At 41.3% G+C, this 264,014-nt stretch overlaps 5 protein-coding genes and 1 long non-coding RNA gene across 19 annotated transcripts; 3 read left to right on the forward strand and 3 right to left on the reverse strand.

Annotated features, from left to right (window-relative positions):
• Positions 1-9,492: 9,492 nt before the first annotated feature.
• Positions 9,493-50,094, reverse strand: LOC121884366. Its single transcript, XR_006092334.1, has 3 exons — positions 50,005-50,094; positions 49,583-49,642; positions 9,493-9,711 (listed from the first exon to the last, which is right to left on the reverse strand). It is a non-coding gene; the product is annotated as an uncharacterized LOC121884366 (long non-coding RNA).
• Positions 12,035-26,303, forward strand: gng13b (guanine nucleotide binding protein (G protein), gamma 13b). The gene is made up of 3 exons (XM_042393141.1): positions 12,035-12,453; positions 23,064-23,190; positions 25,397-26,303. The coding sequence occupies exons 2-3, from the start codon at positions 23,093-23,095 to the stop codon at positions 25,500-25,502; spliced, it is 204 nt and encodes a 67-aa protein (XP_042249075.1). The 5' UTR covers positions 12,035-12,453; positions 23,064-23,092; the 3' UTR covers positions 25,503-26,303.
• Positions 50,095-50,198: 104 nt separating the features above from the next.
• Positions 50,199-59,099, forward strand: rad23aa (RAD23 homolog A, nucleotide excision repair protein a). The gene is made up of 9 exons (XM_042393140.1): positions 50,199-50,427; positions 51,520-51,681; positions 51,815-52,017; positions 52,818-52,861; positions 53,643-53,770; positions 56,044-56,131; positions 58,270-58,400; positions 58,528-58,689; positions 58,837-59,099. The coding sequence occupies exons 1-9, from the start codon at positions 50,362-50,364 to the stop codon at positions 58,948-58,950; spliced, it is 1,098 nt and encodes a 365-aa protein (XP_042249074.1). The 5' UTR covers positions 50,199-50,361; the 3' UTR covers positions 58,951-59,099.
• Positions 59,100-69,722: 10,623 nt separating this feature from the next.
• Positions 69,723-216,661, reverse strand: nfixb (nuclear factor I/Xb). 14 transcript variants are annotated; one of them, XM_042392761.1, is made up of 14 exons: positions 216,177-216,645; positions 214,726-214,849; positions 195,153-195,236; positions 163,937-164,468; positions 96,827-96,892; positions 94,446-94,520; positions 93,046-93,166; positions 92,689-92,724; positions 91,877-92,007; positions 88,782-88,856; positions 82,486-82,614; positions 78,278-78,453; positions 74,315-74,406; positions 69,723-70,161 (listed from the first exon to the last, which is right to left on the reverse strand). In XM_042392761.1, exons 2-13 carry the CDS (start codon positions 214,801-214,803, stop codon positions 74,335-74,337), a joined length of 1,575 nt encoding a protein of 524 aa, XP_042248695.1. In that variant the 5' UTR covers positions 214,804-214,849; positions 216,177-216,645; the 3' UTR covers positions 69,723-70,161; positions 74,315-74,334. The 14 variants fall into 14 exon arrangements, with proteins under 14 accessions (XP_042248695.1, XP_042248698.1, XP_042248699.1 ...); XM_042392764.1 differs by lacking the exon at positions 88,782-88,856 and having other exon boundaries at positions 216,177-216,647; XM_042392765.1 differs by lacking the exon at positions 195,153-195,236.
• A 19,203-nt stretch (positions 216,662-235,864) lies between these two features.
• On the forward strand, positions 235,865-239,495 carry gadd45gip1 (growth arrest and DNA-damage-inducible, gamma interacting protein 1). Its single transcript, XM_042392422.1, has 2 exons — positions 235,865-236,310; positions 238,948-239,495. The coding sequence occupies exons 1-2, from the start codon at positions 235,883-235,885 to the stop codon at positions 239,237-239,239; spliced, it is 720 nt and encodes a 239-aa protein (XP_042248356.1). The 5' UTR covers positions 235,865-235,882; the 3' UTR covers positions 239,240-239,495.
• Positions 239,496-239,605: 110 nt separating this feature from the next.
• Positions 239,606-252,411, reverse strand: zgc:158403 (tetratricopeptide repeat protein 39A). Its single transcript, XM_042392421.1, has 18 exons — positions 251,909-252,411; positions 251,095-251,199; positions 250,462-250,593; positions 250,041-250,099; positions 247,660-247,727; positions 247,414-247,478; positions 246,646-246,745; positions 246,480-246,545; positions 246,267-246,375; positions 246,087-246,154; positions 244,156-244,215; positions 243,683-243,844; positions 243,499-243,590; positions 242,528-242,648; positions 242,324-242,435; positions 242,083-242,197; positions 241,476-241,592; positions 239,606-240,550 (listed from the first exon to the last, which is right to left on the reverse strand). The coding sequence occupies exons 1-18, from the start codon at positions 251,941-251,943 to the stop codon at positions 240,442-240,444; spliced, it is 1,695 nt and encodes a 564-aa protein (XP_042248355.1). The 5' UTR covers positions 251,944-252,411; the 3' UTR covers positions 239,606-240,441.
• Positions 252,412-264,014: the final 11,603 nt, after the last annotated feature.

Consider the following 264,014-nt stretch of genomic DNA (forward strand, 5'->3'; position numbering starts at 1 on the left):
ATAACCATAGAGGAAATTAATGAAGTACCACAACAAGTGATTGATCAAAATTATAAAAAAAACAGATCAGTACAATATAATACAAGAGTGATTAATGCAAAACTCTGCAATTACAGGGTCTGCCGCTCAGAAATGGTGTCTCTTTAGGCTCTTGCCTTTTTTAATGGCACACTGTGTTCCACCCGATTGCAATTATTGGGATGGGTTCTTGATCTGCTGTGACATAGTTGACATTGTAATTGCCCCAAAAATATTTTTTTGGAGATGTCATCACTCCAAAATGCCACTATATGATATATTACTCAAGACTTATAGCCATGTATGGCCCCCTGTGTACGTTATGGTGCATGCACTTTGAGGCAAAAAACCAATATTTTAAGACTGTTGCAAGTAGCTGCAGAAATTTTTAATAATGTTGCAAAAACTTTAAGTGACAGGCACCACATGTGATAATGCTGAGAGTTTTCCCTAGACAACAATCTTAATGAATTTGAGATGGTAATAGGGACAAGTACAGATACTCCTTTTTCATTGTTCCCATCAGAGCTACAGAGATGTCTTGCTAGTGTAAATGGGAGTGAAGATACATTAAGAAACATCCAGTGTGTTTTAGGAGTCATTTCTGAGAGTGTAAAATATGGAAGTGAAGATGTATTCATTGTCGATTACTTGAATGTCAAACATACTGTATGTCAATATGTTACCCAGATACCCAGATAGCAAAATTAATGTGGCCCAAATCTGGCCCACACCCGACACTTTCAGCATTTTTATCCGGCCCACATACCGCATGGAATGATGGCACTTGGGCGGTCTGCTCCTGTTTCCCAGATGTGGGCCACAAGTAAGCCGTATGTCAACCGAGAACAAACCAGATAAACCAGAATTGGCCCACATCCAGAATACACATACCTGAGAGCATCATCTGACATTTCTTGGGAGTCAGCTCAACAAGGGACACTGACATTACTCTGGAGTCGGCTCAACAAGGGACACTGACATTACTCTGAAGTCGGCTCAACAGCTGTATGTGTCCTGTCTTTACATCAAATATGGTATCAAAATGTATTATTTCCTAATTGAATTTCTGACTGAAGGGGTGTTGTGTGGCATCTTCCGTCACACAAAAAAATCTGATTTTACAACTTTTAATAAAAACAAAGCACTCAGTGTCTGGTGTAGAAGGAGAAGAAGTTAAGCCATGGTTGGTCCTCAATTTGTGTCAGGAAACAGTGGAAGACTACATTCAAAAGTTGAAATTTTGTTTGCTCCTGGGTTTCACTTTGAAAACTTCCAGCATGCTGAGATTTTCAGACAGTGAACAAAGCTAACACCAAATACAGGCCAGATTCAGGACACCTGTACATTATTTCAGTCATAGTGATTAGACAAGCCTCTCTGTCACAGCCCTATTCTGTGATTAAGGATGATAAAACAAGTATAATTTTACTTACAGATGTTGCAAACAGAAGACCTTAAAAGTGACTAAAAGGTCATGTAAAACCAAGACTTTTTATTTGTATGAACTTTGTCTCACTACCACACTCCAACCCTCTCTGTCTCTAAGCTCTTATAGTTTCATACAACTCTACATTAATAATTAAGTTGAAGGATCAGCAGGACAAATTTTTCACTTATCCAGTGAAATATGTCAACATGGAGATGGATTGGCACAAAATTTGGTACAGACATTCATGGTTCCCAGACAATGAACCCTAATGACTTTAGTTATCCCCTGACTTTTCCTCTAGTGCCATCATGTGGTTCACATGGTTTTGAGTGAAATATCTCAACAACTATTTGACGGATTGGAAATTAATTTCTAGTTTGATCCCTTTATTTTTCATCTAGCACCTCATTAAATTTGGAACACATATTCATGTCTCCTAAAGGATGAACTGTAATAACTTCTGCCTTGACATTACGTCTAGCACCATCATCAGGTTAAATTTCCAATACTTCCAGTCCAAGACTTTATGACAAAATACCTGCAAAACTAACATTCCCATCAGCCTCAGCTGTACTTTGTGTTTGGTGCAAAGTACAGCTGAGGCAATTAAAACCCTGCTGATTTGACCTGTTACTCCATGACTGAACAAAATGATTTTAAAGAAACCAAAGCTGTAATTAAGAAAATAAACCTTTTCAAAAACCAAATGAAGGTAAATTTGCCACAAATTAATGAACAGGATCTTAAACTGGTGGTCTGTGGCTGACCACGGGAGGGTCCAGGAGCAGCAGTGTGCTCGTTATGGATCATGTGCTTTCACTTTGCACATGAGCAGATCTGTTTCCTCTGCAGAGAAACGCTCCTTCTTACTACTATTATGATGGCAAATGTGCCATCATAATAGCAATCCGCCAAGGTGCAAGCGCACTTTGCTCTTAAAGGGAATGGGAGATGACACTGTGATTGGTTTATTGCATGTTACGCAGAAAACACACCCATGATTAATTAGGAGACTAAAGACAACCCCTTTGAACCATGCGCCTGGCGCATTGACCATTTTTCCACCATTAAAATAGCAAAAGTGGATTTGGACACACCCTAAATACACTTGCGCCATGCGCTTCAGACCGTGCGCTTTAGATTGTTAAAATAGGGCCCTTAGTCTTGTTCTCCATCACAGGGCCAGAAGTGAAGAGTAAGGTACCATGATACACACAAAAACACACTCTAATGTGCACACACTTACAATTTTTGATGATACTGACTTTGATGTACAAAGACACACACACATCCTTTGTTGCAGTGTACAAATGTGTCACTCTGTACTCAGCACACGTGCAAATGAATATAATTTGATACATTTCATCAAAAATGAAAAGAGAAAGTCAGGTCTTTAATGCATCCACTTACAAACAACAGTAAAGTGAATAAACAGTACGCACACAATAATGCACCAACCTCTTGTAAGAAAAACGAAAACACAAGATAAAAGAGTTGAAAATTAAATACAACTATGATCAATTTCACCTTTACATGAATACTTATCGTTTCACACTCATGTGAGACTCTGCCAGCGAGCACGCAAGCAAACAGAGAATGCACACAATCCACAGGACTACCCTCCCACAAACACACACACACACACACACACATGCACACACACACACACACACACACACACACACACACACACACACACACACACACACACACACACACACACACACACACACACACAAACAAATATGCTCATATGCACACACTTGACCTGGATAGAGACAACAGGGTGGCAATTCTCCCCATTGACTGGGTCCATTAGGGGCCAAAGTGCAGCTGAGCCACATGCTGTACAGTCACAAAGAGACACACTGGATTACAGAGAGACAGCCAGGCACACAACAGAGGAGGGGCAAGGGGTGGTGATGGGGCTGGGGGGATAAGAGGAGCTGGATGATGGAAACAGCAGGAGGGAGAGAGGAACAGAGGATATGGGGATGAGTGAGAAGAGAGAGTAGAATTTAATCTATTGATACTTTTCATTAGGGTTCCATTTTTATACTGTAAACACATTTACAGCTGGCTAGAAATTGTCATTTAATTCAATTGATTGTTCTTTTTCCTCACTCAGAATCTATTCACAGTAATATACGGAATAGATGACAAAGAGACGGACCATCAAACAGATGGGGCAAAAACATAACCAACTTTGTTCATCAAAAGAGAACATTTTTGGTTAAATTGTTGAGATTTGGTCAGGTATGGGCTGAGGTCAGGGGAGTTTGAAGTGTGATTGCAGAGAGGCTTAAAGCTGGAATGGAATATTCCCATTACAGGGCATGAAGTGGAAGACTGGATGTTTTTAGAAACAGAACAAGAAACACACAAGAACTCACCAAAGAAACCCTTCTATGTATCAATGTGTCTATCTTGTTCAATTTGTCACTCCTTTTCAGTGATTTAAATCAGGATTTCTGATCTGAGCTTCTATCTGAGCTGTGTGTCATGAATTAATAATGATCAGTGCTGAGTAAGACCTTGTCTCTAAGTGCTGATGGTGCTCAGATCACCACCACTGCCCTGTGTGTGTGTGTGCGTGTGTGTGTGTGTGTGTGTGTTTTACAGTTTTACAAATATGCTCCACCTCTCCGCATGTGAGCAGAGATGGTTAACCCATCACAGACACATATTCACTGCCTCTATTACTAAATGAAGACAGTAAATGTCTGATACAACCTTTTCCTTTCAGTTGTTTTACAGAGAGAGAGAGAGTGAAACAGCCAACAGTAATGCCTGTCAAAGAAAAGTGTTTTGTTGAATCTAGATGATTATGGGTGAACTTTTATCTGGAAGACCAAGTGAATAAGATTGAGGATTTGATCAAAGCCATTTTCTTTTCCAACTAAATATTCTGAGTGCCACAGATTTCTGCAGTAATGATTCATCTCATTTGAAGAGAAAACCAAAACAACAAAAAACTCTTAAGGGAAAGGATTGCTTCCCTAAAGAAAAAAACAGAACAAATGATGCAGTATCCACATTAACAGGGACAGTCAACAATCCAGTAAAAATCTTGATATTCATGATGATACTGTAGTTCATACCTGTTCATTAGAAAGGTGAGCCTTCATTTGTCTGGCAAAAGGTTGTCATTCAAAAAAATTTTACCCCTGTGCCACGAGTAATTTTATCAACAAGCGCATACAAATACCAGTTTCAACAGTTTTTTTTACAGGTTTGTCACTGTCAACGTTCTCTTTTCTGGCATGTCCCCTATTCACAGTAATACAAAAATAAAACTACAGTTGCTGTAAAGGGGAAGGGAGTCAGTCTACAGCCATGCTAGCAACTCTGTAAGGCTGTACTTGAGCTAAATGCTAACGTTAGCACACTGACGTGCTCACAATGATAATGCTAGCATGTTGATGTTACGCAGGTATAATATTTGTCACTGTGTTGGTGTAGCATGTTAGCATGCTAACATTTGTTAATTAGAACCAAACACAAAGTACAGCTGAGACTGCTAGGAATGTCATGATTTTTGCAGGTATTTGGTCATAAATTTGGACAAAAGGACATTTTGACCAGATGAGGTGCTAGATGAAAAATAAGGGGATCAAACTGGAAAACATCACTGGGAACCATGGATGTCTGTCTATTTTTTTTTTTGACCTACTGGTTAGAATATATCCAAGGGGACCTTGAATATCTGTTGTGAATTTCATGGCAATCCATCTCATAATTGTTGAAATATTTGACTCAGAACCACAAATATCAACCACATGGTTACACTAAGAAAAGTCAGGTGATCATCAAAGTCAGTAGGATTCATCCTTGGGGACCATGAGCATGTGTACAAAATGGCATAGCAGACTGTCAAATAGTTGTTAAGATATTTTAGTCTGGACAAAAGTGGTGGAGCAACCATGCCACTAACACATACCATTTGACCCTGAACTTGAATGATGAAATAATGTGTCTGAACTTTTCCCATTATAGCTACTATTGGTGGAGACATTGGTTTCCCTGCATTTTGTATGACAGATTTCTTCCTATATAATTACCAAACATCAGCGACGGCTGTGTCGCTCTTTCTGTGATTCAGATGAAAAAAAGACTAAACCGATCATTTGCGGTCCATGTTTCCTCTCAGTAAACCTTCTACTTGTCTAGTCTACCTGTCATGATGATATTTTACATTTTTGTCATGTTTGGTTGTGTGTGTGTGTGTGTGTGTGTGTGTGTGTGTGTGTGTGTTTGGTGTTTAAGTATGTAAAGCTCCTGGTCACCAGTGTGTTAAACTGGTTTTATTAAACCAGCAGACTTTCTCAAATGGAGCATCAGTAATCTGCTGAGGGACATCTAATCCCAACACACTGCACACACACACACATACAGAAGGACATAGTATGCAATCTCACGACTGCATGCACATTTCCACAAAGAGCTGTAATCTAATCTAATCCACCCCCTCTTTACTGGCTGTGACCATTCATCAAATATGTCACACCATAAATGCTATCAGATTAATGGGGACGGGTGAAAACGCAGAGACTTCCTGGATTAGAAACCAAACAGCTCGTCAAAAGCTTAAAGCTAGAAGGTGTTTCCAGAGCCTTCTGTGTGGAAAGCGAAACTACACAGCATGTACAGGTTTTTACATTGTGTCTATACCTGAACCAACTGTTTGGAGGAGTCGTTTGATATTTCCCAGTAGGAAAAAATGTAGTTCTACATAGCTACATTAATAATGACTGCATTCATTTTAGGTGTTTCATTTCCATTTACCCTGGTATTGTGCATGGCAGCTTACTGTCATGGTTAACTTAAGTGGAACAGAGTCATCAGTAATATTATTAGTTTTACCTGTGCTTTTCTTGCTATTAGTTACAATTTCTGCTGCAAGAAACAATATCATTGGCACTGCAGGAATTGATACAAATTCATATCTGCCAATCGTCCCATAGAACCTCTGTAACTTTAGAAAACAACACCTTTTAATGCTATCTCTGTTAAAGTCACAATATATACTTTTAATGTAAATATGATGTACAGTACTTCTGTACCATGAAAGAAGTAATGATTGAACTCTCATTTCATATACAGTATTTTATAATAATGGTTAAGTGTGAATCAGTGGCTGTTGAGTGGTAAAGCCAGCGCAGACAAACCTTAAAGCTGCACTAATCAATATTTTTCTATTAACAATAGATCAAATGACTATGTGTAATGTGAAAGGAGTCGCTCGTAGTGACAAAACTCCAGATAATTATCATCCAACTCTGAAGTTCCTCTCAACTTTAGGGAGTTTTGTTTAGTGTCTTTCAGCTCATTTTGGTTTTAAAAGGAGTTTAACATTACAATGTTAAATGTTCCGGAGTCTTATCAATGGGCATGAATGGAGCACATCTGAAGCTGAGCAGCACAGCTCTTTAGATGACCCTCTGCCTTCTGCTTTTGAGAATCAATAGTGTCAAGGGAAAAAAAATGCTTCAAGGTTTTTCTAGGACAGTGAGACAGACAATTTCCTGGTCATTTCACACCTTCTGTGTAAGTGGCTGACCGCTTCTTCTCCCAGCATGCACTCTGGCTCCAGAAACACAGCGATGGCAGGTACAGGAAATAATCTGCCGTCGAATGAAAATGGATTTTTTTTTCCAGGGGGACTTTAAAGAGTGGCAGACCATGACCCTGAGAGGTGAAGGGGACTAATTCCATCTAGCTGGCATCCTGGTATCTCCACTCTGAGGCAGTCACAACTCTTAATGGGGCCCCTAAAGTGTGATATCAGTTATAGTGCGGAGAGAGGAGGGTGTACAATATCAATTTTCAAATTTTTCCATCTAAATTCCTCCTCTCTTCATCTCTCTCACTTCTGTTTTTGCATCTTCCAACCTGAATGTAGCCTCCACAACATAAATGCATACTACATGGGGACATTCGTGCTTGGAAATCAAATCAAAATGCTCCTTACTGAGAGGCGAAAATTGATGGACTGAAAGTGTCAGTGTCTTGGGACGAAATCTAACACTACAGGGTGTGAATTTGAGTGTGGCAGAGCATTGTTGACGGTGACAGGTTGGTAACTCTCTCCTGTCAAAAAACTATAGGATCAACCAAACTGTAATTTAGTGCAGAGTGTGCTCCTCAGAGATGTGTTATGGTACACCTGAATGAATTACATGTGTGTGTGTGTCATTCAGACACACAAAGCAACAATGGATTTTTTCATCTAAGTATCGGCAAGAAAGTGAAAAGGCTTATTTCCCATGTTTCACATGTCATTATGTAAATCTTGATATTAAGAACTCTTTGAATGTACATCATAATCCTATTTAGAATCAAAAATGTGTTTTGCTTATTGTTACTGAACTTAACTTGTATTGTGCTTGCATGTATTTTTTTCACATTTATCTGCTGAAGGGAAAAGTGTCTCTGTGCTCACCTTAAATCTCAGTTTTAGTTGTGTACGTATGAGCAGGATTTGTGACATCACAACTACTTTGGAGCCAACTGTGGTCCAGTATGAAATGTACACAAATGTGATTAGGAAACTTGAGAATAGACTTTTCAGTGAAGTAAGAGACATCTTGTGTCTATGAAAAATGTTTGCATATTCATAGATTCTGAATCTTTCAATGACAGAGAGGGAGGAGAGTCATTTTCAATATTTCAACAAAGGCAATTTTTTGTGGAAAAAACATGTTAGACACAAACCATTATTCAAAGCAGAACATCTGGGGGAGATCTTTAAATTTGAGTTCTTAGTCCTGTCTCATATTACATCCACTGACAGATGGTGCCAACTAACTCACATCTGCTGATTCAGCACAGAGGATATTTTGAGATGGCCAGTTTGGGTGCAACACTGGGCTGAAAGTCATTTAGTGTGATGTTATCATGGCAGGAATGGAGCGCTGCTCCATGAGAGCTGTCTTAGCTGGACTCCTATCTAAAGAACACTGTGCTGATAGCAAGGAGTGGATATCAGTGCTGACTATACCAGGAAGGACTGCTGCTTTGCTCTGAATGCAAAGTCTGACAACAGGATAGATGCACCCGCCACTGAAGTTTCACTTTTGACTGGTTTTCATTACTATTAAGACAGAGATTGAGATGCTATCATGTCTTTTTTTCGTGGGTTTCCTGTAGGGTCTCTGTGGGTAGCACTCTTTTCTTCTGTTCATCCATGGCAGGTTTTTCTCTGTTTAGTACAGATAAACCACTGTTGCGGTTGAAAATGCAACACTTCCTGTGCACCATGGGGCGTTTCCTGAGAAGATACTTGTGTGATTAGTAGCTTAATAAGTTAATGTTCACCTATGGACAACAACAATAAAAACCTCCTCAGCTCCTCTAACTCCATAGACTGTATATACAGATAGGAGTATGACGTTGTTTTGCATTAGACCCAGTTTGAACTAACAGGGCAGGTATCGTAATCAAGTAACATTTAATGTACTGAAATATTGCAACAATAGTCTGACTCAATGTGAGTCCTGGAGGCGGGGAGAGCAGCAGATGAGCCAACTGTCAATCACAGCTGTCAATCAACGCCCACATGGCAGACATCAACGCTACTATACGTCTTCCAATCCTATTAATGGAGCAATAATTTACAAAATGACCACCAGCACACTTATTAGAGGGCCAGAATTTAGAGATTGAGACCATAATGACTCGTTAAAAAAATGATTGACTTAGTATTCCTAGAGAGAAGTTGAGGCGTTTTGAATGGGAGTCACTCGGAGCCAGTGTCTAGTGGCCATCCATGGCAACCTACTTCAAGGTACTTCCACATCGGCATCAGCCTCAAACCATGGTAGTTGGTGCTTGTCTAACTAACACTACTTCCACTCTTCATAAACAATTTACTCTAACTGCTTAAGGTACTTACACTTCAGCTGACACTTTAACTGAGATTGTGTCTCAGTTTATGTACCTGAACTGGCACTAATATATTTCAATCAGGAGAGACAAGTGAATGAAGTAAAAAAGAATTGTTTATTATACAGATGATATTGAAGATTAAGTGTTAACAAAAGTCTTTAGACAAAGACTCTACAGGGAGATTTTGAATAGAAGGACATCAGTCCTGAGCAGCAGCAAGATAGATCCCCCCTTGGAGTCCAGGCTGGTGGTGGTGGTGGCTGATGACTTCTGCTGAGGCTGATGAAGTTGATGAAGTGATGCACTGACGAATCTGTGAAGACTGGGTGGTGATGAGGAGGTGCTGGGGCGCACAAAACGGCAGCATGAAAGAACTGAGGCAGAGAAGGAGAAAACATTTTAACTGCTCCAAACCAGCAAGGAAGCCACCATTAGCCAGTTAGCAAGCTAAGCTACTAGCAAGAAAGCAGCAAGACAGCTGTGGATATTCAAGGCACTTGTGGATGGAGTCAATGTGACACCAAGTGTCTGCTTTCAATTTCGTCCAATGAAAGTATACAAGCGAAACTTGGCAGTTCATACGAGATTCATTTTAATGCAAGGAGTAAAGGGACTCTTTAACTGACACTTCAACTCTTTTCAGTGCTAGAACTTCAACTGATACCAGAACTTCACTCAGTGCTGAGACTTACATTGCCACTTAAACTTCTTTTAGGAGTTATACTTAAAACACAAAACGTCAGCCTCTTTCAGCATTTCTATTTGAATTCAGCCACTTTAAACGCACAATATGTAATTTCTGCCGCTAGGGGTCTCTCAATAAAAACAATAACAAATTACAGAGTTTGATGATGTTGTGAAGTAGCGTGGGATCATGGGAGTTGTTGTCTTCATTGTTAAACAACCAGCTTCTCTGGGTTAGGATTACTTCAGTGTTCATTGTTCAGGATGTTTTTTTACCAGGAGCCAAATCATCTGCAGAGGACTTCTCCTCTCCAGAACAAACGTACCCGGTGATTAAAACAGGTAAAAACACTGAATAAAGCAGTTTCATGTAAAAAAATCAGTGTTTCTCTGACGCTGTTCATTGGACACAGGACGTCCGGTGGGGTTGTGAGCCAAGCTGCTGTTAACATTTGCTCAGCTTGTCTCTCTGACAATTTAAGATCCAGACATTCAGCAGGTTTTTACCGGAAGCCGAATTATACGCAGAGGTCTCCTCCACTCCAAAACAAACATGCACAGGGATTAAAACTGGTAAAAACACTGAATAAAGCAGTTTCACATAAAAAATCAGTGTTGCTCAGCTTGTTTCTCTGTTAACTTAAGATCCAGATGTCCGATGACTAAAATCTTTTATCTGGTGAAAAGATATAGTTAAAAACGACCAAGATCTAAAAAGTTTGTCATAAAAATGTGGCTTAAAACTGAATAAGAGTCAATTTATGGCAGTTTCTGGGAGACAACCACAACACCAACCTTGTATGCGTATACTCTTTGGTAGACACCATTGTGGCGGACAACCACACCACCAACGCATGCACAAGATGCATGCGTTGGTGGTTACCTTGATTAAATTACGGATTTCTCTGGGTTTGGAAATTGTTGGAAACATTTGGGATAATGTAAGTACACAACTCAGCAAAATATATTACATAGGTATAGTTGTTTTTAGACATTTTAATACAGAATAGCTACATATTATAATTTTAAGTATTTGTACTATTTTGACTGCCACTTCAACTGCAACTTCATCTATTTAAGCAATTCAGCAATTTCAAATGCTTCAACTGGGAATTTTCAGCTGCGAGCATGTGTACAGTTTCTTTAGGAAATTTAGCCTTTTAATGTTACATTTGTGTTTCTATCGAGTTTTCTGTTCATGTGTTCATGTTAAATCAAACAAAACAGCACCCATTCTTCCATGCATGTTGTTTAATCAAGCGTTTTCCCTCTCAATAGGACACCTGAACATATGAATAAGAATGACCTTTGCGCTGCTGGACTGATATGAAGTGTGCATGTGTTCGCATTGAGATTTCCATTAAAAATGTAAGTCATTATGCATCATGCGGACTGACAGAGTAATATATGTAAAGTATGAAATTAGAGTTAGGAGTAATTAAAATGTTATACAAACTACTACATCACAAATATACAATCACAGAATCAACAATTAATACACAACATGTGCTGTATAATCAAACAAGCTCCAGTTCTTATTCTGTTCTCTGCCCAAATGCAGTTTTTCTCATATGCGACATTTAACAAACCCAAATATGTTTTCCCCCTCTCAGTGGGAAACTAAATCTGCCTTTGCAGATGCAGCTATAAGTGGCCATATTAGGGCAAAAATCCAGTCTGGCAATGGGGGCAAAAAAGGGTTTAAACACCCGCGCACACGCGCGCGCACACACACACGCACACACACACACACACACACACAGTGCAGACAGTTTGAAGTCTTTCCTTCCTTGACTGTGATACCTGCTTAAACACCCTCTTTCCCCCCGCCTCGCCTGGTCAACTCTGAACACATCCTCAGGGACTGACACACAAACTCTCTCCCCCTTCACTCTCTCTCTCTCTCTCTCTCTCTCTCTCTCTCTCTCTCTCTCTCTCTCTCTCTCTCTCTCTCTCTCTCTCTCTCTTTCTCTCTCTCAAACACGCGCGCACGCGCACGGACGCTCATATAGGAGGATCCCAGCAGAGGAGCTGAGAGTGAACGGCAGAGCGCGCACCGGACCAGCTCGTTAAGTTGTCCTCTTCCTGTCTGTCTCCCTCATTCTCTTGCAGCCCCAGCAGCACAGATAAACCGGACTACCGGGCTACTGACAAAGAAGAGAGTCCCCCAGCACTCCAGACAGCCTCAGACTGATCGTCACCGGCTGTTTTACTCCGGAGACTGCGGATTTTATCCTTGATCTTCTCCGTGGAGCGGATACCGAGCTAAACTAAGTCTTTGGACATTAAATCCGCTCCTTTTTTTCTAAGCTTTTTCGCTGGGAAATAAAACCCCCTATCCGTGTGCCGGTCCACCTGTCTTCTCTGCCTGTGGTTCAACTGCACCGGTCAGACTCGGAAAGAGCAACAGCCTACACCGGCGCATCAGTGAGGTAAGAGATGTGACTGTCTCTGTTAGCCACATTATACCATTATGGTCTGCTGTGGCCATTCACTGTGCCCGTTGTGCCAACACTGTGGGGTCTTTATTGGGGTTTTACAGGCCCTTCTGTAGCATAAAATATACACAAGATGGGCATCAAAGTAGCCCAAAAATGAGTTTCAAGTGGTCATTTACAAAAGAACTAAAGACTGCACATGCATGTCATCAGTGACAAGGGAACACTGTGTTTATTTCAGAAAGTGCAAACAATATGGTTGATTTCATACTTTGTGCTGTCCGCCTCCAGCCCCCCAACACACACACACACACACCTTTGTACTGGGACATATGGATCCCACGAATGTTACATAAAACTTACATTTCTCCTCGGCACTTCCTCCTCCTCCATCTCTCTCTCTGTCTCTCTGGCCTCAGCCGACCTGGTTTTGAGGATAGATGATGCCTGTCTTATACCTCAGCCTTGGAATGTCTCCTTTTTACCCCACAGGGGCCACACACACACACACACACACACATTAGAGCACTCTGACCGGTTCCTTACAATGAGCAAACAGTGGGACTGGTATATAACAATTGACCTGTGTGTGTTCTGACACAAACATCCATTCCCTCCAGCCCAGCTCAGGCCTATTGATCGGACCCGATCGACTGGACATTTCCCCATGCGGGCAGGGCTGCTGGTGTGATATCAGCTGGACTGGTCCCAGTCGCTTCACACAGCAGCAGAGCTCATTGAAGTGCCGAACAGATCGCCTGGTTGTAAAAGCTCAAACATCGTCTGTCAGCTTCTGGCATTTATTATCGTCAGCAGCGTCTCCTCCTCAGTTAAACGGCAAAGAGCCTCTTCTTTCTTAGTCTGCACTCTCAGCTGGCCAGAGGAGCTCTGCCTGTTCCTTTCTATTTTTAGTCTCTATTTACAATGCAGTAGCTATAGAGGCTGTTTCTGTTTTCTCTGCCTTCATCTGTCTCTCTGGCCTCTCATCTCTCCTCCTCTCTTATTTTCTTGTTTTTGTCTTTACCTCTTTCACTCACTTTTTCATGTCCCTTTCACCTTTTGGTTTCCCAGTTTATCCTTCAAGCGGCTTCCTCGCTGCCATCATCATTAAAGTCAGATAGAGCGATTCGACACATTAAACATTGGTGGCAGCTCACCTCACGCTGCCACCTGCTCCACCGACATGCACACATACAGTACATTACTGTGTGAGGCTGGGAAGACAGCGGAGGAGACAGGGGGTAGAGGTTAATCTTTGGATGCTTTTGACCCAAATCACCATGCGACCTACATACTCTCCCCTAAAACAACCACCCTACATTCCCCTCGACACACCCACCCAAATAAATCTTTAAAAAGCACCACACACACACACACACGCACAAATACACCACAGCCTTTTGGATGCCGAGCCACACTTTTGACTGAAAAAGAAATTTCTGAGCACTGGTGAGTTATTAATTACTTGTGACAAAACACACCGAGCTACCGGACTCAGCCTAATTGCATTCACATTGAGAGGAGAAAGAAAAGGTTGATTAGAAGTTCTCAAAAAAATCATTTTTAATAAAGAAAATGTAATTAACTTGTTCTTCATCTTTTATAATACTTGAGCATTATCTTGAAGCAAACCTGACCCCCCTTCATGACAAAGTGTCCCAGTTTAGAATTACAGCTCCATATCCGCTGCAGTAACCACTGCATACGCACCGAAACCTCAACCAAACACCACATACCGCTGCGCTGAACTCTCAACCAACATTTATTACACGATACTGAGGTCCTTATTTACCCGTGACTGCTATGGTTTGAAGGTAATAACAAAGCAAATTTAAATAATTTAATCATCATGATATTAATTATAGTATAAATACTGAAAAAATGAGACCACTGTCATGAAGGCTGGCAGCCTCTACTGCCAGTAATAGCTGTAATAATTTGTTTTTGGCTGTAAGTCAGATTTTATGGTGAATTTGCTGGTAAGCACAGGGTGCTGTTGTTACAGTCAAAATGGAGATGTAGCCTTGTTTAAAGGGTATGCAGAACACAAACAAGCTGACTAGATGTTTATTTCTTCTGTGATTTATCAGCCCAGTTAAATAAAACAACATCATCATGTAGAGCAGATGAAGAACATTCAAGCTTTTAACTTTTTAGGCATGCTAGCGGTGTGGCTCTATGGATGGCATTGTTGGTTGGTCCACCACTTTGGTCAAATGGCAATATCTCAACAACTATTGGATGGATTGCCATGACACTTGGTAAAGACGTTCATGTCCCCTTCAGGATGAATTGTACTAACTACCGGTGATGCCTTGACTTTTTCGTCTAGTGCCATTGTTACAAGTTACAAGACTGCGCACATAAAAATTTCAGAGAAGGAGTTAACTATGACTCCCAAGGTACATCTCAGCAAGATACAGCCAATTGTTATAGTATTCTGGGCCGTCTGCCATGCCAAAAACATGAACAAAACGTTACATTCAGAATCAAAGTTGAAATAATTGAAACTGGTGGTCATAATATAAACCTCTAGGATTGTTACATTATCTGGCAGAATCCTGAGCTTCTACGTTCAGTAATATTGAGATCATTGAAAGAAATATTTGAAGTAGAATACAGAATGGAACAAGCAGCCCTTCCCACTTCGAAACTCTGTTGTCTCTGCTGTACTTAACAAATGTTAGCATGCTAACATGCTGAATTAATATGGTGAACATGGTCAACATCATACCTGCTAAACATCAGCATGTCACCATTGTGAGCGTGACAGCATCTATCTCAAAGCACCACTGGGCTACAAGTACAAAGTACATGTGAACAGTGGGCAGTCCAATTCTCTCACTTGGGATAGTAACTCGTTTCCAACACGAAGAGGGCAATCAAATGTTTGCTGATAGAGTACCACAGCCTTGGACTTGGAGGTGCTGACTCTCATCTCAACCACTTAACACTTGACTGCAAAACACCTCGTACATGCAGGAGGTCACTGTTCAATGAAGCCAGCAGAACTTCGGTACATCATCAGCAAAAAACACTTAACACCGTGTGAATTAACTGACATTAACATTAAAAGTACAGTCAGTTTGCAGTGTATTTCCACTGTGTATCTTTGTTATATCTACACGTGTCTGAAGAGCACAAACTTGGTGTGTTCACTCAAAAGTGAGCAGGGTACACCTTGTGCACATCCTCTCCACATCCTGTGTGAACAAGGGACAAAGCTTTTAGAGTTTCTTCTAATGGCACATGGTAGAATGCCAGTGGAAAAAATACCTCCGATATGTTCATCCTCTTCAGAACAGTGAGAAAAGGTCCTGCATGTGACAGTAAGCAGACGGGGGTTTATGGGATTGGTTTATAGTGATTCTATCAGGGGATAAGAATAAATTTGTCGGCGATTTATTGGTCTTTTACTACAGGAGCACTTTTCAAAATGACTGCTGGTTTAGGTGGAATGTGTTATTTTAAGTGGTTTTATCAATAACAACCATAACGTGTCTAACTCCTGGCTGAGCAACAAAGAGAGAGAGAGAGAGAGAGAGAGAGAGAGAGAGAGAGAGAGAGAGAGAGAGAGAGAGAGATTTCTAATGTGTGGAGTAATGGATTAAGTATTTGAAATTTGGGGAATTGGACAGGGAGTGCTTAGTGAGGAGGCATGTGGAAGACAGCAGGAGACAGAAGGAAAACAGATATCAGAGAGCAATGAAAGGGAGAAAGTGAGAATGCAGCAGAGGGAAACCTGCCTGCTTCAACTAATCTTTTTGATTTAACTGCACAGTGTAACACAACAGTAAACCACAGAAACCAGAACAAATATAATGGCATAAATGGCATATTACTAGCATACAGAATATTGGTCGAATGTTTACCTATCTGGGTGTATAAGTCTTAAAGTTTGATCGGATTAGTAGTGGAGATAAAAGAAGGCATTCAGTGTGTACATGGGTGGCTATTCAACAAATGACAGGCACAGTAATTTGAGAAGGAGAGGGAGACAGGAAAATGGAAAAGGTAAATATGAAATATAATGGATAGAGGCAGGTGGATAGATGAGAAAAAAGAGGGAGAACTATGATTAAAAACATCCGTTTGAATGTTTTCATACCTATAAGCTACATAAGTCTAATATCTAATATTGTAATTACAGAAATAACAGAAATATCATTATCAATCAGTTAATAATGTCAAATAAGTTGAAGTTTTATGGTGTTCTTGTTGGCTTCTTGGCTCTTATGGAATTTTATATTTTGATTTACATCTGAATTTCTATTACAAGAATACACATGTCTTCATAAGAGACGGATCCTTTCGTCAGCTTACACCTTGACACTCAAAATCACCCCTTTTCCCATTGAAGTATAGTAAGAATTGGAAAGTGTGCACCAAGATGATGGACCATTCATTTTCATGAAAGTTACTCACTGAGCACATAAGTGAAAAGCTTCTGACCATGAATGTGTTGGGCACATAGAGCACACATGACTTTCATTTAAATTTGCTACAAATACGTTTTGAAGGGAACATAATGCCAACTTAATGAAGCAAAGTTCATTAATATATCTGTTAAGTTGCAAAATGTTGATATGAAACATACTGGAGAACGTGCGTGGGGCTGCATACACAGTTTGTGCACACACCTATGTGTCATGTGCTTAAGTGAAGAAATCATGATTCGACAGATAAAAGTGTCCATATGGACTTAAATGTTATACCAAGATGGAACAAAAAGATGAAAAATAAAGGTTGTGACAAATGAGAGTGTTGATTTTGTAAGCCTGGGACGATCTCCTGATTCAACATTATCACAATACTTGGATGCCGATTCAGAATCGATTCTCTCAATTCAAAACCGATTCTCGATTGAATGAATAGAAAAGAGGCCACTATTTTCAGTCTCTTGCTCCAGTACACTATGTGCCAAACCATTGACTGGTGTCCTTAGTCCACTGAAATACAATATGAAACAGGACTGGCAGATAAGATAAATGGTCCAGAGCCTTTTTATTTTAAAAAGTAAACTGCATTAATTAAGAAATTAATTCATCTGAAAACATCTTACAGTCTCCTCCCTGTATGAGAATAACAAAATGAGAGGAAGGCGGAGTGCTCCACTGTGTTGTTATTATTGTCACGTCTCCAGCAGTGGAGAGCAGCCTCTCTGCTGCACCATTAGCTCTGGGAAAGCCATCGTTGTCCAAGATGCTGTCCAAGGGTTTTTGAGGTGAAACAGACTGAGCACTGGGTTATTTTCTTCACCTCAGAGCTGGTTCAAGTTTTTTAATGCTGCAGGGTGCGTTGGTCAGCCGATGTCGATTGTTACTGCTGGGGTTTGCTGCTCCACTCCGCTAACGTGAAGATGAACTATAAGATAACTCAAGCGTGTGTGCGCTGTAGAGGCTGCGCTGCCCTCCCAGTTGAGTTCTGCCTTTTTTGTTCCATCAACATCACATTCTGGAGTTTTTAACAAAGGCAACCGCCAGTAATACAAAGGCGGCCCACCTTTGAGTTAGATAGGCAGGGAAAATCCTGAAACGACCTCAAAACTGGCATCCCTCTTTCAGGAAGATAGTGACCGAGATGGCAACAGAGAAAGTGAAACACAAAGCGAGGATGAGACAATGAATTAGTAGAGGAAAAATGAAGAAGACAGCAGACAAACAGACACCGGCAGAGAAGAATTGAGAGGACAGAGAAGAAGAGAGGGAGATGGATAGAGCAGACAAACAAAAGTGAAAGTGGAAAAGAGGGAGCGAGGGAAAACAGGGATGAAGGAAATGGTGAGTGATAGAGTTAGAAAGAGGAAAGAATCCAATCCTCCTGTCGTCTCTTGAGAACGCTGCTGAAACCTGATCTCAGACAGGAACTGGCCATCGCTCTGCCTCTCTCTATCTCTAATATTGGTAAGACACACACACGTTGTCATTTAATATTGCACCTGGTGTTTTCCTCAAACTCACACATATACACACACCCCACTAACTCATTAGTTTCTTTTTGTCTTTCTCACAGTCAGTCTCAGTCCTGCCTTTATCATGCTACGTTCTATTCTCGTATCTCCTCTCGGGATAAATTCAAGTAATAGTTGTCATATGGGACCAAGATGTTCAAATAAAAAACATTAAAGTAGTTGAAATCAGCCAGTTTCAGCAGGGGGTTTCTGATTTTTGGAGTTTCAGTGCAGCAGATGAAGGCTTTTAGACGTTCAGCCAGATGATTGATTTGTCCTTCTCCAACGCTCTAAATATCCATTTTGAGGAGGGAAAAATCATTAACTCCCAGTTATCACTCAGTGTTACTGAAATATTGATGATCTATGTAAAAAAATTATTGTTCATTACTCACAAAGGCAGTATTAGTAGCATGATTTTTCTATGTGATACTTCTTGTCATTTTGTCTATTTGTGTCATGTTTTCCAAATAGTGTGTTACACCATTTCACACTGGGGACATTTTTGGCATATTCGCTTCTTTTGCCAAGATCAATACCACTCTCATATCTGTACGGTCAATAGAAAGCGTCAAACAGCGAACAGCTAACAGTCAGATAACATTTTAATCAGTGAGCTTTAGATGCTGGTAGGCGGATTTTGTTTACTTCCAACAGAGCCAGACTAGCTGTGTTAATGCTAAGCTAAGCTAACCAGCTTTCCCAAAATGTCAAACTAGTCATTTAACAGACAATATTTACACTGTATACTGGTATTGAACATTACTTCCTGATGTGTGATTTAGTTAGGATATATAGAATAAAAGAATGTATGTTTTAAACAAATTATTCTTTTATGGTATATTTTTTCAGTTTTTAAAAACACCCAACCACCATTCTAACTACAGTATTTTTCAAATAAACATAGACATTTAGAGCTTAAGAGCCATTAAAATGAAAAATGTAGTATTGTTAAGGCTTTCATATTTCATTAGCATCCGGACCAAGCTGTGAAGTAGTTGTTGCATCCAGAGCTTCTATTTTCTGCCTCAATGCCCCCTCACTCACTAAACTCTCATAAAGGACAATTACATAATATCAAGTATTATTTAATGTCCCTTAAAAATACCATTGTTGTTTCTATGTTGAAGCACCTCAATAAGATCAATTCTGAGTGCAGACCAGACAAGCACTCGGCTCATCCGAATCCTCAAATGACTCACACAGGCACGCACAAACACACACACACACACACACACACACACAGACACACACATATACACATAAAAGCTCACAAACTCAAGTACACACACAAGAGGGGAAGAGTATTATTGAGAGAGTATGGTGGACACAGAGCGTGGGTGGGGAGTGAGAGGGAGAGAGAGAGAGGGAGGGAGGAACAGACAAAGAAAAAGACGCAGCGGAAGAGAATGAAGATTCCTGTAGAGAGTTGACCACATGTTTGGCTTTCTTGGCCTCAGTATCCGGAGATACAAATGCAACTCAAATTATTTAGTTCTAAATATCTGATTGTCTTACAGAGATATAGGTACAAACTGTGCATGGCCTGTGCAATACATTTCACAGAAGCCCTTCCTTTCACTTTAACCCTTCACAACCAAATACGTATGTGTGCCTCAGTGGGTTACGTAAAGTCCTGAATATACTGTTTTTTTAAAGGAATAGTTAAAAATTTTGGAAATTGTTCTTCATCACTTTCTTTTTGAGAGTGACATGAGAAGATAGACACCACTCTCATGTCTGAGCGTTAAGGAGCTAGTCAGAATCAGGAGGTCAGGTGTTTAGCCTAGCTTAGCATAAAGATTAAAAACACAAGGAAAAAGCTAACCTGTCCAAAGTTTTAAAAAATTGCATACCAACACGTCTAAAGCTTATTAATTTACACAATATGTTTATTTTTTTAATGTGCACACGAAAATGTAAAAACAACAACTGATTTTTGCTTGGAGATACTAGTATGTGTATTTTTTCAATTTGGACAACGCCACGCTAGCTGTTACCCCCTGCCTCCAGTCCACGTTCAGACTCATACTCTGTACTTAACTCTCATATGAGAGAGATATTGCTCTTCTTGGTTCACTCATGGAAAGAAAGTGAAGAATTTTTTAAAATGTTTATTTAATGTGACAAATGTTTCTGAGATTTTGAGAAACATTTTCTATGGCTCAGTCCCCTTGACTGCTAACCTGAACACCATAGTACATTTACAGAAAAGTGGTGTCATGCTGTTACACCTTGCATTAAAATGCATTTTTGGGTGATCAGATTGCAATCAGATAGTGCTTGACCACATGAAAGTAGAGGTATAAATGCACTCAAGACGTGTTGAGGATAGATTGTGATCCGATCGGCAAACCACCTCCAGAGGTGGTCAGGGGCGCATTGTGACCACATGGAACGCAAGTGTAAATGCAACTGTGTTGTCAATCCACATGCGACAACTATATATATATATATATATATATATATATATATATATATATATATGTATATCGGTGCATATCAGACAACATATACGCTGATACTGATATATCTGTGATAGGCCAATAAAATCGGCTGACTGATATATTGGTCAGTGTCTAGTAGCAGCCATTAGCCAGTTAGCGAGCTAAGCTACTAGCACGAAAGCAGTAGGAAAGCTATGGATATTCAAGGCACTTGTGGATGGCGTCAAGACGAGATGAAGTGTCTGCTAACAATTTGGTCTGACAAAAGTATACAAGTGAAACTTGGCAATTCTTATTGCAGGCGAGCCATTTATGAAGCAATGGCTAAGCAAATGGTGAAGAATGGCTACAAGTGGTCCTGGTTGTAGTGTCACTGAAAAATTAAACACATGAAACTGGCATACAGAAAAGCCATGGACAAGAAACAAGAAAAGTGGCAGTGGCAGGGTAACTTGTCCCTTTTTAAATCAAATGGATGCAGTGCTGGGTGATCGACCCACGTTTTCCCTGGTGAAGGGGATGAGGAGGATGTGACGTTTGGTTGTTTGAGCTGGACAAAGCGATCAGATCTCAGTGTGGACACTGGAGACACATATTAATACCAGGTGTAAATGTATGCAGGTTAAATCATATCTAGATACAATCTGGATACGAGACACATTTTAATGCAAGGTGCGAAGGGACTCTTTGACCTGGTTACATGTGTCTTTCTCCTTCTTGCCCAAGGTTGAAATGTAGGCCTACTAGACGGCTGCACTGATTAGCTCATTTATCTGTACGTCATGATTTTAGTTTCTGTAACTATTAGTCCTACAATACTGCATTAATTAACAAAGTATAACCTTAAATTTAGCATTAACCAAAGTAATTTCAATCACTCAGACCATTATATACAGATAGACCTATATGTTACATATTAAGATGATATATTACATGATATGATATATGATAGTTAAATGCGTTTTCCATTTTTCTCATATAAAACTCCATCTTCAACTTCAATTACAGTTAATACCTCATGACATGATAAAATGCACTCATGCGGACGAAATGGATATGACCTGTTTAAGTGCATATTACTGATGCATTAATCTCTAAAGGTTGTGTAAAGGGGTACGAATCATATTACGCAGGATGTGTGGTTCAGATTTTGTAGTAGTTTTAGGAACTTAGTACTTAGTTACATTTGGAGGAAAAATCTAAACTTGAGAAGATCCGAGAAGTGCTGAAGAAAGGAGTATGGTATTTCCCAAATATGATAAAAGGTATCAAGCTGCTTAAAAGCATTTACTCTAATAGAAAACTTAAACATTTTGCACAGGAGTAACTATATTAGCTTGTGTCATCTCCCGCCCTGTAAGACTATTCCTGTCATCTGTAAATGAGGTATGTCTCCTTCACCCCTTACCTCACTGACGACCCTACTGTAAATAACAAGGGTCTGTCGCTTGAAACAGGATGATTAAGGTTGTTTGTCCAAATCCTGGCCGTGATATCATGGTGAAATTCTGAATTCGCTTCATTGCTTTATCTGCATGTGTCGTAGCAACAAATAGCATATTCCTCCTTTCTCTTGTAAAACTACCCTGAACATGCAGTATTAAAGGTTCATCTCTGCCTCCAAAAACCACCACATATGATGAAGGTGAGGGTTAAGGGCAAAGGGGGTTGTTCTTTTTTCCCTCTTTTTGGGTATAGTGGCACAACATTTTGTCCTCTTCCTCCCTACAGGTATTAAAAACTCTACTCTAACCTGCTGTCATGAATCTTGGTTTGAATATAGGAAACTACAGGTGGCAATGCACTAGCAATGAACCAAATTTGCATCAATTTGATTTGCTCTTGAACTGCAGTTGTGCTAGTTGCAAAGGTAATCAAATTAAATAGCTTTAGGGCTTTTGTTGAACTGAACTTGTCTTTTTAGCAGAAACATGCAGCCCAAAGGACACAAAAGAGCGCAAATGATTGTATCCAGTAGTGCTAAGTGGGTCTGCCAGTTTTGGCAGCACTTGTTTGTACTCGCAGAATTTAACAGCCCCCATTCTTCCTTCCTGTAGGTGGAATCGCTAAGCAGCAGTTATAAATCAGATGTATCTCTTGGTGTACTTACTGCTGCAGGGCACAGTTGTATTGAGTGTGTCTGCCTGCAATTGAACAGCAGTGTGCGCTGTATAAATATAACTCTGGCTTCCTCTCGCTATGTACAGGTAGAAAAGCCCTACATCAAGCTGCAGTCATGGATGAGATGGACCTGCCCCAGATGAAGAAGGAGGTGGAGAGCCTCAAGTACCAGCTGGCCTTCAAAAGAGAGAAGTCCTCCAAAACAGTTACTGAGTGAGTAGTTAGTCCACAATAGCTCTACAAACATCTGCATAGTTCAGGCACCAAAAAAACAATGATAAGTAGCTCTGAGGTCAATAACAAAGTAACTTTTTAGCTATGCTAGCAGCGTGGCTCAAGGGATGTTGAACTGTCTGTCCACTGCTTTGGTCCAGATTGAAATATCTCAAAAAGTACTGGAGTGATTGCCATTAAGTTTTATACAGACATTCATGGTCCTGAGAGGATGAACCCTTCTTTGGTGATCCCCCGACTTTTCTTCTACCTGGACATTGAGGTTGACATTTTTGGTTTTGAGTAAAATGTCTGCACAACTATTAGAGTGACTGTCATGAAATCTGGTATGACATTTATGTCCCCTTCAAAATAAACTATAATAACTTTGGTGATCCTCTGACTTTTCATCAAGCGCCGTAATTAGGTCAGACTTTGAATTTGTCCAATATTTGGTTTATGACCATATGTGCAAAACTAATGACATTCCCATCAGCCTCAGCCTCATGCAGATGAACTTCCCATACTTTGTAAATAGCCTTAATCAGCATCAGCATAAGGAGTTTGAACAGTAGGGTTAACAGCACGAGTCATTCCACCACAATGATAAAACAGTCACTACTGATATAACTTCACAAACTAACGCAGCCTTGATGGCTATTGTCACAGCTACAGCACAGATCTAAGCTTTAAGCAAAGCTGCAGCTGTCATTAAGCACCACTCACTGTCTGCCTCTCTGGCTCTGACTGCAGTGTCAGTAGATTCAGAGCCAATTAAGACAACTAAACTCTCAACACTTGATCTGAGGCTGCTGTTTTTCATGCACAGTACAAAAGTACTCAGCGTCAGTGTTTTGAAACCCTGCTTAAATCTCTTGTGACCAGAAGAACTACTAAAGAAAATAAGAGAAGCAGTCATTGAAAGAGTGAATTTTCTTATTGAAGTACTGTTACTTGGATGTGGACTATGGATAACTAACTGAATATAGGGAATAGTTTGACATTTTGAGAAATGTGCTTATTTGCTTGCTTGCAGAGAGTGAGATGTGTAGATTGATACCACTGTCATGGCTGTACTGTAAATATGAAGCCAACGCCAGCAGCTGGTTAGCATAGCTTAGCATAAAGACTGAGGGGGAACAGCTAGCCTGACTCTGTGCAAAGGTAACAAAATCTGTTTACCACCACCTCTAAAGCTCAGTTTACACATTATATCTAATTTCATTAATCTGTACAAAACCCAAAGTGTAAAAATGACACGTTCTAGTTTGATTGGGGGCTATATGCTGGACTATTTCTTGGCTCTGTAGTTTGCCTGGCAACCTCATAGTGATGACAAGACTGCAGGACTAGTGGTAGCTTCATATTTACTGTATAGACATGAGAGGGGTATCCTCTCATCTTACTTACCCCCCCAAAGTATCTAACTATTTTTTTAATGCTGAAATTAGACAATAAAGTGCACAACGTAAAACCAGATCAAAGATAAAAATCACTGATGTATATTGTGAATGACTACTTTCCAGTATTAAAGGACGAGTGTGTAGGATTTAGTGGGATCTAGTGGTGAGGTTGCAGACTAAACCAACTGAACCCCCCCGGCTTCCCCCTCTAAGCGTGCAGGAAATTCTACCGCGAAACTAACGTAAAATGCACAAAAGGTCCTCTCTAGAGCCAGTATTTGGTTTGTCCATTCTGGGCCACTGTAGAAACATGGCGGTGCAACATGGCAGCCTCTGTGGAAGAGGAACCACTCCTATGTATATAAAGGGCTCATTCTAATGTAACGAAAACACAACAATTCTTATTTTCAGGTGATTATACACTAATGAAAACATACTTATGAATGTTATATTCCATTTCTGCCAATATTTCTGCCAATAGGTACCCCTAAATCTTACACACTGGTCCTTTAACACTTATGTAGAGCCAATGACATTTGTTCTCTTTAATGGATGTGATAATGTGATTTCAGCTGTAGTAAAGTACTCTACTGTCTTCAAAAAGGACTTAAGTAAAATGAACTTTTCTCCAAAAGTACATAAAAAGCTGCAGTTGCAGAAGGTAATGACATTAGTTACTTCTACTCTTGGGTTGCTCCCTCTCTTTCTTGCCTTGTATGGAAATGAGGAAAAGTGGATAGAGGATGGATTGTGGTAATAAACTTCCTCTGGAATTTGAAAAATGTCTCTGTCTCTCCGCAAAGTTTGGTGAAGTGGATAGAGGACGGCGTCCCTGAGGATCCCTTCCTAAACCCGGAGCTGATGAAGAACAACCCGTGGGTGGAGAAAGGAAAGTGCATCCTTCTCTAGAAGAAGCCGTCCACCCTGCCAAAACCTTCCAATTTTAAGCGTGCTGACCAACACACACCTACAGAACACACCCTGAACCTGACCCCCCCCACCTGCCCGTCGAGGCCATGGCAGGACAGCGCCTCCTAACCTCTCACCTTGAATGTACAACAGCTGATATCCCCAACCTCCCCTGAACACACACATCCCCAGCAAGGGCACATAAACACACACTGACAGACACACACTCTCACACTGACACTCCTAACGTTGGGTTTTTCCCAGACTGCCACACTTTCACTGCAAGTTTATTCCTGCCACGTCAATGCATCATTACTATGATATGACGACGATGATCAATACTCCTACTATATGTCTCTATATGGATATATGACAATATATGACGACTTATATGATGGATATATGATGGATATATGACAACTTATTTATGCAGCTGCCAGTCACTAGCTTTCTCTCTGTTCTTACAATTGACTTCTCTACTCTTCATTGTTAGCATAGTTTTTTTTTCCTTCCGCTTCTGATGAGCTGATGAGCTCTAGTAAACTAAACTGTAGAGTCACATTCTCACTGCCAGAATGACTGCAGATCTGCTGGCTTAGTTTTGTTTCATGGTGAAATATTAACCACTTCCTCCTACAAAATGATCACTATCATAAAACAAACCTGAAAGTTAATAGATTGCTTAAGTCTGTGGTTCACATAATAGTGACATTAAAGCTGTTAATATCTCAGTAAAACTGAATAAACTACCTATAAAAACCTGTAATAATCTGTAATTAAATGGAGATACTTTACATCTTACATTGGCTCACAGACTATGGCTTTAATGTTTTACAACTCCCCCTTACAAGACACGAAGGAGCTACATGTAAAGATCATTTAGACTACATGACTGTAATGTATTCAGTGTTTCCACTAGGTTGACAACTGGGTGGTGGCAGTGGTGGCCTCGGGGAGTGGGGGGCCCAGGCCTGTACAGCTATAGGGGAAACATTGGTATTATATAACTTTATGATCATCTCTTCATGTGTTTTTTCTTGTTTTGAGTAAAGCAAGACGCTTAGTCCTTATCGTCAACCTTTTCAAATCAATTTTTGTCCGCATTCAAGGCATTTCCTGTCCAACATGGGGCCACTTGTAATACATTATGAGCCTAAGCTGCAAGCTGCATGCTTATAAAAGCATGAATTATTCTTCTAAGTCGATGATGGTGCATTTACAAATTATAAACATTTTTACTGTCAACTAATGACTCATATATACATAAGTGTATATACATGTTAACCACCAACTTAACTGACAAATTATGCATTAATTAAAGCATACCGTCACCTTAAGAGAATGCCTGAAACAGTCATGAGACATCTCACTGGACTAAATTTGCTGTAAGTAGTTTCGACCAAACAACCAAAGCCTTTCCACCACAGAAACAACATGCATTAATGAAGAAAGGTTTACCATGACAGCAACAACTTTCACAGCAGTTGTCCCAGTGTGACTCCTACAGTTTTCATATGTAATTTTTATTTTACACTATTCGTAAAGCATGGTTATCACATTTACATTACAAAGATTTGAGAGATTTGCAACCAGTGTTGTTGTGCCTCAGTGTCATTGGGTGAGAGAGTGTCATAGCAGCTCTGTTTGTTGTTGTCAGAGCAGAATGAGGCTCTGGGTCTCTGGAGGGGTCTGAGTTTACTGCTCCTTCTCCTCCTTAGCGACATCCCCTGAGGACAACGCACAAACATATACATGCGCTAAACATGCAAACCAACACTGTCTAGCAAAGCTGCCCTCTCTTCACACATGTACAGACGGACCCCTTTAACTTATTAACTTATTGATCAATACTTGGTTTATTTATTTATTTATTTATTGATGAGACCTTTTTCGCGACGAGTGCTGCCACTTTAGGCCACTTTTGTTTTTTGTCTCCTACGTCTGCACTCCCTCTCCCTCATACCCCAACTTGAGAGAAAAAAACAGAAAATGACCACATTAAAAAAAAAAAAAAAAGTAAAAAACTACACCTTGCAAGATCACCATCTACTACTGCCTTGTACACAGTTTCCTTAAAAACAAGAATGTAAATATGTGGCATGAGGTTTGAACATCACCGCTGACCTCTGAACTGACCTGTGTGTGTGTGTGTGTGTGTGTGCACGTGCATGCGACTGTGTATATGTGTGCATAAATTTGGACATTAGGCTCCCATGTGGGTGGTTTCGCACACATACGTACATGTACACACATGCAGCTGCATCACACACACACACATACACATGTACACAGAGGCAGGCCTGATGCCGAGCAGATCAACAAAACACACACACACAAACACACACACACACACACTGCTTAGTGAGAATGTGTATGAGGGGAGGAGGGCAAGGATGTGGGATTCTCTAAATGACTTGGGACAGGAGAGCCTCACATCATCTCAGTACTGTAATGAGTCTCATTATGTACATTTTCTTCCAGATAACCCAGTTCCCCAAAGGCTACTCTGTAATTGGATGACTTTGGTCCTATAAAGTTACTGCAAATATTTAATTTAAAGTATATGGTCCATGATGTGCTAGTAAATTGTTTATGTTATGCATGTATCTTAAGAATTGCACTTCTTACTTCCTGTAAAACATGTCTGAAAGGCAAAGATTCAATCATACTGACATGAGTCACATTTTTTAAAATGCTGCTGGGAAACATGTTACTCTGGAACAAAAAAACAACGCCTAATTGTATGACTATACCTGAAGCAAGGCCGGTGAATTTAGGATGAAGCCATTTTAGAAGTCCTATGAGAGGCATGTTGAAGCACCACTGCGATTGTGCATTTCCTTGTTTTTTTGTTATTTTGTTTTATTTTATTTTATTAGCTTAGGTGTTGAAAGCTTTGTGTCAAAGTATAGCTTAGCTGTTAGACTTGCAACATTCAAGGGTAGTTTCATGATAAATGCATGAATGGGGACTTTTAAAGTGGCTTCCGGTGTACGAGGAGCTGAAGTTTTGAGCTTCACGTTTGTAGCTTTTCCAGTGTTAGGCTCCCCCCTCCCCCAAGTGCTTTCAATTACCATCTTACATTTTTAAGTTTATTCCCTCACCTGACATGGTTTAAAGCTTTCTCAGCACCCCTGGAAAAGCAACAAATGCTGTCTGCTCACAGCAACTGAAAACGAATGCTCCAAAAGTATGTGAGAGGATTCCTGAGTCTGCCTGTCCCTGGTTTGTTTTTTTCTGTCTGGCTACTGTAACTTTACTTGTTTGGTTTGTTTTTATATAATCTGAACGTGCGTACGTATGTATGTTATTACTATTATAATGACAGCATAAAATCGTGTCTAAATATCTAGCAACATATTCCTTGTGAGAGTGCTTTGGAAAACCTATTATGCATCAGATCAAGTCCTAGTGTAAAGATGACAATGAGCAATAAATTAAAGATCATTTTTTATTGAATGTTTTACAAAAACATTTATCTTACTGAATAAAGTAGAAGATTTTTAGACAACTTGGTTGTATTTGTTGTATTTTTTATGTGTTTTGTGTGTATCTCTGTAAGCACATCAAATATACTGTATTTTCAGCTGCAAATTCACAATAAGAATGACCTGGTTCCAGATTCAAAACTGTCTGGTGTTGTGCTCATTGGCAACTGTTTCCCTGTTTGGAAAACAAATGAGCCAATCAGAGCTGGGGGTGGGTGGGATTAAGAATAGAGACGTCATCTTTAATTGCTGCAGCCAGCAAAAAATAGCTACATCAATGAAAAAATGACCACAAAAATGAACGCAATGGTGCCGGTTGTTAAGTCGACAGTTATGTGGAGCGGACCAGGTGGACCCAAATGCAGGATACTGCAGGCTGAGCAAGGCTGAAGAATAACTTCTCTATTTTAGGCTTGTGTAGGCAAAAACAAAGCTGGCAGATCAGAGCGAAACAGAAGCAGAGCAGAGAAAAACTGAACAAAGGATCCAACAAAACTGAACTAAAAACCAGGACTTCAATACAAACTAAACTGACGAGGGGATGAGGTGCAGGTGGGAGAGGAGAACAAGAAAGGAACTGAAGGGAAACGCAGAGCAAACAGAAAACCAAAAAAACCCAGAAAACACAATATGCACAAACCATCCCAGAACTCACATGAACACAACTTAAAGTGCACAAGTCACAACGAGCACACACAGCAAAATAAACTTCAGCATATATTGCTGTTGACAAAAATATGAATAAATCAGTCTGTCAAGCAGAGTGGCTGCATATTAAGGCTGCATGTCACAACATAAATTGAACACAAAGACAGCTGCAGCTCTGAATAACATAACCGGTGTTTCAGTTCACTTTAGCACTTAGTTCCTACGAGAGTCAGTGCAGCAAGCAACAGTATCTCAAGTGGTCCTTGAATATAATCTGCAACCTCTCTTATCTGTCCTTCTTCCCACTCAGTCCACTCTTAAACAGGCAGAAAAGCCTGAGGGCATCTGGTGGACTGGTGGAGAGACATAGAGCCGTCATCATGAAAAAACATTAACACAGCTTCCATTACCGAAAGGAGGATGAATGTCACGTCCTACTGATTGGCCAGGGCTAAACAAAACAAAATAACCCAAATAACAACCCCCCCCAACAACAAATATGAACATGACACAGATTGAATAATGAAGTGGAAGAAAATGGAAATTCAGTCTCTTTATCGGGGTATAACAAGAGACAAAGAAGGAGAAAGGGAATGGAGCACATACTGTAGCTTTAAGTTTTACAATAACAGCAGGCTACAGAGGCGGCTGGTTATAGTTGAGAGTTTTCTCCTTTGTAGACAAAAGCGCCTGGCTAAATACACTCTCAGACCCTTGCCAACAAAAGGCAATGAAAGGAACTTTTGTTATAATATAAATGTTGATATTCATCATTACATTACCATTTATGGTTGTGGAAAATCAGCTGGCTACCTAGCTTAACAGCTAACTAGCTATCATAACACGCTGTCACAAAATTGTTAATTTTTTCCCCAGCTAGTAGCAAGGATGCTAAGCTCTTTTTAATATAGCTGGGCTTCAGTCTGAAGACCTTTGGCTCTAACAATGAGGTTTTAGTTTAATTAATTCAGCTTTCTAGTGTAAAATTCTAGACTGTCACAAGATGCTTTTTTTTTAGCAAGCGTGCTAGCCTTCACATTTTTTTACATCTTGTCCTGCCCCTTCCCTTTTTCTGGGCTTTAGTCTGATATTCCTTAGCCTACAGCCATTTGACTCTGAACATAAGCTTTTAATTCAGTTACTTTAAGGTTTTCATCCTCCTTGAGCAACTCTGTCATCAATGTACAGTACCAGTCAAAAGTTTGGACACACTTTCTCATTCAAGTGACTGGGAAATTATGTCCAAACTTTTGACTGGTACTGTATGTTAGTGAAACTTTTAAAAATCTGCAAGATAAGACATAAAAAAATGATGAATGAGAAAAAGTGGAAGAGACTGAGAGGAAGATATGAGGTAGAGACTGAGCAGGTAGATGGTCATATAGACGGCTAAACTCAAGGGAAAGACAGAAATCTCTTCTTCTCCTTCCCCTTCACTGCTTCTTGTATCTCATGAATAATAGAAAACTGAAGATATAGGAGGGTTCTCTTTTTTTTTTTTTTATCCTGTCAGTGCCTCTTGGTCTCTCACTTTCTCTTCCCCTCTCTGTCTATGCCATAAATTTGCTGAGGTAACTAACATATATTCTTAGATTTGTATTATTCTTAGATCCATTATAATTTAAGTTTACTCGCTGATGTAATAAGAGCGCTCAGTTAGCTTTGAGTGAGTGTTTCTGTGCTTTAAATGATAATATAAACTGTGGCTTGTGATTTGTTTGGGGAGCATCAGAGCGTGAAACGGAGCCCCAATATCCATTGTTCATAAAACGATGCAGATAGCACCTTCAGGGCGACTGAGGATGACACCTCAACATTCATTTATTCCACAGACATTGGTATATTTATTTAATGTCCAATAGTTTGTTAGATATTCTTGTAAAAATAGGAAGAGAGGATGATGGGACAGCTGACTCTTGCTTAGGGTGTGTCTGTCTGCTTTTTATGGGTCAGCTCCCCTCAATCCCTTCGACACACACTGACACACACATGCACTCACTAATGCACTCAATCCCCCTCACCCTCGCTGCTAAATCCTCACCCCCATTGTCCCTTTCCCCCTGAAATCCTCAAACCATCAGCTTTTCTCCACACAGGCACACACACACCATTCTCCTCACTCTTTTTCCCCAGTCCGTCTGCAGTCAAGGCTAATGCACTGGTTAATGGCTGTCTAACCCCCAATTTCCTCTCAGATTACACTCTTACACACACAGGCATGCACACAAACATGCATACCAGTACATCTCCGCATACATGTGCACATTTACGCATAGACTTTAACACACACTGGTTAGTATGTGTTCATATACTTACAGACAAACACACATACATACACACAGATGCACATACACAAACACAAAACAGGCACTAATGGCCTGCCGGTCCTCAGCATGTACATTCACGAGTGGATTAGGATTAACAATCCTCCCGCCACACCACTACACTCACGCACGCACAAACACACACACACACACACACACACACACACACACACACAGTGTATACAAAGAGAACCAGAACCAATCTCTAATGCACATTCTGCTGGTGGTGATAATCTCTCTCTCTGTCTCTCTCTCAAAGACACACACACACACACACACACACACACAAACACACACACTTATCCACCACGTACACCAGGCCGACTGCTCTCTGTGCTGCTGAGGTCAGACCAGAAGCCATCTAATCTAAGAGCTTTAATCCACTCTTTCGGGGACCTTCTCTCTCTCTCCCCCCACTGTCTCATAAATTCACATCTCTGTGTTTAAACGGGGAGAGCGTTGACTAGCTGGTCTCAGACATGTAAAACCACCTTTAAACCTATTGAGATAGATACTGAGAGAAACAAGCCTGGAGGACCTTAGACAGAAAGCTGAAATGTCAACATTAAGGGTTCAGTATGCTTCAAACAACCAAATTAGTAAGTGTTGTTTTAATACTAAAGGCAAAAGTGTTAATACCTTTTCTGAACGGCCACAATTGAAGCAGGGCGAAGCTTGAAGTCATAGAGAAGGGTGAGAAACAATACATCTTACAAGTCACAGGTAATGGCGCACACTTTTGGACAGTCTCTCGCCAAAGGAATTCATGGTGTTGTACACATGAAAAGTGATCGAAGTAGTTGTGAGGAATGAAAAAAAGAAAACCTAAGAGAGAAGTTTAAACCGTGCTTACACTCTCATCACCATGCATCTGTCTAATCACTGCGTGATAGAAGACTGTCTGTCCATGCCGGACGCAGCTCCTAGGAGACTCTTGAGGGACCGCTATGACCTGCAAGGCAAAGGTCACATGACAGATCAAGACAACTACTTTTTGGTAGCCTTGCTTGTTTGTGTACTTGTACAGTATGATGGTAATTAGTAAGACTCTACAGCGAGGGGACAATGTTGTAAAACTTGTGAATCAGCCTTTATTCTTTTACTTGTGTTTAGTTTTGACAAAGCAAATCTCTGTCACTGTGATTTGAATGTAATCAATGCAAAAATTTTCATAGGTTAAAATGATGATTTCTATTATTTTAGAGATTTTTAAAACCACATTTAAGGATACCTTCAATATAAATTTCTTTACAATTTCTGTATAACAATTTTATTATCTCAGATTCTTTAATGAACTCGGTTCAGAATGTTTGTCTGGAGAAATATCAGGCAGGTTAATGATGAGGGCACAGACAACAAACATTATTTTAAATGATCAGTTACAGAGATGAATCCCCTCAGTATAAACAGTATTTATAGGCACCTTGATACCAAAACATAGCTTGGATTTGGATTTAATGTAGTTTTGTTTAAATCCTGGACAGAAATACATGGATATACTTTGTGTTTTGCCTGTTGAACAATGTCGTGCTAATGTGCGTATGTTAAAATGTGAACAATATTGTTTAATGTTATCTTAATGATATCTGTTCATTTGAGTGCACAAATTATTGAGACACCTGTCTCCATAAATGTATGCGTGCTGTCCCTGGTATTTAATTAAAGTAACAAACATCAATGACGCATGCACATTATGTATTACATTAGTACAAATATGTAACTATGTTTGTGTTATTTCTGTCACTCATACACTTCTGATATGTTGTGCGGCTTCAAATCATTCCTCAGATCAGAAACGAAAGGAATACTACAGTAATACTTACAGTATTACAAAATGACAATGGCATTGACAGTTTTGCCAGTAAAATGATCCATTTAATTACGTTTTTTTATTTTACTTTGATTTTTTCATAGCACACATAGGCAGCTTTGAAGGCAACCTAGTGTGTCACTGCTCTACAGAAGCGAGTCAGAGATATCTTGTTTGTTTTTTCTCTCCTACATGTGGACTATTTTGGGCATTCAAAAACATTCTGTCTCTCCTTCACTCTAACTCCCGTAACTCAAAATGTTTACTGTCTGTTTCTGTTTTAGGTTTCTCAAATGATATGACAAGAGATTGTCTCTCTCTTTCTGTCCCTCTGCTTGTCCCTGTGCCTGTTCCTGGAGATTACCGAGCTGATCCGCTGATCGGAGCAGTGGATTCCCCTGTGTTTAGGTTACCATCAACTCTCATTATCGCAGCAAGGGTTAATCCACCAGAGCTACAGCTCAGTCACTCACATAACACTCTGCTATATCCAGATGAAGCTGTCAAGAAACTCAAATGTTTTTACAAGTCTATGCCAACTCAGGCAGCTTTCAGTGGTACAATAAAGCAGCATGCAGCAATGAGTTACTGCTCGGCTTCTGAAAAGTATTTGACTTTTGCTCTCCTTTTCAGCTGCTATAAAGTGACAGTATTATAAAAGGCGATTCAATATTCAACTTTAGTTTTACAAAACAAGGCAATTTCAGTGTCTACCTGTGTGAAGAAAGGCAGGTCTGTGTAGGAAACATGCAGTTTGTGTGACTTCTGCTTTGCTTATCATCGCAATAGTCATGCTGTCTGGTGCAAATAGTTTTGCTTTAAAGAAATAGATCAACATTTTTGGAAACATGTTCTTTGGCTTTCTCGCTGAGAGTTAGATGAGAAGATTGATACCACTAGTTACAGCCAGCAGCAGGGTTAGCTTAATGTCATTTTTACATTCTTTACATTTTGGTAGCATGAAAGAAAATACAAAAATTTCCCACAATGTCCGACTATTCCTCGTATCTGTACCATCCTGACTTTCAAGGTAATTGGCATATTATATGTATTATATATGGGATTGTACAAGCCTGTATCCCAGAGAATCAAATGGAATGGTCGGTTATAAAGTGAACATTATTTGGATTGAATCATCTAAATTGTTATTACAATTATCTCAACGTCATTTAAATTTTTGCAACTAAAACGTTCTAAACATTCCTCTTAAGCTACATGTTACTACAGAGTGGAATTGGCTTCTTTTCAAAGGTTGGGTTGAAAACACAGGTGTAACTAATCACATTAATTAATTATGGCTCTTAGTCATTTAGGTGTGCCAGTGAGCTATGCCTTGTGCCATCTACCTACTTTATCTGCCTATCATACAAAGAAACTCTCTTTCTCTAATTCACCACCATTACTTTCATCCACACTGACATTTGTCTTTTGAAGTTCATTTTTGCAGGATACAAAGCAGTGAAAAAATACAAAAAATTCTTGTTAGCTAAATTAAAAATCATGAGAGAAAAATATCCAACATGGGTGGTTCAGATAATCACAGCTTAACAAGGACTCTGTAAATCCAACAGCCTCTTAGCAAGATGTACTGTATATAGCTCCATATTTAGATGCTGTCTGGTAAACTTAAATATCGTAATATTCTAAGCTCCATCAACACCACACCCATTAACCCAGCATTAATCCAAGCTCAGCGCTACAAGATCAATAATAACGCCGCAAACAACTGCCTCACTCTATTCACATAACCCAGCCAGATCATCTATGAGGTCAGGTCAACTGGGGGAGGAGCAGTACAGCACAATATACTAGCAGAACACTGAAATGACATGTGGTGTGTTGAGAAGAATATATACCATAGAAATATCACATCATGTACACAAAATAAACATGTTATAATGTATAATTACTTACAGAAATGATTAAATATGTGTTTTTATTGTGGATGAGCAAGTAAAAATGCTTATAGTGAGTATGTCTAACTTCATTAAACAGTTTAACCTATAGCTTCACAGCTATTTATGAATATACTGTGAGCATATTAATGCTAATCATCAGCATGTAGACTATAGTCTTTTTTTAAGAATGTGTCCAAATATTACTTGAACATCATTATAAAAGATTCAAACATCATTATTATGGTCAACTTTGTTGAATGCAGAAGGGGAGGAGGAGGAACGTGAGTTTTCACATTTCTAGCTGAATGTACAGTATGTCAATAGCATCTTCATTAAGAAAAGTATATTGCATGCTTCACGCATGCAGAGGCAGCAAAACAACACAGGAGCACAGGAAGGTGATCCCCTAAATATGTTAATAACATCTTCACATCTACTATTTATCTATTTTACATCTAACTTTCTAAACCTTATATTTATATTTAGCTGATGTTCGTATGCCAGTAGTGGAAGTATTCAGACCTTTAACCTCAGTAAAAGTAGCAATACTCCATTACAGGTATGACAGGATTATATATCATTATAATGAATTGTTATAACTTATGCATTAATGTGTAACTGGTATTTTACTGTTGTAGCAGGTTGAGGTGGAGCTAATGTTGTATACTTCATGCTCTGTATGGTATTTTATCTACAGATAGATTCTTTATTGTTCTTCAAGGCAATTTGTTGTCACAGTCTGTACATGAATACATAGATACATAAATACCGTACACATCCACAACATAAGTACATCAAAAGACATCCATAGGGGATACATCCACATTCATACACACATACATAGCACATATACATAAGTTACAGTCATCGGGGTATTTTGTTTAGCAATGCTATGGCAGAGGGGACAAAACTCCTGCCATAGCGGGCTCGTTTCCAGGCCAGGGATCTGTATCTGCAACCAGATGGAAGCAGTGTGAAGAATGGGTAGGGGGGGGTGCATGAGGTCATGTTCAATGTTGTGTGCTCTGCGTGTGATAGCTGGGAGAGGTTGGGGGTGGGGAGGCTAATAATTTTCGAGGCATTTTGTGTGATGCGCATGAGTTTGTTCCTATTGGAGTCAGTTGGCGAAGAAACGGGGGAGCAGTAGAGGAGAATGGGTTGAGTTATACTTTCATAGAGCAGCAGCAGAAGGTGGGAGGCAACAGAAAGTGCTCTGCGTTTGTGGATGGCAGAGAATCTTTGTTGGCAGCGTTTATGGATGTCAGTGATGTGTTGTTCGAAGCTCAGTTTATTGTCCAGAGTAAGTCTGAGATATTTGAAGCTCTCCACCATCTGAACAGTTTCATTATTGATGCAGGTGGGGTTGTGGGTGGAGCTGTGGGCGGTGCAGTTCTTTTATCTTTGTTGCATTCAGCTGCAGGTAATTGTTCTTGCACCATTGTGCGAAGTGGGAGATGGAGTCCTGGTAGCCCAAACAGATTATTGTCATTAAGGAGTGCAGGTATGGCAGTGTCATCAGAGTACTTGGTAGTATGTATGTGGTGATGAGTGAGGGGCTGATACAGTCATTGGTGTAGAGGGTATACAGGAAGGGGCTCAGGACACAACCTTGTGGAGCTCTGGCGTTGGGGATGTTGGTTGAGGATGTTACAGTGCCCACTCTGACTGTTTGTAGTCTGTCACTGAGAAAGCTGTGTACCCAGTGGATGAGAAGTGGGCGGACGCTGAGATGGTGGGGTTCCTGATCATCTGATGGCGTTGAATGGTGTTAAAAGCAGAACTGAAGTTGATGAAAAGGAGTCTGGCCTTACCAGGTGATAAAAATGCATCATGTTTTATAAGCTCATATTGTGTTTTGTACGTACAATTTTAAGCTGCAAATAAACAGACTGGAGTAAAAAGTATAATATTTGCAGATGAAATATTTTGCAGAAGTAGTGTAACATTTCATAAAATTTCTAAATTAAATCACACATGCCTCAATACTGTACTTAAGTACAGTACTTGTAAATGTACTTTCCACCGCTGTCATGCACAGTAATTTAAAGTATTCTAGGGGGGACAGGATGACTTAAAGGACATAACAAGTGTGACAGGGGTGAAATGTGTGACCTCTGGCCAACAGGATCATCAGTCTAAGGCCTCAGTGTCCAGACACAGACTTGTACAGAACATGTGATCATGGCCTTTGTGAAAACCTGAAAATGATAGGTTTATGTTGTATTTGAAATATCTCAACCTTCTAAACCAAAAGTCCACCCCATAAGTTCTTTTTATGGAGTTGACCTAGGTAAAAATGCTGCTGCTGTGCCAGGATAAATGTGATAAATTTCCAGAGGAATTCCTTATCTGCCTTTTACCAGTTATGATCATCTGTGTACTGCAGGGGAAAGCTGAGAGGAATCACTGTATCTTGTGTAACAATAAAGGTTGTTTACTTTGCAAATACACAAACATGTTGTTTGATAAGGTTAGAACTAGGCTACACTAGATGGCTACAATGGCTTTTGAACAGGCATTTTTTAGGCTTTCCTTTACAAGATCAGGTCAGTTGTGGCTTTTCACCTGCTTTCGTCTTTGCTGGTGAGCCTCATCTTCTCTGGGTTAACTTCTTTTTGCTGAAGATGTCAAAGCAGACAACCTGCTAACATGGTGTAAACATGCTATGTAGAGATAACATAGCATGCAGTCTGTGAGGCTTTTACAACTGCAACTATGCAGCCCCACAGTTCATAGTAGTGTGTCACATCTTTAAAATGCTGATTATTGTAGGTTGATTTTCAGCCATTTTCAGAATCACACTTATTGACAGAAATTATGACGTTATGTACGACCCAGTGCACTGATGCAGTGACAAGCTCAGCCCAGGATATACTTATATTAGTTTCCACCACGTAAGATTGGTGTGTTATCCTAATCAATATAATATTGACTAATGATGATCAAGGTTGCGCTCAGTGACAAGACGTCAGTTTATTTAAAGAAGACACAAAGGCAAAATGTTTTTTGCTGTCTGACCTTTATCAGTGTCACAATTATGCAGTACAGATGCCTCTTACATACCAAAAACAAAGTAACACCCACCCATGCAATCACATATTTACATAGCAACCAATAAACATCCTGTGGAACAAGGAAGAAGGTGGAAACTGGTCCACCGAAACTGGTACGAAAAATAGATAATCACTGTGTACTCAACATTCAGTGGCGGTGTTCTTGTCTTTTGTCAGTGAAGTGACTTCTTATCATTGAGTGCTACCATCCACCATCATCTTAGCCACTGGCACCTCCTAGTACTCATTATCCTTCATCTTCCAGAGTTATCTGATATGTTTTGTTTCTTAAAGCAGTGTAAGTGCATTTGTTGGCCACACGGGTGCAGAGGAACAAGCTAAAAACACAACAATTACATATTTTCACCTTATGAAGTTGATATGTGTTAGCAGACAGTTGCCTATTTACTCATCCAGCAGACACAGAACATGTGTCAACAACAAGTATTCATTTGGAGTTATTTTTCTGTCCACTTAGTGAATGTAAGTCCAATGTTCACCCTTGTTTTAGCTCTGTTATGATCTCCACAAACTCCTGATGAAAATATCTGGCTCTTTAGCTGATAAAAGACTGACAAAAGTGAACCAAAACAGTAAAGTTGCAGGCTGTAAAAACAAAGCAATGAGAGATAATTCTCTGTGGGTTTGTCACTAGGAGTTACCCCATAAATCTTTAAATTGGCCACAAATATAGTTTCATTTTTTAGAAAGTTACAGGAATTTCCTAAAACAGTTGGGCACTGTAGTATTTAGCACATCTTTCCTAAACAGAAATAAGTAGTGCATTTGTTGGGGACTACTTTTGGCCGCAGATTAATACACATTTGGTGCACTAGTGAGTTTTTATGGCAGCAGATCTGGGTATGTGGGAATGATTCAAAATAAACCACAGTGACCAGGTTCATTCCAATGAAGGAACGTGTCTATTGTGGTACCACAAAGCTGTCAAGGAAACCCTGCTGTATACTGTCTATGGCTGTATATGGAGAAAGGACCAAGGATCTAGTTCATTAAGCCATGTACTGTCTGACTTCAGCTTAGAGGGCAGAATTTGGCCTCATCTCTTTGCCTTACAAGGAAAAGTACAACTCTAACTGGTACAGTTTATTCATCACTCATTAGTCTCTCTGCCTCTCTCTGCCTTCCTGTCCATCCCCATGTCTCTGTCTGCCTTTCTCACCTCACTTTGTTGTAATCCCCCATCTTCCACTGCCCATTTGATGTGTTCTATGTATAAATTAAAAGATATGGCTCTTAAATGTCTTTTCTATCTCTCCCTCCCTCATTCCTTCCTCTCCGCCTCTCTCTCTCTCTTCCCTCCCTGTGTCGGGAGATATGGGTCACTCAGGGGGCAAACTTCATTTCCGTAAATGAGGACAGAAAAAGAAATCCTGACACACTAGTTAGTTAACGGCACACTGCCCCCCTGTCACCCCAACACGCACACACACATGCAGAGCAAGTTGAGACCTGTTTGTCGAGCTAATTAGCATTGACTCTCTCCACGTACGAGTATGTGTCCATGTGAGCGAGCGTATGTGTGTAAATGTGCGTGAGTGTGTGCATAGCTGGGATAGGGTTGTGCTCTGTGGCCCAGTTTTGACTGAATAAGGGAGAATACTGTAAGCTTGATATGAGACAGGGGTTACAGAGGACAGATATAGATAGAAGTGAGAAGAGGAGGGGGGAGGGAGAGAGGGACAGAGATGCTGAAGTTGTTAACAACTAAAGCACATTGGTCCCAAGTGAGTTTTCTGTGTGTGATCCTTCATATGTGTGTATGTGTGTGTGTTTGAGTCTGTGTTTTTTCCTCTGTGGTGTCATTACCGGTTGTCCCACTCTCAGGGGAGTCCATGTTTATCCAGCATGGTCTCTGAGCTGTCACCGCGGGAGACATGCATTTGTTATCACCATGGTAACCAACAGACGCAGTAAGCTTGCCTTGATGTCACCTTCAAACGCAGCCTGTTCCGCATGTTAGACATTAGTCAGCTGACAGCTGAGTGAAGTTGGACTGAAACGTTGAATTCGAAAAGACTGTGTCAAACCAAATTATTTTTCAGCATGAAATTGTTTTTTCCAAAGAGTTCAGAAAAGGAAAGAAAATGTGCACTGTAAATGTTGCAGTGTTCAGGGATTACTTTCATTTTTCATTTTTTTAGTTAAATTTTTTTGATTGTCTTGAGTCTCTTCTATTCGCAGGCCATGTACAGCTTGACTAGAAACTCTTAGAGATTTGGAGCCAGTTCCAACAGCTGTTTGTAAGGTCAAACTTAGCCTTGTCATAATGTGTTTACTCAGGAGATTTAAGCATGAGCTGATAAATATATTTACACCAATAACTGCCAGATGTAGCTGAACTAAATGATAAAACTACCTTGCTAACAGATGACCCATCTAAAGTGAAGAATAAAAGAGGTAATATGGAATATGGTCAACCTGACTGAAAACTGGGAGGTTTTTAAGTTACATTTCACAAAAATAACACAATATATGTACATGCTAGTGGCTGTTTGTGGCTGTACTTACTGTAGACACAGTGGTACTTGCTAAATGAGCTAAATGCTAACATTAGCATGCCAATATGCTCACAATGAAAACAGCTGCTAACATGCAGGTATATGTTTTCCATGCTCACCATCTTAATTTAGTGTGTTAGCATGCTAATATTTGGTTATTTGCACTAACCATAAAGTATATCTAAGGTCAATGGGCATCAATGTGGCAAGTGTCTGGCCATAAACCAAAAAGATGTGTAGGAATTTTGACCTAATGATGGTGCCACATGAAAAGTCAGGGGGTCACTAAAGTCATTAGGCTTCATCATCTGAGAACCATGAATGTCTGTACCAAATTCATGGCATTCCATCCAATAGTTGTTGAAATATTTCAGTTCAGATCAAAGTGGTGGACTGATTGACCAACCGACATTTTAGATTCCCATCTCTAGCGTGGCCAATTAAACAAAGTCACAATCCTTTGTAAATACATACAAAGGATTACATGTAAGTTTACAGCCTGATTAGGAAAATGACTTGTTTGAGACTCGCTAGTTAGTAATCAATAACTTACACATAAACTTGCTAATGAATACTTATGCATATGCAGATATCAATGTTTACAGTGCAATACTTTTCATTAGTGTATAATCACCTGAAAATAAGAATTTTTGTGTTTTCGTTAGCTTAGAACGAGCCCTTTACATCTACATAGGGAGCAGGTCCTCTTCCATGGAGCCTGCATGTTGCACCACCATGTTTTTACAGTAGCCCAGAATGGACAAACCAAACACTGGCTCTAGAGAGAGTTTTGTGGCCACTGTAGGTTCTCCTACACAGTTGGATGGGGAGGGGCATTCAGTTTGTTGCAATCTGCAACCTCACTGCTAGATGCCACTAATATCTGAGGATGTGCACGACCAATGCTCCAAATGGACGCAGGATACGCGAGGCAGCCATCATGCACACGTGAACGCATAGTTAAAAGCAAGTATATCTTCAGTCTAAATACTACACACTGGTCCTTTAAGTACAGCATTAAATGACAAATTAAAATACACCATTTAACGGGAAGTGAAAGTAAAAGCACAATATACACATTAGAATTATGTTGATTGTGTGCGTATATATCGGTGTGTGTACGTGTGTGAAGTGTGGCCTTATGGGTCTCAAACAACTCAAATTAACAAGAATCCCTGTGGGTTGCATACATGACTCACTCATTGCGCTAGTGACAGCACTGTTACACACACACACACACACACACACATACACACACAGAGCAGTGTGACATATCATGGCTATGCAGATGATACAGTGCTGCGGGGGTGTTCCTGTAAAAGAATAGAAGGATTTCTCTCAGAGGACAGAGAGAACACAGAGAGGAGGAGGAGGAGTGACACAGTCGGTAGTTCCTCTGCCAGCTACACCCCAATTAAAAATTATTTTAAACACATTCATTTTTGTTTTGTTTTTTTTGGAGTGTGTGTTTATATATGTGTCTGTTTTTGTCCATGAAGTGATTTATTATATATGTTATACTGTACGTTGTGCTCTGTGGTAAAGAGACCTTGGAGAATTGACTCTATGGAGATAATGTTAGGGTTTATTCATAGTTTCCAACTACTGTTACCACTGTTATTTTCAAGTACAAAACGATTGGCAATGAAAATTATATAAATAAAATACACAGCAGCACCCACTGGCTTCTTTTTTTAGGTCTTTTGGGATTTTGGGGGAGAATAGATTTTTCTCAAAAGTTGCCAAGGCATGCCAGCCCCTTTATTTTTAGCTAATCAGTCACAACAAAGCAAATGCTGGATTTCATGTTTCCCACAACATAGATGGAGAAAATGCCAGTGCCGGATGTAGTTGTAGTAGCATATACAGGTGAAAATTAAGAATCACTTTATTGATTCAAATACAGTTAAAGAAATAGTTGGGTTTTTTTAAGGAAATGCCCTTAGAAATTATGTTCATATACAACTAAACTGTTTTCCCAATTATGTTGCATTGACAAATGTAATCGCTGCCAGGATTATGTTCACAGGTAATGTTTTGTCGAATTAATGAAGCGCTACATTTATATATTGCTCTGAAGTCCAAGGGAGGAGGTCGGGTGGATGGGAAATGTACAAGGTGACAAAAGCACTTTGGTTAAGGTTTGTGAAAGATTATGGTGTGGCTTAAATGTTAACAAACATGTCATGCTTCAAGTCACTGCAGACTTTTTTCTGTATTAAACCAAGACCAAGATCTTTCCTTAACCTTAACCAAGAGCTGCCCGTGCAGCCCCCTCCACTCAAGTCCCCAAGTCCAAGTCCCCCTCCACTCAAAAATATGTTCTTCTTCTTGTTCCTTCAGTGGGATGTATGAGCTTCACTGTGCAGAATGATGTATGTGCAGAGTTTGACACTAGAAGGCTGTTTTCACATTCATCTTCTGAAAGTGGAAAGTTTCTCTGAGCTCATTGAAAATCTAATTTTAAGGGGCGGGCTTACAAGCATGATTTGTGATATCACAAATAGTTTGGAACCCAATCCTGGTCCAATATTCAACTTACACAGGTGTGATGTGGAAACTTGAAGCCTCTGGTGCACAAGCATTGAGAATGGACTATACAGTGAAGTAGGAGGCATCTTGTGTCCAGTAGTCAAACTTTTGAAGTGAAATATATTTGCATATTAATAGATTCTGTAATATTTAATGAAGGAGAAGTAGAGTATTTTATATACATCTTAAAACATGTCAGGAGGGGATCTTTAATATTGTTGTAGTTTCTTCTAGTGGATATTGTGCTGTATAATCAGATATTTTGGTGGGGAAAAAAAGAACTAGGTACATTGTCTTTGGACATTTCACTCATACCTTCAGTATCAACATTTTTGCAACTTGCCAAATACGTCAATCAACATTGTCTCATTATGTCGAGAGAAAACGTAATTCAGCCAGCATTACGTTTCTTGCAAAATATTTTTACTTTTGCAATTTAGTTGTATATGAATGTAATTTCTAGGAGACAGAATTGCACACTCTCATGTCTGTACAGTAAATATGAAGCTACAACCAGCAGGCAGTTACCTTAGCTTAGCTTAGCACAAAAACTGTAAACAGGTGGAAACAGCTATCCTGGCTCTGTCCAAAGGTAAATGAGACTAAGTCAAAATCTAGTATATGGCTGGACCATGTATGAAAAGCTAGACAGCTTTTAATTTGACATGATGGATACAGGAAGTGGCAACATGTGGTGACCAAGCCCCCAGGAAGTGCGGCAGGCTTTGACCTCTTTATACATCCATGGCTTTGACTAAAATCAATCACAGGGCCTTTCTCAATACCAATACACCAAGTTCGGACTTTGCAAGTTTGACTCTGGAGTACAAACTTCGGGAGGGAGGGAGGACGCAGTATGATCAATCTGCAATTGGAACAGCAGCATAATTGCTGACAGCAGCAGCTCAGCTTCAACACAACTACCTGACTGTACTGTGAGAAAATAATCTCAATTCAAAGCTCCACTAACAATTTTTCTCTCACAAAAAATAACCTCATTGACAGAGAGATGCAGTAATTTATGTTATTCAGTCTGTAATGTAGCTATAATAAAATCCAAATTGTTATGTAGTAAACTACAGAACAGTTAACATAAAATAAAACAAAATTTAATATAGACTGATCTGTTCATCTTAATACATTTATATTTATTGAAAGGTGGTGATATCTGTACATATAGAGCCCCAGAGGCAGCGCTGTTGCTCTGTCCAGTAAAAACATGAAGCTTCACTTTATATTCAGACAACTTACATAGCAGCTACAATTATTAGATTTCATCTGTGAGACCAACAATAATCTTCCAAAAGGAATTATATCATGTATCAAAATGCTACGGAGACATTAGAGCCAGTGGTAAATTACCAAAGAGCTGCAGATCAGTTCATCAGATCCTGTTCTCCCCAGGATGACGACAAGTTGACCTGCCGATCATCTCAGGAGTCGGCTGCTAGCAGCTGAGATGACCAGCTGGTCTCACTCGGTCAACGGGTCCTCACATCTCCGAAAATGTCAGAGCAAATTTCCAAATAGACGTTACCATTGCTGCCGTTTGGTCTGAAATGCATTCTGGGATAATTGGCTGTCCCAAGCTTCAGGGTCTTTTGGCTGCCTTCAGCTGACCAATGGTGTAACTTCATCACTCAGTCAGTGAGTCACTCAGTCAGTCACAGACATTTGCTGGCTCTGCTGTTGCTGTCCAGCCAAAAAAAAAACCCCAGCTGAACAGCATCTCTAAAGCTCACAATTTAACACATTATATCTCGTTTATTAAATCCTTACAAAATCTGGAGTGTAAAAGTGACATGTGGTTTTATGGGGGGGGGGCGGGTTATGTGCTGGACTTTTTCTTGGCCGGGTGCAGTAACTTCCTGGAAGTGACTGCATCCAGCCAAGAAATCACTATGCTGCTTGCTTGGCAAAACAGGAAATTAAGTGTATTTCTCAAAATGTCAAACTATTCCTTTTCAGATTTGTTTGCACATGCACCGAACTGAACACCTTTTAGTAGTGAATTTTAGAGGTACCCTCCAGAAATGTATTAAGACATATAAAAATACTCTGCTTAAAACGATGTGTGAGCAATGATGGTTTCCCCACAAAAAAGTATAATTACCACATTTAAATGCTCAAAATGGCATCTACTTCACCCTCATTAAAAAATACAGATTCTATGAATATGCAAATATTCTTCATTTTAAAAGTTCAAGATGTCTCTTTGTTCACTGTAGTGGCCATTATTAGTGTTTGTGCACTGGAGGCTTTAAGTTTCCACATCACACTTATGTAAATTGAATATTGGACCAGGATTGGCTTCCAAACTGTTATTGATGTCACAAAGCATGCTGATAAGCCTACCCCTTAAAATCAGATTTTCAATGAGCTCAGAGAAACTTTTTACTTTCAGCATAGATGTGAAAACAAACTCCGCTCATACATCATTCTGCACAGTGAAGCCTGAACATCCCACTGAAGGAACAATTAACAAAACACATTTTTGAGTGGAGGGGGACGTTAAGTTAAAATTTCTCAATAATCCACTTTCTGTAGGAAGCAAAGAATTTGGATCAAATATAACTAAGCAACATTTACTTAAATGTCCCAGCAAGTTTTTATTTATTTATATATCTATTTATTTATTTATTCATACTTTCCCAATCTGTGTCATTTAGTACTTAGTGTCTGCAGATTCTGATATTTTCTTACATAGTACAGCAACATATTGGACATATAGTGAAATGTGGGCGTACATTAAGTAAAGCCTTGGGTAAGGCCAGTCTAATTGAGGTATGACTGCAGCATTGCAGCACTGCAGCAAATGCCATGCCTACAGCAGTCACGGCATGGCTTTTTAGAAAAGATGGTCTTTTTGTCTGTACAAAATAAAAGCCTGCAGGAAACACACACAAACACACACACACACACACACACACACACACAAACACACACACATTTTAAATAGGTCTGTGTTTAGAGCCATATGTCCGTGAATGCAGCTAGTCTCAATAAAACATGCTGCTTCGTTGTTAATCTTTAATAGTTCTGTCCTTGAGAATTAACCCAGATGAACACACATTTAGGGCACCATCCCCTCAAACACACACACACACACACACACAGTTGATTCCCTATCTCTTGTTCCACTTCCGCTTCCACTTCCACTTTCTGACAATCGTTCATCACCATCCTCATCTTTTCTTAATTTCCCTCTCTGTTCTTTTTTCCCTTTTCCTACATCTTCTCCCATCTATTCATCTCCAAAGTCACCAGATTTCACCCCAGGTTACAAAACAGGATGATCCAGTTAAGAAAAGAAAAGACAGTGTCAAGTGAAGAAATGGAAGAGATTGAGGATGACACAAAAATGATAAAATGGAAGTGTGGAAGCAATTGTGTGAAAAACAAAAATCGGGAGGAGAGAGGAAGGGGAGGACAGGGTGGCAAGGAGATGGGGAGTAAAAGGAGGAGAAGGGAGGTTGAGGAGCATCAGGAAGGAGGGAAACGACAGGGAGACTCTAGCAAACTTGGCGGTGAGCGATGGCTGAGGGGGTAATTTGATGAAACATTTATGTCGCAGTGCTTGCTGGGAGGTTTGACTGGTGGTCACAGCCGGTGCAATGTATGTGTATGTTATTGCGTTAGTGTGTGTGTGTGTGTGAATATGTAATTTGGTGATGGGGCTCGCAACAAGAAAAAAGCAAAGCAAATCACACAAATAGGCTATTATTCCCACGGATTAACTCAGATTATTGCAACACTCACAAAGCAACTGCCACAGTCTACATGTATAGAGTTGAGTATGAAAGTATGAAAATGCTATCTCTCAGTGTAATAAGCATATATGTCCAACATGTGACATGCCAGAGCTATTCTCATTCCGTCTGTCTCTCAACAGTAGTTGCATAAATTTGAGTGAGTGAACTCATTCACCTCTCCATCCACCCGTCTATGATATAATATCACCATGTGCACAATGACAGTGCTTTCTTCCTCGCTTTCTACTCTTCCTCCCATTCAGCCAAGCTCTGTGCTGCAATCTGCAGTGCTGTCTGTCACTGAGTAGTCAAACTCTGTCCCCTGCTGACTGCATCACATAACTGCACAGATAATAAGGATGTGTGTCTTTATACAGTCAAGAGCTGGGTGCTACAGGTGAAAAACATTCCCTCCGGATGTCTATTTTCTTGGTTACTAAGGTTAAGGTTTTGAATTAATAAAGTCTTAACACATTTTATCACAGTTGTAATATTGAAACTGGGTGGAACTGGAGGTTACCACGGTGCCAGCAGACTTGCTCTCTTCTCTCTTCTCATTTCCTGTGCTCAAACACAGCATACAGTATAATAAGCGATGACTTTTCATAGCCAAAGTCAAGGAAATATTTTCCTGCATGATGATGCAGGCTGATACATGTGTTGTATTCTATTGAAGACATAGTTACTTAGTTTGCTAATTCTGTTATGAAAATATTATTTTCATTAGAGATTACCATAAATTTAGCCAGAGATCTGCTGATTTTCTCATTCCTTGATCTTTGTATGAGTCTGGTAAAAATCACAGTGTCAAATCACCACAACACCCTCCTCCCCTCCCTTCCTGTTGGATCCCAAGGCCTTCCCAGGCCAGAGGAGATATGTAGTCCTTCCAGTGTGTTCTGTGTCTGCCCCAGGGTCTCCTACCAGTTGGACATGCCTAGAACTCCTTCACTTGGGGCAGCCACGCTTCACATTTGGCTTCAAACTGTCCCAGTGTCTGCTGGGTCACAGTGCGTTGAAGCCAACAGAACCACATCATCTGCAAAAAGCAGAGAAGCAATCCCGAGGTCCCCAAACCGGACACTCTCCTCCCACTGGCTTCACCTTGAGATTCTGTTCATGAAAATCACAAACAGAATCTGTGACAAGGGACGACCCTGGTCCAACGCCCACTGAGAACGAGTCTGGCTTACTGCCGAGAATGCGGACACAACTCTCACTGCGGTTATATAAGGACCGAATGTCTCACAGCAATAGCCCCAGTAACCCATACTCCCGCAGCACCACCCACAAGTTTCCCTGAGGGACACAGTCCTAAACCTTCTCCAAGTCCACAAAGCACATGTAAACTGGATGTGCGAACTCCTATGACCCCTCAAGTATCCTTGCATGGGTGAAGAGCTGATCCACTGTTCCATACCCAGGACAGAATCCACATTGTTCCTCCTGAATCCAAGGTTTGACAATTGGCTTTATTAATACAATAAATCAAATATGTTATATATCAGTTATAAGCCAGTAATAAGAATAACTTGTAAGTAGCTATTTAATTTCTCAGGAAGGCCACTCCAATGCAGCAAAATCCATTTATTAGCAACTTCTTGCCTGATTAGAGCTCTTCTCAGGGCTTAATTGACATCTCCCTCTCTCCTGTTGCAGACATTAGGGAGGAGCAATTTACTTTAATTTAATGTCATCATTACCACTGGTACATAGAGTTTTGTGACATCATGTAACTCCCAGCTTAACTCACACAGCCTCAATCTGACTAGAGGTCTAATCAGCCAGAGTAATTGAAATCACCTGTGTGTGTGTAAGGTTGTAACATTTACAACTGTGGACGATAATGGATCATAGATAATGTAAGATATGTAGGAGTAGTCTTGACTCTATAATTTTGTTTATGTACATTTGTGTTTATGTCTGTTTGTGCATGTTTCTGACTGTTAATCCTTGTGAAAGGAAAAACCTTTATATTCACTTCAGATGTATAATAAATCATGAATAAGACAATAACAATAAAATAACTAAAACAACAGTACAGTGTCTAAATTACCTGAGACCGTAACTTGATGATGATGAGAATTGTCATTGCACCTTTTCAGAAGTTGTAGTGCTGAGGAGAGACACAGGGACAGTTTTGAATATATAATTTTGTTAATTGACATAAGTGTTTATTTCTCTTTTTGTCTTAGTCGTTGAAATAATCTGGCACAATAGAGTGTCTTTAGAGAAACCTACACCTCCCTCCTTTTGAGAAAATAATCGACAGATAAATCGATAATGAAAATAATCATTAGTAGCTACTCTGTGGTAATAATAGGGTTGGGTTAGGTGTCTCAACAATGAATTTAGGCGAGTCAAGATGTAGCATCTGTAATGTTTGCAAAGTCAATCTAATAAACGATGACATAAAGTGACATGATGATCTTAAAAGGATTTGTGTTATGTTGTTATGTCTTTAACTGTATTTCTTACCAGTCAACTCGTAACTGCAGACATCTTGAATTATTATGTGTACTGGTTATATAGTGATTGCAACTATTTAAAATGCACGTGTAGACATTTATGAGGAGTCAAATGAAAGCTGACATATGTTGAAAGCGCTTGCCATACTCGCGTTCTACGGCACGAGATCTCGCAGCTTTCCGCGAAGCTTTTTTCGCAGCAGCACCAACTTGTCACCAAAGATGGCGATTTGCTGAGTGCTCATGGATACACACATTTCTCGGCTAGTTGTTATCTTACCCGAAACGCAAACTTTAAAAACAAATTAACTGCTTAGCAAGCAACTATTTTTCCCTCTGAAGCACACCCGAAACAGCCACCGCTACCATGCAGATCACGCTAAAAACACTGCAGCAGCAGACTATTCAAGTCGAGATAGACCCCGAACAAACGGTGAGTAACAGTTAGCTATAAGCTATCAGCTAACTTTAGCTACTAGCTGCGGGAACTATGTCTCAACTTTGCGTGTAGACCCTATAGCTTCACTTGATATTGACAATTAAAGACAAATGTATGTAGATTTGGCAAAACGAGTGCCCATTAACAGCACGCGTTTCCAGGTTAGCACCCCACTTATTAGCAAACGTTAGCTAGTTAGCTCGCCGAGCTGCCCGTTAACAAAGTCATTGCGACGGCATGACAGACGAGTTTCTCGTCGTTTCAAGTTTGTGTCGTGGTTACTTTGCTTTCATTGCTTTTCAATAATGTCTTACGTGAAGTTGAATTAAATGCGGGAAACAGTAGGATGAGGGCAAAGCTGGCCACTACGCTATTATTGCTAATGCTAATGCTTATGACACTGCTAATTACGATTAGCTTTATTGGCAACGAGCCTGGCTAAGTGAACATGAGTTAGCACTTCACTAACGTTACTTGTTATCGGCACTATATTCCCGCTATATAATACTGCTAAATTCAAACTTGAATCTTACAGTAACTTAAGCATTGTCTGCGTGTGTGATACACTAAAATGAATGAAGCCAGTACTAATGCACACCTCTGAATCAGCTTTATTGGCCAAGTATGTTTACGCATACAAGGAATTTGACTCCGGTCCAGTGGTTCCAAATGTACTGACACAGAATAACAACACAACAATTCCCAGAAATATACACAAGGAATATCTATATACAGGTGAAACCATTTCTGTGAACTGTAAACAGGATAAAAATAGTGCAAAGAGAGACAAAGAGATACAAATAGCACAAAGAGTGCAAAGAGATACAAATAGTGCAGAGTCTCTGAGTCTTACAAGTCAGCTATGATGCTTCCTGGCTTGTAAGTTAATGACATTGTCAATGGTCCATCTAGATAGTCGTTTTTTTCAAGGCTCATATGACTTGACAAGGTCAGAGATCAAAGAGGAAGATTGTCATCTAATACAGAGTAGGGATGTTCATGCTTTGAAATAAATGCGTTTAGGAATCCGTTAGGATGTGCTTGTATGTTGCTGGTAATGGAGTCTGTTCCTCTCTTCTTTATCAGGTGAAGGCCTTGAAAGAGAAGATAGAAGCAGAGAGAGGAAAAGACAACTTTCCAGTATCTGGGCAGAAGCTGATATATGCAGGAAAAATCCTGCAAGATGACACACCAATTAAGGACTACAAAATTGATGAGAAGAATTTTGTTGTAGTGATGGTGTCCAAGGTGAGATCTTATTGTAATACTTAAAGGTGACGTTAAGTTTTATATGATGAAGTTATAAATGTTATAGTACTTTTCAGATGGTTTCACTATTAAGTTGTTAGTCTAACAGCACCTCCTCTTGAACTGACTGAAGGCTAAGCCCGCAGCGGCCGCCTCGCCTCCTGTCTCAGAAGCACCCAAGCCCCCTGTACAGGACTCTGGCTCCACGTCAACAGCTGTCCAGGCCACAACCCCAGCTTCAGTCCCAGCCCCAACCCCAGCAGCTGTCCCCATTCCCCCCGAGGAGGCCAAAGAGGAGCCAAGTGCCGCAGCCACAGAACCACAACAACCAGCCAGGTAGAAGCTGTCAATCATATAGAATTATATAGTGTTGAATGTTTTTAAAACTATGTCATGTTAGAAATAGTGGAGAAGCAGTGCTGGAAAATATTGTTGGAATCAATATCACGATTTTTTTTTCCCAGGTATGAATATATATGGTTTGATCCAGAGCTTGTCTTTGTTACAGTGATCCCCTTAAAACATTCAAAATTCCACCATAAAATCTAGTAATTTTAAATATTCTATTAATGTAGCTGTCATCTCACTAAATTTGAACTATTTGGTCATTTTCTAGATACAAATAAACTGAAGTTCTTTTTAAGTAAAATACAGATTATTTACAATATTTTTCAGTGGCACAGTTGAGCCCTGGTAAAACAGTTAAGTGTACTTTCTCATCCTATGTTTCATTCATATGGTTTTATAATTTCCCATTATATTATATGTCTAATATCAGTTCTTCTGTAATTGTAATATGAATTTGTGGCACCCAACATGTGCACAGTTATCACAGGACTGTTTACTTTGCAGAGACTCAATAAACTGGGAGTGTGCAGGTGGCCTTGATCTGTCACCCAGATGTATTTTAATAGAGTAATTGTCCAACATGAGTCTGTCAGTGGCTAGGACTCAAGCCAAGATTGTATCATACCAGCTTTATTTAATAGCTAAGATGGGTACAGTATTTTTAGCTCAACACAGTGAGTAAACTCTAATGTAGTATATTATTTATGTACTTTTAAATACTATTTTCACAGAATCATAGAAGTTTTTTGTAAGTCGATTTTTATTTTTTCATCACTTTTGATTTGTAGCTCCAGTGGTGGGGGCCAGGGCCTGGATGCCTCTTCAGCGCTGGGTAAGTCATGAATACATTTCTGCCAGACTTGTGTCAAATGCAATACAACAGCAGCTGGAGCCGGTGCAGCTCTAACGGTCTCAACGCAGTAGTTTGGGTATTTGCTCACTGTTGATAAATCTAAATAGTAGAAATTCAGACAATTGACTTTTACAATGGAGCCTGTAGATGTAAATCCTAGGCTTTACTTTCTGTGCCAGATATTGTTACTGCTGTTAGTCAGGGACTTTACAGGCTGCAGTGCCATACATAATATCACTCCTATATTTAGGCTGTGACAAAAGCAAGCATCCCTTATTGTGGTGCCACAGAGAGCAAAGGGGCTTCCCGTTAGGGCTACTCATAGATTATGTACATACCAGAGTATGTAGGAGTAGGTGTCATGCTGCTATTTAAGCCTAATTAGTATGTTTGAATGTTATTGTATGTATGACTTTTCTCTTATGTATGCTTTAGAGTCAGACCCTCAGTGGCGACTGAAGGATTAGTCTTGTTGCTATAGATAAATAAATCTTGAAAATGCCGTCCTCCATTAAGGAGCAAGCTACAGTGGCCTCATGGCATGGATTGTAATAGAAAATGTATTTTTAATCTTTCTTTGAAGTTTGTACTGGTTCAAATTTGCTATTTAAGTTCTGTGTTTTGGTACATTTAGATACATCTTACAAGAGGAATAATATAGAAATACATTTCCTGTTGATACATGCATAAAGTCGTAACTTCTCAAATATTCCAAATATGTCGAGTTAGTAACTTTGCCAACTTTGTGTTGTGTTTTCAGTGACTGGAGCCGAGTACGAGGCGATGCTGACAGAGATCATGTCTATGGGCTATGAAAGGGAGAGAGTGGTGGCGGCGCTACGGGCCAGTTTCAACAACCCCCACAGAGCTGTGGAGTACCTTCTCACTGTGCGTCTCACACATACACTAAAGTTATTCTTACTATTTCAAGAGCACCACTGTTCAAATCAACTAAATGATCTCTGAAGGCCCCTAACTGGCATCAGGAAGGAATACCATATCTCCCTGATTCACTGGCCTCCCTCCACTGATTACCAAACAACTCTAGAATTGATTTTGAGTTTAGTTTTATTTGGATTGGCATTCATATTTCTGTCCCTCTCAGCACATATTCCACAACCAAACCCCTTTGATCTTCTGCAGAGTCACTCCTCTTTGTTTTATAGTCCCAGGAGTGAAGGCTGTGTTCAAACTGACAACAGTGGAACAAACTGTCTAAATTTACCAGTCAAATGATCAGCTGTGGTAACGAACTTATTCAGACTTCTGGGGGCTTCTTTGTATGTTGTTAGTTTCAGTTTTAGTCATAGACGTTGGTGGAATTATTCTCTGGCCATCTGTCAGCTGCTGTCAATCAAACAAGACATGCGGATGACCCCCCAGCCCGCTGACACAAAAAGGAGCATTTCAGATATTTCCCCAAAGACCATTTTTCTTCATTTTAATAAAATAAACCTATTAGTAATGTGTTTTTAAAAAACATATTGTGGATGGTTTAAATGTGGTTTCAGTTGGAGTTCAGGAAATCAGTTTACTGGAAAAACCTGAGTGTAACCCGGTTACTTAAGTGCATGTAAACGCGCTGGTTGAGACCACCGTGCAACCACAGCAGGAGTCTTGACACACACGGCTCGAAAAACAAGAAAACCTGGTTATGTGACATCATCCAGAAAATTCCACGGAGATTACTTTAAAAGTCAAAGACAATTGTGTTTACCTCGTCATCTTGTGAACAATCTCTCTACTACACTAGTGCATTGTTCAGTCTAAGTTGACATCAGACTGTGAGGCACCCTCACTGACAGGTCTTCCATTGATTTATGTATCACTAGTTGTTGTTTTATAAAAAGTCGTTGAGTCAGCAAATTTGTCATATTGTGGTCACAGACTGTGGTAATCTCCTACATGGAAATACTTCAATATACTAAAAATCTAATTGGAAATAGCTCTTTGCACGTTTTCCATATCATGGTTCCTTCACAGAGAGCTCCCCAGCTCAGCTTTGTCTGGTCACCACTTTTACATTCAGTGCAAAAGTCACATTTTGGAAAGGAGATGACTAACCAGGCTGAAGAACATGATGAACATGATGTTAATCAGAGTGAGCCACTCTGCGTCTTGATTTAGTTTTAGTGTAATTAATCAACGGTGACACATGCTCCGCTTGATCTGTTCTTCTTAAACTGAAATAATATTTTCTGCATCCACGAGTACGTGAGGGTCAGCTGTGGTCCACGTGACATAAATTTAGTGGAGGGTGTACACGTAGACTCTGTGCGTACCTCCAATTTGTTGTGACCACGCGGACAGTCTGCACTGTCTTCCTGTAGACGCCGATCTACTGCGCATGTGTGGACTCCAGAAAGCAGTAGAAACAGAACTACTATGTGTCCGCAGCCGTCTGTGTATGTGTTCACTCAAAAGCATATCTATGGCTTTACTTTGCACTTTGAGAGAAATGATCATTATACTAAAGGGTGTTTCGAATATGTTATTCTACCCTTATTAGGGTAGATTAACCGATACCTTTTGGAAAACTGATACAAGAGATTCAGCTAAATTGATAAACCACTGTATATTCGCCCCAAACTCTGCACAAAATTCAGAAAAAATCAATACAGCTGTCAAAAACTGATTGTCCTAAAGTCCTCTCTCCATGTCTGTCTCTGCACTGTGCCTGTAGCCTCTATGTGTGTGTGTGTGTGTGTGTGTCCTGCTGCCTCGCTACGTTTTCCAATCACACACCTGCTTCAAACCATCCACCACATTCCCACGTTGAAAGACATGTCGGTATCACTGTGTTCACTGCTGCCTGATTTTACATTTGCAGTCTTGAGAACATGCAGCGGTATTGTAAAACATGCCGGAGGAACCACACATCTTGCAACTAATTTGTGAAGGCGATGTGTGCGCTGACAGAAAAGTTACTGAGAGTCAACATAAAACGAGTAACGCTGGTGTTAGCAGCTGATGTGACTTCAGCACTTGTAGGGTTAAACCAGATGACATGTATACATCTAGTAAATGTATTCAGTTATATTATTATTGCCAAACTTCCATGTGCCTGACAAATATAACGTTTGGGTCTGTTCATCTTGGCAGCATGCAGAGAGAGAGTGTGTGAGAGAGAGTGATTGACAGTTGTATTGTTGTGTTTTCAGGGTATCCCCAGCAGCCCGGTCCAGGAGACTAATCCCCCGGTGCAGGCCCCTGCATCTGGACCCACAGAAGCCCCATCTCTAGCAGAAGGTGAGACATGCAACTCATTTTGATCTAAATATATATACAGTCTACATGTCTCTCTGTCTCTATGCTGTTTAAATAATAATAATAAACACTAGTAGTGGTGAGATGTGACTTATGCCAATCGCTGGCAGAGAGCCCACATTTATAGGAGTCACAGCCTCAACTAGTATCCATGCATGAGAATGAAGTCTGGGTGGTAACTCAGACCATGTGGACTCTACTTCAAGAGCTTCTGTAAGAGACTGTTTGAGAACATTTAAATATGTGAATGCTGCAGGGCCAAGACAAGACACATTTTAGATAAAATAATCATTACTGCCTCACTTGGCACAGCAATGGCTCATCATATGAGTCATTAGTCACTTAATGTTTTTCCACCAGGGGCATGTTTAAATTGCTGTTAGACCTGTAAGATGACCCCAACCTGCATCTGGATTGAAATGTCATCACTCAGAGGAGACTTGTTGTAGCCAGTGGCCTTTCTTTGAGTGGATTTTGTTTGTAGGTCTTCTGAGGGGATTCATGATCACCATGGAGAACTTGTGTATACATCAGGGATGTCAGTTTCATCTAACTGTGCCTTCGATAGACCAATTTTTTTTTTTTTTTAAAGAAAATTTGTAATTTAGATTTCATTTGTGAGAGCTGTCCAGCAGTCAGTGGTCAGAGCTAGCTTGTTAGCCCTGGTTATCTTGACTTTTAGCTCATCCTTCTTCACCTGAAAGTGTTTTCAGTGAGTTGAGTCACAGTAGCTCTTGATTGCATAACGTACTCGGGCTCGAGGTACTGTACGAGCTTTTTCAATCCCTCACTGTCTGCCACACTGACTAGCAGCATATTGGTCTCAATTATTTGGCACAGCAACTGCGTGATGGCCTAATAACAAACACCTACTGTTAAAAAAAAGTCTTCTTAATGACATTAAACTATAGAGACTGGAGCTGAAATATCAAATTTAACAGAATTTATTTTCTTGTACAAGAAGGAGCGTTTCACAATGCAACACGCAGGATGAGGTTACAAAGAGAAAGGCTCCCATTGGAGCGCTTAGAACGGTTTTGTACTCCGTAAGTGGGCGTTACAGTTCTTTTCTTAATCTATTAAAATACAGACTCATAGATAATGTCATGTCTGTTTTCAGTTCTCCTGTCCAGGGCTCATTTTGCCCAACTGACCCCCAGATGACACGTCTCACCCGCATTTTAATTTCTACATCTTCCTCTTACAAATATAATACTGAACTTCCTTTAACCTCAGCTGATATGTCTGCTGATGTTGCAGTACAAAACAGGAACAATTCATCATGATCTAGATAAAATAGTAACACTCATACACAGCGCAATCATAATTTTTATAACACCTGCGTTGTTATTACCGATAGACTGTAGGATTAGCATGCTAGGCTAACAGTCCGTCAGCTGTGTGACTTTATATCCGCGCCGTGACGTCTTTCAAAGCACACAAACACCGGAAACACACCTGTCATCTGCCCAGCACAGTGATGTCAAACCAGAGCCACCGCAGCTGCACCTTATTTTTAATACAGTCTATGGGCTACACACGGCACAGCTAAGCTAATGATGCTAGCCATGCTAACTAGCTGCTAGCCGCCATGCAGACTCGTAAAATGGATCGGTCACGTGTCTTTGTATCTGTGGGTTAGTGGTCCTGTCAGTGTCGGAGCCTCCATGTGAGATGCTTCAGTAGGGAAATGTGTGTCTTTAAAACTTATTTGGGGGCTGCGCTCACTCTCAGTCCCACAAGGTACCAACATTAATCTATCGTAAGTAGTTCACTACCCAACCCTAGTATGCAAATGAACCTATAGACCGACATGCGTAACCAATCAAAAGTATTCTCTGCAGTTAACTGTTGACAACTCTAGTATACGTGTATGCATATACAAATATTTACTATGTAGTGCACAGTAGATTTTACAGTGATGGTGCTATTGAAACCACCAGGCAGGCTGGGATTTAGCCCAGTCTGGCTGTGGATCTTGAGTTGAGTGTGAAATAGCAGAAGTAGAGTTTGTGCCAAATAATAGATAGGCACGGCAAAGTATGAATGTATCTGAAATGTCCTGCATAGAATTGATTTATTTGCTCTCCTACTAATGGTTATTAATGTTGTGTCACCAGGAGAGAACCCTCTTGCATTCCTGCGGACTCAGCCCCAGTTTCTGCACATGAGACAGGCCATCCAGCAGAACCCTGCTCTGCTACCAGCTCTTCTCCAGCAACTAGGCAGGGAGAACCCTCAACTTTTACAGGTAACACACTCTGTACTCACACACTGTTTGGGCCAGACACTCATGAGACGACCTCACACCATGAGTTTTCCACATCCTAGTGGAGCCTCGTCATGCCCTTGTTGTGAAAGTACCTTTCTTCCTGCAGCAAATCAGTCAGCATCAAGAGCTGTTCATCCAGATGTTGAACGAGCCAGTGGGAGAGGGGGGAGATGCGCCAGAGGTTGGAGAGATGGGGGCAGCGGGGGAGGAGGGCGCACCTGTCAACTATATCCAGGTTACACCTCAGGAGAAGGAAGCCATCGAAAGGGTGAGTTGGATGAAGACTAAAGATTGAAAACGTGTGGGCTTTTTCCTTTTTGGAAACATAAGTTTCAGATGGTGTGGTTTTTAACAGCCTCCTCTCATGTCTCCCTACTCTTTGTTCTCTTTATGTATCCGTCTTAACTCTGAGCAGTTAAAAGCGTTGGGTTTCCCTGAGGCCCTGGTGATCCAGGCCTACTTTGCCTGCGAGAAGAACGAGAACCTGGCAGCCAACTTTCTCCTCAACCAGGGACTGGAAGATGACTGAACAGCAGAGATTACTGCCTTCCTGTTCCTCCCTCCTACCCCTCCCCTCTTCAAAGACTGCACCCCCAATTTACTGTACAGCTACCAACCTCAGCTCAACCCAACAGGAGGGGAGGAGAGGGGAGAGCCAGCAGGAGGGAAGGGCGGGGAGGGGAGGGGGGGGCGGTGGGATGGGATAGGGGTGGGGTGGGAAGGGAAGGGAAGATGGGGGTGGGTCGGGGTATGGCGGGGGGGGGGGGTTACACGCTTATGTACACAAAGTGGAGGTTGCGTGCAGAAAGGTCAGACTTCTTAGATTATTGGTGGTCAGGGTGAAAAAGTGTGGAAGAAAGCAAAAATCCACGTGAATTCCAATGGAATGTGTGGGGATTGTTTAGGGGGGAGATCTATCATTTTGATTTTAGACGCGCTTTGTGGACATTAGGGAGGGGGGAGTGACGGGGCTGAGGGGTCTGCGACGAGAGTGTGTGCTTGTGTCTGTGTGTGTGAGTACATGTCCGCGTGCCTGTGCAGATGGATGCGATACAGTTAAGCTGAAAAAGTAATCAATTTGCATTATCTAAGTTTGTTAATGCTGTAGCTGGATTGTATGGAAGCACATTCTCCTCACTGCACTTCTACAACATTATCAGTGTGTGTAACTGCTTGTGTGTACCTCTGTAAGCCTCTCGTATGTTACGTCCAATAATGAAATTGGCAGAGATGGACTTGACCGTGCTGCCCTTTGTCTGAGATGATGTTGCTGGGGTCTGTTATGGGGGGGGGAGAAAGAGGGGGGGGGGGGGGGGGGGGGGGGGGGAGGGTGAGGGGGGGGGGAACTAAACTGACACATAAGTATCTGGTTATTCTTTTCACTCTGTACCACCTTCATCTGTCCTGCCATGGTGGCCGCACAGATCGCAGCCAATCAGAATCCCTGCAAAACGCTGTGCCTGTCTGTTTAGATTACTTAAGATCTGGTGCTAATCAACACTACCCACAAAAATCTACTGTGCAACTTACAAACATCAGATTTTTTCTTCTACTATCAAGATTTAAACAGCAGCTAAGTTGAAGCAGTTTTACAGTCTCGATGAAATTTGCACAGTGAAACTCTTGTCAATTTTAATTATTAGTAGACGCAAAGGACACAACAAAAAAAACGACAGAGGGTACATCTGAGTTCTGTAACTGATCAATATTACACAGACGAGTGGGATGACATTACTTTCTTAACTGTTCTTAACTACTTAACCAAAACGATTAAATACCCGCACACTTAAGTTCTTAGGTGTCATTTGCAAATGTGTTTGCAGATAAATGTGTGTACTGCTTGGTGAGGTCTAAACCATCTGCATGTGGTTTTAACAGTGTCACATGTGATCGAGTCAGCAGGATCATAAAAACCACGTCTTTTTTTTTTTTTTTCCTTCTTTTTGTCAATTCTTAACAGGTTCCAAAAGGTGCGTTAAGAATAAACAACTTTATACAGTTATGTGGTTACCGCCATGTGACTTTCATATGTCGTACTAACATGCTTGGTATGTCTAGAAAAGCATATTTTTGCTTTCAGATATTCCAAAAAAAACTTAAGGGAAAGAACTGTTCGAGACACCCTGAACACAGAGCAGGAATCTCCCGTGGAATAGGGAACCAAATCCATTTATTTCTTTTAGATCAAACATACTGTACCTTATCTTCCCAACTTGGGGCAAATTGTAGTTCAGAAAAATGAAACCGTTTGATTTGATTGAATTTGACTGCTTATAAAACTTAGATTAAGTTCTGAATAAAAGAAAAATGACGCTAAATTAACTTTGTAATTCTTCTTTGGGATTGTCTAATTGTCTAATTTGCCCTGCATTATATGGCCAATACAGCCAGTTATGCTCAATTTAAAAACAAATAATACACAGATAATGGACTCATTATGCATATTGAGGCTCAACTACACACAAAACAGCAGATCAGAAAACCATTCTGTGCATCAAGGATCTAATCTTACTGTATGTGCAGATGGGCTGACTGGCCGCTATGATAACTGCGGGCCTGGTTGTAGCGTGTGAGGTGGGGATGTGCGGCAACTAGTTTGTTTTTGACTGCAGAGGTTCTCAGCTTAATGTGGGTCCATGAACAGACAACAACTGTAAAAGAAAAAAAACAACTCATTCTGTATGTGTGAAGGCAGTTTGTACTGACAACTGTCCTACAGCATCAACATGATCTTAGACTATGCTGTGCTACATTAAATATCAGCAGTCTTTCAGGCCTTTGACTCTTTGTGCCTTATTAGTATCGTCATACATGTCATTCACAGTCTGAATACCCACCTGGTCAATGGAGGCCCACGGCTATGTTTTCCCTGCGGCCCTCTAGTGGGTTAATGTGGTCCTGCTATCCCAGGATGCAATGGATGAAAAGTCGGTAAACCATTTGTCTAGCACAGGTTAAACTGACCTGCATGTCTCGACTCTGGGAAGAAACCAACATGATGAGAACATGACAACTCCACATAAAGCCCACAGTTAATAAACTCAAAATACCTGAAAATTTAAGAAGTAAAACTACAGAAATAGTTGTATTAGGGAACTCTTCACTTCAAAACTTCAGTCCAACATCAAATCCAGCAAGTAACTGGTTCTCATTGGTTGTGTACTCACTCTTGAAGCCTTCAAGTTACCAGAAATGAATTGTGTCTGGAACAACACTTCATTCCTGCTACCTGGAAAGTTTCCTGTAATTAGAACCCCAAAGGGCCACATAAATTAAGAGTGTTGGCAAAGGTATTAGCAACAAAATGCAAATTGGATAATGGTTCGCCACTTAGAGTTTTAAAAAAATGGTCTTGTTACAATTAAGATGTATTTCTCCTTGCACAGGTATTCTATCTATATTGTTTGCTCCCAGTTACCCAGTTTAAAGCTCTATTAATTGATTTTCTTGGCCACTTGAGGGCGGCACAAGCTATAAACACAACATTGACATATTATCACCTGATAAAGCTGTGGTGGTGAAGATGTCAGTAAAGTGTTGCTGCTTATTTACACACCCAGTGGACATGGAGCAACACTGACATGGATAAGGAGTGGTGTTCTGCACCAAATGAATGCATGTAAGTATAGTATTTACTCTTTTAGCTGTTTTTACCTCCTGAAAGAAATATTTGCCTCTTTAGCTGCTAAATCTCTATTTTCACTACCTACTCACTATCTTAGTCTACCATTTGGAGGTGGACAAGTAGCATTTATCAGGGCTTTCTCACTGAGAATAGCTGTCTGCTGCAGCTTGAAACTATGCGAATGAGAACAGAACAAGAGACTGAACCAAAACAGTAACATTGCAGGAAGTAAAACCAAAACAACGAGCTGAAAAAAGCTGAAATGTTCTGTCAAGCTGAGGGGAACTGAGCTGAACTGAGTCAACAGTTTCTGCAGATTTGTCATTCGGAGTGATGACTGTTCACGTTACACATAGTCCTTTGACACATTGTGTATATAGAAATATTGATTAGTGCAGCTTTAAATGTGCATTTTTCTACCTAAGAACACAGCTGCTGCTTCATTTCAGAAAAGGAGCTAACCAAAGATCACAATTCAGCTCACAAACTGCACACACATTAAAATAGTATCTAGAGTTTGGACATTGTCTGCCAAAAATGTCCGATAATGATAAACTAGGAAATGCCTGCAAATAACTGGTTGAAAATTGTTTTAATAATCAGGTATTTGCATGCAGTTATTTGTATTTTACTATTGTAAACACAGTGAGCTCTAAAAATAGTCCAGGCTCACATCCAGGTTCCTGATATTCCTATTTCTCAACACAAATTTCCTCATATACTCTGTAACAAAGACATATTGGAGACAATACAGACATGAATAATGGACAAGCAGCCTATGGAGTGGTTCAGCCAACTGTATTAAAGGCTCCCAGGCTTCACAAGGTGGTCGTTGCCCAAAGCCTGTGGTGGAAAGTAACCAAGTACTGTGCCTAAGTACAATTTTGAGGTACTTCTACTACTTTATACTTTTACTCCTCAACATTTCTGAGGAAAATATTGTAATTTTTACAAACTACATCTATTTTACAGTTATAGTTACTTTTGAATTTACATTAAAGAATGCAGTGGAAGTGGAGGCCTCATCTTTTTGGCTTGTGACTCCTTACAAATATATATCTATCTGGGGACCCTTGTCACATTTGAGATGTCACATTTTGACTTGTTAGTAGTTCCAACAAAGAAGTGTTTCCCCTCTAAACCTCCTCAGATGATCTCATTTAACTAAATGTTCAAGGCCCAAAGAGGTAAAATCATCCAATATTTCGCAAAAAAAAAGCAAATATTGGACAAATCCAAAAAGTGAATACTGATTTCTCTAGCAGATCTCTGTTTTTCTTCTTTCCTACCCCATTAATTATCTCACATCCGTTCACAGTGGTCAGTTTTCTGCATATCAAGCACTTTTACTTCTCTATTTCCTGAGATCTTTCAACATGTGCAGCGAGCTGCTGGAAATCTACCAGTCTGTTCACTGTACTTCACTGTGGTCTGCTGGGGGAGCATCACTGGAGCTGATGACACCAACAGAACCAATAAACTGATTAAGAGGGCCGGTTCCATACTGGGCTGCAAACCAGACTGCTTTGAAGTAGTGCTGCTTGTCCACAACTAAACTAATAAAGAGAGTCGACAAAGGCAGGGTACAGTCAAGAACATCCTTTTATTCAATCAAGTGTTGCTCTTTTCAAACTGTTTTTTATTATTATTATGGAAAAGAAACTGTAATTAACACATGCATTTCACCATGGGCTCTGGGAGGTGTGTCTGAGGATGGGGCGCTGCTGCGAGGGGAGGAGGAGGAGGAGCACTCATGATGGGAGGGGTTACAGGTCAGAGGTGAAGGGTTCGGCCGGCCAGGGGGCTCAGTCTACACGTCACTAAACACGGCCCAACGTCCTACAAAACGTGTTAAAAACAAACAAAGCCAAAGGAACATAAAAACAGCGGACGGCCAGGCCACAGGGCCAGACTGGGCTCTCGCTCTCTGAACGGTGCAGGGGCATAATCTGTAGACACCCTCCCTCAACAACACACACACACACACACACAGGCACACACGCACGCACACGCACACACACACACACACACACACTCTCTCTCTCTCTCTTTCTCTCTTTCTCTCTCTCTCTCTGCTCCGTGCAACCTGTTCGTCTCTGATATGGCTTCTCAACTGTGGCGCTTTCACTTGTCAAGGCTTGATTGATAATACTGCTGCTGGCTTCATTTGCTTGATGAAGAAAAATAAAAAGTTGCATATATATAATTTTTTTTTTTTTTTTTTTTTTTTTTTTTAAGCAGGGCACAAATCTGTCATTAAACCTGCACTTGTTTTTTTTTGCTGGTGGAATTTGAAGGTGCTTTCTCTATAAGTCACCAAAGTCTACTAGCTTTTGGAGCCATACCACTTTGGTCAATGTGTCTGTCAAACACTGCGATTTAGAATGGTGGTGAATCAACGTGTAACATTTCTAATGATTGTGCTAAATCTGAGCCTTTTAGTCTCCCCGCTGTGGAACCAGTCCGCTTATAAGGTGCTTCGAGTCATTTCAGTTTCTTTTTTTTTTTTTTAAATAGCTGGTCTCATTCAACCACTAGAAAGGTGCATAATTGACGGTCTCAACGCAGCGTCTTAATGCTGCCTAAGATACTCAGTAAAAATGACAAAAAAAAAAAAAAAAGATATCAATAAGCAAATCCAAATTCAATTATAAAAAAATAAATAGATAGAAACAAGGATTACAAACAAACCTGCCTATACTAGCAGTCCTACTGGTCGTCACCCTCACCCCGTGAGTGCTTTTGCCTCTCCACCACAGTGAAGGATTGATTTGCCCTCCACTGCTCCCAAGGGAGGGTTGGTTGGTAAAGGGGGGTGGTGGTGGTGGTGGTGGTAGGGGGGGCTATTTCATTTTCCGCTCTGCTCTGACAGCCCCCGTCCTCAGCGCAGCCCAGAGCCCGGTGGTGTAACTTGTTCACTTACATTAGCTGTTGAATGGAGAAGCTGAAGAAGATGGGTATGGTAATACAATGTGAAGCATACAGACAAGAATAACATGTGAGCTAACTGCATTCTGCTCAGACAAAAAAATCTTTGAGTATTCTTTTTTTTTCTTTTTTTTAAAACCCCGCCGTTCAGAGAAAGGGAAAAGGGAGAAGGGAGGGGGAGGAGAGGGGGGGAGAGGAGAGGGGAGGAGGGAGGGAGGAAGGAGGGAGGGAGGGGGGGGTTGGTGGAGAAGGAGAAGGTTACGCGGCTACAGACTACTCCAGTGTCCAAGATAGACAGAAGACAAGATACAGAGGAAGAGAAGCGTCTTTTTTTTGGGCTTTTTTTCTGCTTTTCTTAATTATTCAACAATAAAAATAGGAACTAAATCACACCAATTTCCTTTAGTACTATGTATACTGCTTTAAAAAGCTCGAAGAAGAGGAAGAGAAAGAAGTGGATATAGAAGTATGAAGGAGGGGACTTTTTTTTTCTTTTGAGATGGGCACTCAGGAGTACAAGATGGAATCTGTGAACAAAAGGCACTTTTTAGGGACAACCTTTAAGATGCTCTGAGTCTATAACACTACATCACCAAACAAATATTTATAATCATTTACAGTGGGAGATGGGGAATCGGAGGGGGAGAAGAGGGGAGGTGTGTGTATGGGGGGGGGGGTGGGGTTCATTTTGTTACTGAATTGAAGACAGCACCACACAAGCCGCCGGTTCTCTCAATCAACCAACTGGACATTTACACCAAATAGAAAAACTCGCCAGACAAGACAAATTATCATTCATGGTCTTTTTTTTTTTTTTTTTTTTTTTCCTTTTTCTTAAATTGGGAATCCATACTTGTGCATCTCCCAAATTGGGGAAGATCTTGTCTTTGTCCCATGTTAGGATCACTTGTGTTGGATACAAGTCTGGAAAAACACTGCGGTGTACAAGCTGTTTTTCCAACAACTGTCCCTCTGCTGTGGTGTAAAGGTTGGTGGGGAAAAATGCCTTTTGTCACAACAACCTTTTCATACAATGAACCCCTCCCCCCTCGGTAAATACAAAAAGAGAAATAGAATAATGCATGTTTTCCTAAAATTTGCTTTTTATGATAACACTTAATTTTGTTTATTATTATTTATGTATAATAGAGATTGAATGTACTTTATTCTTTAGAAAGCACCAGTTTTTATAGTGATATATATTTTATGAGTTGCAAAATTGTTCCTTCAGCCCTCCCACATGTTGAAAACAAATCATTAGAAATGACGTTTTTTCTTAAAAAAGTGATAAAAGAAAAAAAAAAAGAAAAAAACAAAAGGAAATTAAAAACAATTTCCCCAAACTTACTTACAAAGACTGGGATTTTTTTTCTCTCCGCCCTTATATTTAGAGTCCCAGAGCATGTGGACTTGAAAAACAGACAAAAAAAAAAAAAAAAAAAAACCTCAGAGGGTTTTCCCTCTTTTCTCGCGACACCCTCAAACAATCGCTAACAAACAAACACAATTCCTCTACCAAGGCATTGCACATGGCTCAATCAACATACATCATTTAGTTTCAATAACAATACTTCCCATCAAAACAAGAAAGAAAACAACAAAACCTAATCTGTTCTTTTTTTTTTTTTTGAAATCCTCGACTACGTTATCATCACTGTGGTTGAATCTATTGTTGTGTTTGCCATGGATTTACTTTTTCTTTCATGTCGTTTAATGCGAGTGTGGGTTTAGAGACTGGTACTTTTAAGCTCAAATCAGCGGTTTTCGAGATGTGCGATGTTCGCCATGCTTCAAAAAATAACTAGACTGCCACAGAGCTTATCTTGCAAATAAAAAAAATGTATATATCTATAAATATATATGTGTATTATATATAAAGATGCTTGCGATTATCTAGTGAGCTGTCGCCGTTTTTCCTCTCCTGACATAGATTTTTTTTTTCACCATTCACTATAGCTTATATGTGAGAAAAAGAACCTGAATTCATGTTTGACAAATTGCATAATGGGAATACAGAGGCACTTCCATAGATTAGAAAAGAAATCACCTTAGCCATCGTTAAGTCAGCAGAGCTAGTTCTCTCTACGAAGCTGATGAGATGGTCGCCAGTCGGTTGGCCAACTATGTTGTTTCCCTGCAGTGAAGAACATGGCCAGGCAGTCCAGTTATTTTGTGAGGTTGGATGGGTGGTTTTAATTGAACTTTACATGTTTATCAGGAAATAAATGAGTCAGTCTGAATATGTATGGGCTCATGATATAAAATGATTAAAAGCATAAAAGGCCTCCTCAGATTGTCTACATTTAAGACTTCCCTTTGAATTCAGTCGGGCAGGGCGGTGTGTGTTTGCGTTTATCGTGAGTGGTCTTCATCAGTCTGTGTGTTTAAGAAGTGGCGATCTGTGCTCTACAAGTGGTGGTCAAATCTATTGTAATTCTTAACTAAAAAGAGGTTGGCTGGCATGATTGTTTTAGTGCAGTTTTGATCATTAAGGGCTCATCGATTCACAATAGCTAGGGGGAGTGCTGGTGTGTGTGTGTGTGTGTGTGTGTGTGGGAGGTGGATTACCATAGCAACCAATATCCTTTGCCTGATCCTGTGCACCCCTAATTAAAAAAACAAACAAAAAAAAAAACTAAGTGGGCACATGGGTGATCCTCCTACTGCTAGCCTAGAGGCCCTCGTTCCCTCTCTCCGAAAACAGCCAGATATGTCACATATTAATTTTGCTCCGCAGTGTGGCTCCCTCTGCTCTTGGAGCAGCGGCCCGTCTGGGAGTGTAAACAACAGGGTAAACTTTAGGGAGACAGAAAGAAGAGCAACTCTCTCTTTTACTCTGGGTCCCATCTTCAGCAACCTTTCCCTCCGTGGTTCTGCGTTTCTATCATTCATCGTATCAATCATATCACCACCACCAGCCACCAGCCGTGCCTGGGTCAAATAGTAGATTTTTCTTGACCTGTATGGTTCAGCAGCCGAGTTCCCAGGAATAAAAAAGGTTCCTGTGATTGTCAAAACCTTGCATTGTGTCGCCCTACAATACGGTATGTGGCAAATACGTTTATCTGGCACTGAGAACAAACAAACCATGTTAATGGAAAAGTTTTACCTTTTTGGTAGATATGCTCATTCACTTTCTTGACGAGAGTGAGATGAGAGGATTGATGCCACTTTCATATCTGCGCGTAAATAAGGAGCTGCTGGTTAGTTAGTTGGTTAGTTTAGCTTAGTATAAAGACTGGAAACAGGGGAAATAGCTAGCATGGCTCTGTCAAAAGGTAACACGATCTGCTCACTAGCACCTCTAAAACTCACTAATAAACACGTTATATTGTTTAATTCACACAAAAAAACAAGTGTAAAAATGACAATTCACCGTTTTTGGTTATGTGCCGGAATATTTCTTGGCTGGAACTAGTTGCCTGGTCCCAACTGTAAAATGGCAAATTGTTGTTTTTACATTTAAATTTTTGTACATGTTAAACAAATGAGATGTAACGTGGCCATTGGTGAGTTTTAGAGGTGCTGATAGGCACATTTTTGTTACCTTCTGAAAGAGCCAGGCTACTGTTTGCCCTGCTTCTAGTCTTTATGCTAAGCTAAGCTAACCAGCTGCTAGCAGTAGCTCTATATTTAGTGTACAGACATGAGAGTGGTATCAATCTTCTTCTCTAACTCTGTAAGAAAGCAAATGAGCTTATTTCCCAAAATGTCAAACTTTTACTTTAAGTTTTTGCGAGTACTATTTGATCACGGGTCAGCTAACCACCCTGCTTCAACGTCCAACTTCTTACTGTGTTTCTCTATAAGGTGCTGTCATTCAAATACAAAACAATTAAAAAATAGTACAAATCCAAAAGGAATAAATTCAAATAAGAGAACACACAAGAGATAACAAAATCATTCATCTACATTACAAGAGGGCAAAGGGGGAACCAATAGCTGCTGTCTATAGTCATGGAAACTGTCATTAATGATGTGCGCACACAGATTTTCAGTGTGTGTGTGTGTGTGTGTTGTGGAATTGGATATCTAATCAAATAGGTAGAGAGAGTTCACTGGGCTTACCGTATGTGCATATAAAACGAAAATATAATAATACAACACCACCACCTATAAATACTACAATCTAAATGGTGAGACTGGGCAACTGTGTGTTTTCAATTGTACAAACATGCTGTGGTCATGGCACAGATTGTGTGATCTTTCTGATTTGACTTCCCAGTACAAAGTGTTTGTTGCACGGGGAAATGTGAGAATGAGCGGAGGCCAATGATTTGTCAAACTGAACGATGGGGATTGAGGACATGTGAAGGCTTCTTGTACCTTGGTTTTTCCTCTTTAAAACTCTTAATAGGCAAGTCTGGTTTACCTCCCATGCCTTGTAGGTAAATAGTGCACATCGTTAAGATTAGTGTTAATTGATTCAGCTTGTAGTGCAACCCTTAATCAAGATATGTTTTGGCATGGTCTCTCTCTAGTTAGTAGTAGGGTGAAAGGGGTTTTTATAGAGTCAATGGTCATTCAGAGGGAGAGAAACATTGGGCAATTTGATTTTGTTTTGGGTGATGACAGACATCACAGGAGCATGGACTGCAGCTTTCATTGGAAACCAAATTGTGTCTTTGCTTTGATGAGGCTGTGGATTCATCGTGGGTCAAGCTTTGTAGCTGAAATGTTTAATCTGTGTTGTGGAAACCTGATTTTGTTGGACAGTTGATTTTCGTAGCCATTCGTTACACAATGCGTCCTTGTGAAGTAGGAGAAGTTGACTGCTTTTTCCTCCTCAGGTTCCTCCTGCGTTGCTGCCATGTTGTGCTGGTTCATTGGTTTCAGGAGAGATACCTGCTAGCTGCTTGCTGCCGTTTGTCCCCTTATCCTCCACTATCCTTGCATCCTCGTGTCCATCCGTTCATCTTTCCATCTATCCATCTTTGCTCGAAACGGGTCCTCCCTCTGACTGGGTAAATGAGTCCAGAGTTCCTCTAAAAGCGTCATGCTGCTGAATTTTCCTGCGTTGCTTGGTTATATTTAATGTTAGGTGAGACATACTGTAAGGGCTGGTCGGTGGGTCGGTTGGAGGACAATTATCATCCTGCGGGTTGTTTCTCTGTTTTTCTATTTCCGATTGTAAAGAAAGAATTCTAGTTGCTGGTTTGCACACAGGTCTTGTCAGAGGAACCAAGACTGAAAAAGAAAAAAGTGGGGTAGGGGAATGAGATTATGTTAGAGTCAAAACCAGTAAGATCTGCATACATGTACATACACAAGTAGTGGATAACATAATAAAAACACCTTAGAATACAAATGAATAGTGACTGGCAGTTGGAGCACTTCCTCTGCATGGATAGATATGAAACTCCCCTGTTTGAATCATCAGGACAAAAGATGACCAACTGTGTTAGAAAATACTTTTTGTTTTTTGAAAAAGTACAGTGTATATTCATCAACATTCAAACAAATGTAAATGTATCAGTTAGCAAAAGGCTAGTTTTCATTGGCAGTCCCTTTACCTGTTGTTTGGCATCCAAGAATAATAAAAATAATACAATATGTACAATAGTCAAAACATACTACATTGTGTTATAAAGCATATACAATACAGTTAAACAACATGAGCGGGACAAAATCTAATAGCAGATGATACAGGTACTTGGCTCAAGCCTGTGTACATAAAAATGTGAGGAGACAAATTAACTACGACTCCCAAGGTGCTTTTTGGTAAGAAGAAAGGTCCAACCAATTGAACTGGGGATATTTTACGATTTGTGGTCAGTGTCTGTAGCAAGCGACAGATTGTGACAATTGTGACAATGCTAACATGCTAATGTTTCACAGATAATGTTTATCTGATTTACCATCTTAATTTAGTCTGTTAGCATGCTAACAACCTCTGGGGATACTAATGGCAAGGTTTCTGAGTTCCCCAAGTTTAATTCAAGCATTTTTTTTAGACCTTTAACCAATAAAAAATAATTAATTCATTTAAGTTCTAGCTAAAACTGACATGTGCCCACTATGAGAAAATGAGTTTCCAAGCTGCTGCAGTTAGCAGTATTAATAGTGTTTGCTACACGTCTGATGGTGCTGACTGGAACTCCACAAACTCCACAGCTTCCTGCTGCACAGTCTACTGTTGAAACACTCCACTTTGAGTTTATACTGTAGGTGTATAATATCTCTTGACAGCCCACAGTCGTATACAAAAACACATTATGACTAACATCACTGCCTTCAACAGGCAAGAGAAAATGTTTCATACTTTTGTAAGTGAAATTTAGACATTTTAATACATTCTAAGGCCCTTTTTTGAGGAAACTAAATTTAGTGTTTTTTCAGACTTTTCCAGATGAGTAGTTGCCCTGTAATTAGCTGTTCAGATATTTCAGTCTGGACCAGAGTGGTGGACCGACCGACTGAGAGGTTGACATTGCCATTCATAGAGCCATACTGCTAACAAGGCTAATAAAAAGATGTAATGTAGCAACAAGAGAACAACTCAAAAATCACTATGACAGATCTTAACTGCAGAAACTGTTGTACTGTAAGGTGTTTTTGTTATTTTGTCCCTGTAAATGACTCTGTACACTGTGTTCATGGAGATTTCAACAGTTCTTAATTACAGTGAGTGACAGAGCAGTCATCTGGGCCACCAGCCCAGCTACTGCCACCAATTCTGTCCATTTTTGGAGTGAAGTACAGTATGTCTTGAATTTGGCCAAGCAGTGAGTGGCTCCTAATGGTCAAGCAGCAGCAGGGGGATAGCAGTCTGGCGCTCCCTGTCACTTGCACCATCTTCACGTTGGCTTTCTCCCGCTCAGTGTGAGTAGGGAGCAGAAATGGGTCACCGTCGCTGTTGTTGGCTGCCCTGTTTGGCCTGCATGATCTGGCGCTGTGGGCCAATGTGCCAACATTCTAGAAGTCAAGCCTTGGAAACTACTCTGAGCCTCCAGGGAAGCAGCCTTTTGTTTTGTTTGACTCTAACAGGTCGCATGAATACCCCCCTTCTGCCCTTCTCAGCTACCCTGCTCCCCTGGGCACTGTCCCAGCAGGCCTTGGGCATTGTAACTTCTCCCTTCTTAGTTACTCTCCCTCTCTTTCCTTCTGTGTATGCTCTTACCAACACACACACATACACACACACACAACACACACAAAATCCATCTATCTCCTGTGAACACTCCCACTAAATCCTTGGCAGCAGACAGTGACCACCCTCTTTTCTTTCCTGGCCCCCCACCCTCGCCCCCTCTCGAGCAACCCCTTCTCAAATTCAAGATCAACTGGCTATGACATCATGTCTGGTTGCCGGGGGTAACGAGACGGCCCGGGACGTGACTTCTGTAAGGGCCGAAACTCTGTCGCTCTGTTCCCTCCATTTCCGTCTTTCCCCTGCCCCGTGGGTATCTTGTTTCTTCTCTTTCCTGGTTGCAGCATCCTTTGTTTGCCACTAGAGGGCACCTAGAGCCCACCGATGTCAGCGTGAGCTCTCCAGCCTGTCCTGTACTCGCGGCATACACACTTCTGACAAGGTTTTTGTCTCATAATCAATCTTTTTTTTTTTTTGTGGACCATTATTCTTTTAGTGTCATTTTCTGTGAGGCATGTGCAAACAATTAATGCTGTGTGTTTTGAAAAGTAAAACCATACTTCAGACACTATGTCTCTGTCAGCATTGAGCATCAATTAGCTTCATAAGAAAAGCAAAGAGGGATATAAAGGAAAGCATGTGTCAAGCAGATACAGCCTTTTATTAAAGATACACTACATGGCCAAAAGTATGTGGATACCCATGTCCTCATACTTTTATTGTTTATTGAAATATTTCAGGTACCAGTGAGACATCGGACTCAGGAGGTCCAGTTTGAGTAATGGATCCATGAGTTAGAAGGTTTATCAGATGCCAAAACACTGCATTGTGGTTTATACGTACTGGAAATTTATCACATCGTAATTATTTTATCTTTCGTTGTGACTATCGCAAGGCTAACAGTAGAAATACAGCATTCTTGTTACAAAGTAGTCTACCAGATATCTGGTTTTATTTGATTGGTGTTGTGGAAAAAGTTCCCGGACTACCCTGCGTTTTTTGCCGGAGACCTCTGCGTTGGCACCACCACTGTGTTACCAGACTGGCCAAATGAATGAGCGGGCTGCCTTATTTCACACAAGGCTAAAATCTGTCTAAATGTGACCTTACTGCCCAACCTCAGTGGTCAACCTCACTAATATTCTTGTTTCTGAATGGGAGTAAATCCTGCAGCCAGGTTCCAAAATTTTGCGGAAAGCCTTCCCAGATAAGTGGAGGCTGACAGCAACATATGAAACCCTATATGGTTTTGGAATGAAATGCTAAACAACCACTTTTTATGGCTGTAAAATGTAGGTGTCCACATACTTTTGACCATGCGCTTTAAGATGTGTGTAATCCACCAGGAGTCAGAGTTATGGTAGGTTATTCAGAGTAAAAATATATTAGTAACAAAGAGGGCATTAGGAAGACGAATAAGACTTTGTGAAAAGTGGTGGAGAAAAGGAAATAAAGAGTGGAACGAGAAAGAGTGGAAGGGGATTAAAGAGTGGAGTATAACGAGCGGAGGGGCAGAAAGGAGCAGGAACAGGGAAATGGAAAGGGAAGAAAAGTGAGAGAACCGAGGGCAGAGAAACAAGGGAGGGATCAGCAGAGCAGTTTCAGATGGTTTCCATGTGTTGAGGAGCAGAGCTGAGCTGGCTCCAGGCGGGTGTGGTTGGACACTAATGAGAAAAGTACTGGTGGTAATGGAGGAGGCATATGAACGAGGCGCAGAGTGGTGAAGGGAAGGAACAGAGAAGGTGAAAGAGGGAGAAAGTAAAAGGCAGAGACAGAGAAAATTAATAAGAGGGAGGGAAGAAAGCAGAGTAGGACAAAGCTAAAAAGAGAGGGAAACTGAAGTAGGGAGAGGGGAAGAGAACGGAAAGGAAAGGAGGAAGATTAGAGGTAGCAAGGAGAGGGAGCAAAAAAGGCGGCGAGGGAGAGGGCCTGCTGCCTGAAGGGTAGGCTCCATATGTGCCAAATAAACAGTTGAGCACATATGGTAAACCACACACGTACAGTAAAATACAGATGTACAAATGCACACATTGATGGTGCGCTGTGGGATGGTGTGAGAGAAGAGGTGGAGGAAACCCAGCAGCAGGTTTCAGGGAGTGAGGGAATAAGAAATATTTTGGCGTGCATCCACACAGTTAATACGTTTCCTGAGTTTGACCAGTAATCACAGTCAAAACAGACGAGTTTCCTCCTCACTTTTACACACAGAGAAACTGTCAGTACTGTATGTTCTTATCCCTAAACTCTTACCTGTGTCTGCTGCGGGATGTTCAGAAAGTTGTTGTCCCGTGATCCGATGCCGACAAACCTGTTGGGAGCTGTGGCGCCTGGCGTGGAGTATGCTACAGAAACAGAGGAGGAAGAGAAGAAGACATTAGTGTGAACAAAGATAGCACTGCATTATCTTGTTGAATCTTATAGCAATAGTTCCACATTTTAGGAAATACTTTTTGCTTTTTTGCTGAAAGTTAGATAAGAAGATAGATACCACTCAAATGTGTGTACAGTGAATATAAGGCTGCACTAGCAACAGGTTTGCTTCGCTTAGCATAAAGACTGGAAACAGAACTCCAGAAAGTAACTGCTCCCGGCCAAGAAATAGTCTGACCACCCATGAAACCACAACATGTGTTCTTTACACTTTGGTCTTTGTAGGGATTAAAGAAAAGCAGATATAACGTGTTAATTGGAGAGCTTAAGAGGTGCTGCCAGTCGGGTTTTGTTCTCTAAAATAAGCTAACTGACTGCTAGCGGTAGCTTCATATTTGCCATACAGACATTAATCTTTTCATCTACCTCTCAGCAGGTAAATTTCAAACTATTCCTTACATATAATGACGTGCAGTAAACCTACTTGATCTATGATGTTAAGTAACAAAAAAAAATTCAGATACATGCATTTCGTTCTACAGAAAGTACCACTTTATATCATTGAGGTCATCAAAACCCTATAAAGAAGTTTGCCAAAATCTGTAATGCAAATTTAGATCTCCCAGAGTGAGCACTGAGGATTAAATCCCGTTGATTAACTCAGTTGGAAGTGATTGAGCACACCAGAATCCTGACATTGAGGATCAGTCAGGGACATTTAAAACCCAATGGCATCAAAGTCTCTGACAAATTTAGGGCAGTTTGAGGTACCCAACGGACTCCAGAATTTGAATCTCACTGAGGATTCAGGCCGCTGTGTGCAGACTTGTGCATATGAAAGTCTGTTTGTGTGGGAGAGAGAGAGAGGAAGGATAAGACGAAGAGAGACAGAAGAGACTTTGAAGAGTCAATGGCATGGACATATACAGTATACATCCATGTATTTCTAAGAATTGGGATAACATACATAAGACATAAAAGACTTTGAGACACTGACTGGGGGGTAAAACGAAAACACTAAATTTGAAGGAAAGCTAAAAACAAAAAAATAAAGTGCTCCATCCAGTGCCCCTCCTATCACAGGTGAGGAAGACAAATGTATTGTGACAAAGGCCCCACGATTGGACTGAAATCACTCCTTCACCTTAAATACACACCTTATTCTTCTTAACAATCACCAAACATACAAAATAAAACCCCACCAAGAAACTAAAATCAGCTCAACCAAAAGCAAATATGAAGGAAATTATTCCACCAATGTCCCACTTTCTATTAGAATGTTTTGGAGTCCTTATAAATTAACTGCCCTAAATTTGTGCCCTTCACAGATAAGAATCAATTAATAATCAAAATCTCAAAGTTTTTCACAAGGTTTGCTGATGAGTCCAGCAGGGGAAGAAAGGAATATTTAGAAGGAGAAGAGCTGGGGTGGTGATGCTGCTTCCACACCAGAGAACGCAGGACAGGCTTAACATGTGGAGCCACTCAAACTGACGGGGGCCTAATACAGAACCCAGATGAGCACCACAGGAGTCCATTGTGACGGACATTTCTCACCAAACCTCTGGCGGCCTTGATCTACTCTTATGAGCTTCCATAGTCTTCCAAGGGTTAAGGGAGGTGAGATGTTGGATACACAGGAACAATGATGGCACGGAGTAGGAGGAAGAACAATGGCAGGGGTCTTTTCACTGAAGAGGGTTGGGTTTTTATTTGTGTTTTTTAGATTTTTTTGTTGCTGGTTTGGTTTTGATAACGATCTCTGCGGGGTCACTTACACGGAGATGCGGGCGAGGAGAGTCCGCCGTCAGGGGGCGTGCTGTTGGGTTTAGAGTCGGGCATAGGGAGGGGCACTGGGCGGGCCACTGGGGGAGGTGGAGGCAGCAAGAAGGAGCCTGGCATTTTGCTCTGGCCGCTCCCGTTTGGCTGCAGACAACACAAATAGGGTCAGGAGGGCGACATGCGGCAATCCGCAGACACGGAATGAAAAGAGGACGTAGCTCGGGAGGCCAGGTCCAAAAAAATATCCATGACGAAGGGGGAGGGGGAGGCGATGGTGGAAGGAGGGAGAGGAGGTGGTGGGAAACAACAACCAAAGGGATGATGTATGTGGACGGCATCTTTTATGGAGGTGTGAAAAAATAATAATCACCACAGGGTTTGATAGGAGTGGGTGAGAGTGGTGAGAGGTTCCACAGGGGTGGGCCGTGGTAGGTCGAGGAGGTGTGGAGGAGGGAAGTGAGCAAATTATTTGATTGGGTTCGTCCAGAAGATGGCAAGAAATCAAAACCATGGGAGAATACTCTTCTACACAAGCACAACACCACCAACGATACCAGCACCAAACAACCAAACTCCAACTAAAATCGTAACAGCTAGAGATGAAAACAGAAACACGATGACACAACACAGGACGGGTATGCTTGACTGAAGTGTGCCGTGACTGATTCACTCTCGTGCTGATGGCTGTAACTTCTGAGGGGTTGGGTGGAGCAAAAGAAAAAATAAAAAGGGGAGGATGGGGAACGTCGGGGGTCTGAAACAGCAAACGGCAAAATGACATCGACAAGACAATAACAAAGATTTGTAGACCAGCTGAATAAACAAATGTCTAATGTGTTCATTTGTGTCAGGGTTTGCTGTGGGGTGTTTTTCTGTGTATTTCTCTATACTGTATCTGGATATATAACTTGATAAAATAAGCTTTTGGCATGCACTGTCCACTGAAAGTTATGACATTTATATAATTATAGTCACATTGCACTGTAGAAGCATGCAAGCAAATACAATTCAGATTTGTAGAGTGTGTTGGTGCCAACCTTTCTAAAATGGTAATATATGGAAGCAAGAAACACCGTAATAATTACAATTCTATGAGCACTTAATTTACTTTGAAATTCAACCACTAATAAATAAATTGTTTTGCGTACTAATGCTTTTAGAGCATTAAAATATGTTACTATGAAATCAAGCTGTCTGATTTTATTTGGTTTGAATTCCCCTCTTTGAAATTTCCAGAAGGTACTTTCAAGTTGTAGAATTTTAAAAACTTGTTTTCAAGTTTTTTTTAAGGTTCACAAATTCAGTAAATTTGTGTCCATTATTCACAAAACTCTAATTTGCTCAAATTCAATAAGTCTAATTCTAAACATTCAAATCAGGTAAAAAAAAAATGGTTTACACTCAAAAACAAAACTTCTGAAAAATTGAAACATCTTGGCTGTTGAGGACAAACCGATCAAGCCTGAAGAAATTGATGAAACCTGCCCTATCAGTTTACGTCTTGGCAGTCAAATGATCCAAGAAAGAATCTTGGATCATTTGACTGCCAAGACTTAACTTGTCAAGCTCCGATGGGTGACTACAAACCTTGAACCTTTCTGAATATATGAATGCAGATTTTTTTTTTTTTTTTGAATTGCACCACTTACAATAAAACATGGAAATTGAATAAGTGAGGATTTCATACATTCATTTATATGGTTTTCAAAGTAAAATATTTCAGTCTCAAACATTTTGAGGTATTTTAATTTCAACACTAAGTATTCAGTAGTAGTTAAATTTGACAATTAAGTTGGTTATAAAAATTCTAATATTTTGGCCCTTTTTTGCTTCCATACTCACACATACTTCTTTATTTGTCTACTCTCAGTGGTATGTTAGTATCTTTTAGAATTGTTGTGACACTTTTATGAGCTTCATAAATTGTTACTTTAAGAAAAATCTTTTAAAGTCCTGCAATACTAATGCAAGCTAGGTCAGTGTGTGGCCCATCTGCATTTTCTTTATAAATGACACGTTATTAAGGTAATAGTCCTCCTCCTTCCTGGCAGTGAGCCTTACCTGTCCGGCGGCCTGCCCCGAGCCATCAGCACAGACAAACTGCACAAATTCCTTCAGGGGATCCTGTCCAGGGTGGTGGTGGTAGCGGATGGTTGGGTGGGTGAAATAGGGGCTAGACTGCTGGATGATGGAGGGAGATGGGAAGTGCAGGGCCGAGGCTGAAGCACGGGGACTCCCTGTGAAAAGAGATGTTTGTGTTAGAGGAACACAAGCAGAAAAAGGTGGAGAGAGCGAGAGGACATGAACCACTGTATTCTTACATATGCTTACAGATGGTAGAGATGTATTAAGTGATTAATGAATGATAGCAAGATCACATCACAACTGGAAACGATAAAGTTTAAACCTTGTACTAAAATGTAGAACATGAAAGGAATGTTGTTTTTCCAAGAAAAGCTGATTTCAAGTTAATAGCTATTAAGGGCATTGCTCATAATGTTTTATGATCACTCCAATAAATCTATACAGCTTTATGGGGGAGATTTACACACACATTGCACTCATATGTGCACACTCAGGGACCACATAACAAGTCAGCACCACTCAGACTTATACACATGCACAGGTTCACACACACACTGCGCACACCTGAATATACACAAATTTAATGGATGCAATCACTACATTAAAAAAAAAGAAAAAGCACAAAGAGATCATTGAGTACCGTCTTAAATTAGCAGGTTTTAATGCCTGTGTGCTGTTTTGAGGGTGTGATTCATTGGCATTGATGCAATTTAACATTCAGACAGTAAAGCTGTTTTTATCTGACTCATTTTGTTTCTATGACAGACCTAATCTGTATATTCATTCTGTATGTCTAAGTTGGTGTTTTTTCTTTTAATGAGCTTTGGAGCATCATATCTGCACATATATGTGATGAGTGTGTGTATGACAGGTGCAGGGATACAAAATATCTCAGTATTCTGCGGCTAATAAGCTTATAAAAAAGCTTTTTTTGCTTTACAAGAAAGGAAAGGAGAACGTGGACCAAACACAGCTGTATGTGTGTGTGTGAGATGTGAGAGGGGAGCAGTTGGTTGCGCCTTACCATCAAACACAAAGCCCTCACTGTCAGACCTATATCCATTACTAAATCTCCTTGATTTGTATTAGAAGCCTGTTCTCCTCTTAGCTGTGCCAGTCTGACACCCACCTCATCCCATCCAGGCCCCCCAGCTGCCCATGTTGGGCTGCCAACACTCTTTGGTGCTTGCATTTTATATGTTGTGTGTGCGAGCACACTTCATGAGGGTGCCAACCCTGGTGCATTACCCCCCAGACAGGGGCCTATGCCTCTGAGCCTAGCAACACCTTGCTCCCATGCCAGGCTGCCTGCTCCCCAGTGGAGCTGTCTCCCTGTTCCTATAGTCCCCCTACTAATCCCATTAGAGACTGGGTGAAGGCCAAACACTCTAGGGTATGGGGGCAGGTTGGGGATGAGATAGGGTGGTGGTGATGGAAGGGAGACAGGGTCAGAGGGAATCCCTACACCCCTACCTTCTCTCTTCTTCCTCTAGAGGACAGCTGAATGAGGCTGAACGGACAAACCCTGCCAAAACCATCTCCTTGCACCACCACCACTGCTAGTGGCTAGCCCTAGCATGCTCCCATAAATCCCCTGGATCATGTCTTCCACAAAGAACAACAACATTGCTGATGATGTGGTAAGCACTTTCACGCCAGCATGGGAAAAACCCCAACTTGCACTCTGTAAGAGTTTGTGTACAAAGAAACAAATCACAACTATATAAATCACAACTGCTGGCCAAAAAGAGCATGGGGTATTGTGTGCACATGTGTGCATGTCACTGCAGACATGTAAATGTGTGTGGAGATTGGATTTGCTGTAGCTACATCTCAAGAGGCACAGGGTCTGTCAACAACCACGGAGGAGGGTTTAATGACACAGCGGTCAAACTCATTGCTTCACATCTGCTCAGTGGCTTAAAAAGCCTTTGATGTAGGCTAGCTACACAGAACTAAAGCACATGGGTAATTATCTCTAGCGAGTTCCTTCACTGGGTGAGTTCACAAATGTGCACTTTCCAGAAAGAAGAGGAAACCTCTTTCTCAATCTGCGCCGTGGTGATAAAATTAAGAGTGGTGATTTATTGTCAGAGCTCCTTTGGCTCTGTTTGTTATCTGATGTTATCATGAGCTGCTTGCTTCAGTCTGGTGGAAGATCAGCTGGGTCACACAGCAACTCCGAGCACCAATGTTCTGCTCTTGCCAGTGTGAAGAATAAAGACTTGTGCTTACCCACATTGGAATCAATTAGGAGATCCCACACTGTAAAGAAAAGCAAGTCCATAAAAATGTACAAAGAAGAAGTAAAAAAGGACTACAAAGAAGATAAAGATCAGTGAAATGGAAAGACCCATGTTCGGATCAGCCTTTTGGGGGGCAAAAATTAGTTGCTGGGACTCTATTTACCCCCAGTCCCCTCCCACATTTTGTGCAATATGTACAGTATTCCTATAGTGGAATATATGGTGCCAAGTTTGCTGTGTAGTAATGTGATTAAACACAAATTGATATTAATATGCACCATGTAAGCACAATGTTAGTATCACCTTTAAACTATTTTTGACACCAAACCAAACCAAGTATTTTGACACAGGGACCCCATTAACCCAAATAACAGAGCCTCAGTACCCGATTTAAAGGGACACTCTGCTGATTTTACACATGAAGTTCAGTTTGCTAGTTATGAGGAGTACTACTCAGCCTGTGGAAACTGTTATATAATGTCTTCTGTGGCACTGGAGGAAGCGCTCCCAAGTGTCATAAAAAATAAACCTAATGCTTGGTTTGAGCTTGAGGCTTAAAATGTTCTTACAAACTGGGGGTGTGGAGTGGATCTATTGAAAGACACTATCCAGTTGCATTATGGGAATTGTAGGATCCTGTGTTTTTGAAGCTTGGCCCAAACTACAGATTAAAATTCAGGATCAGCATCTACTGCTTTGATTTTGACCATACTTTGAACTCTTGTGAGTCCACCAACTTGAATCATATCTTGCAATGCAACACTTTGGGGTACCCTTTAAGGCCCTGATCATACCAGATCATACTTACTTTATAGATGAACATTCGCATATTCCCAAACTTGCAGTTCATCAAATTACCACAAACCAATTGTCACACAGCAAACCTGGGGCTTTTGGGGCCCCTGGAGATCTTGGGGTCCGGGGCAGTTGCCCAGTTAAACCAGCCTGGTTAAGACCAATGGCAATTTTTTGGGAATATTCATTGTAGGTGTAGAGCATTCAAGTGACATACCTAACATACCTTGCAAATTTCCACCAAGAAATTTCACCAAAATTCAAGATTTTAATAATGCCGTTGAGTCATCTTTAATCTTTAATATGTAATTGTAAAATATTTACAATCTAAGGAAATAAACATAAAATAATATATTTCTTTTTCTGCTAAATAATGTTTTCATTTGAGCCTAGTTGGGAAATTGTCAATGTTATTAACACTTTACTCATTATTATTTATTATGCTTTTGAAATGTATTATTACTCATTAACATATTACATTATTAGGTCTTAGTTTTCTCTTGATGTCTACAAAGTTTGCAGGTTTCAGGAATTTTCTAGAAACAAATGTCGTCTTAAATATGCAGAATAAGCCAGGAGTCGATGAGTAAACAACACTTAATTCAGTTCCTGTTACCATGTAACACCTCCTGAGGTGTGCAGTCATAACTTTTTAGAAGTATAATTTCCATCATAAAGGACAAATGCCAGAATAAGAGAATGTAAGCAACTGACACTCGTGCAGTTAGAGATGTGACAGAATAGGCAGCAGCAGCCACCTCGCTAGAAAGAAGAAAATCATCAACAGAGATGATATCTAGACATGAACGACCACCGACCAACCACCAACAGACAGGTGCAGAAAAGTCAGACACCACACCCAGACTCCCTAGAGCTCCGTCAGCAGCTTGACCTGCACCCTACGAGGCCAGAACAGGCAGAGGAGGAGGCAGAGGTGAGCACAGGCCTGCAGAGGTATACGTGCCAGCTTTAAATTCCCAGCCACTCTCATCTCCCAAAGACAACGCTCCCATCTTTGTGCCGGGGGGCGGGTGGGGAGGGGGAGGGGTGGGGCCTGAAGTAGTGGGGTGGGTAGGAGGAGATGGTGAGGAGGGGAGAGGAGGAGAGGGCGATCAGGGGGATCGGGAGCTGGATTGGTCTCACCTGGTCTCACTCCCGCCAGCATTGGCAGTGGGTGGTGGGTGAACGCCATGCGGGGGGACCTCGTCTGGGAGGACAGGGCGCTGAAATCGAATTTCCCCGGCTTCTTAAGAGAACCAGGCGATGAGAGTCCTGGTAAAAAGGGGATCAACAAAATGGCAGAACAGAGACGTGGTTTTAATTAAACATGGCTGCTTTGCTTACTTTGACTCTAATAAAAAAGAAAAAAAAAAAAAAGAAAAAAATAAACTTATCAAGACTTTTTAATTTACAAGAATCGAATGATTATGATCGACTGAAATCAATGGATTGATCAATTGATTCATTCATTGATTCATTGATTGGTTTAACATACAGATGGGTCGACTAATCTCACTGTCCAATAGTCTATGATTGTGTACAGTCAGCGGGCTGTACCATGTCTGTCAGATTGAGGGGGGTGGGGGGGGTTGGGAGGGGAGGTTGAGGGCAGGGTCCGGTGAGAGGCCATGTTTTGGAAGCAGCGGGGGTTCAGAGTGAAGGGAGGTGACGGGAGAGAGGGGGGAGGCTGGGGGGCAAAGTGTCAGGAGAGAGAAGAGCTGGGAAATGCAATGGCGGTCCAACTACGGTCACCACTGTAGTGCGACAACAGATGACAGCGCAAACCATTGAACTCAATTCAAAGATGGCTCCTTTTTGAGAAAGCTTTTAAAATATCAGATCCGAACTATCTGACTGATCCCGGACCAGAATGATCTCATAGCCCGATGGTCCATTCAGTTTAAAGACAGCAGCTACAGAGAGGCGAGGGAACAGTCAACAAACACGCCAACCAACCTACAGTACTCACTGCACTTGTCAGGATGCCTCTTTAGAATGAATGGGATTTTGGATGGCCTCATATCTGGGGCAGACTGTGTTTTTCCAGCCAAAGCCAGCATGAGCTACACCACTACATATAGCTGCAGAAGAGCATGCCAAAACATACATCAGTGGATCCTCTGATGTAGTGCCCTTATGCATATCTGACTGTCAGGTATTTTATGATTCTGCTTTAAGACATACAGTATTTCATAAAGAGGAGCTTGAACTCACACACACACACACACACACACACACACACGCACAAGCTGTTCAGGCTGGGTGGCGAGCACCGGGCAAACTGCCAGTGAAGGCTGGATGGGAGAGCTGCAGAGAGATGGAAGGAGTTAAGCGGGAGAGGAGCGGTGACGGCATGGCCGACACACATAGACAAACATTAAAGTGTCCCCCTCTGTCTATAAATGTCGGCTGAGGCTGAAGGACTGCATGAAATATCCCTCAGTTTGGTAAAAACGGGCACACTAAGTATAGGCCGGGCTCACCAGCGGACCAGAAACATGGCCAAAAGTGTGAGAGCTACAGATAAAAGAGGTTCTCTTCTGTGATCAAGGCCTTGTGTGGTGGGCACTGAGGGAATTTATTTTGATGTATGGTAATCCAAAGGCGCAATTTAGAATTTCTTGGTTTGAGGACCAGCGCCAAATGGTGTATTTGACCTCTGCTGGGAACCACAATGTTGAATATATGCTGAAATAAAAGGCTGGAAAGAACAATCCATAAAACAGAGAATGATGAGGAAGTAAAAGTATAGAAAAGTACATCAGCGTGGACACACAGACCTCATTACTTTTCTATGGAACATACTGAGCTCATGTTTTGTTTGCATCAGATTTGCTTGAAAAAATCAGTGATAAACAACCTTGGCGAACAAATACCCCATAAAGCACTAAACGACACAATATTCACACATATAAAACAAACACACTCAAATAAAGACGTGGGTAATTTCACCATGGCCCAAAGAGATGTGGAAATAGATTTTATGAGCTAAGCGTATAAAGTCTAACAGAGCAGATTTCTGAAAAGCTTTTTTTTTTAATGCTACACTGGGAAATGTTTTATCACTATTTACCCACAATGCTCATAGGCAGCATGGGCGCAGCTGTGCTTGTGTGGGCACCGATAAGTATAGAAAAAGGTGGGCGCCGGCTCTTATGTTCAGCGAGGCACATCATGTGACTCCACATGTAGGTGGGAGGAGCAGACACAGTAATCATTTTTATTTACTGGTGGAGTTTTGTTGTTCAGTTAAAATGTTGTTTGCCTGTAATTCCATGTGTTTTAATGACGACGATGACAAGATACATAATACACTTTGAGTGTTTTTTTTTAAACTCTTTGAGCTGCTTGTGTGTTGTCAGGGTGAGAAATGATACAATGAGTCCAACTTTCTCCTTGAGATAGGTAGAATAAGACATAAAGTGACCTATATAGTTTGTACTGTATGTATCATATTTGATACATAGAAATTCATTCTCAGCAAAAATGTTAGTGAAGTTGCATTATGGGTAATCAGTCAGTCACTGAGTCAACAGCCTAGTAAAAAAGGATTCGATAAACAGCTGAACGCTCTAAAACAAAAAAGTGTTCATAAAAAGTCCAAAGATAAAAATTATAAGACCGTCTGCTACAGTCAGTACAACATTAGTAGCATAAGTTTGTCATCCATCTGGCATTGATATTATACCTCTGATTGTGTGTTTTGACTCTTGCTTGGGAATACGTTACAACCTATTTGATTCATTGTAGTGTGGGTACACCTGCTGCTGCAATGCAACTCTGAGGAGCACCTTTACTTAGGTAAACTATGTAAAGATAGTTTGCCCTGAAGGAAAATTACAAAAGTATTATCTTAGATAATAATATTAGTATTATCTTAAGATCTACTTAAAGATTCCCTCCAGACATGTTTTAACATTAATAATTTATTTATCACAAATTACCACAAAAAAAGTTCAGTTACTTCATTAAAACCCTTAAAATTACATTTACTTCTTCTTCATTGAAAATATTGTTAATTACAAAAGTATAACTGCTGGACAGACAAGAAGTCTAGTGCTTCATTGAAAGTCCATACTCATTGTTTGGGTGCTGGAGGTTACATATAAGTTACATATAAGACCACAATTGGTTCCAAACTATTTGTGATGTCACATACACGTCTTAAACTTAGATTTAAGGTGAGAACAGAGAAACTTTCCCCTTCAGCGGATGACTGTGAAAACAGCCTTCTAGTGTCAAACTCTGTACATACATCATTCTGCACGACTGAAAGAACAAGAAGGAAACTTTTTTTCCACTGGAGGGGGGACAGTACTCATTATGTGGAATGGCCACTTTCCAAGTATTAAAATAATATTTATATTATATTATTGCATAATTATTGATGGTGCATTTGTACAGTATTACTCACTGGGTGAAAACAGGTATGTGTCTTCTGTGGCTCTGGGGGTGGGGGGTGAGGGGGGGTTTACAAAAACCTGATGATGTTATAGTGATGTCTTTAGGGTCATTTCAGCTTGGCCTTGAGACAGCCTTCATTACAATCATGAAATGGGCCTTCAGGAGGCAAGTGGCGTCTAATGAAAGATTCTATGTGGTTGCATTATGGGAAATGTAGGATCCAGAGATTTTTGGAGCTTGACCCCTACTAAGGACTAAAAGTCAGGATATCTCTGTCTCTGCTTTGACCATTCTTTTTTTTTACTCCATCTCTTGTGAGTGCCCCAATTTTATGGAAGTGCAATCCTAAAACAGTGGAGTGCCCCTTTAATGACATAGCTGCTGGAGCTAATTTGTCTGTAAAATGTAACTGCAAAGTAACTACTCACAATAGCTTTAAGATAAAACTAGAGGAGTAAAAAGCACAATATTTGCCTCTGAAATGTAGTAGACTAGAAGTATAGCATAAAATGAACTGTCTTACTATTGTTATTATTAATGTTAATACATGCAATTTTACATGAGGTGCTGACTGAGCCAGGTGAAAATGTATAATCTCAGCTGACATTTACGTTCCTTGATCATACTGTTAAAAAAAGACAAAAAGAATCCCAACATGTTGTGGATTCAGTACATCCATGCCTATTTGGCTCCACTTCCTCTGTGGTACATATAGCAGGGATGACTGTGTGCAACCACACCACAAGTTCAATAATAACCAGCTTATTATGCATAAACAGCCTTAAATTATACATATTGTTTTTAGTCTCTGTGATATTCCCTAATTAGTTGCTATCTTGCTGAAATATCTGGTACTATGTGGCTTCTTAGTGAGAAGCAGCAAATGAGGCCCAGATGCCCAATGAAAGCTTTGTCTGATAAAGCTAACAGAAGTTACTCTGATCTCTCCCTTAATCTGTCTGTGTGTGTGTGTGTGTGTGTGTGTGTGTGTGTGTGTGTGTGTGTGTGTGTGTGTGTGTGTGTGTGTGTGTGTTTGTGTGTGTGTGTGTGTGTGTGTGTGTGTGTGTGTGTGTGTGTGTGTGTTTGTGTGTGTGTGAGCGTACACACACACAGTTGTTTGTTCTACATTATTTCTGTGTCCTGCTCCTGGCACACTGCACAAGCAGACTGGCAGCCAATTGCTCCCATGACCCTCTAGTCTTGCCACGCTAACAAGCTGGCGACCACACAAACCCCTAACTGTCACAGAACGGGTCTGCTCGCATGTGCACACACACACACACACACACACACACACACACACACAAAAAGCTCACACACTCGTCACTCAGGTTAGCGAGAAATAACAATGTACATTAACAGAATTGTGTCCCTCATTAACTGACTACCTCACACCACATTAGCACTCATAAACACTGAGGTATTGTGCTTCAGGCAAAGCAAGGACACCTTTACACCACTACAGCCACACACACATCACAGTTTTAAGCCCGTAACACCAGATAATTCGCTGGAAGTCTCTGTCAGTATCACAAATACTTGTGAAAACCTTTCTGAAACCCTCCTCTCCGTACTGTAAAGTTGATAAGCAGGTTTTTCCCACCACTGAGCAGCAGGAGCAAGCAGGCAGAAGGAGAGAACGGAGCAGAGCAGAGCGGGAGACAGCAGACTTAATGATGAATTACATGATCACCTGCTATGCCTCAGAGCTTTTCATTCAGGTAGAGAATCACCTCCAGAGCAGGCAGAGGTGGAGGCCCTTCCCTCCTCCTCCTCCTGTCCTCCGCCCCTCCTCTCCTCTCCTCATCTCTCACTCCCAACACCACCACCACCATCACCAGAACAGATGTCTGCTGTAACCCAGTAGCTCCCTTCGCTGTCGACACATGGAGGCGCCATCTGGACCGGAACGTTGCTCCTCTTCAGATTGGGGATGTGTGTGTGTGTGAGTGTGTGTGTGTGTGAATGTAAATCAGAGAAACAGAGTGTGCTTAAATTTAGTTTTTTGCGTGCGCTTCCGCATGCCATTTGTGAATGTGCATGTTAGTGAGTAAGCATGTCTCCAAGACAGAAGGCGCCTTGTGCATTGATGACACACCTGAGTGCCTTTAGTCTTGTTTGTTTGGGTTGTATGCTGTTTTTACTGCGCCGTCTTTCAGAGGCGGTTGAGTCAGGCCTACAGCAGGTGGGACACCACTCAACATCTCTGTCTAAACAACTGGCTGGATGGAGCGGCTAACGCTGCTACTCAACAATCCCTCTTTCACATCCCCCTCTCCCCTCCCCTCCTTCTCTACGTCTTTCATCGCTTGCTTTCTCTCTGAGGCCTTGACAGCAAAAATTACGGAACCCAAAGCACTTAGCTGCATGTTGTTGACAAATTCACACCGCCTCAGAAACTGTGTTTGCATGCATGTGGTGTGTCACAACAATGTGGATGTTGAATATGATAATGCACAGAATTCCACATTTAAAATACAGTGGACTTGTAGTCAGACAGTGTATGTCAGTGTAAGAGTAATTCAGAGATTTTTTTTTTTTTTTTTTTAATGCACCAGGGATGTCTTAATCCTCCAAGATGTCTGATTTATTTCACAGATTTACAACAACATCTTTGAGGCAGACAGGCGGTGAATGTTATGGAGCTACTGGGCTACCAAAAGGCTTTGGTAAACCCACAATGGACAACAGCAGACATCTGGTAGAAACACAACCCCACCCAGCGGCAGCATAGCCAGAGAACAAGACACAAGAGAGGGATGGAGAGGAGAGGAGAGGAGAGGAGAGGAGAGGAGAGGAGAGAGGAGGAGAGGAGAGGAGAGGAGAGAGGAGGAGAGGAGAGGAGAGGAGAGAGGAGGAGAGGAGAGGAGAGGAGAGGAGAGGAGAGAGCAGCTCAGAGAGTCCACAGGAAGTGCAAACAAACTTGACAAAAAGACAGAGAGAGAGAGAGAGAGATGTATACAAGTTGAGGGTGGTGTGAGTTGAAGTAGAGCATGTATACATGTACACAGTATAATGTTTAATGTTGTTCTAACCATGGTAAGGAAACTGCACTCCATCGCTCTCATGCTTAATCTTCCTCTCCTGCACACTGGCCAAATGGTGCTGCACTGAAAGGCCAAACAGGGGAGAAGGGAAGAGTTAACAATGGAAGAGGGGAGGAGAGAAAAAAAGACAGAGACAGAAAAAAGAGATGGAAAGAATGAGAGGGAGAGAAAGAGGTGGTGGTTAAATAATAGGGGATCAGGGATTTTAATGTTATAATGTGCAGCAAGTGTCGCTGGCGGTATTAAAATGGCAGCATGTGAGTGGGAGTGAGTTATTCAGTAAATTAGAAAATACATGAAAATTTAGCAATTTAACAGAATCCCCAAAGTCAAATACTACACCCAAGAGATATAAATGAAGTCTATTGAAAATACATTTGACATGATACCCATCATGATGGTTAAAAGTGCTGTAAGCCAAAGGATGAGTGGTTATGATCTGAGAGGTGAATGGGTGATTACACTGGTGCTGCTCTGCTGCAATACTTAGGAAGATAAAAGAGAAGAATTTGGATGTTAAAATGGTATTTTGGGAAATACTCTTATTCACTTTCTTGCCAAGAGGAAGATTGGAAGATTGATACCTCCCTCATGTCTGTCTGCACAATAAATATGAAACGCTTTTAACACTGTGTCTACACAGAAAGCTTTTCAGCTGCGATTTTTAGCGCTCTCATTTTAATCCACTCTGTTTTATACATGTGCCGTAACTACAGTAGCCTAATTGTGTTGAGGCCTGAGTGCTGCCAAATTACAGGTGACCTACACTCAAAACTGTGCCTGAACGCATCCTGTGTAAACAGACAAAAGGAGCACTAGCTGCTACCGCTGCTCTGCTAACGTGCTACTCGCGCTACGTCTCCCGTATAGAGGAGTAGTATGAATCTTATATAACTCTCAGCAACAAAACAAATAAGTGTGTTTCCCAAAATGTCAGACTATTACTTTAATATGATACAGAGAAGAACATATAAACATCCCACTACACTACCCTGACTTTCTTTAAGGCCTTACTCAGAAAGCTAGCTTAAGTCTAATGAACAAAATCAAAACACAGAAGGGGATAACTCAATGTGATTTTTATATTGTACTTATTGTCAATTTATTGTTGTTGTTGTCTGATGGTTATGTGGTTACTGCTGGCTGTACAACAAATTGCCCTTTGGGGATAATAAAGATATCCTTGATCCTTAATAGATGTTACAATCACACACACACACACACACACACACACACACACACACACACACACACACACACACACACATGCAATCCTTGACTCACACTCAATGAATGTTAGTGCTGACTGAAAAAAAAAAATCCATCTCTGCTACTCTTCTCACTGACAACTCAGACAACAAACACTATAAACAGTTCAGTATGCTCAGTTTGTGGTCTGAATAAAGGGTCAGTTCAGCCAGAACAAAAAGAGACTCATACTTTATTTGCTGAGGCTTTGAGATACATGTCAGTGAGACTTCCGCCTCCACCCCATCACAACAGTAGTGTGGCGCTCATGTAAAAAGCTATACTGGAAAAACTCAGACAGTAACATGCCATTTGAGAAACAATGTTCCAGCCACTTAGGACAATCTTCAGACCTCACTGTGAACAATTTTTTTTTTTTTTTTTTATAATTTTTTGTTTGGTTTGAAAATAGTCCCCAATGAGGACTGTCCGCAGTGAGGTCTGGGGATTATTCTCAGAGACTGGGACATTGTTTTCTACACAGAGAGCTGTTGAGTTTGTCAAATGTCACAAATAACATTTCCTTCTCTTCCATTGTGCTGGGGTGGTGGCTGAAGGTTCAGCGGCAGAAATCTAAAAGCCTCTGACAATAAAACCAAAACTATTTGCATGGTCAAACCACTAGGAGTAACTGAGAAAAAAAAAAGCTTTTTATGTGTTTTAGGCTAAACTGGCCCTTTAAGTCCCTGCTGCATATGAGAGAGGACGCTATAACCTGGCCGAGCATACTGACGGTCCCTCTACCTCAGACAGGCCTGTTCTGCTCAGTGGGGCGGGGGTCTTATTAGGTATAAGGTTATAAGTGGAGTTGTGAGTGGGAGAGGGAGAGAAAGAGAGTGGAGATGATGAGGGGGGCAAGTGATGAAGAGACAGATCAACACAGCTCAGAGGAAAGGGGGCGTGTTGGTGGAAGGAGGAGATGGTGGAGGAGTTGAGCTGTGGCTTTTGGTGCATTTCAAGTCAGTTAGTGCAGAATCAACCCCTGTAAATATCTGTATTGAAATATAAAGGCACAGTTCAACATTTTGGGAAACATGCTTATTTGTGTTTTTGCTGTGAGGTAGATAGGAAGATTGGTTGATGGCATGTCTGTACAATAAATAGAAGGCTACAGCCAGCAGCTGCTTAGCTTAGCTTAGCATAAAGACTGGAAAAAAGGGGGAAAGAGCTCAGCTGGCTTGGTCTAGGTAACAAAACTTGCAAACCAGCACCTCTACAGCTAACTAATGAACACATTATATATCTTGTTTGTTTAATCTGTGCAACCAAACCAAAGTAACTGAAGACTCCAAGAAGTTACTACACCTAGCAAAGAAAACCCTGTAAAATCAATGTTGTTTTTACACTTCGGTATAGATATAACACTTTACACTTGGTATAGATATAACATTGTAAATGAATGAGCTTTAGAGGTGCTGGTAGGCAGGTTTTATTAACTTTGGACGGTGCGAGGCTAGCTGTTTCCTCATGTTTCCAGTCTTTATGCTAAGCTAGGCTAAATGGCTGCTGGCTCCAGCCATATATTTGGCATACAGACAGAGTGGTGTCAATCTTCCTATTTAACTCTTGGTAAGAAAGCAAACAAGTGTATTTCCCAAAATGTCAAACTATTCCTTTGACATTAGAGTGAAATTCTTGGTATTTCAGGGGTTTTAAAATTCAATGTAAAGCCAATACAAGCCTAAAGAAAAAAACACTGGAAGAGTTGCTTCATCAAAGCATTTTTTTCTTTTTCATGTGACTTAAAAATTTTTCTACTTCTGCGTGACTTGATGCGGACCTCAGCCCAGCTCCTGGAGAGGCAGAATCTGATGGGGAGGTTGTGGCGGATTTACCTGCATCCACATCATTAGGCCAACCGCTGGACTGAGAGCTGCTGCCAGCCGCCGGGGAACGGCCTGAGTAGAAGACATCGTCCACCGGGCTCTCCATCTCGCTGTCGTCAATGGACTTGCGCTTGTTGGAGCTGAGGGGAAAGAGAGAGAGGGAGGATTTTGTTTAATTCTTAAAGAAGGGGAAGTAGAATGAGTTACAGGGATGTCTTTTTCATATTGAGATTAATTTGTTTTTTTTCTTCCTTTTTTGTTAAACTTGCATGTTAGCTTAAAAACCAAAAGGCACTGAAAAACGGACACATATCATTTGAGGGACATTTGAGGACAAATGTGAGTGCTTATTTCCCCTGGAGTCAGGCATGTGTCTGCATGAAATCAAGAGGAATGAAAATTCAAAATGTCAAGGTTTCCCTTCAATGTTTTGTTTTCATATTATGTTTTTGCCGCGGGGGACAAAGTAACACAACTGGAGACAGCGAGACAAACATCAGGCCAGAATTTATTCAACATGCTGTATCCATACTGGCCCGAAGCAGCCGCACGCTAAAAACCCAGCGCAGAAAGTGTGTATGGTGATGCTGGAATGCATTCATGTGCACGTTTGCAGATTCTTATAGACTCATACATCTGTGACCAATAAAATAAAGGCGGTTGTGAACATACAGCGTTTCACCGCGGATCCAAAATGTTTATATGTGTGTGCTTGTGCGCGTATCTGTGTGACAGCATGCGTGTGTGGCTTTTGTGCGAGTGTGATGCAGGGGTCTGTGTTACATTAGTATCAAGGGAGATATTCTGTAATGTGTAACTACCTCCGTGGGAGACTTGCATAAAGCTCCATTTCAGTCCTGCAGCGTAAGATGAGCGGGAGAGGACGACAGAGGGAGTCAGGGAAAAACAGAGACAAAAGACACAAATACAGACAGTGTGACGGACAGATCGGTGGGAAAAATGAGAGGGAATGAGGAGGATTAGCGGTGAAGAAGGAAAAAGGGGGGAGAAAAGGGGGAGAGAAAGACCACAATCAAAAAGCAGAGCAAGCTAAGCATAAAGAATACATTGGACTTAAGAGGTTAGAGAATTAAGAATTGAAGAATATTAGTACAGAAAAAAAATACATTGTGAGCATGTGTGTATTTTGTGTGTTTTGTGCGTGTGTGTATGTGTACCTGGTGGAGGGGGTGGAGGTGATGGAGCGCCGTCCCAAGGTCACCTGGTTGATGTTATAGTAGCCAGGGCTGTCCAGATCAGCCAGGGAGAAGTTGGGGCCTGTCGCTGTAGCCACCGGAGCTGAGGAATACACACACACACACAGAAAGAGACACGTCACATATATATATATATATATATATATATATATATATAGTATACATAGTAACAGAAAAAAATCAACTACATACTGTAAATAATCGTGACTTTATTTTCTTAAAGGATAACGCTTATGTTATTCTATTTACTATTATTTTTTATTGTCAAAAATTCCCGTCAAGAGACCAAACCGACTATGTGTTAAGGCGCCAGTATCCTCCATCAGAAGTGTCCCCCCTTCTCCCACGCCTTTCTCATGGTTGTGTCCAACACTTTCTGTGACTTTCCAAATGAGAAAGATTTGAACATCTCTCTCTAGCTCTGTTTTTTCTTTCATTACAAAGCTGTTTCTGTCACTTTTAATGTGAATAATCGACTAAGACGCTATAAATGTCTTCCAAGGAGACACTTTCTGAAAATGTACACCATTATCTACATATTTAAATGATTATTGTGTCAGTTTTTCACTTTTCACTCCGTTTTTCGAGTGTGACCCGCTTGAAACTGCTGTAAACACTTTTGATTGCCGATGTGGTCTGACAACGTGTCGTACGAACTATTTTCGAGCATAACCCGGTACTTAGCCCATCTCTCAACACTTTCCCGACTTTCCTTCTCTGTCTGTGGCTGTCAGCCCAAAGCCTGTTTGTTTCTACTTTAGATGTCAATCTTTAAAAGCAGCTCACACATATATAGTTCGTTTTTTTTTTTTTTTAAAAGCCTCAGTCCTTTCTTTAAACATCTAGTTTCTTTACCAAACATTACACAAACTGGAGTAAATAGTGCATGTGTTGGGAACTATTTTCAGTGGTGGATTAAAACACATTTGGTGCACTAGTGAGTATTTACAGCAGCAGGGCAGTGTACGTAGGATTGACTCAATTAAACTCCAGTGCCAATGTTCATCATATTAAAGGAATGTGTTATCCAGTGTAACAGTGTGGCTCACTCATGTTTTTTTGGATATAGCATATAGTGGAGCTCTATGGCACATATGAATACACTATATCAGGCTTTGAAAACACAGGTAATACTTGTTAGCAAATATAGAACATCACTAGCCTTATACTTAAACTGTAATTTATCCCATAAAAGTAAGTTCTCCCAACCAAAAATGTTTGCCACTTCTTATATAAAGAATGCTGCCGTGTGTAATTTTGCTATTAAGGTGTTATAACAGAGTGACTGTTCGAAGTGTCATGACAGGAAGAGTGTGTTGTCTACTGACAGACTGACAGAGGAAATTATAGCCGTGACTCACTCTGTGACACGCGGACCAGCTCGGCTACGTTCCACACCCCTGAAGTCACAAAGCAGTCCTGGAAACTCAAGTGGCCTGGGTAAAGAGAGAGAGATGGGAAGAGAGAGAGAAAAAGAAGTGTGTGAGAAGGGAGACTGTAGGGTAGATTGCATATACCAAACATGCAGAAAACTGACATGTGCACATGGACACACACACACATATACAGTACAGAATGGACACTCGTCTGTACACACATGCATGCAGGGGGAGCTGAAAATCGTGTGAAAAGGCTTGACAAACTGCTGGTGTCATCCAGTGGGATCATGTGTTTTCTATAAGATACAACAGGCCTTTGGATTTGGACATTGTTTTTTTTTACTGTTGACAGTCCAACACACGCAACCAATCAGGTCCAAGAAGAGAGTATAATCTCCATACAGACAGCTGCATCATGTACAGTGCATTGTGTGTTATGATCTTTATGTATATACCATGAACATGCATACCAAAGCACATATGTAGGGGTATAGTAATGCATCACTGCTTGAATACCTGTACTCAAGCAGTGATGAATACACGCATGAATAAACACACACACACACACATCCTTGTGCTTTTATTCTCATGAGTCCTTTTATACTGCAACCTAAACCTTAAAGGGAAAAAATAGTTTAGTACAACTTGGGTGTTAATTTCACATCTTTGGCCATCTTATCTATCAATTATGGCTACTTCATACGTACCAAAGTAATTGCTGAGATCTGGGAACACAATGACATTGCAACAACAAAGTCGCCATGTTCATGTTATTACTAATAGGAATGATCTGAGTTGTATCATTATCATTTAAACCCTTTTGTCTAACCATCCACTCTAACTTGAAGCTATGCCTGAATCTACCTTAATTTGATCTCTGAACTTATACACATGTTCTTAAATAATTCTAACTTTAAAGCAGTCGATGTTTTGTATTAAAAATGAATCACGACTAGTTTTATGTGAATGTATAGTGATGAACTCACAAAAAATTCAACTGTGCAGTGTCTCTCAGCTCCACAAAGCTTTACAGCTTCCTCTGTTTTCAGCAAAAAAACCCTGCTGTAAGCTACGCTAAAGTTAACGACTAGCTGGTTGACATAGTAGAGCATTCAGCATCTTAAGAGCCAGATATTTCCCTCAGGAGATTTTGGAGACACAGACAGGGCTAAAAAAAGAGTGAATATTGGACTTACATTTGATGACACAGCTTCAAATGAATGCTAATGTTGCTATGTGTCTGCTGGATGTGTAAAAAGGAAAACGTTGGCTAACACATTAGCTATGAAACCTTAAAGGTGATAATACCCAGTGGCCAAAAAGAATCAGGGAATGCAGGTTTCATTTCAAAAACAAGTGCTAACTTCTCAAACATGCCTTTACTATAACCTTTAGCCTAACCTAAACTTAATGCTAAGTCTAGCTTAACTTAAAGCTAAATCAAAGACATAAATTTGTCTGTGGAAAAAATGAGGATAGCTTAAATTTCCCAAAACAAATGACCATTGCTCAGAAAGTCTCAAAATTATCCGAAACAGGTTCTCACAAGGCCAGATGTACAAAAGCACACACATGCACACACACACACACACACAACATTCATCATAATGCAGGTGCCCTGTGTATCTAGGGTTTTATGGTATGTTTGTACTCCTGCAATCCTGCATGTGTGCACACCTTTCTGAAGTTTTGTCAGACTCCCCAGGTGAAGTTTCTTATTCAGTGTAGGACATTCTGCTCTATAATGTCCATATCCATAATATCCAGGTCTCTCAGGACATCCTAAACGTCAGGGTTGAGTGAATTTTAAATCCACACCCTTCCTCCAAACCTCCTCCCTTCTCTCCCTCTTTTATTTCATCCCTCTCCATCTGTCCATCATTTTTCTCCTCTTTACCCCCTCACCTCTCATTTTCTTTTCAACCCCCGCTCCCCCTTTCACTTTTCTCCCCTTCCGATCTCCCCCCTCTCCCCTTCACTCCATCCCTGTCCGGGTTAACCGCAGCGGGGACAGCGCATGAGGTCAGTGCTCAGCTCTGCAGTGGCCATGTGGTTCCCATCTTCCAATAACGTCAGTGTGATTTATGAGTGGCCCGCCACAATCCCAGCACAGCCCCACGCTACAGTACCATCAGCTCTCCTTACCATAATAAACTTAGACCCAACTCTGCCGGGACATACTCGCACACAGAGAGTTCTGTATGTAAGGGTAGTGTGCGTACATGTGCGTGCGTGTTAGCCTCTGTAGAGGTGTGACTGCATGTATGAACACGCATTTGAAACATTTTTATGCATACGTGTGTACATACGCACAAAACGGGTGAGATCAGTGCGACGGTACATACTCATACATGATAACTTACCATTTGGTGGGGGCTTGACGTCTGTGTCTCCTTGCTGGTTTGAGCTGTCTGATTGTCCTGATTGTTCTGAAACAGAGACAAGACAGAAAGGAGTCATGGTTAGTCAGGTGGACAGATGTCTGGACACTACCCAAGGTGAGGGGGGGGCAGGTTAGCATCAGAGGGAACTCTTCAGAAACTCAATGGGAAATGGCGCCTTCTTTCATTCTTTCCACTGAGGAGAGACAGACATGGGACTGAGATTAAAGATGGCTGCATATTTCCGCTCAGGTTGAGCCTTGGTTGAAAGTCATAAAATGGCAAATCAAAAAGTTAATATCCTTACTTCTGGAGTCTGTCACAGTGCGGAAATTGTTTTTCCAACTTACTAGAAATAAAGAAGATTTCAGTTTGGAGCGTCTTTTTTACTTTTTATACTATTTTTTTTTTTGCTTATAAACCTCTTTTTACTCTTTCTACACCTTTTTTCTAGGGAAACCCGCCCACTCAAATGTACACACACACTATTTTAGTTAGGCCTTTGACGTAAGTTGGGTAAAGATCCAACGAAACCTCAGCTTCTCCACTGCTGACTTGTAAGATGAGGGATTATTGTAAAATGTGCACTTTTAGGTTCTGGACATTGTTTGGATCACTTTTACACAACCACGTGTCTCTATTTCTATACATTTCTTTCAGGGACTCCCACTCAAACATCAACACACACTATTTTAGTAAGGGCCTGTGAGTAAGTTAAGTGGGTTAAGTGGTCCAAAGAAACCTCAGCTTCTCCACAGCTGACTTGTAAGTTGAGGGGTAATTGTAAAATGTACTTTTAGGGTTATTTTTGGGTTCTGGGAATTTGTTTGGATTGCATCTCCTGTGTGTGTTTACCTTAAAATCTATAGGGGCAGGCAGGCAGAGAGCTGCCTGATTCAGCTAGTTTTGTTTGGCCCGCTGACTGCCATTCTTCTTCAGATGCGTAATGCAGCCTCGTGGAGTTTTATGGTTGTATCATATATACCATTCAGGCCAATTACCCCACAGAGCTGAAGCTTTAAGGCTGTCCTGGGCCAAGTCTCCCTCACCAGAACGTGGCCCCCTCGCAGCCAGTACTAGGCCCCCCAATCTCAACGTCCTCTAAGCTCAAATCAGCGTCCTAATCTTGGGTGGCATTAGTGCACTACGTGCCAACAAACTGCTGCACTATTCACCCTGTCTCCCCGTTGCCAAAACCAAGAAAACAAAAAGAGACAAACAAAATCACCTCATCACTCTGGGTCAAAAAGAAAGAGGGGAAACACACATGGATAGAGTTTCTTTTTTCTCTCGCAACACTCTTCACTCATTCTGCCGGAGTGAGAGTCCATCTTCATGTCTTCCTCCCTCAATTCCTCTCACACTCTTTCTCTCTCTGCTTCTCTTTCTCTCTCGTGCTGTCGCTCTGTGGAATCCTGGCAGCCATCTTAGTGCTTGGCAGCCATCTTAGCTTTGGCGGTACCCATGCATTCCTGCTAGCTGACGGCACACCCACACACACACACACACACACACACACACACACACACAAACAGACACACACATGCTTGCAAAGCACACTCTCTCTCACACACAGACCCAATGGTCTTAAAGATAAAAAGACCTACAGAGGATATGCAATGCTAATGGAGTGAAGATAAAACCACCAGGATGTTTGTCTGCAATCCTGTGAGGGTCGTGTTGCCCGTCCTGATAGCATTTTATAGAGTGTATGAGTGCAATGAAATTGTCAGACACACTTAAAAAGTATAAAGAAGGACAGAAACAGGAAAATGAGGGAATCATTCAAGGCAAATAAGGTGCTCTTGTAAGATGAACTGAAAATAAATAAAGCCTGGGGCCTTTCTTATCGCTGCAGCCTTCAATCCCACTATTCTGATCATGCGTTTCACAACAAGCACGAACCGTTAAAACCTGTATGCCTCTAAAAAATCTCCTTTACACTATGTGACAGTTTCCAAGCCAATTCAAGGCCTAGTTGTCATGACAACAAGGATAGCACACCACAGTTAAGTCCCTAATGATGAGTGGTTGTTGAAGCCTGCGTGTGCATATGTGTCGCTGTTTGCTGGCAATTAGTTAGAATGAAGATAGTAATATAGGCAATTGGCATGGGCTCAATTTGTTGTTTTGTTTAAGTATTTCTTGGCACCAAACAGACCGGCGGCCGCTGTGCTACACTATAATGAGGTTGACTTTTTACTTTCAGTTTTTTCTGCATTTTAAGGTGTTAAATCAACATCATTTACATTATTAACCAAATTGTGGAGCTCAGTTTTCAAAATGTGTGTATAAATGTGTCTTTTTCAAATGGAAATGGTAAAAGATTGACTTTCTGATCAGTTACGTAGAGCGATCTTAAGCCTCACTGCGTGCTGCCATCTAAGTCATATGTCTACAACACTGGTTCCCAATGTCTTACGTCTGGACAAGAGTTGTAAGCAGATCAACTGACAAGAGATTTTTTTTCTTCTCTGATTGTTTCATTTGACGGATTTTGGAGCCCTAAAAAGGTGAAAGTATGCAGTATGTTTTTTTTTTCCTTTCAAATCCATAATCAAATCCAACCCATGTTGGGAACTGTGTTGACTATATAGTGCCACCACCTGATGGCTTGAATTTACTTTTAATAACGATGATAGCCCAATTACAACAGGCTTGCATTAAACCTGCAAAAATGCTCCTTCTATGTTCCCCTCAGTCGTTTTGTCTTTCTTCAGTTCAGTGCTGGGTTGCTAGCGTGCAGTAGGTTTTTAGAGACTTTTTCACTGAAAACAGCTGCCTGCTGCGGCCAAAAACGATGCTGATGAGAGCAGTGAGACTTAAATAAAACAAATTTGTGGGCCAGAAAACCAAAAACATGAGCTGAAAGATGCAACAGTCTGTAGAGGTGAGGGGAACTGCAGTCGGGTGATAATTCTCTGTGGATTCGTCACTTTGAGCAATCCCTTTCACACATTTTACCCATTTTTAATATATAAATATTCATCATAGCTGCTTTAAATGCACCTCCACATTTGGGTTGGGTTTTCTTTGTTTTTTTCTTTCTTTTATTTATTATGCCTATAACTCTTACTACTAAGTGGCAGAATTGAGTGCAGTTCAAACCACTGAATCTCAAAACAGGAAGAAGCAGTGTTGTCTTCTGGGTAGAAAAGCTTTTCTGAATGTGTCTGTGATTGTGCATCAGATGTAGGACCACACTGGCAGCTCTCTGTGTTGATGGGAACTCCCACCCCAGTCTCTATGCAACTATTACAAGTACAACAAGATAGACACTGGAGAGAGAGAAATATATGAGAACTAATATGGATGCTAATAGTGTTTACTTACAGGCATGGCAACAAACAAGTAAGCATTAGTGGTGAGCGTATGGTGTTAAAGTTAAAGGAGGCTCTCACTGAGTGTGCTGAGTGACTGCAGGTGTTTCTCCACTGTGGAACAATTATACCCCCGTGAAGAATGAAATGTGGGTTTTCATTCCTGCAGTGCATCATGCCATTTAACTCATGATTGTTTTATCCCCTCCTCCTCTCTTTTATTGCACCTCCTTCTCCATTCCCTTTATTCCATCTGCACTACACCTGCACTAGCAACTGGCTTTGTTCTTCTGTTGGTGCATGTGGACTGTGTTGTGCATTCTGTTTGCTGCTATGATCTGTTCTTTTTTTTTTTTTTCTTCACAGCTGTCTACATGGAGGAGCACAGCAGTACTGAGGGTTTGTCAAATCAAATGCATTCATCCCATGTCTCCCAGAACTTCTGACAAACAATCAAAATGGAACAAATTCTATTTCAAATATCAACAGACTGATGAGGTAGAAGAAACGGAAACAGAAGACATGAGTGAATAATAGATATCAGCAGTTGTATGTATTTTTAAGTTGATAGGGAAGAAAGGAAGGGAATATTAACTTACTGATTCTGACAGCTGATGGCTCACAAACAGAATTAACTAATAACAGATTGATAGCTGGATGGAAATACTTTGGATACTGCTGAAAATCACATTTTCCTTCTCATTTGTCAAACAGACTGAAAAGACACAGGGACGTGCTGAGAAGCGCTTTTATTTTGAACTCCCTCTCCCTGAATTAATATTTACCAGGCTCCGTGGAAGAGGACTCAGTCCTTCTGTAGATATAAAGGGTTCATTCTAATTAAAACATACTTATGAATATTATATTCTATTTCTGCCAAGTGCGCTCTGCTAGATTCCACTAAATTCTACACACTGCACCTTCAATGGAAAAGAACATGGTGCTCTTTTTGAAGACATCATAAAGCACATTTATTCTGTTTTATTATTATTAATTTAATGGTTTTTTTCATGTTTTATTTGTGGGCAGGATTGTGTATCATTCCCCTGTACTGTTTATTCCAATAAAGTTGTTTGAAAAAAAAAAAAAGAATTGACAAGAATGTAAAAAAAGACATTTGGCCAACTCAGGATGTCTGCTGACTACATGCATACAGGTACAATATGTGTGTGTGTGTGTATGAACATGTTTACCAATGAAACTGCTGCCATTTCTACATGCACATGTGTATTAAGGGGTTTGTGTGTGTAATCCTTGGCAGGAGTACAAGTATTCATGTAAATATATTATTCATGTAAATATGTATGTGTGTGTGTGTGTGCACATTAGGTGCCCAGAGGTGCCTTTACAGGAGTAATGTGAACAGGAGGGGGTGCATCAAAAGGATGAGAGACGTTCCTCTCTCACTGTGAACAATGGTGAGGCTGTGTATTATTATTATTATCCCTCTGCTGCTGCTGAAGCTCTATAGACCACCAGCAGGGAGAAATCAGTGCCAGCAGGCATCTCGTCCCCACAGGCCTATGTGTGCACGCCCACACCTATGACACACACACACACACACACACATATACTACACACAGGCATGACACTGGCTGGGGTAACCACATAAGCATTTATTAAAATGCTGGTTCAGATGATTGCATGTACACACCGAACATGGATACATATGCCTCCAAAACACACACACACACACATACACACACACACACACACACACACACACACACACAAACACACACACAAACGTTTAAATACAGATGAATCACCCTTATCTCGTGCACACAGTCGCCCCAAGGCCCCCTGCACACGCCCTGCCAGAGATAATACAGCACAAGCACACACACACACAGGCCATCAAATATACCATGCTATCACCCTAATCACACACACACACACACACACACACACACACACACGGTGAGTTCATTTTGTTGCATGGTCAATATACAGTCACTGCTGATATACTCCAAGTGCGTGCACACACAAGTTAACAGTGATTATACATTTATCACGCTGCAGAGGCTAAAACACATAGAGGCTAATAACTCACACCCAGGCTAATGTACACACACTCAAATCACACTTACTTAATCACTCCATTCATCATACACACAGACCTGAAAACAAAACATTGCCACACACTCTCTTTCTCTCTCTCACATACACACACACAAGTGCAAATCATTCAGAGACACTTGAATGTAAAATTACATACACATGCTCGCTCACAGGCGGCCATTGCCAGTGCTAATGGACTCATTTACCGTGCGCATATTCATATACGAGTGCACACTGCGCACACACAGGCTTTTTTTATTTTTTTTTTATTTTTTGTTGTTGTCGCTAATTTACTAAACAGCTCAGAGTGTTTGTTTGTGCATCACAAGCACACATGAACAAACAGCTCCTCTGTAATCTAATGTGCACTAACTGAAGGGGATTTTTCAGACCGATGATAGACTGCAAAAGCAACATCAGCGGTCCAACGCTGGAGATAAAATATAACCGCTTCGGATGTTAAACTTGACGACGGTTGGATGGAGGGAAGTCACTCAAGCAAGTACATTTTTATTCGTCGGTTATTCTCATATTCAGAGTTAAAACCCTATCTACCTTAAAACGGACACGGCTCATTGATTCCTATGATAAAATATTTCCGTCCGCGTCTCTCCAGATCATTCTGTCTGCAGTTGAGGATTAGAAGCGGCTCTGTACCTGCCTATACTGACATAGCTCATCTGAAAAATAAAAAATTTCCTCTTGACCAGACTAACGCAGGCTCACACACACACATACACACACTGGGCAGATATTTTTTTAGCAAGGATAGAAGGTGGGACAAGTATAAGGGGAGTTTTGCGCGTGATTCTGCATCAGCATATGTGCTTGGATGTGTATGGCAGAGTATGAATGACATGAGGGGAACTGTGCAAAGATCAAAAGGCTTAAGCAGCACAACAAACTGCATCTGTACAGTAATCCCCCATCACAGTGCTCTATTACTAGCAACATTTAAAGGATCAGTTCCATTTATTTCAGCTTGGGTCTTAATTTTGTAGTTTTTATAATCGTTTCTATTAGTGATAATAACAATGGATTGACTAAAGTCATTGCTGAAATATGAGAACATGAGGATAACAAAATTCTATTCTCTTCAGTAGGTATTTACTTGTTTTAAAATGTGCATGAAGGTGATCTTTAGAGAAGTAGTTTGATATTTTGAGGAGAGTTAGATGAGAAGTTTGACACCACTCTCGCATCTGTAACTGGTAAATATGAAGCAACCACCAGCAGTCGCTTAGCTTAGCTTAGCATTAAGACTGGGAACAGTGGGAAACAGGCTGTGTGCCCGCCAGCACTTTTAAAGCTCTCAAATTAACACGTTATATCTTGCTTGTTTAATCTGTACAAAAACCAGAGTTTAAAGATGTCACGTTGTGGTTTGATGCTGGACTATTTCCTGGGCAGGGGCAGTAACTTCCTGGTCTTAATAACAATAAATAATAATACAGTTACTTTGTGCTGCACTTTTCATTCACAGTGAATCTCAAAGTGCTACGTGCTACAGCGTTAAAAACATACAACACACAACATAAAGAAAATAAGAGTTAAGATGAAAAGGCCTTCCTGAATAGAAGGTTTTTAAGCCTGTTCCACTAGTGTGCTCAGGGTTATTCACTGTGTGGTTACCAGGAACCAGGAAGTTGTTTCCCCCATGTCCAGTCTTTCTGCTGGGCAAGGAGGCTCTAAGAGGCAGTGTTTCCTCTTAAACAAGCAAACATTTACAGAGATTCATTTCAGAAAAAAATAAGTGATGTTGCCTTAATGCAAAAAGAGAAACAATAAAGCAGTTTTTCTTGATTGCTTACACACTATAACTGGGCCTATTAACTAAACACCCTGAAGACAGACCCTTTTCCCAAAACCATAAACACTATTCCCCTGTTTTCACTCATGTGCTCATTTAGAGAGCACTAAGTCATCACAGCTGGAACCTAATTAAAACACAATTCCCCAGGTGGAGACACTAAGAGTCAAAATTGTTCACACACCAATCAGAACCTCAGGACAGATAGATAACAGAGTCATGGGTCAGTTCACTTGTCTTGGAACATTGGATCCACAAAGACCTGAGGCAGAATGAATGTGTTTTTATTTTCATTGGTTTATGTTGGTAAATACATGGAAATGATTTTACTGTATTCTACGTTTTTTTATCATTTACATTATTTTTCACTCACTGTCAGTTGATTTTTACCAGAGTACATTGAGGAATTAAACATTTTGAAAATGTATACATGTGTTGTGTCTTTATATTGTGTTCATCATGTAAAGAGTTTGTTCTGGGGGAAAACCATAAGCACCATTATTGATTGCAGTAGCCTACCAGGTTTTTACAGTATTGTTTTGAATGGATCTCACCAGTGTGTAATGGTTGTTTTGTATTGTTTGTGTATTTGGTGGCTTTTGTGTGATGTCTGAAGGCGAAGTTTGGTTTAGATGTAAGATTACATGGTTTTGAGAGGAGAGTTTGGTTTTGACATGGATTTTTGAAGTTCATGAAGATGAGTGTGCAGTTATGCATTTGTGTTTAGAGTTTTGGGAAATGGGGCATAATTTCAATAAATGTGTCTTAGCAATCGAGAAAAACTCTAAATATAAGCTCTGACTGGCTGATACTCCATAGTGGATACTGGCCTAAACGTTTTTACACTAGCGATGTAATCTGTGAACAGCTCCCACAACATTTGATTCTAAAGTATCAAAGCCATGGATGTATAATAAGATAATACATCCATAATCACAGCGGGTTAGTGGTTGGGCCACATTTTTTAACTGACTGAATGTCAAATCCTTCATCAATCACAATCAAACTAACTTAAAGAAAGGTGATTGCTTCTTGCTGGTGACGCAGTTTTATCTACAAACAAATATTATTTAAACTTGTAATTAAAGTAAAATGAATAAGTAATGTGTGAGGACACGACGTATTCTCTTGGTGTTTTCAACAGCTGCTGTCACTACGAGCAACCACAATGCACTGAGCTGAAAGTCGCCAGTTCCACTGCTGATGTGTTCATCTCATTAAGCACAAACTCCCAAAATTAAATCACTTCTGCCACAAAGTCTTCCTCTTGAGTCCATGTGATATTTTTGTTTTCCTTTTCAATGTCTTTACTTTGACAAGCAAACATAGCTAGCCATTAAGAGCTGCACCGCAACGCCATGTTCAAACCAACCAGTGTTGAAGCACAGCGAGAGGATTCAGTCCTCATCACGCCCGCCCCCGCATCACAGGTAGCTTACACTCCTACATCGTGTTTACTGTTTTTCTTTTAAACTCATGTCTTGTGAGGCCTTCAGGGGCCTCACAAGACATGATGCATTAAGGCGTCACTGGACTCAGGGCATGTAGAGATATATGCAACTGTACAGATTTGACTGTCAGCCTACAGCCCGTGACCCCTTTGACTCAATCTCTCTGCCTCCACCCTCTGTGTGCTGTGTCATTTAAGGATAGCCACACAGACATGGTTCACTTCACAGTCAAATGATAGGGGCCTCTTGCTCCGACTGCGGACAAATCTACCACTGTTCTCTCCCTCTTCATTTCCGTCTCGCCTCTGCCTCTCCCTCCCACTCTCTCATGCTGTAACCCCGTGTTCCTCTGTTCGTCTGTCTGTATGAGTTGTGGCATTTGGGCGTGCAGGTCCAAACCCTGTCATTCCCAGTGGAGTGTGTGGGTACCAGCAGCGGCTCAGTCTCAGGCTCTGGGTTAATGTGGGAATCCAGCTGTGGTGTTGCGTCCATACATCTCTACCCAGATGTGACAGGGGGCAGCCCTGATTGGACTGCAGTGCGCATGCATATGGAGGCTTGGAAGAGATACGTTTACACAGAAATCCTAAATATAATGCAGCGTTTATGCACAGCTGCATGCTGATGGATGTAAAGCAGAAGGCGTACAGGCAAATGGCTCTGACTGACTTATATATATATACACAAGAGTGTGTTTGGGTTTAAGTGTGTGGCTGTGCAGGCTCACCCCCTCTCAACCGCTCCCCGATCTCCTCAGCCTCTCCACCCCCCCCCCCCCCCCCCCCCCACACACTCCCACCCCCCATTCACCAGCCTCTGGATAAAGAAACCAAACAGCCTCCCCAATTGGGTTTCGCTTAAGAGGTTTATCGGTATGTTGCTAAACATTCTGACCTTTTTTTTTAATCTTTAATGCGCTTAAAATGTTCCAAACCCTCCTAATCCCCACAGCTATCCCACACAGATGTTCACTCGGCTCTTTTATTGGACTTCATTTCAACCTCTTTTTTCTTCTTTTTTCTTCTCCTCCTCCTCCACCACCTCCATCATCCTCTCTACGTCCCTCTTCTCCCCCTCCGTTTTTACTCGCCGATTTGTTTCCGGTTTTTGAAAACTACTCATCGCCCTCAGATCAGCCCCCATCCCCGGGCCTCAATCTTCTACAGGCAAAGCTCACTCTGACCCTGGTTTTTTTTAAGCCAGCGGTTCTTATTGGACACTCTGGGAGTAGTGATGGTACAGTATATGTCCCATGAATGACCCCGGTTCTCTGTGGCCGCCTTGAGATTTAAAAAAAAAACTTTCTCAAAAGGTGCCTCTGAATATTTCATGGGAATTTGTTTCATTAGATAATGTACAGTTGAGCGTAACGAGATAATAACAGGGAACATGATGAAGATTGTGGTTACGCAGTGTTCCTGCTGAGCCATTAGGACATCCTGAACAGCCACTTCAGCTGCCACACATCTGACTCATCCACTTTCCCTGTTGCCCTTTCATTTACTTATGTCCCAACATGAAATTTTATTCACTTTTTTTTTTCTTGTCACTTCTAGAAGGAGGTTGGGAGGACACAGATTTTGCTGAGTGGTGGCACATGATGTCTATGTTCAGATTCTTAAATTAAAAACTGCCTGCTTCTTCGCTTCCTACTGGAACGACGGCTCATTTACTGTCAATGGAGCAGCTTGTTTTTGCTTACAAATCAAGACTGGGCTTTCAAAAATTGCAAGAATAACATCAGGGGTTTTCTGTTTTAGGATGGATTTTCCCTTCTACTATTTTGGCACTTTCCTGGGAAGTTTATTTGGCCTCTATATTCACACCCTACCTATTAAACCAGCAGCTTCCCATTCTGGCAATTCTTCTAGCACTATGTTGGTGTCAACAAAACAGCAGTAACAAGCTTGTGGGATTGCAAATTCCCATTTTTTGATACACTGAAACATCAATCCGAGTCTATATAATCAATCTTTGTTCCCCATCCACTGTTGAAGTGACAATAGCGCATCTCCATGTAGTTCAGTGAATGTCTGGTATGTAACTCCATGTGACAGCACAGCATGGGGCGATGTGATTAATTGTGAAATGTGTTTCTGTGCTGGTAGTGCTGAAGTGTGAATGTGTGGGTGTGCGACTATAAATACATCACTCTGGCTATGGATGTGAGATTGTGTCTTATATATGTTTATGATAGTGTATACGTGCAAAAATTTCTGGATAGCACATGTTGAGGCACAGTTGGAGATAAGCGTGTAAACATCTGTGACTGACAGGCTGAGCAGCGGAGTGTGGGAGGGAGACAGCGTTCTTTTATTAAAACACGTAAGCGTGCGCGTGCGTGAAATAACAGTTTGTGGGAGTATCTGCACGTGCATGCTCCCTGCCAGTCTGTGTCTATGTGGGAAAGTTCAATAAATTGAGAGAGATGATTCTGCGTTAGATGCACATCTGTGTTTCTTTTTTTTTTTTTTGTGGGTGTGTTTTTTTTTTTTTTTTTTGTTGGTATGTGTGTGAGTGTGTGCGCGTGCACTGCGTGGCCGCCTGGCCCGAGCCCTGTGCCAGCAAGGAGCAGGTGTGGGGAGGCAGCCCTGCATTGCCCGTTGCCCATCTGCGTGGCCGTCTGTGTGCCGCCTGCGCCCTCTCTGTGCCAACGCCACACAGAGCCGGGGAGCCAGGGGGTGAGAGGGGGGTGAGAAGGGGTGAGAGGGGCCTAAAGGGAATCAACCATGGGAGAGAGAGGAGGGCAGGGGGTAGAAGGATGGAGGGGTGTGTGTGGGGGTGGGGGCGGCTGGCTGGCTGCCCATGTATACCCCCTCCTCTCTCCCTCTGCCCTGTTTCTTTTATCTTTTATCTGTGCCTATGCTGATGAGCTGTGATGTACAGGGAGAGATGGACAGGGAGGGAGGCAGAGGGAGACACAGACAGAGAAAAGTCTGCTTGTTCTCAGGGTAGTAAAGCGCTTTCTGTACAGCAAAAGACTGACTGATTTGTTTGTAAAAAAAAAAAAAAATCCCCTATTGAATTGGCTGGTGTTCAGACCTCTGACTATTACTCTGTCAGAGAGTAATGGCAACTTCTCCCTGAATATGGTTTGAAGCTTCTCTTCCGTCATATCCAAACGTTCACATTAAACTGAAAATGCATATGGAGGGGTGTCATTGCTCCATTTGGCCAGCAGATGTCACTTGTTGGCAGTGGGGCACAAGCAAAGCAACACATGCTAAAGAAATCTGCCTCTCACAGGGGGAAGAGAGAGCAGTGGGAAAGATTTCAGCAGGGCTGCCATGGCTTTAGCAAGAAGGGAGGGTGGGTGTGGGGTTTAGAGCTGAAAGCTCTCTGGCATATCTCGCTTTAGTCAAAAAGTCCTACTAATGAACAAAATATCTGTGGCTCTAAAACTCTAACTCTACTTACCTCAAATTTTCAACACAAATCCTGCAGTATTTTTCATATTGGACATATTAGATGTCAGGTTTCCACCTCCCAAAACTAATGAAAGCTCACTGGTTTGTTTCAATTCTCTCCTCTTCTTGTGTTTCTGATTGCATCCTAAACCACACTTGATAATATGGGAGTCACAGCTGGTCTGACGACATGGACAATAAACACATAGGCCTACTGAGAAACACTCAAAGACTTTTTCAGCCGGTATGCTTGTTTAAACTGCGCTGACGATTTGTGTATATTAAGTTTCATGCAAACAGAACTGAGCAGAAAATGTATAGCACTGAGGTTCACAGCTCTGAGTGAAAGACGTGAGCCACCCTGTGGTACTTCACAGTTTCCCATGTTGTGATATACGTGTGTGTGTGTGTGTGTGTGTGTGTGTGTGTGTGTGTGTGTGTGTGGTAGGGTTTGGGTACAAGTGGGAATGGGGATCATGTGATGCGGCAGAGAAGGAGGGGGGAGGGATATAGTGAGAAAAGGCGGAAAAAAAAGGGGGAAGAGAGGCAGACAGAGGAGAGAAGTAGAGACACGAAAAAGACAGAGAAGTGAATGAGAGAGAGAGGAAGAAAAGGGAGAGAGAGGGAAAGAGTGATAGACTGAGAGAGAGAAGGGGAGAGAGGGGGGAGGGGGAGGGGGGGGCTTGAGGGAGGATTGTGAGAGCTGTGGGAACGTTTGGCCTCGCCAAGAAAGACGTGAGCAGAGAGAATAAAAGAAGGAATGAGAAAGAAAGAGAGACTTGTTGGCAGAGCAGAGGAGGAGAGTAGAGGAGGGTACAAGGGGGGAGTGAAAGCGGCGTACAGTGGGCACCAGCTACTAGCACTACAGGGGAGACGAGGAAAAGCAAACACACAGGCATAAACACACTCAGCGACACGTTTCCTAAAATATAGCCACCAAGAGGCAGGGCCATCACTTTGCTACGAGCCAATTATTCTGACACACAAACTATTCTCACAGTATCTCCACTAATAAATCTCACACATAACCATGAAAGTAAACGGCCGTGCTGTGATGCAGGCCTATCTCTGACAGGGGGATCGTGGCGACCTGCCACTCAAACCACAACTCTGTGAGTGTGTGTGTGTGTGTGTGTGTTTTGCGAGGACTATACAGGGAGCTGGGAACTTGACCTTGTGAACTTTTGGCTATAGGCGTTTTATCACCATTCCCCACTGTGTCAGTTCCCCTCGGGACAAATTCTCAGCACCAGACTCACAGTGGACATGCTAGCTTTCAGGGAAAGTGAACAGTTGCTCCTGACCACCAGGGTCCGTAAAAGCCTTACATGCACTGTGTGTCAGTTGATTTGTAGTAAACTGGTGTGGGAGTCTGCACTCCTACAGTGAATCATAATACCAGCTAATATGATAGGAGCAATAAAGCTGCTATAATCAATTTTTTTTTTACAATAACAAGGGATCAAATGACTATGTGTAATGTGAAAGGGGTTCCTCATACTGATAAACCCACAGAGAATTATCACATGACTGCAGTTCCCCTCAGCGCTATGGAGAGTTTTAGCATTTTCTTTCGGTTTTAAGGCCTGCAAATTTAATATTTTGGAGCTAAAGAGCCATATATTTCCCTCAGGAGTTGGTAGAGACCAAAACAGAGCTAAAAGGAGAGTGAATATTACACTTACATTCACCGAGAGGACACAAACATGACTCCAAATGATGTTCTGTGTCTGCTCAACATGTAAGTAAGTCACTGTTTGCTAACACGTTCGCCATGTGAACTTGAAAATATGTTGTTGCATCAATTAATACAGATTTAGACACAGTGAAATAAAACATTTCCAAGTCCCTCTGTCCCTGTTTTTATTGTTCAGTATCTCTTGATAAATGCAAATATGTTCTTTTATTTATTTTTTGTGTGTGTTTTAGAGCAAATTCCCTTTCTCCTTTTCTTCTTTGATGACCCATCTAGAACAGAGGAAAGTATTACACACATGTACTTATACTCGATCAAGTAGAGCTGAGCGATATGGATGGAATCATGATAAGATATTTTCTGTTATCAAAATATATCACAGTATGGTGTGCTGAAGCAATGAATAGTATGACACTCTTCCGCATGAAAACAAAACAAAACTCTTATATGTGTAAATCCAGAACTTGTTAGTTTTTAAGTACAGCTTATCTGGAATCACAATTTGTAGAATGATAATATAGTAAAATTATAGCATTGGTTGAAAAGTGGTAATAATCAAATTTAATTGTCCTCCAGGCCTACAGGGTAGTTATTGTTATTATCTTACTCTATGAACTATGATGTATTAAGATAATGCTGTGTGCATGCTCAGAGAGAACTGCAATGCACTCCAAGCCAGACTTCATGCTTCACAGCAAATGTTGTTTGAATAGTGTACAGGCAATATTCAAATCATAAAAGGATGTCATCACAAGAGAACATTATGTCACTCTTCACACATTTTAGCATAATGTCAACAAAATATTATTCAAATTACAAGACAACATTGTTTGCATCACGCTTTTTATTTACACCAACAGGCCTTCAGTCTGATCCAGTCTGGGCCAGAAAACACTAATGATTTATTTTGGGTTTGTGAACTATACAAATAAATGCTCCCAAATCTATCTGGGGCTTGGAGGACGTGTTTTATGAGGGTTGTAAAACTCCACACAAACACATAAAGCAGGCCAGTAAAAATAATGTCTGCTCTGCATAAATGCTCATTTGGACTAATGAATTAGGGGAGCGATGAATGGCTGTGTAAAACTCCACATCCTCCCTGGATGATGCCAGTGGAGGCATTATGTATGATGTGTATGATTTGTGTAAAAGTCTAAATGCGTTGGAGGAAGGGCGAGCGTGTTGCTACATATATGTGTGTATGATGTCAATGTACGATACGCAACTCCTTTGTGTTTAGCGACTCCTTTGTTCGCATGACCCAGGCTGCTCGTCCTCTAACCTTTCAGATCGGTACCAAATCAAGACGTTGAGTGAAACATATTGTGCCACATACACACACACACACAAACACACAGAAGCACCAACAGTGGTTAAACACCCAATAGTGCTCCAGTAAACTTTGGAGGTGATCTGCATACACCCTCCTGAGATGGTGGGGGCTTTCCCATGAAAACCGGAAAGATGTCCAAAATCTGTGTTTCTAGAGAAGGAACAGCCAGATCTGCATACCTACTGCATGAACTGAAGATTTATTCTTTCAGCTGACAGAGAGAGAGAGAGAGAGGATGAGGAGGAGGAGGAGGAGGAGGAGGAGGAGGAGGAGGAGACAGGCAGAGACAGACAGACAGAGAGAGAGAGAAAGCGCTCAAGAGTAGCAGATGAGGCCTGAGAAAAAACAATCAGCCAAATGAGGGCACAGATACAGTAGAAAGGCAACCTTTGACCACCAGCTGTCTGGGAGTCACCGCCCAGCCGCATTTGTCAGTCTGTGTCCCCAGATGAACCCAGCCCAAGGGTCAGTGGCTCCCAGCACAGCCGTGTGTTTGTGTAGTTTGTTTCTGTGAGTGCACACACTGCTGCGTCGCCAGTCTTCCAGTGTTTGTGTGCGTGCCCATGCGTATGAGCTGTCTGCTATCTGTGTCAAAGCTGGCTTTATCTCTCAGGCAGATAAGGTGAGTAAACAACTGCCCTAGCCTTCCTGTCTCTGATGTGCTAGCTAGCCTACAAGCTGATAAATGCCTTCACCAGATGTTCCCCAGTATCAGGCCCAGGGCACTGGAATACACAATTCAGGCGAGTCCCAGGCTCCAGCTGCAGCCAAGGCCTGGGACAGGAAAATCCCACCACAGGGATACTATAGTGCATACAATAGTTATTCTGTGTTAAAATGACCACCAGGAGAGTGCAGGTTGCTGCTGAAGCCTCATATATGGAAGTGCATGATCCAATTGACAGCGTAAGTGAATCAAAAGGCATGTCCATACATGTCAGACATACAGGATTAGCCTAGTTTGGACAGCTTATGGCTCCACTCAGGCTCTCCCTCGGTCAAGCTGATAATTGGAGATTTATTCTTACTATCTATCAATCCATCTATTAACTTATTAACCCAGATAAAAGCTTTAAAACCTTCCTTCCTCCCTCTCATCAGAATCAACACGGCAAAAAGAGATTAAACCGGTGCCAATCCACTTAGCGAGTTCCACCTAATGCATAAAAACATATTCATCAATAAGCATCACTAACCTCAGCCTTATTATCTCCAGGCGCAGCCTGTGCGTGCTCAAGTGATGCACTTTAAAATCTGACCTTGTTTGAAAAACTGACATGCAGTGAATGTGAATAACAGATAAAAAAAATTCAAGCTTGAAAAAAGGAGGGAAAATATATGCATGTAATAAAATGAGGAAACAGAATTAGGTCAAATATTCATACAGTTAGTATCAGTCTCTAGTAAATCCTCTTTTGTAAAATGACCTCATAAGAGCAGAGGTCATGACGTCACATCCGGGCTAGCCTCTCATTTAGCATGCTTTCATGAAAAAATGAAGCGTGTTCCTGCCCATATTCTAGGACAAATTGACTCCACTACAGCAGTTGGTATTAATAAGTAGTTGACACCTTTGAGATTTTAACAACATAAAACAACGATTATTTTTGAGTGCAAAGACAAAACTACAGCTCCCATGGAAATCTACCGGTGCAGGTACTTCCGTCAACCTAGTCTGATTTCCTCCATATCTGTAAATCTCACCAACAATCTCTTCAAAAGTCATTTTTTCAGCGTTCTAGGTGTCTAAAACATTATACACCATTCAGTCCTCTTTGTCCTGGTATCTGTCAAGCTGTGACATTTAACCCATGATGGACTGGGGCTTATGGGATATACTGTTCCTCGAAGGGCGTGAAAAAACAGAAATCTGGAATGAACAAGGATATATGTTCGTTTTCTAAAAAATGACCATCCTTGTCGAAACATATAGAATGAAACACATGACATACTGTTGAGAAGGCAATGTTCCAAGGCTGGATTTGTAGTTATTTATGGTACCACAAATGTCAGTGCTATTTGGAATGCGGTTTTCTCATTTTTGGAACAGCACCCGGAAGTCCTGGTTTCACTTCGGGTAGAACAGAATTAAAGGGGCACTTTTTGCACCTTTGTACTCAGATGAATAAGGCCTTTGCCATGGTAAAACATTATTTTCAGTTTCATGCACTGCATCCATGCTAATTCCCATGAACTCTTTGCCAAACAAACTGTGGCAAAATGACCATTAAATATATGAATTTCCTTCTGTCAGTCTGTTCTGCCTCTGTAAAAAGATGACATGTCAGTGCAGTGGCTGCTGTGTTGCCTATAGCTCTGTGGTATTAAACGGAGAGGATGTTGAAGTTGAGGGGCAGACCAGAGGGGCCTGCATCTGTTTGGCAGTCGCTCAGAAATGTCTAGCGTTTCACACTACGCCTCTGGGATCGCTGGCCTAGCTCAGCCAGAAGTTTATGAAAAACAGAGAGAAAGAGGGAACCAGGAAGGAGAGAGCAGCGAGGGGGTGAAGTGATGGAGCGCCAATGAGAAGAGAAGAATGAGCTAGATGACACGAGAGGACAGAAAGAGAGATAGCAGAGAGGAGGAGGTTCGACAGCTGAAATGAGAAAGGGAACCGCTTTAGATGATGATGTGATGTTTTCCATTCGGCCTGCAGCATGTGTGTGTGTGTGCAGGGGTTCTCCTGAGGCCCCCGAGGAGCCTGAGGGCCCTGTTGAGATCTGTGAGTGGATTCAGGTGAGGAACAGGTGCGGTCACACATTTAAACACATGCCTGTGCAAACACACACCCACACTATGGTAATCACACAGTGTGAACAAAGGACAATGGTAAGAAGTTTAAACCATGAGTGCAAGGATGTAAGGACTGTATATGTATATTTTATGTACCGTAGGCATGCACAAATGCCTGTATATTCCTTGGATTAACATGTGACAGGCAGCCCTGCCTTCAGTCAAGCCCAGTCCTCCACAACAAACCCGTTCCCCAGAGCCTGATCTTTGGTTTGGTCTCAGCCTCAGCTGTCACCATGCCTGCACTGTCTGTCTCCTGTCAGCTTCACTGAGAAAATACATAATGATTTACAGGCATAACACAGGGTATGCACACACACACACACACACACACACACACACACACATATATACTTCCATGCATACAGCTTTCTCTAATGGGCAGACCAGATGAACAGCCTTTGAGTTTTACTGTGCTATTGAAAAGTGGTTGTTATGATAAAGAAAGAGGACATGATGAGGAGGTTAAGCAGATGGAGACACCCATACAGATAATTGAAGTTACATTGGAATACTTTCAATTAATCATGATGTTTTTATGTGACTTTCTAGAGGAAAGAAGACTGAACATACTGTAGGGGACATAACTATGGATAAGCTAGATAAGATAAGCAAGATACCTCAAATATATATAATATCCACCTGGATTTAGTTGCACCTGGTATTCATCAATAAGTTAATGTGTAATCCTAATTTCTTAACTTCAAGTTAGTTTTAAACTAGTGCTTTATTAAGTTGAGTTGCACCATTAAAACTTAAGAAATGTGTTAGCTAGTAAAGACTTTAGTATGTGTAAATTGCTTGCTAGGAAACATTTGTAGCGCCCAACAAAGCTATCAACAGTATGTGAACGGGAAGTCACAGTAGTATCACAAGCTGTAACATAACTTTCAATAATTAGTTTCATATGTACATACATATGTGTTTCAGAGTATGCATGCATATGTATGCAGTTGAGAATGAGTGGGAAATACCCAATAATGCTAACCTAACTGATGCTATTTAGTCATTTTACTCACATCATTGGCTTAACATTTTATAATTTGTAAATGTAATTCAAAATCTTCCCAATTTACATCCTTTTTTGCATTTTAATCAAGTGTCAGGTTAGATGTGTTGACCATATTTCATAGTCTTTTACTTTTGAACCTCAACGGGTAGCAAGCTATCGTTAGCTTTGCCAGTTAGCAACACAACAGCTACGCCTCGCTATTAGGCCTACTGATTGTAAATTTGCAGTAACCACTTATCTTCACATGTAGCTCAACCAGTTTTAATTTAGTGATGTACAAATCTTACTTACTAAACACTTATACGTTGAACAGTAAGTTTGAACTAATGCAGAGCAGACGTGGGCAAATATTACAACAAAAAAGTGTAGTGCATTGTGTTTATGTAAACATGGAGGAGTATCAGAACATTTTGAGCATAAACCACAATACCAGAAAGCTTAAACTCACGGGAAAGAATTTAAAATGCAATTTACTTTACTCCTCTGTGACTGTCAATCTTCTTGACCCAAACCGAATGTAATAATCCCCACCCATCTGGTATCTCAGGCAGGTTCAAGCAAATTCTCTTCATTTCTATAAATTACTCTATTCCAGTCTTTAAACTATTCCACACAGCTCTGACTTAAAAAAAAAATCACATATGTCAACTTTAGGTCATACAAGATGAGACTGCTAACTTTCTGCATGTGACCATTAATTCCATTGTTTTGTGGAACCATTTTTATCCGATAAAACAATCAAGGAAACATATTTATAAGGACCTCTAGAAGCAATATGAACTTGGCCTCTTCCACTTAGGTTTGGATCCACTGTTAGACCCTCCTCAGTGAGAATGTGTGCTAACTCAGGCCTGCAAGAGGGAGGTGGCAGTGTGTTTATTTTACTGTGGGCTGTATCTGGCCATCATTATCTCACTGCAGCTGTAAACAGATGCTTGCGGCCCACTCAGCTGCAATAGTGCGTCTGGCTAAGGCTGCAGCAAGGGTGGGAAAGAGGATCTAAGGATGCTGATGTCAGAGGCATGAGAGCGGCGACAGACTGTGGCAAAAGTTGGGGTGAGGTTGAGATTCAATCTGGGGACGAGAACGGAGCTGATTTTGAGGTTACGGGGGATCGACTGTTATTTCGACAGCTGGCACTAGCGATGGAGCAAGAAGTTGGGACCATGGGATTGAGGCTGGGCCTAGTGCTTTGGCCTCTCTGCGGCCTGCAATATTATCACACCAAAAGAAAGGTTGTTTTGTAATGGTCATAACACAGGGGGAAGCCATATCAGTTCAAGATGCTCTTGCCGGAAAGCTCAACAAACACAGAGCCGCGTGGCCTAAACAAACTGCTGTGGAAAGAACAGAGAGGGGGAAGAAACCAAGAAAAAAGGGTAAGAAGAGGGGGGGAAGGAGAGAGAAATGAAATGGCGTCTCTGTTAGTTACAGTTGGGAGAGAGAGAGAGAGAGTGAGAGAGAGAGAGAGAGAGAGAGAGAGAGTGGGATCTGCTGCTTTTTTGACTTTAATCAAAAGCAGAGACGCTCTGCAGTGGAAAAAGCATGACGAAAAGCAAAGTTTACATGAGCTAAAGGCAGAGAGGGAGAGGCAGGGGGAGACGGGCAGAGACAAACAGACAACTACTGACGAACAGCTGCACAGAGCACTTCACTGACGGAGAGGGCGAGGGAGAAAGAGAACGAAAGAGGGGAAAGAGAGAAAGAGAGAGCACCCTAGTTACAAAAATGGAAAGTCCACATTTTAGAGCAGTATGGAAATATGGTCCTCATTTCATGATTCAATTCCCGCTCCCCTCCCTTTTTCCCTCCCTCTCTAACTACCCCTTTCCCTACCATACTCTCTTTTGCAGCTGCAGCCGGGTTATAAAAGCCTGTTAAAACACAGGAAGACCAGTAAAATGGATTGAAAAATAGCAGGAGGGAGGTCTTGGGCGGAGCCAGGGAATGGAGCAACTATGAGGAGTGAAAACTTGATAGAGAAGAGGAAAAATGCTAAAAGAAAGTCTAAACAGAAAATTGGTGTAAACTTCAATCATTGTAAACTTTACAGATGTGTGCTGCTTGTGAATTAACTGGGTTCATTCAACTTTTATTGCAGTATAAACCCAAAATGTCGATGAAACCTTATAGAACTTTAGAGGTCATTTAGCAAAAGCAACGCTGTGTGTGAGATTGTTGTTCCAAGACAAGTCTCTAGACAACTCAATGTGCAGCAGCAAAACTTCCACTGAAGACAGACTTCTTCTTCTTCTGCTGACTCTCCCTGGCTTTCTGAAATATAAGAACAGTTTTGTACTTTGCCAAAACACCATCAGCCTCCACGTCCATCCCTCACTTTAATCTCAAACTCATCTTCCCTTCATCTTCTCCTCATCCCTTCCTCATCCCTCCATTGCGTGTGCAGTAAGAACACACAACATTTTCAGGGCTGGTGCAAAGCTTCTTGTTGACTGTCTGAAAAGTGACGAGCAACCCGGTCAGCTGCGGTCTCTGCGACCGTGTAGGGGCTCATCCCATCCTCGTCTCCCGTGTCTTCCCCCTCATGCAAACCTAATCCCAGCGGCTTTACATCTTAAAACTTTCCCCCCTCCGGCTCAGGACCAGGGCCAAGGAGAAATTAAAAATTTGCCCTAAGAAGCTGAGGAAGCAAGCTTTTCCATGGAAACTTACATTAACCCTGCTGACATTACACATCCTATAACACCAAGCATATCAAAGCCACCATCGGCTCTGCCCACATATGCTCCTCTGCCTCTTCCCATGCAAAGCCTTGTCCTCAAATCACACTCTGATACGCACTCTCTACCTTCATCTGCAAGGGTTTTTTTTTTTTGTTTTTTTTTCACCGCGCGGTCCGTTATTTTCTCTACTTATTTCTCTTTCACTCTCTCTCCTCCTCCATCAGGTCGTACCCAGTTTTTCTCCACAATTCACTTCCCTCCCTTGCTCAAATCACCAAGTTAGGCCAGGCAGTTCATTATTTCAAATTTACGGCCTGTCCGTTTGGCCTGCCTCAAGGAGGAATAAAATCAGGCTTTGGTTGGCGTGGTGATCTGGGGCCAAACCCAAACTCCTCCTCCTACCCTTTTACAGTTTAATATAAAGTCATATCAAATTAAATTTAATGAATAAAAAAAGCTCCCCTGTGTGCCAAGAGCTCTACATTACCGAAACACACACACTTCAACTCGCTGCATACAGCATATACACACACGCAAAGACTTGCAACTCAACACTAAACTGCCCTCTGCCCTCTTTAGGGGAAATAAATGAATTTGGCAAGTGTGCAGGACGTTGTGTGTGTGCATATATATGCGTGTGTGTGCATGTCAAAGCTTGTATATGGGGGGTAAAATGAGACTGAGGATCATTCATCTAGTGGAAAAAAAGCATAAATTTGGAGACATAAAAATACCATGTATGTGCGTTCACTCTTTCTATAAACCTAAAATAGACAGTAACATCATGTAAATGTATGTGCATGTGGAGTAGTACCATTAGTATGTGTGTGTGTGCGTGTGTGTATTGACCCACATCTATTAACCCGCCGCCAACACTGCCACTGAATAGAATAGAGAAGGCTGTATTTTAAATGGATCAGGCTCCATGGTAATACAAAATAATGATGCTTGCGCTATATCAAGGCCCTCAAAGCCTTCCTATCCCTACATGCTCATAGGCCCTTTGGGGATTTCAGCCATTTGAAAATATTTTAAAGAGGCCTGATTGCCCCCAGCTCAGCGGCTCAGAGAAGCCTTAAAACCCTGCAGCTAAATCCTGGGGTTATGTAAGGTAAAGCCCTAAATCTCACCGCGCCTGATGTTACATATTACTGTAATTGCAAATGAAAAAAAAAAAAAAAAAAAAAAAACAGGAGGAAAAAATACAGGGTGGGGTGGGGGTGAAGAAATGCAGAGAAAATGGACTTTGGGGGCTGGTGAAGAGGAGGAAAGAGGAGGAAAGGAAAGGAAAGGAAATGAGGGAGGTGTGAGAGGACGGATGGAGTTGTGGAAAGAGGAAAGATGTAATCAGGACCTGAAAGAGGGAAAGAATGAGAAGAATACTTCTTTGACACACCGGCGTCCCTGAGAGGTAGACTCTCCTTCTCTTTAGTTCTGCTGCTTTCGTGACGCTGTTCCCCTCAGCAGACAGAGCGCACTTGGAGGGAAAGTTAAGAGCGCCGGCCAAAACCGTGGACTAAAAAGGAAATCCAATAAAACTTAGTCTGCATTTATCATCTGTCCACCTTATATCGTCTGTCATCTTCCACTCTGAACCTCCAGGGGCAGATAGAAACAGGCCTACACATGTAAACACAAATGCAAGCCTGAGAAGACCATTAAAAAGAAACCCACCATGTCGCCTTCAACTCGCTATTTTTTTTCATGTCTGTACATAGTTTGTTTTTTTTTCCTCCTTGTTTTTTTGTGTACGTTTTCTGTGCATTCCTCTCTGCATGTATGAATCCGAAATGTGTGCGGAGGCAGATAAGACAGTTAACATTATAATCACGCTGCATGATGCAATGCAACGTCTAGATATGTAAACAGGTTTTAGAGTCACTCACATGAGGAGTTTTTGTAAAAAAAAAAAGAAAAAAAAAAGGGAGCTTTTTACAGCATGCAGCGCCTGGAGGAAAATAGGGTCTGAGACACTTGATTGTGATAGCAAATGTTAAAAAACATCTTTAAATCTGCCAACGCAAGATGAAGGCTTTCAATGTCTGTAGTAGCTGAAAATGCTGCTCTTTTCTCATGAACAGAGGAGCATGGTACTTTATTTTATATTAATGAGAAACTAAAAAAAACTAAATGAACTAATAATTCATCATTGTTTTGAGTAACAATAATGTGATGTAAGGTTCAAGTCCACAGAGAGCCAGGAGAATAGACCTCAATGAAAAAGGGGAAAGTAATTGTTTGAGATTGTGAATGCCTCCGAGAACCGTCCCCAAAGCGGGACCCACACAGCCTTACAGCCATGTAACCCAGTCTGTTGCTATGCCCATTAAACATCATAATGAAATCAAGCCCGCATTACCACTGGCACCAGGGACTGGATTATACCTCACTGTGGATTAGAGGGCAGTCGGCGGTGCAAACTCAAGGAAGGATGGAGGGAATGAGTGAAGACGAAGAAGAAGGTTGAAGGAGGGGGGTGGCTAAATGCCGCTCACGTAGATCACTCACACTGTCTGTGTCATTGGCTGCCATCCAAGAGGAGGCCAGTCAACAAAGGGACTGTGAAAAGAGGAGAGAGTGTAATGTGCGCTTGCTGTGTAATGGCTGTGGATGTCAGGTAAAATGAGCCTCTGGGTTATGTTGCTGCAGTGTAGAAGTCAGGAGATCAGTGGGGCTTTGTGTCAGATGGCACTGTTACACCTGAGGACCAACTAACATCAGGCAGACTGAGAACTAAGTTACGAATGTGCTAATGCTTCTTACCGAATTTAAGAAAATGTAATAAATAAATGACGTTCTCATGCTCTTGAGTAAAGGCTTCAGTATGTTTCACATGAATTAGGACGTGTTGTTTTTCCAAAGAAACACATTGTGTCACCCGACCATGTCTAAAATCGAAAGTATTTCAATCTGGCCCACAATTTAACTGTTTGGGTTCACTGTCATAGCAACATTTTTAATGCCAGCTGTTTCTAGTGAAAAAGCTCTAAAAACACACTGGACCCGGCCTGCACCAGCACCACAGACAAAGTTAGTGACTAGCTGGTGCACATAGTTGACCATTTAGCAGTTAAAGAGCCAGATATCAGATAGTCGATGGAGACCAAAAATAGTGCTAAGAGAACAGTGAATACTGACTTACATTCATTAGGTGGACACAAACATGACTCCAAATGATGCTAATGTTGCGCTGAGTCTGCTGGATGTAAATAAGCCACCATTTGATGGCAAATTCATGTTTTGTTCTTGAAACACATTTGTCCACATTAACTTAATGTAAAGCAATTGATAAAAAGGGAGCAACCCAACATCCTAAGTGGTTAGCCAATGCTAACCGCTGCAACACCATGCAGTGGTTAGCACTGGCACCTCACAGCAAGAGGGTTCTGGGTTCAAACCCACTGGCTGGCTGGGGTCCTTTTGTGTGGAGTTTGCATGTTCTTTCCGTGCCTGTGTGGGTTCTCTCTGGGTTCTCCGGCTTCCTCCCACAGACCAAAAACATGCAGGTTAGGTTAATTGGTGACTCTAAATTGCCTGTGGGTGTGAATGTGAGTGTGTATGGCTGTATGTCTCTACACTGTGATTGACTAGCGACCTGTCCAGGGTGTACCCCACCCAAAGTCAGCTGAGATTGGCTCCAGCTCCCCCATGACCCTCTAGAGGATAAGCAGTAAATAAAATGGATGGATGGATGGATGGATGGATGGACAGTACATACACAGCTATGAACCCAAGGCAGGTTTAAATTTCCAAATTTGACTAAAATATGAACAAATGCTATTGTGTGATTGTTATTTTTCTACCAAAGTAATTTTTAAATCTATCTGCCCTTCCCTTTTCCTCCCCATCTTGTGAATCATCCTGAAGCTCTTTTCTCTCTCCTTCTGCGCTCTTTTTCTTCTAGTACTGTTGCCAACATGTGATTTCACTTATCTTCCAGTGAAATTAGAGTGGAGAAGAACAGACTAATGGTCATCTCCCTGTCTCTGCCTCTTTTCCTCCTCTCTCTCCTCACCGTGGCAGCCCTTGATGAAAGGACCTGTATATTTTGCTTTAGTTTCAAATTCCGCTGCCCGAAAAAACTGCAGATGTGGGCTGCTCGCCACACCTACACAAAAATGCTGGACTGAAAAAATAAAAAAAAAAACTAAGCAGTACAGACAAAGAGTGGGAAAAGGATCTGTAGCTCCTTCTCTTTTTCTTGTAAACACAAGATGAGCTCCTGTCTATTGCATGTGCCTGCTTGAGTGGTGCTGACATGTCCCCTGGCCCTATATTGAACACCACAGAGATGATAAGCAGAGGTCTCCTGCCCACTTGACTAAAAAGTTAGTTCATGTAAGCCTTTTGAGCTCTAATATCCCCAATAAACCTTGTCTTGTATTACTATACCTCCCAAGTGAAGAAATTAGTCATTACAGTTAAACGCCACCACTCTGGCCTGTACAGATATGGTATTCCCAGATGTGCAAACATGCTGAGCCAGCACAATCAGGTCATCACTTGAGAGATAACACTAACATGTCAGTCATCATCTCTCTCCTCCTCTGCTTTCTATTGGTCCCACAGAGGGTCTGGTGCTGTCTTCAAGGCACGGTAATAGTGATCAGAGAATCCCAGTGCGCTCTGGGCTCTCTCTGTCATCTCTTCTCTCCTTCCTCACATCCCTTTGGTGCGTTTATGAGCCATGGAGACACAGTCCCACATCTGCGTCAGCCATCATCCCTCGAGTCAGGGGTCAAGAGATCTCGAGAACTTTTGGAACAATCGTCAGAATGAACTGCTGTAATGTGGGGTTCAGAAAATGAATGTAATATAATCTTTTCTAGAGATGGAATTTCACGTTACAAGCGAACAGTGGCGTTTGGGCAAAATACATTTTTTCCAAATGCATTTAAGTCAAGTGAAATATCAGCGGGGGAAAGATGATTTTGGCTGAAATGATTCAGCCCATGAGAGGGAGGACAGACAGCCAAACAAGACAGAGCCAACGATCCATTTATTAGAGCCAGTGGAGTTCCCTAGTCCCCAAATGTAAAGAACGTATACACTCAAGAGTAAAACAAAACACACGTAGATTCTCACTGCAGTATATTTTCAGGCTAGCACTACATAGCCAAAGCCCTACTGCACCAAACTGAATATAAATCTCTTTACAAGTGTAGCACTAAAACTATGTAAAAAGTAGAATATTTGGGCCATCTGGTCTCTCATCACAAATCTTAAGAGATAATGCTGTACCTATTCATCCCCAAGCAGGAGTGCATGCCTCTCTAATAAGAGTGATACTCTGTATATAAAGAGTTTGCAGGGTTGTGTTTTTTTTCTTTAGCATTTACAAAAACAAAAAGTAAATTGCAATTGTTAGCATGTCTGGATAACTAGCTTAATATCTACAGTAATGATAATTTATAAAAACGTTAAAAAACACTATTCACGACTAGCACCCACCCTGAAGCATTTTCTCACTGTGTGGCAGCTGGTTGTAGATGCTGTCAGTTTAGGGCAGGGTTTTCTGTAAGATGCTTTCAAATTAATTCATTCATTGATTAATGCAGTTAACTTTTTAAAATTAAAAGGCTGCAGACCATTTATCTTAGTCTTGTTTCATGTTGTATTTCAGTGGACTAAGGACACCAGTCAATGGTTTGGCACACAGTGTACTGGAGCTAGAGACTGATAATTGTGAACCCTTTTCTATTCATTCGATTGAGAATCGGTTTTGAATCGAGAATCAATTCTGAATCGAATCGACACTACTGTGATAGCATTAATTATTAAATTAATTAATTTAATAATTAAAGAGATAAGCATATCATTATTTGTCACAACCTTTATCTTTCATCTTTTTGTTCCATCTTGGTGTAAAATTTAAATCCCTATGGACACTTTTGTCTATCAAATCTTGATTTTTTCATTTAAGCGCACAACACTCTAAAGGTGTGCACACTAACTGTGTACGCCGCACCACACACATTCTCACGCCATTTCCCCCTTTGTCTCAAAAAAATCCAGGAAAAAACCCTGGTTTAGGGTAACGCAGCTGTTTACTGGATTTGGGGAAGTTTAAACTTCAACCTCAGCCAAGTTACTGTACATTGGCTAAACATATCAGTTAGTCCAAATCCTAAAAGCCTTTTCTTTTGTAACAATAAAGGTGAAAACATAAACATTTGAGAGTACAAGCAATTATGCTAGCTAAGCAGCCAAACAAGATTATGTCAGAACTAAACAGTCTGATCTTACTTACTTTAAAAAAAATCATACTTAAGTATAATACTATGACTAACTAGCTCTAAACTGCTACACACTGTTTCTTTATTTAGCAATACATGTCTTCTACATAGATCAGATGTAGCTTTAGCCTTTAGTCTTTTAGTATTATGTTATGTATGTAGCCATCATGTTTATATTTAGGACTCCTTTTACAATATTCTCATTTAAAATGAGTCTGTTTGAAACATTTAAAAATCCAGAAGAAGCCAGAGACAGTGTTTTCAACAAACTCATGGAGCTAACGTTAGCTTAATTAGCTCGCTGTCTAGCTAGAAATGAGAGGCCTGTTTTTGGCTACCTCTGTCTGAAAACATGGACCTATTATTTAAAAAAAAAGTACTAAAAATTTTAAATGGTATGCCCACCACCATTATCACTGAAAACTGCATATGTGCTGGATGAGGATGGAAAGCTTGACAGCAGTAACTAGATCTAGATCACTGTCAATTGCTGAGTTTGGTTACAAAAACCCCCTAAAAAAATGAATTGTATTGCAGCTTAGTGTTCCTCCAGTAAGCTGCAATGAGTCCTCGAACACTCCAGTGCTGATTCACAGCTCCCCGGGTGTTGTGAGAGAGAGCGCTCACACACTGAAGGAAAACTTACTGCAGGAAGTACCTCACCAATAGTAACCCCATTGGGATCGTAAGATAAAAAGGCAGGGGAGAGGGAGAGCAAAGGACACAGCAAGCAAAGGAAAGAGAGGGGAAAAGATTGAGGAACGGCTGCTAATGCTTTCTGCAGAAACTGGCTCCTGAATGTTCCTGTAATTGGTGCGATCTGAGAAGTTGGATCTTTCCATTTTGACTCTCCCTGTCTTTCTTCTCCTCCACCTCCTCCTCCTCTTCTTTCCTTCTCCTCTTTCACCTCTTCCTCATCCTTTAACCTACAGGAAGCCCGTTGGCAAGGTTTTTCTCAAATTCTCTGTCTCCTTCACTTAGTAAACCCAAGTCAAAGAGGAACCACAGCGTAGGAATAGTAACGTTGGACGAGAGCGCAAAACGTTACCCTCGAAGGCAGGCCCTGATTATTCCAATCAAAATGCTAAGTCAGCACAGTTCGAAATGAGGGCAGAAAAGCCAAGATCAACGTCAGTGAAGAAACACAGGTGGCAATTTCATGATCACCTCCTACGAGATTTTCCACATGGGCTCTACTTTTAAACTTCCTCAATGTGTTGCTTACATAGCCAATAGTCTGTACTAGCAACCCAGCTGCAGCAGACAGCCTCACAGGCATTGAACTGCCGCCAGAGGCTCCTCTCTATACAGTAACCTGAACTGTCTGCCTTTGTGGTCTAGTGTTTAGACTAGTGTTCTAGTCTTTTTTATTTCAGATAGTGTCCCGTTACGTAAATCCCAGAACAAACCTCTTTGATTGCACCGATTTAGTATACGCTACACCGTTTGTATTAATGCAACAACTGGCCGTGTTTCTCTGGCGGGCAGGCTGAGAGGGCCTCACAGGCATGAGCACCTTTAAGACCTATGGCTTTACAGCTGAAAGAAAAGAGATAAGCTCGCTTAGCGGAGCATAAAGACTACCTACACACCATTCTGAGGAGAGGACTTAGATGGATTATTCACCAGCTATATGATCCACCGATGACCGTACGTGTGTGTGTGTGTTAACCCAAACACCAATAAGCCACATTTGCTTTGTCACTATACACCGAGGGAGCTGCACTGAGGGCTAGGGAAGGGCATTGTTTGAGGTTTTTCTATACCGGTGCTCATATGATAGCTGAGTTTGGCTAAAACATTTTTATACGTCGTGTTTTTCTATGAAATCCTTTTTATAAATATTTGGCTGCTTCCATAGCAGTGGTACAAAAACTTTGTCTGATTAAATAAGCCTGATTTAAATTAAACATCTGGTGAAAAAATAACTAAAAAAGATTATGAGCAAGCATGGCTACAGTTGTCAATTTACTCTGGCCGATGGACACATTTCAGTTGGTACTGGCATTCTGGTGGCATGAGGGTCTATGCTGACCATGTAACTGCAACATCCCTGGTTAAAGTGCGGCTGGTGACCTCTCCCCTTTCTCTCCCCTCATGTCCTGTCCCCTCTCTACTCTCTGGTATGAAGTAAAGGCAACAAGGCCCCCAAAAAAGTATTGAGATTTTATATATTGAAGTTGCAGTCATGTGAAAAAGCTATTGGTAATATTTTCGGTTGCATGCCTGCACATCTAAGTGAATCTCCTCTGTCTGTAAAGGATCATCCAATTCCCAACAAGCTTGCCTGACCTCCAGCTCAGATTCTGTCCCCAATCAAAAAAGCACAACCTCGTCTTTTAATCCTGCTCCATAATCACAAATTCTCTCGCTCGCATCAGCCTGGCCTTCAGAGCTCTGTACAGAGTGTACAGGGCTGAGCGCGCACCCTCGTATTACAGCAAATGAATATCTCTGCTGATTAAATCATTAAGGAGCTTTTTTCTTTTTTTTTTTGACTAGCCCCACTAAAATCCTGTCCTCTAAATTTGCTCCCTGCCTCCGTTCCTGTACCTCCGTTGTAGATCTGGAGTTAGTGACAGGATGGGGTAGGGGTTAGCGATGGCGGGGATTAACTTGTTTGGGCTGTCCGCAGGCTCAAACACTAAGCGCTCAATCACTCAATCACCGGGATCCACACGCTCACTGAGACTTAGCCTCACAGATCCCACTGACATTGACCGTGGTTGGACCGCTAAATCTATCTGCTCCAGAGCTGACCTGCATAGCCACTGATGATCCCGTATCTCTATCTGTATTGACCAATTTTCCATCACTATCAGCAGCTTGCCACGGATGATGATATCAAACAGAGAGGAGGGGGGAGGGGGGACAGAGAGGTAGAGCAGGTAGGTACAGGATTACAGGCTGGCTTTGTTTCTCTGTTTTTCAAAGCACATTTTCTAACTGTAATACCCAAAAGAGACAAAAAAAAAACCACAACAGAGAGGATGTTTGATCCAAATTGGCAGATTGTACAGACTGAAGACACTTTCGGGACTCATCAAAGAGTAATTGTGCAGCATGCTGACAGTCCGTCTTTCTACTGAGGAGACCATCAAACTTCTCAGTTTAGCATCTTACACTTCTAAAAAGGCCTTTATACCCCCTTTCCTGTCCCCCATCATACTCAGAGTGCTTTCTACTGCCAGAAGCTTACACACTTGTTTCATTAAAAAGACGGAATAAAAACATAATAACCTCACTGCTGCCTCATTCCCTTGCCTTTTACTTTTTTCCCTGTGTTATTCTTACGTTCTCTCACAGGCACCCAGCTAAACGGAAAGGCCAAAAGGTGCTTTTTTTTAATGAGAAGAATTATGTGTGCATGAAAGAGGGAGAGAAATAATAGACAGAATATCCAAAGTCTAGAAGTTCAACTCGGTGTTAACTTCCTGTCTCTCCAGAACCCATTAATATCACTATCATCACTCCTCCTCTCACACACCGCATATAAAACACTGCAGTCGGCTCCGCTTTGCACAAAGGACATCCATCGAAATGACCAAGCGGAGGAAGATAAGAGGGCTAATTTCTGATAACTAGCCTGCTCCACCATGCTCCAACACCTATCCTTACCAGAGAGCAGATCCCAATCTCTAACACTGCTGCCGGGTCACTGCACCGCACACACACACACACACGTACAGAGTATAGGAAACATCAGGCAATGATTAAGCTAATGTAGCTGTCTAACAAACAGAGAAATACTGAAAGCCATTCAACTGTGTGACGGGACTTTTTATTGTCCAAAAGCTTTATTGTCCAAACCTTGAGGAAAAATTGCCTTGATGAGAGTGAACTGTTGATTCAGGGTTCCGGCCAACCGCAGTGAGCAGTATAGCCAAGTCCTGCAAGTCTGCCGTTATTTATTTTTGTATTATTAGAAGGGTTATTAAATTTTCAATTTTATCAACACTGCTGCAGTGCCTCACTGCTTTGTCTTTAAACGTATAGTCATACTTTTATTTATATGTTTCATTATCTAAACATCTTATCTTTATTATCTCACAGAGAGCACTTTTGCTCCTGAAATATTTGTTTCTGGAATTGATTTCTCCTGTTGCTAATGTCCTTCTTAAAGACTTTAAGTTATTAAGGGAATTCTCTTTTCTTATATACATAGAGTTAACCTAATTCTTTTGTGGGTTGCAGCCCATGTGGTGAAAAGTAAAGAAAAAACAATGAGAGGGGAAAAAGAGAAAAAATAAAGAGGAAACTAATGCAAGGGAAGAAATCTTGGAGAGCCGGAGGTGAGAAAAGATCAAGTTGAGGGTTTGGAGGAGAAGGAGAGAGATGGAGAAGGAGAGCAAACGAAGCGGCGCTGGTGTCTGTTTTCCCTCTGGCTGGTGATGGGCGACTGCAGCCAGCATAAACACATGCCTTCATGGCTCACACATTTCCTGCTTCACTCCACATCCCAGCGCTGGGCCACACAGGCTCAGGACACCGCAGCGAGTTTTGTGTGTGTGTGTGTGTGTGTGTGTGTGTGTATTTGCATGCATGCATGTACGGTATGCATGCTCACTGCTCTTGTGGTTAACGTGGACTCACACTGTTTGTGCACATCTTTCTGTTATCATCTTAAACTCTAAGTGCGTCTGTGTGGACGCGCACACAAATTACTTCAAAAAAAAAAAAAAACCCCACACGTCGGCTGAATGTAAAGGAAGATATATTTCATATGGGGCTACGAGGGAGGAAACAAGGCTTATTCCCATCTGATTCTAACATATGTGGTTTAACAAGCATTAACACTATTCATCTCCTTACTTGTTGGCTTACTCCTCCTCCCACAGGCGAGATATCTTAATGTGTAGTACTCTTTCTCTCTCTTTATGGTACATGCGTGTGTGTGTGTGAACGCATGTGTTGCATCATTCTGCTACTTTAAGGGGGAGTGTAGCAGCGAGGTTGCCTAATATGTTGATTCTACACAGCTCCTTTCATCTAGAGAGAGCCTCTTTTCATCTAAAGCGAGAACCTCCTTTATCACCTTTCAGACAAAATCAGGCGGAAAGAGAGATTTAAGACACAATGGCGACAGGTAGAGAGAGCAGGGGAGTGTGGGAGATCGGGAGACGAGGAGGGGGGGGGGATGGATCGAGGAGAAAGGGAACCAGAGAGATGTAGAGAAAGTGAACCGGGGGGGGTTGCAAGGGTCCTCGCAATCTATCATCCTACAGAGACACATTTTCCAGTCGCTCTGTCTTAAGGGCAGCGCGAGCCTGCTGTTAACCGGAAAAGACATTACCGGTCAGCTCCAGCTGTGTCCTCTCCTGTCCTGAACTCCGAGGCTCATATGCTTAATTTTTAGGTGTTAATTTGAGAAATGGCGGAAGAGACTTGTTTGGGAAAGCTCTTCTCACCATCCCGGAAAGGCTGTATAGATTTGGAGAAAAAGGGGTCACTGAGGCAAGTCGTTCCCTCTCTTCTTGGTAAATGGGGTGTAAAACAGGCCTGGTGTTGAAAGTGGCTGTAACCCAGAAGGAGATGATTATCTTGGGCTAATTTCACCCATAGTGGGGATCTGAGTATCCCTTAAGGATCATATAAGGGCCTTACAGACACTATACTGGATGAGGTGTCTCTGAAGTACTTTAACAAGACAATCATCCGGGCATCATTCTCCCTTGACATCATGAATTTGGCTAAGGAGGAACAAAATGAAAACTTGATGCAAAATATATTTACAAAACTGGTTCATGTGCCGTGTGTCATCTAAACATCACCCCCAATGGAGGCTGGAACAAGGCCTGGGAGTCCAACCAGTTGAATAAAATGCCAGCCGGGGAGCCGAACACACATTCTGTCTTTGTGTCTCACTGCTGTGAAAACACACAAGCGCAGAAAGTCTCCATCTCTCAACCTGTGTAATCATGTAACAACGTGTATTAAGTACGTTCGCTAAGGTCATTAGTGTACACAAGATGAAACCTGATCATCCGCTGGCCTATCAGCTTACATGAAAATTAATATGCGTCACACAAACTCTCTCATGTGACATTTTGACTTCTCTTTCTCTATCACCCCCCCCCCCTTCCTCCTCTCTCTCTCTTTCTCTGTCTGCTTTTCATTCTGCCTGTAGCCTCCTAATAGCTCAAGTGAGGTCATTCTTTTTGCAGAATGCACCGAGTAACCCCTGTCTGTGTGTCTTTGCATATGTATGCGTGCATATATGCATTATGTCTGTGCATGCATAAAAGTGTGTGAATATATGTGTGTGTGTGTGTGTGTGTGTGAGAGAGAGAGTGTGTGTGTAAGTGTGTGTATTTCTCCTGTGGGCCCAGAGCAACTCTGCACTGCTCTGAGCTGAGCAGTGAGCAGTGGGCTGTTTCAGGCTGCGGTCTAAGTTCAATAAGCCAGGTTTGACATATGCTAGCATTCTGTACAAACACTGTCCAGTGGTCGGCCCTGCACTCTAACCCTGCTATTATGACTGCTGTGTGTGTGCGCGCACATGTGTGTGTTCCTGTTACAGAGAGAGCAAAAGCGAGAGGCAAGAGAAAGAAAAACAAAAACGAGAGATGGCAACTTAGAAAAATACAGTAAAAGCAGAGTCCAGAGAGGATGGCGTGATCGGGTGTGCAACCCAAATCTAAAAATGTTATAATGTTCTTCCACAATAACTGAGTGAGTTCCTGGGACTAGTGTCAGGGTAGGACAGACTAAATATAGAGAGAAGAAGATGGCTCAGCCCAAGACCAGCAGGTGGACCCATACATCAACGGGGTTATCACAGGAACAGTAGAGGTGAAGACAACCGCACCTGAGCTACAGAGCTCACAATACCCCTGCTGCTTTGTTTTGTCTGCTCAGTGTGCATTGTGGGTGAAGCAATGTGACTGCCACACTCCTCAGTACCACACGAGACAAGATTATCAAAAAATAACGTGACCTTCAGAGACGGTTTTTTTTTTAAATTATCCATTTTTATCCATACACTGAGAGCATGCCTACTTTGTTGTTATGAAAAACATCCCGCGATATTAAACCTTGGATCTTGATATACTGTGTAATGAAATTCACCAAATGGAAAAAGTGAATTGGTTTAGTGGTCTGAGAAACCAGCGATGATGTTAATCCGGAGAATTAACTGTACTTTGCTGTACTGCGCTCTAATCTAATTGACCGGCGAAGGCCATCAGATAAAAGCCCATCCTGTGTGCCTTCCACATCCTGCGAGTTAGCGCTCGTCTGCCCACCATCCTACCTGCCCGCCTGTTCTCTATACACCCACTTGACTAACTTACCTGCCCACCTAACAGACTGTTTGTCTAACAAACTGTCCGCCTTCTACATCGACAGCCTCCTTCCCTACATTACAACCTGCCTAACTCTCCACTTGTCTCACTAACTGACTACCAGACATTGGCTACACTCTGTCTTAGTGGTGGTTCTCCCATAAAGAGCTACAGAGTGTCAGCCTGCTTGCCTGCCAGCTTGCTGCTCCCATAAGGAATGAGGGACCAATCTCATTAGGGGAAGATTAGGCCAACATCTGTTTGCTGTCCCGATGCCACTGCTGCTGCTGCTGCTGCTGCTGTGGAGCTATGATGAGCGGCAATGCCACTGCCAGGGTATTGTACCAGCTAACATGCACACAAACACACCCACTTTCCACACAATCTAAGCTGTTATGAGATACTAATCACGGCTGTCATTGGCTTGTAGTGGGAGAGCTAGTGGTGGCCAGACCAAGTGTGTGTGTGTATGTGTGTGTGTTGTCTTTGTTCTACTGTATGGTCCAAGCCCACAAACAAGACCCAAAACACCCAAGAGAGATGAGTAACAGACCGAAGACAGAACCCAAACAGCTATAATGTTATGAGAGGGAGAGAGAAAAAAGCAACAAGTGAGTAAGAGACAGAACTGGGGAGGGATGGAGGAAGGGATTGAGGGAGAAAGGGAAACACGTGAGGAGGTTAAATGTAACAGAGGGTTTATTGTTTGTGGTTCTTTGGGGAGGGAACGAGTGAGCGAGCAAGCGAAGGAGGGAAAGGGAGCAGGACGAGGGGAGGAGGCGAGGAGGAGGGAGACAGTGGGAACAGTGCGTTGGCAGAGGACAGAACTTCAGGCAGACCTGCTCAGTCTGCAGACTGAAGCCTTCCTACCAAACAAGCACCAACATAATCAGACTAATGCTGCTCAGGAGACGCCCAGCATACTGAAAAATCAGAAGAAAACAGCTATGGCACAACATTAAAACACTCCACAATAAGGCTATCGCCTTTCCACACTCATAGACTACACAAAATACACACCCAAGCATGTGTGTCAGGCTAAGCACTTGACATTTGGTCCTGGATAGCCATCTCACAGAACTCGTACATCTCAGCCACCCACACTCAGGCTGCAACTAACGATTATGATATTCACTAGAAACCAGAAAATATTCACATTTGAGAAGCTGGAACTACAGGATGTTTTTTTCTTAAAAAATGACTCAAAACGGTAAATCGATGATCAAAATAGTTGGTGATTAGTTTTCTATCGACTAATCATTTAATAGACTAATCGTTGCAGCTCTAGCTCACACATTCATTAAACACAAACTCAATGGGTGGAAGGCATTACAGAAAAGGAATTACACTTTTCCTTTAAGAGAGTTAGATGAGAAGATTGATACCAATCTCATTTAAGTAAGGAGCTAGCGCCAGGGGGCAATTAGCTTAGCTTAGCATAAAGACTAGAAGCAAGGGGAAACAGCTAGCCTGGTCAGTCCAAAGTTCAAAAACGTGCCTACCGTCAGTAAATCTCATTACTTGCATCTTGGTTTTGTTTAATTCATTCATTGTTGTTTTTAGATTTTTGTTTCTGTACAGATTAAAAAAACAGACCCAACATGTTACTTAGTGAGCTTGAGAGGTGTTGGTAAGCATATTTTTGAACCTTGTAAAAAGCAAGGCTAGCTGTTTCTATTCTTTATGCTAAGCTAGGCTAATTGCCCCCTAAAGCTTAAGTTAAGTCACTTTGGGTAAGATAACTTAGCTAAGTGAAACAGCAACATTTGCAGCTATGTTTAATGGAAGTCACCTTTCTATGCTGGGAATAGATTGTGTTTGTGTTTTGTGTCAAAGTAATCTTAACTCCAGGCCTACTTACTAGCTGTTTTGGAGCTTTCAACCTCATCTCAAGGTCTTCATCAGCCAATGGAAATTGATTTTTTTATTACTTCCAACCTGCCTGACATAGTTTTTCCTCTAAGAAGATTGCCCCCAGTGAGTTTGCATTTTCAACATTCTTCCCCTAACACATTTTGAAATGTCCTGGTTCAGTATGATGGACGTGGATCAGGGCTAAACCCTTGGGCCAACAACTTTATATCTTCTTCTTTCTTCTTCTTTCTGTCTTCTAAAGAGCATCGTATTCTGCTGTGACTCAAGGACCAGTATACATACATGGAAAGCAACACACACACACACTTCCCCGTCAGCAGCAGGAAGACAACCAGCAGATAATGATCTGCGTAGGGCTGAGTGGTCTCTCTTTCTCTCTGTCTCCCTCTCTAACTCTTGCACTTACTCGTTTTCGCTCTCCGTCTCTGACAGATTTTAAGTAAATACCAGCAAACAAGCAATTATTTCTGGCAGCCTGGGCCCCTTCTCCTTTCCAAAAGACATGGAGCAGAGGGAGAGGGGGTGGATGAAATCACCCTAACAGATGTGATTTAAATCAATATTACATTATATGTGCCTTTATTTATTTAAAAAAAGTAACACAGGGAACCAAACCAAAAAGGGCCCAGTGATGACTGCTGCCCTTCACTTGACGGAATAATTGCTTTTAATACATCGGGGTTTTTCATATTTTAATTTCCTTGTACCCCCTGCTTGTCCTTCTTCTATGTTCCTCCAGGTCTGAGCAATCCCCCCGATGTTAAAATAATATCAAGGAGAAAAAAAATCAGCCGAGCTGTCAAACGTAGAGTTTTAACACAAACCATATGGTGGAACGATGGAGGTAAACAGGCGCAAACAGAGCTGGGCTGGGAGGAAGAGGAGGGGTGGAAAGGGAGGCAGCTGAGGGAGGAGAAAAGAAGCAGAGATCTTGAGAGGGGAGATGGGGTGAGATAAGCCAAATGTTAAGGAGGAGGAGTTGGAGTAATGGGAGATAGAGCTAGGAGGGGAAAAAAAAAAGTGGAAGAGAATTTCGATGCAACCGAGGGGGGAAAGTGGAGGATGAGGAGTAGGAGGTGGAAAGACGGATGATTGGGAGGGGAGGGGGGTGGAGAGGGTGACAAACATGTAGTCTGGGAACAAATTAAGGTGTTGTAGTCGAGACTTGACAGAAGGAGAGGAGGAGTGGGAGCTTCAAACACTCTTCTGTGTTGTATCCATTATAACAGAATACAGGACAATAGCAGGGCTTCATTCCAAAATGCTATAAAAACCATTATGAATTAAAAAGTTAGTTCACAGTAATTGTAACACTGCTCCATTTACAAAATGCATCTAATTAAAATACACAAACTTTTAAGAAAAGTGGAAGACACTGATCTATTGTTATATTGTATAGTATATATATATAGTCATTTTAAACATTCAAAGCCAATGGTTAAGATTAAAAAAAAACCCACCAACAAAAAACTTAATTGTTGGTCTGCAATGGGATGCCAACCCCAGTCTCCTGCATGAAGGTTGCATACACTGCGCCCAACCACCACTACCACCACCCCTGTCCCAACACCCTAACATTCCACCTTCCTACATACAGCACAAACTATTTCCTGTAGTGGCACTAAACGCTGGCATTGGACGTAAATCGACCACATCATATAAAACAAAAGAAGAATGGGAGAGGAGATATGGTTCAGGGTGGAGAGAGGGATAAGAGATAAGTTTGGAAACATATCAGTACCATGGTACAATATCTTACCTTTTGTTGGAACGGCAGCAGCAGCAGCACAGGAACAGAAACATGGAGGAAGAAAAGAAAAGACTGTAATTAGCATTGTTTTCAGAAAATACTGTCTGCTAATGAGGAATCAGTAGGAAAACACTCACACCAGTAGACTAATAGTTGTCACTTGCAGAGGTGGATAGTGACATTGTTGCCAAACTGGCTCAAAGGTAGAGTGGTGCACCATTTATGTAGGTTTAATACAGACTCTTTTCCCTGTGTGAAACTACTACATTCCTTTGGATTGTGAATATTTAGAAGGGATGAGAAAAACATATTATATATATATATATTTAATATATTATATTGTATTGCAAACATATTATGTTGAATTTCCCTGGAGGTGAACACATGCTGGTTCAAGAACCAAAAGTGTAAAAAAATGAAATGCACTTGACCATAGAGGCAGCAGGCCTGCAAAGGTGTAAGGGCCCACATGAAAAGACTGCATTAGCTCGTGGAGCTCCTTCTAGGATCATGTCTAGGATAGCATGTAGGCTAATGCTTCTAGGATTCATGCTACAGCTGATATGTAGCTACGGCATGAAAATGCTTCCTGAGAGGTGGAAGCAGCATTTTACTTTCAGCCATGCTAGCAGCGTGGCTTGGTTGGTCCACCACTTTGACCCAGACTGAAATATAACTAACTAGTTGATGGATTGGCACCAATTTTTTTTTTTTTTTTTACAGATATTCATGGTCCTCAGAGGATGAAGTCTTTGGTGATCCACTGACTTTTCCTCTATGAGATATATATGTAGATATTTGTAGTTTTGGGTGAAATATCTCAACAATCACTGGATGGATTTTCACGAAATTTGGTACATGTCAACTTTTGGTGATCCCTGACTTCTCCTTTAGTGCCATCATCAGGTCAAAATTTCAGTTTGTCTGACACTTTGGTTTTATACCAAATACCAGCAAAACTAACAACCTTCCCATTAGCCTCAGCTGTACTTTGTGTCTGGTGCTACTTAGCAAATGTTAGCATGCGAACAGACTAAACTAAGATGTTGAACATGATCAACTTTATATCTGCTAAACATCAGCGTGTTGCCATTGTCACTGTGAGCAAGTACAGCCTCAGAGCTGCTAGTATGGCTGTAGACTCTTAGTCTTGCATTTTTTCTAGAGGGAAAAATGTTTCTAGGTAATCAATTGAGGTTGAGTGTGTTGACATTAGCTGTGTCGGCAAGACTGGAAACTCGGCTTCTCCTTGCTATCCACCCGTGTTTGCTAGGAAAGGCTCAAGCAGTCGCGCAACAAAGAAAATGATTAAATAATTTAAAAAAAGAAATTAATAAATGAACAATTCCAGTTTTCCACAGGTACAAAGAATGCTTTGGTGTATTTATCACAGCCCAGTAACACACTCATTCATGATGTCAATGACTCCTCCCTCCCCTCTCTTCATCTGTCCCTCCTTGTGGTGGCATGGCCCCTGTCAGGTGACACAGGAGCTGATGAGGCCTGACAGAAGGTCAGAGACCTCACTTCCTACTCTAATTGGTCCTGGGTGATAAACCAGCACCCCCCCCCGTCCCATGGGTGTTTGGGGCGTTGGGGGATTGGTGGAGCAGGGAGGAGCGAGGGGTAGCGGAGTGGGGTGAGTAACGGGGGTCTAGCGAGGCCTCTTCTAACTCAAGCATTTGGTAATACGCTAATTAATTTTAAGAGTTCGACATTCCCCTCTCTGGCCCTCACTAGAAACAGATGTTATGCTGAGAGGGAGGGGAAAGGGGTGGCGGCAGCGGTGGTGGGTGATACGGTGAACGCTGCCGAGCGAAACACAGATACAGATCTCCAGAATAGGAGAGGAAAAGAAAGAAGAGGGCGACAGAACAACAGAGAGAAAGAATGTTTTCCGAAAGGATCTGAGTCATTTCGCCGCCCCCCTCTCTGACAGGTGAAGCGGATGACAGTGCAATTTCACACCTCGCTGAGCGAACGACTGATTCTCCTGTGTTAGCGAGGAGGAGAACAAAACATCCTCCTGAGAAGCCGCACACGTGCCCACATGTACAACGCACACACACGGAAACAATGTAATAAAATGTATTCTGTTCACACTTGTGGGTTACACCCGCAGAAAAAACACAATGGCCTATTCATGAGATATGTGTGTGTGCACAATGACACGTGTGTCACTGAAACAGAGAAGTTGGGGGGCATTTTAACTAAATAAAGACACCGTGCAGTGGGACTGTCGACACATCACATTCACATGTTAAGTTGTCACATCTGAGCAGGGCAGCAGTGAGTGCAGGATAACAGGAGATAGAGTTTTTTTTTTCCCTAATGTGTCAGGGGGATCTGGAAGTGATCTGTGGCCCTGACAGGAGGGGTGGGTGGGGGGGCATGTATGTGTGTGTGGGGGTTAGAGGGATTTAAGGGGGTAAGGGGCGGTGGGGAGGTCTAGGGAGGCCCAGTTGTTGTAACCTCTGACCTTTCGGCACGCTCCAGGGCCTCCCAGAAGCCACTTCAAATGCACCCTGCATGGGAGCCCCCCGTGCCACAGAGAGAAAGAGGGAAATAAAGAGCGGGGAGTGCAAGTCTCAGCTGTCATCGCTGTCACCGAGCTGCATGTGCACTAAAACCTACTCACAAAACAAGCACACTCTATTTGTTTCTGTCCTCCTGTTAACCACAAGTCCTTATGTTACTTTTAGTCAATGTGGACAAGTTGCTGCGCCATGCATACATTCTCACAATGGTTTGACTGATGCATCCCATAAACTCCACACACAGATTTGCTAATTCCCCACTCCCTGTAACCTCTAGATTCTGTATCGAGCATCCTTTTGTACACACTTCTCCAAAATTCAGCATGAAATTTTTGGTATCTGGTAAATTTAGGATCTCAACTTGAGTTTTAAACAAAGTTCTGAGACAAAGTTTGGCTGCACAGCATGAGTTTGTAATGAAAGACCCACTGACAGGTCAGTGGGGTTTAAGAGGTTAATTCCACTTGAAACATTCCTGCCTAGCACTTTCCCTGAGGTCATGGCCCTAATAAGTGTTTTTTTTTTACTGTCTCCCTCTGTCTTCCTCTCCCTCCAAAATTCTTTTCCATCCTTCTCTTGGACTGGATTCTCCTCACGGTGTGGCAAAGATTTGCACACAGTCACACACCACATACTGTACAAAAACAGCCACAACCTCAGCCCAGCTCCCCTCTCCTCCCCGCTGCCCTGCGGAGCATTAGATGTCAAACAACAAACTCCCATCTTACTGTCTTTCTCCTCTCCGTTTGCCTTAGCGTGTGTGGTCTGATTACTCAGACCCCTGTGGTTTCGCTCTGACCCAGGGAGTATGCAGAGCAGGCAGGGCTGCACAGGCGGGTGAGTGGGTGGAGGGTTGGGGGCAGTTTGATGAGGGGGATGTGCCAGCATGAGGAAACGCGATATCATCCGTGAGCTGTCAACCTCCAGTGAGAAAGCAGACCCAGAGTCGCGTTGTCAGGCCAACCCCGTCCTGCCTTAGTTGATCCCCCAATTCTTTTCATAGCCCTTGCGGCTATTTCTGACCTATGTGAAAACCACCTGACAGTTGACGGGAATCTGTCATCAATCTTCTTGACTGAGGCGCATGCACGTACACACACACACACACACACCTTGTGCAAACATATACATCAACATTCAGTAATAGCTGCAGGCACCATATTGATCCTGTACACATATGGGAATTCCCGTCCAACTTTAGCCTCCTACAACAGTAGCACACACTTCCAAGAGTCTGAGGGCGGAGGGAGGGTTGCTCATTTACTTTGGCTGTGTCAGCAGGCAGCAGCCACCTTGGCCAGACCAAAGTCTTCCTGGGTCTGTCCTGGCCCAGGGTGCTGTAACAAAGCAGTAACAGCTTGAAAGAGAGAGAAACTAGGAGGAGATGGAGAAAAAGGAAAGATAAAACTGGTGGAACTTAACCAAGTGCATTCACTCAGCTATTGTATTCAAGTACACATTTTAAGGTACTGTTCTTTACTTGATTATTTCAGTACGATTTTATACCTCTACTCCACTACATTTCACAGGGAAATATTGTACTTTTAACTCAACGACATTTATCTGACAGCCATAGTGCTAATACTTTGCAGACAAAGATGTCAAATTGGCTAAAGAGTCTTCAGCCATGCTAGCAGCTCTGTGAGACTGTACAAAGCAGTGCTTTCCGCTAAATGCTAATGTCAGCATGCTAACACTCACAACGACAACGCTAACATGTAGATGTTTGGCAGGTATAATGTTTATCATGTTCACCATCTTAGTTTAGTGTGTTAGCATGCTAACATTTACTGAGGCTAATGTGAATATCATTAGTTTAGAAGTTATTTGGTCACAAACTAGAAGTATTGGACTAATTCTAATATAAGTATATAATAATGTGATTACAAATCAAGCTGAACAGGGCATGAATGTGTGTACCATTAATCATGCTGCTAGCATGTCTGGAATCCTAAACATTAACAACATATGATACATTGTGAAGAATTTAACTACCCGAGAGTATATCAAATTAGCTCCACCTCCACCAGCTAAAATATTAAGATGCTGCTTACAAGTTAAAGGCCCTATGAAATGAAAAAATATGTTTTCCCAGTTTTAATCCTGTGTCCCTGTGTTAATTGTTCATCTATCTCTTGTTATATGCCAAATATATCTCAAAAAATCAGTACCAGAGTATTTTTAGATCAGAATCCCTGTCTTTTCTCTTCCTGTAAAATGGTTTCAAATGTTTAACTGACTCATCCTGCACTCAAGGGTGTTCATTCAATCAAATGTGACTCTGGGTAAGTAGATAGCCACACCGGTCATATAAAACCGCAATTGATTTGTGAACCATAGTAGTTAACAGAGCAATATAGAGAGAGATAGGAAAAGATGTGCGTATGGATATCAGTGGGCAAAAACTTTAATTTCCAGAACAATGTGTCTGAGGTCTAATTCACTCATCTCTCCCTCGTCTTCCTCCTGATCTAACAACAGGTGAGGATGTGTGTGTGGAGCCAACAGTCCTCTGTAGCTCCATCTCTCCCTGCAGCTCAGCATTGTGCTAAACTCTAAGCCCTGCCCAGTTTTTAGCGGTCCAATCAAATGCAAAGGATTTGATTTAAATTCCTCTTGTAACCGTACACTGCTCAAATATTCCGTTTCACTGGGAGATATGTCACAGTACAGACGCTAAAGACACTCTAACTTCTGTTTCATGAGGCCGTTAATACATCACTTGTAATAATATGATAATAATATAACACTGACAGGAGCCACTTTGCATAATGAGTATTTTTACTTTTGATACTTTAAGAGCATTGTGCTGCTAATACATTAATTGAATGAAATGTAATGTAATTCAGTATTATTATGTCGTAGTATTGCTACTTTTACTTAAATGGTTTTGCATATTTCTTCCAACACTGCACAGATAAAGAAAAGGAGAGTCTGAAAAAGAGAAAGAGAAGCGCTGCCAAGCAACTACTAGGCTGTATCCCTATTTGTAGTTTCTCTGCACAATTCGAAAAGCACCGGTTCTCCAGCCAAAGAGTACAAACTCATGATGCAGATCATTAGGGTGATACAAGAGCTGAGCTATAGAGGAAACAAGTGAAAGGGTGAGAGTTGTTTTTGACAAAACATGATTATAATGATGTTATCACACCGAGGGCTTGAGACAGGTCCAGCCTAGAAGAAATACAGTAAGCGCGCACACACACACATGGCGCAAGAGGCGATTGTGTGGTCAGAGGGGGGCGGGAGAGAAGATTTTAGTCACTTAGTCCTTCATTTCCTGTGAAGGCACGCTAAAGAATTCAGCAATGTGCTGCAAATGTTTCACAAACAACTGCTGGCCATATTGGTGATCACAACTGGCAACATTCCTCAATTGGGTTGATTTGGGCTCGACACTCGACAGATTGAGCTGTGCGAGTCTCTGTGTGTTCACCATCGCACATGTTCTAACTGTCATACCAGTCATCTGCTCAGAGCTCTCTGCATACACTGGGCACACGCATACACACATACAGTGAAATATTGACACAAGCTGCTGGGAGCGAGGCTATTTTGTGCAGCAAAATGCAGGAAAGGCCTTGTCTTTCAATCACTCAAATCTTGGCCTCTGGTTCTGTTTTGCTTAATGTCTTTCTGCTTTTGCGGGCCTGAATGCATAACACATGCTAAACGTGTGCGCTCATGATAATGTAAGGGAATCTGAATAGGAGGCATAGCAAGCTGTTATGCATCCATTAAGCTTGCAGGGCCTGTGGATGCTGATTTTAGCTCACTGGTCAGGTTTCATGGCTGCGTGAGATTTAGAGGAAACAGGTCTTCGGCTTCGACCTCCAGATTATCAGTTTCTCTATAAATACGGACCCTGGAGAATATCCCAGCGACCTATAATGACAGACACCATGAATTCTGGAGTCAATGAGCCTAACAAATGTTAACAATGCAGCTCCTCTCGCCGTCGCCCCCTTTTCAGCCCCCAACCGCCGGGACCATTGTAGCAATTAGTATAATGAATGTGGTTTTGCTGGTAGGTAATCACATACTGTATGGCGCAGCCCCCTCTCCCCACATACAGGCGCTCGGCTATGAATGCTTTGGTTTCATTACAGTCGCCCCAAAAAAAAAAAAAAAAAAAAAAAAAAAAAAAAAATCCACTCACTCCCACTCGCTTTTCCCTCTCTCTTTCTCTTCCTTGCAAGCTCGCCTCCTAACTCCTACACCCTTCCTTTCCGCTCCGTTCAAATCTAAACAAAAGACACATCTGGTCTGTCTCTTACCCCCCTTTTCTCCCCTCTCGCTTTCTTTCTCTTTAACTCCCTCCTTGTTTCTACTCTGAGTCTTTTTCAACTATTTCTATCAGCATAAGAGCAGCACTTTGTTGGTGGGAAGAGCCGGGTGAAGGAGCTTTGTTAGGGGGTCAACCACTCAACTTAAGACTGTCGCTGGAGTCCAACTCTCTGTGAAAGACGACCACTGTATCCCACAACCTCATGTATACAAACTCCTGACTGACTGTATAATAATCTGCCTTTCTCAAAACCGTTTATGTATCCAACATTGGTAAACGGCAGGATTTTCTAAACCTCCTGTGCAGTGAGGCAAGAGTGCAGCGAGCATGCGAAGAAGTGGAACTTCCAACACTGGCTACATCTGTTTAAAACTGTGTCACAAGCAGAAATGGGGGCACGTTACTGCTCAGATTTAGAAGTATTGATTCTCTTCTCAAAAGATAACCTCTTTCATCCGCTGTGCCTAGTCAGAGCCCTTTGGGAGTCTCCGGTCTCCGCTAGGCCCACTGACGCCGTCACATACACAAATGGAGCTGCAAGTGTGCAGTAAGGAAAAAAAAAAAGGCAGCTTTGACATCTGTATGCGGGTGATTGTTGTTCATCCACAGATGTGCATAAAAATGTACATTTTTCACAGTAAATCTCCATCTGTGTGTGTGTGTGTGTGTGTGTGTGTGTGTGTGTGTGTGTGTGTGTGTGAATGTGTGCCACCTTTAACCCTGCATCCCACCATAATCACACACCGAATCCACACACTGAACATCAAGACTCACATCCACTTCAGGGTTCAGTTATCAAGCTGTCTATCTGTCCTTCACAGCAGGGTCATACGGGTCACCATGACTCACAAACTGCCTCACTTTTGCCTCATGAGCTGTCAAACTACAGCCTCACATCTGGACCCAAGGTGCTATTGTCAAGCAGCAATCCTCTTCTGCTTTTTTTTTTTTTTTTTTTTTTGCCTTGTCTCTCACTTTTTTTCACTCCTTTTCTTAACCGTATATCTCTCTTTTTCTCGCTCTCTTCCCAGCCGGCTCTCTCTCTCTCTCTCGATTCCTCCCTCCCTCCCTTGGTTTTTATATAGAAAAACATTCCTGGTGTTCTACTCGGCTCCAGTGAAACCTGGTGCTTATTTTCAGTGCCCTAAATTGATAGCAAATGTGAGGACAGATCCCTCCTCTCGTTCACTCTTCCCTCCCTCCCGGCCCCCCCACCCCCACCTCCTCCCTTTTTGGCATTAACAGTGAGGATACGTGGAACATTTTTGTGACCATATTGAACCCTGGGGTTTTATGTTTTTGAAGGTGTTCTCCTTTATATTTAACTGCATGTGTTTTTGCTGAATTTCTGGGGAGAGAAAGTCTACAGCCTGAGAGTCTCCTTGAGAGCAAGACTGAGTCATAGACTTTTTGTTTTTCAATAAGCCCCCCACTGCACCGTGGAAACCAAACCTGGTTAGCCTCAGCTGTCTTTACCCATAATTCAACAATCCCAGTGTGTTTGTTTTCTCTTTTTGCCTCTCTCTCCCCCTTTTGCTCTCTCTCTCTCTCTCTCTCTCTCTCTCTCTCTCTCTCTGACTCTGTAAGTGAAACCCTAACTGCTCCCTTCATTTTGATGCAGCCAACTGAGTTCTGCTGGACCAAAATGCCCTCTATTGTTATGGATGTGCGCCGTGGAGAGAAACTGAGCCTCGTAGATCGTCCCTCTGTGGGTGAAACTTGTAATGGTTTTGATTAGAAAATGGGGGAAGAAAACCCAGTCAGCTCCTTGTGAAGTCTGTTTTTGTTTCAAAACGCAAACCTTTGGACTTTGTGGGCAAATGCGAAGGTTTCGCTTGTAACTTTAATAAACCAGCTTGTAAACTAAACCTTAAAAAATGCTACATCTCCTATTTGTTTTCTTTCTCTCATGTATTCAGATAATCAAGCACCTAGCCACCGTAACACCCAGTTCAGTTACACACACAATGACTCATCCGCTCGTCAGTCAGTCATGTGGCTACACTAATTTATGTCTCACTTGTCGCTGCAACACCAGTGACGCTGCTGTCTCTCATCAGTTTTTGATGCTGCTGTCTGTCATCACTTTGTAAATATCTGCCGGCACAACACAGACAGATAGTTAAAGAGAACTATAGCATGTAAAAGCTAGCTGGAAACACGGCTACTGTAGCTTTAGCTAAAGTTACATTTATTTCATCCCCTTAGCTCTCTCTGATAGAAAAAAATATCACTGTTGATGAAATGATGTTGACAATGCAGTTTGCTTTTAAAATTGCATATTTTAATGTATCAAAGTGTAGATTCGTTGTATTTTGATTTGAACATAAATATAGTAGACACAGCTAGCAAAAAAAGAAACAAAAACAAAGAAACTTTAGCAGATTTTAGCCATATTTAGCTAACTGTTTTGGTTTTCCACTCCATACTTATACTGTTTGGTTTGATCTCATCGCATCATTTAAAGCGTTGGCAGCTGTTTCTAGCAAACAAGCTTAAATATGCTAACTAAAAGTTTCCTAAGTCTGGATGTGTATGCAGGCAACTATTTGCTTAATTGTTAGCTATAAGCACTTCAAGTTATTTCAGGGCTGTGTGTGAGTTTCTGCGAGTTTATTCTTTCTGCCCCCTAGTGTCCAAAACCCACTCCATGCAGCTTCTGGTAGCCCCTGGTCCAAGCTAGAGGACGGTGGTAGGCTAGCTGGTGGTTGTTGAGCTCTGCACGGATGGAGAGCCAGGCCTGCCTGTTTGTATTGGCCAACTTTCAGCATTCCACATGTCTTTGTGATTTTCAGCTCCCTGACCTCAGGAGACCCTCCACACTACTGTAAGTTATACTCACACCAGGAGCACATGGACCAAGAAGAAACGCTGAAATCCTATTGGTTCTTGGCTGGTTTCTAAATGCACATGTAATGAAAAAAAAAAAAAAAACTGCAGCCACACTGCAGCCGTCACAGCAAATCAACTTTAACTCTAAAATATACAGTGATGATTCCTCTGAATTTACTAAAAAAAAGGACCACTGACATCTCTCTCTCTCTCTTTAAAGAAAGACAACTCTCTTTTTCACTTTCTTTGCATGAAGTTAAAATCTCTGGCAACATCTCATTACTTTCCAAAGTTTTAACAGTGCTCCTGTAGGTTAAAGTATGGAAAATGGTGAATGTCAGCTCTTTCAGCATTGGAATTAAATCTGATGAGTTATTATATTATTCCTAAAATATGGATGATGAAAGTACCGCTACTGGAGATAATTTGCTTTTCTTGGTATTATCAAATACAATCAATCATTTATATCTACAGTTATGCTGAACTGTGTAGGAAGTGAGAATGAGTGTGTCTAAAATTAAAATCCACAGTTATCCATGCCTGCACAGTGGAGATGAGAAGATGGAAGCAGTGTGTTGAAATTCCCCACTGGTGCACCAAGTGGAACAGTAAGTCGGGGGTAGCAGACTACTGTGTGTCACTGTGAGTCTGCAGTCACCCATGTGGGCTGTATCTTTTGCTCCGATGCATTGTTAGCAGGGCTAGTCATGGGGCTTCCAACGAAAATGAAATTAGGAGCTAACAAAGTTAGAGGTGCTAATTACAGACTCACGCTAACTGCCTGGTCAGGGGAAGGGGAACAGTCGGATTCCATCTCACTCTTGGATGTCTCTTAATTTAATTCTCTCTAACCAAATATGACACCCTGTCCAGTGCCTGAACATAGTCCATTGACTGTACAAGCAGATTCTGTCACTGTATGTTGGCATAACAGTGTCAGTGTCACCTTGCCCTACTGCTCCACATTCGTCACCTTGATTGACCCAGCAGGCTGTTCAGCAACATAACAGAGAGAAGCAAAGTGCTCATAGTGCATCAAACTGTGCGTGTGCGTGTGTGTTAAGCAGAGTTTGAGGTGAGCAGTAGGTTAAAGAAGATACAGTAAAGAGAGAATGTGGCAAATTACCCTAAGAAACGAGGAGACAGTGGGTGCACGCACGAGATAAGGAGGAGACATGGAGGTGATTAGGGTGGGGTGGGGGGGGGGGGGGGGGGTGTTCATAGCCAAATTAAAGAACAAGCAGGGCCTTGAGGCTGATCTAAACAGGATTTACCTGTTGCTGTCCCGAGGTGACTCACTTGACTCATTTACCCAACACTCCCAAAGACCTCGTTAATTAAGGCACAGAAATGCTAAACACTCTGCGTGTGTGTGTAGGTGTGTGTAGGTGTGTATGTACAATCTTGCAGTCTATCCAAGGAGGGTTGAATTGAGGGCAACTGGACTCGGTTGTAGATACTTGAAATTATTTTTTGGATAGGGGAGGACGGATGGTTTGAAAGAGGAGTGAAGGAGTAGAGAAACCATCCTTCAACAGAGAAGGACGTCTACAACACCAGTTATCCCTCACCTACAATACTGTCCTTTCATCCCTTCCCAGGAGACTTAACAACCATTTAATTCACATTTGGCCTCATGTGACAACTCCAACCACTGTTGTTTACACTTGGCCTTAGGTGACTCTAACGATTCTAACGACTGTTGTTACACCAGCCGGGAGCACTAATGAACCAAGTGGTATCAATTACCTTGATAACGACCCCGCAGATGTTAAATACCTGGGATTCCCTACTAGTCAGTTAGAACTGAAGACGCCGCTTGGATGAGAAGCAAAACGTCTTCAAGTATCTACAACCGTCCAGTTGCCCTTGATTCAGCCCCCCTGGGATAACCATGACCTGGATGACTGAGAATCTTCCCAGAAATCTTGCAGTCTCCAAGTCCTTGTACACATAGTAACTCTGCATTTGGATTCTTGTATTGAATTATCTGACACTGACACCCCAAATCAGCGTCTCATGAACACCCAGAAACACAAAGTTAATTTCATGCTTAAATGTATATATTACAGTCCTACTCATTCCTCTAACAGAAAGTCTCTGACAGCAGCATGAACCCAATCACCCCATACTATATCCCCTTGCCTGAAAGAGGCTACAGGATTCAGTCAGTCCGGTTTATTCAATCTCAGTCAGTAGAATAATAAATTCTAACCTACAATAAAGAAATCATAATGTCATAAATCCTCAAAGCAAAACAGCTATGTGACAGGTGGAGAGGCGGAGGAGCGAAGTCAAAAAGGAAAGCTTTCTTGCGCATGTCAGGCCCGCCCCTGGGTAAACTAGTCTTTGAATTTCACATGTTACAACACAGGCCTCAACATATAAACATAGGCAGAGCACACACATCAGGGATGTCACACTGCAGTTACCAACCCTATTATTCAAAAAACCAAAAACAATAACTGTCAGCCACAATCGACAAAGCTGGGAACAACGCCTGGATGGGCTCCATCTCCCACTTCGTACCTCTGCAAATGGAGACCAAACTGTTTGCCGCCCCCCCCCTCCCCTTCACTCGACCCGAAGAACACTCCTATATCCGCCCTTTGCCCTAGGGATGTGTGTCAGGATGGTTTACACACTAAAAACAAACAGGCGTCCCATTGCAACAGCAAGAGAAATGGATGTGGGTTTGGACGAGGTGGGAGACGGAGGGAGGAGGGATGGAGTGGAAAGAAGGAGGCAGGATCAGGGTACACATGAGGGAGAGAGAAAGACAAGGAAGGAGGAAGGGAGGGGGTATTGTAGAGCAAGAGAGTGAAAGTTGTCATAAAACGACAATAAGAGGCCTCAGTGCCACCCAGTGACCACATCAAGGCTTCTGTAATGACAGGCTGTGCAGAACACATGTCGGCCCGAGTGGTGGAGTGTGTGTGTTTGTTGACGCGTGTGCGCCCTTCTGTCACTGCTAAAAAATGGCTTCGTTAACCGAGTAATATTATTCTCAGCATGGACACATGCACAGTACATCATCCATACCACAGAACAACACTCGACAGGCACAGAGTGTACACATAAAGCCTTTAATTTAGAGTATACTGCTGCAGTACTTTACTGTTTGTAGTGCAACTTGAAAAACTTAAGTTACTTGTACTGAATGTGTAACTGGAGCCGTTTTTGCTTGTGACCAATGTCTACTTGTGACCTCACAGGTTTTGGCCTCGGTATGGACATGAGCGATGCAGCTCAACCAAAGAGTGATTTTCCTTCCAAGATTGTTTCATTTGAAGGACTTGAAGAGGTAATAGCATCCAGCATTTCACAGGAAAATTTCAAGAAATACAGAACAAAATTTTTGAAAAAAATAAACTCAATTTTATGTAGCAGATTTTTTTCCTTATCCATTTAAGCAGATCTTTGTTGGGACTCTAAACCCTTGGTTGGGAACCACCAGTTGAGCAGATTTAATCACAAACTTAAAGGCTTTTCCCCACTAGGCCTATTAGAGTGCTTCTTTCCTCTCCTGCTTTCCCTCTGAGCATTTGTTGTGCACATCCCAAAAAAATTACAGCTTTGCAATTTGCAAGATGCATATAAACCTTTGAATTGTGGGGGCAGTATATCTGGATGTGAAGTAAGGACTGATCAAACAACAATAATAGTCGAAAAACTACAACAGCTTGTCGCCTTGCTGCTGCTGCTTTTCATGCCCCAATCTTAACATAAAGAATGTTTTTAGCTCCTTAAGTGTCACCATGTTTTGTTAACATTGTGCAATGAAGACATTTCCAAGGAAGATATTCTGGTGTTAGCCAGGAATGAGTCGTACCCGATCTGCTGCATAGTGGATATACTTTTAAATCCCTCAGGTTCACACTTTGTGCGCAGGTAGGTACATGAATAATACCATTTGTTTCAAAGCTATCTGTCAAACCATGGTTCACCTTGATACAAGCGTTGGAGTACAGATTGCCATCTTCCTGCTGTGTTCATTCTAAGATAAAATAACATTGGACATAACTGGTCTCTATAACTGGATGCTTGGTTACTTCACTGACAGAAGGCTTGCATCAGTCTTTGTGAATATCTGTCCCAACTCTTACTCTTGCTTACTCTCACTTTCATCGAAGCTCATGTGACTGATGAGTCCTAACGTGTTTCCAGTTCCAGTCAAGAACTCCTGCACCAAACCCATGACATCATATCCGGTTTTGGTTCTGAGGCCTTTTTCATGGCAGACATTTTGACTCGTCACAGCAGGAGAAGCTCAGGTGAAACTCATAACGTTAACAATGGTTCAGATCTATTTGTGTCCCATGAAGCCATACCAGTGAGCCATCATTCACAACAGCAGAGCCCTCAAACTGGCAAAACTAAAGGGGATGCAGCCATTATTAATCTTATTAATTATCCCTGTGCTTTTCCTGTTATGACATGTCAAAATGTTGGCTATGAAAAGGTTTTGTTTCCAAGCCTTAAAGTGAGGTCACTGTGGCCTCAAGTAACATTTATGGGATGATGGTAAATCCTAAAACACAGCGTAACAGTTGCACAAGAGTCATCAAGTCAGCGAACTGCATCAGTAATGTCAGTTACTCAGCAATACTGGGTCTATCTAAAGTTTGCTAACGTTAGCTAACATTAGTCTCAGTAAGCTACCAGTCATACCGAACCAAGTAAGACTGTAGCAGCAAATCCCATGAATGTACAATACTGAAATGAGAGGGTGCTTTTTATTGCTGGTGAATCCAAAAGCTACATACTGTAGTCTCACTTATAAGCAAAACTGCAGTGACCGCACATGTTTTCCATCCGCTCTTAAAGACAAACATCAGCTGTGACATCATTGATTGGGGTGGGGCCAGAAGTTCAACATGCGAGTTTCCGCCTGTAAAGAGCGACTCAAGAACGGTTTCGAACCTCGTGTTGTCTACTGTGGATTTAACATTAACAGTGTTAAGCTCAATGTGTTAGCAAAGGATGAAGAATACAAGACAGAGTACACTAGTGGTCTTAAAATGTCTGTCCGTGCATGCAAAGACATATATAAGTAGCTTTTACAATGAATGGATGTGACTTCACCTCCTTGTCCAGAGTATCCTCATATTGAGGAGTACAGAGCATTAGGCTAGCATGCTAATTGAAACAGCCTGCGTAAACAGGCCAGAGATTGGCCTTGCTGCAGATGCCCTCACACCAAATGTCATAGACATGTGCGGCGCAGCTGGCATCTATGTTCAGGGCAAGTTGTTCAGCTACATGCAGAGAAAAAAGAAACAGGAGCTTATAACGAAACAGGCCAAGAAACAGTTGAGAGATATTCCAAGAAAAACCTGAGCGTTTCCAAAATAAAATCAGCAAAGTTTCACCCCGGTGTGTGATAAACAGTGTGTGTAGGACACGGCTGTTTACCAGAGCAGACCTGGACAAAGAAAGCCAGACAGGCAGCAGTGGAACGATGGAGGGACCTGAGCCCAGGAGAGAAAATCCTGTTCTTTTTCACAAACACCTTGTAGAAAAAAAAAAAAAAAAAAAGCCTGACCACAAAAGAGGCTCTGTGCTCGAGGCTATTTCAGTTAAGAGTTCTAGCCAGGACAGATCCACTGAGAGCAGAGCAGAGTGAGATGGAAAGAGAGAAAGAGAAAAGGGAGCTTTATTTGGTTAACAACTTCCACGAATCAGTATGGGGGAAGAATGTGTGTAATTTGGCACTGTTTGTTTTGCATTAGGATATAAAATATGTCGGGATTACTTCATCACACATCTAAAGCCCAATGAAAAGGAGATGGGCGAGAGTCTAGAGGAGGGGAACCACAGTTTTTTGTAAGTTGGGTTTTGGGTAACATCAAATGTGTCTCACTGGGACGACGGCTTCGGCATAGCACAGTGAAAAATGTCAGCAGCGAAATGACAGCCTCAAATGAGCATAAATCAACAGATACAGCAAACTATTTAGCAATGATAATGACGTACAGTCTTTTATATACAAAGTATCTAAAACTGAAACTGAAGGCTGTTTTGTGTCTAAAAGTGCTGTTGGTGTATTGAATGTGACATCGCTCATGCGGGGTAAAAACTCATTCGTAGAAGATTTTATGCATACTGGCACTGGAGTCCCCTGAAAGACGGTGAAATAGCAGCTCTCTGTGTAAGCCATCTTTAGTTTACCGGGATAATCATGGCTCTTATCATAAGGATTTCCCTGTGTAGCTGCCTGAAGTGTGTAGTTTGAATCCATGCCCACAGACAAAATCTTTCAGTCCATCGGAGGGGCGGAGAAAAAAAAATGTTCTAAGCATGTATCAAAAACAGAAAACTTGGCCTCGGAGTAATCACATTAGCAAGTATGTTTAGGTCCTGGTGGAGACTCTGGACCGAGGTGGTGGGGATAATAAGACCGTTCCTGATGCCTTCAGTGTGAATGGGATCTTTTTAGGGTCGGTTTTACAGCCAGGCCAGAAGGGAAAGTAAACTCAGATGAAAAGAACAGAAACAACAATAAAAGAGCAGGCACAAGGAAAAAAAAAAAAGCAAAGCAGGGATCTGAGATGCTCTCAGGGCCAAAACCGCAGATAAAAATCTAACCGCAGAATGAAGGCCAGATTGCTCTAATTCACTGTCATCTCAAGTATTTTTTTGCTCCGCATGGAGGGAGAGAGAGGGAGAGAGAGAGAGAGAGGGACAGAAAGAGCGGCAGAGAGCCCCTATCCTCCCCTCCTTCCCTTCCCCGTCCGCCTACACCCACTCCTCTCCTCCATTCAGATTTACTGCTCTTAAATTGTTAGCCCTCTGCTTTTAATGGCCATCTCTAGATCATCAGCTCTTAAAATAAACACTGGGGCTTGGATTACCTTCTCTATCACCATTCCACTGAAGCAGAACACGCTTGCAGGGACTGTGCCTCGCTGCGCTCTCCCCTCCTCTGTCTTTACGTTAATTCTCTCGGTGCGCTCCTCTCTGTACGTCTGGGTTTGCTGGAGGAGAGCCTCGTATTAAAGCTGAACAGCAGAAGAATCGAAACTCAAGTAGGGCTCAGAAGCAGGGTGGTCTGCGTCTAATAATACACCAATCAGATGTTACCGCACAAAGGGCAAATAACAGTCTAGATCATCTCAATTGCTGCTGGTAGTAGAGGGATACAAGAGAGAATGAAAATACCTACTAATAAGTGTAATTGTAATATTCAGCCACTACTCCTCAATTAGCAGATCATTTCTAAGCAGAATAGGATTTTGGGTAAATTTCAAGCTCATATGGTTTTATAGCTTTCCACTTCTGCGGCGACAGATTGCACCCAGTCAAGCACCAGTGAGGGGGACCCAGTCGGGGCCTGGTTTACCTTCTCTCCGAGGCCTGCGCACCCTTTCTCAGGGCAGCTCACCCCACATGAACGGTCAGTCTAATCTCCGGTTCCAGCTGGGTCATATCAGTGCATGTACATTTTTATCCCTGTTTGCCTGAATGTGGTAGTTTCCCTTCACGTGTACATACATGGCCCACAGGCATCAGGTGTGAAGTGGGTTCAGGTGCTGGGTGAGCAGGGGGCATGGGGTCGGTCCGGAGAGGACGCTCATATGCTCTGCTGCCGGGAGCGTTTGTTGTCGCTCGGCTTGCTTTTATGGCACACATGAGCATATGCATGGAGGCACGCACACGCACACACACTCATATATACACAAACAACAACTAAAAACCTACTTCACACACTTCACTCCTACGGACTTAAAGAGAGCCACTGGGGATGTCGGCTTAATCTTTTAAGAGGAAAAGCAGATTGCATTTGAAAAATGAAAGGGGAAGGGATGCAGGCTCATGTTTATGAATGATAATTCAGCCGGCCAACTCACACGCAACTGTTGTATTAATATGTGAATACGCAGTACTTATACTGTAGTTAAGGTTTTATGTTTAGACTCCGACCTTGTCACTCCCCACAGAATATGTTGAAGATGTTTGCGGAGAGACAGAGAGTGGGGAGTGAAGATAACAAATCTCCTTCATGGGAAACTATCAGAGGCAACAGGTGGATGTAAGGGTGGAGCAGCTTCAGATTATGAAGAAGAAAAAAGTGAACCAAGTGTGGCAGCTTTAATATACTGTGACTCATTTTGCACAATTCAACATACTCACAAGCTTCACTCCCTTCCTTTAGTGTTCCACTTAACACTAATGTTCTGTTTGGGTTCTTGAAGAGCACGGGCTCTCTTAAACAGCTCAAAAGCATACTTAACGTTCCTTTAACAGCGTCATACTTCATGACTTTTCCTGATTTTATAAACATAAACGCCTATAAACATGATTCTCAACCTATTACGTGTTTCAGAAGCGTGCTACTTGTTAGATAGAATGGGTTTTCATATCCTCTGTATCTATGATTGGTGTTGGCAGTACTTTTTACACAGCACTGCCCTTCTGAAACCCAAATAAGTGTGTTTGGATTTCCATATAGTTTTAGAACAGTTTGTTCATAAGAGGCCTATGAGGTAGTTTGACCTTTCTGGGGTCTAATTGACTCAAACATACATCAGTATGCACAGTGGAATAACATTGTACATTTCTTTGTCTGTGAATGACTTTTCAGCAAACAAAACAAATAGATATGTGTCTGTGTATAGCTTGTATTACATATAAAACATTGCAAAAACTTTTTTTGCTGTAATAACAGTGTTTTATGATAGTTGCTGTATTTTGTTACCTTCATCAAATGTGCAAACTCAGTTTGTGGCAAAGGGAAGAGTCACCACTTCACTACTTTTCTACATTTTGGGTTATGATAAGATAAAAGGAAAGAAGTTTGAGAAAAATATGTTGATTCTACAAGTATTGTTATTATTTTTACATGTAGAAAAGTGGGGAATTGAAGCCAATCTCACCTAACACAAGGCTGTTTTCTCTCCTTGTCTCTTCAATCATAGTCTCCCCTCATTTTTAAATTATAATTTATATCTGAGCCATCATCTCTAAAGGTACTTAGAGCTTCTTAGAGGATAAAACTCACGTGTAAGCCCTCTGGACTGAACTAAGCTGTACAAAATGTGTGAATAACATTAAGAGAAAAATCTGCTCTAAAATTACAGTTTGACATTTTTATCTCACTTGGTCCACATCCAGTGACAAGTGTTTTATATATCCAGGAACAGTATATCATAACGCCAAGCAAATCTAATATCCTTTCTTTTTCTCAAAGGAATATACATTATTCCTTAGAATCTAAAAATCACATTCTGACTATAAAAACCCAAATGTTGACATGCAGTCAGTGCGTAGCAGCTGCATGTATATGATGTTTATGTGCTGTGTATGTATCTACTTATCCATCTGCATGAGTGCGGGGATGCCCTCTATAGAGTGAAAGTGATCTGAGTGAATTCCTCTGGCAGAGCTCAGTGCTCTGGTTGCCCACACAGTGGGCCGCAGTGCCACGGAAACGGCCCAGCACTGCATGGCAACTCACCGTGCCAACCAGGCCAGTCGCTGACACTCCTTGGATATCACCCAGGAAAGGTACACTGAGAAAAAAAACAGCTACGTGGCCATGGCAACTCTATTCATCGGCCTTTCTGGACAGATACAGTAAGGCCATTTAGCCAGTGGAGCATGATAGCACGCTGGTTGTTTGTTGTGAGCTTTAAGGTGACACAGAACTTTTTTTTCGATGCAACGAAACAAAATTGTTCCATAATGTGTATAAAATATGTAAAACTAAAATATAGTTGGACATGTGTCACTCCGATAAATAAATCCAAACAAACAATGCAGTTTCTTCAATTTCTTTCCCCCTAATCCGCTCCATATTTTTATTGCTCACCAGGGAGAGAGGGAAAAACAGTCTTGTTTTCCTATCATTTATTAAATGTATGCATCCAAGCTGCCAATAAGGATTCAAATGAGTCTGAAATTATAGACGGGAGAGTTGAGCGCTGACAGTTGACGGGTATAATGAGGATGCTACCATCCAAAATGATGCATGTGAAATGGATCTGGCCGTCCACATGAAAAGCAAACAGACGCAGAAAGTGAGTGAACGTGTCAGGTGATTCGGTGATTTTTTGAGCAGGAGCCCGGAGCTGGACAGAGCCCTGCCCTGGAGAGGGTCTTCAGATGAAGTGCGAAGGAGGAAAGAATCTGAGAGCAGAGCTGTGAAGCGCAAGTGCTTAAAAGTGATGTGAGGGAAAAAAAAAAAAAAAAAGCACAAAACACAGTCTCCTTTATTCTCTCCAACGGCTTGTTCAAAGTGTAAATCCCTCTCTTCATTTTCTTTGTCTCTGTCTGAGTGCCGCATTTGCTGTTCAGCTGCTCAGAGACGTGGCGGGTTTATTTATTTATCCATCTCCCATTAATCTCAACATTTGCACCGACAAACACGGAAGTAGTCGCATTAGCGCCTAGTTTGCACCTACCTTCCCCTGACTATCGACTCTCGGGATGCACGTGTCAGAGACAGAAGCGAGCGAGGCGTTTAAGTGGTGTTGGAGAAGAGAAAAGGGGAGCAGACACCCAGGTGCGCCGGCAGATGCAAAAAAAACCCACTTGAATACAGGCTGCCAGAACGCCTGAACTTAGTGACTTATTTAAATACATGACAGACAAGTTAATTACACAAGTTAGTCTGGTTAAAAACATTTAAAACTACAAGTATAGAGCTGGAAAAGCTGTTGAAAGAAATAGAAAATGATGCAAAAAAAAAAGGAGATTTATACGTGGACTGTACCTTACAGTCAATAGCTTTTTTTCCATACGCTTCTTCGCACTGGGAACAGGACCCCCCACCCCCTGCGACCCCATATATTCTCTCTGTTATTTCAGGGAACAAAAGCTGAGCTCTCGAGGCCATGGGTGGATCCATGAAAAGAAGAAAGGAGTCCTGCTCCTGGTCCTGGCTGAATAGGGGCCTTTCACACTTAGAGAGGCCTGTTTACTCTCCCTCAATAATGGGTCTAATTTTCTGATCATTATTGAGTAATTCCATCCACCCCCACACCCAGTATTTAACGCTTTCTCCCATCACTCACGGCACCACGTTCTTGTCTCGGAAAGGCCTCGGGGTCTCTGTCCTAAATGATGTACAATACATGTCCTTCAATCCCTCTAAATCCATCAGTTCTTAATCCTGTCTACCGTTTCCTGCTCTGCCTGTGACGACACCTGAAGACATTTAGCAAAAAGAATGGAAAGAACGCAAAGGCAGAAATTAAATTCACATTAAAAATTTTTTAAAAAAAGGGGAAATCATTCATCATTGTTAATTTGCGTGGATGATTTTTTTTTTTTTCCACATGTGGATTCATTCTCTCCTCTGATTGGAGAAGAGCTGCGCTTTATCCTCCATTTTGTTTTGGACCTGAATCCACAGCAGCACCATCACACTGAGTAACAATATTCGCTCTGCTAAAAGCTGGTGGAAAATTTGGAGAAAGGAAACAAAAAAAAAAAAAAAAAAAAGGAATAAGCCCGGTAACGCGATAGCCGTTTTATTCAACGCGCCGACACAAAATCTACACAAAATACGAGCTACGTTTTAAACGTTTGTGGAGCTCGCTTTTTCTGGACTACCCGCTGTGAGAAAGCATCCATGGTAGAGGTGGTAGGGGGCGTAGGGGAAGCGCAGAGGGGAAGAAGTGTTAAACGAAAACAAGGATATGGGGGGAAAAATGTTAAAATGAGAGAGAGAGAAAGGATCAGAAGGAGAGAAGTTGGCAGAGACTGTGTGTCGGTTTGAAAAGCTGGCACCTTCTAAACAGAGCTGCAGCTTTGGGTGCCAAATGCTGCCAACCAGCCCCACTAGCCTGAATATCTGCCCTCCCTCTCTCTTTGTTTTCAGCATGGCATTTTGCATCATCTTTATTCTACGCTTTTCTTTTTACTTTATATCAGTGCTCAATATCATCCTAAAAGCAATGACTGACGTTTATTGCCGTTAAACGACAGAATAAATAACACAGAGGGGAAATTAAAGGGAGACATTTATTCATCTATTCATTATTAGTGTTCATTTCAAGGATTTTATTTGGGTTATTTTATTTAAGAGGATTTTGTTTGCGTATAATTGCTCTGAAAAAGCATCGCTCGAGTTTGAGACGGTTTGAAATAAAAGCAAAAATAAAAAATAAAAAAATGCACACAGCGAGGTGGGATCTGTATTCGGCGGTGTGTCGCGGTGTTCCTGTGCCGTTTTCCGTATGGAAAGAGCTGTCCCAATTACAGGGCAGTCTCCCCGTGCTCTGCTCCACTGGACCGAGGGAACAAGGCGCAAGGCGGACTGATCAGAATCTGGCTGCTGGGAACGGGCCCAGAAAAGACGCTCTCTCCTCTTCCCTTCCTTTTCCCTCTCCTTTCTACTCCTCTGCTGTCCTCACCTCTCCTCTCCTCCTGCTCTTTGCCCCTCGGCTCAGGCAGCTGAGGAGCCAAGCCTGTGTGGGTATACGTATGTTTTTAGGGAACAGACAGATTTCAGGCCTGGCGCCTGTACAGAGAAAGAGAGGACTGGTCATGCAAATTCACACACTGAAACAAAACGGTGTTAGAGACCAAAAATAACACACAAAGAAAGCAGGGGGAAAATGTGCGCGTTTTGTGTTTCCGTTGTTTTGTTCTTTTTTTTTAAAAAGCCGTTCAGGAATACAAGAACATAAATACAGCAAATACTCGACAGATAAAAAGCTATTACAAGGGTTGATTTGCTTGTTTATTTCATTGCATGTGTTTACTATATTTATTCATGTGGTTTTTTAATATGTATTATTAAGCAATTTAATTTCTCAAGAAATAAATAGATTTCTGTTTGGTTAATATCAGCTACTATTTGCTAACGAAGGAGGAAAAAAGTGAGCTGCTAAATTGCTAAAAGAGACACCATAACATTTATTTATTAACCTTAATTATACAAATAATTAAAAATCACTGTACAGTGAAATTAGGAAATAAAGCTAATCCATGTTGCCCACAATAGGCACTTTCTGGTACAAGGAATTTTTCTATTTGCAAAGCTAAGACCTGACCTTTGTTTCAACACTGAACTTAATTCAATCATATACTCAGTCTTTTGTGTATCTGTTCCAGTATTATTCACTAAACTGGATAATTACAGTGAATATGAAGCAGGTTGGCCTGCTACCAAGCCCATAGAGCAGCTCAGCAGTCGGACCTATAGAGAGGTGGAAAGTTGGGAGAAATCAGTTAAAGGAGGTCAGAGGATCGGACCCAGCATCAGCAGAGCGGTCTGCGTCTTTTTACTGATTTACTTGGAAGCCCTATCATACTGGAATAATCTGTTTACCAGCAATTCCTTACACTCCGCATACTCCACTCTTCTTTTCTCTCTCTCCTTCTACCACACACACACACACACACACACATACACACTGCAGAAAGCAACTGGAAAAACTGGGGGCTCTGAAAATGGGCCAAGCATGGGCGGTTGGAGGCCCCTATGCCTCAGTGCATATTAAATCACAACAGTGTCACTGACACTGTCCCGTCATGAGAGGGGCTTGCCGAAGCTCAAACTTTATTGGGCACATTATTTCAAATGACAACAAAGCGTAAGAAAGTTTCCGTTGAAAGTGTCGGACCAGCAGTGTTTTTCACACCAGATGAATGTGGCTCCCTCAGCGCCGACACTCTCCATTTCTCTGTCGGCCCGGGTTACGGACCGATGCCAGAACACTGGAGCACAATTCTGCTCTCCGTCCAGAAATCCCTGCTCTGCACAAGACACTCAGCCAAATAAAAGAAGAGATTTTTTTTTTTTTTTTTCCCTTTTTTCATCAATATGATTCCACTCTTTTCTTCTCCTGCAACCACTCAGCAACTTACTAAGCAAAAAAACAAACATCGCTTGATTGTATGAAAATATTACTGCTCTGACACATTCTGGTTAAACAAGGCCACAGTGCAAAGCCTCTATAAACCATCACACACAGACGCCCTTATACATCCCTGTGTGTAAAAAAACAAATCCCACTGTGTCCTGTTTGTTCTCCTCTTCATTATGTAACTGCATCTGATAACTTTACCTCCGTTTGAAGCTCAGGATATTGGGCAAAGCAGATAAGATGTTTTTGATGGATTAACGTGATGTGAAGGCGTTAAGTCTCTCAGTCTGCCTGTTTGTCTCCCTGCCGATTCCTCTCTTTGTTCGCCTCTATTAAAAGATACTCTCTTGCCCATTTGTAATGTCGGGAGTGTGCGCACAGACACGCTGATGGGTAAATGAACATCTCTTAGGTTCACAGTCACACCAGACCAGCATGGTGATATGGTGTAGGCTGGCACACGCGCGCGCACACACACACACACACACACACATTTGGCTTTCGGACCTGGCTCAGGCACCTCTCTGGTTCGTCTGTCTCCAGTACAGAGTGCAGATATGGAGGCTGCGCTCTCAGAAACATCTTTTTATCATAACAGCTCAAGTAATGAAAGCCGTATGAGGCAGCTCCAGGTCCAAACATGACTAATGCTGGAACTGTGCGGATTCGTCAGACTGACAAATACGGAACACGTCGCTCGAAAAACATGACCTGATCCGGAGTCTCTAGGTGGAGAAAGGCCCACGGCAGCGCCCAACTGGCGAGCCAGACTTTAGTTTCGACAGACATGTGATCAAAGATGAGATCAGATCCTCCTCACTCCCTCCTCTCTCTTTTCCTATCTCCTTCACTTCCTGCACATCCCTGAATCATTATTGTTATCATCATCAGATGCAGCAGAATCAGTGAAAAGAAAATGAACACTTTTGGGGTCGACTCTCATCAGTCCGTGACAATTATATCATGCTCTGTGTGTGTGTGTGTGTGTGTGCGTGTGTGTGAAGCCAGGTATTTGTCAAAAGAAAATGATCGGGCTCTTTTTGGTAGTGAAACTTTGCAGCTGCAGAGCAGAAGTGCAGATCAGAGTAAAGCTCTGCCCAGCCGGAGTGGCTTTGATCTGTCCCAGCTAGCCTGCTCTCACTGCCCCGCCTGGAAGGCCGAAGTCTATAATTGGACAAAAGCAGAGACACATAGTGTACTGTAGGGAAGCAGAAACAGAGGAGGGGGGTGAGGAGGGTGTATCTCCTGTCCTGTCAATCACGCTGCTTGAAAGCAGAGCCCCCCCTGCAGCTGGCGACAGTGACATCAGTGGGACAAGAGAACTGAAACACTGCGGCGGGGACGGGCCGGCTGAGACGGCTGCGATCCAATCATCAGGCCTGGCAACTGATGGCTTCCGCAAGACACAGACACCCTGGAATGGGGAGCTAAGAATAAAACTGTAACGCTGCCACCCCAAAGGTTAGAATGGAGCCACGGTCTGTCTGTCTGTCCTCTGTAAACTCTGGTTAACCCCAGCCGGCCTCCTGAAAAACAGCGCAATCCGAGCTTACAAAGGTGGATGTTTTTTTGTTGGAGTTATTTCCTCACGTCCTCTCTGTTCCACTCTAGTCGTATGTGCGAGATGCTGCACAGACTGCTTTTGAGGTTGCTGTGGAAAAGCTGAGCAGGATCAGAATAAGAAACCTTCTTCCTCCCATAGCACTGGACTTGCGCCTTTGTTGGCAGATGCAGCTCTACAGCCGAAATACACCAGGCAGGGACGCGTCGCGTCACGTAGGCGGGGCGGAGCGGGTTTTTTTACCTGCTACACAGACTCCGTCTTTGTAGCGTGTGGTTGCGTGCCAGCCATTGAGTTTTGCCAAGTGATAATGCGGTTGGTTATGGAGGTTTTGGAAGCGTAGGCTATATTAACTGATACTGAATTAATTAACTAGACCGTTCTAACGACAGGATCACGTTTACACATTGATTTGATTGATTTATTTTAATGTGCAATGTAAAAAAAAACCCACAAGGTTGCACTGCTGCGTCACATTGCCTCTGGTAAAATTAGGTATTTATTTTAATCATTTAATCAGGTTGTACTCGTTTTTTTACTCAGTTCTATGTAGTTTTTACTTGTTGGAGAGCCAAGTAGCCGAGCATAGATTAAAAAAAAATAGACCAGCTGCGTAAAAATAGAGATGAGCAGCGCGATCCACGTACACCCAGCTTCCGTGGTCAGTGTAGCAGCTACAGTTCATTGTAATGGACGCACTCTGATGCGGCCATTCCTTCGGCAGACGTGTCGCGTCACGTCCGTGCCTGGTGTATTTCGGCCGGGAGCAGGGAAAAACAAAAATGAACAATACTAAATTTAAGATGAAACACAAGCTTTTTTTTCCAATTTTAAAAAAAAAAGGCTTATAGTCAATTAAGAAAATGTGTGTGTGTGTTCTCCACTGAAAAACAACAACAATATTTGAAGCAGATTAATTGAAGAATGTTCACATATGTACAAAAAAAAAACTAACAAATGTGATGCAAACACACAGCAGACAGATGAAGGCTAGTGCAGAGTATGTACGGGGGTGAGTAGCTGCTCAGTTCTGGCAACGGGTAAATAAAGGCTTTACTCCGAGGGGCACCAGGCTGCGCTGGGAGCTAATCTGAGCCGTGGTTCGCCACGGCACATTGTGGAACAGGAAGAGGCGCTCACGGAGGCCCCGCAAACTCAAGCAGAGTTACACACTGGGCTGAAAGGAGCCTGGCATGGGGTACTCTGTCACAGAGGAACGCTGCACCTCCCTGCCAAGGAGAAGAATTAAGCCCCTGTAACTGTATGCCAGTCTGTGGTAAGAGAGCTCAGGATAATAATAAAAGGGGCAGAAGAAGGGTCTGTAACTACAGTATGTGTGTGCATGATGAGACAGTCAGTGTTTACACCTGACTCTACCTGCAAACTCCTGGATCCTGGAAACATGCCAGCTAACTGCACTGTAACTGAAGAGTAACTTCATGATGAAAGGCAGAAAATGTATTTGCACATTTATCATATTGTAATTTAATACTAATAAAGTATTTGCAGAGTAGCTGGGCTTCACTAGTGAATATACAGTATTACTCTACTGCTGCTTTAACCAGTCACATATAGGATACAGCTTGTCTGACACACAGCACCTGCACAACCACTGATGCCCCATCACTGAGAGAGAGAGAGAGAGAGAGAGAGAGTCTTCTTTTTCACATTTCACTGGACTTTTTTTTTTTTTTTTTTTTCCACATTTTTTAACTGAATCACAAGACGCCTACACACCTCAAAAAAACCTGATACTGTTGATGGTTAAGATCTGTTTTGGTAGTGAACACCACACCAAAACGAAGCTGCAGGGAAAAAGGATTATTTTTCAATGACAGTTCTGCTCTCCCAAGACCAGAGCAGTAATACCCCATTAATTATGATATACTTCAAATATTATTGTACTTGCTTTAAATAAGTATAACAAAATATTATGTTTTAGTTTTACATCAGGAGTGTTTCTTTTTGGCAAAAGCAATAAAAACATTGTTAGTAAATTAATATCATTATGTTAATTTAGCATTGCCTATTTAGTAACACAAAGAATAATTCTTACTAAAATATAGTTAATCTACTAATTGCAAAAATCAATATCTATAATATGACTTTTTTCCATTGAAGTGCAAAAACAACTGCAAAATCTAACAAACTGAACCATTTCATTTCACGGCATGGATCTTTTTCCAAGAATGCCTGCAGGTTTGTATACACGTAACACTAAAATATTTTCACCCCCTCTATTTTAACTTTATGGTCGCAGCAGGAAACACGTGTACCGAAGATGGAAAAATAAAACATCTCATAAACAAACAGAGGCAGAGCCACGCTGTCATAAACAGAAAAGTCTCAACTTCTGTGTGTCTGGTGTGATCGGTACAATCGGATGAACCACGCACAAGGCGGCTTGGATGAGTTGTGTTTGAGGGAGAGCTCCCGTGTCTGTCAGCGTGTGAGTGTGTACCCCTGTGAGTGTGAGTGTGTGTGTGTGTGTGTGTGTGTGTGTGTGCGTGTGTTTGCTGGCTGGCCGGTGGAGGAAAGCAGAGCAGAGTGGCGTTAAGGCTGAGGAGGCTGAGGCTGCAGACAGGCTGACTCTCCCTGCCTCCTAAACTACCTGGGACTGGGCCAGCTGTCACTGCGTTCTCCAGACCACCACACACACACACACACACACACACACACACACACACACACACACACACACACACACACATACACACACACACTAACATACACACAAAAGGGCCCACAGACACACACACACACACACACCTCACTGCTACTGACGCACACCAATCTCACAACAACATACACATGGATTACAGACACATGACAAACTGCCACACACATGCCCCTCACACACACACACACACACACACACACATGCATGGGCACACAGATAAACAGGTTTGCAGATGCTTTTGTTTACAGATGGCGCTGGGAAACATGCACATTTGGATTTAGACAAATTTGCCCACAAATACTTGAACAAATGTACCAACGCAAACATATCTCTAGGTAAACACAGGTTTTAAGCCTTACTGTCAAATTCTCAGAATCTCTTTAAACCAGATAGAAACATCTATCTCCCGAATATTTTTTTTTTTTGGAAGATTTACATTGTGCGGATCGTCCCTTTAAACGTCAGGCTCTGGTTGATATCTTAGTAATGACTGTGTTTGTTGTGTTTATCAAAGCCTGGCTCAGGTGCATAGTGAAGGGCACTCCGATCTGGGACTCACACGCCAGAGTGTGTGTGCGACACATCACACGCTGACCTGTGTGTGTGGCTGCGTGTGTGTGTGTGTGTGTCGTATATGTGATTACAGTAAGTCTGCCTACATACCTGGTGTGTGGACGAAGTAGGCCAGGTAGAGGTCCAGCTCCTTCACTGTCACTCCAATGTGGTGCGGCTGGACACACAGGCCGTGGTTGGAGCACTGCGGCGACTTGACCAGCCGCTCCCCATCCGTGCTCTCCAGGGGGCTGCCCTTGAACAGGATGACCATCACCAGGTCCAGCCGCCACACCTTGTCGGCCTGGCGGAGGCAGTCGATGCGGCGGATCTTGCCCTTCTGGTCGGGGTTGGACAGCACGCAGCAGGGGGGCTTCTTCCCTGTGATGGTGAGCACAAAGTCCTCGCGGAACTCGGGCCGGATGTCCTTGCGGAGCTTGGCCAGCAGGCGCGAGGCCCACTTCTGCTTGATCTCTGGCTTCTCCCCCAGCAGCTCGTCCTTCACTGCGCGTTCCTCGTCCTTGGTCATCCTCTTTTCGTGCTTCTTGAAGTACTTGCGCTTACGGGCCTGCAGGTTGAACCAGGTGTAGGAGAAGGCACGGACATGGGGGAGGAGGGCCTCAATGAAGGGATGAAATTCATCCTGATGAGAGAGAGAGGTGAGGTGTTAGGAGGCTTTAAAAAAAAAAAGGATTTAAAAAAAATGGTTTGAAAGAGAGCATGCAAATCTAAAATAAAAGCTGTAAAAACATTTAGGCATTTTTCAATGAAAAGGAGGCAACAGTATATCAGTAAAACTGTATTAAAATATCAGATAATACACTGATTATATTGTAATTGTTAGTATAATCAAAATTATTATAATTACATATCAATTTAAAATCTAATTACATAGTTTAGCAAAATATCAAAATTCCAAAAAGCAAGTCAAATAAATATTCTGATCTAAAATGTCAAAATATTTGATCATTATTTCCATCCTAATAAAATATAAATAAATGTGCAGCAATAAAGAGGAAAATTCATCTTAACTAAGATACAAATGTGTAATGCAAAGTCTTTCATTTGCCTCCTTTTTCAAAAAATAAACACCGAAACATTCAAGACAACAACTACGAAATGCATGAAATCAAATCCAACTGAAAAGCTGAGCCAAGCTGCGCTCCCGGTTTCCTGCTGTAAAAGAGAAGTTATTCTGCTGTACCATAATACCTTCACTACATATCTCTGGGCAACAAAGCCCAGATCTCGCCATAGCGTTCCTGTGCCAGGGTTGCCACACACCGGTCGCTCACCACCGCCAAGCTTTGCCGCCACAAGACCACTGTTGAAATGTGCTGCTAAAAGATCAGCCATACCATTCCTATCTCTGCGACCATGCAAAGGGAGCTCCAACCAGACTCACATTTCCACAACAAACTGAAAGCAGACAGAAATCACCACAGAAAACCACACTGCTAGAGGAAGACAGACGGCCTGGTAGTTACCATTTTGCACTCTCATCATAAATTTGGCACAGCGTTTAAAGTGAAAAAAAAAAAAATCTCCTGCACCAGTTTTTTTTTTTTTTTTTTTTTCCTCCCGCGCTCCCCAATGTAAAGCAAGTGCTGGTTTGGCAGGGTTTGGAGAATTAGCAGATGAAAAAAAAAAAAAAAACTTGGGGGCTTGTAAAAAAAATAATTAGCAGAATATGCTGCTCACTAAAAACAGCGGGCCAAAGTTTAAAACCAAAACAAAAAAATAACCCCCAAGATTTTTAAGGAAGGAGAAAATTCACGTTTGGCTGCAGCAGGACCTCGGCCAGCGGCTCATTAGACAAAAGCAGAAAATGACAATGTCTAAAAAGACAGATCAAAACTTGTAGCAGAAAAATTGTAAAGTAAAAATAGAAATGTTAATGTGGGAGAAAAAAAAAGGAGTTCAGGGATAGATGCACTTAAAATAAACAGTCCTTTGTGCTTTCCAAAAAATAAAAAAAAATGAACCTTGAAAAAAAAAAATCCTTGGCAAAGTGTAATTGGTAGTGGTGTCTGTTCTGATCCCTGGGCCCGGCGCAAGACTCACACACACACACACACACACACACACACTCGCACACACACGCACACACAGATGGGGGGGCCAGGGAGAGCAGAGCACAGAATAGGGAAAAAAAAAATAGAGAGCCGAATCAATGTTGGACGAGCGCATACGACCGCTGGCAAAGCCGAGTGCTGCTTCTTTTTTCCCCTTTTCTCTCCAACTCTCTCTCTTTCTCTTTCTGTTTCTCGCTCGCCGTCTCTCGTCCTCTCCACGTTCTTTCCCTAACCATTGCTTGAGCCTTTGCCAACACGAGTAGGGCCCACCTATTTGGCAACAAGATGCCTGTAGCCCAGCCAATGCGTTAGCTTCAAGAGCTGAAAGGGAGGGAAAAGAGAAAGAGGGAGGGTGGGGAGGGGGGTGTAGTGGCAATGAGAGGGAGAGGGAGATAGCGAGAGCGCGCAAAAGAGAGAGAGAGAGAGAGAGAGAGAGCAGGAGGGAGCAGGTGGGAGTGTGTGTGAGAGAGAGAGAGAGAGAGAGCGCGCAGCCTTGTTCGACGCTGCACAATTTGCCAAATCGACAAGTTCCACTCTGACACGGAGGCAAAGTTCAGGGGAGCAAGTCTTCTCCTGCACCAATCCCCGCAGCCCTCAGCCTGCCTCCATCTTTACTATGGCCGCCATCGCCTCGTCTCCCTAACCCCCACACACCCCCGCCCTCCTCTGAGCCTCTCTGTCTCTCTACCCCTCTCTCTGCTTGCATAATGCCACCTTGGCAGAGGATGGCAAAGAGAGGACACACAGCTTCAGAATCCCTCCAGACCCCACCACCGGCAGCTGCTCATGGGTTTACCACAGCAAACAAAGAGGGAGAAACAAACCCAGGCAGCCACACTCCTCTGACTGCACACACCACACACATAAATGAATGACGAGATGATTTAGAGGCACGGATACAGTAGGGGACATGCAAAATACAGAAATGGTTACAACAGGCGGCAGTTAGAGGGAAGAGAATTCTGCCTCGGCCGTATCCACCAGCACACGGCGAGCAGAAGACAAACGGTCAGTAGAGTGGGACGTCTCCCGCAAATCCCCAATCCCAAATTCGCTCTGCACACTTCCTCCTGAACTCCCGGGAGGCTTCGGCGGTCGGTACTGCGAGTGGCGACGGCTGCCATGTTTGCCTGATCGTGAAGTATGTCATTCAGGGTTGCACCTGCTCCGCAGACAGCTAGTCTGAGGGCTCGGTGCAGCTCGAGTGCTGCTGAATCACAGACTGACAGTGGAGGCTTGTGACCCCCAAACAAAAACTACAGACATACAAGAGGAAAAATGATGCTGTACAGAAATGATATCATTCATTAGTTCACGTGCAGTTCTGACAACAATCACAACTCCACGAGGAAACAAAACTCAGGCTTCACTGACAACCAAACTGAGTCAATAACTGTTTTCATTCTATAACGTTAAAAATCCAAGATAACGACTCTACTGCTATCACAATGTCCAAAAAATCCAGAGATCAGAGTCTGCTGGCTTCTAGTCCGAGTCTGAGTTTCAAAATAATCACCAACATCATACACTGGGATTGTCTTGTGGTTTGAATTCTCATTTAATCAAAGCAAAACTGCATTATACAAACAGACAGAAGGCAGACCCACTCCAACACATTTATACCACCGCCATTCTCTCTCTAATAAACATCACATTCATCCCAGTCAGCAGAGCGTTTCAGCTCCATCACACAGCCATGAAGGCAACATCAGCCCCCAACGAAACACAGACTCTCACCCATCATCCTGCTAACACAGTGAAGAACAACACACCTCCACAATCATCCCCCCCTGTCTCTCTCTCTGTGTGTGTGTGTGTGTGTGTGTGTGTGTGTGTCACCGGCCCATGCCAAAGTTTGATGCGCGGTTAGATAAAGCAACAAAAGGAAGCCAGAGAACAAAAAAAAAAAAAAAAAAAACCCAAAAAACGGGATTCACAAATCTCATTGTGAACGTATTCCACCTGCAAATCCAGGAGACAATAACTGGCACTTGAATGTGATTCCTGTGTGTCTGTCTTTCAAGAAAAATTAAAGCTTCCTGCCATGACCCTGCCAAAATGCAAATAAAGCAGCATTCAAATGTCACTGGAATTTGACTACAAGGGGGGGTTCAAGTCATTTTCCTTAGCTATGCTATTTGCCTGAAAAAAAAAAGTCACATATTTATGTTCCAGGAATAACTGTGATGCTGATTTTTTTTTTTTTTTTTCAAAGTGCCAAATCTGGAGGGAGAAAACTGGTGTTCAGTGTGCATGTCTCCACTATCTGCCTCTACACACCGGGCCTGTGACGCTCAGGTATTGAAATATGCACTCATTTAGGTTATCCAGCTAACATAAACCCATCATGGAAAGTGTGTTTCGGTTAATCTCCTTACCTTGCAAATTAAATTAAGGACAAATGCGCTTGGCCTTTAGCTTTAATTCGGGATTATTATCAATTAGCAGTGGGAGCTGTCGGTGTTTTTCTTAGGGATGTTTTTACAAGCTTATAGCAACGGGAGCGTTAAATACCTGTTCACCTGCAGACAGAAGATGAGCTAATTGCCTTCACCTTGAATGTCCCAGCATTTATTAAAAAAAAAAAAAAAGCTGTGACGCATCTGACGGGTTCAAATTAAAGCCCGGAAACAAAAAAAAATCTCAAACAATCCCTACGCGAGTCAGTCTAATAGACCAACATTCACCCAATTAAAGTCATGGATTATTCTCTGCTAACACGTCTCTCTGGCTGCGCCCCCCCACCTCCCCTCCTCCATCCCCCCCCATCCCCCAAATATCACCCAGGCCCCGTTAATAAGACGGAATAAACTCAGCCAAAACAATTAAAAATGCACCATCATTCTCTCTCTTCTCACAGAGCACTTAAAATATACTGAATAGTTAAAAAAGAGTGAAGACATCATCCACGGGGTCTGCCAGGAATAACATAAAAAAATGGAGAAAGAAAGGAAAAAAAAAAAAAAAAAAAAAAAAAAAGACGGGCTGGCGTTCCCGCAGGCGACGCGTTAGTGCGCCACCGTCACTATAAAACCCGCCGTCAGTCAGTGCAAGAGGAGAAACACATGCAAATAAAATGCTGTCTGTCAAGCAAATGAACTGCAATTTCCTCTAACCACCTAAATGGATACTGTTTAAGATGTGAAATCAGAATTTTAAAGGGTTTTGTTGTTGTTGTTGTTGTTGCTGTTAAAGCCAGAATAACCTGTCTGCTTCTTTAAATTAGATTTGTATTCTATTTGAAGAAAAAGTTATGACCCAATTCAAAAAGACTGATAAAATCAACCGAATTATTCAAATGTATGATATTGTGATATCTAAAATATAAATCCGAGTACTACACCGCCTTTCCTTTGTAAAAGCGTCGATTTCAACCTTTTATTTCGGGTAAAAGTGTTTCGTCATCACTGCGATTTAGCTGGAGCTAAACCAGACAAAAGAAATGATGTTGAAGTCCTTTATTTTTCTATTCTCTGCACGTCTGACCGAGACTGTCGAGGTGGCTGCCAACTTCAGATTAACTCTTTCAGTGAGGAGAGAAAAGGGTCTTTACTCTGGAAAAAACACAGCGTTTTCAGCTCCGTCTGAATGAACAGACGAGAGTCCATCCATTAAAACAGCTGAGATCTTTGTATTTTTCATTACTTTGCATAAATAGCCATTTATCCTGTTATGATCCCATTATTAACTGGATATTAAGCTATTTAACAGCTTCATAGTTTATATTTTACTGTGTTTTATTACCGGTCAAAAACAGATACAGAAACAATACTGCATTATATATATTTAGAGTAAAATAAGTTTCATTTATATGTCTAATAATGTTGTTTTTATCCTAATTTTCAGTCAGTTCAATGTGGAACAATATGATTTAAAAAATAAGATATAATACAAAATACTTCTATTGGAGCTTATTGTCTGATCATTATTACTGCTGCTATAAATAAATTCATAAATAAAGACTTTATAAAGCAGGCAGCAGGAGGCCGTCATGCTGGTTTGAAGAGTAAATTCCTTCACATCACTAAACGAAAGCAGGTAAAATGAATGAGATTAAATTACAGAGCAATTAGAGTATCTGTTTAGTTTCCATTCGGGCGACCTTCCTGTCTGACTTTCTAGAAATGATGGAGGTAAAACTGAGCTTTGCACTGAAGTCCAAATCCTCAAGCCAAATAATCAAAACTCTGGCACAATGAAATGCTTTTTTTCTTTTGTTTTGTTATGATAATTCCTTGGCTTCAATGTTTTGTTTCCCAACTAACACTGAAATGTTTCATCTAAATCAATTCAACCATTCTGGATTCCTGGAATATGAACCATTTACATGGTTTTTCTGCGTCACTCGTAAGTCACCTTTAACTTAAGAAACACTGACTGAACTCATACGGTGATAAAAAGTCTCTTTCTCTTTCTGACCCGTGATGCCCAGCAGTAGGCCTCTCTCTCCGCCCCGCTTTGTCCCGCTCTGTCCTGTGATACCTGACCTCGCTGTGGCTGCGCTGCATCTCATTAGACCAATTAAACCATGGTCTGCATAACCCGAGGGCCTCCCAGCCGCCTGGCCCTTCATTAGCGTCGCTCTGTGCTGGTGGGGCTCTGCTCTGTCCTCTCCTGCCCAGCTGAGCGTCCCTGACCCCGGACTGAGTCTGACACCGGCTCCCCCTGACCCCGGCTCGGACCGCTGACAGAGAGCCAGAGCAGAGGAAGGTGGCCGGTCAGGGTTAGGAGGGACGGAGAGGAGATGTAAAGAGATTCAATCATTCACTTAAGAGTGTAAAGATGCTGGAGGCCTGTGTGAGTGAGGCTGCTAGAAGGTATCTTCCCCTGGCTTTAACTAACCAAACTCTTGCCCTGATGCTACACACCTTCTTGTCAAGCGCATTTGTCCTTAATTTAATTTGCAGGTAAGGAGATTAACACACTTTCCATGATGTGTTTGTGTAGCTGGATAACTTAAATTAGTGCATATTTCACTACCTGAGCATTACAGGCCCGGTGTGTTGAGGCAGACAGTGGTGCTTTCTGTGGTTTTGTACTGTAATCAGAACAAGCTACAGTGCCTGCTGCCTGACCCTCCATTGTTATCACACACACAGTAATCATTCCTGTTAATCATTTGTTTCTGAAAACAAGTGGGTGGAGACACAGGATTATATTTTAAAGACAGGAGGAGGAAAAAAAAAAAAAAAAAGGGTACACAGGAACACCCCGCACTCTGTTACTGTAGCGAGAGCAAGTGATGCGTAAAGATCCACGGAGCTCGGCGCCTGCGTTGGTTGCACTTATCTGAGTTCACAAACCAGCACGTTACTATGTGTGAAAAATCTGCAAGCAATTTGCGGTGGCTGCGTGCTAACGTGCCCGGGGTGGGCCGTGGGGGAACCAGCCGAGGAAGAGGCACGCACGCCACATTCCAGTCCCACAAAGGGGCTCCGCTGCCTGGCTGCACTGCAAAACGGGCTGGGCCTTCTCACCTCTGGGGTCTGGAGCTTCTGGTTTCCCCCCCCCCCCCCCCCCCCCCCCCCCCCCTATCCCCCGCCCCCTGCAACTAACATCTACATCAGCTACAGTATCACATATTTCAGCAAGTTGGTCGACTTGGAGACCTGGCTTCAGCAGATAAAGATTAAACTTGTACTTAAAAAAAGCAAATCAAACCACACAACACAAGCATGAATCCACATGAGAAACAATGGGGGGGTTTGTGTGCTGAAATGTAAACTAAATTAAAAAAAGCAACATCTTATCTGTAACTGTTCTAAAAGTAATGAGATCAAGGTAAACTTACTCCAGATTACTCCAGGCTATTTTGTTTTTGTGATACTCATGAGAGATTTTATAAACCAATATTTGTTCCTGCTCGGAGGTGTAACGCGTGTTGAGACATGCAGATGTTCTTGGATGAAGTTGACACTATTGATGAGTGGGGGCAGGAGCGGCAGAGGAACACACTGACGTATATTCCACCCAAACAGCGTGTGCAAATCACACTGTTTACTGATACTGGTGATGTCACGCTTTGTGTTATCTATACTCACGTATGAAATCGATGTTCGCTTGTGTACGGCCTCCGACGCCTCATGACACACATTACTTTTTTTTTTTTTTTTTTTTTTGCACACATGCGTGCACGCTTTTGTGCACACACACACACACATAAACACACATAACTCTAAAACATCTTCTCTCAACCGCCTGCAGAGCCGCCTGCCGCTGTCTAGAAAGAATGTGCTGTTGAATGAAGGAACCGCCCTGCGTCTCGCTAACCTTTGTGTGTGTGTACATGCGTGTGTGTGTGTGTGCGTGCACGTGAGTGACTGGCCATGCTGGGGCAGGCCGACTCAGCACCACAACAGCCATGACTGAGTGTTTTCTCACTGTGCCAGCCAACAGACTACTGCTGCTCACACTGCTGCCAGTGCAGACTGAGTAACGGAGATACTACTGACTGCACTAAGACATTATGTCCCTTTTTTGTGGTTTTTGCCTGTTCTCATTAGATTTAAATATGATCATTTAAGGTGGTAAATTGATAAAAAAAAAAAATACACTGGCCTGTTTCGACAATTTCACCAACTAACTATTTATCGCTTCGAAAAAAGATTAAGATCCAAACACTAAGCCTGCCAAAGTGGTTGGTAGAGGAGACAAACTTATAAAACCACAGCCAGCTTTTAGCAGCATTTGGCTAATGGCGGGCGTTAATTTTCTACTCTGGTAAAAACCAGCTCTGTAATCGGTAAACATGGTGCGCCTGGCCTGCAACAAAGAAATGCATTTAACAAATTCATTCTCTTTGATTCCGCATTCCAGCTCTGGCTTGATGGAAGGTGATACATTTTTGATGAAAACGTCAGAAAGGTTTTTATCGCACTAGAAGTGAGATATCATATCATTTTAACAGTATATAAGCAACCAGTGCCTGCTAGCCTTCATTATATAGCACATGATCTTTGATCTATTGGTTGACATACATCACAGAGAATTACAAGCACACTGATTTATCAATAGGCTCATAGAAGAGCGATGTTACACCATCGCCGCTGTTGTGAAAAGATCCCTTCACGTTTGGAATTAGAATTTCAACACGGCTTGAAATGAAAAGGATCTCCAGGTTCATGTGTTAACTTGCCGCTTAACAAAGCTGTAGGGCTTTATGCCACTTTTCAAAGAGATGACTGTGAAATGCCAAAGTCAGCCTTTCACACACTGTGGGAAGAAGAAAGTGAGCTGAAACAATATGATTGTGTTTTCAAACCTGAGACGAGCGGTGCACTCGAGCAGAACGCCGGTGTTTGTTGCCTGTTTGAAGGTAAACCTGCCTGCAAACAGTACCGTTACACTAAATGAGATTTGACAGATCCTCTTGATTCTCTGAAACCCACACCGCTATTAATTCTCTATTTTTTTACTCCGCCCTCCACTCACCAGGTGCAGGAAGTTCGGGCGCGCGCTGATTTATGAGCGAGCACCAGCACTATATTAGCTCTCCTAAAAGCCTTCGCTTGGTGTCAGATTATATCTTGTTATACAGGGTTAAAATATATCACAATACATTATCGTAAAGCAAAGTTATGCACTAACCAACCCCGAGCCTCGTTTTAACAACATACTGATTGACCCTGATTAGTGCTGAAACAGCTGGAGATTTTTGCTTTTTTCCTCTTCAGTAGCTTTATAGTTGGAAAAATCTAACAGAATGACATATATATTCTGTATTATAGTGCTCCAGCTCTTCATTGAAGCTACATGATGTTAACATTGAGTGAAATATTCAAACCAAACCAGTGACTGAAAGTAAACTAAACCAAATTTGGATTTACTTGATTATTTCCATTTAATGCTACTTTACACTTTTCCTCCACTAAGTATCAAAGGGAAATATTATACTTTTAACTCCACTACATTTATTTTACAGCTTAGTTACTTTACACATTAAGACTTTACATAAAAATAATATAGGCTTATAAAATACAATGCATAGTTAAAGATTAGAAGGGGACCTGTATCACTAGTGTCAGCTTGGGGCCCCTTGTCATGTTTCAGATGTCTGAGATGTTAGTGGTTCCACAGAAGACGCATTCCCCTTCTAACTTCTCACATGCTTTCATTTAAATAACTATTAAAGCCCCAAAGAGGTAAAATTATCCAAAATTTCATAAAAAAGCAAAGATTAGATAAAAGTCCAAAACATAAAAACACATTTGTGTGGCAGAACTATTTGTTTTTCTCCTTTCTTACCCCAGGAATTATCTCAGAACCCCCAGATTTATCTTGTGACCCTTTGAGGGAGCCCAGTCCATAGGTTGGGAACCACTGGACTAAACTACCTAAGTATACTGTAAATCCAGCTACAACAGTAAAATGCTGCTTACACTCTGATACATTAGTCACTATCTAATAACATAGTGATACTTTATTTTACTTTTGATACTTGCAGTACATTTAGCTGATAATACTTCTTTATTATAACTTCAGTGGGATTTTAAATGCAGAGCTTCTACTTGTAAAGAAGTAGTTTGATTTTGTAGTACAGAGTCTGTCATTTATCAACTAGAAATACCAGGCATTTGCTGCTTTAATAACATGACATCGCCACTTTTAATTAGCACCCACAGAGCCCTAAATTGGAGTTATCAAGGTTTGTGGTCGCAGTGAGTTTGCGTGCATGATACACTTAGTGGTCATAATGACCACGGGTGGCCAGCAATGTGGAGAGCACCAAGACTCTATATACAGTGCGTATGGACCAAGGGCCAGAAATAACAGGCCCGCGCTAAATATTCGTTCCTTTCACTTCCTACTACCATGACATCACCAGAACCACAGCCGGCATGAGGGGAACAGCAGTGTTGTGGCTCTGAGAGACAGAAGGTAAAAGACACACAGACAGATCATGAGCTGGAGAGAGCTGGCTGCCTCTCTGCAGTTGTCTTCAGGCCTGTATTCATCTATATGCCCTGTGTGAATCCTAAATTGTCGTGAACGCATCTGAATGTGGCGTCAAGCAAAATCAAACCGCGTTGACAGCCTTAGTGGGATGCTTGTGGATAACGGGCGCAGACAAAGGCAGACTTGATAAAACAGACAGGTCAGAAACTTCCACAAACCGCCTGATGTGCTGATTGCACACAACATAAACTCCAAGACATATGTGAAGCGACAATCACAGAGCAGGCCAAGACAGAAAAACTCCTGTCTGAATAAAGGCTTCAGGAAAGTAAAGCCCACTACTTATGCAGTGTTGAACGCTTTGCAATCAGGCAAATAAAGGGGCAATCTAGCACACAATCAAACTAGAGATTTAGCCTGCTCTCCTGCCAACAGCGAGGGACCTCCTCTTTCTGAACAAGGGATGCACTATTGACTATACCCCCCTCTCTCTCTCTGTCTCTCTCTCCAGTCTTCCCTCTCTGCCAGTCTGAAAGGCGTGATGCCAACCTTTTCCACCATTGGGCATGCTGCCCTGCCCTTTATGCAAATGCTATGCCGCCATCCCTAACTCACAACCCCCACTGTCTCACCCTCCACGTCTGTGCGCACCCCCCCCCTCACGGCCTCCTGTCTATATATTCTTTTTTATCTTTATGCTTTTCCATTTAAATGAGGCAACATACTGAGCTTAAGCCATAGCCATAAGTTATTAATTAAACCTCGATGATCTGAGGTCCTGCCTGTATGGATCTTGAACGGAGCGAAAAAGCTCAGTGTGCAGCCTGTGGGCCTGTACTTTGTTCACTGTCCTCCATTGGGCAAAAAGCACCAACCAGGGGCAAATATTTGACAGAGGTGTGGTTGTATGTGTCTGTACGAGCCCTGATAAAGAAGGACATCTCCTGGCAAAAGGAATAAAATAAAGACAAAGAACAGGAGCGAGGGAAGTGAAGGGGCAAAAAGCAGTAGAGAGAAAGGATAAAAGAAGTCATTTGCTGCTATTTGCATTACATTTACATTCATTAAGACATCTTTAGAAGCATATTTAGTGATGGATGCTCCCTTAAATTAGCGGGTCACATAACAGGGGTCACTTTGATAACGTAGGTTTGTGCAGAAAAAAAGCGTTAAGTCGTTCAAATTCAAATAAAAAGGGTTAATATAAAGGGAGATTACGCAGAGTTAACAGTAAAAGCCTTTTTTAGGGAAGAAGTGAACAAAAGCATAATGAGGGCTTAATAAACTTATGCTAGCTTCAATGAGAAAAGGGTTAATAATGTGAGTGAAGGGAGAGTCAATCATGGCTACCATTGACAGGCGAGTTTCACAAGTTGGCACAGAGGCTGAATAAACAGGAAAGGTTATTAAATTAGTAAATGAGAGAGAGAGAGAGAGAGACAGAGAGAGAGAGAGACTCCTGAACAAAGACAGAGAATTGAAAGAACAATTAGTAAAAGTGATTTAAATGTATAAAGTGTAAACCAAAGATACGGAGGCCAATAAATGAGCACAAAAGACAGTCTGGAATGAGAGTGTGGGGACAGTGATAGGGTTAACAAAGTAGGCCGGAGGCTGAAGGAAGAGCCCTGCTAATGCTGTTAAAGCAGAGCTTCCGCTTCTGCCGTAGGGTGAGTGTCGAGGCGCACAAACAGGGCGCATGGGTCCACACAAGCCGGACGGATTCAAGCCCACACACACACACCACAGGAAAGGAGCTCGGGCCTAATACAAACACTGTGCGACCAGACGCTTACACACATGTATACACAAACACTACTGTCTCCTTATATGCCCCAAGTATACAAGGACATGTGGTCTGCTGTGCTAAGAGACTGCACAAAAATGGTCATGTAACCGTTTCAAACGTCATGTAGAAAATGTGACAAAAGGACAACGAAACCTTTGTTAACGTGAAGATGTAAATAAATGCTGTACAACAAAAAAAACATACACAAGTGTGAACAGGTCGCCCTGGTAAAAGAGATCTTGATCTCAGTTTTTTTTTTTTTTTTCCCAGATAAACAAACAAAGACGTCAAAACCCTAACAGTCTACACCAGCGGTTCCCAAGCTTTTTGGCCCGTGACCCTTTAAAATAAAGCAAAGTCTACCTGCAACCCTTCGTCACATGTCGCCTTGTCTACCAGTTCACTTACCAATTATTGTTTTCATTCATCAGTTCATCGTTTTGTCCAAAAAATGTCAGAAAATAGTGAAAAATATCCGTTAAAGTTCCCAACAGTCCAACTTCAAATGTCTAGTTTTGTCTGACTAACAGTCCAAAACCCAAAGATATTCAGTTTATCATCATGTTCCACAAATAAAAGCAGTAATCAATGAATCGACTAACCTTACAGCTCTAGAAAGAGCACTTACTTTATTTTATTATTTATTAACTTTTAGAATTTAGAATGAACTTTTTAGCTTGTGGAGGTAAAACACAGTAATCCACAAGAAATAAAGCAAACATTAACAAGAAAGCTTGACAAAAAAAAAATCACAATTTTGTTGGTTGAAAATGTTTTTTTTTCCTGTATTCTATCATGTCCTATCATCTTATACAATGACCCCTTATGGGGGTCCTAACCCTCACGTTGGGAACCACTGGTAGCTCCACAACAATCTCTAAATACAAACTTTCAGCCTTATTTCCCAAGCTTCTACACAATGGCTGTTCTAATCTTCCTGAGAGAGGATAGACAAATAAACAAAACCAAACAGGTTGGTGGAGGGAGAGTTAGAACTTAAACACCCTTTCCTCTTTTTGGTGAATGCCACTACACACACACACACACACACACACACAAACACACATCCCTTTCCCCTCTTCCTATGCGGACTTCCTCGTCTGAAGTTTACAGTAATAAAGTTTTCAAAACCCGACGCGGTGCCAGTAAGTGACGTGGGGCAGCAGTGAAAGACGAGAGGTTAAGGAGGGTGAGGAAGGCAAAACAAAGGATAGACAGGAAGCTATAAAAGCATCTGCAGTAAACAGCGTTTTCAATTTAAAGGTCTGAAGTGGCATCAATTACTTCTCACAAAGTACTTTGACTGAAACAAGACAGATCATGGCTAACTGATTTATTTTTACACATAATTCGATAATAAGATAAAGGTGCATAGCACAAGTTGTCTTACCAGCTTGTACATGTTTATAACACTGAACTCATGGCACGAGTGTCATGACAACCTTTAAATGCAATTACTCCCTCAGCATCAACATATTTACAACAATAATAAAAGGTTACGACGCAAAGGAAAACAGATATCACGAGAAATATCAGGATATATTAGAGCATAATTAGCTTCTATCAGGCTAAAGCCAATCGCAGATCAGTGAAAAATAGAATGTGTGTGTCTGTGCATGTGCGGTGGAAGGAGGGAGGGAAATGAATGAGGCCTTTTCTTACAGCAGGGCCCAGATCAGAGCTCCTAACTATGGGATTTGGTGCTGTTGCCTTTCTCCCCCTGGAGGGAGTAATTAGGTTAGGGAGGACAACTGCCGCATTGTTTTAACAGAGGAGGGATTGTGCAGGCCAAAGTCCCACCAGCAACATGCTTCCCTCACAACAAAAATGCCAAACGGATTCTGCGGCGCTCGGACACACATCGACACACACACACACGCGCGCTCGCACACACACAAAAAGAGGCAGAAACACTTTTTTTCGGGGTTTCCTCTGTCAAGTTTCTCGAAGAGAGAGAAAGATCTGGGTTTTTATGCAGCGCAGGCTTTGGTACTGTGTGTATCCTATGAAATGTCAAATATAGTCCAACAGTGTCAGATATCCTCTTGTGTTGTTGCAGTTGTGGGATTCTGGCTCTTTGCGGGACTAAGGTTCCCTTTAGTGTTACTGCGTCTACTCTCTGCTGTATCCAGAGGCTTGGCAACACACACCGCTCCTAACTAGTATAATATGGTTATGATGCATTTGCATTCCTTCCAATCCCCTAGGAAATACAATACGCCTATATCGTCTGTTTTAATCACGGTCTGCTTCCAAGGAAAGTAAAAGGAGAATACAAACAGCCACAGCTATAAAGAGCCTTTCTCAAATATACATCAAGTTCGTTTAAATACATCCTCCACTGATTGATAGAGAGTAAATCAAACAAATCATGCTGCTAGAAAAAATAAAAGGACATGGAGTGCTCCCCAGTCTACTGTATTTACAATACACAGACTATGGCCTCTTTCATTCCCGCCCATTTCCCCTCTCTTGGTTCTTTTTCTCTTTGTGCTGTATTTCTTCCTTTATTTCTCTCTATAATCTCTGTCTTTTGCGAGCCGAGAGAGAAAAATAACGCTGCTGTTGTTGTTTCACTCCTCTACACCATTCTCAAGGCCTTCAGCTCCAAGTATTAAAAAAACAACAACCAAAAAAAACCAACAAAAAAAAAAAAAACGCACCATAATATGCACCTCTGCATACCCGCCCACACCATCCCTATTCACTTTCACCATAAATCTCCACAGCCTGGCTGCAATATACAGTCAATTTGTGGTCCCCACATGAGTCCTAACTCTAGCATGGAAATATTTTTATTCAGGTGTGCAGATGGAGAGAAAAAAAAAACGAGGCAGAGGGATTTTGTTTAAAAAAAAAAAATTAAAAAAAAGGATAAATGTGTGTGAATTGATATGTGACTCTGGGAGACAGGTCCATAAGGCCTATGAGTCTTTTTCTCAAACGCAACTTGCCACAGGTGCCGGAGATGATTGCGCTTTATTCCAGATGATGACCATAATGAGCCCGGTTTGAGTTTCTTGGAGGCTTTTCCTCAAGACGTCAAGCGGCTCTGAAGAGACTGACAGCAGTTTGACACGTCAGACGGCCGACCGCTCTCGGGTCCGTTCCCTCCGTGTCCCGTTTTAACGCCCACAAAAGAGGAGCGGTGCGCGCACACTGTTTCTCCATTACGGTTGCAGGCGATCGCATCACAGAAAGGGCTCTTGTGTGAATATTATTCAGACAATATGTAGAGCGTCTTAGTAACAGCGGAGAGAGAGAGAGAGAGAGAGAGAGAGCGGCGTCGGAGTGAATTTATATTCGTCGTAATGAGTGTTTGAAGGGTAGAAAAGTGTCCCACTCCGTGAACTCAAAAGTTAAATCTGGTCCATCTGTGTTTTATATTTTAGCAGTGACGTGAAATCCTCGTCCTGCGCTGAATTTTCCAGTCAAATATACAACTTTCCATGTAATGCACACTAATCCTGAAGCTATTTCTCTGAGCCTAAACAGAGCAGAAAGTTTATATCTGAATTCCCTCACAGAGTACGGTGCAGCTGTAGCGGGATAGTAGTTACTGGCTGGCTGGGCCAAAAGGAGAAGCCACAGAGTTGTGTTTGAGTATAACCCTGAGCCCTGCTTGGCCTCTGTCTCTTCTACTGAACTCTACTCTACTCTGATCTGAGCTTCTCCTCTTTTTTTTTTTTTTTTCTAACAAGGGTCTATTTAACTCTACTGTACTCTGCTTGACTGTGAAGGGGGTCTCCAACAGCCTCGGGCCTGCAGCACCAGCCAGCAAACACAAGTCACAAGAAGCATAGAGCGCACACTCATACCCAACACATACACAGACCCTTCCACACAAACAGTCAGTTAATAACACACAACCTCCCGCCTTCCAGCTCTGTTTGCTCACAGCTGCCAGGCCTCCTCAGAGTTCATCTGAGGTAAAGATATGTTATATTATGCAACAGAGTATAGATTTTCCACCCTTGGCTCCATGCCAATTTCCTGCTCCGAAGAGCAAGCTCTAGTGCTTTGTTCCCTGGGGTGACAGCTATTCCTTGCCGGACGGGGTGGCCGAATTAGATACACAGACACAAACAGAGAGGAAAGGTAACAGGAAGAAATGAAATGGAACATAACCAAGTGAGCGAGAAAGCAAGAGGAAAGACAGAAAGAAAGTCATCCTAAGACATTGTTATCTGTGATTCTTTGTCTTCTCCTTTTTATAACTTGAAATCCTCCTTCCTCCATCTACTCTATGTCTTTTTCCCTGGCTCTCGAAATCAGGTCACAACTGTTTTCATTACTGTTTGACTTGCGGGTTCATAAGCCTCCGAGCGTCAACGTTCCTCCACCCACCCCCAAGACAGGAAAAGATTTTCCCTCCAACATTAACCCAATAAATGCCTATTAAGCCCAAGCACAACCTTTAAGCCGTGTTCCCGGTGAAAGAAAAGGAAAGTACATCTGAAATGTTTATGCTTAAGTTTAAGCGATAGATATAATCATTGCTGGGCTCATAATCTCATCTGCTAAATAGCTGATGTGGATTATAGTCCTGCGTGGTCACTGGCTCCGCATACTGAGGACTCTATTGGGACTATTTTACCTCCGCTACAGCATGAGGTAATGCAGTGTGATGATGAAAGAAAGCCTCAGGAAAAGTTGAGGTACAATCAGCGAGCCAATCAATGCCTCTTTATCCGGCCTCTACTTAAAAGAAAAGCCAAAGAAGCGGTGAAAAGATGATGAATGCCATGACATCATCGAGTGGCGTCACCACGTGATGTCATCCTTTGTCGACTGAGCAATCTCCAACACCACCGCCACTTCCAAATGAACTGAGGCCTGATGAGGTCTGTTCTTTGTGTCTGAATGATTGAAATCATTTCTGCAGGCTTCACCAGGTGTGCAGAGATATTTGTTTTACTTGGTATAAAAGGAAGGATGGATGGAACACAGGAGGACCGTAGATGAGTTGCTAAATGTATGTTCTGCTGGCCTCCTGTAACGGCAGCACTTGTGCAGTTGCCAGGATGTACGTAGAAAGATTATAGAGTAGCTCAGCTAATTTGAAAAAAGTATAAATTATGATTTGATTTTAAAAATATGTCCAAATACAGAGTCAGCTGTAACAGCCAAACACCACTTGTTGTGATTGAATGCGTGTGGAAACTACTTAGCAGGCGAGCAGAGACGTCTAAACAGTTAGCTAAATGTTTTGGACAAATGGTTGAAATAGATCATGATTAAGAGTTTGAATAATTAGGTAAATGTAACACAAAAGCTTGAAATACTTAGGTAAAAGTGACAAACTCTTCAAATAGGTCAATATAGTGGATACAATCTGAAACACATAACTAGAAGTGATGGATAAACAGGTTAAATACTTAGCTAACGGGTACAAGCATGTTGAAAAAGCTAAAAGTAATGGATACATGGTAGAAACATCCAGCTTCTGCCTCTCCAGGATAGCAGTATGAAAGTAAACTTGACCAAACATTGACAGTTCAATTGTAAAACTATTGTAATAATCCACTTTTACACAATTAAAAGTGTTAAATAACATCATATTTGATATCCTGTCAAATGAGCACATTTACAAGTGACTGTTGGTGTTGTTGAAGAGGTTCTTGAGTTCATCTGAAAGGGGCCGTGGTTGTACATGGGAGGAAAAAAGGTTGCATCACATACAAACACTCTATACAGCTGTAAAACAGTCATACCGAGTGTGATTTTTTTTCTGAAAGAATGCACACCTGTGTCTCATATGATTAACTATGTGCAGGTGCTTTATGCATGAACCGCCACAAAATATAGCTCGTACACATAGTTAGGCCTCGCTGTGTGATCCCAACGTAGAGAGGGTTTGTTTCTGAATGGGCCGGACGAACGCAGCCACATCTTCCAGTCTTATTCATGATGGTTTGTATCGGTGTGCCATGTTTGTGTGAATGCCTGCATCTGCCAGTTTTTTTTTTAATTTATTTTATTTATTTATTTGTTTTTTTGGATAGGGAACGCACGTCTGAGAGATTGAATGAGATGGAAAGTCAGCCTGGGGAAGTCTGTGAAGAGAAGAAGGCTACAGTCAAACACATACAGAGAGAGAGAGAGAGAGTGGAACGGTGCTCAGATTTCATCCAGATTAATCTGGAAGCTTTGTAATGAGGGGTCTACTGTATATATTTAGCCAGTGCAGTGAGATGTAGGTCAGACAGACAGGCAGGACAGGCCAAACAACATGCCCAGATTGCCCACACTGAAGTGACCTTGAGTGGGCTGTCAATGATCCGCAACAACAACTCTCTATCTATTTCTGTTGACCTGTGACAGACTGATACAATGGCTTTGCACGCTCCGGGTTTTGCCTGGTCATAAGTTTGAGACCTTACGTCCCCTTTTTTTTTTTTTTTTTTTGTGGAACACAAAAGAGAGCTCGGAAATCCAATAACATACGGTTTGCCTGTACAGAAACGTTTCTTGTTGATTAAAAGAGAGAGCAGTGAATGAATTACTGTCAACGTTCACTCCGTGTGTTGATACTGGCATTAGTTCAAATTTACTCAATGCAAGAACAAAGCATGCTCAGAAACATTTCTCTGTCCTCTGTGGCACTAGACACGGAACAAAACTAACTAAACACTGCGAAATGTACAACTTTTTTTATATTTTATGATCCGCAGCATGATTTTATTGACTGAAATCCTTTATAGCAATGACAGTCTTTTGCTACCGGCCTTATACTGGAAGCTTTGGCAAAAAATAAATCATTTCTACGCGATTGTCATTTTGCAAACATAAATTAACACGCGATAGACAATGCAGGATTAACAAGGAAGAACTTCTTCTGTGGATCCATTGTTTCACTTTTCATGTTTATTTTTAAGTCACCCTCCTCTTAAAATTTTTTTTTTGCTTATTGTTGTTTGAGCTTCTCTGTGCTGAATGATTTATGTGCAGCGTTTGACACTAGAAGGTTGTTTTCACATTCATCTGTTGAAACAGGAAGATTTCTCTTCTGTGCTCACAATAAATGTGAGTTTAAGGCGTGTATGGACAAGCCTGATTTGTGACATCACAACTCGTTTTGGAAGCCAATCCCCATCCAGTATGCAACAACAAACTTATATAAAAGTTTGATGTTGAAATTTGAAGCCTTCGGTGCACAAATAGACATTTCAGCGCAGCAGGAGACGTCTTGTGTCCAGCAGTTAACCTTTCAAAAAATGAACTATATTTACACGTTCATTGATTTGGATTTTTCCATGAAGGAGAATGAGTGCTTTTAAGCATTTCTCACTACTTTATTAATAATTTTTTTGTGTGTGTGAAAACTATACCAGACAATCTTTTATTCAAAGCAGATTATTTTTCTTCAAACATCTGTGAAGGGGGTCTTTAAAGTACTGCGAAACACTCGTCAGCCCTAAACGATGCTTCACTTACAAGATGCGAGATCTGTTCAGAACCCGAGTGCATCCCAGGAGGAGAAGGAGGGGTGCAGAGGGAAGTTTGCAAGGGCAAAAGAAAGAAATACGAGCGTGTGCCTCGTGGTGTATCTGTGTAAAAACCCGAGCTGCCACTCCCTCTCTCGTACAAACACTGTGGATTTCTCTCCCCGTCTCATTCTTTCACATACACAAACAGCACGTGTGTGTCACCGCAAACACCTTATCCTCGATCACCCTGTCAGATTGGTTATTGCAGCGTTCCAAATACCCACATAATGGCGGCACTGTTATTTAGATTTATGACTCAAAATCTGGGGAAAGAACATGCTGTACCAATGTCTGAAGCTCAGCTATGACAAAGCTCTCAAATATTCACCAATGCATTTCTGTCTTCTGCTCTTGGTTTGTTCTGGTTAAAGCACACTTTGTCGTAGTGGTTTCTAAACTGAGACCCCCTCCCCTTTCATACACTCTGACTCCAACCCCCCCCCCCCCCCCCCCCCCCCCTTTGCCTTTTCCCCCCCCCTTTTCTCCGCTCTCATATTGTACACTAAGTATTTTGTCTTCTTCTGTATATTCTAGCTCAATTATGTAATTTAGCACCGTGTGTGTGTTCAGTAGCCATGGCAACAGCACAACATATCGGCGACCACAGAACCGCGCTGGGGCCGCGGGCACTGCCAGGGTTCTGCCAAAGACTAATCCATGCCAGAGGTGACATGAGCGAAGGAAAAGTGAGGTGGTCGGAGACAACATGACACACACATGCAAAAATCACACACACATGGACGCAGACGCGCACACACACAGCAGCGTATTACTCTCTCCTCTCACTCCTCGCCTTCCTTTTAAAACACAAGCGCACTCTCTGGATATCCTCCCATTCTTCTTGGCTGGAGCCTCCCATGGCAATAGCAGGAATCCATTCTCCACGGATGCTGGGACAGCTGTGCTGATATTGAATGAGACACAGTTGGTTCTGCCTCTCTCTCTGCATGCAGCGCGAGATAAAAACTACATGCTACTTAATTCAAATCTATATTGCCTCCTGCCAAAATGCGCCCGGCTCATCTCGTCTTTGTCTCCGCCACCAAAGAGAGCTCGGAATTCTTTGCTAAAATTGCCGTAAATTTGCTCCTGCTGACGCATGGTGGCCCCCCCAGTCACCAGCTGACAATAAACACAGAAAATGTATATTACTGACAAAGACATTAATCACAGAAACCTTCATAAGCCTCTCAATGATATGCTCAGAAATACAGTGTGTAGTTAGAATGCAAATAGTCCGCAACATGCTACCAATTTTGAAGCTGCAAAGACAACAGAAAGCTTCTGTGCCAGTTCACATTTGAAGCTCTGGGACGTCTTTGCATGGCTTCCTTCTTTCAGGCTGCTGGCCTTTGGTGGCACCATTGGAAGGAAGGCGTTACACGTACTACATACGCAAAACAAACGCCACCTGAAATGAACTAGGCTAAAGTACAATGTGTGAAAGTGTCTTTTAATGGTGGCGTGTTTCTTTTAAGCAGTGGACAGGCTTGTAACTGGTGTTGTGGCATGAATAAATAAGTAAAAGGAACACGGTGTCCTAGGCAGCGTCTGGCATTATGACCTCCTGGTGTCCCGTGATGAGGGGAAAAGATCCGGCGCAGCCTGTACAGCACAAAACAGCAGCACAGCCAATCATGGACTCCGATTTCAACCCGTACACCCCGCTGTCCTCCCCTCTCACACGTGCGCACACACAACTCAGTTACAAGGGAGCACAATAGATCAGCCCTACATGTCAATCAAATGTACTATGAGTTCATTCTTCTGTCCGGTGGCCAAAAACAGAGTGCTTTACTGGCTGCCGGGTCACTTTTTCCCGCACACACTAAACTTCTCTTTGCTATTTGGTGTCACTGAATTACACTGGCTGTATATATAGAATTAAGTCAATTACACTTGTGCACCACTGAACCAAAACCCACAGTGATATCATAATTCAATATACCTATCTGAGAAATTGAATACAGGCAGTAAGACCTATTCTTAACTTCTTGCAATGTGACTTGTGATGCTTTTCGAACGGCTTGAAAGGGACTTTTTTTTTTTTTTTTTAAAGGATGGCCTGGCATCCCTGCTAATCCAGTGATAACCACTCACAGGCCTAACTGGCATGAAGACATGGCACCAAAGGTTTTAGGTGCATGTTTTATCTGGAGGAAGGAGTTGTTTGTTTGCATGTCCGTGTATGTGTGTGTGTGTGTGTGTGTGTGTGTGTGTCTGTGCTGCTGCACACGCATGCATGTGTGTGTCTTTAATTCTGAAATATCCAACATTTCTGTTTATTCAGACTGCGGTTCCATCAGATTTTAATCCTCTGAACAGCTGTTCCAACTCATTTTCCAGGCCTTGGGAAGAGACACAGAGAGAGCAGAGGGGAGGGGGGGGGGATGTTTAAGGCCACCTCACCAAATATGTGTAAATGTAAAGTTAATAGGAGAGCAGTCCAAATATTGATTACATTCATTTTTAATTCGATTTTCACACAAAAACAAACTGGCTCATGCTTTCCCCCCTTCTCTAAATGCTGCTTTGATATTTTCATTCAAAACACTGCTGTCTGATAGCGAGTGATAAGGATTGGTGGTGACGTAAGAAAAATATAATACATCCTCTTGGAGAAACATATAGCCCTGATAAAGAAAATTGCGCGCTTCAGACCGGGAGGACGAAGCAATAAGTCATGCGCGCTGAGACGGTTGACCTTAAAGCAAAGGTGACTTCTGACTATTACAGAGAAAAGACCACTAAGAAAACATTTCTCATCGGCTGTCAAAGCAGTTCAAAGAGATCGAAAATTAACTGTCCGATAATTGGCCTACACCAAAACAAAGGAAATTTACTGCGTGAGAAAGGCGTAAGGCCCAAAGATAAAGTGTAGACTTCATGGTCGTATCCACTGCTGCAATTTAGGGTTTTTTTAAAAAAAGAAATAAGATAGCTTTTTTAAATTTAAGATATAAAAGGAAACATTTCAAAATTGTATCTTAAATTGAACGCAGAACTTATTTTTCTCTCTCTTTTTTTTTTAACACGGTAAATTGAAATACTGCCGTCATGGAAGCTGCTGCGCTCACCAGAGCGAACTCCAGCTTGGATGTAATATTTGTAACCTATCTATCCCTATTTCCCAACTACGAACTGATATTTTCCTCTGCACAGATTAAACCAGCACAAGTCTGAAAGAGGAAAAAAAAAAAAAAAAAGAAAAAAGAAAAAGAAATGTCCGGAGCAGCAGCCAGTTTTTCAGATGCTGTCTTGCGCTGCTTTGCAACCAAAAAAAAAAAGTGTCGTCTGGTCAGAGCATATTGCCAATTACAGGCTACAACATACACAGAGAAAAATGCAAGTTTTCATGGAGTGTGTGCAAAATAACAGAGAGATTTTTTTCCTCTTTCCTGCGTGGGGCCTATATAACTCCAGCTGCGGGTCAGCGTGAGTGGCCCTGCAGGAGTATCACAAAAACATTATAATAATAAGAAGAAAAAAAACACACACACACCTAATGCTGAATAAATAGGGACAGGACTTACCACTAAGGCATTGTTTAGAAGGTGAGTAGGGTAATACTTTAGTGTTGAGAGGGTGTTAAGAGGCGAGGAGAGCAGGGGTCAGCGTCCAGGCGGGCAGAGGGGCAGAGGGAAGGAATAAGTTAAAATGTCGCACCAGTGAAAACAGTCTGAGATGACAACATTACGAGCTGCATGAAGTAGTGAACACATTTTTAAAAAATGCAGTGAAACAAAAGGAAAAAAAAAAAAAAAAAGTCTGTTTTTTAAAAGCGCAGCGTCACTCTGGCCTGCAGGGAGCGGACACGTTTGGAAGAAAAAAAAGGCAACAAAAATGGACAAAAAAAGGTAAATTAAATAGAATCATCAGTTGAAAATGACAAGAGAAAATAATATCAAAGACAAATTGAACAGGGAAATTGCAACATCTGTGTTATAGGCTCTAAAAGTATTTTTAAATGAGTGCGAAATTCAACATATGAGACATTGCAATGGAGCCGTTCTCTACTTCTACTGACAAACTACTAACTGCTATTTTTATATTTTAAAAAACTAAATATAGATTTGATTTTCATCCCTAACACACTAGAAGTCACACAGCAAACACACACACACACACACACACACACACACAGACACACACATTCCTCTCCTCTCATGGCTCCCTCCGCAATTTGCCTCCATTACGCATCGTCCGTCACATCCCAGCACGCTGCTTCTCTCCAGCAATGCTTTTATCACAGTTAATAATTCATTCGATTGTTTACAATTGTTGCCATATCCGAGGTCCAAGCTCGGAATTTTAATTATTAACAGCAATTAAATAAACAAAATGTGCCTTTCCGTCTGCAGACGGAGCTGCGAGGGAATGCTGTGGACGTGTGCGCGCGCGCATGTGTGTGTGTGTGGAGAGAGAGAGAGAGAGTGAGAGAGAGAGAGAGAGGGAAGTTGTTTCTTATCTGCATTATACACACACGTGGGTGCACAACCTTTTTTAAATGACAAAAAACATGTAAATACGGTATGATATGGACTCATATTCATGATACAATATTCCATGATGTAAACGCGCACTTCCAGTTTTCCTGCAACACGCTGCAAGTTACCCTGATGTGCAACATGTGTACTACATTACAGTGTGTGAGCTTCTGTTGCCAATTACTTTTAATTAAGATAAATTTCTGTGGCAAAATAAAAGGTCATTTTGTTTGGAGATCAGCTGCTGTGAAAGGATTTTTTTTTTTTTTTTATGATTTACATATAAAGACCTCTAAAGGCCTGTATGGACATGCAGGCCAGACAACAGAGCAAAGAGCTTTAAAAAAAAAAAAAAAAGTACATGTAAGCAATCTCATACACACAGCATCTTATAATATATAGGAAATAATGCTTGTCATCATAATTTTACTCATCTGATTCTATTTTCCTTCTGTTTCTAAGTTACTTTCAGTCACATTCACCCTCTGAGTGTCAGAGTCAACACACTAAGTAGCTCATAATAGCCTCTTCAATAAAATGAAGAATTAAGGGAAAATAATAAAAATCTCCTTTCCCTTTCCAGTGTCAACGAGAGGACGACATCATGATCCTGCTAATGTTTGCAAATGGAAAGCAGACATGAGCATGCCCGCATGAGAGGGGAGCTGAGAACATCCTGCAGCCTCTGGTAGCAGTCGTCAGAGGCATATGATGGGAGGAAAAGTCTTTTAATAAAACCACTGTAAAATCAGGAATGAATTACACATCAAATGGGCCCTGGCAGTCCACTGTCAGACGAAGCCAATGAGGGATAAACAAGTCTGCTTTATAAGAGTAAAGGCTTCCAGCAGCTGGAACATGGGCAGGTTATTGCCACCGGGTTGACTTAATGAGTAGATTAACAAGGAAATAATTCAAAATCTTATAGACCTGGAGAAGACAGGCTTCGTTTAAGGAAACATTTAAAACTAGAGATTTTTTTTTTTTTTTTTTTTTTAAATTCAGGATTTTATTTAGCTTTGGAAAACACATCGTGGTGAGAGGACCGATTGCAGTTCAGCATGATTCGGTTTATAAAAGATAGAGATTCATAGTGTGAACAGGAAGCTGCTAGGCATGTTGGATTTTTTTACATGCTGAAATGTGACGTTTTTTGTACGGCTGTGTTGCAAGCAGCTCACTGGAAAAGTTTTACAAGCAGCATTATATTTAGTCAGAGCTTGCTCTCGCTCAACGTTCTAAAAGGTTTCATGGTTTAAAAATTGTGTTTATTGTGAGCGAATTGTCTGTTAAATATGAGCTCACATGAATAAAGGAGAGGAAATAAAAAAATAGTTCTGATATAACTAAACAGCAAGTCAAAACTGGTCAAAAAGTAACATTTCATACATGTGCAGCTCACCACTGCCATTTTACTATCAGTGTCCACTTTTCTCAGTAATCTTTTTTTTTGGAAATATTCTGACACTTTATCATTTTCTAGACAACAACAACAACAAAGTAACAGTAAAAACGCCTTGTGTCAAATATGATGTACATTTAGAGAAATCATTTCTAAGAACTAGCACCTTGTTAGTCTTTTTTTTTTCATATGAATAGCTGGAAAAAGCCAAGACAAGTGTTTAAAAGTGCAGCAATGAGATAATCCTAAAAAAATAAGGTGTAGTATTACCTGCAGCAAGGTGTTAGAGGAAGTAATTTCATATTTTAAAAACTCAGTGACAATCATTTTATACATGCAGTTAGTCTGAATAAACTGAAACGCGAAAAACCACTGCACACTGCTGCTCATGTACAAAAAAAAAAACAAAAAAAACTCCTACGTGTGTGTGTGTGTGTGTGTGTGTGTGTGTAGTGACGACCAGGAAAAGGAAAAGACAGACGCTGAAATGTAGCTAAATATAAAATAAATGTAGTTCCTGTATCTGCTGTTAACCTGCACGTGTGCTCACGTGTTGCATTCAAGTGCAAAAAACTTGTAAAATAGTCAACTGGTGCAACAGAGTGTCTCTTCAGTTCTTCACAGTTAATAGGCTAATTGCACACACACACACACACACACACACACACACACACACACACACACACACACACACACACACACATACACACACACACACACACACACACTAACACACACACACACACACACACACACCAGCTCCAAACTCTCGCTTCTCCCCGTCTCAGCTCCACATGAAAGCAGCCCTGAAGGCGGTGCGCCCTGCTCTCCTGCAACTCCTCTCAGCGGCCAAACTCTTAGCGAGCCTCGACACTCGGAAAAATCTAAACGTCAGTAATATTAACTCCAGTCCACAATCTTGCCTGTCTATCCCTGCGCTCTGCCTTTCTCCTCCTCCTGCAGGCTCCCCTCCTTCTTTTTTATATGAAATACATTTCGGGAGAAGCGCCATTTTCTCTCCAAAACCATGTGCGATGGAAACGCACAAGAAAGTTTTCTCCGGCAGAGACGCGCTCCGAGGCGGGACGAGCGTCGCACAGTTGAGGTGAAGTTTCAGAGAGAGACAGGTAGCAGAAAGACGCTCTCATACAACAAATAAACAGTCAAATAATACACAGAGGCAGCGCAATAAAAAAAACCCAGCGTCTCCACTGCGCTAAACAAACCCAAACAATGAAATAAGATAAGACAATTTACCTGTGTCAAGCAGTACGGGGAGTACATGGTTATTTTTAGAAAGGAGAATTGGAGAGCTTATTTAAGTTGGATGGAAGCTCGGTGTGGTGCTGCATTGCAATCGCTCGCCGTCCTGTTTCTCTCACTCCATGCTGCAGCTTACAGTAACCCCGCCTAGAAAGTGAAAGCTTGCACAAACTTTCAGGGAAAAAACTTTGCCTCCCTCCCCTCTCCTCTTGCAGGACTTTTTAGCGCTCTCCTCTTTGTAACGAACTCTCCTGCGAGGCGGCATTTTTTATTTTAGAAGACGTGTAGATTCATCAAGGTGTTGCTGGCAGAACCTTTGACGATTGAAATGAGATTAAAAAAAAAAAAAAAAGTGTCTTTTTGATTAATCTTCGACGGCTATCTGAGCCGCTACGCAGAGCCTACAGGCTGTACCCGCGCGTCCCCACATCTTTTACATGGTAATGTTACGCTTCAGTTGTGTTTACTGACCCGTCATGACACGTTATGGAAATGCAGATAATAATCAGAAGGTACGAGTCGTGCATTATTATAGAAGATTTGTAGTTACACTGTTGTAAGACTTGAAAACGTAAACGCACCATCAGAATAGATCAGAGTGGTGTAAACAGCTGCGCGGCAAAAAAAAAGAGAAGCTTTATATATATATAGTGAGACGTGCAAACATTTTTGCAGCTTATGTTGTGAGTAGTTTGCATGAAATCTATTAAAATGTTCTGTTACAGCTCCTGATGTGAGGATTTCACCTGCGTTAGAGCTAAAGTTTGCACTGGATTTCTAGACTTAAATTCACGTGCAGCCATTTGAATCAATGCATTATTTCATCACGGCTGTAAAGCGAAGCCTATTTATTTACTGAACCATACTTGACCCAGCCTGGAAGCCATAACTGTACTTTAAAGCCAGTGAAGTGAGTCCAAGCCAAACAGTTACTGCTGCATTCACTGTGAAGTCGAAAAGAGAAAACTACCAAACAGTGAGGACAGACGTATAATTACAGCTTCTGAGCAGTATCAAAATACTAAATTGGGGTGTGTGTGTGTGTGTTTGAGGGAGCAGAAAATCTCTCTTTTTGTCACACACACAAACAGTAGTGAGTGATACATATATCACATAAAAGTCATAAAGTGAAGTTTCTTGGAGCGGGTCCCAAGTGTGGTACAGAGGGAATTTGGGTGGGAGTGAAGTCATTGTAAAGAAGCGGAGCTGAAATTTTGGGCCTGACATTGGAGTCCCACAGATTTATGAGGCCTACTGCTTGTGCATTTATACCACAAGCCTCTGCAGGCGAAACAAAGAGATCTGGGCTCTGTGTGGCCAATTACTGCACACAGCCAGATACGCGAGCCAGAGACACATGCAGGCAGGCAGGGAGGGAGAAAGTGTGTGGTCAGGAGTATATGTACGCCACAAAACCCGTAACCTCCTGTCCTCGCCACCACACGAGGTTATAACACCAGCATTCCTTTCTGTGAATATGATACACCGCTAATATGAAACACACATACACACAGACACACCCAAACATAGCACACACACACACACACACACACACACACACACACACACCTTTTTAGTTCCTCTTTTGGCAGGTGAACTGACTTCAGAACCTGCAACTCTTGAGGGATTTTCTTTGTTTTCACCGAAGTCTTTGCTCACTTTTGCTGCAGCAGCAGTCATTAAAAGCACCGCGAGTGCAAAAGGTTACAGAAAGCGGTTAGACTGGGATCAAAATCCCCCTCCTTTATAGAGTCGACTTGCATGCAACACACGCAAACACTCCTCTGCCGCGGCTCCTTAAATGAGCCACACATTTAGTGGTCTGTGTGAGTAAATCTCTCATTAAGTAACACATGGTAGAGCCATATGCTACGGTTGGTGGGTCTGCTGCGGCTCTGCTTTTTCACACGCTTGGAATATACATATTTACCACTGCTGCAGCGTGGCCAGCGCTGTAGTGACTTCACCCACCAGCTCATGTGCTGTTATACATTTGCATTGGAAACTGAGGCTTTCATTAACGAACGATCAGAGGAGTCAGATCGCCGTCCTCGCAGTGGATGTCTTGAGTTTTGCGGCCTCAGCTCTGTAGAACAGGTTGTTCAAGGATGAGGGTGACCGCACATTTGCCTGAAATGAACACAGTATGATGCCACAACCAGTGAGGAGACCATACCTGGCTGGCTCTGCAGTGTAAAAAGGGAGATGGGACACAGCAGAGGGGAGATAAGCAAAAGTGTGGTTGTGCTGTTGGGCTGGAGTCAGCTACAGTCGCCGTTTCAAATCTGGGGGTGAGGAACCGGCAAAAGAATCTGAGGGGTCACAAGTTAACTGGAAAAAAAAAAATCGGCTTCTAAACAAATCATTTTTGCCTTCAACTCGAGTCCTTAAAGTCTGATATTCTTTAAAAAAAAAAGAAGAAAAAAGTGAAAAACTCTGCAAGCGTAAGAATATTCCTACTTTTTTTTTTCCAGTGTGAATCCGTTTGTTGCAAGTATTTTTTATGTTGAGGTTTCATTTTTCTTCTGCTGCCTTGTTTCAGGACACAGACACTAATTTCTAGCAAATTCTTGAAACAAGTTGAAAGGGGTTGAAGCTCTCACTGAACGTGCAGAAATTCCACTTGTAAGAAAATAAGGTCTTAAGGTTTTAAATGAAGACAGAGATGACTTGATATGACGGAGATTTTTCACAGTGATGATCAAAGGAATAAGAAAGAAAAACACAGAATGATGTCTTTTTTCTGATGGGGTTTTTTTTTTTTCCTCTTTAGTCTTCTTAAAAAACATCATATTAAACAATATTGAGAGAGGAAACTCATAACTCACATCCAAAATTAAGGCCAGGACGCCTGACAAGGTCTTTATTATAATAATAAAAAGCACAAAAAAAAGGTTGGGAACTACTGTTTTAAAGAAGTGAAAAATGGCACAGCACCAATCTTACTCCACCACTACCAAAACAGGGTGTTGAATTCAAAACTCCATTTGGTTTTAATATACTTTTTCAAAAAGCAGTTGCGATGTCATCCTGAGGAATCTTGAGGAGAACCCTGACATATACGCACGCACAAGGAAAGACAGAGAGGAAAAAAAAAAAAGGGGGGGGGGGGGGGGACGGTGATGCACTTTAAGCACTTTAAACAGCAGACCTCCTGGTGAGAAGTTGGAGGTGGACACCCTCCTGTGGATGTTCTTGAACTCGCTGCCCCTGGAATCCAATACAGCCACACCGACGCTCCTCCCCTTTCCAGAACTCTCCTCTACCAGCCGAGCTACTCAATTACAGCCATAATGGTTCATTTCTGTACCCCGGGACACACGATACACTGTAGCAACCCAGATTCTCTGTGAGACTTGGCGTAAGTCTTAACTCTGGGAAACAAAGACTGTATAGCCTAGAAAACTGGCTCCCACCTCATTAACAATCACATTTTCAGTCATCCACAGACCCCCTCCCCCCTAAACCCCCCACCCCTCTGTTTTTATTACCATTTTATATCACGTTGATCGTTGTAAATCCACTGCGCTCGCTGGCTTGTTTTTTTTTTCTTTCTTTCTTTCTTTCTTTTTTTTTTTTTCTTTAAAAGCTGCTCACTTTCTTCAACTTTCTACTCTTTTTCTGTTCTTTTTTGTCTTCGTTTTTATACAACGAGGCATGCGGCACATTATCGTCATAATTTTCATTCCCGTGAGGCGAGGGCGCTTTGGTGAAGTTGCAAAGGCCCCCTTTTTTCTTAAATGTGCGTGTGGAAATAATGATTGTAATGGTTTGCAGCTGAGTAGAGGGAGCTGTGAATGACATTATGATTGTGGTGCAATTACCAAGAGCATGAAAACAGACTGTCAGTCATAGTAATGAGTAATGACTCAAATAACAAATTTAATAACAACACATGAATAATAATAATAATAATAAATGCATACCCTGTATGAATCTGATACTACAAAGCATTCAGGCATTCCAGGACCTCTGGAGGGTTCTTCATTCAACAGAAAGGTTTCGGTTGCCTGAAATGTAAAAAAACATGTCATTTATTCATGAGTTGACACTGTCTTTAGGTTCAGGGAACGTAAAACACACACAAAAGCTGGCTACGCTCATCCTGATGCTCCTACTATGACTTGTTTAATAATCATTCTCAAGTCCCACCACCAGATATCTACAGGAGAAACAGCGTCTTTCATCTTTACACTCTACACACACACACACACACACACACACACACAGTCCATGGTGTGTGTTGCCTGCCTGAGCCCATATGCTGTGCAGGCCTGAGGCCCGGTCCTGCCAGTCACCGCCACTTGAATGGGGAGCAAAGTGTTTAGCTGCCGTACCAGCACACAATACTGCAACACAATGGCATTTCCTGTCGCTGCCATTTCACCTGCATGGTCACTTTTTTGTCAGCATGCACTGATTCAGCACAAATCATTCACACACACACACACACACACACACACACACATACACACACACACATACGCACAGTCACATACTACAGATCAGGCACATACATCTGCCCATATACACACACACACACACACACACACACACACACACACAGACAGACAAACACAGATTCTTGGCTGCACTGCAGGCCCTACATTGCTTTCACTGATAGATGCAGCTAAAGTATTTATTCGAAGTGTTTGTTTCTATTCAGCGCAGTTCATTTGTATGCTGTGGGACACGCCAGCAGAGACTTGGGCTCTGAATGAGCATCCATTGCAGCTCTGCTGTCAATTGAGGCAGCCAGGCCAGACAACACGGACGGGAGGGAACCACAGACTGAGGATCTGGATCGGAGATGGGAGTTATGCCTAGTTAGCTAGCCCCTGGCTGTTACTTTTTAGTCCAAACTGGTACAAATTTGTTTTCGCTAGGCTAAATTCAAATGTCTGTTTTGGAAATCAACTAAACCTGTTAGACGAGGGCTAAAAATTGCTAGGTAAATGAAAATAACTCTGGTTCCGTGAGTTAGGGGAAGGAAGTTTACTCACATAGGGACCAGGAGACTTAAGTTGAGTTGCTGGATAGAGGACAGGAGGAGAAATAATCCTATTTTCCAGAACTTTACGTTCTGATCTCTCGACATACCTTAAGCAGAAACAAACACGGACCCAAAACAGGAACAAACATCGCTCATAGCCAGCAACAAAATGTAAAGTTATACTATTTAAATTGTCATGTAAGGTAAACAATTTTTGAGGGAATTCAAACAGACATTAGGTTACTTAAGCATTTACATATGCAAGGACGCACACACACACACGCACACACACACACACACACAAGAGTGCACATGGTGACACAGGATTGCACTTGAACAAATACATGCACAGACACATGCATAAACACACAGCACTATAATAAGTCCCAGACTTGGGCTAACCAAGCTGCGGCTGGAGACACAGGCTATTCATATCCTTCAGAATGAGAGGTTACAGCTCGAGTCTTTTCCCCTTTCCTTTCCCTGTAACACAGGAAGGGCATCTGTGTGTGTGATTTCACTCCGTTTCTGCGGCAAAAGGTCTTACAGGCGGATTGATTAACATAAGATTAACATTGGTTTTGTTTAGCATAGCCTGTCTTGCTCATAATGAGTTCAGTGGAAGCCGCATGAAGCATGCAGTGGGTTAAACAAAGTTAGAATTCAAGTCATCCAAGTGACTAAGAAAACACTACTCGTGGCATTCAGCCTCAGCATCCAACTCCTGGCCTGTCATCATTAATATGTGGGGAAACACGGGAGGAAAACCATTTGAAACCATTTGTCCCGCTAAATGGTGCCCTTGTCAAGCTCCCTGGGCTTTCTGTTAAGCTCTTAAACTGCCCGGTCCAGCTGAAGGATATATTTTACTCTGTTGATAATCACAGAGTAGCACAGAACAAGGCACGCTGGTAGTTCTGGTCGCCTCTCTCTGACAGGTTTTAGACGTTGAAAGTTGAGAAATGATTTGCGCTGCGCAGACAATGAAGTTCGAGCTCAAGGTGATGAAACACTGAGTAAATAAATGGGATTAAAACGTGGGTCAGCTGATGAATGAAGCATCTTTGCTGCCTCTCTCTATCTCATACACTCAGAAAGGAGCATCGTTAGTTTGAGGCTGATTGTTTGATGTAGCTCCCTGCAGCACTGGCCCCCTTTTCCCCCTCTCTGTCAGTTTTTTATGGAGCATGGTATCAATTATATATATGCGTTTTTCTATATATATGCAGCATATGCCCAATCCATATGGCCAGCCTAGAGCAAAAATAGACACAGAGCCATGTGAAATTAACACTTAAAAAGCTGTAGAAATCATTTGATGCCTGGGATGTTGACTTTTGGTGACCGAGGTGGTAGGTATGATATTTTAAAGGAATTGTTCAATATTTGGGGGAATATGCTTATGTGTGATCTTTATGCAAGTGAGCTGAGAAGATTGATATGAATTTCATTAAGTAGCCCAATTTGTGACCTCAGTACTCTGTGGGTTACTGATTGTGATTTGGTTACGCAGCCTTCCCAATGAAATCCTTATAGGGGAAAAATAAAAATGCTTTTATTTTTACTTGTTATTCAGCAGGTATTACAAAAGTATCAATCAAATCACAAAAATGCCTTTGAAGCAGCTTTAAATATTTTTATAACATCAAACAAGTAAGTGTAATGTGAATGGGGACGCTCGTAGTTTTGAACCCACATATTCTGTGGATTCCCTCATATTTATGGAGCTTTTTAGTGTTTTTCAGCTCTTTGTTTTACTGTTTTGGTTCACTATCACCACTCTCAGGAGAGTAATTTCCAGCATTTTTCAGCAATAAAGCTCTGAAAGCCCTCTGTACACTGCCTGCCCAGGACCAAACGCCTGACAAAGTTAGTGACTAGCTTGGCACATGTAGCAGCTAAAGACCCTTTTTTAAAGGGGCTCATGGAGACCAAAAACAGAGCTAACTACTGCAGGTTTAAAGATGTAAGTTGTTGGATAACACGATAAAAAAAAGGGTTTGATTTTACCTCTGATGTTTGCATTGTTAATGTTACGTGGCAGAAGTCAGGGACTAAAATATGGAGCACTGAGGTCACAAATGAGGCTAAGAACAGAGCTGGAGAGAAGAGGTGTTTAGCCTAGCTTAGCATAAAGACTAGCAGCAGGGAGAAACAACTAGCCTGGCTGTGTCAAAAGTGAAAATCGACTACCAATACTTGTAAAGCTGTACACATTTTGTTTGTTTCTCCCATATATCAGCATGAATGAAAAAAAATCACCATGTTGCCAAATCTGGCAACTTCACTGTCACAATAAAACTTTGGTGAGCTGAGCCTAGTTATTGTTCACAAGGAAATAGTTTAATTATATAACTTCCCTAATAGTACAAATTGTTTTCACATTTCTGTGTTGATTAGTCAGCCTTACAGGTGTTAGTGGGCATATTTTCCAACTTTGGTCAGCACCAGGCTAGCTGTTTATCCTTGTTTTTGATCTTTATGCTAAGCTAGGCTACGCTAAGTTTCGGAAAGAAGTGAATGAGCACATTTCCCAATGTGTTGAACTGTTCCATTAAGGTTGTTGAACTTGACGATTTGCCAACACCCTCTTACAGGCATGCAAAGAGGACTATTGAGCTTCCTGCTGCTGGACAATACACTTTTCTGAGAGTAAACATGAATCTTGATCTCTACTCAGCTGCACTCTGCCTGCTCACTTCTCTGTGATAACCACATATACAATATGTCAGATCTGAAGGAAGATGTTCAAGTTGGCTGTCTTTCATGGCATTGGATTAATCAGAGCACATATACATATGGCCCACCCTTCCCTGTCTCTCTCATTCTCTTGTTCATACACAGACACACACCAGCACAGGAACCACCTGGGTTTCCGAACAATCCGTGAGAGGCAGGTATCCTCACAATCACTGATTAACAGCCCTATGATCATTTCCACTGCAGCATCCTAATCATTTGCAGCATCGGCTCTTCAAGCTGAACAGTTTCTAGAGCATCAGAGACGAAACACAACTGACATCCTACCCGGTCCCACCTCATTCAGCCTTAATTGTATCCTCATTCTTCACCTGGTAACAAGCTAACAAACCTGTGCAGATGTGGCAAGCACATCAAAGAGAGGGAGGGAGGGGAGGGGGAACTTGTTTGTAGAAAAAAATGTGTGGGGGAATATGAAAGGGGAAATTTAAGTTGTGTGAGCCCAAGCCAGCGCCACCTCAGGGAGAAATGCTGGAAAAATGTGATTTTTTACACCTGTATCTCAGGAGGTGAGGAATAAGAGACAGGGAGCGGCGGAGGCGGTAATTAGAGGGGTGTGTGTGTGTGTGTGTGTTTATAAAGGATTTTTAGTATGTTTCTGGGGCTTGCCGCTGGTTCTTCTTTCAGCATTCAATTTGGTACGATGCATTCGATGCCAGATTATTAAAAATGCTAAACCTGGTTACGAATGCAAAAAAAAAAAGTGTTGAAAATTTAAACAAATATGCTAATATTGTTACAGTGATAAATAGCTGGCAAGCTCTGTTTAATGAATAATGCTATTGGCTCTAATTCCTCATTAAGGCCCTAAAGAGGAGAGTGAAGAGAGAAAATACATGTATTGTTGTTGTGTTTTTTTTTTTTCAAATTAAACTCGGAAGGCAGAAGATACCAACACCTTCCCAAATTAAGTAGATTCAAATTACTCAGTTACACAGCTGGTGTGCAGTCTGGGGTGTCTTGTGAAACCAATTAATGTGAGGGTTAAGTCTTGATAAAGTAATTGAGGCAGGGTTAGAAATGAGATGGAAGAGTTAGGAGTTTCATGATCAGGCTGAGCTTGATGAGAGAAAGTGAAACTTTCCTCAAACTGCAAAAAATATTCATCTTAAGGTCATAATGTCATATTTTTGTTGAAACAAGTAAAACAAATCTGTTGCGTTTTGTTGTTTCAGGGTCAAATTATTCTAACACTGGAGTGGTCTGCTTTACAGTATATCCAGATATAGTCACATGTTTGGAGACAGTTCTGAAAGTGTAGCAGGAACAAGAGAGATTATCTCACTCTAGTGTTTTTCTCTTGATGTATGCACGTGTTCACTACTTACTTAAACAAGTCATGAAGATGTATACTCACACTGCAGAGTAGGCAGGCTGCACAAGGGCCCCTGCTGGTTTCACCTTGCACAAAGAGCCATCCATCACAGCCCTTTTGAACTAAGATTGCTATTCATTTCATCTTTTCAAGATCAAGCGCTCCATAAGAAGAGGTGCTACACATAAAAACAGCTTTCTGTCCCTGAGAGTGCCTGTTTTAATTGAAATGCAAAAAAAGAAAGAAAAAACCCACTTTGATTTACAATTGTTTCAAGGTGACCCTGAACAAGGCTGACCTGGAATACTGGCGAATAAAAAACAACTTCTATGCTTCTTTATGTTTTTAGTTGGTCCCTCTAAATCCTTAAGTTTGTGTCTCCTTTTACAGATGAAAATGACTCATTAAAGACAGTCTACACTCATTAACCTCACAATTAACAGGGCACTCCACCAATTTTACACATAAAGGTAAGTTTACTCATCACTCTCATGTGAAAACAGTTGTATTATGTCTGAGAAAATAACTTATAACTTATCTTGAAGTGCTTGAGACTTGATAGAAAAACCTGAGGTTTAAACTGCTGAAATGGAGTTTGAAAGATGTGGGAAATTTAGCAAGCAGGAAAGGTTTTATGGAACATGCTTTTGAGTTGCATTATGGGAATTGTAGGATCCAGCTTCCTCTTATGAAGGCTTGACTAATAGGAGGAAATAAAAGTCAGGATATCTCGACATCTGCTGCACCGATTTTGACCATTTTTTAAAATCTGTCCCTCGTAAGTCCTCCAACTTTACAAAAATGCAATACTAAATCACTGAAATGCCCCTTTAAGTCTTGTTTTTCTGTGTTTTCCAGTTGCTCGGAAAACAATTCCAAGCCCAGGCCCATGACTCTATCTTTAACTTTTGATTCATTTAGTGCAACATAGATATCTCGTCAAAGAAGCAGAATGCTATACAGGCTTCATGTTTAACCAAGCTTAAAAAAGTTACAGCTTTAAAAAACAACAATCAACTTGACGGACCCATCTGAGCTCACTATCCTAATATTTACGCTGTTTGAGCGTATATCAGAGTTTCCATCTTTAAACTATGGCAAATGCTTACACACCGCATAAGCTATCATAGCCTCCTTGAAGCCTTATTTATTTTTCCAGGGAGATGTCAAGGCCAGGACAAACATAATGGCATAATATTCTGTATACAGTGAGGGATGACATCACTGGCAGCAACAGCCAACAGGCAGATCACAGAAGACTGGAAAACCGCTTGTCTGATCATCATGTGGCAGGCTGCACACACACACACAGATTGAAACACACAAACAGAGCGGGATACAATTGCCCCAACTATTTACACAGCACCGCATGATTACTGTATTTGCTCCTTATATCACACACATGCTGACCATGGCTGACCAATGGACACTTTTAATTTATGCACATGTTTGAAACATGGCTAATAATGCTTGTCTAATATGTCTATAAACTATAATGTGGGACCAAACATGTAACATAAAAGTGGTGTTTAAAGCGTTTATTTGTGTGTCAGAGATGGAGCATCAGCCTCGAGGGAAGCTAACTGACATTGATTGACAGATGCCTCCAGTGCCTTCTGACTAAACTTACATGCAACTGAAATGTTTGGCACAAATTCACAATATAGCCTTTCCTTAAAAAAAAAAAAAAAAGAGGTGAGCTGCTATAAGTAGGAGAATAACAAGTCAAGATAATCCCATGTGAGGCCTGTCCTGAATTCTGTATCATTTTTACTGATGAGCTTCTTGGGTAGCTGCCATGTCAGCGAGGATGCTCGTAAACAAATAATTATTCATACTAATAATCTTCCATATTCATGTGCAAATAAGATCCCTTCTTGGTATCTAAGCAGCTTCAAGGTTGTATGTAGGAGGTTCCCCTAACTATTGCCTGACTTGACTCATTTCATGCCAAAAAAAAAATTAAAAAAAAATAGAAAAATAAATCTATCTAAGGGTCAAGGATGTGTGAGCTACATATCATAAATCTTTAAAAAAAAACAGACTTTTTATTTCATATACTACAAGGACTGCATACAAATGCATGTTCATGTCACATCCTCACAGGGAATGCATTTGCCAATTTAAACAATATCCTCTTTTGGGGCAGATGGGGATAAATTTAAGGACAAAAATAAACGTTTTCTTTCGAAAGTAAATCTACTCAACCAATTCCAATTATAAGGCAACCACAAATACAAGAATAGTAAAATGGACTCCGTTCCCAGGTCAATTATCACAAACTTTTGCTTTGTGATGTCACATGATTTCATTGAATTGCACAAATAAATCACCTGCGTAATGAAGGAAATAGACTAAACCGCTGTGCGTAATTACGCACAAATCAAATAGGCACATAATTGAATGTTGGCGCAAACATGAAGTTCTATCCACTTATAGCCAAGTTTCCACGGGTTGTTAAACTTTGCTTTTAGGTAAGTTTTGCGCTCTGGGAGCTCTTCGCATGTCAGTAACCTTTATAACACGCAGTCCTGTATGACGCCTCTTGATTAGCTGCTTACACCGTATGATATGTGATAGCGCGTATCATATATGTTGCTATAAATAGTCTACAGACAGGCCCACATCAGAGACCTCTGCAATGAGAGGAGTCATGCTCTCCATATGAATAAAACGGCAGAAGGCAGTGGACATCGGGCGGTGAACTGAGAGGGCTGGACACTGATTTGGCCAGGCAACATGTTTTGTAACTATTACAAAAAGCTGTATTATGTTTCCCTGACAGCAACATCCTTTTAAATGTACATGTAGCATTTCAGCAAGGGAAACTCCTCTCATTAAAAAATAACATTATAACATTAAAAAGTCTTAATTGTGACAGTAAACATAGGTGGGTGGTGGGACTTGGCACACATTTTGGTGACTGTTACCCATTAGCAACACAAGTAAATACTAACACACACAAGAATTATAAGTGGGTAAACTCAGCCCACTAAAGTTTACATTAAAGTTCTTTCTGTATGTCATTAAATCTATGAACAACTACAATGAATCTGAAAGCTGACTGCATAAATGAGCAAATTATTGGTTTACATAGCACGTACCATTGTGGTGTAGGGAAGTGTGCCAAACACTCTCAAAGACCCATTTTCCACTCTGAAAAGTTCGGCTTCCAAAAAAAAAGTGTGTGGGAGAGAGAAAACTGCTCGGTTTCTTGTTCAGCTGGGCCTTATACCGGAAGCAAAAGAGCCCTAACACACGGCCTGCTGCCCGGTAAACATTTTCTTTCTTTTTTGTAATTTGTAGTCAACTGTTCTCAGTCAAGGCAAAAGAGAACAGCGCTGTATAATCCAAGTTGTCTGCTTCCCGACTTCTTCATACAAGGTGTTTATGCTCGGTATCAACTCGTGATATTTCCATGAAAATCGTCGGTGTCAAGGCTGTGGTCTCCTGTCAGTGCGCACGGTTCTCTCTCCAGTCTGTCCCGGTACCGTAATGTCCACCGAGACGCCGCGCTCTGCGCCACCAACAGAGTCACCCTGTGAGCCCGAGTGACAGAGCAGGAGTCTGGCTGTGCACCGACAGTAAGTAGCCTGCACTCTCTGCTTACGCGCTCACCAAATCAGCTGTTGCTCCTGCAAAAGGGACGACGCCGCGCGCTTTCCCTTGTGCATGCTCCGGCTTTGCTCTCATGAAAAAGTGGAGTTCCTCCCCGGTGCTCCTCCACCTGTTCCTCAGTGTCCGGAGAAAGTTGCGGAGAGAACGGCGACTAAAACAAAAGTCGGCATGTGGCAGCACGGATGTCGCAACATCAGAGACATCAGAGTTGGTGAGACTAGCGGGGACTTGGTGGGCAAAGCCAGCCGGCACTGTCCGCAGAGACTACACACAATAACGAGGAGGTGAAATGTGCGTCTCCCCGTGTATCCCCGCGTGAGACACCGAGCAGCCAAAATTCAGTAAACAAATGCTAGAAGTGAAAAAAAAAAACACACACAGCGTGGCTGCACACACGCACCAGTGAGGACGTGCGGTGTGTATCCTGCGGCCGCGGCCGGAGAAGCGGAGCGGAGGGCTGGTGAATTATTAATAACCAGAGCGGTTCACAGTCTGTCGTGTTCAGTGAGTAACCAGGGCGGCAGCTGGGGGTTTAGAGGAATTAAATACCGGCTCAGAGTAAACCATGGACGCAGGGGATTAGTAGCTCTCACCGGCAACAGTGTACGGGCAGCTCGGGGCCGACAGACAGGGCGGGAGGGAGCAGAGGGGGAAGGTTATGAAAAACCCAAATATTTTCTGAGAGTTTGAAATGCAAGCTGTAAACGTCGTTTTGCAAACTTAATATTCAGCCTAAATGCAGGGAGGCATGCACGTGGACCAGAGTGGTGAAACATCACCTGCAGCAGGTGGACACCAGTTAAAACAAAAACTGAATATAATCATGTTCTTTATATCATATTTTTAAATAATATAATTATATTTTCAAAAGAGAATCAATGCATGTTTTTTAGGCTTCATCACCTGCCTCACTCTTGCCTACATATTGTTACCAAGATCCATGGATTTCTCTGAGAAAGACGCGTAAGTTTTAAGGTAAAAAGTGGTTAAACGGAGTCGAGCTGGGTTAAATCTTTACCTAAGAATGAGTTCATTCACATGGCAGATTATTGGACAGACCTGTATTATGACATGCCTGCAGGTAGGAAAAATATGAGAAGTATTAGTCATTAATCTGACATCTAGACTTATTTGAAAGGTTTGAAACACCTGTATTTGCCATGTTTCCTCCGATTTTACGCACAGCCATCAGTGCCACCGTAAAAACGTGTCTGTTTTTGTGCCGTCCATTCAGGTGGACCTCTGTTTATTTAGTCATGAATAAAGCAATAAGATAGAGAGAGCAGGTGCATGACTCCTGGCTGGAGTATGAACACAATATTTATTCACAAGAAATATCAAATTAGCCTCGGATATTCAGATGGAATTTCAGCAGACACGCCTTCAAGAGACCGGCCTGTTCATGAATAAATTACCGAGTAGCATTTGGACCTTTTATGGGAAACGCAGCAATTCGCGGAATTGCGCAAATGCACACGTCATTTAACAAAATGATGAGCACTGGCGAAATGGACTCCACCTGCCGCCAAATTTGTCTGTATTGGTTCAACTTTATCACTTTAGAAACAGACAAATAAAACAAGCTTATGGGCTCAGAGTTGTTCCTTAAAGAGAAGCAGGCAGCTAAAATATTTAAGCAGCTTGAAGCTCTAAATGTTTGACCAGATTCTCGGTTTTCATCTCCAATCACACAAAATATAAAGCTAATTAAATTCCTCCCATAAAAGATTATAGACATACAGATCATAAGGCTACATTTTAAAAATGAGGTAATGCTAATTTAGATATATTCTGCAATAAATCACATGTAATATTTTGAAAACAGATTAATATCTCAAATTTTACAGGGATTATTATAATTTTGTCAGTGGGACGAAAGATTTTCGTGTCTGTCTACAATATTCTACAAGCAGGTGTTCATCTCAAACTGTTGCATTAGATTCTTATTTAACGTGAAACCGTTGTCAATTAATGTGTAATTAAATACATCAGACTTATCTCGCTCTTTTAATTCATGACAGCAGGCTCATTTTATATTTATAACATTTAATAAATGTCGGTCCTCTTCTGTAATTGTAAAGTAATTGAAAACAATGAAACAAAAATGCGACTATTCATAGTTTTAAATGCTTTTCAGCGCATAATAAAATACAACAAATAATGACATTAGATCAGTTCAGGCCTCAGGTATTTTATTTTTCACTTGAAGTGGCCAATGAGAATTTAAATAAACATAATACTGCTATGTGACAGTGGAGAGAAATGTTTTACTGTCACATTTTACATTTTTTATTTCTTGTTAAAATGGCCACAAAAGCATCAGGAATATGTTAGATTACTAATCTCTTCCTTTTGTTTTGTTTTGTTTTATTTATTTTATTTTTCAGGTCAGACAACAAATTTAAGGCCCAAATTCTCTCAGATTTCAGTCATGAATTAGCAGTGTTGAAACTAACGCCTTTAAAAATATGACTGATTAATTATTTAGGCATCAAATAGTGCTGTGTGTGTGTGTGTATGTGTGTATGTGTGTGTGTGGCCTTTTCAAGTGAGCGGCCTGCAGGAGAGGCAGAAAGTCTTCACCTGACATTCACTTCAGGCCTGTATGAACTCACTCATTTGTAGCTCCAGTGTGTGTTTGATTGCTTTTAAGTGCAACCATGAGCAACACATTCTGTCTTTAATCAACCTGCAAAATCTTTTAAGGTTGCAAACTTCTGAGCAATAAAGCCAGAAATGCTGTGTGAGGCGAGATAAACGTTAAAATGTCAAATAAAACCTGGGTTAAGATGTACACACACGTCTTATCGGGCAGTTGCTTCATTTGATTTTTTTTTTTACTTGACCTCCTGTTTGACCTTAAAAATGCCGGCTGTGTTTTGTTACTTTCTCTTTGCCTGTTGAGGCATTTCTAATCATTACTGTGTTCTATTAATCTGCTTACAGATCAAATGTTTTGAAAAAGGTGATTGTTTATTTAATGGAAAAAAACTCAACACTTTTGGAAATGTGAAATAAAGGATGGATGCATTTGAATATAACATCAATTTAGAAAGACTAAATGTGAACTTTATTATTATGTTCTTCTAACTACGAAGAGATCGATATTTTTTTGTTTTTTGAGACAGTAATTTGGTACAGAAGTGCAGAAAGATCAAGGTGTTAAATCACTGATCCTAAACTAGGCCATGACGTCTAATAGCATATCTTAAACCTCTAAACCTGCTTATGCAACCTAAAAGTACGGGGACAAGGGGAGCAATCACTGGATCACTCAACTATTCCGTCCACTGTGTGTGTCCAATGAGCGTTTTATTTGACACATTGACTCCAAATGGATTTTGAAATTTGTTGCACTCTAAAACTACCAGATCACACTGAGAGTCCCTGCAGGCTAAAATGTGGCGGGTGTCTACACCTTATACATCTGATGCACATGCACCATTTTAGTCTATATTTGTCCAAACAGCAGCTTGCGCTCATTTGCAAAGTCCTTTCTTTAGGTCTCTCCTCTCCCGGTCCTATACCGTCTCTCCCTGGAGGTTTACACAAACTGGGAAACAAAAGTTCCACTAGGCAACGGCCTGTCGAGGAATGCTGACCTTGGCAAGGCCAGTGGAACCGGCCCGAATCACGGCCATTCTCCCATTTCTTTTGGTTTGAATTAAGACGCATATGACCTGCGCCAGCTTCCAAGAGGTGCCACAGTGGTTAGAGGCATGCTGGAGCCATGTAGCTATGGGCTGCTCCTGCATGCTGCTGGCCTGCACTGACTGAAAAGAGCCTGCTGCAATCCTAAAAATGAATTTTGAAGGAGTAGAAACATTACAGCAAAGCTATATGCATCAGTGGCACCTTTTACTGAAGTAAAAATACAAATTCTACAATGTAAAATAATCCATTACAAATAAAAGGCCTACATTCAAAATTTACTATTAAAGTGAAGAAGTATGATCAGCAAAATGTACTTAAACTAAACTAATAAACCATCAAAAGTAAAAGTACTGGTTATGCAGAATGGTTCCCTTCATACTGTTATATTATTATGTATATTATAATATTTTGTATTATTACGTATGTCTTCATGTGTAAGCTGCATTTAAATGTTGCAGCAGGTCAGGATGGAGCACATTTTAGCTTCTTTATAAACTGTTGGGTAGTTCAGTCTGCAGCAGTGTCTCTGATCATATGTTGTGTTTGTAAAATCTTAACCAGCAAAGTCACTCTTAAATGTAACTGTCAATTAAATGAAGCAGAGTAAAAACTACAGTGTTTGCCTCTGAATTGTAATACATTAGAAGTAGAAGGTAGCATTCAGTGGAAACACGGAATCTACTTAGTTATTTTCCATTACTGTAAGATGTAAAGAAGGTCATCTTAAATTAAAAAAAAAAAAAAAACAGACTCTCTGTCAGTCTAACTTGAGAGAGTGGGTAAAAAACAAACAGGCTAACCATCAAGGTTACCATACACTTTCATTTAATATTATTCTAATTATAATTAAGAATAAAAATAAAGGTGAATTGAAATAAGCTCAGTATGGACACACTAGTGTAAGTTTCCATTATTAAAGAAGTGTACCGAGATGGTGAACTCACCATAGAGGACAACAACACACAGTCCTACAATAACAATGAAATCATTTGAGATGGATTTAATGGTAGATGAGTGGCCCCGTCACTCCACTGCACTCACTATCAAATGAGAAAGGTCCAAAAAATGTAAAGAAAATAACTAAAAGACCACGATTCACCCTGATAAAGGCTTAATGAATGAAAGTTTTGAAGGCTTGGATTTACAGTATATTATTCAGTGCTTACACAGGACCTACAGAGCCTTAAACAATAAAATACAGCTACATTTAAACATAGTAAAATATTAAAGAATGAACGGATATTTTGAAAACTGTTAGTAAAATGTTGTACAATATGAGTGAATAATTGTTCTGTATTCACAGGTTGAGTCTGTTAGACTTTAGAAAATAAGGACGTTACAGTTATATAGTTCATTCATTATATCGGCCAGTTAATTATATATTTATTTCACTCTTTTTAATTATAATTTTTAGTAAGCTCCGGAGACAGATGGGGCTTTTGATATTAATCATTCTATAGATTTCTTTACCGGCGTGATTTTTCAAATAATTTTTGATGTTGAAAAGCGGGAAGTATTTCCATATTTCACAGTGTAGATTATAGATCAATTCATCTGTGAAAGTAAGTGAATCCCGAGGGTTCTTTGAAATACAGGTTGAGGTTTAATTAGTTCAGTTTAGAAAGTGTATTTAATTACCAAAAGACCCTTGAGAAAGTGTGTTGGGCCCTTTGTACATGAAGGTAGGAGAAGGTTGTTGAGCAGGATTAGATTTAAAGTCACTTACTTCAAATATAGAAATGTTTACTGAGTAGAGAACAAAGATTTTTTTTTTTTTTTTTTTTTTTTGGACTGTGTTTTTGATAAAAGATGTTATAGGCAGGAGAAACGCTCACTTTCTGACTTTGGTCACATCTACAGTGAACCATACAGGAGAGACATATGTACATTTTATTTTCATGTCTTTGCTCTACGATGGTACATGACAAAGAAATAATTAATTCCTTGTGCACAGCTTCCAAAAATTAATAAACAATTACGCAATCACAGGTGACAAACTTGGACTCACAACTTGCACGCTTTCTCACATGCAATTGATTGCATTAGCATAAGGTAGCGTGGTTGCTAAAACACACACACACACACACACACACACACACACACACACACACACACACACACACACACACACACACACACACACACACACACAGAAAACACATCCACCTGCAGGCTGAGCGGTGAGATTAGCAACACCTGATGGAGAGGGGTGATTGGTGGAGCCTCGGGCCCTGCGGACCGCTGATTGGCTCAGCGGCGGATCTGGCGAGTGTGTGTTTTTGTGTGCCTGCCTGGATCTCTGAGGGTATCCCACACTCCCCTGCCTTATCAGGCAGCTACACGGCACCGCTAGAGGAGTGCTGCTCTCAGGAGGGCAGGGCTACCAGCACACCGCTTATCTTCTACCGGCAAGGAGGGTTTATAGGTCTGATTAACTCACTGTTTGTATGTGCTGTGTGTGTATGAGAAAAGAAGAGAGAGCTGCGGTGTATAATTGTGTATTGTAGGTGTGTGTGTGTGTGTGTGTGTGTGTGTGTGTGTGTAAGGGTGTGTGTGTTAGTGGATGCAATGGTGGCTGGGTGAGTGGATGTGAGTGTGAGAAAGGTGTTTACTCAAGTGCAGTAAGTGTGCATGGGCAAACATGTGCCGCTTGGTGAGCTGCAACAATAACAGAACCACACACACACACTAACACACACACGCACAAACCAAACCCTCTTGTTACTTCACTGAATCATGGCTCCTAAGAGGCACCCGAGAATAACACTAAAGCTCTGTCGTATGAGGGTTGAGTGCTGTAAAAACTACACAGCACCCCTTCAAAAGCGCTCTCCCTGTGATGCATTACAAAGCTCCAAACTTTCAAAAAATCTCCCTCCTTTTGTAAAATCTATATCAAATTGCACCATTTGTCACCGTGATGATTGAAGCACACACTCTCCTCCTCTTCCCCAGCAGAGTGGAGCTCAGTGATATGATTTGCTCTGGTTAGGGTCCAGCCGGTACCACCAGAGAGTGTCGTCTGAGGGGGGTGCGGAGGGGGAGGAAAAAATGAGGGGAGGAGGTAAAGGGAGAGTATGGTCGCCCCCCTCTTCTCCCACCCTCGCAGGAGAAAGCAGGGCTGCTATAATCTCTTTTCCTGGCGCTCCATGAAAGAGAGAGGAAGAGCCACTAGAGCCTTGGTCCGCTTAGATCTGCTGCCCCTCACCCCAACTGTCTATCTTCTATCTGCTATCTCCTCTTTTTCTGTCCCTCTCTTGTTCCTGCTCTTCATCCTACTCGCTCATCCAGGATCTCCCTGTGGTCACACCTCACCATTCATCTGCTTGTGGCGTATCATTTCTCACACTTACTGTTATTGATTGTGTCGCTGCTCACCTGCTTCTTTCCGGTGTTTATAGAGATATTCTGGTTGAAGCAGAGAGATTTTAAGCAAAGCCCTCAAAAATACAAAAGGAATTGTCTTGTTCCCTTACATTTCCCATGCTCTCCTCTTACAGCGCTAACTCTTTCACACCTCAGAGAGGAGGGGGATCATTTTATGGATCCCTGCCACTCAGTCTGCTTCCCCTCCCCTCTCTCCGTCTGCCTCCATTTCCCATACTCTTCCATCACTTTTCCATGTGTCTCCCTATCCTTCCTCCCTGTTTCCTCCTTCCTTTCTCCTTTGCTTTCTTTCTTTTTTTTTTTTTTTCAATGGGTGGAGTCTCCTCTGTGGTGCCATTTTCTGTTTGGTAGTACATCCAAGAGAACATGAATATTCATGACTAATCCACTCTGCACCCTCCACCCTCCATCCCCAACCCTCCCTCCCCCCCACCCTCACCACCACCCCCACTCAGCCCTGCAGTCGAAGGCAACACTTGGTAGTGGCACATGGCGAGACAGCTGTTGCAAACCAAGCCAGGCATCTGTGCAGTGGGAGAGTACGAGGAAAAGAGAATCCAAGGGAGAAAGCAAACCAGAGACACTGTTAGAAACACATAAAGAGAGATAGAGGGATGCAGAGGCGGAATGAGAGAGACAGATATATGTACTGATAGAGGGGATGGTAAGTAATGGGCAGTGGTTGGGGGCATCTGGGTAAAGGAGAGCCAGACAGACAGAAGGAACGGGGCGGTGGCGGGGTCACCCGGGTGAAAAGGAAGGGGACGAGCCAGACGGAGGGAAATGGGCACCGATGGGAGGGTCTGTCTGGGGACGGAGAGGGAGACAGATTGAAAGAAGATGGCAGAGAGCGAGACAGAGAGGGAGGGAGGGAGGGAGGCAGGAGGGGGCATCTGAACATAAGAGACAAAAACCTGTAAAGGGACAGTGGGACACACACACACACACACACACACCTGACTTTCATGCTTGTGCAGAATAAGAAGACACAGTTCAGGATTTTATAAAATATTGATTTCAAAATCCCAAACATGACACAACCAACTTAAAAAAAATTGGGACCAACAAAATTCAATGACATTTTCTGGGATTTTTTTTAAAATTACAAAATGTAACATTTTAAATTTAACATTTATCATTTTTATAAATTTAATCTTCCCACATCATGGTCTAAAAATTATTTCAAAGCAACTTTTACACTGCCAGGGAGATATTTTTTTTTTTGCCTGAATGCAACAACATTTTAACATATTAAAAATATTAGAATCTGTCTCAAAAATTCAGTGTTTGTAATATGTGTGTAATCACAAAATGTGAACTCCCTCCTCATGTCATGACCTCAGTGGTAACTAAATCGCAGATGTCAAGATGACTACAGGGATAATAAAAGACAAAAAACTTTTCTGTTACACTTTTTTTTTTTCATTTTTTATACTTTTCTCAAATGTGTTTTTTTTTCTTGTGTAATATGGAATGCTATTATATCTTCAGGCCTGTAAAAGTCCTTAAAATGTAGCAATCAGAGAAAGAAAATCACTCTTTGTTTGAACAACTCGTGTCTACACTAAATCACTAAACTGTGATGAGGGTCACAAGCCAGACAGGTTGGGAATCCACTGATGTGGAGGAAAATAAACAAAGGTGGATTTACTGTCACCTCTGTTTGATGATCATCATGCGGAAATTATCCACCAATAAAAAAATAAATTCTCCTATTTTTTAAGCAAAATTATTGATTCACATATCTTTTCATCAATTAGTATTTTTTGTGGCTGCTTTAAAGGGGCATTCCACCAATTTTACACAAAAAATATCAGTTTACTTGTCATGAGGAGTACTACTCAGCCTGTGAAAACAACTGTATAATGTCTTTTGTGGCTCTGGAGAAGCTTTACAGTTTGAAAAAAAAAAACCTGATGATGTCATAGTGATGTCATCAGGGTTATATCGGACTTGTGACATTAAACAGAAAGTCTGCATTACAAACTAGAGATGTGGGATTTGAAAGATAGAAGCACCTAGGAGGCGATGAGGATCTTATGAAAAACATTATCCAGTTGCATTGTGGGAAATGTAGGACCCAGTGTTTATGGAAATTGACCCACACTAGGAACTTAAAGTCTGGGTATCTTGGCCTCTGATGTATCCATTTTAACCATTCTTTTTAGAAAAAATCTTCTCTTTTGACTCCCTCAACTTTATGGAAGTGCAAAACTAAATCTCTGGAAAATCCTTTAAATCTGCATCTTTGCTTGTCTCAGAATAAAACACAGGAGAAAAACCACAAGAAAAAAGTAAGCTGATACTCTTAAGAAATAAATGAGATTTATGTGAACTAAGATTCTGGAAATAATAATCCCACTGATATGTTCCCAAACCCTCTGGCTTTGTAAATCATGGAGCTGAGACACTGCACGTCCACAGACGGAGTGGATGCTCCTTTGCCAGCCATGCCCAGCCTGTGCCCCTTTTCTCTGCCCCCTGTAGCACCCTGTAACCCCTCCACCCCTCCTCCCTACTCTTCATCTCCTGCATCCCTGCATGGGGCCCCAGTGCTGGCTGCCGTCCCTCCTTTACTCCCCTCTCCCTCCCCCATCTATCTCTCTCTTTCTCCCCCTCTTTTCCTCTCCTCGCTCCCACCCAGGCAGAGGGTCTAGTTGTGCCCTACATAGCAGTGAGCGCAGCAGGCTGGCGCTGAGAGGAACCCTCGGGTTTACAAACTGTGTCAGGCCTCAAGACACCTCTGTGATCAACACCAACCGCCACATGAGGGGAAATAATAAAGCAACGGCTACCAAGAGATTGGTGTGATTGATGTTGTCAATATGTGAGATCTGGAATAAATGAGCTCTCTGATCTGATCCAAACTGTGGATGTTTGTGTCGGAAAAGCTGAAGGTCAAAAGCGCAGAAGACAGTCACTGCAGCAATAACAGCTTCCTACAGTTCATTTGAACTCACATTAATTGGCAGTCATACTATATATTAAGGTAAAAAAGTAATCATAATATGTAGTTTATATAAATGATTGAATCTGAAGTAAGGTGGGCAACACTGCTGCACCGCAGGTAAGTACTGATGGGTGGTAAAACATCTGGTACACTTTAAAATAAGAGAAAAAAACTACTGCCTATCTGTGTTGCCTCAAAAGTGTATCATGGCCTTAATAAAATTCATAATCATTTCCTCCGGTGGCAAAAACAGGTTTTAATTAAAAACTCTTATCCTTTGGGATAAGCCCTAGATATCTTTGATGGAGTCAATCATTAATGCGTTCACCCAAATTATCTTGTGATTAGACTATAAGAGGAAAGTGCATTTTGAGGGGGGGGAGTATCCCTGTTACTGTTATAACTTGCAGAATTTGGTCAAATGTACATGTAAACATATTGTAATGTATATCAACTGCATCACTTCATTCAGGTTTACACACAATCACTGCAGAATAATCTCAACAAGGATGCTTAACTTAAAGTAGACACTGACTGACTCTTGCAGTTGGCTTTCCTGTGGCCTCAGGGCACCAAACACCTCGTACACACACACACACACATAGTAAATGACTGAACGGTCTGTTTTTGCAGTGTGGAAACATGCAGCGTGCAAAACATGTAGAGTAAACATTATGTTACATTCTGCAGCGGAGGGACATTCCATCCAGAACGAGATGACTGAGTGCAAAAGAGAGAAGAAGGAATGAAACGAAAAAGAGAACAGAGATAGACGGATCGATCAAGACAGAATGAGGGAGAGACAGGGAGCATCCATCCTACCATCCACCATGACCTGGCAGAGAAGTCATAACACAGCTGCCACCTGAGCCCGGGGTCACTCTGCCTCTCCCACGCCATTCCACACTGCCACGCTGCCTCCCACGCCAGAATCCTCTTCCTGGGACTAATGATAAATATATAAATATATGAAGACAGTCAATGAGGGGAAAAATACGGATGGAGTCACCAATCAGGAGCTATCTGTTACCAAGATGCTGCTGCGGCATGAGTGATAGAGAGGGGTGTGTGTATGTGTGGGTATATACTGTATGTATGCTCTGGTGTGTGTGTGTGTGTGTGTGTGTGTGTGTGTTTGGAGGGAGAGGGGACACAGACACAGAAATGCCATGAAGCCCTCTCCAAGCAGCTGTGCCTCTCGCTTCGCCAGTCCAACTGCTCCCGCTGCCATGTGCACACTCGCTGAGCCACCAACTCCGCACCAAACACTGAGGTACATGCTTGAACGGGCGCTCGCACACACATAGCGTCTTGCACACGTGCGGTGCGGTCATATCTTTGCAGTGTAGTATGCACTGTATATTCCTGACAATTGTCAAAACAATCATTTCTATCAGCTGTGTTCTGTGCTGATATACATGTTCCAGGAGGCCTCGGGCCAAGCTCAGATGTGTGAGCCAGGTTAGTGAAGGGCTTCTATTGGACACTCGACACGGCAGGTCAAAACTGGAAACAATGCTTGTAACATGTACCCTTTTATCAACTTCTTTTCTCGTTAATAGTGTCCTGTTACATCAGTTCATCTCTTTGTCAGCCTTTTCAATAAAATACCAAATTGTAATATCTAATTAACCCTTATGTGCAGGCCACTGAAACTTCCAAAAATTAGTAGAAAATGACGCCTCATTTTTCTTAATACATACATGTATATCTTCATAATTTTGCACAAAAAATTGCTGAAGATTTGTAGAAATGTTTGTCAAGAGAAAAGAGTAGCATTTCAGACAAACAATGTGTTTCCAGCTGTTTCACACTGTTATATATAGTTGGGGTCATATTCATCTGAGATGTCAGAATCTAACCCATCACTGATTCCTCATCTAGAGTCTATTTCTGATATGTATCTAGCACGCAGCTATGTTAACACTACACATCAATACATAGCCTACATAAAGGCCTACATATGATTGTAAAATTGTGTAAAATAGATAGAATCTGCTAAATTAAAAGTATACTTACCATCAAATTGTTTAACTAGCAAACATTACTGTAAGAGCTTATCTCTCTAAAATATGCTACTTAGCTACTGAGCTAAGTTGCTAAGCTACAAAGCTACTTAGTCATGCTAATAGGCTACATCCACAACAACTACTGTATAGTAATGTTAGCTAGCTAAAAGTATGCTAATGTGACTGTAGCAGCAGATTCTCTTCGACAACATTTTCATAAAATGTGTAAACAATATGTAAAACATCAACTTAGTGAGTACTCACTTATGACAAGTTAATTTTCTGGTAAAGAAAAAGAGGTAAATAACAAATTCCAATAGGAGGCTATAAAAACATGTGCCCTCTAGGTTGCACCCTAGCTAAACATACACTACACTGTCAAATTCTTTAGTTTATTCCATCAAGCTGGCAGTATAGAGTTTGCTCTAAGTGTGTAGTTGGCTAACTTACCACGGCACCATTCTTATTTGCATTGTCCTCAGGTCTCTATGCTACATTCAATTATGTTTCAGTACACAAATGTTTGTTGTGCTTCATGTGCTCCATAATGCCAAACAGGAAGTGGAAGGCTCCACAGGGCTTTATAGTAGGGGAACCCAGACTGTACAGGTGTGTTTGAGTACACAGGGGGATTATTCATTCTTTTGGGGATTAGTCTCTTAAAGTACCCCAACAATAAGTTTGTCAATGTTTCCTATGTTAGGACACATGGAGCATGTAAACATGGGCCATCTTGTTTTTGATTAGAAAGGTTATTTAGGGATAGCAGCTCCTCAGATTTTGAGTTTTGCACAGTTCAGGTGCAGACCTGCTGAAGCAGCATGCGCTAGCTGCCACGGGCCCAGCTTAAGTTTTCTTTTGGTTTATTGATGAGTTTCCTTATGTTTTGTTTTTTTTTCTTAACAAGGTTTTATAAGTTTATTTGTTTTGTGTTTTTTCCTTTTTGTAAATACTTTTTTTTTCCACCACCTCATTCCAAAACCAGCATGAACTGCTTTTGTTTATCTGGTGTCTTCTAAAAATAAACATACACTGGGTGAAGATTACTTCTGCCTCTATGTGTCCTTCCTGCACCACTCAGCCAACGCTTCCAATGACATGTTGAATATTTGTCACAAAGTACAGGGGGGAAAAAAACAGCCTAGCCGGGTCATATTTGACTCATCTAAGGCTTAAACACCTTCTCTGTGGTTGCCTTTCTGCTCCACTATGTATTAAATATGTGTTGCACCAATTTTGTGGTTTGCTGTAGATCTACTACAAGTCATCTTTCACTATGGCCACCTGTGCTAAAAATGGACTGTTTATACTCAAGTTGATTTAAAAAAAAAAAAAAAACCCTCAACCAAATAGTTTTCAGTACCGTTCACATCACCATGCAGGCATGATGTTTCTCTTCTCATTGTGTGCATGCAAACCAGAGGGAAGTCTGTTGCTGATGAACATAATAAAAACAAGCGAAAGTCATTTTCTTCTGTGGTATAAACAGTTAGTCATTTCACATGCGGACAGCATTATTGTGGATTTTATTTAGTTATGCCTATTATAGAGAATAAAAAGAAACGTCTGAGAGTAAAATTGGGTTTGCCCTTTTGTTTGAGTTTTGTGCTCAATCCAATGGAACGGCGGATTTTATCTGATGCATTGTATCTATTTGATCAGCCCGCATGTCTTTGCTTGTCCGCCTGCTAACATATGATGCTGTCTTTATTTATCTGTCTCTCTGCGCCGACACTTTGTCCCTCAGCCTCTCTCAGTCTGTCTGTCTGCCTGCCTGTCTTCCTCTCTGGTTAGATCTGTCTGTCCTGGTGCGGTCAGACAACACAGACCTGTATGTTTATGTATGGGTTCATTAACAGGCATTGACAGCTTGTGAAGGAGAGTGCCATTAACATCGCATGTATTCCCAAGTGGTGATCCTGCCGTGAGTATTGCACTCATCTCTGTGTTTTACATGCATAGTGGGTGACCGTAGTAAAGGAGGGGGGTGTGTGGGATGAGTGGAAATTACAGGGCTAGTTATAGTGTGATAGTCTGCTCGACAGGCCTCGCTTGGCATGATTCCTTTTTTTAAGGGAATTTAAAAGCACTAGACGGGGACCCTATTGTGTGACCCCATCTCTGTGCCTCCTCCTCCCCTTCCACACCTCCTCTGCTGCATCCGTCGCTTGCTTCCAGTCATGATTCAACGCTGTTTTTTAATCTCGCCAGGCCTCAGCGGGGCCTAAAAGCACAGGGACTGGGCGCAATGCCTAGATGACCCCAGGTAATATGGAAATGGATAGAGCAACCCCACTCACAGTCCCTCACGGACCCACTCACACACACTGAGGCGCTTACACTAACACACATGCAGACTTTTTTAATTTTCCATCAGAGCCATTTCACCTGAAATATTCCTGCAAGCAGAGCAGCACTGTATTGGAGCCACTGCCCTCTTTGGAGCCCTTTTGTCCCCTGCTCCCTCTACCTCTGCAGAAAGGCCGGTGTTATGTAACTGCACCAGATTCCCTCCCGCATGCTCACATCACAGGTCAAGAGCTCACGCTGATAATTTTTAGTGAAGTGCACCACTCGGAAAAGTTTCTGATAGAAGAGTCTGGCCAAACATGTACCACACAGGCCTATGCACACTTAACTTTAGATTTGGCGCAGTTGCACACCATTCAGCGAGAGTGTTTGCAAAGTTCTGTTCTAATGAAGTTACATGGCCTTCCCGAGTCAGAGCCCACTGCGGGTTTCTGATCCGTAACCATCCAGCATCATTTTTCCACTCAAGGCTAAATTTATGCTCGAGAGGCAGGATACACAAAAACTCCAAAGTTTACCCTCTCCCCCGCTCTGCCTCACACACTCCCGTCGTAATTTGTCTGCCCACTGGTTTCACTTATTAAGTTTCAAAAGGTTTCTGGGCAACGTGGTTTGAGAAAGGGAAAAAAAAGGAGCCATGGCATTTTTTTGGCACACCGCTCTGCCCGTCTTGCCCAGAACGAGGAGGTTACCATGGCATCAGTGGGCACCTCATAAAGCAAACCATTGTTGGTGCTTGTGTGTGTGTGTGTGTGTATATGTGTGCATGTGTGTGTGTGTGTGTGTGTATGTGTGCCACATTGAGTTTCATGGCAACAACCTCTGGGCACCACCACCACTAGCAAGAAGCTCAAATCTTGCACGGGGCAGTGCCAGCCTGCAAAGCAACATGAACATGAGTCTTTTCAATCAGTTTGATTCTGACTTTTGCTCTACCTGCCTGTCTGCTTCTTCATCTGTCTTACATTTACACACACACACACACACACACACACACACACACACATATTTTTCCACCTGAGCTGTAAGTTTTCGGCACTTGAAAAGAGAGTGAAAGATGCCTCAATTGTTTCTCAGATCATGATTTATCGTTCCCAAACACAATAGCAACGGGTTGTCAAAGGTTAGCAAATCAGGAATGATCTGGAGTGTTTTTTTTTTCTTTCTCTCTGTGCAGACAGTGGTGTGTGCAGATTTTCATTAAAGCTAGAAAATTACTAAGAAACATGCACTGCATGCGTAAAGAGTGGCCACCATAATTCGAAAATGAGCCCACAATCTAAAATAACCTGAGGGGGGAAAACAGAAACGTTTAATTTTCTTGTCTTTTCTAGTCAGATCCATTAGCTGAGAAAGGGTATGATACAGGTTTGTTTGTAATTGTTTCAGTCCCAAATAGCCCAAAACACTAAGTTACTATGTGTGAAAATCTGGACACAATTTGTGGTTCCCTTGGAAAAAAAAAAAAAGTGAGAGCAGGGAAGGAAAGTAGCTATTTTCAGTTTATAAAAGTTTTGGTGGGAGTTGAAACGCGCGGGTGACAACAACCTTTGACAGGTGTACTCTCTCTGGCTCACTGCAACCTTTGTGTTAGAGTTAAGGCCTGACTGTGTGTAGTGCCTGTGGTGTTATGAGCTGCAGGTTAAACATAGACTAAAGTGAGACATGGGTCCTCTGGCGCACTCTGCTGGTGCGTTTGTACAACTACATAGCTCTCAATCATTTTGAAGAAAAGGTTTTTGAAAGAAAATAATTTGTGATAGCAATTTATGATAAAGGTCATGATGATTTATGGATGTATCATGAATCCTTGTTAATCACCATTAAGAAATTATCAAGTCACTATGAGTTTATGCGGTTAGTTAACAATTAATGATTGTTAACTCACAGTTGCTTCATGCATTCGTTGGTAGCCAGTGAAACGAAATTAACTGGAACCCAGTGACATAGAAAAGGGCATTTCAGACCCTGAAAGCAGAACAGCACCTGTTATCATAGAAATATGAAGCTGTTTTTATCGTCATGTTACTGCATGACGCAACAGTCAACAGAAACAAGATGAGAAGTAACAATCAGATTTCTAACACAAAATTAATATCCAGTTTTTCTTTCACACTTCATCACAACATGAACTTTATGCCTGAACATATTTTTTCATTCGCTCCTAGATATATTTGGTGTTAGTGCAGCATTATATTCTGTGCTACACTGCACTTGTTAAAAATATATAGTAATAGAATAAAATAAAACACACTTTCAACCCATTATCTTGTCAATGTGACAAAAACAAAGACTTTCAGCTCATGCAGAAACGTCTATCTGTTTGATACAAACTGCGTCATATTTCTGTGAGAACAGGTTCACCTGTATATAGACATTCCTTGTGTATATTTCTGAAGATTGTTGTGTTGTTTTTCTGTGTAAGTACATTGAGAGCCACTAAACTGGAGTCCTTGTATGTATAAAAATACTTGGCCAATAAAGATGCATCTGATTCACTGAGGCTTTTCTATGTCACTGGATTTCAGCTAATTTGGTGGCATGAGTTATAAATTATTGTATGTAATTGTGACTCATTCATGCATTAATTAAGCATATTTTTGAACCCTTATTATAAAGTGTTACTGAATTGGCAATAAATTTAGTTCCGTTTCTTCTCGAGCATTCGTGCATAATGAATTTTACTTTGTTATAGTGATTTCTGAGACACAGAGTCATACTGGAAAAATACTTAAAAGCCCATTTGATTGGAAAGGTAATATTTGACTACAATAATCCTAAAATGATACATTGTTGACAGTAAATATAACAGCATTCCTTGTGGCCACAAAAAGAAAACACCAAATGTTGGTTTTACCCTTTCTAGCCCCATACACTATAAATCACGTACACATTCATTTTCTTCTTCTTCTTCTTCTTTTTTTTTTTTTTTTTAGATTTTTCATGGTTTTTTTCTGTATCCCAGGCCACCACTGGTTGTCACATGGTTCATATGGTTTGAACCCATATGAATGAATTATAACTCTGAATTTCTGCAGCACACAAAATGTTCACTGAAGTCTTGATCTGAAGCAAGTTTGAGGTCCTTACAAGTTGATTTCCGTACTGCACAGAAATGAATGTGGCTGCCTAGAAGGAAGGAAAACATTAAAATAAATCTTAAAACTATGGTATGCTGTGCAAAACTCTTTTGGCACTCGTGTAAGGTAGCTGTGACCAGCAGTAAATGGGCTAAAACATGTAAAAGTACCAGTATGGTCTTGTGAAGGACAGCGACCTAAGAGGGTTCAACATGATCACAACTTATATATGCAGCCACCTGGAACAGACTTCCTCACTTGCCAAATATATGCCATGTTTAGCCTGGGCAAGCCTGGCTGCTCCGAGTTCGTGTGTGTGTATGTGCGTTGTCAGGTCTGTTACTGTGGTGCTCCTTTGGTCCTCTGCTGTTGTGCAGCATGTGGCCCACAGATTAACGCTTTAAATGAGACTCTCTCCTGTTCTGAATGCCCCCTCTGTTTGCTTACAAGGCCCGGGTGAGACAGAGTGGAAGGATTTGAGAGGGTTTTTGTATCTCCTCCTATTCAGAGGGGGGCATCCTATTATGACTGAAAAGCTAAGGGAGGGCATGGTCACAAAGGGTTAAAACCTGAGAGTGTCTTTTTTTGGCATAATATGCGGAATTGGCTTTTTTTTTTTAAAGACATGTGGAAAACGGCTCCAAACAGATTTTAGTGTAAGACAGGTGCCAGCTCTGCCATCTGCTTTCAGTTTTACCTCCCTCTCTGTCTGCTCTCAGCCGATCCCCTCCTCTCTCTACAATCCTGATTCATCCATCTCTCTCTCGCTCCTTTCCCCCTTTTCCACCAATCACGTCAGTTTGACACCCTCCCCATCATGTGCTGGCACACACCCTTTAGGTACCTGGAAGAAATTAAAAGTGGGGAGAAATCAAATCAAAGAGAAATGTATTAACTTCAGGTATGGCACCCAAAATACTGGGTATTAAATGTGTAAGTATATGCATGGATGGATTATAGAATAGGCCTACGGAGCGCAGGGTCAGCAGGTTCAGTGAGACTCTCTGTTTGAAGTGACTGTTCACAAGATTTAGTCTTTTAATGTTGGGTATCTGCCTTTTTCCCCCTATATTATGCAGTTGCACAGTGAATACTTAACCTACAGAAAAACTAATAAAGCAAACTCAGTGTTTGACACAGTAAAGCCCTGCTAAGAAAATAAAACTTGCACCAAAGGTTTGGACAAGATGGCTCCCTTTAATGTTCTGTGTGCATCTGTGCTCAATTTTTTTTGTCTTCAACATGAACAGAATATTGAAGTTTAAGCGCCGTTTTCAACCAACATGGTTACAGTTGCAAAATGTTGAATTTTACACTGTAAAAAAAAATACAGTTTAATGTTATTTATAGGCTCCACTATTGTAGAACTAATCTGAGTAAAACCTATGTCTCAGTATCACCATCATGTGATGCAAATTAGTTGAAGGGTCACTTGCTCATTAATTTTGGTTTTGTCCAGTCTTATGTGATTATTGACTTAAAGTATTCAGATAGGTTTTTTATGGTGTTTAAAAAAGGGAACCAGATCTGCTCTTGGTAAAAAAAGAGTTTTTCATATATCCATCAACAAGCATAGATATGGGGCATAGTTACATGTACACTGGAAATGTGGAAATTATCAGGTTATCCATGTTATAAAAAATGGTTAAACGAGATGCTTTTTATCATTAAATATGGACTCTGAAACACAGAAAAATGTTTCTGTCGTTTGACTTTTCTATTCCTACTTTCTATTTTGGGATATTCACATCAGTGTATTTACCTTTCATCCATTGAATAAATACATGCTTTTTAATGGGGACTTTTTTTTAATTAATTTATTTTTTTGAATGGTTTTTGTATTTCCTTTAATTGTGTCCATCTTCTTTTGTCTCATTGTGATTCTATTATGTTTTTCCTCTTGATTTGTGAAATGGAACAAAACAAACTGTTTCCTTGGGTGTAAGTAACATTTTAAATACAAAAATACAGCTTTGTTATATTGTTATTAGCTCACATGGTGAAAAAGTCTTTTTTTTTTATTTCACTGTGACTTTAACACATGTAATGTTCCATTTCAACTCACCTTTGAGGACACTCACAACAGAATGTGCAAAAAAAATTAAAGCTGATTCATACTGTTGGGAAAAGAAAAACTTCCAAAATGTTGCTGCATTGTACAGGAGGGCGGTCCTTTTACATGTCTGTGCCTAGGGGCCAACTGTCTCATAGTCCGTCCCCGCACACACACAAGCACCACCTGTGCATACATAAAGGTATGCATGTAACGGCAAAACCTTCCCGCGTCCCTTCACTGTATTTTATTAGGAAACGTAGAGCGAGCAGAGACAGCAGCTGCCAGATCCTGGAAAGCTTTAGGACATTAAAATGATGCTGCATACAGACCTGCTCCTGCATGTAATGTGTTGAAAGCATGTTAAATTCTCATGTGCAACGTGTACTGCCAAAACCTTAAAAGGGAGGAAGAAAAAGAGAAAGGGAGCGAGCATGTTGCTTTTTGGAAAAGATGCAATTTCTTGTGAAAAATATCACTTTTAATGGCCAACTAGATGACTTATGAAAATACATAAAAGTGAAAACATATTGTTGGCTCCTCTCACTGCAGCTACCCCAGGCCTCATTTACAGTGCGGCGCCTGAGCCGTGTCGCTCGGCTCAGAAATGTGGGGCTTTAACCTGGTGGTTTCTTGCTGGAATGAGGCCGCTGCTAATGAGCCCATTAGGACAAAGGTGAGTTCTAAACGAGCAGAAAGAAAAGTAAACAAACCAGGTGACAAATTGCAAATAAGCGAACATCAAATAGGCTAGATGGGGATTCTGTTCACGGATACAAACTTGTTCTCCTGGGTTACATAAGAAAACCAGTGACCGTCAGTGTTGTAAAGAGTTGTTGAAACGAGAGTTTTTGTTTCTGAGACTCTTACAGCATGCAGGTGCTCTTTTCAAAGGCAGTGCTCTCCGCCAGCCACTTCTTGGCCGGTGTTGAATGTTGGGCTCCCAGGGTGTTTGTTTGGGTTCCTTTCTGTATGCTTACTGTCTATGCCTGCTTGATACCTATTCCTCTTTTCTTCTGTTATTTAAGTGCACTTTTTTTTTTTTAAAGAACGCTTGCAAGGCTTTTCCAAAATATATAACTTGCTCACAAAGAGTGTAGGTCAGTTTTTCCATTCATAAAAAGAAAAAGAAAAGAAGCAACAGGAGATTTAAACACAAGTTCACAAGCCGTAGCGGTCCTAAAAAAAAAATGTGCACAGTTCATTACTATAAATCTATATGTTACGGATTTCACAGTGCATTCTCAAGACAAATCCCTTCTTCTCCTCTAAAACCTTATGAGTTAAGACCTCAATTAAAACGCGGTTTTCAGTTTCACACTACATTTAAATCCTGTCTGTGATTTTGGCCCACAATCTTTCAACGTGTGTGTGTGTGTGTTTGTGTGTGTGTATGTGAATTCATCAGTGTGTCAGATGGAGCCGGTTGTGCCAGGCAGCAGTGGTGCCACTCTGTGTGGCCAGGGCACAGTGTGTCCTCTCAGCTGCTGTTTCGAATACACAACTAACTTGACAGCAGCATCCTCGCTCATTCACCACAGCAGATGGTAGTGAGCTTGCTATTTGTGTGTGCGTGTGTTTGCCCATTTCTTTGGAGAGGCAGCTGTGGGAGGCAAAGCTTTGCCCGCTGCTGTGTCCAGTTTCATGTGCAGGAACACACAGCGACACAGAGGAGGACAATTGAAATAAAACTCTGGAGTCTGAAAAGTAAAAGAATCTCAAAACAGGATGCTGCTGGCTGAGGCTTGCGTAAAATTCTCCCGTATCACTCTGTATCAGAGATCCAGAGAGGCTGCGGCCAGTTTCATTGGAGAGTAATCCTTGAGATTATATCCCTGCCTGGTGGACAATGAGCATATTGTTGTGATCTTGTTGCCGTAATCCAGCTCAGCACCATATGCAATAGACAGCAACGCTCTCTAGAGAACTGCAGCGGTGAATAATACACTGCCCAGTCTTAGCACGGCAATCCATCTGCCACTGGCTCTCTGTGTCTGAAAATATCTCCACTAGAATCAAATCAGAGAGCAGCATTCAGTGTGTTTCTGTGATATGCCTCACTGCTGTGTTTTAGAGAAAAGGTGTAAATATTACAGTTTCTAGAGTGTATTATCAATCTGGTTTAGTTCATTTTTATTCAATATGCTGCCAAAAATGCAAAGGACCACAACATGATACAGGCATTCAAGTCTCCTGGAGTCTAATATGAACATAACCTCAAGTGCACAGAGAGGAGATGGATTAAAAATGAGGATGGGGTGAAGCCATCTGTTTTGCGGTAAAATCTGAGAGACAGAGGAAGGAATCTGGAGCAGCCAGGCTCATAAAGAAACGGCAGACTCAGGCCAAATTGTCAGTCAGTCAGTAGATGAGATGTCATGCTAGCCAGACATGCTAGACAGGCGGGCGGCGTTGCCTGAGGAGGAATCCTCCTATTTAATGTGCCTCGGCAACCCAGCTGATTCACCACTACACCATCCAGTCTAATAGGTTTTGTTCTGGTGAATCACTCCAGGTTTCCTTAATGGAAAAGCCAAACATACTGCTCTAACATTGGGTGACAAGGGCACCTTGGGTTTGCAGATGTTCACGCAGATGACAGATGGCGCCGGCGCAGCTAAGGGAGCAACGGGAACGATGTCTGCGCCAGGCTGGTGCCACATGCACCCCCTCTCCCTCTTAAATTCCCCCTCTGTACTGCAGAGTCCCTTATCTCAAAATCTCCAAAATGAGGGGCATGTAGTTGTATGAATATGTCTGTGTCTCTGTGTGTACCTCTATCTGAATGTGAATGTGCACACGCAGTGACTCAGCACCCTGTGGTCAGGGCTCGAGGGACGCACAAGCTGTAACAAAATGTGCATCCCATGTGTTTGGATCACAGGTTGACTCAGATGACAGTTGGTCCTTGGATCTTTCAGTAACTCCTCTTTCTCATATGAAGAGGTCAAAGGAAGCTCATGAGGTCAAATCGATGTTTCGCTAAGCTCCACCTACCTTAGTCAGCTACTGAAACTAAGTCTGTCAAGCTTTCCATTGACTGCACATAGGCTATAGTTTGAAATTAAATGGGGGCAGATTTACCATCAAAATTATCATCATTATTATTGTTTTTTATGGTAGACAAAAACAGGCTTCCCATTTCTTGCCACCAGCTGAAATTACAACTGTCCCTGTCAGATTTTATTAGCTGTAGCTAGTTAGTCAACTAAGCTAACGTTAACTAAGCATGAGTTTGTTGAAAACACAGTCTGTGGCTGACTTTTTAATGTTTCAAGCTCGTTTTACAACAAGAACCCTGTAAATGGGTCTTAACTATGCACTTGATGGCTACATACGTGATATGCTTAAAGACTTGGGCTAAAGCTACATGTCCCAGGCAAAACGTTAGCATCCTCACCAATAGATGATTCATGCATAAGAAAAGAAACTGTATTTTTCTTGGAGAAGAGCTAGTCCCACTATTATAAATATAATAAGGAAAATGTAAGATCAGACTGTTATTTCATTTTAACAAAACTCTATTTGCCTGGATAACTACGTGTCTGTTCATGTTTTTAAACAGTATGTTTCAATTTTAAAATTACAAGACAAAAGACTTTTATGATGAGAACCAATGTTTATTGCGAATGTTTAAGCTTAAGTTGGCTTGGTTTGCTGGAGTGTAATTTAAAGCAGCTAACAGTTAGCCTGAACCTGCTAGCATCCAGGACTGGCTTCCACAGTGTTGGGAAATACTATACAGTGCTAGTCTACAGGCTTTGTTTGTCCTGTAACCTGTGTAATTTTTTTTACACTTTTGTTCTTGTGTTTTTGATTTGGAAAAGTTCAAAAAGAAATGTTGCCAGAGTTAGACCCTACCTTACACTGGAAGATGCCACAAAGATGACTCATGCTTGTGTATTTTCTCGTCTGGATTATTGTAATGCACTTTATTCAGGATTACCGGAAAAAAAAAAACATTGATAGGCTGCAGCTTGCAGAATTGAGCAGCCAGGGTTTTAACAGGAACCAGGAAAAGAGATCACATTACTCCAGTTTTAGCATCATTACACTGGCTGCCTGTTTCGCTGTGGATTGATTTTAAAATTCTTTTACTTGTTTATAAGGCCCTTAATGGTTCAGCACGTTCATACATTTCTGATTACTTATCCAAGTATGTTCCAAACCGTCCCCTTAGGTTGTGTAATGCAGGCTTGCTAAATGTTCCAAAAATGAACTACAAAAAGTATGGAGAAGCAGATTTCTGTTTTTATGCACCGAAGGTTTGGAACATACTCCCACCACAAATTAGATAAGCAACTTCTGCTGATAGTTTTTTAAGAAACAGCTCAAGACCTATTTTTATGATCTTGCTGTTAATTAACTTTATTTTCACTTCACTGTGTTTTTTTGGTACTTCTTTTATACCTTTATAACCACTTTATGCTTTTTTTTATTGTTTTTTTTTTATTGTTTCATCGCTCTTTTTTATTGCTATTTTTAAATTTATAAAATCGCCCCTCATGTCTTCTTTTTAATATCTGTCTTTGATTTTATTTTCTCCCATAAAGCACTTTGAGCTGCATTTTATGTATAAAAGGTGCTGTATAAATAAAGTTTATTATTATTATTATAATTAGTATTATAAAAATAAAAGACAACATCCTCCAAACTTTTTCAATGCTGTGCATCACTCTTACTACAGCCCCATGTACACCATTTCGGCATGTTGAGAAATCCAAAGCCTGACAGGCCTGTCAAACTATTATGATTAGGTAATTGTTCAGGGGAAAGATTTAATGAACGGTCAATTTTGATGAATCTGGTGGATTCATTGTGCTAAAGACACTGTTCTCTTTCACTCACTGGGGTGAAAATCTCCAGCAATGTAAAAGTTGGTGTCATATTATCCCCTAACTGTACTATCAGTGGCCACTATGCTGGTAATTCTGCATCAAAGAAGCATATTCAGTGCCTTTGGCATGAGATTTCATAGAAACCAATGACATTTCACAACAATGCCAACTGGAAGTGCAAACAGTAATCGCTCTGTTGAGCAAGTGATAGCACTTACAGCCCGACTGTAGCAGTGGAGAAAGCCTAGTGATTAGATCATTTGGTGCCAATGTGCAGAATGAGGCATTCAGTGTGGCACTTTTTGTCAGATGACAGCAACAATACTGCTGCATTAGTACAATGTGTAATAAGCTCTCACTTCAGACTCAATTGAAATCTATCAGTAAAAAGTGGAATTTGATATAAACATCGGCTCTTCATGCAGACGGATTAGGAGCCCTGGAACCCCAGGCAGCCGCAGAGAAGAGGAGGGTGGTCGTGAACAGGTAGAGTTGATAATTACCTCCATTCATCTTCACTGGACCCCAGCACTGTTTTATGAAGGTGCATCTGAGTGCAGGCCCACATTTGATGAATCTCCCCTTAAATTAGCAGTCACTAGTGGATTGAGAGCCTCCATCATTCCGTATGCTCCCATTCATCATCTCATTAGGACCCTGGGCTGGGCTGTGTGGGCCTGAGGACTCCCAAAGAGAAAGGAGAAACTATGAGCTCCATCATAACTAAACATTTTGAGGCTGTTATCATCATTGTTTACAAATCTGTCAAATTGGGCACATACACATTTTTTCTAAACTGCAATCTGTTCGATTTCCCAGACCATTTGATCATTTGTAGGGAAAAAAAAATCTTAATGTATCAGAGGCAGAGAGTGGCACAGTTGTTTACTACCGTGGGAATCCGGTGCCATTACAGACCAGGAACTAATGCCAAATCCTTATGTAAACCCAGTGCGTGTATATGTTTATAGAATGTATTTCTCTTCAGGTGTTTACATGAGCGTGAGATATAAAGATTTGTGATGCAAGATAATATGGTTAAAATGTTACAGCCATTATGTGGCAGGGAATGCAGTGGGAGTTCGGGGAGTCCCAGCTTGCCATTTTTACTGCACTCTTTGCTGCAAAGTGAGCAGAAATAAAAGCTCTCTGGTGGCTATGCTCGCCTTGCCCCCCACCTCTCCATCATCTCTCTGCCCAGGTGGATGAATCTTTTAGAAAGCCACAGTCACCCCTGCATTTTTCCACAGTGGAGAATGCAGTAGGGCATAGAGACCCCCCCCAACTCCACTCAAAATCCCCAGTCGCGCTCCAAACGCATCACTAACCAGATCTCCATGTGGTACATCCATTACCGTAAAATACTCTGCTGCTCCCCACTGAAAGCTCACCATCCTCTGCCTTCCCTCACACATCAGCCCCCCACCACCACCATCCTAACTCCATTCCCTCTGCACCACCCCGGCCCCCCTGTATAAGACCGCTTACGCTGGCAGTTCTGAATTGGGCTAAGTCCAAGTTTAACATTAGTGGGGGGCGGTTGGGGTGTTTAAAAAGCAGCCTGCGGAGAGCTGCAAGAGTGATCACAGCCGTGACTTACGCTCCAGTGAGAAAAATCTGCACATGACTACACTCCTCAGATTGCTTTGTCGTGAGCATAATGGTCTGTTTTTTTAAACCACAAATTGAGAAATCAGTAATGCCATACAAACTTGCAGATTTTACATGTTTGAGGAGTAAGCTTAAGTTGTCTATGGGCAATTTACAGTATATATCCCGGTTGCCAAGGACAACATTAGTTACCTTTGGATTATTCATTTCTGTGTGATGTTCCTGTGGAAAGCTGTAATTCATCACCAGCCCTGTGGGGACTCGTCTTACCAAGGAGACTTTTTTTATGTCCTTTTTTTTCTCTTACTTTGTGCAGTATAGCCACAGTGCTGTCATTACCAGGAAATGGAGATATTTTGGGGCTCAGCTCTCTTTTATTTGGATTTTGTCCTCATCCCTTGTTCTGGGGAAATGCTGACAAATCTAATTCTTGGTGCCAAATTCTGAGTAAAACCCTGTCATTGTTTAAGGCCAACAAAACAGTGGTTCATTTAGTCTCAATTTATTGTGATTTCTTCTTTGTGTCAACAAATAGTAACGCTGGCTTGGCTTGTTGCTTCATAGGAAAGACGAAACCAAACCCTGGCTCTCTCTCTGCACGTGTGTGTGAGAGAGTGAGAGAGAGAAAAAGAGTGAGAGTATTTGAAGAATAAAATCTATTATTACAGAAGAAATCCCCTGATAATTATTGGTTGAATAAACCACATGAAAACTCAGTAGGTAGGTATTTATCACATTACACATGCCCAAGATTTTTTGTGCAGTTCATAACCAACTTCAGAAAAAGTAAAAGTATGATTTCTGCAAGGCATCCTAAACCTCAGCTGCACAGGGGCACCACTTCTAAAATCATCAGCTGTGATAATAGGATTAAATGGGTGCAATGAGGCAAAGGTCACTGACACTGCAATTTTGCTTAAATTACAGTTCCTGTAATTTAAATTTTACATGTGTTTATAAGAATGTGGAGATGTTAAAATTTATATTATATGTCTCACAGTGAGTTTAGTTTAGTTTAGTTTAGTTTAGTTTATGAGAAAGATGACATTAAATCACACGCAACTACAAAAATACAAAGGATGACACACTGCAACTAATAGTTATTTTCATGATCAGTTCATGTTTTGTTTGACCATCAGTCTAAAATCTAAAGATATTTCAGTGAGTAAAGCCACAAACCCTAAAATTTGAAAAAGTATGATCCAGTACATTTTGCTCAAAAAATAACTGAAACAATTTATTGATTAAAATTGTTGTTGATTAATTTTCTGTCAATCAACTTATCTATTAATTGACAAATAATTTCACAAAATTAAGTCTAAGACTTCTTGAAGTAAAGAAAGCAAAGATGCAAGAGTCCAGGTGACTATAGGCAACAACCTCCTACCAACAAAACAACACAATAAATACGCAATAAATTACATACAAATTATAACTAGAATGATGAGCTTAATATAAGTTTACTATGAGCCATAACTGGTCCTTCGTTTTAAAATAGTGGTGGTCACTCATCATTTTAATGGGCAAAAGTAACCTCCAATTCCTTGCACCACAGACCCTGGTATGCTGAAAGGTTTTGCTTCAACAGATTTACTTGGTCTAATATGACCAGTAGCTTATGACATTAGCTCATGTTTGCTAATGTAAGCAAACTTTATGTAGCTCTCTTGAGTCCTTGAGAGTCCTTCAAAAGTCCTTTAGACTGTCTGCCTTGGCTTCAGACGTCAATAATCAAATCTTTAAATGCAATGTAGCAGAGCTTCGTAAGAGACCTCAGCTCACCTTTGATTGTAAACAGTGTGACAATGAAATTCGTCAGAGTAGTGATGTGAACGGAGAACATTAGTTCCGGAAAAAAAACGTGAAAATACAAACAATGGACTAATGTACTAGTGGTTAAAATCCTTTCAGTCACCAATATTAATTTTCTACCTGTTATACATCAGTATATTCCTGTACAGTATGAGACAAATGTGTTTAATCGCATCAGAAATTTTAACCTTTAAAATTATTTAAACCAAATGAATTATTTATTTATTTATTGCACTAAATTATGAAATTTGAATGAATGAATCAAATCTGAATGAATTGTTAATTATGCATCATGAACACTACGTATTTATGCAACAGCACTTACACTTTATATAGATATTGCTGTGTGAATGACATTACTTTGGCTGACTTTCTAATCTTTCTTTACTTCTGCTACTGCTAACTGCTAACATTTCAATGGTTTATCATTAAGGTAAAACAAGAAGTAAACATACTGTGTTTATTGAATGTTTATCTCTGACATGCTAAAACATAGTGTAACTGTAGCATAAGAAGAAGAATAGTGAACTTAGCAAATGAATTCAGTATCAGCTACACATTATCTATCTAAAGTTTGCTAACAGTAGCCACCATAAACTACTGGTCATACCAGTACAGCTGTAGTAGTAAAATTTTTGAGTGTATTGAGTTGAGCGAGGGTGCATTTTATTGCTTTTGAATTCAACTTTTAATTTGTAAGAGGATAAATGTATTATTAAAAGTTACATAGTCTCACTTTAAACCTTGGCAAGCCCTAGTTGGCAACATTAACTGTAGTTTGGGCATGAGTTCCTCAAACCCTACCAAGGTGGTCTTTGAGATACTCAGGGGATCTGTTGTTCTACATATTATGTAGTGCACTGAATTGCAGTGTATGGCTCTATTCTTCAAGTGTAACCACTCGAACTACGTATTGGAATTTCTGTTTGCCAAGATGTGCTCTTTGTTTCCAGTCCAACACGACCCTGATCTGCAGTTTGTAAGTGACCAGATGTGGAGGGCCAAGGTGTTGTTCTGGGCTGACCCTGTATGTATACAGTTCAACTTAACAAATGTACCAAAACCTCTGAGCAGATACTCCTACCACTGACACCATTACATGAAAGATAAATGTGCGGTTCTATAAAAATTAAATGCATCTGTAAAGACAGAGGCAATTTTAAGAATGAATAGAGTGATAATTCAGGTAAGCGTGCTCTATATAACTTCCCTAAACATGTTTAACACACCAGCCATCCCTCCTACTCACATACTCACTCAGAAATAGACCTGTCATCTTGCCACTATCCCCTTATCGTCTAACTGCTAACAAGCCTATTTGCCTGTGACTGACGTTGATGTGATCCCTAAAGCCCTGGGCTTGGCACCATAGCTCCTAAGCCAAATTAAGCCTCTGTCATGCCCACCCCCACCTCCAGCCTAGTGCTACCCCTGCCATGGGAACCCTAAATCTTTAATGACGATGGAGAGCTTTGCGCGCTCCCACAACACAAAAGCGATGACATCTGTCTCTGTAAGTGCTGCACTCCAGAGCAACCCCATTTGTTCTATCTCCGCTTCTTGAAAAGAAATCAAATATAAAAGTTGAGGGAGGGTGAAGGCTGCTAAAAGAGGAAGGAGGAGGTGGGGCCAAAGAGGTTAAAACAAAGATCCTTTCTTTCAAGGAAGGTTTATTCCCTGGCCCAGTGGTCCCAAAATGTTCAAAGAAGGTGTTAAAAGAGTCTCAGCTCCCCTCCTTGTTCTGGTGCTCTGGCTCCGGCCCACCTGCTCACAACTACTTCCATGTCAACGGGGATGTTGAGTGAAAAACATCGCCCCCCACCACCGCTTCATTTAACTCCTGAAAGTCAAAGTCACTGAGAGCGCTTTTGAAAGTGATAACTAATTCATTTAACAAGCAATAGACACTTGAACTTTAGTCATCACAATCCCCAGTACAACTGTACATTAGAAAAATACTTTCTTTTGAAATACTACACAATAAAAATGTCTGAAACAGATTCTGGCAAGCCACACAGAGAAAGAGCATCTATTTAGTGACACTGCTTCAAAGAAATGAGAAAGATGTACAGTAGATCTGTAATGATTAGTCAATGAATCGATAATTTGCTAACTTTTAAATTAATCACCAACTATTTTGATAACTGATAAATTGTTTTTGAGTTATTTTGTGAGAGAAAAAGTCTAAATTCTCTGATTCAAACTCCTCAAATGTGAAAATGTTCTGGTTTCTTTAGTCTTCTATGACAGTAAACTGAATATCTTTGGGTTGAGGACTGTTGGTCAGGACAAAACGAGACATTTGAGGATGTCGTCTTGGGGTTAGGGAAACAGAGATAGACATTTTTCACATTTTTTGACATTGTATAGACCAGTGATTCCCAACCAGGGGTACTTGTACCCCTAGGGGTACTTCTGCTGTTGCCAGTGGGTACGTAGCTCAACTCATTTGAAAAATTTTAATTAATGATTTGATTAAAAAATTCATCCGTGTATTGAGTCAGCTATAACAATTAATTTAGGTGTTACTGCAATTAAGAGTGCATGAAAACTAATTAGCAAGTGAGCAGAGGAGATGAAATAGTTAGCTAAAACTAACGGATAAATGGTTGGAATATTCAGCTTTTGCTACTCCATATTGTTGTAGCTTGAATGCAAATTTGACCAAACTGAACTAAACATTGACAGTTCAGTTGTATGAAAATATTGTAGCATCCACTATTATATCCACTTTTATACATAATTTATAATTAAATAACATCCAGTTTGAAATTAATTCAAATGAACACATTTGGAACATAGATGGTGGTGTTGATGAAGGGTTACTTGAGTTCATCGGACTGGGCTGTGGGGGTACATCTTACAAAAAAGGTTGGGAACCACTGGTATAGACCAAACAACTAATTGATTAATTGAGGAAATAATCAACAGATTAATTGATAATGAAAATAATATTTAGTCACAGCCCTAATCTACAGAAGATACAGTGAAAGAGGTTCTCCCGCTGTAATCATTCCTCCTGTTCATACTGGCTATTAAAAGATCCCCTTCAAAGGTGCTTTCAGTATAAGTGATGGGGGCCAAAATCCACAGTGTGTCCACACAGTCATTTTGTGCAAAAATGCATTTAAAAGTTTATCTGAAGCTTATATGAGGCTTCAACAGTATGAGTTAGCCATATCAAGTGGATATCTGCCACATTTACAGTCTTTTTAGCATCAAATTCCCTCTTTGTGTTTCCTTGGACAGTGTTTCCCTGTTGAGCTGCGGTGGAAGTATAATAACAAAAAGAGGGACTTTGGCACTAATGTTGAAAGATATCTACTTGATTTGACTAATTTGGATGACTGAAGCTTCATATTACCCTCAGATAACTTTTAAATACATTTTTGCACAGAAGGAGGTTTGTGGATTTTGTCCCTCATCACTGACATTGAAAATACATTATGAAGGGATTCTCTAGTGGCCAGTATGAACAGGAAAAAGTATTACAGCAAAAAGAACATGTTCAATGTTCATTTGGGCACCTGACTATTGCTTTAAGAAAAATTGTGAACCTGTCCTTTAAAACTATGAACCCACACTAGAGCTCAGAGAAAACCTATGTGAACACAGAATTAAGAGGCAGGAATAGAAATTAAATTCATGTGGATTCCTGCACATATCAGTGTGGATGGAAATGAGCTGGGTTGAGGCTGAGGTTAAAAATATAATCAAATCAGAAATTAAAAATAAATGGCAGGAAGAGATGAAATAAGGGCTGATACTACTACAGCATTCAAAGAAAAATAGGAAAAATGAGAGGAAGAAATAAGAATAGAAAGGACGAGGACATGATATCAAGGTTTGGTCACACTGGTCTGTACAGTACATTAAACATAATGAATAAGCAGCATGCTACAGGTAGATGTGAACATTGTAGACTACATGAAACGGTGGAGTATGTTTTTTTATACTGTCCTAGATATCAACAAGAGAGACAGAAACTTAAAATTACTCTTCAAAGGAATCACATGACACTAGATATTATAGAAATGTTGCAGGTGATGTAGAATACAGGGCTATTTTCATATTTTTAGAAAGAACGGGGCTTCATAGGAGAATTTAAGGAGAATAGGAGAATTTAATGTACTTTAATAGTATAGTAACCGTTCAGATCCACACTCCAATCCAGAAGATGGCGGTAATTAATTTAAAAGCTGTTTGCCAACCGCTATCAAACAACAAAAGAAGAAGAAGAATAAACAGGCACAGTTGCAGCCACCTATGACTTTACCCCGGGGTCCTTGTTGTGTGCAAAGAAAGATGGCGGTGTCCATGGTGTGCAGGAGGACAGCAGTGTTATGTAGGACTTTAAAGGGGATTTCATCTTCAAAAGCTGTCATTCCAGCGCACTCCTTATTACAGACAGCATCTTATAACCCGAAACCCCTCAAACTAAACCTCCGTGACCCTTATATCCCGGACAGGGACAGCGAGAGGACACCGGAGTGGCAGCGGACGGCCCGATATGCAGGGAAGCTGTTCGGACGTTACGGCTCCGCGTCGGGCATCGAGCCGGCCTCGCTGTGGCCCAGCAGCGAGCAGCTGGACAGGGCCGTGGCAGAGGAGAGCGAGTGGCACCCTCCGTTAGAGGTGATGCTGAGGAACATCGAGGCCAAGCAGAAGGAGGAAACCGAGAAACGCCTAGCAAAGTAAGTCCTGCTAACAGAGCTAATGCTGGTGCGTCAATCATCGGACAGCTCGTTGAAACAAACTGTCCCATGCTTCCAAATCATCTCATCTAATTTAAAGATTATTAACTGTAAAGGTTACACAGTATAATTACTGGAGTAAAGATCTGAATGATACAAAAGCTTATAGAAACATTTAAAAAGTGCTTGTGTCCCAACTGTTGTGAATGTGCGGCTAATGCAATACAAACTGATGACAGTATTTTATATAAATGAGCAAGATATTTTGATAATGACGAAGGGAAATTAAAGTGTTACAGCAGCCAACAATGAGGTAAGAAACAATGAGTTAAAAGAAACAAATACAACTAAAGACGATGCTGAAGTTAGCGTCTGATTCTGAGTTAAAGGAAACATAAATAATGATTTTTAGCGGCTGATTCTTCGTTTTTTCACCACTTACACTCATGAAAAAGTGTTAGACATCGCAGTAAATACCTTAACGCTATTTAAACCCACTCTCAGATTTGTGAAACTCTGTTTCTAAAAACAGAAAAAAAAGGGTGATTTCACTGCTTTTGATAAGTTTAAGTATAGTGGTTTTTGATCTAGACCTGGACTAATGTGTGTGGATGGAGAAATTGCCCTTTTTTCTTTTCTCATAAGCAAATAAAGGTTTCAAATCTGAAAGTGGGTTTAAACAGTGTTAAGGTTTTTACTACAATATCTAATACTTTTTCACAAGTGTAAGTGATGCAAAAGATGGATAATCAGCCGCTACATGTCATTTGTTTCCCTTAACTTTCCCCTTAATTCTGAATTGAAAGCTACCTTCAGCATTGTCAATTAAAGACTAAATTATACAATAATGAAATAAACCAACCCAAATATAAACAAAAATGAATAATAGAAAGTAGAATGGACAAGTGGATATTGTTACGGTAGATTGATGACATGATTGTCTGTCAGAATTCATTGAGTGTATTAAATATTGATACCTGAATAACCTACACAAGGTTTATACATATAACAGCAGCATATACCAAAATTATGAATCTGAAATGCAACAGATGTGATGGACAATGTAATAAATGAATAAAGAAAATTCCAAGTGAGCAGTCTGTCTTCACAGTCAGAGGAGTCCCCTCTCCTGACACAGAGGCAAGTCATTGTACAGACTGATGGCAGCTGGCAGGAATGACTTCCTGTAGCATTCCTCGTCTGACTGAAAGTGCTCTGCTGTGTGACCAGCAGGTCATGGAGGGGATGTGAAATGTTCTCCATGATGTTTAACAGTTTGTGCAGCATCGTCCTCTCCAAAAACCCACACATTTTGTCCAATGTTTGAAGGGTTTCTGTCATTATTGCCTTATTTGTTCCTTCTGGTTGTGTACAAAAGTGAAAAACACTTGCAGAGATATTCCAAAAATGAATTGGAAATCTAGAATTTGTGACGCAAAAATAAAATTCTCACCAATTTTTGGAGTGCTGAAAATTCTCTGTGGGTCAGCAGACTCTTCTGTTAAACTACTGTAAACATGCAGAACTCCTTACTTTACAGACATGGGTTGATCTGGTGAAATGTTATCAAGTCATAGAGAAGATAAAGTCTGAAGATAACAACAAAACCAGTTACTGACCTCTACTAGCACTATGGACCGTTTTTAAAAAAAAAAAAAAAAAAAAAAAAAAAATTTTATGAGTGGGACCTGTCGCTGGTCATCTGCATGGATAGGTAAAGGACAGTTTCACAATTTTTCAACTCTGTCTTAAAACAGTCAGATGCCCTTATGATGCCCACTGAAAGAGTTTTTCCTCACTGTAATCATTCCTCCTGTTCATACTGGCTATTAAAAGATCCCCTTCAAATGTGCTTTCAGTGTAAGTGATCCACAGTGTGTCCACACAGTCATTTTCAGCAGTCTGAGTTAGTCATCCACTTGATGTGACTCAGACTGCTGAAGCCTCATATAAACTTTAAAAAACATTTTTGCACAGAAGGAGGCTTGTGAATTTGTCCATCACTTACACTGTAAGTGCATTATGAAGGGATCTTCTAATGGTCAGTATGAACAGGAGGAATGATTACAGCAAGACAAACATATTCCAATGTTCATTTGGCCATCTATTTTTAAGTCAGACTTGAGACCTTGTGAACCTGTCCTTTTAAGGTTTTATACACATCCCTTCTTGGCAGTGGTGGTTATAGTCAATGTGAAAATGATAGTGGTTGTCATGCATACATGCTCACATCTACAATGTAAACATGCTCATGTTAAGCAGGTGTAAAATTTACCATATTCACCATCTTAGTTTTGTATGTTAGCATGCTAACATTTGCTTACGAGCAAATTAGCACTAAACATTAAGTACAGCCAAAGCAGATGGGAATGTCATTAGTTTTGCAGGTTTAAACCAGTTTTGGTCAAATTAAAATTTGACCTTGATGATGGCTCTAGATGAAAATTCAGGAGATCACCCAAGTTATTACAATTCATCCTGAGGGGAGTGTTGATGTGTGCGCCAAATTTAATAGATATCCATCCAATAGTTGAGACATTTCACTCTGAACCAAAGTGCTGGATTGCTCGTTATACAACTATGCATCATGCATGACATTAACATCTATTATACTAATCTTTTCTATTTCCATTGCAGAGAGAAACTCATAGCAGAAAACATGGCCAAAATGCCCAAGATGATAGCCGACTGGCGCAGAGAGAAGCGTGAAACCAAACAGAAGCTAAAAGAGGAGAAGGCTCGCCGTGCGAAGTTGCTGGCTGAGGCCAGAGAGCGTTTTGGCTATGCAGTGGACCCCCGCAGCCCCAAGTTCTTGGAAATGGTTGCTGAAATAGAAAAGGAAGAGAAGAAGAAGAAGAAACTAATGAAACGCAGACTGAAAGAGGAACAGGCGGCAGCTCCTGTCACACCTCCTGTTGCCTCCTCATAGTTTTGGACTGAGTCATTGTAGGCATAATTAACTATTAGACCTTGGTCTAACTGTATTTAATGACAAGAGAAACAGTTTATCCCTTGTTTTCTGTTACCTGATCCCATCAGGATAAGAAAACCCCATCCATTCGTTTCTGTGAAAATGTACTTTTTCCAGAATTGTTTGCTTTCTTTGTGCATATTTGTTAATTTTTCAGGATCTCTCTATGTATTTGGCTGAAATAAATGCGTCTGTGCAGACTGTGTAATTTCAAGCTTGAGTGCATTTTGTCTAAAATACTTCCAAAGAAAGATATTGAATGTTACACAATGACAAACTACTGAACGATGGTAGTTTTTGTATGATTTAGGAGAAGACACAGGCATTCATACATAGAATTTATTTATGCAAAAATAACTTTTGTACAGATAAAATCTTTTTGGAAAGTGCATGCACTGATCCAGATAAGTCTAAACACTGAATTTTGATTGTAAACACATCAAGATGAGGGGAAGTGCTGTGACTATAATTAGTGTGTCAGGGAGCATAAAACACTGGCTGTGGGTCGTACTTTTATTCAAGCCACTTAATTAAAACAGTTAAAATGTTTCCGTATCATGTAAAACATCCTCATTCTAAAACATGTTGCTACAGCACAGTATTCTGAGGTTATTTAATTATATAATCATGTAGAGCTCTTTCAATCCAGCTCAACAAAGTCATCATTACACATTTCATTACATCAAACATTTCTTACATTTGGTATTCAGAGTGGGTTTCAATCAATTGTTGATTAAAGTTTAGTGTTCTTTAATTTTCAGTGTAAACAATAAAAACATTGTTAATAAAATTAAAAGTCTACCATATATACACTCAAGTCTATTAACCTATGAAAGGCAGTGAAACTGAGGTCCCTCGGCTCAAAATATCAACCTCCACTTGACACTTTACTGCTCTTGGAAACCAGTCTGGGAAGGATGGACTCTTGTAAATATTCTACCAGATGACACCTTTGTCCAATGATATGTTAGTGCAGACCGTGACACAACCATGGCAGAAAAGGTCCACCTGAACAAATACCCAATATTTACTCACTGAAAATGGATATAGGTTAAAAACTTGGTATCAGCTAAAAACAGCCGGCACAGTGTGAGCAATAACTTTGAGGGCAGTGGAGCATCCAGAGTGAAGAGCCGTTCCAATCATGAAGAAATGTCTTCTTACAGATGAGAGTCCTCCTCCTCACCAGGGCCAGCCTTGAGTTTGGCCAGAGCAGCGTGTACTCTGAACTGCGTACGAGACTCCATCGAGTAGTCTTTGTAGTTTTGTCTACAAGTCAAAACAGTGGAGATGCTTTAACTTCTACACATTTATCCGAGTTCATGAGTGTTAGATGAAATGGAAGTAGTATTAGCATTTTATGGAACATTAGAAAGAAACATTAAAAAACCCAAGATTTCTCAACACCTATAAGAACAACTGCACAACTGAAATGTTACTTGCTTTGCACATTTTATGCTATTGTTTAGATTTTTTTTTGAGAATCAATTATTGAGTTAAAGTAGTAGTAATAACAGCATTTGCCATTGGCACCTATAATATAAAGATTAGTCTTGAAGAACCCATATCATTACTCCCAGTCAGTGCATAACATTTGTGTTAAAGACAACCTATCAGATCTACATGTAGCAGGCAGACAGTGACCTCTAGTGTGTCTTGATGGCCATACATTAAATTGTTATATAAACCCATTCAACAGTCCTGTAATAAACACTTTTTTTGTGAAACTAATAATATAGTGGTAAATCATTTCTTGGCCAGGAGTGGTCACTCCTTGAGATATAACCTGTTGATGAGTGAGCTTTAGAGGTGTTTGTACGTGGATTTTGTCACCTTTGTAAAGAGCTAGTCTAGCTGCTTACAATCTTTATGCTAAACTAAGCTATCTGACTGCTGGCTGCAGCTTTAATACTGAAAACTACTAGTGGTATCAATCTTTTCATCTAACTCTAGAAAAGAAAGCAAGTAAGAGTGCTGAACTAATAAAGTAGTATTTATTGCAAGGCTGTCGTAATGTAAGGTATCTATTTTTGGTCATTATCTCTTTGTTTCGAAGTGCTTAAACTGGGCCAGTACTTAATGGTACAGCATACTGGTATTTAAGATTTCTGTCCAACAGAGCACTACTACTCACTACTGCCAATTTGTAAAGAGTGTAGAGGGGGTGAGGTGGGGCTATAAATGAGTTACTTACTTGGCCTTGTGCAGTAGGTTAATAGCCTCGTCCCTTCTGCCTTGGTCAATGTAGAGCAGACTGAGCTCCACCAGAGAGTTGGGCACCAGGTAGTGGTCAAACTTGATCTTCTTCTCGCTGAGAACATACAGAAACAGTTGAATAAACTGTCGCTGTCACACATTTCATTTTACCTGTATGGATTTTACTGTATGTGACATGCTGGTAGGTGACTTTTGAAATGAATGAAGAAGATGTTTGTCATGACTTGAAACCCTCAAGCAATGTTAGTTTATTAACAAAGAGTGATGTTACTCTTAACTGACATTCAAATATTCTCTGTATGCCTTGGTGGGTGAGTTCAGATAGTTTTATAATTGCTAAGCAAACATCAAACTGTCAATACATACATTAAATCAAGTTGCCCTTAAGACATGAGGAGAAGCTGCAGTTATCATTTTAACAAAAGTCAAGCTAAAACTAAAACTTGAAAGTCTTTGTTAATGATAATTATTACTGTGAGAATGGTGTGGTGAAATTTTAAAGTTTTGATTGTCTTCTGGCCCTAATTCAACATGACACATGGTCAAAGGCAATAAATTACCTGCATTTGAAATCAAGAGCTCACCTAGAACACACTTTGTTGAAGCATTCCTCAGCAGCCTGGAGGAGACCCTGGTTCTTGAAACACAGACCCTTTAGCAGGTGGATCAAACAGCGGTCATCTATCATATACTGATTTTCTGTAGATGGGGGAGCAGACACCATCAGCACAACCCAGATCACAGCACACTTACATGCCACATTTGGAGTTATATATAAAGTTGAGGGTGGGTTGTCCTGGGTTATGGTTTGAGATGTTGTATTACCAGGAGACTCCAGCAGGGTACGCTCTGCCTCCACTAGAGTCTGCATCATGCCTTCAGTCAGCTCTGGTCGTTTGCTGATCATCCTGAAACCGTTCCACATGTACATCATCTCCTAAAATGAAGCAGTAAATGCTGTTGAAAGGCTCTGTGAGTCAAACATACTGTCCATTGTGTGTGTGTGTGTGTGTGTGAATGAAGCTTTACCAGCACTGGCACTGGCAGCCTGACTGGGCAGGAACCCTTGTAGCGTCTGGCTTTACGGATAGCAAACTTTTCAGTCGGTTGAGACTTCCCTGCTATCTTCTGCTTGAAGGTGGGCACTTGTCTAAAGGTGCAGGACAAGAATAAAAACCAAATGTAGAGGCAAGAAACAGGTCTTAGTTAGTGAAACAGCCTAAAGCTTCTGTTGTATTTGATTTCTTAGTCATTTGGGGGTTGTGCAACAAGCTGTAAAAACAGCAGCGATGTATCATCACTTTATGAAGTTGTTAAATCAAACATGTTAGCTAACAGTTGCGTATTTACACACCCGGCAGTTTGGAGTCATGTTGCTTTCCACCTGATGACTCTTAAATCTAATATTAACTCTTCTTTTAATTCTGTTTTTCAGTCTCCCCTAACTTTTGAAGTAAAGGCTCTTTAGCTGCTATGTTCTCCAGCTAGTTGCTAACTTTATCCGTCTGCAATAACCCTAACCCTGAAAACAGCTGCCTAAAAAATTTGACTAGTGCAGCTTTAACAATGCCTTTATATGCATATGATTGCTACCCTGCATATCATGCGTTACTTTGGAGTTTTGTTTATGCATGTCCTTAGGAATCAACACTGCATGAATGGTGGGGACATATATCAGCATGTAAAATAAGGTTGGCTACAAATTCTGCATGAATTGCAACAACAGTGGCAGAATGTTTTGAAAGGAAACAAATCTGCACTGGTACCGCTGGTTAATTCTCTGCCATGATATCAACATTAACATTTTAGTAACCTCTTTATGTTTATTTTGTGCAGAATCCAAAGTTCTCACAATGGACATTCCAGCATTGACCAGGAATGATTCAGCAAATAGCTGCATGTCTACAAATGCTTTTGGTAAAAAGCAAGATAATGAACCTTAAGACAATGGCAGTTAAATAAAAGATAAATGAAGACACAATTAGTGTGTGTGTGTTTACCTAAAGAGGTCTACCTCGTCCTCCCCAAAAGGCCTGGCCTCATCTTTAGGCAGCATGCTGAGGTAAGCAGCTTTCATGTACACGTACATCGCCTACGAGAGAGAGAGAGAATCATAAACACAGGATTTAGTTTTTCCAAGAGGTTTGACTGGATCACAACAAGAATGCCTCTTCTCGTCTGTACCTTGGACCAGCGGCTCTCCTGGCTCAGTAGGTCTGCATAGAAGTAAGCCATCCTCCATGCTCGCTTATAGGTGAAGCACCACATCAGCTCCCAGTAGCACATGTGATGGAACTGCTTCCATGCCTGCTGGGCCTTGCAGCCATCTTCAAAAAGAGCCACCGCCTGGTAGCACAGCGACATATCAGACAGTAGAACAATAAGGACATGTGACGCTGCATTTGAGGTATGTTGTGTATTAAGTCTTAACATCAGGTGCTGGTCCTCATCCTGGTAGCTCAGCCTGAAATGTTGTATTAATATCTAAAGTGATTCATGCTTCGCTTACTCCCAAGAATGTACACTCACTTACAATAATGAATAGTTTGCTTGAACAAAATTCTCTTTTGACAAATTAATAGCTAATATTTTATTTCCTGTATATTTATTGATGTCATCTTTCAGGCTGTGTTCCCAAAACATTTTATGACACACACCTCATCAATGTTCCCTTTGATCTCTTCAGTTCTGCCTGCAAAGAAGAGGAATATCGCTCCCTGGACAGAAGAGAAAAAACAGTTAATGAAATTAGATTTAGGCTTCAAAAATAGCTCAGTATTACATGTCATCTTACTGGTGTTAAATTCTCTTTCAAGCACACGCATCATATAGTAATTATTCTTAGCGTGTTTAATCAAGGCATTTCCATTGTGGCTTGGTACACATTGTGTCAGAGTGTTGAGTTTGCTCTCTGGGATGGGCAGGCATGTAGGTAAAAGGTGGAGCATGAACAGGGATTGTGAATTTACAGGAATGTTAGGAGGTGGAGGTGGAGGTGGCGTCAGGATTATGGGTGCAGAGGACACTGCGTGAGAGGAAGGTGGAGTGAGTGAACGTATCAAACAAAACTAATCAGGGTGTGGGAGATCCTAAGTGTGTGACTGGATGATAGGAAGAGAGGAAAAGAGTTAAAAAAAAAAAAACACAATGAGAGAGTGCTGACATGCAAAGACGATGTAAAAATAGGAAGATTGTAAAGAAGTTTGGGTAGCAGTTGAAAGAAAGAGAACACAAGTCTGAATAAGAAACTGGCAAGAGACGAGGAAGAATAGATGTATTGTCAAGCACTAAACATCAAGAAAAAGAACAAACATTACAAGCCACAGTCTGAATTTATTGGCATAAAAAGGATAGTTCTGGTTTATCACAACTTTTTTTTGTATGATTGGCTGTCATTTCTATCAGTTATCCTAACACTGGAGTCACTTGCTTAGATTTCAGAACATCTAGCGATATCGCTAACACAAAATCCCACAGGGCAAATTCATAAGCAGAGAGATTGTAAATACGCAAACAATTTATTCCCGATTATCTTAACCACTTTATTTGATGAGTAAACTCAAAGTGAGAGCACCTGAGGTGTTGGTAATAATTTCTTATTGCAAGTTGAACCAGGCAGTCTCCCTATTTCCGACTTCTTGGTGTCGCTACATTCAGAGATGAATTTAGTGAGTATAAGGTTATCATAACTGATAGAAAAGTCCAAAGTAAAAAAAAAAAAGAATATTCCATCCAGCACCTCACCAACTGATATGTAGCATCTTGCATATTCCATGAAAAATTTAAGTGTAAACATGACACATTGTGGATATAGAAGGGGTTATGTGCTATTATGAATTTTATCAACTATATCTTTACCTGGCCCAGTAATTTGCCTGACGACCTTACAGTCACAAGACTCCAAGAAAGACTGGAGCTACATATTTACAATACAGACATGTATGGTATCAATATACTCATCTAGCACTCACACAAAGCAAATAAGCCTACTTCCCAAAACATTGACTGATTCCTTTAAAAGGTTTACGTGAAGAAATGTGAAAAAAGTGAAAGAAAATGACACAATGAAAAAGAAAAGAGAGTCAAACAGTCAACATCGATGCAACAGTGGCAAGACACCTTGACATTTAGTTCCTAACACAGTATAAGAGAAGCTCCAAAAATGCTGGATCCTTCATTTCCCTACCAAAGTTACTTCTCAGACTCCTCCAGAGATTCAGAGAAAACATACAACCATTTGCACCAGCTGAGAAGTACTACCATTACCAGAAACTTCATCTACATGTGAAAATTGGTGTGGTTCCCCTTAATCTAAAAGTTGCACAATTTGGCTGGCTGGCTGCTGTACATGTCATTTGTTAAAAACATACCACCCATACCAAAACTACTGTTTACATTCAAAGCAAAAGAATTTTTTTTTTTTTTTGTGATGACTAGTTTCTGTAAAGAACACTTTTTGTAAGAGAGAGTGATTAGATATATGCTTATACATCAGTCTGCCCAGTGAGTGAGGCCACCTTTGCAGAATAATAGCACTCACACGCAGAAAGTCCCCAGCTTTAACTAGAAAGTGATTTATTCCACTCACCCGTGGGTAGCGGAGTCGAAAGGGTTTCAGCAGCCTTTCAGCTTCAACCACCTCTCCCTCGCCTGTCCCTGAGAGGAGAGACATTGAAAGGATATATGACATATGATAAATTATACCGACATCTTTGATACAATCAGCATCATCTGGAAGTCAGATGCATATAGTTCTGTTCAGCGCTACCTAGTATGAATGTGAGAAAGGTGTAGTAGCAGAGCAGTAGCAGAGCGCACAGCATGGAGCGCAGATTCATCCCTGTCGCGCCGTCATGCAGCAGGGACAGACCATATTCCTAAAACAGGACAACACATGTAGAAAACATCCACGAGTGATTTGCTGTGTCAGTCAATGAGTGAATACATAATGGAGGAAATTTATACTTTATATATATCACACCTTGTCTCCAGAGAAGCCTGCAAACTCCAAAACTTTGAGTATCCGTGGAGGAAATAGAGAAAGAGTCTGTAAATAAAGAAGACCTGATAAACTGTGTGGTACAAACACATGATTACACACAATGTACAGACAACCAGTGGCGCTTAAAAATACTTGTGTGACGTACCAGATTAAACGCCCCTACTCCAAAAGATATTCCTCCCTCTAAGTGAATGTGGCTGGGTCCTTTGAGACAGTGGTGAGATTTAATAAAGGAGTGCAGTTCTCTGGATGATAAAAGGGAACAATGTCAGTAACACAGCTCAGCATAATAAGCTGCATACTGTAGCATAAGTGACTATGCAAAAAACAAACAAAAAGTGGTACTCCAGTGATTCATTTATTATGTCCACAAAGTTAGGAAATTTGTGAGAGGTCAAAATCAAGTCAGCACAGGCCAAGATATCCTGACTTTAAGTCCATTGTATAGCTCAAATACCAAAAACACTGGATCCTACATTTCCCATGGTGCAACTCAATAACATCTTTCGTTAGAAGCCTTTTAAATGCCACACTTTCAGTTTGTATGGCTTTCTGCTACAAAATTTTATCCTCTGTAATACTGTCTCCAAGTCCAAACTGAGATAACCCTGATGACATCACCATGACATCATCAGGGTTATTTTTTAGTTCCCTCCAAATCTACAGATGATGTTATAAAACCGTTTTCACAGGCTGAGAAGCACTCCTCATGATGAGCAAACTGAACTTTATGTGTAAAATCAGTGGAGTGCCCCTTTGATGACAACCATGCAAATACTTTTTAACAACTGCAGTAAGTAACTGGGCATTAAATAACTAAGTTAGATAATGTGCACTAAGTTAGTGCACATTTAAATTACACATCACTGACATTCACTTAATATACACCCTGTTTTTTTTTTTGATTACTTACTTGTAAATCAGGTAACTATTTCGTACTTTGATCCCTCCTTTGATAAAACTCACCATGTTCTCGTCCTGCAAAAAAAAAAAAGTAAGGAAATGAAAAAAAAAAATTTAATGCAGTCATTTGTGGAACTTTCATGCCATATATTCATTGGACACTTTTGATAATACACTCTGGTTAAGGTGGAAACTTTGGTGTGCTGTATATATTGTGATATACAGTTATGTCTGTGTTTTCAAAAGCCTAGTGAACCTGTAGGAAGGTGAGAGCAGCTCTTTGGAGTTGGCACTCCGCGTAACACACTTCAGCATGGAGCTGCTCTGCAAAAATACATACACACACACACAGAATAAGTTTTAAGTAATAAAGAACATACTCACAGTCAACAAACAATAAAGCATAAAATCTAGTGACCAACCAGACAAGAGCACACAGGAAAGTATTCCATATACTTGTAGGAAAGAAAGCATACAGTATATGGTTGTTTAGGAGAACAGGTTGAGGCTTGGTACTTTAACACACATTTACTTCCTGTTGTACTGGTTGTAGCCAGCTACAGGGAAGATCTGATTTCTGCCAAATGTCACTTCAGCTCACAGTGTTGTCAATGTCTCTTAGGCCTATAAAGACTATCTGTCAAATGCTGTAAATTATAGCTTAATCTTTCATTTGTGGGTTATTTTATCATTGATTTAGTTAATTTACGTTTTGTGTAACTGCTTTCCCTCAATCGATGTTGATTTCCCACATTTCCCAGAATGAAATTCAACAACCAAAATTGATGAATTAATGCCACGTTCATGTCATATGGATGGGAAAGATAACCATGTTTACAACTTGCGAGCGTACACCTTATCTTATATACACTCACCATACTCTGTGTGTGTGTGTGTGTGTAAATTGTGTAGTCACAGATGAGCGGTCACACACAATAATAACAGAGTTAAAAGACAAGTAAGTTGAATTAGCCATATCTCCGGCTGGTTTTTGAATAAATTAAAGCAGGTGTGATCGCACTTTCAACCATTTCGGTCCATCTTCAGTTTGTTATGTGTATTTGTGTATAACATCAGGTTTAATATTGAACTGTCAACAATGGTAGTTTTATAGCCATTTTAGCACCGACTTCCGGAAGTGCTTCTGCCAAGTAGGAGATATCATTGTCAGAAATTCCGATATCTCTGGAGGGACCTAAATCATGGATGTATTATAAGAGCTGGATACCGAACTGAAAATAGCGTCCATTCAGTCCAATGGGAATTGCTTGGCTGGCGCAGTTTCTAGCTTCCGCGTTTGCTTCCGTGTTGTGCGGCCCACTGAATATGCGCAGTAGTGTTTCTCCCACTGGCCCTGCCCACAAGTTCCCGCTCAGCCCATAGACTTTACAATGTGACAGATTTTTAAATTGCTTTTCTTGACTTGAAGAAAGTTTTGTGAATATAAAACCTCCATTGATCAAAAAAAATTTATGATAGAAAGAGTCTTAATTGACCTTATTTGCAGATTGAGGTGTTCTGTCAACAGTTTTACAGACGTCTCCTTTACAAAGGTGGTCTATGGGGAAAATGCTTTTTGGACTGCAAGGGTTTTTTTTGTTGCAATACCGATACACAATTCTTTGTTTATATTTGTAAATAAAGCCAATGAAACCTCTTTGAATTAAATATTGAATTGATAGAGGGGGAATACAGGATTGTGCACAAATGTCCCTGTTTGGTTTTTGGTTTCCAGCACAGACTACCTTGTAGGTTTAAATTGATGGGGTCAATTTGACCCCTAACATGAAATATGTCTAATATGTCTCATTTAGATTTTGACGGCAGAGGATGCAATAAAAGTGTAAAGAGTCTTTCATCAGTAGCCCCCAGGGTCTTCCACTTAGGCATAGCCTATTCATACTGTTAAATAAATTGTTAATAATTGTTTAGAAGAAATTGTTTAATAAATAAATTTGATTTAAAAATTACATAAAACATTTAAAAGTATTGGTGACTTATTAAAGACTTGAATTAACTTGATACTAGCCCATTTTTAAAATCTGTACTAATTGCGAACTTGTCAATTTAAATATTGTATAAAGCCTTTAAGAGAGTCAATAGACTTTTAAATTATATTTCTAATGAATAAACTTTACATATTTTTTTTGAATCCGTGTGCTGCTTCTGCGGTGGCAGAGGTCCAAGATGTCTGCCTCCGTGTCCACCATTTTGTCTGCAGCTAGGTAGTCTTGGATATCTCCAACACGGAATTACACGTCAGAGGTTGACGTGAATGGCTTTTCTCATTTGTCTGCTTATAATTATGGTTTGAGCAACATGACATGAATGTGGCCTTTTTTTTTTTTTTTTAATAAAGTGGCACTACTTGGGTCTAGGGATGGCAATGTCCATCTGTAAGGCAGTCGGTTCACCACTTTGGTCCAGAATAAAATGTCTCAAAAATCTCAACAATTTGTCCAGTACAAATTTCCTATGAAACTCCATTGTAAATGTACTGGAAATATGACACAACCTATTGCAGGTTATCTCTAGTTATCCACTGGAATAAGGAAAATGCAACACATGCTGATTTTTTCCACTGTTTTTGGATGGATTTTCTTTAAAACTGCAGGGAGAGGTGTCAAAGTGTTTTACCTTCAGTTAGTGATTCACCTACTGACTTGTTAGCCAAACCTGAGGATTTCCGTCGAAACCTGAAACATCAAACAGTATTTCAGTATTAACAAAAGACATTTTATAACTATTCCTGGTATGATAACCACATCTTTTCTGACACAGCAATCATCCATTTTAACTATCTGCAACAGACGCTATATTCTCTCATGCAAACACAGTCAAATTGGTGGGATGATCAGAAACAGGCCTGTTGGCCATGTAAATGCACCTGTGTAAATTTGCCTCTTATGGCTTATGGACTGTGGAAGAGGAGTTTACAGCACTTTAGAGAATACAGTTGGGCGTTTTAAAAGCTGGGAAGACTATCAAATGAGTAAAAGAACCATCTGTTTAACTCTAAACCTGCTGAAAATAATCTACATTCACAAGACATCCTGACCTCTGACACACCTCCTTGGCACTCTTCATGGTATTTCCTGCATTGTTGATGTCGTCATGCTGGAAAGTCATCATGGCCTGCATTTCCAGTATTGTGGCGTAGATAAGAGCATGGTACATACTCTCATTCACTCTACATAGGAAACATGGAGTCCCAGGATCAACAACATACACATCATACTGTCAGCAAACAAGGGCAACATTAGTAGGATAGCTGTCATATGCCCTGCGCACATTCCTGTTGTGAAAAGATAAGAGTAAATATCTTGTTCTCTTTATTCTTCCTATCTCCTCTACAGTCCCAGTCTGTCAAGTGGATGGTGTTTATTTTCCAGGGCAGCCTTTCTGGTAGCTGTTGAATCAGTCAGACCTTGGGCGTCAGCTTCAGCAAACACTTCATATCCTGGAGGACTGAAGCCTACCAGGGCAACCCTTGTGTCTTGGCTGACAGGAAGCACACTACTTCACAGTTCAAACCACTGAAGTTTCTCAACATCACCTGCGGCCACATACTGCTGACTTCATACTAAAACACACCACTATGAATGTGTGCTAAAACAAAGTAGTATACTACCTCACAGCTAGACATTAAAACCCCTGTGGGGCCAGACATGACTCAGGGTTATGGTGTTACCTTGGTCGCAGCCTCTCCAGGCTCTCGTCGAAGTGGTTGTTAAGGAAGAGATCCAAGGCTTCCATACACTCATCCAGGTTCTCTTTCAGGGTCATCTGTGAGGAGCTGTTGCGCAAATACAAACATGGATTAAAGACATGCATAGAACAAATGCAAATGTATTTAAGTGTGACTAAACTGATGTGTGCTTTGCTGGTGAATGGTAATGCAAAGTCAGCAGCAGCACTGGGCACACACATAATAAATATACAGCATCCATGCTTTGAATGCAAATTTGAGTTTGCTTACAGTGAGCTTTCCACTAAACACAACACTGATGTGACGCAACTGGAGCACCATCACACAATGTGCTGCTGTATTTGTATTATATCCTTATTAATGTGATCGAAAATCAAGTTTTATCAATAACTTATCAGTACCGCCGTGCTGACTTCAGTTGCTGGCTGTCTGGAAAACACCCTCGGCACTAACCGAAAGCATACAAATACGAGACTCTCTCCAGGAGCACCACCGGCGACTTTAATTTATCGGGCATTATTTTAAGACAAAGTTAAACAAAGGAAAAATAGATCGTCAACACTGACGACCAGAAAATGAGGACAGAAACGGTGTATTAACGTTTGCTGGTGCAGGTGAGGGTGATTTTTTTAAATTTATTTCCTCCTGTGCAGGTAGTTTTTTGTCAAGTTTAACATAATCTTACCAGTTGATCAAAAGAGCGAATAAACAGGTTAACCGGCCAAGATATAAGCACTGTAATGAAAAAAAGTCAAACTTTTGGCGTGTCAAAAAATTTTTAGTTGCCTGTACTCACTTTTCTGCAGCATTTGCGTCTTTCCCATTGGACATGTTCTCTCTCCGGGCGGCGTGCCCCAACACCTGTTAGGAGCTCAGCAACACTCGCAGAAAATCAAGATGCATTCACCACTTATACCGTGAAACCAAGCTTTCAGATCAGTCCAACGGCAGAGAATGTGGCATTAAGTTACACAGACTTTGTATCCTGTTGGTTTAATTCACACACACAGTGCTCAGAGGTAAAGGCATGCGTTTATCTGTGTAGTGTGAGTGTGCGCAATAGAGACGCATCTGACTCCTCCTCTGTTCTGTGACGGCGCTGCCACGCACAATGAGCTCTGAATTACAGGATCAAGTGTCAGCAGCACCCAGTTAAGTGGTGATCTGAGAGATTCAGATTTGGAGATATTAAGTTGATCACTACAACGACTTCATCGTTGAATTACTTGAAGGACAGGTTCACAATTTTTCAAGACAGTCCTCAAACAATAGTCAGGTGCCCAAATGAACACTGACAAATGTTTTTCTTGTTGTAATCATTCTTCCTGTTCATATTGACTATTAGAAGAGCTCCTCATAATGCAATTACAATGTAAGTGATGGGGGCAAAAGTCCACAGTCCTTCTGTGCAAAAATGTATTTAAAAGTTTATCTGAAGCTAATATGAATCTTTAGCCATCCAAATGAGTCAAATCAAGTAGCTATCTTTCAATGTTGCAGTCTTTTTAGTGCCCTCTTTTTGTCACAATTCTTTCACCACAGCTGAACAGAGAAACACATTTTAAAACAATCAGAGTTGACCAAAGTGTTTTACAATAAATAATAAAATTTAATAACATAACATGGTGACAGCAAAAAAGCAGTAGAGCTAACATAACGATACTATCTCATAAGCATACACAAAAAATAAGTAAAGGAACAGTTGGAAAAAAAAACCAGAAGAGTAAAATGTGAAACATAAAACCTTAAAGACACTCAAAGGCCTGAGAAAACATGTGGGTGTTAAGTTTAGCTTTGGGGCAGCTACTGCGAACGCACAATCACCTTTACCCCTTAGCCTCAATCAAGGGACAGCCAGGAGCAGCTGGTCTGAGGATCTGAGAGATCTGGGGTTGGAAAGGGGGCAGAGGAACTCAAAGATGTACTGGGGCACCAGAACTTTTAAAACAAATAATAGAACCTTAAACTCAGTCCTATACTTTACCAGTAGCCAATACAGGGATGCCAGTACAGGTGTAGTGCTGTCTCTCTTCCTGGTACCAGTTAGCAGTCTAGCAGCAGCATTCTGCACCAGCTGCAAGCGAGACAAGGGTGATTGTAGGGTGACTGACTAATACCCAAATAAAGAGCTTTGCCATAATCCAGCTGAGAGGAAATTCAGGCATTTGTGACAATCTTCAGGTGATTAAATGAGAGGAACAGTTTGAGTTTGGCAATATTTCTTAGCTAGAAAAAGCAACCTTTCACAACAGTGTTCATTTTTTTGTCAAATTTTAAAGCTACATTGAATATGACAATAAGATTTCTGGCATGGGCATGAAGGTTAGGGGCCAGGGGCTCTAAATCATTAGCTATATCCCCAATGGAGTTGGAGGGCCCAAATAAGACCACTTCAGTCTTACTATCATTTAATTATAGACAGTTTTTTGCCATCCAATATTTCACATCCTGGATGCAGTCAGGGAGGGACCAAACAGTGTTGTTATTATTATCACCAGGTTCTGATGGGAGGTATAGCTGAGTGTCATCTGCGTAGCAATGGTAGAACATATTGTATATTTTGAAGATAACGCCTGAAGGGAGCATGTATAAAGCGGATAATGTGGGCCCTAAAATGGAGCCTCTAATGTGTAGCCACGGCCATGGCCAAAAAAGCTGCACAAAAATAAAAGAGTCCATAATACCAAGAGATTCAGTGGCTCTGATGTTTGATGAGAGGTCAACATGAAAATTAATATATTGTCATGATTCACAACAACTTAAGCTAAAAACTCAGAGAACTCAGCAAGGTAAATGGCATCCAGCCTAGGGGGGCGATACACAACTACACAGAGGACTGGACATGAGCCACTGGTTTTAAACATCAGGACTTCAATGGTAGAATAATCATTAATACCAATGGGAGTGCACTTCAGTTTCTGAAAATGACAGCTAAGCTTCCACCATGGCCGCTCGGCTGAAGGGAGCTGTAGAAGTCATAGTCAGGGGGACATGCTTCCAAGAGCTGGCTGTGTTCACCAGGTTTCAGCCAGGTTTCTGTCAAAATGAAATCTAGGTGGTTGAATGAGATAAAATCATTTAGAATGAAAGACTTATTCCTCATATTTAGAGGAACCAGAGGACACTATGTTTTATGTAAGAGAGGTTGTTTTTGTTTACAGCTTTGAAACTGCCAAGTGGACGAGAAAACCTGTCTGTCACAATAGTCTGAATGGGGAGACCAACAGCTGAGGGGGTTAGTGACAGGTGAGGCCAGTAGGGGGAGTTCTCAATTCAATTCAATTCAGTTTTATCTATATAGCACCAAATCACAACAGAGAGGGAGGAGGAGAGGGGAGAGAGAGACACAGAGAAGCACAACAACAACAACAACAACAACAACAACAATAATAATGATAAGAAGAAGAAGAATAGCAGGCGTGGGTGTCAAGCATAACCACGACAACACTGGGCACCACAGGAAACAGTACTCTGAGGTAGCACGGAGGTACCGGAGTGTGTGTGTGGGGAGTGAACAGTCAATCAGTTTTATGCTAAAAAGATTGTAAATGTGGCAGATATCCACTTGCTATGATTAACTCAGACAGCTGAAGCCGCCTCATATAAGCTTCAGATAAACTTTTAAATGCATTTTTGCTCAAAACGAGGACTTGGCCCCCACCACTTACTTTGTAAATGTTTTAGGAAGGAATCTTTTAATGGTCAGTATGAACAGGAGGAATGATCACAGCAAGAAAACCTGTTTCAATACTGTATGAGCACCTGACTATTGTTTTAAGACGGACTTAAAAAATTGTGAACCTGTCCTTTAATTTGTTTCCCCCCTGTTTATCTGGGGGATGCCTTTTTTTTCAAACTATCAAACTTTAGTAAATCATTATTTTACATTATTGGCACATACATGCCATATGGATGTGAATAGTCAGTTTAGTATGACAATGATTTGTTTCATTTTGGGGACTGGGAGGCCAAATGATACGTTTTACTTTACTTGAGTTGGGATGAAAGTCCGAGAATACTGAATGAAACCTATTTGCTCAAACCTGATGACAAACTGGCGCCATTTTCAAATATGTAATGTGTATCTCTTCATTCGCATGTAATGCTACAGTACTGTCACTTGGGGGCAGTATTGTCATATTTATATTAAATATGCACTGCAGTTGGTACATTCATTCTCTTAATCTTTACATTCATCTTTTTTGTTTAAGATCACACAGGTTATAAGAAGGTAGAAACAGCTTGTAAATAAATACTGACCCAGATAGCAAAATTGCTGTGGCCCAGATCTGGCCCACACCCGATACTTTCGGCACTTTCATCCGGCCCACATACCGCATGGAATGATGGCAATTGTTTCCCAGATGAGGGCCACAAGCAAGCTGTATGTCAACCAAGAACAAACCAGATAAACCAGAACTGGCCCACATCCAGAATACACATACCTTAGGGCACCGCATCTTTACCAAAAAGACCCACATTTGATTTGGGATATTTGAGCCATATTTGCTATATTACATGTGGACAATTTCAGACTGACATCCATTTTGTCCGGGCCAGAAGAAGACCAGCAGCGCCGCATCATTGCCTGAAGTGGCCCACTTCCGTATGCTATCTGGAAAGTGTAAAAAGGCCATGGACCTGTTCATATTTTCCCCTGATATCTCCTGTTTCTGATCATGCTCTGTGCATGTGAGCTCTGTGTGCCCACACTGTGCGTGCATGCAAATGCAGCAGTAAGTGAGTGGGACCTGCAGATGACAGCAGAGCTTATCCTACCTCGGATCACGGTGACATCAAACGAACATTTCGCTGAGTGTGTGCGTCCATAAAAACGTGAGTTTAATATTTGCTCATGTTTATATTACGCCGTTAGTGTTTATATTTAGCCACGAGTGTATTTTGTAGAGTTAGTTGCGGTTTTCTGTCTGTTTACATGATGTCCAAAAGGCCCTATTTAACAGCAACACTCTCACTACATATTGCCGGGGTTGTGTTGTTTAATATTTACCATATTACCGATTGAATAGCGGACTGAACGGCCACTTGTAGGTCCGCTCGTTAATTAACGGGCGCGCACAACCCCTGCAGTATAGCAGCTCGTTCAGCCCCCAGATTGATGTCATGCATGTCTACTTCTGGCCAATAGATGGCAGTGTTGCACTGCTGATGGACATTAACCCACTGTTGGAGGGAATATGCTGCTTCAGCCCCAGCTATGCCTGTTTAATACACGGCCACATTATTTATTAGCTGTTTGCCAGTTGTATTGTCTTGTATAGTTGAAATCTATACATTCAGAAAGTAATATAGTTTACCATTTCTACATTAGCCTGTTATACTTTCATACGGATATCTGACGTGTTTATTCTGATTTATTATCTTCATATACACAGAACCACTGAGTCATCAGACAGTTGTACAAGGATTGTGGTTGTAGTGGTGACAATAAATCCATACCAATTCAAGACATTCAAGACATCTGCGTGATTCTGATCAATCACCTGCAGCGGGCTCCACGTGAACAAATCCAGCACATAGTCATAGCAGGGAACGAGAGCTTCCTCACACATGACGTGATTCAGAGTTAGCTGCTAGCTTGTAATAGTCTGAGAGAGTTGTGTTACTGTATTAAAACTATCATTTCAGTGCATTTCTTTCATTATTTTTCCATTTTTATATCCTTGTACACTGAATGCTTGTTTATTAGTAACTGTTACAGTGACTGTCATCCATATGTTGTGCAGTTTGCTTATTCACTTTTTGCTAATATTTTATATTAGCTAATATTTTATTTATATTTACTAGCCTTTAGTTCTGTATATGACCTGTCATCTGGGTGGATGTCTATGTCTAGCTTAGGTTGATATGTTAGATTCTCGATTGCTAATCAGTCTGTACTGTATGTTTATTGTTACAGAACCACACATCCTTTAGATAAACAACCTAAACCTTAGACGTGGACTCTGCACTCCCACCTGAACACCACAGAATAGTGTTCTGATCGGAGACACCCTGGAGTGATTGCTGTCACACCCATAGCTCTATCCACATTCTCTCACACAGGAAGCATTTATAACCTGCTTTATATTTGTTTACATTTTTATTTATATTTGTTTACTGTACTATATAATATGTATTTGCAACAGCATCTAGCCTACATCACACCAGAATGTGTTTTATTTTATATTATGTCTACAACTAAAGTGTCAGTGGTAACTAAAGCCTGACTGATGTTTTAAGGTTATGTATAGATGACTCACAGCACTTAAATGTAGGAAAAGATCTTAGTCTTGGTTGAATTTTGAAAAAGTCAACGGTGACATGACGTGTTGACATTTTTTTTCAATATTCAACCAAAATCATGATCTTTCCTTATCATATTCCTAAATCTAGGCCTAAATCTAAACACATGCAGGGTGCAGCGTCTTTATGTTTATCAACAACTCTGAAACTTTGTGGGAAAATGCTGTAAATTAGATGTTATTGAAAAAGATTAATATGTTCTGAAAAGGTAAATAAATGCAGATGGAATGGATGAATATATACAGTATTTATAAGTATTAAAAATAATAATAAGCAGTGATCACAGCCAGAAACACGTTTCTTTTCTTTTAAAATGTGTTAGAAAGGAATCATCATGTCCTAATGTCAGTTCTGTACATTCAGTGAATTTTGGAAATATTACTGTTATATTTAATTTTATTTTCCACTGAAAACCTTCAGCACAATGGCCAAAAGGACAGAAAACACGAGATATACAAGATGATAAATGTATTTTATTTAAACTTTATTTACACATAAATACAGACAGATCTTGGATTTTATGCGTCAAACTTTCACAAATAAATTTACATTTCACAAAGATATAAAATTAGATGAACTTAGATACATTCCTCTAATACTGAAAATTAAAAAAAACAAACACACAAACTTCCTCTATCTTAAAGTCACATTGATAAATTCTCCCATCTGGTTAAATGATCAAATGAAGTATCATTCTTGAGGAGAAACAACCTGTTTGACAATATTAACTTGAAGGCAGTCAGTGTGATGTCTCAGCTGTGAGAGTGAACCTGGCATTGGAGATGTGTATCAATAATATTCAGCTATCTGCACATATCGGCACATATTGCAGGAAGATCGAGCCGTTGCTCAGTAGAGTGTAATACACTGTTGTGTCCCAAACAAGGTTCAGCGCCAGAAAAGGTTCAACATCATTGGCGCAGAGAGTTGGAAATCAGCAGGTTCGAGACCACCTCGAAACCAATGCCCGCTTCCCATTTCAACCGACAAAAGCGGGTGGGTGTTTTTAGTGAGACATTGGGACATTTGCAGCCGTTTTTATTTTATTTTTTATTTTATTTTAACCCAAACCATGATCTTTCCCTAACCCTAACCAAGTGGTCTTTGTGCCTAAACCTACAGCCTGGTCGCCAGAATAAAACGTTGGCATTGTACGTTTCTGCAAACCACAGAAACGTTGAATATCAACATGTGAAATAGGCCTACGTAGCATATTAACATTTCAACAAAATGTATCATATCAACATTTCTACAAAACGTAGCATATTTACATTTCAACAATACGTATCATATGAAAATGTCAACAAAACATATTATGTCAACATTTCAACAAAACATATTAGGCTATATCAACATTTCCAAAATACGTATCATCCCAACATTTCTAAAGTGACGTAGTTCAACATGCGATCTATATGAGTTGATCTTTCCTATATAGGAGGAGGAGGGGCAGGTGGATGGTTACTAAGTTCCTTGGCAGCGAGTTGGAAATCAGCAGAGAGCACGGTTTGAGACCATTTCAACCGACAAAAGCGGGTGTTTTCAGCGAGGTGTCAGGACATTTGCAGCTGAGAGAAAACGAGAAAACCGGCTTTTTTGTGAGACATCGGCCATTTTTTAAAATTTTTATTTTAACTCAAACCATGATTTTTCCCTAACCCTAACCAAGTGGTCTTTGTGCCCAAACCTAACCAGACCTTAACCACAGCGTTGTCACCAACTTATACATCTTGGTTCCGTCTTGAGACACACAAGCATTTTCAGTCCCGCCTTGAGTCAGGCCGTCTGAGAAGTAGCCGTTCACCTACGCAGTCGGTTTTACCGCCAGTTCTTGAGAGCAAACGGGCAAAAGGCTACAATAAACCTACACAGTCCATTTGAATTTGCTCTCGAGACCAAGCGGCCAAAACCTTACTGTAAACCTACTTGTGCGGTTTTGTGGGTTTATTTTCGAGGCCGTTGTTCTGAAACCAAGCTCCTACTCGTACACGTCATGAGTTATGCGTATGAGTCCAGAAAACGGACCCGAAAAATTCATGTAGAACTTTGTGTTCTGGCCCTTTGAGTGGGCGCCTTGGGCCGCCGGTTATGTTATTACACACGTTTTCGAGACCATGACCTTATATGGCGCTTAAGCCGCAGCTGTAGGCTACATTTCAGATCGAGGACTCAACAACGTGTTAGGGGAAAAAACATACACATACATAACGTACATACATAGAGCCGTTCATACTGTAACGGTAACCTTAAAGTGAATGCGGTGAACTTAAGGATAAATCCAATCAGAATAGCGTTATGGACCGCTATGGAACGTTATGCGCCCGTATGGACCACATAGGGGCTGCTGCACACACACACTCACACACACATATTAAAATTGAGGTTTTATGTAAGATTATCGATAGTGACATCTCAAACACACATACCACAAAAATAATTATGACCATTAGGTGATGCTATACCAGTATGAGGTCTAACAATAGAGATTACTTGTCATCACAGTGACAGGTTGAACTTTTGAACTTTTGAATGTGCTCTAGAGCGCCACTTATGTAACTAAAATGGCCGCCACGGCCGAGAGATCAAACCAAAACTCAATTATTCGTCTCATCAAGACAAATCATACACTGACACCCCTGACCTAAATCCAACAGGAAGTTCGTAATCAGCCTTTCAAAATACCACTGCCCCAAATTTGAACTTTTGATCTATGGAGGCTTTATGTTTGTAAAACTTTCCTCGAGCCGAGAAAAACGATTTAAAAATCCGTGACGTCATCACAATGTAAAGTCTATGGGCCGAGCGGGGCCAGCGGGGGAAACACTACTGCGCATATTCAGTGGGCCGCACAACGCGGAAGCAAACCCGGAAGCTAGAAACCTTTTTGTGGCGTATGCGCCAGGCGAACAATTCCTATAGGACTGAATGGGCGCCATTTTAGTCCGGTATCCAGCTCTTATAATACATCCATGTTTTATCCCCATTCAAGTTAGCCGGAGGGCTAAACCGGAAGTTACCGGCTCTGCCAGCGGAAGTCACTAGTGCGCATGCTCAATGGGCCGCACAACGCGAAAGAGACGGATAAGGTCAACTTTTACTGTCCACCATTACCTCGCCATGAAAGTCAAGACCGTTTGTTGTACAGGACAAAACTCTTTAAAACATGGTAAGAATTCGAAATTGTGTTGTCTTAAAGGAAGTGTGTTTTCCATATACATTTACGGTTAGTGGCAGGGAGGACAACTACTTTACACACTGCCTTTGTATTTTGTGCGCTAGCGCTAGCTAACGCTAACGCTAGCTAAAGGTAGTTGCATCAATTTCTCATGTATACGGCAATGCTTTCGTTGTCTTGTTTGACACATGCAATCTTAATGTTGTTGCTAATGTTATTTTGTTGTCATGTAAGGAAATATAGTGAAAGTATGTTGAGGCTCGTTGTTTATAGTATACTGCTTTGTGTCTGGACATGTTTGTACCGGGGGCGGGCTAGGCTCCCCCACCACACGGACACACACTGATGAACAGAGCTGGCAGCAGAGCTAAGTGAGGCAAAGATAGTGAACGTCGGTGGGCACATTTTATCGAATTGGCGGCTGAAATGCATGCTGCTGTAAGTGACATAAACCTTTGGAGTAAAAACTAAACAATTTATTAAAATTGTACAAACAAAATAGAATTTTATAGAGGTGACACGCAATTTGCCTGTCCTGTCTCACATCCACATTTGAAATAGAGTTAGCCTGCATTGTTCACAATGGATGAGGTAACTTTTTTAATCAATGGCAACAGGTCAGCGGTGGTCTGTAAAATAAATATTATCAGCTATCATGTGAAAACTGCTAAAAAAATTGGGCCAAAACAGTCCAAAATGCTATTTGGCCCACTACACAGTTGTAATATTTCACAATAACATATGCATGTGCTTTTTTGTTTTTTAAAGATCAACGCTGAATTCATGACAATAAACAACTGTTCCACTTCAACTGTGATTTCTGGCTTCCTTGGACAAGCACCGGCAAGCTTATTGAAATCATCGGAAACAAGGGAGGAGTTGTCAGAGAGAAGACCTGGATTATACTCAAAGTTCTTGATCAGGTCTGTATGTGCTCAATATTTTTTACTTTATATCACTTAAATAGTAACATTGTAAATAGAAGCAAGGTCATGTTTTGTTCATCTTGTCAATACATTGTGGAGTTAGAGTACATGTAGAAAGATGTGCTACGGTTATCTTCTGAGTTAGACAGGCCTTTTAACTGCTTTGCTCAAAGCATTTGTAAATCACAATTCCTGTAGCGTCGAGTGTTCAGTCTAGTTGCAAAATCAGACAGCATTATTTTGATTTGATTGTGTGTTTGCACTCTCACCTATAACCTCAAAGTCAATCTATAAAGAGAGTCTGCTCAAGGGCCTTATTGTGTTCCTTGGGGAAGATGTGGACAAGCTTATCAAAGAGTATCTGGTTAGAAGTTTTGCATTAATCATTTAAGCTTCAGTCAAGATAAAACACTGAATATTTTAAATTTTAAAGTTCATATACGTGGTCTCAGGTCCTAAAAAATACACTTATTGTACATTCATGTACATTTGCCTACGCCCATAATTGTTGTGGATTTCTCTGTCCCTTGGTGGTCATCAATCATCACTGTTATTTATTATTCAATATGTCTAATACTCGATAAAGGTCTCTGTGCTGGTTCATATTTTATACAACATTGCACAGTGTGGCTACATGTGCCTGGAACATATTTAGATATTTTAATTACAATATGAAATATTTGTCGGAGCAGTGAAAGCTTGGAGATAAAATAGATATTATATCCAAATATCGCATTGTGTAAAATTTCAGTCTGGGGCCAGATTCTGAAATTAATGAAATATGAAAATGCAAGGCTTTTAACATTATAGTGAATCTTAATTTAAGTATATTTACTACTGTATTGTGCTATGTAATATTTTTTGTCACAGCAGATGTTATGACTTTTTGGCGGATAGCTATTATTAACCTCTTAAACTCCACAAGGACGCCGGCGTCCTCATCTGACGTGACTGTCTTTAAGAGGCTGTAGTGGGCTGTCATGCTAGCTTGTCGGGAAGAGGGCTAAATAAAGAGAGGCTATTTTGGCGAGGGAAAAACTGACATGGCCATTTTTAAAGGGGTCCCTTGACCTCTCACCTCAATATATGTGAATGGAAAATGGGTTCTGTGGTTACTGATGAGTCTCCCCTTTACACACATGCCCACTTTATGCTAATCCCATGCAGTTTCTTGCATGCAGTATAAATGTGTTATTTTCACCTATTCCAGGGCAGGAATAATACTACAGCCAAACGGCCAGTGCTGTTGCTCTTGGGGTGTGGCCGTAATGCCCGTCAAAAATTAATTACCCACACGGCCAGTTTGGCGTGCCCTCTTTTGAACTGGCCGTTGTGCCCTTAAAAGAAAGTTGCGGATTTCCTCATTTAAAACTACATGCGACGAAGCAAATAAATAGACTGAACATTTCCCAGTGTCTCCGTCATCACACTGAGCATCAACAGGAGTGCAAGATTTCTCCTGCAAATATGTAGCTAGCCCAGTAGCTTACATTAGCAAACAATTAACATTATGTGATAAGCACAGGCAGCTGAACACTGCACAGTGTAAGTATCGATACATGTTGTGTTTTAAAGTTCAGTCACGCACTCTTCTAACAGGCTCTCAGGAAATGGTCAAAAATTATTTTCTCTGGCAGTTAACAGATACATAAGACTGCCTGTGTCACCTGTCTGTGACAGGGGTAAAGTTAATCTGGCAGTTTGATATATTCCGTTTCTGCAATCGGAAGATGTTTTGGACTCATTTTCACTCGTCATGAATTTATTTCCTCCGTGGCAGAAAAACACAGTACACAATCCTTCAGCAATGACTGCCGGGGGATGTTCCATCAAGCTGGCTAAATGGCATAGCTTGGCTTATTTCAATAAGCCTTGCTAATTTAAGTGAGAGTTCTGTTCCATCACTGTGGCTTATATGAGTTCCAGTTTAGTAACCATGGTAACTTACACTGTAAAAAATAATCCGTAAATTTTACGGTGAAAATCTGGCAGCTGAGTCGCCAGAATTTCTCCGTAAATTTTACGGTGAAAATCTGGCACCTGAGTTGCCAGACTTTTACTGTAAAAAATACAGAATAAATCTGCATCTCGGTTACAGAACTTAACCGCGATAAATACAGTGAAAGGACGTCTGTTATTTTAACGGTGAAAAACTGGCAGCTGAGTTGCCAGAATTTTACTGTAAAAAATACAGTAGAAATCTGCCGCTTGTTTACAGCACTTAATTGTAATAAGTACGGTGAAGGCACTAACAATATTTTAATGGTGGAAAACTGGGAGCTGGGTTGCCAAAATATTACCGTAATAAATACAGCTTACCCACGTGTGCCATTTTGGCAGAATAAATGTTGATGTCACACTGTAAAACCCGATAAGTTAATATAACTTAAAATAATTGTTGAAACAGATTACATCGAAAATTTTAAGTGATAATTATTCCATTTTCTAAGTTAAAGAAACATACTTGTTCAAGTAGTTTTTACTAAGTAATTTCT

This window comes from Thunnus maccoyii, chromosome 18 (assembly GCF_910596095.1).
Source record: "Thunnus maccoyii chromosome 18, fThuMac1.1, whole genome shotgun sequence".
Classification (NCBI taxonomy): Eukaryota; Metazoa; Chordata; class Actinopteri; order Scombriformes; family Scombridae; genus Thunnus; species Thunnus maccoyii.

Bases quoted from the DNA above. Each gene is read 5' to 3' on its own strand.
- nfixb (XM_042392761.1), bottom strand. From the start codon at position 214,803: ATGGCGTGGGAGAGGCAGAGTGACCCCGGGCTCAGGTGGCAGCTGTGT. The intron at 88,857-91,876 runs GTAAATCCGCCA...TTGGCCTTTCAG, and splicing joins GCCTAATGATGTGGATGCAG to TGCAGCACCATTTGGCCAGT. The intron at 74,407-78,277 runs GTAAGGCTCACT...CTGTTTCTGTAG, and splicing joins CGGGGCAGGCCGCCGGACAG to CATACTCCACGCCAGGCGCC.
- rad23aa (XM_042393140.1), top strand. From the start codon at position 50,362: ATGCAGATCACGCTAAAAACACTGCAGCAGCAGACTATTCAAGTCGAG. The intron at 51,682-51,814 runs GTGAGATCTTAT...AACTGACTGAAG, and splicing joins TTGTAGTGATGGTGTCCAAG to GCTAAGCCCGCAGCGGCCGC. The intron at 53,771-56,043 runs GTGCGTCTCACA...TTGTGTTTTCAG, and splicing joins CTGTGGAGTACCTTCTCACT to GGTATCCCCAGCAGCCCGGT.
- zgc:158403 (XM_042392421.1), bottom strand. From the start codon at position 251,943: ATGTCCAATGGGAAAGACGCAAATGCTGCAGAAAA. The intron at 250,594-251,094 runs GTAACACCATAA...TTTCCTATGTAG, and splicing joins CTGGAGAGGCTGCGACCAAG to AGTGAATGAGAGTATGTACC. The intron at 246,746-247,413 runs GTAAGTAATCAA...TTTATCATCCAG, and splicing joins AATAGTTACCTGATTTACAA to AGAACTGCACTCCTTTATTA.
- gng13b (XM_042393141.1), top strand. From the start codon at position 23,093: ATGGATGAGATGGACCTGCCCCAGATGAAGAAGGAGGTGGAGAGCCTC. The intron at 23,191-25,396 runs GTGAGTAGTTAG...CTCTCCGCAAAG, and splicing joins TCCTCCAAAACAGTTACTGA to TTTGGTGAAGTGGATAGAGG.
- gadd45gip1 (XM_042392422.1), top strand. From the start codon at position 235,883: ATGACTTTACCCCGGGGTCCTTGTTGTGTGCAAAGAAAGATGGCGGTG. The intron at 236,311-238,947 runs GTAAGTCCTGCT...TTTCCATTGCAG, and splicing joins ACCGAGAAACGCCTAGCAAA to AGAGAAACTCATAGCAGAAA.